Raw genomic sequence first — 252,462 nt, 5'->3', positions numbered from 1 at the left:
TTTTAAAGTCTGCTACTGGAGAGATGAGAAGAAAGTCATGGGGTGACGCCGTCACTCTACAAATGGATTCACACTTATGCAATCACACTGTTAGGGATCCATGAGTAAACTGTTTGTATTCAAAGGCAGACATTCCAGAAGAAGGAGGGGAACTTCAGCCAGCATATGTGCTCTGCTCTGGATGGTCTACCTGACATCCTGAAGATAGAATAAAATGCTAGAATGGATTATTCAAGGCGAAAGTGGGCAAGGACCAAAGAATAGTAAAACAAGGAGCATCCCAGGGGGTCTCCGAGTCCTTCAGATGAACTGGGACAAATTCCGAATCTAGCCCCAAATTTCTGAATCGTGACTGTAAGCCTGATATGAAGATGGAAGCTTCTAACTTAGCCAAAGTAATTGAGTGCGAGAAGAACAAAGTTGAATCACTTCAGCTGTGTCCTTTTCAGAGAATCCGTTGATTGGAGAGGAGTGGGGAGTGTACGGCTGCCATGTTAAGGGGGGCAGGGACTAACGTTACAAAGGCTGTGGAAGCCAACTTCCAAGATGGACCCCAATCTTCCCACCTCCTGGTATTTGCACACTTGTGTCGTCTCCTCCCACGCTGTATTAGAGTTGATCTGTGTGACCAATAGAATATGGTAGAATTGATGGTATGTGACTTCTGAGCCTCGATCATAAAAGACATTGTGGCTTCCGCCTTGCTCTCTCCCTCTTAGATCACTCACTGTGGGGGCAGCAGCCCCGTGGAGAGGTCTGTGGTAGGAACCAAGGCCTCCTGCCAACAGCCTTGTGAGGGAGTCATCTTGGAAGCAGGCCCTCTAGCCCCCGTGAGACCTTCAGATAATTATAGCCCTAAATAACCTCCTGAGAGACATGAATGTGAACCACTCAGCTAAGTTGCTCCCTGACCCACAGAAGCTATGAGACGATAAATTTTTATTGTTTTCAGCTGCTTAGGCCTGGGGTCATTTGTTAACGCAGCAATAGATAACTATTAAATCCCTTACTGTCATGTCAGTGTGTGTCAGCAGCTGTTAATCCTCATGACAATCCTGTGAAGCAGAAATGATTTTCTCCATCCGAGAGGCGTGAAAATAGGTTCAGAGAGGTTAAGTAATTTCCCAGGGCCACACAACTGCCTCCAAAGCCCACCACACCACACTGCCCCGCTCAGTCCTTCCTCCCTGAGACCTTCTTCCTCCTCCTCCCACTGAGCCGCAGAGATGAGCCAGGCTGTCCTGCCGACAGTTGGTCTCAGGCTTAAAGGTGAGATCACACGATCAAGGGAGGGGAGTGGATGAGGGTTTGAAAACTACCCTGCCTACAAAAATTTTACTCTTACACACCATGTGAAGAAGTTTCAAGAAGTTGGTGGAGACAAGGTGAAGCAAATGGCATTCTAAAGCAATGGCAAATAAATGAAAGAACTAAAATATATGGATAATGTTTACTAATTAGAATCAGAGAGCTGATGACAAATAACAAGACCTCCACTGGGACAAAGGATTGTTGATGTCATTTGTGGGTCTATGCCATAAACACACCATGGGGAAACAGCTGAGGTCCTGCAAGCTTGGATACCTCTGGCTGGAGGATTTTCTTTCTTTTTTAGTGAGGAAGAGTGGCCCCTGAGCAAACAACTGTTGCCAATCTTCCTCTTTTTTGCTTGAGGAAGATCATCGCTGAGCTAACATCTGTGCCAATCTTCCTCTGTTTTGTATTTGGGATGCTGCCACAGCATGGCTTGATGAGCGGTGTGTATATCTGCCCCCGGGATCAGAACTGGTGAACCCCAGGCTGCCAAAGCGGAGTGCATGAACTTAACCACTACGCCGCCAGGCCAGCCCCAGAAGGATTTTCTTTATCAATCAGCTTAGGAGCCCAGGAGTAGTCATCACCTAACCGAGGTCCTCTGCCCTGTCCGCTGTCTGACTCAGGAGGAGGAAAGCAGCCTGGAGCAATTCTTCTGCCTGTGCTGGAATGGACTCAATCCAGGTTCTATTGGACATCATCAGCAATATAACTTTTCTTCCCCAGTTACAGTGGGAAGTAAAAGGGCACAGTTTCCTCTGAGGTCATATTTTGGGCCAATAAATCAGATTGATTCTGAGCTTTTTGATGGAGTTTTGACATCTGCCTATTAAGGACCTAATGCTAATGACAGAAGTCCAAGTGAACTAACGAGTTTGAATATCTAAGCCCCAAACCAGTGCTTCTCAAACTTTAATGCAAAGTACAGATTCCGACTCAGCAGGTCTGGGGTGGGGCCTGAGACCCTGCATTTCTAACCAGCTCCCAGGTGAGGCTGAGGTTCCTGGGACCTGGTCGGCACTTTAGGGGGAAGGGCAGAGAGCACTGGTTCTTGAACTTGGCTGCATCTGAGAATCACCTGGGGAGTTCAGAAAAATACTGACACCAGGGGGCCACGCCCAGAAATTCTGATTTAATTGGTCTAGGGTGAACCCTAGGCAGCAGGATTCCAGTGGGTAGCAGAGTTTGAAGACTACTGGTCTAACGAGCCTGTTCCTAGTTGCTCACTGGTTCTCTGCTGATCTCTTTCCTGGGAAAAGCAGCTGGAGTGCAGGGTAACTGTGAATTTGAGGACAGGCGCCTGGACCAGTCTTGCTGCTCTCCCTGTGGTTTGCCTTCCCATCTGGGCACAGGGGCAATGACTCTGCCTGCCTTAGAGGGTTGTTATGAGGATGCAGCAAGTTCACATATATGTAGAAAACTAAGAATAGTGCCTGGCACTATGCACTATTACTTCCTTATTATTCTCAACTGCTAAAGAATTCAGAGAGGTTAAGCTTTAACGGATGGTTATCCATTGTGGAGTCCAGGAGCAGGGGAATGCCTTTGTTTGGTGAGAACTTGGAAGGAAGAGATGTAAGCCTGAGGGGGTGCAATTCAAGACCACTCCCCCAAACTGGGTCACTTTGCAGTAGAATTTTCAGCAGAATTAGGACACTGAAGATGAACTTCTACTTCCACAAAGTCATTCATGCAACATTTATGGGGTGCCCGCTGTATACCAGGCACCGTGCTACGCCTTGGGGAGAACTGCCTAAAACTAGAAAGCAAGGATGTTTAGCTTTCAAGAGCTTCTGATCCAATGCAGAAGATAAGCTATGCATGTGGTCAAGTAGCTTCCTTATTGCCTACAGGACCCATTCATTTGCTCAACCAATATCTGAAAGAGCTTCCTGTGAGCTAGCCGCAAGAAGACGTAGTTCCTTCCCCCGGCAAGATGCTTATAGTCTAGGGGAGGAGACAGAAAACCAAATAGAAAACCATAGAGCTTCCAAGGTGCTTTGGGACACCCAGAAGAGGAGGCCTCTCCACCACCAGACCAGGCTGGAGGAGAACGTCTGGGACAGTTCCTGGAGGAGATGACACGGGCCGATCTGCTCTAGGCCACATAGCCTTGCATTCGAAGTGCTTCGGGATCTTTGCCTCACGGCCTCTCTCAGCCTTATCTCCTGACAAGTCAAACCCGTTTCCTGTACCCACCCATGTTCTCCTGTCTGATTTTGTCAAGATTGCAAGGTACACGGGAGCAAGGAAAGCGTCTGTCTTCTTCACCACAGAGAACTAGAGGAGAGCGAGACATTTAGCTGCGCTCAACGCTTAAATGAATAAATGTGCTTTTTGCAGTCTCGAAGCCTGTGCAGCTTTGAAGACCCAAGTCAGGTCTCGCCTTTGTCCAGCCATCTCAAGAGCAGATGGTGACTGCCACCCACAGGACGGTTGTGCATCCTTCCTGCGCTCTACTAGACAGAAGCTTGGTCCGCAGTCCCAGTCAACTGGCCATGTGGTCTGGAACTGTTGGTGCTGCCTGCCTCCGACATGACATACCTGCTTCTGCCTGTTTCCCTTTGTGACTAGACCCCTTCTCTGAACACCAGCCTAGTAGTCTGAGACTTTCAACCAGCTCTTCCCAAGCCCTTCCCTTTGGGGGCCAGATCGTGTTTCATCTATCCTCAGCTGTGATTCTTGTCCTCTTGTGAATGGGCTGATGGCACAGAACCATGGAACTGAGTCAGGCCTGACTTTGTCATCAGTGCCTTAAACCCCAGTGACCTTCTCCCGCAACACCTGCTGCCACCAACGCCCATTTAGCTGGACCCTTTTAGATACTGTGCATTGGTCTGTTCAGCCTGTGCCACTTTCCTGGCCTGTCCCATCTTCTTCCTCACATCCGCCCCCCCCCCCGCCCCCCCGCCCCCATCTGTTTGCTAGCTGCTGCCCAGCATTCACATTTAAATTGGCCCTAGGTTAGATAGCCCTTTCCAAATGCAGCCTTCCTCCCCGATTCCCCCTCTCAGGACTCTGCCCTCTCAGGACGAATCTCTCTCCCCTGCAGTCCCATACCACCGCACCTACCTCACTTGGAGGCCTCTTTATCTTGCATCACACTTGTGTACCTGTCATCATTTCTACTAGGCTGTGAGCCAGGCACATGTCTTCTTTCCTTGTATGTTAACTAGACCCTCAATCACTGCTTGCGGAAGAGACAAAGAAGTCGTAGGAAAATACTAAGTACAAATTAAATGGGATGTAACAGTCTCCCTGACCCTCGGCCCCATTCCACTCAGCCTGCACACCACCCCTAAATGAATCGCTCTAAAGCACAGCCATCCTCTCGCCAAAAGAAACTAGTCTCCGCCCATTGCGCATGGCACTAAATCCACATTTCTCCTCCTGAATCAAGCCCGCCCCCACCCCTTTTGCCACATCAGGCCTCAATCCTACCTGCCCAACCTTATCTCCTGACGGTTCGACCCCTCATCCCCAGCTCTGCTTCCATAAGGACGCACTCATTCCTCTCTTCTACCTTCATGTCTAAATTTCTTCATCCTGGAAAGCCTTGTTTTCCTTCCCTCTTCCCATCTCGCTATTTAGTGTAGTTTGCTTATTGGTCCGGCTGAAACTGAATGCTTTTTCAGGATGAAAAAGGCCATCATTTCAATACCGAGAGTAGCTTTTGACTGGCAGAGATGAGTCTTCATAAATCCTTTAGGGGTGGGCCGCACCCTTGTTTTGGGAAACCATGCGATTGGACAAATGAAAACAAGAATCCGTCCAAGGTTCTTGGGGAAAGGACTGTGAGGAAACCATGACGCTGAAGGTAGATGTTTTCGGTATGAAAAGCTGAATGTTCTGTTTGGGAACAGGCGTGATGTCCCCAGCTGAGCAGGAGTAGGGTAGGGAGGTGGAGGATGTTTCTTTGCTTGCAACAAATTTAGCTGATGCCTATCTGAACTTTGGCTAGTTCTTGCAGGATGTGGGATTTCTCTATTGAGAGTTGCTTACTCATGATAACAGCAAACAGTTGTTACACACTTACCACGGGCTAGGACTGAGAAAAACCCTTGCAAGCATTAACTCCTGTAATTCTCAGAACAACTTCAGGATTTTTCAGATGAGCAAAGAAGGCTCTGAGAAGTTAGGGATCATGTCTTGCAACTAAGAGGCGGAGCTAAGACACAAACAACAGGAGTCTGACTCTACAGCCTGCGCCTCTAACCTCTGCTACCGGAGACTTGACTTTTACAAAATCGCATCCCTTTAAAATTTCTTTTTGGGGATGTTTTACAGTTATATAGTAGTGCATGCTTATTTGGGAGTGCAAACTCAAAAACATTTTACTGGTATGGGTGCCCAATCACATTTTGACACTTTTTCATATGCTATCTTGCATTATTTGCTCATTGCTTCATATTTGTGGTTCGCATTTCTCCCAAGGAATTTGAAGTCTCCTTGAATTGTGTCTTAAAGTTCCACTCTATCTCCCACAGTTGGCTCAGCTGTGTCCTCCCTACTTACTCATTGAATTGAATTAAACTGGTACTCTTAACGACCTTCTCCCTCTGGAGCAAAGTGAAGCTAGTGAAAATATATAACAATATAGTAGATCTCTACAGCTTCTGGCAAAGGCTGAAGCACCTTCCAAGCACTGCAAATAGAACAACATAGTGACTTAAAAATAATTCTGCTGTACAAACATGAAAAGTGTTATTGCCTACTCCCAGAGGTGCATAATGGACTTGAACTTTAAAACACCAAAATGAAATAGCGTTTAATTTAGGGTTTTGCTGTCCAGGCAACTCAAATTGCAGCTGGGGGTGGAGATCAGCCTGCTGGCAGGTGGTTATAGTCCGTGCTTTGGCTCCCTCTGTCGGCAGGAGAGAACAGGTAATTTTTTTACTTGCAGGAATTCTTTCAGGTTGTGTAATGGCTGCTGTTTACTGTGTGTTCTGCCTGAGAAAACTCAGCTCTTGAGGAAAGGGGAAGACAAAGCCAACTGGATCTTTCTCCTCAGGTGGTAACTAAACACACATTTTCGTTCCTTTTACTTGCTAACATTGCTGCTTTTGCAGCCAGACTCACTATAAACTGCTTATTAATTGTCAGAGAACACACACAGTGCCTGTTCTGTTGTGGCTTTCCCAGTCTTCTAATCTTGGGGAGTAGAAAGCATGACCCTGATTGCTCACAGAGTTTGTCACACAAGCCTGATTTTCCCACAATGTCTGGTAATCCTGTATTTTGGTAATGTTTTCCATGACACAAACAAGGGGTTTGGGTCTCAACTAGTGAATCAAATATCTAGAATTCTTTGTTTTATTCATTAAGTGGAATTAAAGACATACACATCTTTCCTTGGCTCGTGGTTTCTTTCCCAATTCCCCCGTCCCAGAATTTTTACATAGATGTCTGATTTGTTACTTAATCATGTCAATGATTCGTCCTTTGAGAGTTGGCTTCAGGGTCCCAGGCAGAATTCCTCTGCGTGGTATTGCCAACCGGGCATTGAGCATTTCTCTTCCTCTGTTATGCCATGTGCCACTCCAAGGACCAGTGAAGACTCTGAGATGCCACCAGTTCCTGGCACATTGCAGAGTTCAATAAAGATTTGTTTAAATAAATACCATTTAAAGTCATATTCTATTTTAAGGGCTAATTTTGTACATGTGAGAATTCCTCCATGCATATGAAGATATGCGTTTTATTTCATTAATCTTAAAGGGGGCATAACAATGCTTGTTGTCAAGTAACTTTATATTATGGTGGAATGAAACAGACAGACCTGGCAGCAATCAAGGCTCTGTCACTGATTGGAGAGGCGATCCACCCTGGGTCCTTAGCATCCTTGCATGTTCTTCTGGGCATGCTAAGAATGCAGGACCCTGCTCGTTTAGGCCATTTCTCAGGGTTGTGTTTGCGGGGAGCACCCTTGAAGGATGAGGGACCATCTCTCTATGGGACAAAGAGCAGGTTTGCTTGCTTCTTGCTATAAAATGGTGGGTTCCCCAAGCTTAGCATTCCTCTCCTGTAATGGAACCCATTTTGAGTGCAAGCATCCATCTGGATCCATCAACTTCAGTCCTGTGAGAATTGGGGTTCAGGGAACCAACAAAAACATGTTGACACTCTGGCTACTGCATTTGCTGTAAGAGTCTTTCATCTCTGATCTAGTAGTCTTGTGTGTTCTGTGAGCATCCATGAAATTGTGACAAGCTATGTTAGCCTGCAAATAGGGTAAAATCTCAGATTCTTCACAGTTCTTTACTCTTATTAACTGGGTGTCCCTACACAATTTATTTAACCTCTTTTAGCAGCAGTTTTCTTTCTTTATAAAGGGGACAATAGTACCTGCCTCATAGCATTGTTGTGGAATTAAATAAGAATGTAAAGATCCCTACTGCACTAGAACCTTCCTGGGAGCTTCCTTTTCCTCTTCAGAGCACCGACGGAGGCTGCTTTGCTTTGACGTCTGACGATGCTAGGCAGGGAGGAACGGAGTGGACCACAGGCCGGGCTGTGGCTGACCCTGGCCTGGTGCAGAAGGCCGCTGTGCACCAGCTTGAAAAGTGTGCCCCGCGGTGGCTCCGCAATTTCTACGTAGGCGGGGCTCGGAAAGTGCCAAGTTGATTGGAACGGGAGGCCAGAGGTTTTGTCTTGCAGCGGTGGTTGCATGGCAACCACGCGGGTTTTATTCCGATTGTCTATTTCAAGTGGCTTGGGGTCGCGATGATGGGGATTACCGGGGCACTGAAGACCCCCGCCCCCAAACCACTCCTCGGACTCCTGGCGACCGCGCCAGTCTGAGCAGCTTCTGGCTGGGCATCCTCCGCCCGCCGCCGGGAACCCCTGCGGCCGCTCGGGCGCGCGGCCCCGCCGTCCGCGCCCGCGGCCGCTCACGCACGCTCCCGGCGCCCACACGCGCGCGGTGCCCCCGCCGGCGGCCGCCACGCAGCCGCGTGCTCCGGGAGCGCGGGCTCGGGCCGCTGCGCGGCGCCCACGGACGAGCTCTTGGCGGCGAGCCGAGCTCTCGGAGGATGCTGCAGCCGGGGCGCGTCGCCCCCCGCAGTCCACCAGAGCCCGGATACCTCCGAAATTCGGCTCTGGGTCTGTGGGGAGCGAAATGCAACCCAAACCCCGTTTTACCCAAGCCCGCGCAAATAAACACGCACAAGCACGCACACAGACGTCGCCCGGCCCGCGCTCGCGGCGCCGGGGCCTGTCTGCGGGCGGCCAGGGAAGAGCCCGGGGCCCGGGAGGGGCCGCCGCTCGGGATCGGCCGCCAAAAGGTGCGACGTAAGTGCCCGGCGTTCCCGGCCCGGCCTAACGGCGCAACGGCCGGCCTGGGGCCTGCGTCGCCGGGGCGGGGGCCGGGGGCCGGGCCGCCGGAGAGACCCGGGAGGCGGGGGCGCTCGGGGCAGCAGGGGCGCCGGGGAGGAAGCGTGCGGGCGTGATTTGTCCTGCGCGGCCCGGTACGGCGGCCTGGGTGGGCCGGAGACCACCGGCCGGCGCGGACCCGGCAGACTCGCAGGCGCCCTTCGCTCGCAGGGCTCGCCGACCTCGTTGGGAGGTGGCCGCCGGGAGAGGACGGGCTCCTGCGGCCCACGTTTCGTGGCGGCTACCCGGGCTGGCGGTGCCCTGGCCTCGGCGGCACAGACGGACGACTCAGGAGGCGGTGGGAAGGGCGCAGGGCTGTTGCCTCTGGCTTAATATGGCAGATGCGCGGAGGCTCCAACAGGTGGCTCCGTGGCGCAATGGATAGCGCATTGGACTTCTAGAGGCTGAAGGCATTCAAAGGTTCCGGGTTCGAGTCCCGGCGGAGTCGCAGTTTTTTCCCCCGTGATTTGCTTTCTATCCTCATCATTTCCCTCCTCCTCTTTTTCCTAAACGGTGTAATTCGCTCCTGGTTCCCTGCCCCCTTCTCTCCACTACGTTCGGCTCCTGCGGCCCTTTCCCCTCCAGCTGATCGCGCCGGTGCCGCTCCCCCAGCTGCGGGGCTCCGGGCCTGGGTTGGCGGCCCCGGCCGGCGGGGTGAGGGTAGGAGGGCCTGGGTCTCGGGTGCTCCGGGAGAGCTGTCCAGCTCACGAGGGTGACACCCCCTGGCCCACAGCGCGACCGGGGCTGCGCTGTGCCGGCCGACTGCCCCGCCGGCTCAGAAGGCTTCAAATTTGTCACGTCCCGGAATCCCCAGGGGGATCCCGTCATAAATGCAGATTTCTGGGCGTCGCTCCGGGACTCTTAAGTCCGTCGATCGGGGTGGGGCCCAGGAATCTTTATTTCTGATAAGGACGTCCCCTCCCCTCCCCCATGATGCCAGTGCAAAGAGGTCCGAGGTCCACTCTGTCTGTCAGCTCTTTCGGGCAGGGATTGCTGCTATCTTGTACCTCTTCCCCTGCCAACTCATAACTTTGCACACGATTAGGGTTCCACCTCACTAAATGCGAATATTTCAATGAATGAATGAAAAATTTAAAATTCATTGTAGCAAACAAGCAAACAATTCATGCAAAAAAGACAAAATCCAAAACTGTCAAAAAAAGGTATAGGGAAAAATAAACATCCTTGTTCCTTTATCCCAGCCTTGCCTTGCAGTTCTCTCTATAAGCCATTAGTGAAAATGGTTTCTTGGAAGTATTTTCAGATTTATTTTATGCACATGGCGTTTTTATATCTGTCTCTCTCTGTATATGTTTATTGGTGTTATTGATATACGTGATACACAGTTGGTAGTATGCTGCATGTACTTGCTCTTTCACTTATTCACGCAAGGGGAGCTGCCTTATTCCATTGTATGTATGTATCATAATGATTTAACAGCCCTCACTAGCTGGACATTTAAGTGTTCACTATTTTCCTGTTGGAAACAGTGCTTCAGAGAACGGCCTTGTTCTTACATTATTGTCCACGGGTGTAAGTATATCTGTAGGGTGGAGTGCTAGGAAGTTGAATTTCTGGGTCAGAGGTTTGTGCATTTTTTGATGGATGTTGCCAAATTGTCGTAGAGATTGTACCATTTTCGTCTCACCAGCAATGTGTGAGAATGCCCATTTCCCAACAGCCCACATGTTATCAAACAGGTGAAAAATGGTTTCTAGTTTTAGTTTCAGTTCGTGTCTTTTATTATGAGTGAAGCTGAGCAGCTTTTCATACATAGGATAATTAGTATTTCCTTTTTGTGATTTATCTGTTCTTGAGTTTTGCTCATTTTTCTATTGCATTGTGGGTCGTTTCCTTATTGGTTTGTAGGAGTTCTTTACATATTAAGGAAACCATCCCTTCATTTGTGATATGTGTTATAATTATTCTTTCCCAGTTTATATGTCTTTTGATTTTGTTTATGGTATTTTATTTTATTTTTTTGTGTTACATAAATTCATATATTTGGATTTATCAATCCTTTGTTTTATGGCTTCTAGGTTTGGGGTTATACTGCACTGAGATCATTAAATAATTTCATCATGTTTTATTGTAGTGCTTTTATGATTTTCTTTTTATACTTAAATCTTTACTTCATCTGGAGTGTATTTTTGTATCAGGAATGGAAGGGGAGTCTTGTCCAAGAATCACTGGTAATGAACACCTCTCCTTTTCTACATTAATTTGAAATGCCACCTTTATAATTTTCTAAATTCCTGTCTGCATTTGGGCTTCTGGATCCTCCATTCTCTTCCGCTGATCTGTCTTACTTCTGATTCACCAGAACAGTGCTGTTTTAATATCTAATAGGGCCAGTCCTCCCTGATAACTCTTTTTTTTAAAGATTTTCTTACCACCTATTCTTGAATTATTTTTCCTGCATAACGTTAATAATTTGCACTTATTTTGCATTTGCTATATACCAGGTATTATTCTAAGTGCATTATGCATTTTAATACCTTTGATCTCCATTATTATCCCCTTTCATGGAAGAGGCATCTGAGACACAGAGAGGTTAAGTAACTTATTCAAGAATACACAGCTAGTAATAAGCAGGATGGGAACCCAGGAAATCTGGGTCTGTGGGTAAAACCATAATTCTGTATTGTTTTTTCAATGGGAGCTTTAGTGATAACTAGTCTGGCTCTAATCTTAGGAAGTATTTCTGTTGAAGTCATGTTATTTATAGATTAACACAGGGAGAATTGAACTAAGTATGATGTTGAGTCTTCCTACTTAAGAGTAGCAGGGGAAATTATTTTTTTTAAGAACGCCTATGCCTTTCCATTTGTTCAGTCCTCCTTCTGTGCTCTTCAGGAGGGTATTAAAGTTTTCTTTACATGTATCTTGATTTTTTGTTAACTTTATTCCTTGATAGTTTTTCTTGTTATTGGGATCTTTTCTTCCATTACATTTTCTAATTGGTTCTGGTTTGTGTAAATGAAGGCTTTTGATATTTTAAATAATTTTTATATCCAGCCATCTTATTGGACTATCTTATTATTTAAAATAGTTTTTCAATTCAAGACCACAATGAGATACCACCTCACACCCATTAGGATGGCTATAGTAAAAAAACCCCCACAAAAACCAGACAGTAGCAAGTGTTGGCAAGGACGTGGAGAAATTGGAACCCTCAGATGTTTCCAGTGGGGATGTAAAATGGTACAGTCTCTTGGAAAATAGTTTGGCAATTCCTCAAAAAGTTAAAAATAGAGAGGCCGGCCTGGTGGTGCAGCGGTTAAGTTCGAACATTCCACTTTGGAGGCCTGGGGTTCTCCAGTTCGGATCCTGGATGCGGACATGGCACCACTTGGCAAGCCATACTGTGGTAGGCGTCCCACATATAAAGTAGAAGATGGGCATGGATGTTAGCTCAGGGCCAGTCTTCCTCAGCAAAAAGAGGAGGATTGGCAGCAGATGTTAGCTCAGGGCTAATGTTCCTCAAAAAAATAAAAAATAAATAAAAAATAAAAAACAACAACAAAAAACACACACACACAAAAAGTTAAAAATGGAGTTACCATATGACCCAGCAATTCCACTCCTGGGTATATACCCAAGAGAATTAAAATAATATTTCCAAACAAAAACTTGTACATGATTGTTCGTAGCATTCTTCTTTAATAGGCAACAAGTAGACACAGTGCAAATGTCCATCAGCTGATGAATGGATAAGCACAATGTGGTGTATCCTTATAATGGAATATTATCCTATTATTCAGCAATAAAAAAGAATGAAGTACTGATTCATGTTGCAACATGGATAAACTTTAAAAACATTATGCCAATGTTCTTCTTGTGTAAAAAGCCAGTTGCAAAAGACCAAATATTGTATGACTCCATTTATATTAAATATCCACTATAGGCAAATCCATAGACACAGAAAGTAGATGAGTGGTTGCCAGGTGCTGGGGGTAAGGGAATGAAGTGAGTGCTAATGGAGATGGGGTGTTTCTTGGGGTGATAAAAATGTTCTGGAATTAGTGGTGATAATTGCACAACTCTGAATTTACAAAAACCCGCTGAATTGTACACTTTTTAAAGGGGTGGATGGTAAGATATGTGAATTATATCTCAATTTTAAAAGAGGAAAAATAGTTTTTCAGTTGACTAAGTTGTGCTTTCTGGAAATATATCATCCACAAATAATGATAATTCTACCTTCTCCTTTCTAATTTTTACGCCTCATATTGTTTCTCTTGTAACAGCGTCAGCTATTGTCTCCAGAAAATGTTGAACAATTTTTCATGAAATTGGTGATAGTGAACTGACTCTTCTTCTTCTTGATCATTTGAGGAATGTTTCTCCCCTGAGCCAGCTTCTGGGGTGGGTGCACACACACGTGCACACATTCACACGGTTATCACAGTAAGAAAATGTCTGTCTCTATTTGTCAGGAATCTGTGGATATTTTTCTCTTTGATCTGTTAATATTGTGCAATATATTAACAGATTTTCTAATATTCAACCCTCCTTACATTCCTGAAATGTATCTCACTTGGTTGTGTTGTATATTTATTTTAATATTTTGCCAATTTAGAAAGATTGATATTTATCTGCCGTGAATGCAGCATTGTTTAGAATGGCCCCAAACTGGAAATAACCTAGAAGTCTATATTAATAATGATCTGTTTGAGGAAAGTGTGGTAGAATCATTAATTGAATACAATGCAGACCTTTAAAAATGAGGAAGATCTATATATGTTACTATGGAAAAATGTCCAAGGTTATATGAAAAAAGGTGATGTGCAAATGAGTATGTTTAACATGATTCCATTTGTGTTAAATAATGCTATTAATAATAGTAATAACGTGTGTTACTGTGATTGTGTGTGCGTAGGAAATTTCTGGAAGGATATACAGTTAACAGTGCTGGGGCAGGAGAGGCGGTCGTACGAAGGGAGGGGACTTACCGTTTTACATTCTATCTCGTAATGTTGGCTTTTTTTCCTTATAAGCTTATCTTATCCTTGTAATAAAAAAGTTAATTTTTAAAAAGGTAAAGCAAAACAAAAATTCCTAAAGGTAATGATGAAGGAGAAGAAAGCATTTTGTGCTGGTTCTTAGGCCACTTTTGGATAGGCAGCCCTGATACTGCTAATCCATCAAAGATTTTCCGACCTCCGTCTGACGTTTACTGACCCCCCCCCCACTCCGCCCTCTGCTGGATGTCAGCCAGACGCAGCCCCTTTCGCAGCTCTTTCCACTCGGAGTGGAGAAGCCTGTCCACTGGGTCTCTCTCTGCAGAGCGTTCCAGCGGGGCGTGCCTGAAGATCTTTACTCCACGCGGACTTTACCCAAAAGGCGATGGGAAACCACGGAATAGCTTCTCGGTGGAAGCAGGGTGATTAGATGTGTGTTTCGTGTCACCTCTCTGGCTGCAGTGTGCATCCGGCTGGAGTAGCACAGGACTGGAGGCTGGAAGGCAGTTAGAGTCACCTAGGTAAGAAAACGGTGAGGGCTGGAACCAGGGAGGTGGTTGGGGAGAGGGATCGGTATACCAACTGGAGGGAGAACAAGGGAGGCCAAATTGATGGGACATGACGAATGAAGGGACATACAGAGAGGGAGGGAACAGTCAGAAAAGACTGCCATTTTTTTTCAATTATTTTATTGAGGTCATAATGATTTATAACTGTGTAATTTCAGGTGTACATTATTACGTTTCAGTTTCTGTATAGACTGCATCGTGCTCACCAGCAATAGTCTAATTTTTATCTTTCACTATACATATGTACCCCTTTACCCCTTTCGACCAGCCCCCCCACCTCCTTCCCCTCTGGTAACCACTAATCTGTTCTCTTTATCCATGTGTTTGTTTATCCTCCACATATGAGTGAAATCATACAGTGTTTGTCTTCCTCTGGCTTATTTCACTTAACATCATACCCTCAAGGGCCATCCATGTTGTTGCAAACGGGACAGTTTTGTCTTTTTTATGGCTGAGTAGTATTCCCCTGTATATATATACCACATCATCTTTATCCAGTCATCAGTCGATGGGCACTTGGGTTGTTTCCATGTCTAGGCTATTGTGGATAATGCTGCAATGAACATAGGGGTACATAAGTCTCTTTGAATTGTTGCTTTCAAGTTCTTTGCATAAATACACAGTAGTGGAATAGCTGGGTCATATGGTATTTCTATTTTTAGAATTTTTAAAATTTTTTGAGAAATCTCCATACTGTTTTCCACAGTGGCTGCACCACTTTGCATTCCCACCAGCAGTGTGTGAGGGTTCCCTTTTCTTCACATCCTCTTCAACATTTGTTGTTTTTTGTCTTGGTAATAATAGCCATTCTGACAGGTGTAAGGTGATATCTCGTAGTTTTGATTTGCATTCCCTAATAATTAGTGATGTTTAACATTTTTTCAAGTGTCTGTTGGCCATCTGTATAACTTCTTTATATCCTCTGCCCATTTTTTGATCGGGTTGTTTTTTTGTTGTTGTTATTGACTTGTCTGAGTTCTTTATATATTTTGGAGATTAATCCCTTGTTGGATATATGATTTGCAAATATTTTCTCCCAGTTGGTGGGTTGTCTTTTCGTTTTGTTCATGGTTTCCTTTGCCTTGCAGAAGCTTTTTAAGAATCCTGTTTCTAATTAGGGCAAACGGTGGATGCTGAAGTAGTCACTGGGACAACGAAGGAGAGAGAAGAGGGTTTGGGGAGAAAAATAAGTTCAGATTTGCATATGTTGACTTTGAGGTCTCCGGAACGTCCTGGAGAAGAGGTGCTGTTGGCAGTTGGATGTACAGTGCCAAGGACATAGCAAACTCTCAGTAAATATTTATTGAATGGAAGACCTAAGGAGGGTGGTATGCAGGGCGAGAGGGAAAGGAGAGAAGAGAAGGTCTGGAGCTCGGGAGACCAGTCTAGGTCCGCTGACCAGTCCAGGCTTGACATTTTAAATTCATTGACTTACAGATGGCACGTAAAGCTCTGGGTCGATGAGACTGTGCAGGAGAGTGTAGAGCAGGAGGAGATGAGGGCTGAGGACAAAATCCAGAGGACAGACATTTGAAGGACAGGCAAAGAAAGAGTTCTTCAGAGACCAAGAAAGGGTAGCCAGAGAGGTAGGAAGAAAACCAGGAGAAAGTGTTATCTCCAAGAACTGATGGAGCCGTTTCTCCTAGAGGAGAAGGGAGGCAGGAGGAAAAAGGAAGCATCTCACGTTTTTCTAAACACCTGCTTTATGCCAGCCACTTTATTTAACCCTTGCCATTTAATTGTCCCCCAAATCCTGAGAAGTATGAGTTATCCCCATTTTACAGATGAGAAAATTAAGGTGCAAAGATGTTCTGGGAGCAAGGTGAAAGGATTAGCGTAGAAATGATGGGAAAGTGCCTGCTCTTCTGAGGCAGGTAGGAAGAGGGCAGAGGTAAAAGCATGAAGGTGGAGAAGGGCGAATTGAAGGTGCTCCTGTTTGAGGAGCTGTTTCCTCTGTGCTCTTTTACAGCTCTACCTCACACACCCAGGGTTCCAGGAAGGTGTTGACAAAGTGGGAGCTACCCCGAAGGGTGGAGACACTCCCATCTTATTACCACTTATGCCCAATACAGACCCTGAAGACCAGGAGTGGTTTCATTCCAGCTTTCTCCTAATCTAGGGCTTTCTACATTTATCAGCATTTAAAAAATATTTTATAACTTCATTCACCTTCAATTTGAGGTATATATATTTTTTTCTTTTTTTGTGTTTGAGGAAGATTGGCCCTGAGCTAACATCTGTTGCCAATCTTCCTTGTTTTGCTTGAGGAAGATTGGCCCTGAGCTAACATCTGTGCCTGTCCTCTATTTCTTTTTTTTTATGTGGGATGCTGCCACAGCATTGCTTGACAAGTGGTGCTAGGTCCATACCCGGGATCTGAACCTGCAAACCCTGGGCTGCCAAAGTGGAGCCCACGAACTTAACCACTACACAACCAGGCCGGCCCCCTCAATTTGTTATATATTTTTTGAGTTCTGGCTTTGTGCAGGGAACCATGTTGGAGGGGAATACAAGGATGAGTGGGAATAGAGTGCATTTTCTTGAAGAGTGCAGCCTAGTGAGGGACAGGGAGCTGTGAATTGGCGATTCCATTAAATAGGATTGGTTTGGGCTATGAGTGACAGGAAACTCAAACTGACTGACTTTGGCAAGAGAGAAGTGTGTTTCTCTCTCATGTGACAGTCCACGGAGTGGCAGCTACTTGATCATGAGAGACCTAGGCTCCTTCTTATTCTTCCATCCTCCAAATGCAGCTTCCACCTCATGTTCCAAGATGATTGCTCTTGCCCCTGCCATCAGGTCAACACAGTTAGTTATTGGGGAGAAGAGAAAGGGACAGAGCCCCGCTCCAAGCTCACCCCTCTTTGAAGGATACTGCCCAGAAGTTGCACAGACCACTTTCACTCCCTTCCTGTGGAAATGGGGGAATCAGAGCTTTTTTCTTTTTTAGGTGGCCACTTTCCCAGTTAAAAATCATGTGTTCTATGACTGTAAAAGAAAGAGGGAAAGTCCAGCAGTTTCTGGACTAAATTGTTATATATGTATGTGATACATTTCTTATGTACATAATACATAATGTTTGCATAAACTAAGTTGTATTTGTAAGTCCTTAGAACAGTGCCCGGCACTTAGTAAGTGCTGTGTAGGCATTTGTTAAATACAAATAAAGTAAAAAGCACAGTCAAATGAGAATTTCAAGCGTGTACATATAAGTGGAGAAAATTTGAAACAAAATTTTATGATGAAATGTAGACCATGAGCTCTGTGTTGCCTGGGATGACCTCATTCCTCCCCTGGGCACCCCCAGCACCTAGCACAGTGCCTTGCACAGGTAGATACTGAAAATACTGGTTTCTGAATAGGCTTGAAAGGTCAGTGGTGTTTTCTTACATGGGATGGAGGCAAGGAAAATATTTTAGGTGGAGTTAACCATATGAACAAAGACATAAAAAGTGAAACGCGCTGTATCTGGCACAGTAGCTGGTGTGCGTAGAACTCCGTGTTATGTGGACTAACACTCAGCGTCAACTAGTTTGGCTGAAATGTATCAGTCGGGTTCAGGCAGAAAAACACATCACTAGAGAATTATGTAGGGAATTGTGACCCAGGTGATGGGAATGCTGAGAGTGCAGGTAACCCAGAGATTGCAACAGTAGGAAACCTGTTCCACCTTTAGTGCCAGAGGGACCATGGGAGTCGATGGTGTTACCAGAACTCAGAGCCTGGGCCATCCAGTGACCGGGCGCTGCTGCTGGAGCTGGGACATGGCAGAGCCGCAACCCAACCCAAGGCGGAGAGGGAGAGAAATACTCTGACTTCTCCCCTTCTCCTGCCCTCCAGTCTTAGGTCACGTCTCACCAGGAAGTCAGTTGGCGAGAATCTGGGAAATGGAGTTTCCTGCAATCCAGAGTGGAAAGAAACAGGCAAATGACGGCACAAGTGAAGTTTGGGGCATGAGCCGGGGAGCAGTGAATATCAACCGGTGGTGGTGGTGTTTTATAGAGGGTCGTGAATGTAGGGGTTTCCGTGTATTGTGTTAGGCAGCAGTGGGCCATAGAAGCTAAAAAGCAGAAAGGCATCATTAAAAGTATTTTAGGAGGACTTCCCCGATGGGGAGGATGGAGAACAGGGAAACAGTAGCTTCCCTTTGAGTGCCTGTTACGTGCTAAGCACTTATTTAATCCTGTCACCAAGATGATGTGTCTGGTTCTGGACATGTGGAGTTTCGAGAGGACCTCATGACACTTGGATGGGAGCATTGCACAGTTAATTGCAAGTGTGCAGCTGGAGCAGGAGTGTGGAGATGGAAGAAGGCAGACGTTGGAGGCTTCTGCAGAGAGGTGCGAGCAGAAGCTAGAGAGGGAGGACAAGATATGCAAGTCAGACAGCAGAAGATGCGAGAGCAGGCAAGGGTAAGGTGGAAGAAAAACACATCAAAGGAGATGAAGGAGGGGGCAGGGAAGTAGCATATGGGAAACAAACACGTGGTGGGCAGAGTAGGAGCTTCAGCAAGGGAAAAGAGAAGAGAAACAGGAGAAGCAGAAAAGTTTATCTTCCTGCAGAAGCCAGGAGAACCTGGAGCTTCAAGAAGGAAAGGTCAGTAGTGTCAAATAACATTTCCTGGTCAGAAGATGAAGATTGAGAAAAAAAGCCCCCATTGAATATAGCAGTTGGGGTGCATGTGGGAGTAGTTTCTCTAAACAGGTGAGGTCACGAGGAATTAAGGCAGCCTTCAGTGGCCGTGGCGGGTGGAGTGAAGTAGCAGAGGAAGTAATCTCCTGAGATAGGAGTGGGAGGTGGGGGCCTCTGGGAGATGGAAGTATGCTGTTTGAGCTCCCTGGGTATGGGGGCTATGTCTTTTTCACTGGTGTACCCTGGTGCTTAAATAATACATAGGACTCAATTTTGTGGTGACTGGTTGCCTTGCAGAATGAATGAATGAATGAATTTGGTGGGAAGTAATCAGAATTGAATGAAAGAATTGTGGAGCAGCAGTGAAAGCTCCCCTGAGAGTCAACAGTTTCATGGTACTGCCCCAAATCCCAGTAATCTGGACAGATAAGAATAGTGGGTGCTTCCCTGGCTGAGATTGGCAGGTGACAGTAACAGAAAAAAAAGATAGAGAATAAGGAGACTACTGGGATATACAAAGGATTTTTGGGATGTCTGACCTGTTGGGGCCAGATTGATTTGGGAGGAAAATGTATCCTGATGGGGGTGGAGGATTGGGAGAATAAGCGTGGCTGAAATGCTTGGGATCATGAGTTCACTGTTTCTGGGGGTGAGGCCCAGGCATCAGTATTTTTGAAGTCACCTCTGGTTGTTCCAAAGTGCAGCCAAGGTTGGGTTAGCGGGAACTGGAGGGAAGGCTAACAGGATGACAGACTGGGTTAGTCTGAGTTCAGAATCTTGAGTCTGAGGCTGTGATGGTGCTTTGCTAAGGGGGAGTGGAAATGAGGGTAACTGGAATTGATAAGATTGAGCTTGAGGAACTGTAGGTCATCTTGATTCAGATGCCTTTGGCTAAATCAGGATAATGATTTCACCAAAGGAACAACCAAGAGGCAACCCTAAAGGACTGCTGTCAGGTGAAATATGTAAAAAGGGCTGAAGTTGTGATCATCCCAGGCATGGGCAAAGGCCCTGGGCCAGGTCTTTAATAGCCTTTCATCTCACTCTGACACCCGCTTCCCTCCAGATCAAGGCTGCTGAAGTAACCTTCTGTCAACAGTTGAAAATTGGAGTCTACGGCCATACCACCTTGAACGTGCCTGATCTCGTCTGAAAATTGGGAGAAGTGGCAGATTTGGCTGGAAAGGCAGATGTTACAGATAAACTAGCCAAGGTTTTGATGAGCTTTACATTCCAGAATTAAGCTATGATTTTTTTCTTCTTCTAACTGTCTTATAGTTTGCCATTTTGGAGTGTGTGTGTAGATATATAAAAGTGTGTACACATACATACATTTAAGGAAAAAAGCCTTACTGGTAATACTCTAACCTTAAGATACAGGAAAATTCTAGTTGATTACAGTATGTATGTAGTTTTCGTCCTCTTCTTTTAGTATGTTACTCCTCTGAATTTCCCTGAGTTGTAGGGGGTGAGGGAGTAGATGTAGGAGGGAGATTGAACAAAACTTCACAGACATAAATTTCTTTTCATATAGATGACGACATGCACAGTTTCTTTTCTACCATTTAAAAAGGTCAGGGAACACCTTTCAAAGTCATTTATAGTGTTCTTCACTGCATGATAGATAAAATTCATATGGTAATTGGAAGTAAGTCTAACCATAGTTTTCATATCCATATTTCATCTTTTCTTCCTTTAGTGAGCAAGACCTCAGAATTTCAATACAATGCATGGGGTTTGGGGTCAGGATTTTAGTGCCTGAAGCCTACCAGTCCCTGCTTTGCAGTCCTGCCCAGGAGGTGGTAACCATAAGAACAGCCAGTGGGAAGGAAAGTACCACTTAGAACAGCTAGAAGAGCGCCGACTGCAGGACTCCCAGCTACGCTGCGATGGAACAGCCTCTGTTCCCTTATTCGCATCCATCATCCCCTGCCTCTAATAGAGAAAGCCTGGCTCAGGAAATCCCCAAGTCCAATTTCCCATCTTGTTTGGAAGAAGGGATGACAGGCCTGCCCCTAATAGGGCAGGAGAGCCTGCATATGGTTAATACAGCAGCCCTGTTCATTTGTAAACATAAACCCAGTGAATATCTTGGGCTCACTTCAATCTGGTTAACAATTCCTCTTCCCTTAGGAGGGCTGACTAGGAAGGAGGCAGGTAAGGAGTAGAACTTCCTAAATACTATTGATTGAGCCCACGTAACCATTCTAGAGCCTTCAGTGCCACAGTGTGTGGGTCATGTTTTAGTCTTCAATCAATTTCCATACTATACTGTTAAACTGAAGAAAAATTTCAGTCGTCACCAAACTTTTAAAACATTACAGGGTGCGCAGGCATGTTAGGGAAGTGTCTCGGACCTTCCAGATCTGCTCAGCTGCCAGCTGAATACCACTGAGTGACTTTGTTGGAGACCATGTACCGCACAAGAATCACCCAGCCGAGCCCTGGCCCACCAAATCACAAGATGTAACAAAATGGTGCTTGTTGAGTCACTGAGTTTTTGGGTAACCTTAGGTAGTGATAACCAGAACAAACGTGTACTGTCCACCATCCATCACCTAAACCAAAGATCGTTTTGCCTTTCTCACAGTTGGTGTTCAGTATTTATTGATAACCCTTTCCATTTCAGAACCTCCACCACTGTATCTTATTTCATCGTTTGTTTGTGAGATTTTCTTTTTTGCTAAAACACTGATCTGCTTATGACATTTGATTACAGGTCATGCTATTGGCCCTGCTTCTTGGAAGCTATTAGTAATTAAAAGCATTCCTTCTTCACTTTTAAAAACTGGAAACATTTCTTCTTCACTTTTAAATTGCATAACAACGAGAAGACCTGAGTTTTTAATTGGATGCTTGGGGAACTGGTTAACTAGAAAGCATTTATTTTTTGTTTCAACCCTACTGAACACTTTCAATGACATGTTGTAGGTAGTTATCCTGTACAATCGTCATTGCTTCAGAGATTGAACTGAACGAGTACCCGCACATATCCCAGAAATGGAATTAAACATTTCTTTTCAGTGTTTTCTTGTAACTTGCTGTTTCTGAGAGTGAGATCCCATGAATTTATCCCAGGTAGTCAAGGTTATATTAACTTTTCCATACAGCCCTTCCCTCTTTTTCTTTAAAACCCTGCCACCTATCCTCTGGACAGCCAAATATGGCCTCTTGTCTGACATCCTTGATATTGGGATCCATGAGACATTTTCTCAGGTCTTTGTAATAGGAATAATGGTGTTTCTCTAAAGCAGAACACTGAACACAGAACTGACATTTTGTTAGATTTTAGGAAGCTCAGAGCCTGCCTCTATCAGCTGCTACAGTTAGTTTCACAGAATCATTTATTACCTTCACCGTGGCTTCATCTGATTTCTTCCGTCCTCATTTTCCTTTACCTAATTTCCTCACTTAAAAAACTAGCTGTGTTGTAGGTTGTCTTAAAAGCATTGTGGAACAAGACAGGATACTTTAGTGATCTTTAAAGATCTTCTTAAGGTACTTTGAAGGCCCTTCTTTCATCAGCACATTGTATGCTTTATAATCTTTTCAGTTGAGTCAAGGAACTTTCTGGTAGTCATTAAGCCTTAAGATAGTTTCAGTAAGTGGACTGTCTTTAGTGACACAAGCCAAAGTCACTAAAACCTGTTTCTCAACACAACGCTTTGCTCAAAAAACAAAAGACAAATAGGTCCATCTTTCAAATATCCAGATATTTGCAGGCTAGGAGCACAAAGACTTTTTTTCTGACCTTTACCTCTACTTTGATCCTCTTCTTAATTGTGAAAATTTAAAATAAATTTGTGAAGATTGAGATAAAGAAGCTGTATATATTACCAGTTTTAATTCCTTACAATATAATAGAGGTGACTTTAAATGATTTAGTGGAGTAATTTCAGTTTATTTCACTGACTGAGGTATTTTAACATTTGTTAAAAACTCTCTGCTTTGTTCCAAGTGAAGTGGCTTACAAAAACACATATAATAAAATAAAATTAAAAATGAGTCAGTGGAGACAAAACAGAAAAGAGCCTGGATGTTAAAATGTAACTAAATGTCAGTACTCAAAATACATACTGTGAGGAACTCCACGGTGAGTTAGCCGCACGGCTGGACTTGGCACTTAGGTTCAGTGCTGCCCCATCACTGCCTCCCAGTCTGGAAAGCTCGAATGCTGTCTTGTGTGGGAAAGATTAGAGGTCACCAGTCTTGTTTTTCCTGTAAAATGACTATCATATCACAAATATTTGTCATAACTGCAGTACTGAAGTAATTCAGCCTATTCCAGCATTCACGAGTCAGAAACCAACATGGAAATCATGTTACATAAGAAGTGGACCCACAACTTGAGCCTCAGGAAAACTGGGTAAGTCCTCAACTGTCTGTGCAGAGAAACATCATACTGATTGACAACTTTCAGTATCCTTACACTGTAAGTGGAAGAAGTATTCTGCTAACAGCAGCTCCTGCTGGAACGTGTAAAGAGTAAGTTAACTGTTATTTCTTGTTCTTGTTTTGATACTTCTTTCAGAGCAGCTCCTTATTTTACCCAGTAGAAGGCAAAACTTAATATTCTTGGAATAAAAGATTTTCTATAAAAGAGAACATATGCAGATGCTTCCCAACTCCACCTACAAATGTCACTGTCAGTTCTATTATGAGGGTGCTTATGATCCCAAGCAGTAAATACAAAATGTGAGATTTCACATTTACTGAAATTCTAAGGAAGCAGCAGTATGCTGGGAAAACAGAGGTCTTGTAAATAACGACATAAGGCAAGCAACACTCCACTGAGGAGCATGGACAGAAACGACCAACAGTCCCTGGGTGCCATAAGTAGCTTAGCCAGGATGCATACTTCTGCCACTGGAGACAAGAGAAGCCACTTTACCTCCTGACTAACTTAAATTATATTGATTTAATCCTATTTCACTTGGAACACAGCACTGAATCTGGGTAAAATTCAACCTTTCCTCCTGTTTCAGGTGCTAAGGAGGAGCGTGCTCCTTCTGCTGCTACCTTTAACCCAGACTTTCTAGGTGGTCTTCACTATCTTTTAAGTCCCTTTATAGCTTCATTTAGTTCTTTGGTCATATGCTAATGCACATTTTCTCCAAGAACACTTTTTTATCATTCCTTTGGTTTCAACTGTGACTTTGATACTGGCAACAAACAGATCTCTGTATCCCAATTTGCAGCTGACCAAAGAGCCTCCCTGTCTACCTCCCCGCTAAACACCCCCCTACATAGTAATTGCAATATTGTTTATATATCTTTGATAATATTATTTTGAAGTTTTTTGAATGTTAGCAAACTTTATACTTTGTAAATGTCTTTTAATCAATTTTCTTTAAATAACCAAGCACTGAAAACTTTACAAAGACGTTATCTTAAAGGGTTGAGGTTCTTTTCCTTTTTTTCCCTCAAGAGGTCTAAGCATGGGTGGGTCTTTTGTAGACACACCTATTTTTATTCCAAGGGACACGTGATTGAGTCTCTCTCAAATCAACTTTTTCCAAACAGAAATCCCTGTATATAAATAGGGCCAGTCTATATTAATTTATGTGATGTTTGTTGTTAGTTTTCAAAACATCTTTAGTAGATAAATAAAAGGGAGATGTAAAATATTGTGGTTTGCTTGGTGAATCTTAATTGCGAAATTTCTTCTTCTTTCGAAACTTCTTTCCTGCTGCATTTGCTGCCTTTTCAGCCATGATCTCTGAGTACTTCCTTCGGTTATATCTAAAAAGAAAAACCAAACCTTTAAGTTCTAAAGTATGACACATCAGACATTAGAAGTTAATGTAACCTGTGGGTGGGTGCGGGGGAGCTTCTAACTCTCAAGTTGTTTTTCGCATTTTCCCTATCCATCACCTGTATACTAAGTTCCACCATGTGTAAGGAGCCACACTAGGAGCTGGGGACCCAGCAGTGAACCAGACAGCCACGTCTCTGCCCTCACAGAGCCTGCAGTCTAGTGAGAGAAAACTGGCAACTGGAGAGGGAGGGAGGGCTTTTGAAAACTTTCAGCCACTGGAGACCCATGTATTTCATCCAGACGCTTGAAACATTTTTATGGGATAAAAATGTAAAAATAAGGACTAAGCAAAACAAAAAGGTTACATTTATCTAAAAACACACAATCTATTTCTTAGAACCTTAAGAAATGTATCACAGACAGGTGGTTTTCAAAGTGTGGTCCAGGAATGAGCCCTTTCAAGGGGTCATTAGGTAAAAACTATTTTCACAAGAATACTAAGGCTTTAGTGGCCTTTTTCTCTCTCATCCTCTCATGAGTGTACAGTGGAGTTTTCCAGAGGCTACACCATGTGCTATCAAGGCAGAGAGTGATGCAAAAGCAGGTATGAGGCTCCAGCTGTCTTTAAGCCAGACATTAAAGAGATGTGCACTAAATTATTTTTGTTTTTTCATGAAAATATTTATATAGTATGTATTGGATTTCTTATTTTAAAATGAATTATTTTTAAGGTTTCTTAACTTTAATTTCCATTGTAGTAAATACTGATAAAGGTAACCCATAAAACAAAAGTTATTTGAGTCTTCAATAATTTTTTTTAGGAAGATCAGCCCTGCCTGAGCTAACATCTGCTGCCAATCCTCCTCTTTTTGCTGAGGAAGACTGGCCCTGAGCTAACATCCATGCCCACCTTCCTCCACTTTATATGTGGGATGCCTACCACAGCATGGCTTGCCAAGCGGTGCCACGTCCGTACCCGGGATCTGAACCGTGAACCCCGGGCCGCCGAAGCATAACGTGCGAACTTAACCACTGCACCACTGGGCCAGCCCTAGAGTCTTCAATAGTTTTTAAAGAGTTTAAAGGCATCCTCAGATCAGAGAATTGCTGCTATAGACTAGATTTCCCTATTGGGCTTTGGAAACACAGAAGCACAATTTATTGCAGAAAAATAATGATGTAGTAGCTAGAAGTTTCACCAAAAGAAGGGCTATCAGTGCACAGTTAATTAGGAAAAGTTAAAAATTCTCTAAACATAAAATTCCTTTGTTCTAAAGCATTTTCACTGTTACATAAATCTGTTATCACATTACTAAAGCTGAAGATTAGCTAATCTCTTTAAAACAGAAGCTATTTAAGACTTTTACAACTTTACAGCTCACCCAATCCCACAAGTCAGCAGCACAATTTACCCACATTCTAACAAACCTAAGTTTAGGGTAAAAATGAAACAAACCAAAAACCAATACAACACAGAAAAGCACATTTCCTCTCGTACGTCACACTTATTTCTCTTGTCCCAGGACATGCCTACTAATGAACATACACTGCGTTAAATATGTTCAGTGAAGCTCCCTATCCCAGAGTGTTCAGAGGCCAGAAAACCTCTTGAGAATGTTGTAGAGGGGATGAAAACACTCTGGAGAGATGGGCTAGTCATGTGTTTCACATAGTGTGGTATGTAAATTTAGGTGATACAAAGTCAATATTCATTTTAAGTAATGTATCTTTGTATTAGAAAAAATATAAGTCAACAAGTCCATTTACAGTAGCAACATAAAGTTTCCTTTTAAAATAAAGTAGGCAGTATACAGATAACACAAACATTGTGAAAATGGGATTCCAGGACTGAAGAAGTATGGGAAACAATGAACTGGTAAGATGACCTCTAATCTGCAAATTATGACTTTCATTCTACTAAATTTCTAGTTTACTGCCCTAACTTCCTTATCCTAAGATTATTTTTTAGTGAAAGCACTATCAACATTGCTGTGATTTCTAAGATTGCCATCATCAAGATTATAAAACGTCAGGTCAATTTTTATCCCAACATATAGATAAACACTTAGGTAAGCAAAGATTCAGTCAGCTTGCACCACATCTCTGTGGGGATGGAGAGAAAGAGACAGGCTTTAGAGATAGGAAAACAGGAGGAACTCTGAGTCTGAATATGGGATTGAAAGGAGAAGGTAGTGTCAAGGACCTGCCCTAAGGGATGGATGGCGATGCCAGTCAGTCCTGAGGTACAGAGCACTGGGAGACGATTAGATTGTACAAGGGGAGAGGGGTCAGGAGAGACCAGAAGTTAGCTCTTAGAGGTGCTTGTGAAATACCCATTGGACGTGCCTGAGGCAGCAGTTGGAAATGTGAGTCTGGACTCAGAAGCGATCTAGACTAGACACAGACAGTTGGAAGTCAGCAGTATATAGATTATAATTAAAGCTCTGTGGGGAGGAGACTTCCAAGGAGGGTAATTAAGTGAGAAAAGAGCATTGCTCGTTAAATTATCCCAACCCAATAAATAGCTCACATAACACTTATTTTCCATGCCTATAATCTACATTATTTTTAGAACTCTTGCTATGCCTACAGTCTACATTATTTTTAAAACTCTTGATAAATATTTTCACTTTTGCTATTAAATAAATCTGGAAGTTCAGCAGAGGTTTCTATATGAGGTATGCTTTTAAATCTCCTATAATATATACACAGCTGCTTCGAGGACATTTAAACATACATTGTTCCCATCTTAAAATAAACCTCTAACACCATATCCACTAGCCTCCCCCCCGCTTCCTCTGCACAGCCAAGGTTCTTTAAAGATTGTCTCTTTCTTCATTTTCAGCTCACTTCCTGTCCTCTCCATCTGGTGTCCTCCCTATCACTCCCCTAAAACTCCTTCTGCCAAGGTTACTGTGACCTCCATGTAATTAAATCCAAAGGAAGCTTTTAGTTCTTACCTCATTTGATCTCTTGGCAGCATTTATTCCTGTTAACCATTCCCTCCAGCTTATACCTGCTCATAACATTCTCTCTCTTTGACTTCTATGACCCTGTGCACTCGTGGTTTTCTTAATGCCCCCTTGGCTATTCTTTCCCAGTCTCCTTTGCAGGCTCATCCTCCTCTAGCCAGTCAAATACTTTCAAGCTTCCCTTGGAAGCAGTGATTGTAAACTGGGAATGCTTATGCCTGCAGGGGACATTTGGAAATGTCTGGAGACATTTTTGAATGTCATGAATGGTGGAGGTGGGGGGGCGTTGCTACTGGCATGTAGTGGAGGCCAGGGATGCTGTTAAACATCCTACAATGCATAAGATAGTGCTCCCAATAAAGAATTATCCCATCCAAAAATAAACAGTGCTGCGGTTGAGAAACTCTGTGCTAAAGCCTTTGAAAATCTGAAATTTTAGAAGCTGACACACATTCTAAAGGAAAGCGTGCGTGTCATAAAGTGAGACACAAATCCCTTTACCTTCTGAACTCGGAATCAGCCAGCAGCTCTTCCACAATAGTTCTCTTCCTTTGCTTCCTGGGAATTCGCGAATGGTAGAAGTCAGCTGGATTGTCAACGATGGTTCCAATCTGTGAACAAGTGATTGAAATAAGTCATGCAATACCTGAATGCCGAGTTGCTTTCCTATTTCAGGACAGCTCTAACAAAGCATATGTACAGAAAGGAATGGAACCCACAAGCTTACGGTATACCAATATTAAAGTTAGTTTTGCCATCTTTTAAAGCAAAAATATATCACCCATTCAATCTGCATTGGGTCCTTCTAATGACATTTCTTCATTAGAGTTTATAGTAAATCCAAAATTCTTTTTATATAATTTAGTGCTAGACAGTAAATTCTTGATAAATAGTGTAAGTAGAAGAGAAAAATGGAACAGATAATAAAACACTTGTTCTAGTTTTCCAAATTAATGAAACTGACATAAATTCTACTACCTACATATGTGATCTCCCAGGTTAGGTTATCATAAATGCTGCCAGCTTAGAACCTACATAGTGATCACTCTGCATTTGTTCATACATTCCACCGAGTAAAATTTACAGTGTCCACTACGTGCCAGGCACTGTGCCAGGTATTAGGGAAACAAAGACAAAGAACCCATAGTCATAAAGAAGACCACAGATAGAGAACTAAAAAACTAAAGCATAACATGATATTATGCTGAACAAAACACTACAGCTGTTCTGAAAACTAAGTGACCAATTCTACCTAAGGGAGGTAAAGATTTCACAAATCATGACATTTTAGCTTGGAATGGGATAGGTAAAATTTCACCAAGCAAACATGACAGAGGCAAGCACATGCAAAGTCAGAGTGCCAAGACCAGTCTCTGCATATTCTGAGAACAGCTAAATGTGTAAGCTGAAGAGGGCTATGTGACAAGAGAAGGGTTAGTGAACTGGTTCGGGTGCAGATTGTGAAGGGCCACATTAAGGGATACAGATTCTATCCTACAGATCATAAAGAATCGCTGAAGGTACCATGGAACGATATCTGTGATATCATTGAGCAGTGGTATATCACGAGGAGATGGTTTTTTTCAAGAAGAGATAACTGGCTACAACATGGAGGATGGACTAGAAGGGAGAGTAGACCTGAAGGCAAAGGACTATTATGCTAATCTCCATAGTGACGAAAAAGGTATTAAAGAAACAAAATGAACTTGAGAGCGCCCAGAGGATGAATCAACGGGACATTCATCTGAAAACACTTTGAAAACCAACTTTTAACTTATTTTCAGAATTTGCCTGGGGATGTCCCTCTACCTGGAAAAGAAGAGTTTGGTGTAAATGATTCCCTTTCCTCCTCCATCCTGCAAGGATTCTTGCTCTTAGGATAGTACTATTCATATATGGTACTACTCATAGGTTTCATAACTTTCAGAGTTGACCTGGAAACCCAGTCACCATTTGCAACCCCGACTCTACATGGAAAGCCATTACAGTTACACGTCCCTTAACAACAGGGATACATTCTGAGGAATGCATCATTAGGTGATTTTGTCGCTGTACAAACATCATAGAGTATATAGCCACACAAACCCAGAGGGTGTAGCCTACTACACACCTAGGCTATATGGTTCCAATTTTATGGGACCACCGTTGTATATTCGGTCCGTCATTGACCAAAATGTCGTTTATGCGGCACGTGACTGTACAAGCTGGTGGCTGTCTGAATGGGGTTCTGGCCATTATTATACGGCCTAAGAAGATGTATATTGTAAATATTTATCTATTTTAAGAGTAAACAAATCAGCATAGGGCTTTCCAAACTAAAATCCATCAATAGCACCACCATTGTTCTGTTTGCTTCATACCTGAAAGTACTTGGGGAAGCCATCCCTATCATTTTTCTTGTAAAACCTTTTTGGGTCCATGCTAGCTCTCATCTTCAGTACTTTGAGATCATTTTTCAGTTCATCTGTCAATTCTGGAGCTTTCATACCAAACCAGCCATCACCTGCTGTTTTTTGTCGCTCTTTCTGAAATTCAGATTTCAAAGACAAAGAGAAAATTCTAATTTTAACAAGCAGAGTATAAATTATACCTCATTTCCCCCAAAATTACACATACAGAAAATTTCATTAATTAAAAACAAAGTTACTCTCCAGATTCATCTTTCATAAAAGGAATTCAATCACAAAAGTGATTTCTCTGGTAAATTAGGCAGAGCATTATCAGTTTCATAAATAAGGGCTCCTTAAAATTTATTTTGTATCTTAGTGAGAATTGCTGACTTGCTGGGTGAATAACCCACAGCTTCAGTTTTGATTGTCTAAAATAGCCTACACAAGAGACAATGTATAAAAACATTTTCACTTCTGGAGCTTTTATGAAAACATAAACACTTTATTCAGTCACTCAGGTGTCTCAGAAAGTCACTCACTCCAACAGTCTAGAAATTTGTATTATTTCTAAAATCAAACAAAAATTTCTATTCTTTTGAAAACTCCTAGCAAGTTATTTGCATAATTTTATTTTTTGTTTCATTCATACAACAAATATCATGGAGTGCCTACCATGTGCCAGGGTGCTCCATATTAGTGACATTACTGCAGTACCATCCTCAAATTTCCTCCAAGCTCTCTTGATAACTTTTTTTTTTTCGGTGAAGAAGTATTGGCCCTGAGCTAACATCTGTGCCAATCTTCCCCTACTTTTGCGTGTGGGATGCTGCCACAGCATAGCTTGATGAGCAGTGTGTAGGTCTGCACCTGGGATCTGAACCCACGAACCACAGTCCGTCGAAGCGGAGTGCGCAAACTTAACCACTATGCTACTAGGCTGGCATCCTCTTGATAACTTTTTTATGCTTATTAGTTGAAATGGCAGATGGAAGCAATCCTCTATATTCTACTAAAGAAAACAGTTTCTATCCGCTCGTTTGGCAGACTGAATAAACCAGCGTTTTTAGCTGGCTACATCAAGTTCTCTACAACAGCCTGCAACAGAGCTCCTGGCCTTTAGTGAATAGTACCTATAAGCCAAAAGATATGGACAGTGACCTTATATGCTGGCTGTCGCTATTTTTAAGAAAGGGGAAAAAAACAGCTGTATCTATGTGCACTACGTGGTGCAGTTCCACTTTGTGGAAATCCATATAACACGTTTATGGAACCATATTTTATGGGTCGTGAGATACCTGTGATAATTTACTTTGGAAATATATATATTTTAATTGTACAACCATGTTGTATAAGCTGAACATATAGAGTCTAAAACATCTAAACATTCTAAATAATAAGAGTCACTGTACTTACTCGGCGTTTTTTCTGAAGTTGATACTTTGACTCTCTATATGGTGGGACACAGTAGTTTTTTTCAAAGTCAGGTGTAACGATGGCTTTTTGCAGAAGCTATAAAAATATTAAAATGGTTTTAAAATAATGTCAGAATGTCATAGAACTTTTTTCAACATTTTTGCTTTATATGGGAAACATCTCCCACACTGAGGACTACTCTAAATACAGTAACCTTCTTTATACACAGACACACTACTGCAAAGTTGTTCCTGTTCTTAAATTTGTACACTATATGACAATAAAAATGTTTTAGGAGCAAACTAAAGGATTATTTTAGGAAATCTATAAAATGGATATTCAGCTCAAATTTGCCCCATCAGATTTAATGTGTCCACTTGTATTTGTTGGTTTGCACCCAGTCACTGCACCAAACCAGTGGAAAATAAAGACATTAGGAACAATGCCACAATGGCTCTTGAAATCCCTGAGAAAAACTTGTCTTCAATAAGTCTTAATAAGTCTTTAATAAGTTCTTTTCATGTTAGTAAAACAGCTTCCTGTGATCTGAGGAGACAGCTAGACTATTAATAGAATACGAACAGCAATACAGATTTTGATTAAACAACATATACTTGTGTTATACCAATGAGATCATTCTATCTAGACAAATCTTTTTACAACTCAACAATACATCTTACTCTTTCAATGTCAATTCATACATAGATTAACTTCATTCTTTTTAATAGCTGTTACGCACCACAATTTTTCTTCAGACATTTAGTTTAAGTCTCCATTAAACTTTTTCCATTAAACATCGTAAACATCATCTCTGTACACTTGTGATTATTTCTATAAAACAGATTCCAAAATGTGTCATTTAAATTTTGATAGGTATTGCTCAATTGCTTTGCATTTTAGTATAAACTCCTACCAACAGTTAATCGTGCCCTTTTTTTTTTTACAGTGCCACCAACACTGGGTAGTTTTTTTTTTTTTGAGGAAGATCAGCCCTGAGGTAACATCCGTGCCCATCTTCCTCTGCTTTATATGTGAGATGCCTACCACAGCATGGCTTGATGAGTGGTGCCATGTCCACACCTGGGATCAGAACCAGTGAACCCCAGGCCAGCAAGGTGGAATGTGTGAACTTAACTGCTGCGCCACCGGGCCAGCCCCTGGGGAGTATCTTTTGTATGTTGTCACTGGTGCCTCCTGGCTGTTTTCATTTGTTGTTGATCATCTTTTTTATATTTATTAGCTATGTCCTCTTCTGGGGAATGCCTGTACGTTTTGGGGTTCTTTTTCATTTTTATATAGGGCTGTGTTTTTATTAATTTGTAGAAGTGTATTTTGTTATTTTAGTGGTATTAATCTATGGTCTTTTACTTGTCTTTCCTAAGGTGTTTTTAATTGCATAAGTTTTAAAGTTTTGTGTAGTCAAATCTGTTAATCTCTTCCTAAACAACTTCTGCATTTTTTGTGACTTGCCTAGGATGATTAAATATTGTCATAATATTGTTTATGTACCTAAAAGGAGCCTCAGGGTAATTCATCATCTCTCCCAGTGCAAGAACTAAAGAAGACTGCTCCCTCAAAATAGTTCATAGGAATACAGCAAATATTAATTTGGTCAATAACATTTGAAATTATCATTTCAGAAATAAACTATTAATTCAGAAATCCCCAATTCAGGTTCAGGCCCAGAAGTTTCTGGGTAGTGCGGTAGCAGTCTAGACTTTCCTACTGCTCAGAAGAGAGAGCATGGCATTTATTTAACAGATTATTAAGAGCTTGCTATGTGTCAAGTACTATACTAAGATCTAGGACAGTGGTTCTCAACTGGGAGCAGTTGGCAACGTCTGAAGACATTTTTGGTGTGTGCACGGAGGGGAGGGCGAATGCTACTGGCATCTAGTGGGTAGAGGCCAGGGATGCTGCTAAACATCCTACAATGCACAGAATATATCCCCACAAGAAAGAATTATCAAGCACAAAACATCACTATGGCTAAAGCTGAGAAATCCTGTTTTAGGAATACAAAGATTAAAGCCAGTAAATTAACAATTACACTACATGATCAATAATGAATCAGATCTATTCTGGGTGTTGCAGGAGCACAGAGGTGGGGGGAAGGATTCGGGTCCAAGACTGTTTCCCAAAGGCAGTGATCTATGATCTGCAATGGCCTGGGAGAGAACAGGTATGTTGAGGGAACTACAGAAGTCTTCAATGGCAAGAACACAGCAGGTGGACAATCAAAGCAGGAGGTACAGAGGCCCCCTGAAGGCTCTGAGGAACCACTGAAGGCCTTCAACAGGAGAATATCATGGTCAGACTTGTGTTTTTAGAAAGAGACATCTAGCAAAAGCATGGAGGATGGCTTGAAGGACAAAGAGTAAGGAGGCCGTACTGCAGCAGTCCAGATGAAAACCAAAGGCTGGCACTAGCCAATGACAATGGGGCAAAAATGAGGGAAGAGAATAGAAAGTATGTAAGAAGGACTGTTTTCTAGGCTTAGTGATTAGTCAATCACTAAGGAGAAATCACAAAAGGGAAAGAGATTTTGGCATCATTAACCAGGATTGAGAATACAAAAGGAGAAGCTGGTTCAGGCAAGGAAGAGAAGGAGGGCAATAAGCAAGTTCAAGTACCTGAGGACATCTGAATGAACACACAACAAGCACCTGGATTTAAAGACCTGAAGAGGCTGCAAGGCTAGAAAATACAGATTTAGGAGGAAGCCAGGCAAGGTGGTGGCTGAAGCTGAGGGTTTGGATGAGGTTACGCACTCTGTGAATTCCTTCTGAAATTAAATGTACAATTTTATGTCTATATGCACATATGGGAGGGGGAGGCAGGCACTCACAGCTTTCAGATTTTCAACAGAGTTCAGACCAATTAAGAACTACAAGAATAGCAAGAAAAAGAGAAGAAAACACAACCCCTGGGATCATAACTGGTGGGTGCAAGAAGAGGAACACTGATCCTGCATTACTTTATTTTTCAAGTGTCATCTTTTATAGCTAGGACTTTATAAAAAAGAAATGACCATTCTAGAAAGAGGGAAAAAAGGAGCACAGTTGGCTAATGCGGTTTCATTGTAGGAAAATTAGTCTCTTACCAAGAACTAATCATTTCTAGAAGTGATTGGTTAGTTCTATGAAAACCAACAGGACACTTTGTGTAACTTACCTCATTTTTCTTTTTCTCCTTGATCTGTGTTAGAGTTCTCTTATTCGACTGTAGTTTGTCTGCATTGAAATTAATATACAAACCACCCAATTGCTTGATACTCAAACCAGGGTCTATGCTGCTGCTTGTCAACTTCAGACTGAAAGAGAAATAATCACTTAAAAGATCAAGTAATTAAATCAAAATGGAAACAACTGAAGACTCTATTTTTAAAATCACTTTTTTTCTTTTCTTCCCTTTTACTGTCAATGACCAAAAAAAGTCATTTTTACAATAGAGTTTCTGAAAAACTGTGAACAAATATATATTTTAAATCTAGTCAAGTCATTTAGAACAAAATTCTGGGATGAATAATGAATTAAACAAAAAAGCTTTTGGGGAGCACATCCACATTTATTCCCTAGATTTTCTTAAAATGGATTAAGGCCATACAACAGGCCAAGAGATTTCACAGAGGCATTTTATAAAAAGAAAAGAGGAGAGGAGATACATCTGGCAATGTATCAACTTGATATACAAGTCATGAGTTAATACATGTACATATCGCCATCTCTAAAACCAGGAACATAGATTCTTCTCCTTTGAACTTCCACGTTATCCATTAGATGTTTTTCTGCTAAATCAGTGAGTTTTAAACAGTGATGAGCACCCAGATTTCCCACTGGAGCTTTTTAAAAATATAAATGTCATACCCCAGACATACCAAATCAGAATCTCATGGTTCCTGCTATATTTATTTAATGAGCATTTCTACTTTATATTATCGAAGGGTCCTTTTTATAAGCAAGTACACTTTCTTCCCTGATTATTCATATAAACTGGGCAGTTGAAATCAACTGACAATCAACCTCTATTGGAAAGTGAAATTATTTTACTGCAGTGCCTTGGCGTGAATTCTCAACCCTGAACGTACATTAGAATTATCCTGGGGAGCAGTGTGACTTTTAAAAAATAAGTATGCATGTGCCTAGCCTCAGAGACTGATTTCATTGGTTTAGAGTGAAAACTGGGATCTGTGAATATACAGTTCCTTACAAGGATGCCAGTGTTTCCGGTGGACACATTGCTACTAGGGGCCTGTCCCTAGGGAAAACAAATTTAAAACAGCAAAAAAGAAACAGCCCCAAACATTAGCACTTTTCAATGGGTGATAGCTGGGATTGTAGGTGATTATTTTTCTCAGGCTCTTCTAAATTTTTCAATTTCTCTACAATCAAGATACAGAAAAAAACAAGTTACTTTCCTTCCCTTTTATGTTGCTGTTAACAATCATGCAGAAAAATCTGAACAGATGATTTCCAATATATCACCAAAAGGAGCCCTGTTAGCTATAATTGGTGGAAAAAATATGACCAACAAAGGCACCTACAGGGACGAGGAAAATGCTGGATAAATGAGCTTTTCCATTAAGAACTCGAGGCAGTAATTTTCTCAATTCCCATGTTTTCTAATATTTTATATTTTTATGGTAAATTAGCCACTTGAGATATATATCAAAAACTTACTTTTAAAAGTAAAGGTAAAACTTACAGTTTAGACTTTGTGCCATTTAGTAAATCATCTTCATCACTAAACTCACTATCCTTATTTTCATCACTGTCTGATGGTTCTTCTTCACTTTTTTCATCCTCTTCTTTTTCTTCCTCAGTGGCAACCTCGCTTGCCTTGTCTTCCTCATCCAAGTAAAAATTTTTATCAGCACTCACTCCAGGAGTTGTGTCAATTACAAACAATGCATTGTCACATGACATATTTTCTGAGTCTTCATTTAATGACTCTTTTTGACCACTGTTTTCAACAAAACACACAGTGTCCTCTTCATTCTCACTGTTTTTGGACTGCTGGCTTTCATCACTGCTGAGAACTAATAAAACAGAATCACCTTTATCCTGAGATGTGTTGAACTCAGACTTGTACAGTTTGGTATCACCCTCGAAATCTGTATCCCTTTCTTCATTCATGTCTTCACACTCAAAATCTGTATCCCTTTCTCTGTTCACATCTTCACACTCAAAATCTATATCCCCTTCGTTCATATGTTCACTGACACCTGTAACTGTGCACTGTTCTTCATCACTATGACCACCATCATCAAATTCTGCCAAGTCACTTGTTTTTATGGTGCTCTTTCTTTTTGCATCCCATCTGTCCACTTCCACAACCGCAAATGTTTGAGCTAATGATTTCATTATAGCCTCACAGTTCAGATTTGAGGGCTCTGAGGCAGTTTTCTTACTTTGAGGGGTTGAATGCCTTTGAGAAATTAACTGCTGAATGCTAGCGTCCTTAAGTTCAGAAAGACTCTTCAACTGAGAATTTTTCTCATTAATTTCTTTTCCCTGATCTGTCATTCCTTTGGCTTCTTCATCTAAACTCTTAGAATTCTTCTTTGTTATTTCTTTGAGAGGTGCAACACTGGCCTGTTTTTCCTCTCTTACATCATCTTTCTCCCCAGTTTGTGCCTGTATTTTCCTCTGCATACTCCTGGTTGTTCTCCTAGTTGAAATTCCAGAAAAGGAAGACATGTCTGAGCATGATGACTCAGCATCAGAAACAGCTTCCCCATGTGATTCTTGGCTTGGGTCTGTTAGGGATTTAGCCTGACTTCTGGTTCTTGCAGTCATTATTGTGGGAAGCACAATTCTAGAAATACCTGAAACATGCGATTCTGCTTCAGAGACTTCTTCAGTATGAGATTCATTTATTGGAGTTATTTTCAGCCTTTTCCTAGCACTAGACACTGGAGTGCAGGCAATTAAGATCTGCCGCCTTCTAGTTATTCTTAAAATGGGACCCTGGAGTTCAGACACAGAAGAACAATCTGACTCTGCTTCAGAGGTCTCTCCATCAGTAGGTGGTCTGTCCATTTGCTCATGTAATGAGCTTGTAGGTCTGCTCTTCCTCCTTCTGGTTTTAGGAGTTCTAGAGACTGGACTTTGTTTTCTCGTGCTCTGTGATTCAGCAGAACTTTGGTCATCAGATGGAGAGTCCTTCCTGCCTTTTGAGTGTGCTTGAATTCTTTCAGCAGCAGAAATCTGTAAGCCAGAGAAAACACACTGTAATTGAGGTAGGGCTGGGACATGGGCAAAGTGAGTGAGGCAGTCCCCTCAGGAGCAAATTTTAACAGAACAATAAAGAACTCGGTAAACAAAATGAATTAAAAAAAAATCACCACCACCCATGATTAAAAAAAAAGAATCAAAAACTTAAGTACTGGATCTGACCGTGCATTTGCAGGGCCCTGCTAACTCACCTCACCCAAGTACTGGATCTGACTTTAGGGAGCAAGACAAATAACTCAAGAGAGTGTTCTCACTCAAAGTCAAATCTGTATTTAGGAACACATACAGCCATGGAATCGGTCGCTGCCCTTACCTTTACATGAGTGAATTAACGCTCCGCTTCGTCCCGTCCCCTTCATCGCATAATCAGCAGAGGCAGCGGACAACTAGCGCCACTGAGAGCCACCAGGCGGCGTCACCGCAGCCCACGGCCCCTCTGGCCCCCACCACGCCCACAGGAGGTGCTGTAGGGCCACGGCCAGCCTCCACACGTGAAGACGGCGCCCTTTTCTCCAACCCCGCTAAATTGGCTCACACTTCGTGGGCGAAGTTATTCCTCCTTACTACGGTGTTAGAAGGCCTGAGCCGTGCATCTGCATTACGGAGGTGAACTACCCAAAGCAAGTTTGCTAACCTCTGTTCCATGTTAAGGACTGCCCTAAAAGACTTCCACTGAAGAGGAAGCTAAACGCTTCGCGCGGTGCCTGGAGCACAGAAGGGCGCGGCAGGCTCGGGCCCTTTCCGCCGCTCCTCCCCACGCCGCGCAGGGCCCTCGCACCGCCTCTCCTCTCTGAGCACCGCCCTGCGAAGCAGCGAGCAGAAATGAGGGAACCTTGCGATCTCCTACCTTCTCCCGGGAGCTTTCAGCTGATGCGGCTTGGACCCCGGCCTGAGGCCGCGCGGACCTGGTGACCACCATCTTCCCGGCTTCCGGCTCCCCGGCGGTCACCGCGGCCCGCCTCTGTTCCGGCGCGCCGGAAGTGCGTCAGAGAAGTGCCTCGGTGGTTTTTTTCCGCGGGGACCCTGGAACTCGCTAGAGTCTCGTACCTGCCTCTGCCCCCCGACTGGGGCGGGGGCCATCAAACTTGGGGGTGTTAGAGGGCCCGGTTTTAGCGTTCACTCCAGTGCGTAGAAGACAGACCAGGATTTTGCAGGGAGAGACCTTCGTGGGGCCTGCGAAACCCGAAGTGAAAGAGGGCCCTGGACTCCGTTTTACACGAACGAATTGGGAAAGTCTCATCTTCTGCCCTACTCCATCCATCCTCTCATTTGTTCAGCAATTCTAACGGTCTTAATGTACCCAGGGGTGTGGCTGAAGAAGATGTTTGCTTTATTTATAATATATATGTATATTTACAATCATGTATTCTTGTATTATTTGTGAAGTTGAATATAAATAACATAAAATTTAAAGACTTGGTTGGGGTAAAGATGTATATGTTAAGTGCCCCAGGAGCTCGGAGACTAATTACGAACTATATAAAGGTGAGATGGTGGGTAGGGATTGGAAATAAGCAAAAAAGAAGAACTTAAAGAAATTGTAAAGAAGAGCGATAAAAATTTTTTTTGCAGTGAAAGGAAGGGAATGACCAGAATTAAGAGAAGCTTTTTGATTTTCTTTTAGGATGAAGAGTGGAGAGCTAGAACATGTTTGAGGGGAACGGAAGAGGATTGAAGAAGGAAGTAAACAGATATTGTTGGAGATGAGAAAGGATGAGTGCCTCGCCAAATCTTTCTCCCTTACTTCTTTATAACAGAATACCATTTTTTTTTCTTGAGGTAACAAAGCATAGATTTTTTTTGGTGGGCACACTGCCACCCAGTTAAATAGCCCCTTTCACAGTTTCCCTTGGAGCCAGATTTGACTAAGTTTTGGCCCATTACATATCAATTAAGTGTCGTGTACTTGTTTAGGGACATCTTAAAAGAGAGGAGGTCCTCCCTGCCTTCTTTAGCTTCACTTTGCTCCCTGGAAGTTGTGTTTCCTGGTTTTCAAGCAGCAATTTTGTGCCGTGAGGATGAGGGCCACGCTTTAGGGACGGCAGAGCAGTGAAAAAGAAAAAAACATGGGTCCCTGACAACTGGTGGAGCTGCCATCTCAGTCCTAAACAGCCTGCTTTTAGATCTGTGTCACCTGAGAGAAGCACCTGTCTTTTTTCAAGCCACTGTCATTTGAGGATTTTCTGTTATTTGCAGCCTAGCCTAATCCCAACTGAAGAATAGAATGAAAAATAGAGATGGAGGGGTTAGCCACAGAAGAATGTGCCTTCTTTTGAGACAGAGGAAAAGGGTTGATGAACCAGAGAGAATGTGAATGCAGGGAAACTACAGTGAAGAGAAGAAAAGAGGACATTTTGGATAGATAGCTTCAATCTTCTCCGTAAGCAGCTGATTCATCTGCTTAGAGAATGAAAAAAAAAATGTAATTGACCCTGTGAGGAATGTGGTAAGGAGCAAAAGGAAGGAGTTTTAGTAGAGCCAAGTTGCAGTGAGACTATGTAAGATGAGGAACAGAAAAGAAAACAGGCTGGATTTGAAGAGGAGGCAGAATGGTGTAGAGGAAGGAAAGTGAACCAATTGGAGGAGGGTAGTAGAGATCAGAACAGCAGAGGACAACAGCATCAATCTTAATAATAGTATTGAGCACTTACTGTCTGTGGGGTACTAAGTGCTTTACATGTATGAACTCATTTAATCTCTACAACAACTTTAACATGAGCAAATGCATGAAAATAGAAATTACGATCACAGGAGTGGGTATAGAAAATTGGCAGAGTATTAGAAAATCAGTGTGTAATATTCACTTGCAAGCATGGCCCCTTTAAAGTAAAACAAACAAAAACTCCCTAACATTTACAATCTAAAAAGGTCGAGAAACAAACCTAAAGTAATAAAATTAAAATGTCAGTACATATTCATAATATGAGAAGACTGAGCTGGTCTGCAACCAACGGGGCTGCTGATTATAGGCAAAACTGCAAAGTGTTCTGTTTTATATGGGCTTACCAGTTCTGCCCTGTTTCTCTTTCTTTACCTTCCCTCTTCTTTACCCAACGTGGATTCTGGGCAAATACAGTATACCCAATTTTAGGTACACACAGTATAAAAATACAGTAATTATTACTCAGGCCCAAAAGGAAACTCTCCCTTCATAGTCTATATTTTACTAATGAAACCCTTCAACTGAAGGATTGAATCTCTCTCTCTGGAATTTTAGGCATTAACCAAAAGATGAGAATTTTAGTGCATGAGCCTTCTAAAAATACATACCACTCATGGTCATTCTGCATTATTACATATAAAAATTACTTTTAAATTAAGTCTGATCTGTAAAATGGTCCCCAAGGATCCCATCTCCTAGTCTTCAAACCCTTGAATGTGGGCTGGACTTAGTGACTTACTTATAATGAAAAGAATATCACAAAAGTGATAGATGCTACTTTCAAGACTAGGTTACAAAAAAGTCTTGCTTCTATCTTGTGTTCTCTCACTAGTTCGTTCTGTGGAAGCTGGCTAGCTGCATGTTGTGAGCTGCCCTATGGAGAGGGCCATGTGACAAGGAAGTGTGGGAGGCCTCTGGCCCATAGCCAGCGAGGAACAGAGTCCAGCCAACAACCACCTGAGCAGTTTGGAAGCCGACCAACCTCAGTCAAGCCCATAGGTGAGACTGTCATCCCAGCTGACACTTTGATTGCAACATTTTGAGAGACCGTTGAGGTACCCAGATGCGGCAATAGATAATACATTCACTATTGGCTAATTTTGTTTGTTCTAAAACTTCATGTAAAAAAAAATGTAGTATGTACTATTTCATGTCTAGCTTCTTTCTCTCAGCATAATGTTTCTGAGATTCATCCGTGTTACTTTGTATACCAGTAGTTCATTCTTTTTTATTGCTGAGTAGTATTCCATTGTATGATTATACTACAATTCACCTATCCATTCAACTCTTGATAGACATTTGGGTCATTTCCAGTTTTCAGCTATTATGAGCAAAGTGCTATAAACATTTGTGTATGTCATTTTTGGACATTTTTATTTTTCTTGAGTAAATACCTAGGAGTGGAATTGCTGGGCCATATGGTAAGTGTACATTTGATTTTGTAAGAAATGCCAACTTATTTTCCATAGTGGTCATACCATTTTACATTCCCACCAGCATTATATGAGAACTGCTTCTCCCTCATCCTCACCAATACTTGGTATTGTCAGTCTTTTAAAATTTTAGCTATTTTAGTGATATTTCATTGTGGTTTTAATTTGCATTTCCCTGATGACTAATGATGTTGAACATCTTTTAGTGTTCTTATTGGCTATTCATGTCTTCTTTGGAGAAAAGTCTATTCAATCTTTTGCATATTTTTTATTGGGTTGTCTTATTAAGTTATGAGTTCTTTACATATTCTGGATACAAGACCCTTATCAGATATGATTTGCAAATATTTTCTCACATTCTATAGGTTCTCTTTTTACATTCTCGATGATGTCTTTCGAAGTGCAATTTAAAAAATTTGATCATGTACAATTTATTTTTCATCAGAAATATGTACTGCAAATATTGCCCCCCGTCTGTGGCTTACATTTTCATATTCTTAATACTGTCTCTTGAAGAACAGAAGATTTTAAATGATTAAATTATTACCAATGTTTTATGATTAAATTTTTTATCAGAAACTTTTGCAGCCAGTTTTAATTTTTTTCCTTTGTTCTAATTCCACACACATCAAAATGAATAGAAAATTTCAACTGAAAATTAAAAAGTGACCAGAGGGAAAGGCAGACTATTTCTAGGGAAGAAAATCCAGATTTTCATCAGCAAGAGTATTTATGCTGGAAGTCAATGTAATATTATCTTCAAGATGCTGAGAGAAAGTATTTGGAAACAGTATTCTATAACGTGAAATGATCATTTAAGATTGATGACAAAATAAAGTCATCTCAGACAAACTTGACCTAGAAAGATTATGCCCAAAGACCTTCAGTGAAAGAATTACTAAGGACATACTTAAGCAAGAAAAAGGTGAACTTAAATGGAGTAGGAAGCAGGAATCAACAGTGAGCAAAGAAACAGGGAAAACAGAGCTGTGTCAAAATAAGTAATGCTTACTATAAAACATGAACCTTCTTAAAATGATGCACCAACAGACACTAAAACCTTGTATTACATTTTATACATTTATTCATCTCTGAGGGATACATACTACAGTTTTGTTTGACTTCTCTGGTAGTGAAACTACATACAGCCATATCCTGATATATTTAGGGGATTTGGGCAAGTTTTAGTCTCTTTCATAAAACGTTGACTTTTCCAGCCTTACCTACTCCTGTCTCAACAGAAGCCATTCAATATACGAACAAGCTCTTGAAGAAATTTTCACTGAATTTCTAAAGTCTACATATAGGGGGCTGGCCCAGTGGCCTAGAGGCTGTTTGCGTGCTCTGCTTTGGCAGCCCAGGGTTTGTGGGTTTGGATCCCAGGTGTGGACCCACACACTGCTCATCAAACCATGCTATGATGGCATCCCACATACAAAAAATAGAGGAAGATTGGGACAGATGTTAGCTCAGGGACAATCTTCCTCACCAAAAACAGTAAAAACATTAAAAAAAATAAAGTTTACATATAAACTGATCATCATTCAACAAAAGCATATTTACAAACAAGTCGAACAAGGGCCTCTGCCCAGAATGCCCACCCACACCTCGTCCTCTGATCTGACTCCAAGGCTTTCTTCTGGGGACCCTTTCTTGTCCTTACCCTGCTCCCCAGCCCCACTTCTTTCCACGTGTCCCTAATTGCTTTTCACCACTTCTGTCATGAAGAGATGCAGCCTTTCGTTGCTCTTGTCCACGTGCAGATCTCTCTCCCCACAATATACTATGTGCTCCTTGAAGATACGGTGGTTTTTCATCTGTGTCTATCTGCCAACACCTTGCCAGTGCCTGGCACATAATAGGCATCCAATAAATCTTTGTTAAATGAATGCATGAATAGCTTTATGGCTTGGATATTTAAAAATTATTCACAATTTATTTTCAAATCCTATTCAGTTTGAGTTCAAATAGTTCAAAATCAATATAATGTTCCAGGATGCTTGCAACTATTGAAACAACTCAATGAAGAAATATACAACTCACACTTTATTTTAATTAAATTCATAATAGAGATAAAATTAAAAAACTATTATAAATATTTAATGTTTTATATTTTGCCTTTATTTTATACTATACTACTACATACACATAAAAGTAGAGTTATCTAATTAAAACATTTCCCCTTCTAAGTGTATTTCTAATTCTGAAAACCATAAAAAATATTAATGCAAGTTATGTTACATATTTTTCAAAAATAAAACTGACATCTATCACCAACTTTATGGGAAAATGACATGTACAAGTTCTGGTACATTAGGAACTCTAAAAAAAATAGACTTAGAATCATATGTTGGTATATTTGAGCATGAAAACACAAATGGTTTAAATTCTCATTAAAAGAACTTCAAATTTCTCTAAATATACATTTGGCAGAAAGATGAACTGTTGGCCAATATACAATAAATATATCAATTGCTTACATTCCCAAATATTAAAAATGCTAGGTGGAAAATTAGAAAGAAAATCTGTTGTACAAAAGAGACATAATTGAGCCTTAAACCTTTTGTCACTGAAAATCAAGATCCTATTTCAGTTACTACTTGGCTCTGGTAGGGAAAAGTCTAAACCATTCATTCAAAACAGAATAACTTTATTTCCCATTTCACACACAGCCGTCTAAATAGTCTTTTTTGAGAAAAGAAAAAGAAAAATTCTTAGCTATTATTTGTGATCCGAGTTCTAGCGCCGGCCATCTTGGCACGGGTACTCGATTAGTACACCGGCACAATGTGGTCTTTGGAATTTACACCACATGAACATATTTTATAAGACACCTTGGTTCTTCTGGTGACTACAGTTTCCTGGATGGGAATTCCAAGTTACAGTACGTTGTGTTAAAGTAAGGCTCCAGTGTATTTTGGAAATGTAATAACAAGTTGCAGCTTCTTTTCATGTTTACTGGAAAAAAACAATTATATAAATTCTTTCTACCTTGGGTCACTGGATACACATCTGCTTAGAAAACATATGTTATATACACTATTGATAACTAAGCTTTCAACTTTAAGCAATTCTTTAAGCAATTATTTGGTAGTATTACCGCTCTTTATTTTATGGCTTTTTAAACATTAAGTCCTTCAATATCTGAAAAGTATTCACTATATTCTGATAGGTCATGGAAAAAAAAGATGTGAACATCAGCTTGGAAAATTACAGTCTTAGAAAAAAATCAATTTTTCAAAAAAGGTTATTCAGTAACAGAAATTAAAGGTACAGAAGTGAAAAAAACAAAACACTCATCTAAAAATTCCATACATGATCCCCTTCACAAAACAAATCTATAATCTGGCGTCTTTGTCAAGAGCGGGGGAAAAAGCACACAGTAAAGCTCTTGCTGAAGTTTGGATACATTAGCAACATAAGCTTTTTTTCCATTTTCAAAATAAACCTTCAATCTATTTTTCTAAGTCTAGTGTTTTAAAAAACAATAAATGTGATATTAAAGTTTCCTCTTAAAATATCTTGACTAATTCCTGTAGAGGCTTAAATTAAAATGAGCATTTGTTTAAAGACTTATGTTATATGAAAAATGTTGTACATTTCCAAATAAAAAAGTTAACTATATACATTTAATAACATTACATACAATTAATATAAAGGCTCTATCAGGCTTTAGGAAGCTCAAAGTCTAAACAAGTTTTAACAGGCAAATCAGCTGATTTCAAATTATAATTCTAATGATCAAATTATGCAAGCAGTAAATCACAAAACCTTACTTAGGATAGGAAAAGAGCCTAGTGTATTTATTTTGGATATGGAACCACAGTTCTTTTCCCTAAGTTGAAAAAAATCGAGCAAACTTAGTTTTATATATTAATTTATGTATATAAAATTAGTTTAGTTTTATAAACCATGTATTAAGATACATGATTTCAAAGTATTGATTGAGATGCAAGTGATTTTTTAAAGAATTTTTCAAACTATTTGGGTTACAGATACAAATTTATAGAATTAAGGAGACCTATAGTATATATTAAAGGTCACAGCTTATTTATTTGCTATTTTCTGGTTCTTAAACTAAAGAGGAATTATACTAAATGATCTATAGTCACTTCTAGCTCTAAAGTTTAGATTATACTGTTTTGCTTTTAAATAGTTAAGACTGTATCTCAAATGAAATTACCTAAACAGACAACAATGGCCCTGAATTAAAGATTTTTTTCACCCCTTTTCTGGCTTTTAGACCCTCATAGTCAGTTATTAGTGGGGAACAAATACCCCATGTTTTACTCAACTGATTTTTAATCCCTGTGCCCTGTCCTCTCTCCAGAGCCCACAGTGCGCAGCACATAGTAAGTGCTCAATACTTATTGAATATTCTTCAATGAATAGCAAAATATTAAGGATGGATGAAGAATTAAAAAGCATCTGGAGGTGGTAAAAGTTACTTTTATAAAAACCCCCAAACAATAATTTCAAAGCTTCTAGTCTCCTTTTCAGATTTACTTTGGTTTGTCTTTATAAATAACAGCAAGAGAAAATATGGCACAAGAATACCAGGTTCAATCATTACAGGTAAACTACAAGCAAGGACACGTAAAAAAATTTAAGTTTCCATTCATGTATTGAAGAAATGAATTTTATTAACACTATTAGTAGATCCCAGCTACTCCAGTTACTCCGAGATATAGTCATCTTATCAATGACAGGAAAAATACCTTGCAGTATTTCAGTTTGAACAATTCTAACTAAGTTGCTTTATTATACTATAGAATCAGAAGCAATTAATGAATTTTTTTGGAAATCAAAAATATGTATATATATATTACCCTGATGCCTAGGCCAAAATATATTTAACAACAAATTTTCTTGATTTCTATTATTCATAAAAATAAAGGAAAAATATATTGCAAGTATTTTCTTTATAGACAATTTCAATTAGAAAACAATAGTTTAATGAAAACAATACAGTGGTTCATGTAAGTGAACTGACATGGAGGCAAGAGAAGTATTAAAACTTGACAGACAACATATTGTCAAATGTAATTAAAGACGACCTGCCCCAGTGACACCCCTTCAGGCAGTAATTAAACTTTTACACATCTCAATTTTATCTGATATTAAAGGAAAATACAAGTCAGTAGGTTATGATCCTAAGTCGTAGCTACGAGCCCCTTCTTTTAGCTTGTAAGATGTAGCCTTTTGATTTGATGATTCCTCTGCTTTTCACGATGACCGAGTACCGCAGCAGCCATAGGGGCACCCACTCGTGTGCCTGAATGCCAGGGATGCTTTCCTGCAGAGCTTCTTGGAAACTCGCTTCAGAAAGCAGTTCTTAAAAATGACAACAACAATAACAAATAAAAACCCAACGTGTTAAATTAGAAAATAAAAGCACTTTACTATGTGGGTAAGCATTTCTATACAACAAAAGAAATACCTCAGAACTGAATATAAAATATGCTTATCCTTAATCTGTGCTAAGAATCTGAACCAGAATATTAGAAAGACCCAGGCAGTTCTTTTCAAAGTATCTATTCCTGTCCCCCCACCCATTTAATTCATAACTTCTGGTGAGTGGAGCCTGGAGATCTGCATTTTTTAAAAGATCTCCAGGTAATTCTAATGTAAAGCCACGGAAAATATAGGAAAGTACAAAGAAGGAAAAAAAAAGTCCACCCATAATCCTATCAATTGGAGACAGACCCTTTCCATTGCCATGTATTTCAACATTTTTTCTCTATCTTCTCTCTCTCCATATCTTACAAAACTAGAAATCACACTGTAGCTACAGACTAATTTACTTATTTTTTCCACATATATTATGAATATTCTTCCATGTAATTAAATATTCTGTGAAAGTGTCATTTTTAATAATTCTCCCAATACTACATTATACAGACATTGTAATTTATACATTTAATGTTGGCCAAAAATGTAGGTTTTTCCTAATACTTTGCTGATAAACATAATGCTATGCTGAACATTCTTAAAATGCACGTTGGCTATGGAATGACAGGGTCAAAGCACAAATACTACATTTTTAAGGCTTGATACATAGTATATTGCCAACTACTTTCCAGAAAGGCTGTACTTCACACTTCCACCAGCAGATGATAATGTTAGAGTGCTAATCTTGCCACATCCTCACCAGCCATCAGTTAAAAAATCTTTGCCAATGGTTATCTTTTGATGTGCATTTCTCTGATGAAATCATTATTTTCTAATTTCACGTTTATGTCCAAGCCCTCTACTACTGCTCTGATGTCCCACTCCCTTCCTCACTTCCTCTTCTCCAGCCACACTGGTCTCCTAGTTGTATCCTGAAATCCACAAGCACTTTCACACCTCGGGGCCTCTGAATCAGCTGCTCGCTCTTTCCTGAACACTCTTCCAGATACTCACACAGCTGTCTCGCTTCTTGCTTTTCTGATTAATGATTAATGTCTCTGATTTATGTCAACTTAGCGGAGAGGCCTCCCTGACTACCCTGTATAAAATAACAACCCCTAACCTGGGCACTCTTCTTCCTCAGCCAACTTTTCTCCATAGCATATACCACCACTTATCACATTTAACGTGTGTCTTATTGTCCATCTCCTCCATTAGAATATATATTCCATGAGACCTGGGATTTGTCTGACTTAGTCCTTTATCTCCAGTACTTAGAACAATGCCTGTCACATAGTAGGTACTCAAATGTCTGTTGAATCAATCAATATGGAAAGATTCCACTGGGGTCCGAACCAACCATACAGATAGGGATTAAATATCTATACGGTGTGATTTGGGAGCACTAAAGGACCTGTCTGCTCCAAATGAACTGCTGTGCTATTTGCACAGCATCAACAGTAAACTCTTAGCAAACGTTAGCTATTATCATGTGCTAGGCACTTTTCTGAGTACTTTACTTGTATTAACTCACTTAATCCACCAGTTAACCCTATGAGATAGATATTATTTTCCCCCTTTACACGCGGAAATTGAGGCAGAGAGGTGAGAACACTTGCCCAGGGTCAAACAGCTAGTAAATGGTAGTTTTCATAAACAGAACACAAATGCCTCTTTGGAAACGCAACGTTAATACAGATTTGTTTATCAGATTGTCTAACAGAGAAGAGGACCCTAAGGAACAGAGGCATAATACAGATTAGATTTAATGGGAGTAGGGGGGAGGGGTAAAGTAAATAAAAAGGGGAAAGTTCTAAAGTCAGGATCACTTACTTCACAATTTTACCCTGACTGTCGTTAAACTGTTACCACAACTTCTAGGACAAAGAGTAATGGAAAATAAACCCTTTCTGACGAATAAGGGTAATTTTAAAACAGAAGAAGGCCTTTAGGGGACGTATAAACAAAATTCTATTTTAGATAACAAGCAGAGTTAAATGTTTTACAACTTGATTGCTTAAAAAATAAAAAATATGACACATCAAAGAACTCTGCTACTCATTAGCTTAACTACATACTTTTAATTCAACTACATTAACTCTTTAGAATCCGTAAACTCGACACGTCTTTTAAGAGAATTTCTTCATTATGGATCAAAGTGTCTGAAGATTCATTAATGGTGTATGTAGGATCAGCCTATAAATTCTAATCAAAGGATTTAGAATTAAAATTGAAAGACAACCAAGTGTCAAATTATATCAGTAATACAAAAACATAAAAAAAGGATTAAATCTCTTATCTTATAAAAATATACAGTATATTTTGTCATAACAATCACATATTAGCACATGAACCACATGCCAACATTTAGATAACATGGTAATAAAATACTAGACATCTTAGTCTTTTCCTATTTCCTTTCCTACTGGAAAAAGGATAGAGTCTTTTTCAAGTGGAGTGAGAACTGGGTACAGGCTCATCCATCAGCTGTTGGTAACAAACGCTGTTGGAAGAGCCCCTGCAAAGTAAACAGATAAATGATACATCTGCCAACACATGGAAAATTAAAATTTAAATAGTTTATATTTCAGAATAAATCAGCATAGCATTTCTTTATTAGATTTTCACTAAAATGACTTTTTTTAAATGAATCTAATTACTTACTTGTGAAAGCTCTACTGAAGGAGGAGGCAAAAGTCATTGTCTCCTGTTCTGGTATCATTTAAATGGAAACTGATAAGAAAGTATGGTTTTCAGGCTGAAATACTCTAACACATTTTCAATCAGAGAGATAGTACAGTAGAGTGAGAAAAGGTTCCAAGTTTAGCAGGACCTAGGTCCAAGTTCAAACTTTGCCCCATGCCAGGTGAGTGAGCTTGGCTAGTTTGCTAAACTCTGAGGCTCTACTTCCTCAGCAATATAACGCCTGGTTTCAGCCGTTGGAGGATTACAGATAATCTGAGGCATCTAGCATGATGCCTGGCATTGAGGAACAATAATTATTAAAACTCCTCCTCCTCTTCCTACAAAACAGTGAGAAAATGAGAATGAGGCAGATTGCTAATAAACAGTCTAAAGACTTAGGAGGTTATCCATTAAGCATCCTAAAAATAAACAAGGTGAATCAAACCACCAATATCATGCCATCTTTTCAGACATGGAAGTAAAAGCTAAATGCTTTTCCTTCAGGAATCACCTATAAAATATAATTTCCTCCAATAGTTATTAAACTAGAATCTCTATAAAATGTAATGGAGATTTAAAACTTTCACAGGACATTTCTCACTTATGACTATACCAAAAATACTGTTTCAGAGAGCCTATACATTTAGTAAGTAAAATTCCTCCTCTGCTCCCTTTGCAACACTGAAAAAATGGGAATGGAGCAGACAGCTAATAAACAGTATAAAGTGCTAAACATTCTCTTCCTAGCTTTCCTAGCTATCTTGTAAAATGTTGATAAAAAATTATTCTATAGAAGGACAGGCCATTCTCATTAATCAAATTTTTCTGATTAATGCCAAACATATATATCTTGATAGTAATAATTAATAAAATCTTAATCAATTACTTATCCTAAGATGCTTTTAAGTTTTAAATTAAATTTGTGTGTGTGTGAGGAAGTTTGGTCCTGAGCTAAAATCTGTTGCAAATCTTCCTCTTTTTGCTTGAGGAAGATTGTTGCTGAGCTAACATCTATGCCAACCTTCCTCTATTTTATAAGTGGGACACTGCCACAGCACGGCTTGGTGAGTTGTGTGTAGGTCCACACCTGGGATCTGAACCTGTGAACCCCAGGCCACCGAAGCAGAGTGTGCAAACTTAACAACTACACCACTGGGTCAGGCCCTCATATTAAATTTTATCTGCCTCTTTTTTCCAAATATTTACCCTCTTTAATTAAGTGGCTCTTTGGTGCAATCTTTGCTGTACTAGCCAAGATTATATGAAATCCTATTTAGAGTATCTTAAAAGATCTTTTCTGTATAGCTTAACATTTATAAACCTCAACAGACTGGATATTCAGGAAATGACTCTTCACCTTTTTTCCCATTGGCAAGAAGGCAAAACTAAAGCTCCCGGAAATTAAACTAAAGGCATATATGTTTTGAACTAACCATTAAGAATAGTTCTAGGTAATAGCATTGTACATTTATTACTGTACACAATTAAAAACTACATTTTAACAGGTAGCTTCTTGTAAGATAAAAGCTCATGCTCAATCTCTGTAAGTGAAAACATCAGTCTTACCTTTTGGATCATTATGAGTCAACAGCTGTATGTCAAATTGTTTAGCAAATGCAGTCAAATCAGGTGGCATCACACAGCAGGAGGCAAGATTAACCTGGTTACTATTTGGTTTTACCTAGAAATGAAAATAAAATCATGGCATCTCCACTAAATTAAGTAATACAAAAAGTAGAAAGCAATAAAAGGACTCAATTTTAGAACATGGGAAATATCATTCTACAGTGCTTAAAGTTTATAAAATAGTTTTATATGAATATATTTATTAATGTATGCTTTTCTAACATGTTAGTGGTAACAAGGAAAGGAAAACTGCTGTAGGAGGGGGGAAAGCCAATCTAGTACTGCACTACTGAAAAGTCTCCTGCTGGAACCTGCAATCTAACACATCTGCCTCGGAAACAAACATGATTCTAAGCGTGATGGTTCTAGCCACGGATGGAATGTGTCTTAAAGGTAGAGAAGCAAATAGAAATGATAAGTATATTTAATGTTAAAGTATAAAATATGGCTGTTAATCAGAGACATTTTGAAAAAGAATTAGTAATTTCTAATAGCTGCCCTGGTTAATTCATAAGTACATTCCAGACCACCCAAGTCTTTCCAGCAGGATCTTAGCCACATTCTGGCTATCACCAAGTCAAAGGGAGAAGGGACTTGTCTAGGGTCTTCCTGTCCATTAAAAACTGAAAGCTCTGGGGGCTGGCCCTGTGGCCGAGTGGTTAAGTTTGCGAGCTCTGCTGCAGGCGGCCCAGTGTTTCGTTGGTTCGAATCCTGGGCGCGGACATGGCACTGATCATCAAACCATGCTGAGGCAGCATCCCACATGCCACAACTAGAAGGACCCACAACGAAGAATATACAACTATGTACCTGGGGGCTTTGGGGAGAAAAAGGAAAAAAAAACAAAAAAACCCCTGAAAGCTCTGAAAAGGAGAAGGCTGAGGATGAAGTACAAGGAATAAAGAAAAATACTGAGAGTAAAGGTAAAATACTAGTAAGCAACTTCTCTAATAATTTTGTAGGTTATTAGGCCAGAGAGTGGAGGGTGACTCATTTATGACACCTATTCCACATTTAGTTGTGTGAACTGTCTTATAGATCTTTAAATAACTTTCATCAAAATATTTGTTATATATGATATTCCTTTACTTAGGAAATTAGAACCATGGCCTAATAATACCTAAAGAAAAATTAATGTTTTTATCACATAAGTAAAACTGAAGGAAACAGCCTTAATTCATTTGGCTATGAATGCTTCAATACACATTTTCTAGTGTTTTTACCACTCATTTTAAATGAGATTAAGTTCAATTAGACATGTATTTGAGGGGGGAAAAATCGAATGCTTTAGATAAAGCCTGCCTCAAAACTCCCACATTTGGAACAGTGACCCACAGTGAGTGTCCACTGTGTGCATGATGCTCAATGGTATGCAGCAAGGACTAAGAGACAACTTCCTCCCAGAGGCATCGTGATCTAGCCATCCTTTACCTGTGCCCACTGATACAGCTGTTCCAACTGTGTTTTGTCTAGATCAGAGGTACCTATGGCAACAATCTTTTTGCTCTGAACTAAGTTTTCTAATTCTTCCCAGTAAGGCTGCAAATGCTCCAAAGAAAGATTAACTCCGTCTTCAATAGGAGGTGAAGCAATGATCACAGAATCCAGCTGCGCAACTCCAAGGACTGAACAGGCTGATGTGCAGGAAAACACAAAGAGGATAAACGTTTGTTACATATAAAAGCAAGTATTTCTAATGTCCTTCAAGCCTCCCATTGAATTCTGTCCATACCCTTCACAAGTTTTCTGTATAACAGATTTCCTTCAGTTTCATAATTTACCTGTCATTTAGAACATTTCCATCTTTTAAAAAAATCTAAGTACCCATTCATGTACTTGCTGTGTGGCAGACAAATGGGTTTCTTTGACCTGCCTCCTTCCTGGGGACTCACAGCTACTACATGCTCTTCCTTTTGGGGAACAGGCCTCCTCCTTGTTTCCTAAGCCCCAGGATTTTTTGTAGCTTCCTTATCTGCATAAAACTTTCTTCTTCAGTTCTGCTAGTATCACATATGGATGATCACAAGAATTCTGACTTAATACTCTGTAATTGGTAGTCACAGCACTGAATAAAGCTTGAGACTCTGAAAAACTGAATTTATGGTCTTAATCGGTATTTATAGAGGTAGATAATTTCTTAATTTCCATAAAAATAATTTAAGAGTTTATTTTTAATGATTATTGTTCACTCTACAGTCATATTAAGGAGCTAATTATTTAAGTGTTCAACATATATAAATACCGGAAGAATATTTTAAAAGAAAAAATACTGAATAACTGTAATATCACAATAACCTAACCAAGTGCTGAAACAGATAAACATGCTGGTTTTTTGTTGTTGTTTTCGTACTTCATCTATAGTACTACAAGGGTTAAGGATATGATTAAGAAGAATTTCTATCTCCAAACATATAGTTAACATTTGATTATGTTACATCTTTTGCACTCCTCTTATATATCAAAATATGACCCCATGTAAGTCAGTATGCTTCTGTGGAAGTCTTAAGAAATTAGGCTAGAACTTTAAAAGGTAAAATTGGAATGAGCTTATTTTCTTTTCTACCTGGACCTGAACACAAGATATAACTAATATACCCACACTAAGTTAAAGTCCACTATGAAGATAAAAGTTACAGTTTTGCTTACCCATGTCAACTGCATTTCTAGTTGATGATGAAGAGTTGGATCCTACAATGAACAGTTTTGCTGAGTAACAAAGAAAACAAAAGTGATTACCACATTTGGGTAACACTCTACTACATAGTATTAACACTGCTAACAATACTAAGATGACAGATAATCCTGAATGAGTTATTTTTCTTTCCTAGTAACATTATTTTATAGTTTTCATTTTAAGACATTAAAGTATATTCCCATTGTAATTTTTTTTTTTTGAGGAAGATTAGTCTTGAGCCAACATCCACTTCCAATCCTCCTCTTTTTTGCTAAGGAAGACTGGCCCTGACCTAACATCTGTGCCCATCTTCCTCTACTTTATACATGGGACGCCTACCACAGCATGGCTTGACAAGCAGTGCTAGGTCTGCACCTGGGACCCGAACCGGCAAACCCCAGGGTGCCAAAGCAAAGTGTGTGAACTGAACCACTGCACCACCAGGCCAGCCCCTGTAATTTTTAAATTATATGCTAGTTGCCAACAAATATCTGTTTGTCAACACAAAAAAGCAAATATTAATTTCCCATTTATTAGAAGGTAGATCAGATAAAATATAGAAACAATTACTCAATACATATATTTTTATGAGTTAAACATTAATGGAGCACATTGTATACTTTCTCCAATAAACTAAAATCTATATAAACACTAAATTAAAATTACTTGTAATGAGGAGAAAATTGGAAAAAACCCCAACAATCCCACCTTCCTAATATAATCATTTCATTTTTAGACATTACCTTCTAGTTCTTGATCATATGAAGGAGGGTATAACATTTTTTCACTTCTATTTGGTTTACCTTTAAGTAATAAATATATATTTTTTACACCTCTATGCAGTATTTAGTTATCTTAAAAACCTTTTTATCATAATAGTAATGTACTCACTCTAGAAATGAGGAAAACCTTTAAGCGTAGAAAGACCAAAAAACTTGCCAATAGACATTACTGAAAGCAATTACTGTTTAGATTTTTTATACTCTGTATTTTTTTTAATTTTTATTTTTTTGAGGAAGATCAGTCCTGAGGTAACATCTGCCACCAATCCTCCTCTTTTTGCTGAGGAAGACTGGCCCTGAGCTACATCCGTGCCCATCTGCCTCTGCTTTATATGTGGGACACCTACAACAACAGCATGGCTTGATAAGCCATGTGTAGGTCTCAGCCTGGGATCCAAACTGGTGAACCACGGGCTGCCTAAGCAGAGTGCACTAACTTAACCACTATGCCACTGGGCTGGCCCCTATACTCTGTATTTTTAATGAATAATTTTATGTACTCATTTTTAACAGTTGAACACTGTTCTGTAATTTTTTCTTTTTTGAGGAAGATTAGCCCTGAGCTAACATCTGCCACCAATCCTCCTCTTTTTTGCTGAGAAGACTGGCTCTGACCTAACATCTGCACCCATCTTCCTCTACTTTATATGTGGGACGCCTGCCACAGCATGGCTTGATAAGCAGTGTGTAGGTCCGCACCTGGGATCCCAACCGGCGAACCCCAGGCCACTGGAGCAGAACGTGTAGACTTAACCACTGCACCACTGGGCTGGCCCCTGTTTTGCCATTTTAATAGGGTATAATTTATTAAATGAGTTCCTGCTTTTTGAACATTTAGGTTAGTTCCAGTTTTTTGTTATCACATATAATGCTGAGATAAACATCTTGGTAACTTTTGTTCAACTTTATGCTGAAGCATTTCCCAAGGACAAATTGTCAGAAATGTGAGTATGAGTCAAAGGACATATCTTTTTTTGTGAGACTTGTTCTATTTTATTTACCTCTGACTTTATAAAAGATTTGTACCAGTTCACCAGAACACTAAAAGTTAGGAGTTGCTCTCCTAACAATATAGGATGCTATTAAAAAAAATATATATATATTTTTGTTGATTTAGTAGGTACAATATATACCTGCCCAGGACCACGTTGATTGGCATTTCTTTGATTACCAGGAAAGCTGAGTAGTTTTCTATATTTATGAAATTGAGGCTTTGGCTTGATTTCAACTCAACTTTATACATACATATTTACTTTATGTAAACTCATTACTCAAAAATCTAAATTTACTCAATAGACAAATAGGTGAAGTAGTAGGAGAGCGAGAAGAGAGAAAATCAGAAAGGGGAATGGAGAGAAACAGGGCTAATGAAATACCCGTATATAAAGTGCCTGGTGTTCAACATATACAATTTTTCCTCATACAACCTTTCTTACATGTGTCCTTTCCTTTCTACTGCTAGGTAATCTTCCTAAAACACTGCTTTCCTCATGTTACATCTCTAAAAGCCATCACAGCTCCGCTAGTGGGTGAGAGCCAATCTTCCCCACGCAGTCCAACCTCAGCTCCCAGAATTGTACTCCATGAAAACTCTCCCCACCACTCTCCCTCTGGCCAGAATTCACGCCATGTGAAATGCTCTCCTCTCTGAAAGATGAGGCATTTTTCGGTAAGTCGAGAGAGGAAAGCTCTTCATATGGGGAGAATTTTGATGCTTATCAAAATCTCTAGCCCTCCAGGAACTGAGGACAACTTGTAAGAGCTCCAATATGGATCTACATCATGAGGAACTAAAATCAACCACTGAGGAAGTGTTGCTGTTACTTCCTTTCCAACACAAATAGCACGAGAAATTAACAGAAAGAAATGGGTTTTGGAGTCAGGTACACCTGGATGGATTCCTGCTTCAACCACTCACTGGCTGTATGACAACGTTCAAGTTATTTAATGTTACTTGTGCAGTGGGAATAAGAAACCTTGCAGAACTGTTTTGAGAATTACATGAAGAAATATAACCAAAAAGTACCAAGTACACTGTCCAGACAAAGCAAGACTCAACAAATGGTAGTTATTATTATTAGAGTCAAAAGATAGTGCCCTATCTCATGTTATATGTCCACCCCAATAGTAATAAAATAACAACCACAACACAACCACAGATGGTAATAAATAGCTACCTAGCACGCACTTTGTGCCAAGCAATGTGCTAAATGCTTCTTTTATTTCATCTAACTTACAAAAGAAGCCTGTGAAACAGATGCACCCCATTTTATAGATGAGGAAACCAAGGCTCAGAGCAGTTAAATAGTGTGTTAGCCCAAGATTATACCAGTCAGTAATCTGCACACCTGGGAATTTCAATCTAGTTAACCTCAAGCTTTTGATGGCTATGCTGTGCTGACTATCAGATGAGGGCAACAGTGCACTTTTTCATTCCTTAAGCTTTGCAGAGTCTCTGGAAAGTAGTAGCCACTCAATACATTTGTTGAATGGGTATAACATGTATTTTATTTCTGTTCATAAATCTTGTTGCCCAGACTTCTTTCTACACTCCCAGGTGACCTTAGCCATTGCTTAGCACTGTCACACCAGGAAGGGAGGGGTATGCTTGCTTTGGGCAGACACTGCTCTTAAGCCTTTTATTTCTTCCATTTCCTTCACCTTGATCTTTACTGCTCTGAAGTCCAAGACATAAATCAACGAGAACATCACGAAGAACAGCAGGGCAAAGTTCTATTCTGACTCCACTGAAGTAGCCAACACTGACCTCCTATAACTCCCTCTTAGAGCTGATATTAAAATTATGTTAAAAAAAAGAATCTTTATATTTCCCATACTTAACGACTGAGTCGCTCAGACCAGAAGCAAAGAAAGGCTTATTCCCATGCCTGACAAGACCTCACTATCACTTGCTCTGTATAACAAAATAAAGTGTAAAGGCTGGACTTTACCAGAAACTTTCATTTCTTCTCTTTCATCAGGATTTATCTTTTCTACTGCGTGAGACACAGTACATTCCAAGACGTCTGGAAATTCCTATAATAAACAAATGATATTTACAATAAATAAATATAAAATTAATGTTTCTGATTAGCTATATATTTTCTCTTGTCCATAATGCCCTGTATAAGTAGAGAACCCATAAGACAACAGTGTTTTTAACCTGAGGCCTGGATGGGCTTCATAAGGTTTGAAAAGTCCTGAAATAAAGGGAAAATGCTGTGTGTGTGTGCACATTTTCAGAAAAAGTGTCTCGTTTTGATCAGATACTCACAGAAATGCATGATCAAAAACAAACAAATGGGGGGAGGGTATGTGAAGAGTTAGAACCACTGGCGCAGTAAATAATTTTACTTAGAAAAGAAACCAATGAAAAACAAGAAATATTATCCATCCTGGATAATGACGTGTTAAAAACTCTCCACATCAATCACAAACATTTTTTTTCTGAGTACAATAGAAAAGCTAAAGGCCGTTCCAATTCATTATAATGAAAAATTTATGAATAAAATGTTAGGACACATAAATCAGAAACATATTAACTCACATTTATAAGATTAAAACAAAGTAAACAGTGAGGGCTTTCCCCTGATTCTTGAGCACATTAAAATGCCCGGCACATATCAGGGCTCAGTAAGTGTTTACAAGTCATGCATAGAGTGAACGGTCATTTCAGAGAGACAGACTGATCAAAGATATTAATCAATGCCTGCCTAGCAGCTATAGTTATAAACTTGCAGTATGCTCAGGGAAACAAGTATTTCTAGCACACGTCCTCTGCTATACTTTCAAAGTATGTGTAATTTGTCATGAGCCTTTGGCTGAGTTGGATTCCAAAGAGTGGTTTACAGACAGGTGTTTTGTATATTAACATTTATGATAATAGCCATATACTGACTGACATTTAATGAAACACAGTTCCTTACTGTTTCATCAGAAACTGATAAAGAATTATTTCTAGTGATGGTATTATTGGAGTGATAGTCTACCAAAGCAATCTACCAACCAAAGCTGTTTGACAGTCATTCCTCTACTAGGCCAAATATAAACTGCAACAGAACACACGGTGAGGAAACTATCGTAGGAACTGAGCACAGGGAATTCAAACATCTCGTCTAGTAGAAGGGTTGGCCACAGAGTGAGATTTTCTGTTTTTTGCTTAAGCCTCCTGAGTCAGACTGCCATCTCAGCAGATCAGCCCCAGGGAGTCGTGACCTGCCTCTCTGACTTCCCTATCAGAACTGAGGACATTTATTTCCTGCTTACTTCACTTCCCTTTTGAACTACATGATTTCTTCATTCACATTTCACTCACCCTGACCAAATCCGGGCTGATCTGGGAACTCCACTCATTCAAGGTCTTTTGGATACAATCTCGAAGCTGCAAAAGGAAGGCATTTTGAAGCTGTTAATCAAATTCTATACACTCTTCTGTAGTACTTCTACAACAAGAATGTGTTAGTTTGATAAGTAGGAAAAAGAAGATATCAATAGGAAATAATGCCATACAAACCAAAATTTTAATTCTACAAGGCTTTTGTCTCCTTCAACAAAGATAAATTTAGACCTGTTTTTATCCTCTTAATTCTCACGTGTTCTTGACAGCAATATCTAATTATTTTAAGTGTTTTTGTACCAATGAAACTTTAAGTAAACTTTTGAGACATAAAAGCATTCATAAAGAAACAAAAAAGAATCTCAAGATTCATATCCGTGGCCGAGTGGTTAAGTTCGCGCGCTCCGCTGTGGCGGCCCAGGGTTCGGATCCTGGGCGCGGACATGGCGCCGCTCGTCAGGCCACGTTGAGGCGGCGTCCCACATCCCACAACTAGAAGGACCTGCAACTAAGATATACAACTGTGTACGGGGTGGGGGTGGGGGGTGTTTGGGGAGATAAAGCAGGAAAAAAAAATAAGATTCATAAACTTGGATCCAAGCCCAGCCAGCCAGGCTAGAATTAACACTAACCATTATGCTATATCTCTCAAAGACAAACAGATGATTGTCTATGTGTGGCCAGAGCACCTCCTACATCAGATTCACCTGTGGTGTTTATTAAAAATTCAAATTCCTGAGCCTCATCCTAGACCTGCTGAATCACTCTCTAAGGGCAGCAGAACTTGCATTTTAACAAGCATGCCAAGTAATCGATATATACTCTAAAGTCTAAGAACCACCTCAGTCATATCTTGCAGAAGTCAACTTGCATGACGTCAGTCCCTAAGTCATTTCCTAACACTCGGGTCCACTTCCAACCTGTCTTTAATGTTTTCTTACATAAACAAACAAAAAAATGTTTTACACTGACATTATAGTATGTTGCAAATTCATTAAAGTGTTTACTCATATTTTATCTCTTATATCAGTGTCTTTCAAACTTATTTGATAAGGGTCCAAAGTAAGACATACATAGTGAGTGAGGACCTCCATACATAGAACAAAAATCGACAATTCACTATATGCCAGGCACTCTGATGGCTTCTATTCTGTTAAGCAGAAAAAAATAAGCTGCTCCATGACTTACTAAACTGATTTATGACCACTAATGGGCCAACACTAGCAGTCTGAAATCAATGCCTTATAAATATCCAAGGGTACAGTGCTTTGCATTGTGGGCAATCAAAGAAAAAATAAATGTGTAACTAGAAGCAAGTCCCTGAATTGCAAAAGCACTTTCCTAATAGCAACAACAGAGACTACACTTCTGAACTATCTGATCTATGACTGCTTACGACAAAAACTGATAAAAGCACTTTACTGCTTCTATCTTACTACAGATAATTACAAGGGACAACTGGTTTATCAATTCAAGAGCTCAGAGTCACCTATGTTAAGATTTACAATCCACAACGATTTATGTGCTATCCACAATAACCCAAATGAATTCAATTTACAAAGTCTAAGTCTTTATGGAAGGTATATTTATAATCAAATTTAAGTCAGTAGATAAAAATTAGTTGATAATCATTCCAGACAGAATTACAAGGCAATATTCTTTTTTTTTGGTGAGGCAGATTGTCCCTGAGTTAACATCCCTTGCCAATCTTCCTCTTTTTGCTGAGGAAGATTAGCCCTGAGCCAACATTGGTGCCCATCTTCCATTTTGTACATGGGATGCTGCCACAACATGGCTTGATGAGTGGTGCTAGGTCCACACCCGGGATCTGAACCTGCAAATCCCGGGCCACCAAAGCTGAGCGCATGAACTTAACTGCTGTGCACCAGTCTGGCTCCTACAAAATTCTTTTAAAAATTAGTAAAAGTTGAGGCAGCAGGACCAACTAGAAGTTAACAATTCCATCAGGAGTGCTTTGGCTCAAATCATGGGAGAATTTTTAGAAAATTTCCTCTGGAAGGATGGCTCATTTGCATACTTAAGGCTTTCCTGATGAATTCCTTAATTCAGGAAGTATGTCTTCAGAGTATTCACCCCCTTCTTGAGAAACCATTTCTCTAATTAACCTTGGATGCTGCAAAATGTCAGGACAAATCAGAACAGTCCAATGCCACAATAATATGAGAAATTCATTGACTATATCACAAGCCTAGTGATTTTTAATCTTTTATATGTTACCTATACTGACTGAACATTAACCTTGTACTTTTTTGTTCTCTGTTCTCATCAATCTTATCACATATACACTTTATCACCCAAGGTAAGTATCATTATCATTTAGTATATCATTAGATCTGCAGTTGTATAAGAGTTTTAAAAATACCACATGATTCAATTGGTCAAATATCCATAGAACAAAGAATTGGGCAAAGCAGTCCTACAATGGCCCATTTAAAAAACAAGATTTGGGGGCCAGCCCCGCGGCGGACTGGTTAAGTTCGCACGTTCCGCTTCCGTGGCCCAGGGTGTCGCCAGTTCGGATCCTGGGTGCAGACATGGCACCGCTCATCAGGCCATGCTGATGCAGCGTCCCACAGAGCACAACTAGAAGGACCCACAACTGAAAATACACAACTATGTACCAGGGGACTGGGGAGGAAAAAGGAAAAATTAAATCTTTAAAAAACAAGATTTCATAAAATTCTAGTGAAACAAAAAATCTGGGCAGAGATCACTGAGTTAGGGAAAAAGAAACACTACACCTACAAGAGGTCTTTTAGGAAATTTAGTTGAACTCTACTCAATGTGTAAATTTTCTCAAAAATGAGTAATTTATTCAGTTTCTTTATTCAATGAGGTTAAACTGTTTCAAGTAACATATTCTAATTTGGAGCTCTGGTTGTTACAAAGTCCTTCTTTACAAAGAAACAAAACACTCATCGCCCATTCTACCTAAGTTGTCACATTTACTCTACAATATGCTGCCATACCTTCAAGTTCTCCTGAAATGTTTTCTAGTTTTTTTAGTTTTGTCTCTTGTATGCAGCACCCAAAATAAAACATACAAACTAGAATTAATCCTTTGAATAATGTTTTTCAAATTGTGGGGTGTGACTCACTGCATTAGGAAATCAAATTTTTAATAATTAGAATAGAAAAAAAACCAGAATACGCAGTAAAGGTTAATATCTTTTCATGGGACCTGTGTGTGTGGGTGTGTGTATAAACTATGAACTTTGGATTGCAAGGACTGCAAGGTAAAATGCATTTCTTACTGGGTGTGCTGTCAAAAAACTTTGAAAACCACTACTTTAGACTGTGTTGTAGTGAGATGAGAGACAAAATTTCACCCCATATCATCAATATACATGCAAACTGCTCTGTTGAACCATCAGCCCTGGAGGAAAGTAAAGGTCTAGGACTAAACACAGAAATACTTATCTTTGGGAGAAACAATTCAAGTGGGGGTGGTTTAAACAGGACAAGACACACAAACCGGTTGGAACCTGGACACAGAATACGGTACGAATTCTGATTCCATTAAAGTTACACCCAAGAGTCCTCATCTCCTGATGGGTGCTCTCTCCCAACCCCAGGCCAGGGTACAGGTCGAGTGCACACGCAGAGGGATGCCAGGTGCTGCTACACAGCACTTTACCAACGCCTTACAGAAAAGGGCAGAAGCTGCGCAGGAATATAGAGCTGAGAACATCATAATGTGACAGAGTTTAGGAAGTTTTTTCCTTTTAATCCACATTTGTTTTATCTTTCCGACTGAATGACATGATAAAGGAGAAAACTCCTCTATGGTGTTTTCATATATGTGAGGCTTTTAATCCTCACAACGACCTGATGCAGACATTATCATCTAACTTCAAATTTATGTGAATAGACTTCCCAAAGTAACTTTCCCAAAGTCACGGAGCTCCTAGATTAAAGGTTTATTTATTATTTCTTAACACTAAAATCGTCCCATACAACCAAGATGCCTCAGCAATTAATAGTGCAGTCAATGATTGACTCTCCGCTCAGGAATGACCAGCCATGTAACAAATATGTAACAAGTGTATAATTCGAGATTGATCTCTGCCGCTTCAAACTAGTGAGTAGTCTTTAGGCCAATAAACTGAGGCAGATTTAATTTTCGGCAAGAAAAATATATACCTTATTGCAAAGCTGAATTTGAGCTTTCAGTCATTTGCCTCACGGCAACAGAGACACTATGGTCAACATCCTAAAAGCTAAGTGGATTATTATTACTACTTCATTTCAACCCTCGAAAAGATCATCTCTAAACTACTTCTGTCCCTGGACCCCGTGGGGGGAAGGGAGCGAGGTGGGGAGAGGGGCCGGGCGGGGAGCTGGCCTTCTCCGACCCCCGGCCCGGGAGAGGCATCTAACAGGTCTGAGAGCGGCTGTCGGCCCCGAGCACTGATGGAGGCGGCCCTCGGGGTCAGCTGCACCTGCCAAGCTTTCCAAGACGCCTGGCGCCGAGCAGCAGGTGTGGCTGCGAGGTCGCGCCGACCGCGGCCGCAGCCTCCTCCCGCCGCCCGAGCCTCTCCCCGCGCCCGCCCGGTCCGCCCGGGAGCCCGAGTCGCCGCGGGCCGCACTCGACCGCCTCACCTCCTCGCTGTGCGTGGACGGGCACTTCTTCCGCAGGCGGCCCCAGTTCAGCAGGTTCCCGGTCTGCAGGTGCAGGGTGCGGGCCCGCGCCAGGAGCGCCCCGGCCGCGCGGCTGTCGGTGCCCATGGCAGCGGCCGACGGAGCGGGCCCGGCGGGGAAGGAGGCCGCCCGGCAGGACGCGGGGCCCGAGGCCGGAAAGCCGAGCGCGAGGCTGCCCGCCCCGCGCGGCGGGAGCTCGGCCTGCGCTCGGGCCCGAGGGAGGCCGGGGGCGGCGCGGCGGCGGCCCGGGAAGGACGCGCTGGTGGCTGCGGCTCCCGAGACTGCTGCCGCCGCGGGAGGGCTGACTTCCAACTGATGGAGCTGTTTCCTGGAAGACAATGACTAAGCAGAAATCGCGGCGGAGAAAGTGCTTCGTAACCGTTACCCGTCCCGCGGCGGGGCGGGGTGGGGCGGGACGGCGAGCTGGCTGCCGGAGGCCGGGCGCGGGGGACTGGCCCTCGGCCTGCGGCGGGCGTGGCGCCGGGCGGCGGGAGGGCTCGGGGCGCGCGGGGCGGGGCAGCGCGGGGCCCGGCCCTCTGCAGGGCGCCCCCTGCCGGCCAGAGGGCGGCTCGCCGGCCCGCGCCCCCTCCACCTAGTGCGGCCCGCGGCGTTCGCGGCATCGCCTCCTGGCCAATGGGCGGTCACGCTGGTGATTTCCTTACACACCTCTTTAAAAAGACAGCCGAGATATCTACCCAGGCTTTGAAGTACTCGTTGGCTTTAGTTCTGAGGAGCAGGTGTTAATGCACAAGTGCCCCTTCTTCTCCTTTGCTTTGCTACTCTCTTAGTTCATTTCCTTTCTCAAGGACTTTCCCCGGAGCTGTTCATTTTTGTACATGTCCATTGATTAAGGTCTATTGCTTTACGCTATTTGTGCGGCAGTGTGTGAAGTCAAAGAATAAGGCTTAATCTTTGCCCTTGAGAAACTTAAACTCTACTTCCAGAGACAAAGTCTAAGCATATGAAACAGTAAGTGATAACATGAGACCTTCATAGAGCAGTTTCCAGATGAGTTCAGATGAAAGGACCCCTTAAACCCGGGAGATCAGGAAAGACTTATCACCCATTCCCATAGAGGTGTTGTGATTCTTTACTCCTAAGAAATTGCATATATGGCAGACTTGATATCAACCTCAAGTTGGATATTTATTGAGCCTTCCTCAAGAAACCTTTACTTTCGTTGAAAGTAATCAGATATATTAAAAGGCAAAATGCTACTGAAAAAAGAGATGAATTCTAGTTGGTAAGAGTTAGAGGAGGGATGGAAAAGAAGCTCCTTCTAGCAGGAAGTTAGAAATTGAGCCTGATCTTGAGTAAATATTTATTGGCTAAATGAAGGTGAGGAACAATTCATTGAAGGGCTATTTTAATTGATGTAAACATTTGATTCTTATGCTGAATTTCCCGTGGCATCATTTCTTGGCTTCTTGTATATTCTCGAATGCCATGCATATAATACTTGATTAAAGCTTAGAGGTTACATCTCCTAAACTATTAGACCTACTGGTCACTGACATAAACCTACATGGCTTGTAAACCTGACCTTACCAGGTACTGGCTTTTCAAACTTAGGTCACTTAGTCTCTCTGTGTTTCACTTTCTCCAATCTGGGCAGATGATGGTGTAAACCATATGAAATTGCTGATAATTGACCATTTTTGATCTACAGAAATGGCTTGTTCCCATGGTTCCACCTAATACAGTATGTACTACATTGGGTAGGTGTGAGGAATTAATGAGAGAAGAAAAGCCCTTAGTACAGTATTTGGTTCATAGCAAATGCTCAGTGAGAGCTGCTGTTACCAAAGCCTCTGCTCTTTCCCCTGAACCTAGTTCTCACAACGTTGGCAAAGTCCTGACATGAATTCACAGGAGCATCATATTATGTTTTTAAAATTTACATATGTAAAGTCATTTACTCTTCACAGCAACTCAGATAAGCAACTTGTTGAAAATCTCACTATTAATAAGTGTTGAAGCCCCAATCAAAACCTAGACCTTTCATCTTCAAACTCCTTACTCTTCCATACTATGATTTACTTTATGACACAAAAAGTGTATTTATTGAGGTGCTCTTAATTCTTGAATGTGTGTGGGTGTAATTTATATGCTTTTTTGCTCGTACAGCTTTATTTTACTATATATTATACTTGATGATACCCTTGCCATGACACCACAGTTTTGGGAGAGGGAAACTTAATCTTCTAAATTTATTTGGTGAAAAAAGAAAAAGAATGCACAGTCAGAAGAACTTTATTATACGCTATTATTTTGAGTGAGTCTTTTTTTTCCTGTCTATGGAAGAGGAGTAATAGCGCTAACATTTCCATCTTTGGGAATAGTATAAATTTTGGTTTTAGATGTTTTAAAATTCTTCTGAAAATGTTTGTAAATACAAGGAGTCACTAACATCAACTGCTCTTTTTTTAATTCTCCTTGACCTTTCCCGGATCTGATACTACTGTTGTCTGTGCTCTCCTTTAAAAACCACTGTCCTCACTTGACTGATAATTGTGGGGACCTGGAAATGGCCACCCCAAGATATGTCTCTTTGGCATGAGGATTATTTGAGGCTGGTTTCTTTGCAGACAGGAAAGCAACTGAAAAGTAGAATTTACTTACCCTTTTGTAAGAGACATTTACATTGTAAAGGAACTCTCCATCTGTAAAGATAGCTCTAGAAACTCTTAATCAATGGGGAAGGCAAGGACTTAAATCTGCATTTGTTTATTGTGCTTGTCTGGTAACCTCCTGTAACTGACTTCCCTCCCCCTCCCAACGTTGGCATTTCTTTAAGGATTAAGCATCTTTCCTTAGGCTAGGAATTGATTGCTACGCTCACCTGTGACCACCCAGCTCGAGACAATAGACTTGCCTCCTGCTACGCCCTCCGAGATAGCAGACCACTACCTGCTGTGTCCATCAAGTGCTGTGTGGACAGGGCAATCTTGTGACTATTGTGGGAGGAACATTTCAATCATATGTGAAACACCCTGTTTGGGGGTATATAACCACTCTGTGCACCCCACTTCTTCGTGGCCTTTCTTCCTTCTGGAAGAGAGGCCCCGGACCATGGTTCCTCATAAAGCTTTGTTTAATTTTCTCTTCCTATTCTGTCTCATGTGAATTTAATTCATACTCTGGCCAGACGAACCCACTTTGGATAGAGGAAATGTCTTCCTCTCCTACATAATATACTACACCAGAGGTTCCTCAATATATTTGATCACAGAACGCTTAAAAAAATTATAATCTACTGTTGGCAGCCCAGTAGGAGCTCATGAGCTGTAGGTTTTTAGATTAAAGCAGACAGTAATAATGGTCTCATGGATGAATTGTTTTAGGAAGTCATCACATTTTCATTCATAATCTACTTTACTTTATATAAGAGCAAATAAAATTTGAGAATTAAAATTCATTTTACCTTATTGGGGACTACCTGGCACATTTTATTCTTAATAAGGTAAAATGGATTTAAATTCTCAAATTTGGGGTTAATTCCTGAAATTAGTGTAATTGCTGTGTTTGTGTTAACCATATTCAGGAGCCACTCATTGGGTCATGGCTACTCTAGAAGTGAGGGTTTTTAAAAGAAGTTCTCTAGGATTTTTCTAAAACCCAAATTCTTTGGAAATAATACAGTTGTCACTGTATTTGGCATACAATTTGGAGGAACAGACCTGTGGTTTAAAATAGAGCATGAGCAAGTGCAGAGGAATGGAAACACCCACAGCATTTTCTGAAGACAGGAAAGGGAGAGGCCTCCCTTGGGCACGAGTACCCCTTGAAGGTGAAGGGAATGGAGGAGTCATTAATGGAGGACACTTCTCATCAGGTTGAGCCTTTTGGGTTTGATTTAAGAAGCCTCTTGACTTTGAGTAAAGCAGAGTCTTGACTCCAACAATAAGTAAGAAAAAAATGTATCCTGAAAATAATATTCATTTATTCAATAGATATTTCTCAAGTGTCTAATACTTGTCAAGAGCTAGACTAGGCATCACAGATTCACAGTGAGCAATTTATGGTCCAGTGGAGGAGGCCGATTTTAATCATATAATACAATAAATGTAAAATTCTAGTGTGGTTGTAGGAGGGGTACAAATATAAGTCTAAAAGTGGTATGTAAAATTGTAGTGGGAGGTCACTCAATGCCGGGAGACCAGCGAGAAGACTCTGGTAGTCACCTAGGCATGGGTTAGTGAGAACCTGGCCATGGTCAATGAAGGCTGCGAAGATGCGTGGAACAGAATATGTGTGCTTTCATTTTGCCCTAGTTAGTAGAAAAGAGAGAAGTCAGATTATCACGGTGGGGTTAGAAAAACTGATGAGATTTACTTAGAGCAAGCAAAATAGAAAATAGGGAACAGAGAAAAGTCAAGGAGCCAAAACGTAGCAATTAGCCTTTTCATATTATTTTTCCATATTGATAAGAGCAGAGCAAAACTGATGAAATCCTAGCACCGTCTGCCCCTCATTTATTATATCCAGTTTTTAGGTAAGCGCAGTGAGCTGAAGTCACTTTATGGTAATTATCTTATACTCAGCGTATTGAGGATTACAGTGGTCCCACCTTATGCAGGGGGATACTTTCCAAGACCCCAATGGATGCCTCAAACTGCACATAGTACCCAACTCTATGTATACCATGTTTTTTCCTATACATACATACCTGTGATAATGTTTAATTTATAAATTAGGCATAGTCAGAGATGAACAACAACAACACTTAATAAGAAAATAGGACAATTATAATTGTAATATAATACTGTAACATAATATAAATACTGTAATAAAAGTTACCATAGATCTTAGCAACCTCAGCATATGATTTTTCTTTCCTTATTAAGTTGAGAATTTTCACCTTTTCACTTAAAGGAAGCACTTTATGGCTTCTCTTTGCAAACATCACTGCTCTTGCGCTTTGGGGCCATTATTAAGTAAAATAAGTGTTACTTGAACACAAGCACTGTGATACCAAGACAGTCGATCTGATAACCCAGAGGGCTGCTACGTAATGGGCAGGTAGCATATACGGTGTGGTGGATACACTGGACAAAGGGACAGGGCAGGAGGGTGGAAGATTTCATCATGCCACTCAGAACGGCAGCCCAATTTAAAACTTCTGAATTGTTTATTTCTGGAATTTTCCATTTGATAGTTTTGGACCACGGTTGACCTCGGGTGACTGAAACCTTGGAAAGTGAAACTGAGGATAAGGAGGAACTACTGTATAGGATGTAGCCAAAGGAATGACCTATTTGTTCATATAGACAGTGTGCCTGCTAGGACAAATCAAGTGCCTGGCGCATCGTAGACTCTCAATAAATATTTGTTGAATGAATGAATGAATGAATGAGTGCTATTTTGGATGGTTTGTTTCAGAGCTGGGATGAGTGTCCACATGTTGGTTATTCTCTGAGGTCACAATCATCCAGATTACTCATCCTCACTTAGCTGCTGTTGAACTGTCGCAGCAGCAGCTGGAGCCTCGTGGGAGAAAAGGACCCCAAGCAATCCTCTCTTCCACATCCTCCAACCCTGGCCTCACCTCCCCCTGCCCCATTTACCCTACTGAGGAGTCTAGTCAAAGGGGAAAGCAGTCCTCTCTAAAAAGCAGGCAGGATGGGCAATCCCATGTAGGTTGTGCCTGCTGGAAAAAGGGAAGTGGAATCAGTCATTCACAGGCCTTGTCATACACAGGATCCCAATAATGGCATGAATAGCATTTATTCAACCAGTCAGGAAGTCTTGTTGAATAGCTAATGTATCATCTAAGGACTATTCTAAGGGATTTGGACTGGCTCTTCAAGACAGAGATGTTTCTTACTTTTAGTACAGAAGACATATAATAAATAAAACTTTAAAATGATTTCAATGAATATTTAAGGCTATGAAGAAAATAAAAGGATATTGTGATTTATGGGACATTGGCAATCTTGATAACAATACCTATAATCTGTTGCTATGCCCAGGCCATGTGTACTTGAGTTGTACCATTAACAGTTTCAACTGCTATGTTTTTCCATTATTGGGAAGAGAAGATCTAGAGTTGAGTTACTTCTACCAAGGAGAGTGAGCAGATTTTTAATGAGGCCATGTAGAGAAGCAGCCCTTTCCTGAGCGTCCCTCTGGCTTTGGGGTAGGCCTGGCTCAACTTCACAAAGCAGGTCTGATCCATTCTCATGATATCAGACAGCTTGACAAGAATTCTGGGCAGCAGTCTCCTGAAATTCCAATATTTCACCCTGAATAGGGCATAGTACCCACAGACCCCCTGGGTAAAATGGCCAACCATCTTCTGGAAAATCCAACCATGATGATATCTGAAAATGAAGATTAAATGAAATTCTGGGCTTTGGACTCATTCAGAACTAGGTTTGATTTCCAATCCTCTCTCTTCCCTCAAAGGTTGGACTCTGCAGCCAGACTGCCTGGATTTGAATCTGAGTTCTACCACTTAGTGGCCTTTTGACCTTGACCAAGTTACTTAACATTCTGTAACTCGGTTTCTTCATCTGTAAAATGGGTCTAATTATGGTATGTTGTTCATGGTGGTGTTGTGAGAATTAAATGAGTTAAAACCCAGAATGATCTTAGAACAGTGCTTGGAACACATCCAACAAATGTTAGTTATGTATATGTTTGTGTGTGTTTGACATAAACATGAATATACTATTATTTTAGGGAATTTCTTTTAAATTTAATAATATATTACTATATAGTATATATATATATGTTTGCCTCATCCATATTAAAAACAACCTATTATTCTATTACATGAATGTACTATAATTTATTTATTCTCAGTATTGGTTAATGACCAGGTAGCTTGTTTTCAAGTTTTTGCTAGAAGAAACAATGTGGTCAACAAGAATGTACTAAAAATATTCTTAGTACTTGCTTCTTGTACTTGGGGGAACACTTTTCTCAGATAGATAACTAAATGTAGTATTCCTGTCCTGAAGGGTGTGCATATTTTCTACTTTAATAGCTACCACTGAACCAGTTTACACCCAAATCTAAATTACATAAGACTATCCATTTCCTCCCACAGTTCCCAACACTGGATTTTATCAGTTTTTTAATTTTTGCCAACTGTTGGGTGATAAGTGGTATCTCATTATTCCTTGATCACTAGTAAGATTTTTGTGGTTTTATAACATGTTGTGATCACACTCTACATAGTTTTGCATCCTCTTAAAGTTGATATTGTATCATAAGTATTTTTCCCATGTTATTACATTGAGTTATTTTCTAGTCTGTGTTAGTACACGGACAAGAACATTTCTAATTCTTGTTATATTTTTCTGGCCTTAAAAGATGTTTAATCAAGGCAGCCATCACACATCTGTTGATAATATGTAACTTCTTGAGAAAAACAAGCTTTTATCAAGAGGTGATTTAGACAGTTAAAAAAATCTGCAAGCCAAGTTTGTTCTCTCCAGCTTCCTGTTTCTGTAGCAATTCCGGTGGAGCATGTTGGACAACATTGCATACCTCTTCATAAGGCACCGGAGGCTGCCATCCAATTACTGAATTGGTGGTTTGCCAGTGGGACACAGACCACAGTGCCTCAAAGCTATAGGAATTCAATGCTACATTATTTGATAATGTGCTCTGAGGTGGAAATCTTCAATTGCCCTCAATCCCAAATTTCTTCTAGGATGTCTTCCGGTACGACAAAGCCTGCAAGCTAAACAAGGTAATTAATTCTCAGAATCCCTTGAAGTTCTTGTTCTAGGTACGAATTAGATTATATCAATTCCAAGTACTAGTCTTAGATTTCAAAAGTAAAAGTGCAATGGAGGGCATCTTCCTGCATCTTCAGCTATTGAGTTTTGCTGCAGCCATGGTCTGATGTCCTGTTCCCCAGCTTTGCAGGTGTCAGGGGAGAGTTACGGCCACTTTCTGACCCCTCGATTCTAGTGATGGCCATAGGCTCTCAAACTCGGCAGAGTCAGTGGCAACCTCCTGATTGCTCACCCTTCTTATTGTGGCACAGGAGGAGCTCCCCTGGAAGGACAGTTGAGCGTGTCATTGTGACAGTCATTCCCGGGGGCCCAGTCCAGAGCTTATTTGTCCAACCTTCAATTTTGTAAGCACCTAACTCCCTCTGTTAAATATTTTCTGCTTAAATAGAGTGTTTTCTGTTTACTGAAACTGATCCCTGACTGATACCATTTCTGTTCTTATAACCACATTTGAAGTGTACTGCTACATTGAAAATGTAATATAAATTTTTGTATTTTTGTTTCTCATCTCTGACAAACAAAGGTCACTCTATAATTTTTAGGTATACATTGATACAAGTGTTACTACATCTGGGCAAAGTGCTAACTTTAGTTTGCAATTATATACACAAAATAGCACCCATAGGTATAATACACATATTTTAAATTTATTTTTATTTGAAGATATAATAACAAACTTCTAGGAAGATTAAAAATAGGGAAAACCCTATAATTCTAATATGAGTTTTTGAGGATTATGTTCATAGAAAGCCGAGGAATGATAGGTGATAGCTAGCCAGAGAAGCCTCTAGTAGAATTGTTAGGAGAGAAAGAACATTGACTCACACAACCTTAGTTCAAACTTTAGCTCCAAAGCTTCCCAGCAGTGTGTGTTTGGGTAAGATTTTATTCTCTCTAAGCCTCAGTTTTCTCATCTATAAAATGGGGGTAATGCTAGCCCGCAACTCATGTATTTGTTATGTAAATGAGACAATATATGTAAGATTGGCACCTGAGCTAACAACTGTTGCCAATCTTCTTTTTTTTTTTTCTGCTTTATCTCCTCAAACCCCCCATACGTAGTTGTATATCTTAGTTGCAGGTTCTTCTAGTTGTGGGATGTGGGACGCTGCCTCAGCGTGGCCTGATGAACGGTGCCATGTCCGCGCCCAGGATCCGAACCCTGGGCTGCTGCAGCGGAGCGTGCAACTTAACCACTCGGCCACGGAGCCGGCCCCTTAAAATTCTCTTAATGTGTGGCATGCATAGCTCAATAAATGTTAGCTGTCCTAGGAACAGATAAATTACCTTTTTTTGCATGATTTACTCAGGAAACACAAGACTATTAGGACAAGGATTCTAAAACTTTCTGGCAAGGCAACTATACTTATTGGTTTCTACTTCTAGTTATTTCTATATATTATTTCATAAACTCTATGGTATGTTGGCTGACTTCCTCAAAGATTCATCCAAATCCCTGAGGAAATACTAGATGATGAAAGAAATTACCTTCAAATGTATTCAAAACTTGCTAATACTTGCTAATTCTGTACACGTTGTATTTAAAATCTGACTAGTGTTGAGCCAACTTTATTTTAGGCTTTCATTAAATTGTGGGATGGGGGTTTGGGGACCGGTGGACCTTAGAACCAAGTCTAAGCTGTAAGTGACAGTGGAATGTGCTAACCTAGATTCTGTCTTTATTGCTCCTGATGACCCCAACATGAACATGGACTAAAGTCAGAATAATATGTTTGCCATTCAATGACGAATTACCGTTGAAACACTGAGAAGGTTGGAGAAAGCCCCCAGGACTGCTGAGGAGGAGTCCAGAGCCCGGGGAGCAGGGACAGGGGCTTGGGCTCAGGCAGTAAGCAGCAGCGGGACCTCAGGCAAGTGACAATCTTTCTCTGGTGTCAGAACCTTGTTTTTGAAGTGAAGGAACTGACTTGAACGACACTGTTTCCCAATAGCTGGCCCATTGGCCGAAAAAAGGACTTTTCTGAATATCTGGTAACTGGGAAAAGAAAGTTTTAAAGGTTTGTTATCATAAGAGTCGAAATTTAGAGATAAAATAAGGAACAGTGTTATACTGCTTAGAGAAATAATGAGAAATTTGTCAATATTAGAAGATGCTGAATTGAGATAGTCACATTCTTATTACGCTATTTTGAATTGTGAAATACAGTTGTATAATAGGAATCAAAGACTGGCAGCTGTGCACAGCCAGGTGGATTATCTTGGTTTGGGGGATGGGGACTGGAAATCTACCTTTTACGCGAGTCTTCCAGATGTCTCCAGAGTCACTACTATTTGAGAACCATTGGTCTCGTATATGTATTTTCTTTGACACCCAACTACAGAGACAATTCAATTATTTTGTCCAGTATTTCTCTTTAAAAATATTTTTCAATTATAAAAAGAATGTAATTTCATTGTAGAACATTTGGAATATGTAGACAAGTAGAAAGAAGAAAAATCATTTATACTATTCAAAGGTATCTACTTTGTTTTTTAAGATACATATTTTTTACATGACTATTATTCATACTGTCTCAACAAGTGTGTATCTTCCTTTTTTAAACTTAACATCATAGCAAACATTCCCTCAAGTTATTAAAACTATTTTTAAGCATCGCTAATATTTTTAAACATGCATTTTTCTTATGACAAAATTAATGCCTGTTAATTAGAGAAAAATTAAAATATACAAATAAAAAGGAGAATAAAATCCATAATCCTGCCATCCAGAAGTCACCATTGTACTATGATGGATCTCTGTCTAGACATTTTTGCACATATAATATGTATATTTATCTTTAAAACAAAACTTGATCATACTGTTTGAATTGTTTTGTACTCTATTTTTACTGTGTTGTGAATATTTTTGTGTTAATAAATATTCATCTATATATTTTTAGCAACTAAATAGTATACTGTTCCATTGTATGGAGATGGCATAATTGATTTAAACAATCTCATATTGTTAGACATTTTTTTGTGATTATATTGATAATTATCTTTGTAGCCAAACCTTTGCACACTTAACTCTATGTTCTTTTTTTTTGTGGTAAAATATACATTACATAGAATTTACCACTCTATATTCTTTTTTTTCTTTTTAAAGATTTTATTTTTTCCTTTTTCTCCCCAAAGCCCCCCAGTACATAGTTTTATATTCTTCGTTGTGGGTCCTTCTAGTTGTGGCATGTGGGACGCTGCCTCAGCGTGGTTTGATGAGCAGTGCCATGTCCGTGCCCAGGATTCGAACCAACGAAACACTGGGCCGCCTGTAGCGGAGCGCACAGACTTAACCACTCGGCCACGGGGCCAGCCCCACCACTCTATATTCTTGACAACACTTGTTAATATAATTTCTTTTATCATCTCCATTTGAAAATGGTCTGTTAATTCTTGCTTTTGTCACATCATTCTATATCCTATTAATGTCCCTTATTGTTGGGTTTAGGGCTGTTTCTAGTTTTTTGTTGTTACAAACTACGTTGAATATTCTTGTGACACATTGTTAGGCAGTCGCACTAGTAAGTCTGTAGCATAGTTTTCTAGAAGAAAGATTGCAGATCACAGGAATGCACATTTTCAATGTTGTCGAATCGCCCTCTAAAAGATGACACCACTTTGCAGTCTTGACATCAGAGTGTTGAGAGGCCTGTTTCTGAATGTCATCACCAACACCAGGTGTTGTCAATGTGTAATCACCAGTCTGATAGGCCAAAAATGATATTTTACTTTTGTTTTAATTTGCATTTTTCCATATTAATAATGCTGTGCTTTTTTTCACTTGCTAATTGGTCATTTGTCCGTGTTTGGTGAGTGGCCTGTCGAGACCCGCTGTCTTAGACCATTTGGGCTGCTATAACAAATTACCAAAGACCAGATGGCTTAGAAACAACAGAAATTTGTTCCTGACAGTTCTGGAGGCTGGGAAGTCCAAGATCAAGGCACTGGCAGATTCAGTGGCTGGTGAAGACCTGCTTCTAGTTCGTAGATGCCGTCTTCTCCCTGTGTTCTTCTCACATGGCAGAAGGGGCAAGGGAGCTCTCTGGAGTCTCTTTTATAAGGGCAGAACCCTCACGACATAATCACTTCCCAAAGGCCCCACCTTCTAATACCATCATATCAAGGATTAGATTTCATCATATGAATTTTGAGGGTATGGCACCTGCCAACATCAGATATTGGTTACCCTCCCTCCCATTAGCAGTGGAGTCTATTTACACACCACACAAAGGTTAGGCTTTGCCACGTGACTTGCTAATAAAATGTTAGCAGAAGATAGGAGAGTAAAGGTCTAAAATGTGCTTGGGTGGTAGGGAGTGCTCTGCTCGTCTTCCGCCATCACTGTGGGAAGAACTTGCCCTGGCCAGCCTGCTGGCCAAAAGGATGAGAAACACATGGAACAGAACTGGAACCAACCTGCAGCTTGTGACAAGCCCAGCTGAGCCCAATGACCAAATGACCTTAGTTGACCTGCATGTCATGAGTGAGAATAAGTGTTATTTTATGCTATTGAATTCTGGGCCTGTTTATTATTATTCATTTTTGTGGCAATAACAAACCGATACAATGCCTTAGTCACTCTTCTGCTGCAGTGTTTTATTTTCTTACTGATTTGTGAAAACTAAGGACATAATTGCATTGTTAGTCTTATGTCACATACAGTTTTCCCTTCTTGACATTTTCTTTTTAGTTTTGGTTACTGTGTTTATTGATTTACAGAAGCTTTTTATTTCTTTGTAGACAAATCTAACATTCTTTTCCTTTTTGGCTTCAGCTTTTGGTGTTATGCTTAGAATGACCTTTCCACCTCAAGATAACATAAATATCTCTGTCTATTTTCTTCTAGTACTTTTATTGCTCCAGTTTTTACGCTAAATCTTTACACTTTTTGGAACTTATTTTGATAAAGAATATGAAATAGATATCATGTAATTCATATTCACACTTGGGTCTGTATTTTTTAATTGAGATGTAATTGACATCTAACATTATATTAGCTTCAGGTGTACAACATAATGATTTGATATTTGTATATATTGTGAAATGATCACCACAATAAGTCTAGTTAACATCCATCACCATACATAGTTACAATTTTTTTTTTCTTGTGATGAGGACTTTTAAGATCTACTCTCTCAGCAACTTTCGAATATGCAATACAGTATTATGAACTATAGTCACCTACATCCCCATGACTTAGTTACTTTATAACTGGAAGTTTGTATCTTTTAACTCCCTTCACCCATTTTGCCCACCTCTCACCCCTCACTTCTGGCAACCACCAATCTTTTCTCTGTATCTATGAGCTTGGAATTTCTTTTTTTGATTTCACATGTAAGGGAGATCATATAGTATTTGTCTTTCTCTGTCTGCCTTATTTCACTTAGCATGATATCCTCAAGGTCCAACCATGTTGTCTCAAATGGCAAGATTTCATTCTTTTTATGGCTGAATAATATTCCATTGTATATATACCACACTTTCTTTAACGCTTCATCCATTGGTGGATACTTAGGTTGTTTCCATATCTTGCTTATTATAAATAAAGCTGCAGTGAACATGGAGGTACATATATCTTTTCGAGTTAGTGTTTTCATTTTCTTCAGATAAACACCAAAAAGTGGAATTACTGGATCATATGGTAGTTCTACTTTTAATATTTTGAGGAACTTCTATACTGTTTTCCATAGTGGCTGCACCAACTTGCATTCCCACCAGCAGTGCACAAGGGTTCCCTTTTCTCCACATCCTTGCCAACACTTATTTCTTGTCTTTTTTTATAATAGTCATTCTAACAGGTGTGAGGTGATATCTCACTGTGGTTTTGCTTTGCATTTCCCTGATGATTAGTGATGCTGAACATCTTTTCAGGTACCTGTTGGCCATCTATGTGTCTTCTCTGGAAAAATGTCTATTCAGATCTTCTGCCCATTTTTTAGCTGGATTCTTTATTTTTTGCTATGGAGTTGTATGATTTCTTTATAATTTTGAATATTAACCCCTTATCAGTATATGATTTGCAAATATCTTCTCCCAATTATTAGGTTGTCTTTTCACTTTTTTTGGTGGTTTCTTTTGCTGTTCAGAAGCTTTTTAGTTTGGTATAGTCTCACTTGTTTATTTTTGCTTTTGTTGCCTTTGCTTTTGAAGTCGGATCCAAAAACTCATCACCAAGACTGATGTCTAGGAGCTTACAGCCTGTGTTTTCTTTTAGGAGTTTTATGGTTTTAGATCTTATATTCAAGTCTTTAACCCATTTTAAGTTAATTTTATTTATGGCATAAGACATAAACAAACATTCTTTTACATGTGTCTATCCAGTTTCCCCAACAACGTTTATTGAAGAGACTGGCTTTTCCCCATTATATTCTTAGCTCCTTTGTTGTAAAGTAATTAATCATATAGGCATGAGTTTATTTCTGGACTCTCTATTCTGTTCCCTTGATCTTTGTGTCTATTTTTATGTCGATACCGTACTGTTTTAATTACTATAGCTTGGATCTGTTTTTTTTTTTTTTTTGTCTTTCAATTCTCTTCCATTGATCTGTCTTCTATCCAGTGGCACATAATCCTATTATTTTATTTCATTTATTTTAATCTCACAGTGTGATTTAACTTATGTTGATAAAACTAATACCATTTGAGGATGCATACACAGGTGTTAAAAGTAGAAAGTAAAGGAAGGAAATGGTAGTGACAAAACTTAGGAGGCTGGTCGCTTCTGAGAGTGAGGGTGGCATTGTGAATTGGGAAGTGCATACAGCTGGCTTCTGGGGTGCTGCCAACATTTTATTTCCTGACCTGGGGGAGGTTACACAGGGGTTCACCTTATAATAATTCTTTAAGCTGCATCAACATGTTTTACGTACTTTTTATGTAAAGATGATATGTCTCACAATTTAAGAATGTTTTCGGAAGTTTTTACTGTATTCAGAGTACCCTTCAAGCATGTGTGTAGAGACGATTTTAAAAATATCCAGAGCGGTGGATCCTTATATTTGGAAAGTTTGGGTATCATCGATATAAACATTATTCTGGAATGGTTCACAGAAGCAGAAGCTCCATGAGGATGTTCGTTCAAAACGTCCAAACCTCCTCTCCCATAACACAATCGGACTTTCAGGTCAGGCCCCCGAATGTCCTCCATGTCTCTCCCTCCCGCTCTTCCCAGCGCCCACATTCCGATTTAGGTAGGCACTGCCTTGTGCCTGGCTCCTCCACCCCTTCTGCCTGGCCTCAGTAGCTTTCTCTGATCTGTCCTGACCATCCTTACTACCCAAGTGAAATGCTGTGAGTATGGCCAACTGTTAAGCAGTGGAGCTCTCGTTACCGAGCGTTCTTCGCACGCAGCTTCTGATCCAGTGACTCCCCTTATCAACCACTTCCAAGGAGTCTCACTGCCTGTTGGGTAAAGTCCAAATTCCCTATCGCCGGCACTCCTGGCTCCAGCCTGCCTTCTGTCTCATGCCTTTGACTTCCTACCCACGCCCTACATTTAAGGCAGCTGGACTTGGTGCTTTTCTACCTCTGTGCCATGTTTTCCAGCCTCCGTGACTTTGCTCTCCCACTCGACATCACAAACAGCCCGATCTTCAGGGCCTGCCTCACACACTCTTCTTCACAAAGCCGCCCTTGCCTCTGCTCTGCTCTGCTCCTCTGGTCCCCTGTTCTCCTCTCCCCTGGGGTGTGATTGGGAGCAGACTATTCGCGTATTCGCCCACACCCACCTCTCTGATGCTCAGTGTCCTTTTCTGCTCAGAGTCTATCCGAGATTGCCCATGACCTCTATGATACAGTCCAACAGGGATTAAGGCCCGCAGATCCCCTCCAGTCCTGTCTCAGGTCCTTCCGACTTGGGAACCCTCTGCTCCAACCAGAATCTCCTCTACTCTGTGTCTTGAAGTACTTGGTGGTACCCATGCCACGCCTTCACTTCATTCTCTCCCTCCATCCTAGCTGCCCTCTCCATTTACTTGTCGAAAGGCAGCTTGTCATCTTTACACTAAGTTTATTTAGATGGCACCTCTTCTCCGAGAAATGTTTCCTTGTATCTCTGGTTGAACTTTCTATTTCCTACCTCTGAACTTTTGTTTTAACATTTAATTTCTATTGACATTTATCACATATGTTTTTAAATGCTCATTTTTGTACTTGCTTATCTAGCCAATTAATTATCAGCTCCTGGAGCTGTTGTGCTATTTCTTAGACTTCTTCTATTTTTAGTATTTCCCATGGTTTAGAGTGATCTCAGTGCCGTAGGTTATTTGAAGACATTGATTGAGTGCTAATCATGTGTCCAATTCAATTCTGAGTAATTGCAAGATTCCCTGGCCTGGGCAACTGTATATTCACCGTCTTCATATCTTACTTTTCTTGCTTGCAAAATGGTGATAATTTATTCCATAAAAGAATGGATGGGACAAAACTAAAGTGGACATATGCTCTATACTTTTCAATGTCGTGTATCTTTTTTATTACTTAATATAAATTTGCTGCCTAATTCAGATGTAACAGAGGAAGTCAGTTTCTCTGGGGCGTGGTTGCATTCCCCAGCTAACTTGTGGTAAAGGCTGATAGGGTTTGGATTCCACCAGACAGCTTAGGGAAAAAGGAAACAACACACAATTTCAGTAAATTCTAGTTCTTAAAGCCCTCAGAGCAGAGGGCTAAAGTAAGCCCTGTACACACAGGGGGAACAAGAGGTGCTTTAGAAGTGAAAGCCGAGGCACAAACCCACCCTGTGCTGTGGGCACCATGAGACCCCTCCACCCATCTCCCTGCTGGACATCTCCATTGGAGGGCCTGCCAGCACCTCGAACTCCTGACAGCTAAAGCTGGCTCCTTATTTCCCAGCCTAAACTGTTCTTTATCTCACTTGGGCGCCACCTTCCAGCAGTTCCCCAGGAACCATGAGAGCAGGAGAGCCCTCCTGTCCCCTTTATTGCTCCCACCCTCCGTGCTGATTTTCCTTCTGAAAACCATGATTGCTTTCCATCTCCCCTCTTCATCCCCTCCATTCCACCGTTGCAGAAGCCTCCTCATGCTGTGGATTTCCACGGTGCCACTTCGGTGATCTTTCCAAATTGCAAATGAGCGTCTCTCGCCTCTGTTTAAAAGCTGTTTCTGTTCTCTCTGAACGAGATGCCCCTCCTCTCCTGTCTACCTCGTGACAAACTCACCCATGGAAACCCTGCATGGGTGTCTTCTTCCAGGTCATTGTTGATTCTCCCAGTGAATCAATCTGTCCCCTTCCTTCTATTTGTGTAGCTACCCTGCAGGTCCACAACTGCTGTCTCACACTTGCTCTAGTTAGGGGTTCCAGTTGGTTTTCTGTACTAGACCGTGAATGCCAGGATGGTGGGTGACTTATTTGTTTTTGTATTGCTGTACCCAGTGTGCTGCCCAGTACATAATAACAGATGCTCAGTTAACGTCTGTTGACTTGACGTGCAAATAAATCATTGCATGCTGATGATTTGGCAGAAAGATGGAACATATTGTCTTCTCATTTAAGTAGGTATCTTGGAGTCCCCAGTAGCTAGGAGCCACTGCATGACTTTGCCCTGCCCTGTCTCTCCGTGCATTTGACTGGGCAACGTTCCTCCTCTCATGGTTCATCTACTTCCCATCAGCCACCCACCACATCAGTAGGGGTATTTTCCCCATCATCTGCATGGCGTAGTGGAAGGCTCATTGGATTTGGAATAAGTAGACCTAGAAACTCATTCTGGCTCTTTGAGCAACTGGCTGTGTGACCCTGGACAAGGCAAGTATTTTTTCTCAGCCTCAAGTTTTCCTTCTGTACGATGGCAGGGCCAGTGGGTTAGACTATAATTAGTGGTTTTAGAAGCGGTAGTGGGGCAACAGCTGGAATTGGGGCCTGAACCCTGCCTTCAACCAGAGCAGCTCTGTCTTGGTGTGTTCCATTTGTTTACACATCTTGGTAATATTTAGTCTGAACAAGACTTGCTCAGTCAAAACCTGTTTGAAAATCCCTGACTTAGATGAATTTTAGCATTTCTTTCCTCTTTTTATTTTCTAAGGAACCACAGTTCCTCAGTTGTTAATAAGCAAAAGGCTTTGCTGGTCTTCTGGAAAGGATTATTACCTGCTGGGAAGATTTCTCCCCCCTTTAGTTTTCTTAAAATTGAAATCTCATCATAAGTCCAACTGGTTCTCCTCACTGACTTGACTTGCATAGTCCTGGCTTGTTTGTATTTTTATTGTCTTTTCAGCCTTTGCTCTCAGTTCGCGCTGAGGTTTGCCGGCTGATTATAAAACACAGCTCTGCAGTGAGGTCATCTTGGAGATTAACTCGCTGCTCTAAGAGATCAGAGGCAGGCTCAGACTTGTTTTCTGTGGGTTGACTGAGAAGAGAACCACTGGGCATTGGCAGGATTCATTTTTTTTTTTTTTTTTGAAGATTGGCACCTGAACTAACATCTGTTGCCAATCTTTTTCTTCTTTTTTTTCTCTTCTTTTTCTCCCCAAATCCCCCCAGTACAAGTTGTATATTCTAGTTGTAAGTGGCAGGATTAATTTTAACACTTGCCATTTAAAAAGCATTTGTTAAATAAAACAAAAAACAGTGCATTTGAGTATAAAAGAAATAAAAGCCTTTGTTGGGTACCTACCATGTGGAGAGTGCCGTGCTGGGGGCGGTGGGTGTAGTAAAAACCAAAGACTACGCTCTGTCTTCTCCTAGGGAGTCTACAGATCAGAAATCTTCCAAGAAATGTTTCAATTAACCTAAAACTTTGAGGTTCATAAATGTTTGTTTCCTACTGAAAATAAAAAGTTGTGAGCCATTTTGACCTTGTTGGTATAACCTTCAAAGATGAATTTAGTTCAGACTTACTGTTTAGGATCTGAACCTGAATTCTTTGCAGTTTGTACATTAACGGTTCACTGGAGAGAAGGCACATTTCAAATTCTGTAGTAGCTGTGACTTAGTGACCGACTTACTGCTTGTTTTATTTTTTAATGAAGCAAGCTCACCAAAGAAAGCATGGACTTTTGCCTCCACGCCTTTCCATGTGCTGTCCTTCAACCTGGAACATTCTTCTCCCTGTCTTCACATCCCCTTACTACGATTAACTGATTCTTTAAGCCTCTGTTTAGAGTGTGACATCCTTTGGGAAGTCCTTCTAAGTCTGGGTTGTGCAACCCTCCTACGTCCTCCTAAAACATCTTGTACTTACACTTGTTATAAAGAGCACTTATATTTTATTGTGTCAGTCTGTTTCATTCTCACCACAGTTCGTAATACTGACCTATACACAGGACTTACTGGGTGCTAAACATAAACATATTTAGCATACGTGAATTCACGTGATCCCCTCATTGCTATGAGGTAGGTATTGTTATCATCACCATTGTATACATGGGGAAACTAAGATACACGGGGTTAAGTGACTTGCCCAGGGTCACAATGCTAGCACGTGGAAGAGCTGGATTCTAATCGAGGCAGTCTAGCTCTAGAGTCTATACCCTGAGATATGACACCTTTCCAAAACCAGGACAGTCCTGCTCACAGGTGCACCCTAGTGCCCAGCAATTAGAAGACATTAAGGCATACTTGTCGTAAGAGTGCACACACAAACAAAACTAAGTTTAAACCAGCCAAATCTGCCCACAACCCCGCTTCTGACCCTATACCTTATAGGTACATGTTTGATGAATAGACACATATTTGTTATGTATATTATAATTTACATAAAGTTGCACAACCTCCTTTTTCACTCGTGTTACTTCACGAACATCTTTCCATGTAAATTGTATGCATCATCGTCATCTACACTATTGCCTTCAATGATTATAGAGTTGCATTGTATGAGTGTACTATAATCTATTTAATTATTTCCCTACTCTGGGAAAGCTGTGTTGTGGCTAAATGACCTTGTAATGAAGACCATTGAAAATTTATGTGTGTTCACTTATTTGACGTTTTCTTAGGATGAATTCACAGAAGAGGATTTTTTGGGTCAAAGGGTAAAAAATTTTAAAGACTTTAGATACAAATCACTATATTATCTTCCAGAAATGCTGTTTGCTATGCTGTTATTCAGCTCAGGGATATCAAAGGATTTTTGTATGTCTAACTGCCCATTTTGTTTTACCGACTTCTGTGACAAAATATTTTATGCTCTAGATTTCTCATTGTGTTTCTTTGGTGGTGACTTCCAAACTCTGATGTCTAAGGGCTGTCATTATTATTTGCGTTATTATTTGGAAACAAATACTCATTTATACAAAGGAAAGGAAATCTGCACTAAATCCTTTGTTAAAGCAACTAAACATGTTTTTTGTAATGAAAACAATCCACCTTGATTCGATCTGTAAATGCCAATATTAACATTAAAGATGTCTTTGTAGGAAAAAAAAAGTAGATTTGGCATGACCTTCACCTCCAGGAACTTCCTGCACGGTAGCCTGGTTGTGGAGAGCTGTAATATGAGGTCCAAGGCAGAGGTTTCAGGAGAGGCACAGACCCAGGGCCGAGAGTCTGAGGAGCAGGGAGAGACTCATGCACCCCAGGAGCTGGGGGCTGCCTGTGTGGGCTCAACATTCTCCCACAGGGAGCTGGGGGCTCAGCCAGACAGTGACTCCCTCTCTGGTTGTGTCAGGACAACCTGGAATGTGTCTCGTTCTGCATCTTGAATTAGTCACTCAGATGACCTTGATTTTAAGAGAAATATTGTGCATTTGATTTGTAGAAGTCTAACAGAAACAAAACCAAAAATTTTCTCTCAATGCCAGAGAGTGGAGAAATTAAACTTGTAGAACTGTCTGCACAGTGGAATTTCCAAAGCACAAAGAGCCACTTTCTTTTTTTTCCTTTTTTCTTTTTTTTTTTTAGGAAGATTAGCCCTGAGCCAACATCTGCTGCCAATCCTCCTCTTTTTGCTGAGGAAGACTGGCCCTGAGCTAACATCCGTGCCCATCTTCCTCTACTTTATATGTGGGACGCCTACCACAGCATGGCTTGCCAAGTGATGCCGTGTCCGCACCTGGGATCTGAACGGGCAAACCCTGGGCCGCTGAAGCAGAATGTGCAAACTTAATCACTGCATCACCAGGCCGGCGCCAAGAGCCACTTTCTTTTTAAAAGGATTTTGAGTCTAAAGAGCTTATGTGGAGGAAGCTATCATGAGTCACCGCAGTTTGCAATGCCCCAGTGAGGGAAGAGAATGTCACTGGAGGGTAGCTGAGGAGAAAGACCACGTGGGAGAGCACATCCCTGGTGCCCCCGAGGCTCGTTCATCCTGAAGGCTAGGGGACCAGGCCTTCATGACAGCTGCTCAGATTAACAGGTGTTTCAACAGCACTCATTCATATGTGTTCAGGTAGGCATTAATTTACAGATTAGATACATTACAACAGGGATGTGAGAAAATTTTGCTCTAACAAAGTCTGTGCTTGGCCTTGCCCCTGCTTCCTGAACATGCCAACTCCTTCCTGGCCGTGGGTTCCTTGCCTCTCCTTCCCTGGGGCCCTTCCAAATCGTTCTGCTTTTCTGTGGCGCCTTCCCAAGTAACTCCACTGCCCACTAATCTCCCAATTTTTGGAAATAGTATGACGTTTGTAATTTGTAGTAAAATGGGAAAAGCAGTACTTTATGGGACCCTCCCGCATCAGGTAGTGGAGTTTAACACATGCTTCTGCCAGTTTCTTGAGCCTGCCACTTAACCTCTCTGAGCCTTCACACTAGCAACAGTTCCTGAGTATGGGGTTATCGTGAGGATGAACTGAGGAGATATATGTAAAATGGTTGGTGCAGTGCCAAGCACACACACATACTCCTGGGCCAATCCCTTTCAACAGGGCACCAGAAACCTCCCTTTGTCTGTAGGTCCTTTCTTGGTCCTGGTGGTGTCCCAGAAGCGACTTTGGGGTTGGAGGTGGTCTTGTCACCCACTACATACAGCAGACACAGACACAGGGAAATTAGACTGAAGCTACTAATCTAGTGTCTGTCTCTCCCGTAACGGGGAGGCTCCCTTCTGGGCTACAGAATAGAATGTGCTGGAGCAGCTTAATCACTGGCTTATTTGTTAACAAGTCAGGGAGAGTTTGGCTGAGGACCCTAACCTACATTTGGGGCACTAGTCTTCATTCGGCCTGTTGCCTGCCTCATCTTGATCCTTTGGGTTTTTTTTTTTAAATACAAGAAACTGAAGCCAGGCCAGACAGAACAAAGGGGTTTATTGGCCCAGAGCTGGCGGAAGCCCCTGGGGCCCGCTTCTCCATTCCAGGTGCCATCCATTGTCACACATCCCGAAGGTGCTCCCAACTTCCCGGTGCTCACTGCCCCACAAAGCGGGTTGCAGGATTTTTCATGAGATTAAAAAGTAACCCTTCTCCAGGTCCACTCTGAGTAAGCGAAAGCTCACTGGGGCAGAGGCACCACAGGCTCAAAGTCAGTAACGAATTTGGCAGGTTGACCTCGGCTCTGTGCTGCCAGGGAGGAAAGAAGCAGCAGATCTGGGCCATGGGGATGCCTGGGCTTTCGGGCTGCCACTGTGGGCAGGAACAGGCTAGTCTTTGCGTGGGGATTTTCATTTTCACAATTCTGAGTTCTCAGTTGTTTAATCAAAGGTGGCTGGAACTACAGGGTGGTGAGTGGGTTGGCATGAAAAGACCTGAATTCTGGGCTGTGGGATCAGGATTTTGTCCTAACCATGATTCATGGAGAATTTCTTTTAAAAACATAGGCCCCATGGCTCCGTGCCAGACATTTCCAGGCTGTTCATAGTTGCTAACATTGCTAAGCACTCATTCTGCACTAGGCAGGCTCTGTGCTGTGGATCTGACAGGTGTCGTTTCATTTAGTCCTTGCAACAACTCTGCAAGGTAGGCCTTTGAGGTACACATTACAGCCCCACTCTGCAGATTCAAAACAGAGATGCAGAGAGGTTGGTAAGTGGCCAAAGTCACATAACTAGAAAGTGGCAGAATTGAGACTTGAGCCCAGGTCTGACTGATGCCCAAGCCTATGCATTTCACAGAATAGAGGAAAAATATCAACAAACTCTTTCCTTTGTCCCCAGTTCAGCGAAATCTGGGGCAAGAGATGTGATTCCCTCTTCCTTGTAACATAGTCGGCAGCCTCCCAACTCCAGCACCTTGGAAAGGGGGCATGAATTTGCCTCCAGCGTTGCTTCAGAGAGGGAGGCTCAGGTTGGTGACAGAGCCCAGCAGTGTGGGGCCGGCTATTGCCTGGTCTTGGTAGAAATGAGGTCCCAGTAAAACTCGCACTGTGGGAAATGGGGTGGAGGGGTCATGCGTCTTTCCTCTCAAGGGAAAGGTACCAATCCCGTCTAGATTTGCTTGCTTGCAAAAAGCACCAAATACAAGGGCCTTGGTGACATTTTTGCCTTGTGACCCAGACTGAGAATGTCTGCTGCAAGGAGAGTTGTTTTAGGCGGGAGGATTTGGATTGGGCTGTATCCTGGGCTGAGGTCAAGGTTGGGTGGAGACCAACTGATGTGCTTTTCAGATGGGTCAGCTTCTCTCCTGCCTCCCTCCCGGGATCTTAGCCATCACCCGATGCAGCCTTTACTTCACAGGCCCCAGGACAGACTGGGCTGAGAGGTGAAGAGATTTGCCCCAAGTTTCAGTGGTTTGGGGTGGAATCAGAACGAGATCTCCAGTCCCCTGTGCTCTTTCCTCTTTCCTGCCAGGCCTTGTAACTCCTATCTGTGCCTGATAAATCAGCACATTGAGAGCTTTGTATGGGAGGTCTGCAGGCCCACTTACCTCTGTTGGCGTTTAACTCTCTTTGTGTTGATGTTTCGCTTCCAGGAAGAGACATTTTCATAAGCACAGCTGTTTGTTGGAGTTTTGCCACCACCTTTCCCTCAGGAACTGTAAAGAGCTTGTAGTGATCCAGGAGAGCACAGCCAGCCTGACTTGAGGAGGCCTGAAGGGTTAGGCCGGGCCAGCAGGTTGCTCATTCAGCAAATATTTGTGGAGACTTATGCCCATAACTGGAGGCTACTGTGGTAATACTATCACCCTTGCCAGTAAAAGAGGTGCCAGTCTAGTGGGGGCCATGTAATCAGGCAACCACTCTGCAGAGTGGTAATAGTTCAGAGGATGACCCAGGGTGTTCTGGGAGCAGAGCTGTTGGTGATGGTGTCTCACCCCGTGGGGGGTTTAGGGGGGACTCTCTGCAAGGGGTAACAAGGTAGCTGGGAACAGAAGAATGAGAAAAGGGGCAGGTGAGGGTTCCAGGTTAAAGAGAGGTGACACCTTGGGGACCACACCTAGTTTAGTGACTGAAGAAAGAGCTGGAAGAGGGGGGAGATGAAGCTGGGGAGGAAGGCAGGGGCCAGGCCTTGTGAATCTTGATGAAGACACTGGATGTTTTCATGGGAGCAGTGGGTGTGAGACCTTGGTTCCATCTCTTGCCTGCAACCTAAGCGTGTGTAAGAAAGAAATCGTTTGAACTCTGTGGTGACTGACCACAAAAGAAGGTATTTTTCTAAGAGCTCTGGAGACAAAACAAGTCAGGGCCTCTATGCCAGGGATAATAACTAATCCTGGCCTTCCATGCTGGCCACCAAAACAGCTTTTGCCCTTGGACATGGATCAGCTCCAGACACTGGGGCCAGGGAAGCTCCTGTGCATCCTACTGCTCTGTGCTTTATTCCCTGCCACAGATCACACCAGAGAAGGTTATTGTGGGCTTGTGCTGTCACCAGCCATGCTGCAGAGGAGGGCTCAATCCTTGAAAGCCAAATGCCATATCCTTTGTACTTTTTTTGGCTTGTTTTTGTTTTTCCTAATGGGACTATCTTCTTGTATGTTACTATTATGAAAGTAATATGTGTCCCTCATTAAAAAAAATCAAACATCTCAGAAGTGTATACAATAGAAGTGGAATTTCCCGCCTCCTCTCATAGTCCCATTTCCCCAAGAAAACATTTATCCCTCCAGACTTTAAAAGAAATGATATATGTGTATGCCTAGACATTTTCTGTTGCAGTATCACAAGTAACAAAGGCTCTCAGGCCCCTCTATGTGTCCTCCAGTTCTTTCTGGAAGTCCCCGGAAGGGTGCCTCCCATATGTCCATAAACCTGTCTGTCGGTTGTGGCTCCATATGGCAACATCTCTCTTCCCCTCTCCTATGCTTCCTGTGTATCTGCCACTCACAGAAGCTTGGAGAAGTTCACAGAAACCAAAGTCCACGCCATGGGTGTTGCTCCAAAGTTTCTAATCCTTGAATGGCAGAGTTGGGGTGTTGAGTTTCAGGCAGAGGTGGGGAAAGGGCCATTTGCTCATCGTGTGCCAACCACTCTTTGTCATCATGGGCCCAAGGCTGCTCTGCTTAGATCCTGAGTCTCAAGATGCCTCTACTGAATGGTCCCGTCAGTTGCTGCTGCTGAAGCCTCTTCTAGGGCCCTCAAATTCAGTCTGTGTGTCAAGTGGAAGGGGAGATGCTCTTCTTTTTTTTATTTTTGGAGGAAGATTAGCCCTGAGCTAACATCTGCTGCCAATCCTCCTCTTTTTGCTGAGGAAGACTGGCCCTGAGCTAACATCCATGCCCATCTTCCTGTACTTTATATGTGGGACGCCTACTGCAGCATGGCTTGCCAAGCAGTGCCATGTCTGTACCTGGGATCCCAAGCAGTGAACCCTGGGCCGCTGAAGCGGAACTTGCGAACTTAACCACTGCGCCACCGGGCTGGCCCCAGAGATGCTTTTCTTACTTATTATTTTTTTCCTTTTTTTCATTTTTTTCCCTCTGCTCATGCTCGCAAATAAAAGTATCTTCTTTCCTTTGTCTTCAAAGAGTTTACGTTAATTTGTAGAAGCTCTTTATATATCATCACTATTAATCTTTTTATTTATCTATACTGAAATATTTGTATCAGTTTATCTTTAACTTTGTTAGTCTTATACTTTGTTCTTAAGAAGTTTCAAAATTTATTTAGCCAAATCTGCCTAATTTTTTCCTTACTATCTGCATTTTCCATTCTGTTTATAAAGGACTCTTCCGCCCCAAGATTACAATAATAGTTTTTTTCTAGTAATGTAGGAATTGTATATTTAAGTTAAACACTTCCATCTATCTGGAATTTGTTCTTGCGAATGTCACGTGGTACGTGGAATTTCTTTAAAATTCCCCATAGAGTTAGATGTAGAAGTTAAAAGCTAAGAGAAGAGATGGAGGGAGTGACTCAGCTGGCTCTTGGATGCCCCAAGAGGGGCAAGCTTGTTTGGTGAAAACAGAGGACCATGCTCTTTGCCAGCTTGGAGTTCCCTCTGCTTCCTGCTGAGAACAACTCTCAAACCTTGTGTCTTTAGAGCCAGGCTTTCCCATGTCATTTTAGTTCAGGCTTCAGAGGTTCCAATGGATGTGTTCAAGGCTGCATTTTTTTGCATCTGGGGGCAAGCTGAAGAATTACTGTGGACCATGAGGACTGAGTTTCAGAGAGGGCCAGGACTTTCCTGTCCACAAGGCCCAGCCCCACCCTGGTGGGGTGGCCAAGGAACGATGAGTTCTGGGCTGCTCTAAGACCCATGGTATCGAGTGGCATCCTTGATGACTCCTGGATAACTGCATCAATGATGGTGCCTCAGTGCCTGGCATGTGTTAGGGCCTCAAAAACATTTATTTGTTGCATTGTTAGAAAGCCGTTAAGAGGGAAGTGGGGATGCCCAAGAAGTTGACGGTGAAAACAGGAGAACTTTCATGACAGTTCTGTGTAGGGGAGATGACATCCATCCATTCATTCATCCAGCAAATATTCATTGAGTGCCTGCTATGAGACAGGCACTTTTCTAGGAGCGCAGAAGTCCCCTTTGGAATGGGATCCGTGATGCCAGCACTGAAGGCCTAAAATCACATTTATCTTTCCTTCTCTCTTTCACAGAGCTGGATGTTGACATTCTTGAGATGTCGTACTTACTTTGTTTCTGTAGAAAGAAACTTCAAACAAACCTGGGGTTCATCAAAACATGCACATTCCTCAAATAGCTATGTTAAAGTCTTCTGGAAGCGACTGTTACACCAATCCCACAGAGAAACTTAGAACTGAAGGTGGCTTTAGATGGTATTTGGTCATCTACTTCAACTCCTCATCTTATAGATGCAGGAATTGCCCAAAGCCATTGCAGAGAATTCGTGGGAATCAGTCTCCTGACTTCTTATATGGTGTTTCCTCTACCACATTGTGCTATCCATATTATAATCTTGTGCTTAGAATTTGGAGTTACCATATTTTTTTTGTGAATGAATATTAGGGGTGACTACTTTCTCTTTGCTAAGAACTCTGCCCCTCATAGGGGTGGGTCCTGGTAGCCATGTTTCCACCAGGTACCCCTGCTCCATAACTGACTGAATTAATTGGACCCACTTGATTCTCATTCTGAGATTTTGGACTGAGTCCTGGAGTTGAGAATTGATTCCTATATGCTGCCTCAGCTGTAGAAAGAAGGTCTTTAAATTCCCTTACTGAGGTCCTACAAGCTGTCTTATCCTAATTCTTGGATTTCATCCTTCCAATAAAACCCTTGTTTTATTGATGCTAATTCAGATCGGTTTCTGTTATTTGCAACCAAAGAAGTATTAACCAAAAATCTTAGAAGCTGAGGACAAAGCACATCAGTTGCTTTCAGATCTGATCTGCGTTTTATTTCAGACCTGGGTTTAAAAGTCATGGTTCTTTTGATGTAGATTATTACATCATTACCATGGTTATGCCATTAAAACGTGAGGGCTCTATGAAGACTTAGTCTGCCTGGAACTATGAAGAGATTGAGCAATCACTGTGGGGGTCTTGTCCTCCAGGAACTTATGTTAAGAGTCTTGACCTGTGTATTGATAGTGACTATAGAAGACAGTGTGAAAAATGTTTGAGCTGAGTGTTCCAGAGGGCACACTCCTTTCAGAAGCAACCTCAGTTTCTTCACCTGTAAAGTAGGGATAATAATACCTTCATTATAATGTGAAGCAGAGAACATTATATTAAATAAAATAAAATGAGATAACATGGGGTGTTAAGAGAGACAGACCTAGGTTCAAATCCTACTCTGCCTCTCATTAGCTGTATGAACTTGGCAGATCACTCAATTTCCCAGAGCGTGGGTGGCCTCATCTAAAAAGCGGGGGTATGAGTAGCTACCTCACAGAATTATTTAAAAAGCTTCTGGCTCGTAGTAGGAACTTGACAAATGTTAGTTCCTCTCTTACCTTTGTGTCTTTTCAGCCTTCTCTGTTTGCCGTGGGTGGGTTCCAGAGTCACAGCCTTTGCCACATGATTATTACAGTTTGGACAGTTGGAGTTTATAAACTGAGGCAACAATTCGAGAATGGGAAGGACTCAGCCCAATCCAGCTGAAATACAATCTCTGAGAGGAACCAGGCAGGTGCACACAAAGCCTTTTGTATGGCTGTTGAGACGAAGAGTAGCTCAGCTGTGTGTGTATGTGTATGTGTAAATATTGATCTCCTGAAACTCCCTTTTGTTATTTGGTGTCAGGAAACTTGTTGTGTGTTTCTGAGTAGAGTCTCCAAGCTGAGGGTACTTGAGAAGGGTATAAGCATGGCAGTGGGGCCCCCGATCTTTGGTTCTGGCTTTAATGGCATTGGGATAAATATGCTAGGGGACATCCTAAGCCAGTAGGCACACATGACCAGTAGATAGAATTTTTGTTGTAATTTTTGTTTACACCAGGTGGAAATTCTTGACTAAGACTGAGAAACAGCTGTGCCTTCTGGACAAGGCAGCAAACCCAGTTGTTATAGGTATGGTGTGTTGGAAAGAAAGTGTGGTAGAAAGAACATGGGGATTGGGCAGACAGAACTGGGTGAATCTCAACTCTGCTACTTACCAGTTATATGATCTTGAATTTCTCTGAGCCCTAGGTTAATCATCTTAATTAAATTAAGATTGGGATAATAATCAATTAAAGTTGGAAAAATAACATCTAGAATTAAATGACGTGAAATTAATTTCATGTATGTGAAAGTGCCTTATGTGTAGGTCTTTACTTTTGACTAAAATAGTTATAAAATGACACAAACATCATTTTGAAGACTATTTAAAGGTCTATCTTAATTAAAATAAACAAATTCCTAGGTCTTAAAGTCCTCTTGAGATTTCAAGTATCTTTATCTCAGATCAGAATGGATGGTAGCAATGCCCACCAGCTGGGCCAGTTCCAAACTCCTGTCCCCAGGCATCACAGGCAGCAGAAAGGCAATCATCATTGAGTTATCCTGACCTCTTAGCCTCAGCACCCAGACATATGGGTACTTGACTGGGTTTCACTAAAGCCAACCACTCAGCTCCTCATGTTAATGAATTGTCATGACTTTTTAGTTCTTTAGATCAGAATAGTATCCTTGATGGCCATCTCTTTAAGCTTTAATCATGGTATGGAAAGTTGATTACAAATGATCAACTTTCTAGAAACTTGTTAATTATAAATATTTTTGATACCTGTGTTGAAACTTACCCTTCAATTAATGATATTAGATTGATGTTTCTTAGATTTTTTACATATTGACTACGTACTCACAAATGTCATTAGACCACACACACACACACACACACACACACGCAAATGACGTTTAAATGTTTATGGCCTAGAAACTGATAGACAAGTTGACATGGAAAATATAGCTGCTTTAAATGGAATCATCTTCTAATGGTTGTTGGCAGCATCTGAACGTGATTATTTTTCCATTTTCTTTTCTGGTCCTCATTGGTGTCCTGTCACATGGTCTATAGTTAATGAGGCTTAGTCTCAGCAAATACCAGTCAGGAATCAGTTGGCAAAGGGGCAATCTGCTAAGCATAAGCCAAAAAAATTACTTGAGGAGTGTTCAGGAAACAAATGTCCCAGCTTAGAGTCTAGTGGCTGGGTGGCTAGAGCTGAGCTGTTAGCACTCTGGCCAGGGGGCTGAAAGTAGGCCCAGCCCACCCATACAGAGGCCTCCTATTCATTTCGGATCTGCTTATCTGAGTAGCTGCTTGGTGCAGGGCACCAGAAAAAACAAGCCCAAGACATGGTTCTTGCTTTCTGAGATGGTAGAGTATGAAACAAAACAGTACTTTCTGCAGTGTTGTGCAAATTTGGGAGAGAGAAAACTGTTGCTGTGGAAGAGGCATGAGAAGACAGGAGAGATGCTGGGCTCTGAAGGCTTGTGGGGTCTGGCTCCTGAGGGGGCATTGGTGGTGAGCACTGAGGTAGGGTGAACATCACCTAGCCTTCTGTGCTGTTAGCCAGTGTCGGTTGGCCTGAGTTTCTTTCCATGCTCAGAATCACCGGGTTACAAGAAGGCAGTTTCTGCAGAAATCCAGCTCAATCGATTAGGCAGTTCCAAGAAATGAGTGGGCAGCCTTGGTTGGAATGTCACTGTTGTAGCCACCACAAAATATTTATCAATGTATCCATCCCCACTGACTGCAGGAAACTAGACTACATTAATCAGGGTAGATTCCATTCTCTGAGATGATATAATTGGCATTTTAGGCCAATTATAGAGCTGGCATTTTAGGCCAATGAGAGCTGACATGGCCTGTACCCAAATTCCTCCTGGGCCTTTGTTAACCAAATGAGCACAGGCTCTGTCTTGTCAGGAGCTGCTGTAGCCCCAACTAGAATAGACATGGATCTGCTCCAGGCTCTAGCCCCCAGCAGAGCCTGTGTCCTCCAGAATCCAGAAGTCCATCAGTGGACCTGGAGCCCCAAGGCTTTCATGCTTACACAACCAGCACCCTCGTTGCCCTGAGTTTTGGGCTACAAAACGTCCAAAGGAGAAGAGTCCAGGAGCACTCAGTCTTGACCTTCCCAGCAGTCTCTCTTCTTAGGAGACTGGCTCTGTCAGAACCAACTCTGAGCTTTGCGGCCCCTGGCAACAGAAGGCTACTGGGGGATTATCCAAGGATTAGGAGGCTTTGCTGAGCAAGCATGTATGGGGACTTTCTGCCAGAGTGATTTTTCTGAAACAGGTCTGATCACGCCACCCCTCTATGGCTCCACATCTCCTGCAGCTGTATTTGGAAAAGTGTCGCCCAACCATCCTCTGCATCAAACTCACCCAGTGAAGGGAGTGGTTGTGAAAATACAGATTCCTGGCTCCACTCCCTGACCTGTTGAATCTGAATTCCTGCGTGTGGGGTTCAGGAACCTACCATTAGAACAAGCTCCTCCACTGATTCTTGTGTTCACTAAAGTCTGAGAACCAAAGTACATTATAGGATGAAGTCCAAACTGCTTAGCCTGGCGTACGAGACCCGCCAGGATGCGGCTCTGCCTGTCTCTATTTTCTCATCTGCCCTGGAAGCATCTGCCCACCCCACAGCTCCCACTTATACCCACACTGATGTCCCTCACAGGGGTCTTATCCCCCAGGGTCACTTACCAGGGTCTCTCTCACCCCCATACTGCTTCCACTGCTTCAAGCACCCTCCCCTTTCCCCTCACTTCCTTCCCCTTGTTAGTCTTTACTCTTTTTAACAGTTAGCTCAGTCACCTCTCCTTTGGATTAGGGATGCCTCCTCTCCTTGCCTCTTAGGGGTGCTCACACTGAATCCTAACCATTTGGGTACTTGTCTCTCTCCTTGGACTATGAGCTCCATGAGAATGGGGAATGTGTCTTGTCTTTGGTTTCCCAGTGCGTACTGTGCTTCCTGGCCCTTAGTGGAGGCTTAGAGGTAGTAGGGAATGAATCAATTTCTCAAGTTAGAGGCTCCAGAGCCTTGGGCCTACTTAGGTTGAGTACATCTTGTTAATAAAATCAAATAGTGGCAGTGGTAGTTGTTTTTAAGTTGGTTTTTCAGGGACAACAAAGGGATTAATAAAGAAGAAATAAACCCAGGCTATAAGATTAACCGTGTATTAGAGGTTGTTAGGCATTATACATGCAAAAATTACAAGTGGAGGTACAAGCACAGTGTGGCCCTGTCCTAATTGTGTAAAACCATGCTCACAGGGCTGGAAGTTAGATGGAAGGGGTATTGGATGGGTGGGCCACAGCTGGGAGCCAGGGAACCTGGGGTCTGAAACTAAGAAAGAGGGCCAGGACCTCCAAGAAGAAAGGAGTCAGAGGTCTGGGTTAGCGTTGGCAGGTGTACCAAGGGTCAGGACTCTGAAGATCAAGTAACCTCACCAGATCCTGAATGCAGCAATTGGGGTAGGGCCACGAACACCATCTTCATCAAGAGTCAGGAGCTGGATGAAAACTAGGCCAAGAACGATGAAGAGTTTGGAAAAGCCAGGGCTGGCTCTGCTCGCCAGGAGCTCTTGGAACAGCATGGAAGGCCTCTGTGATGAAGTTTCATAATGAAGACCTTGTTTTGGGCAGTCACCTGAAGGGTAGCTGTGGGCCCTGGTTGTGGTTCACGAGAAGATGACACCTAGGGGAGGATGGGCATCTGGGCACGGTGGTCAGGAATCCCTTGATAAAATTCTTAATACTCTCTCCTCTCTCTCTCTCCTTTTTAAAATAAACAACAGAAATTTATTTTTCATGGTTTTGGAGGCTGGAAATCCGAGATCAGAGTGTCAGCATGGTTGAGTTCTGGTGAAACTCTCTTTTGAGTTGCAGACTGCTGACTTCTCGTTGCATCCTCACGTGGCTGAGAGCGGAGAGAGGAAGCAACTTCTCTTGTTCTAGCCTCCTCTCTCTGACTCTGCTACTGACCACAGCTTTTGTGGTTTTAAAAAAGGCCCCCATACCTTTTCTTGCTCCAGCCAACTGTAAATGGCCCTTTCTTCATCTCTCACCCCCAAAAGGGAGTCAGTTCACGAAATCTTGGGCCTGTGAGTTTGCGTGTTTGAAACTTTCTTAACACTCCTAAAGGCTGTGGGTCTTTTTCCTTTGCAAGTGTCTCTGGTATGAGATGTAGGTTCCTAAACACCCACGGCCTGCTCTACCTCTGCATACCTTTTTCAACCTTGGCCTCACAGGAAGCTCATTAACCGAGTCTGTCCCCAGAACCCCAGGGAGTGTCAGCACCAGAGTGTTTATTCCAAATGTCTACCACTCATGCTTCTTTAGCTTTCTTAAATCTTTTTGTGTTTTTACTTCCAGTTTGGCCAGTATCTGCCATTTTTTTCACATCATCGAAAGGTTGAATGAAATAATATTTGTTCATTGGATTTCCCATGGAACCATGCTGTTGGGGGAGTATCATGAAGGCAAATTGTCCCTGTGTCCCCCAGCCTCTTTCCTGGGCCCTGGTGCCCCCTGCTTGGCTATGTGGCTGACCTCAGGCATGTGCCCATCTCCGGGTGATGTGCAGACCATCTCTGGTCTCTGTGTGCAGAGTTTCAGCACCTTTTCAAACCCCTTCTCCATCCTATCCTGCTGTTCCAGTCCCAAGTTTGGTTTCTCATTAGTGTTTTAAGCCCTGCCACGTATTCCATTCCTTCCAGCTCTTTGGTGGTAATTGTAGAAATACTGTGCTTTTGAGAAGAGGGTCTGACAAGTATATACATGTGGTTTTGGCCTTTGCTTGATACCAGTCTGTTTCTCTGCTGTTCTTTTTAATTAAAAGGGAGGAAGGTGTGAGTGTGCGCTCAAGACAGGACTGGGGCCGTCAAGACTTGAGCCTGATCCTGGCTCTGACGTTGAGGCTCCCTCTGGCCTTGGGCAAGTTTCTTAAATCTTCCCTTTTTTACTGGCTCTAATGAAGCATCTAGCTTGTTTCTTGGGGACAGGGTAAATACTATTTAAAAGGCTAATTATTGAAAAATGTCTTCTCAGATATTTTCTCATCTGCACGGCTGCATCCTTTGGCAGATTCCGAGCGACTTCCTACAAGGTCCAGGGTCAGATACCCTAGTTTCTCTGCCTGAGCACTCTCAGTTAGCTGGCGCATTATTTTCATGGAAATAGGAATATCAGTCATGGATATTCATTAATTGTAGCTATTTAAAAAATAACCCAAACTCCCATGCAAATTCAAGTAGAACGTGGTTATGAAAGTCAAGGCTTATTGTCAAAGAAAGATATGTGCATGTGTGTGTGTTCCTGCTGCAGGCTGTGTGCTGTGTTACATAACATCGGATCCTTGATCCCTGGATGTTATCTGAGGAGTAGCTGGTTGGATTTGGGGCTAACATGCCTTGGGAGCTCTTTGTAGCCTTGCTGGGAACTGGATGACTCTGTGGAGTTTCAATCCTGCTTGATAAATAATCTCTTTCTCTGGTCCATTTGCCGCAGCCCAGCTGGTTTTCAAGCAATCTTGCTTACTGTGTCTCCTAGAGAAAAAAGTCTGAATGGTTAGTGAGGAGCCACTGCTGAGCTTGTGGCAGCCCATCCCAGGATTGCAGAAAAGGTTCCTGGTGCTTTGAAGGACATCCGCTCTTCTATGCAGGGGTTTCCAGGCTTGCTCTGGTGAGGAACTTTAACATCTTAAGCAGTTAGTTGAGCTTTTTTGGAAGGAGCATGTGTATTACTTCCCCTTTGAGCCAGGCTCCTTCTTTGGGGCTGGCCCAGGGCCTGTTGCTGCCAGTGCACAGGGCCTAGGGGACTATTACCACATTCGATTAGTTTAGAAGGGCTTATTTTTAGCTGTTGGGTGAATCAAAAATGGTATTTCTGTAGAAATATACAACCAAGCTAGGCTGCTGTAACCAACATTCACACTAATTTGGGTCACCTAATGGTCTGGGAGGACCATGCTGCATTGCTGAGCAGCTCTGCTCCACATATACTGTCAGGGACCCAGAATCCTTCCATCTTGTGGCTCTGCCCTCCTGAGTCCTTGAGGTTGTTTCCATGGTTGAAGCTGGGTTACCACAAAACCAAGTTCCAGTGAGCAGAGTAGGGGAAGAGAGTATGGAGGGGTGGTCCTGCTCCAGTTACACATATCACTTCTGCTCCATTCTGCCAGACAGAACTTAGTGACAAGGCCACACATTACTACAAGGCTTGAGGAATACAGTCTCTCCCTGGGCAACTATGCATTACTCTGTTATTGTGGAAGAAGAGAATGGATGTAGTGCATAACCAGCAGCCTCTCTTATCCTACTCTTTTAAATCATTCAGATACTAGATGAGTTCTGCATTTAAAGCCTGCCCTCAGGGTCAGCTGCATGGGTGTGAGACCTGTGAAGTTGCACAGATTCTACATTCAGAAGGGCCCTGTGCTTGATTTAGTGTTCTGCTCTTGCCATCTTGAAATTCTAAGTAACTGATTAACAAGGCACTCATGTTGTGCTTGTTTCATTTTGCGCTTGGCCCCCAAAATTGTGTAGCCAGTTCTGCCTGCCATTTCCCAAATTAGCATTTTCATTCCAACCAGTGTAATATTTATTGAAAATCCATTTTAAAGTAAGGCACCACGAAAGATCACATGAGGGATGCAAAGGTAAGTAAGATTCAATATCAGGGATCTTCCAATCCAGTAGGGTGATGAGAGAAGTGGAGTAAGTTATTGTTCAAAAGAGTTGCCCCCACACACTGCTGTGAATATTCATGGGAATGAAAGGCGACCTCTGATGGGTTGTGGTGTTGGCAGGGGGTGGCTGTGGTGGTGTCAGATATTAGCTCTGGATAGGATATTTTTTAATGAACTATTTCAAGCCAGCAGAAAGTACAGAGAGTAATCTTATAAATACCTACGCACCTACCATCTAGTGTTGTCAGTTCTGAGCAGTTGCCGTGCTTGCTTCAGACAGTTTTACGAAATTTAAATATTACACATACACTTGAGGCTCCTTCCTGTTTCTCCCTGATCTCAGTCCTCGTCTCCACCTAGAAACAATCACTTCCTGAATTCAGTGTTTATAATCCCTATGCATGTCATAGTATTTTTTACTGCATATACAGGTATCTATAAATAATCTTTAGTACTTTTACATGCTTTAAATTTTATAAAAATGGCATCATACTTTATTCATTCATTAAGTCAACAAATGCTTGTTGAGTAGCTACAATGGCAGGGCATGGTTTTAGGCACTGGGGGAGGGGGCTAAGGTGCTCAACTCCACTGAGTGGGTCATCCCCACTGTTTGTGTGTTGCAGTCTGTCATCAAGTGTGTCAAATAGATGTACCTGGTCATGTTGGAGATGCTCTTTCCGTCTCCGCAAGGGAGAGTCACACCATTCCATAGTAGCCCATGCCAGCCAGCTCTCCAGTCCTCTGTGTGGGCTGCTGAGATAGGTGCAGCAATGTTGCAGGCTACCCCCATGCCACCCATGACCCAGAGGGACCACTTCTAGATGCCTACTCAGTTCAAGGACGGCACACCATTTCTCTGCTCAATCAGGCCGAGCTGAACCAGGTGGCAAGACAACAGTCCCACTTTGCCATGATGCACAGCAGGACCAGATTTGCTGGAATTGACTCCAGCTCTCCACAGGTGAAAGGTGGTTGGGTGAGTTTGGATGTATGTAGTCAAACCACACATGAGCTCAGCATTCCAGATAACTTAATTGGCTGCATAACTGGGCACCAAGGCACCAACGTAAATGAGATCTGCCAGATGTCTGGGGCTGAGATCAAAATTGCCAATCTGGTGAAGACTCTTCTGGTAGGTGGGCTGCTATCATGGGTTCTGCTGCTAGTGTTAGTCTGGCTCAGGATCCATGCCAGTCTTTCCTCTGAGAAGGGCATGGGGCACAGCTAGACAGGGTAGGTTTACTCATAATCACTTTCTGCTGTTTTTCCGTAATCTGTGTAATTTCTGGTCAGTCATTCCAGGTTTTAAATAATTTGTACGTGTTCAGTTTCTAGACGACTTTATCATCTGCTAAGAATTAAAAAATCTCTGTTCAGCTGTTAAAGCTGGGATCCACATTTAGTTTTATAAGCTTTTCCCTGTTTTTAATTTTGTTTTGGGTTTTTTGGCTCATGAATTTTTATTTGTTTGTCAATAAGAAATGTAAGAGTGAAATGTTAATAAATTTCAGTTTAGTTCTGGAATGTCAAGAATTTAAAAATTAAAAGATGGATTGCTTAACAACAACAAACAAAAAGTAAAGAAATTAAACAAAAATTCCTGCCCCCGTGGAGCTTGTATTCTAGAAGGGCAGTGAGACAATAAGCAAGAAGAGTAAGTAAAAACATATAGTATGTCAGATAATGGTAACTGCTACCATTAATAATGGTAATGGTTACTGCTAAGGATGTAAGAAAAAGCAGAGAAGGGTGTATGATGCTAGGATGGGTTTAGGGACAGTCGAAATTTAGATCAAGTGGCTGGGGAAGGCCCTGCTGTCTCTATTCTTCTGCCATTAAATATTGTTTTTAACCATTATGTTTTGAGATTTATCTGTTTTGAAACACATATTTCTAATTCATTCATTTCCACTGCTATATAACATCCATTGCATGAACAGGCCACAATTCATTTTTTCATTCTGTTGCTCAATATTCAGATTGTTTTTTGATATTTTGCTATTAGAAACAAGGCTACAAGGAGCTCACTTGAACACATCTCCATGTGCATATGTGCAAAGTTTCTCTAAGACAGACTTGATCCAGGAGGAGACTCGTTGGGCCGGTGGACTTGCATATCTTAAACTTCATTAAATACTGTCAAATTGCTATCCAGACTGGTCGTATCCATGTACACTGTCTCCAGAAAAGGGTTAACATAGCAGGGGGGAGCTGCTGTCTTTAGAAGGAACTGCTTCCAAGATTGGCTCTTGGCTGGCATCTGGGAACTTGGATTTCTGGAGTGTTCACATTGTTCTTTAACTGATAAGTGTGGCTTCCTGCGCCTAGACTGCAAACACTGTGGTTTATGCTGAACACCTGATTTCTTTCTGAGAGTCTGGAATTTTGGACCATGCTAATTAGAGTGTGCTTATGTGACACAATAAAAACCATTGATGCTGAGTCTCCAATGGACTTCCCAGGCCAGAAACATCACATATATGTTGTTGTGTTTTGCTTCTAGGGAATGGATGGACTCTGTGTGATCCCTCATGAGAGGGAGAAAGCCTAGAGGAGGCTGTGCATAGAGCCTCTCAGACTCTGCCCATGTCTTTTTCCCTTATGATCTATCCGTGCATTCCTCCTACATTGCTGTAATAAATCTTAGCCATGAGTACCACTATATCCTGAACTCTGTAAGTCCTCTTAGCCAGTCTCTGAACACAGGGATGGTTTGGGGACCACCATCACACACTCCCATCAGTGGGGAAGAGTTCTCATTGTCTCATGACCTTGCCAGATGTGGTAACTGTTATGGACTGGTTGTGACCCCTAAAATTCATATGTTGAAATCTAATCCCCCATGTGATAGTATCAGAAGGTGGGGTCTTTAGGAGATGATTAGGTCATGAGAGTGGAGCCCTCATGAATGGGGTGAGTTCCCTTTAAGGAAGAAGCCAGAGAGCTAGATGGCTGTCTTTCCACTATGTGAGGATATAACAAAAAGTCAGCAATCTGCAACCCGGAAGAGTGCTCTCACCGGAACCTGACCATGTTGGCACCCTGACTTCCAGCCTCCAGAACTGTGAGAAATCAATTTCTGTTGTTGGTAAGCCACCCAGTCTATGGCACTTTGTTAGAGCAGCCCAGACTGACTAAGACAGTATTGTTCAACTTTCTAGTTTTTGCCAACCTGACAGGTGTGAAATGCTATCCTGTTGTTTGGATTTTTATTTCCCTGATTACTAGTGAGGTTGAGCATCTTTTCATACATTTAGTGACCATTTGAATTTCCTCTTCTGTGAAGTGCCTGTTCATATTCTTTGCTCATTTTTCTTTTGGGTTGTTTGTCTTATCTTACTGAATCACAGGAGTTCTTTATATCTGGATGCTAATTCTTTGTTCATTATGTGCATTGAAAATAACTTCTCCTTGTCTGTGGTGTGTCTTTATTTTTTTATTTCTATTTTTTTGCTGAGAAAGATTCACTCTGAGCTAACATCCGTTTCCAAATTTCCTCTTTCTTTGCTTGAGGAAGATTATCCCTGAGCTAACATCTGTGCCAGTCCTTCTCCACTCCACATGTGGGTCACCACCACAGCATGGCTGACCAGTGGTATAGGTCTGCACCTGGGATCCAAACCTGCGAACCTGGGTCACTGAAGTGGAGTGTGTTGAACTCAACCAGTATGCCACGGGGCCACCCTGGTCTGTCTTTATGTTTTAGAGTGTGTTTTGTTTTATGGAAGTTTTTCATTTTAACGTATTCAAATTAATGAGTCTTTTCCCCTATGGTGTCTGGATGTGTGTTTGTCATGTTGTGTGTCTTTTGAGAGGTTGTACTGAGTAGTGATTAAGACTAGGGCTCTGAACCAGACTATGTGGTTCAATCCCAGGCCTGCCACTTAACTGTTCAGTTTAGGTTAAGTTCTGCTCTGTGGTCCAACATTCACTCATCTGTAAAATGGAGATAATCACAGTTCTTGCTTATTAGGTAGTTGTAAGGATTATTGATTAAACATGTAAACTGCTTAAAACAGCACCTGGTGCGTAGTTGGTGTTCAGTAAGTGTTAGGAACCAACATTATTGTTTAAGAAAACTTTTCTTTTTTCTTTTTTTTAAAGATTTTATTATTTCCTTTTTCTCCCCAAAGCCCCCCGCTACATAGTTGTATATTCTTCGTTGTGGGTTCTTCTAGTTGTGGCATGTGGGACGCTGCCTCAGCGTGGTCTGATGAGCAGTGCCATGTCTGCACCCAGGATTCGAACCAACGAAACACTGGGCTGCCTGCAGCGGAGCGCGTGAACTTAACCACTCGGCCACAGGGCCAGCCCCAAGAAAACTTTTCTTATCCCAACATGATAAAGACAGTAACATGTTTTCTCCCTAAATTTCTCAAGTTTCGCTTTTCAAAAGTGGTCTTTAGTTACTCTTCTTTTGCCTTTTCTGTTCCCCTGCTTTCCTGAACAAATTATTCTTAAAGCCATTAAGTGGCTGGAACAGGGTAGATGTCCATGTGGGGCCGAGTGGGGAGCCTCGGTGGCCCTGAGTAGGGTGTAAGAGCCTAAGGGAGGGGAGGAGGGCGTGCATGTAGGAAGGTGGGCTGGTGTGGAGAGTCAGATCCCAGCCCAGGTGAGAAGAGTATCCATGTGGTGGGGGTGGCCCAGTGTGGGGAGTCAGAGGCTGAGCAGAGAGAGAAAAGTGTGGACATCAGAGCCCTGGTGGTGTGAGGTGGGAGCCATGTGGGAGGCAGAAGAGTGGCAGAGATGGGAGATGAGTTACAGCTAGGGAAATTGATCAAATATGTAAATATGTATATAAATCTTTAGAGAGAGTGGCAGCCGGACTGTCAGAGAAGGGAGTTAAAATATGTTCAGAGAGAAAACTAAAGTGAATCCTGTGTTGTTGGATTGGAATTGGAGGTATCAGTGTGAACTCAGGATTGTCAATATATACGATTTACATAAATATATATGTCATATAGGAATAAATGTAGATGTAAATGGATACCTATTTATCTATCTACACCCACACACATATACATTCTTTAACTATCCACTGAGAGAGTCTAGGTGTTGGCTTCTAAATAGTAGATTCCCTAAAAGGAACCAGGGCTCCCTGGGAAATGATTCATTCCAGGTGGGGAAATGGCAAGATGAACTTGGAACGTCTTGTTGTGCCAGAAAGCAAGGAAGTGCTCAAAGAATGATGTGGAATGTGTCAAAAGGACACAGAAGCCAGCTTGATGGATTTCCACTAACTACATCAGGGACAAATCAAGCATTTAAAAAAATAATATAGTAAAGAATTAAATCCGTTGAATAAAATAGGAAACCATGAATCCATGCAGATGTAAATAAGTAAGGAATTATATTAAGCAGTTGATGAGGAAAGGGATAATTTACGTAGTTTCAAAAATATATCTCCACAAAATACTTATAAATTACAAAGGGAAAAAGAGTAATTTCACTGTGGAGAAGTCTGACAGATGCCCCTATAATCAAGTGATCAAAGTTAATATCATCAGTAACGGGTCAAATCAAATTCCGTGCCATGTAATAGGAAGCAATGGAAAGGACAGCATCATGTGTAAGATATTCCCGCCAAAGGTGCATAACCTGAACCTTGTTCCAGGGAAATAGCAGACAAGCCCACATTAGGGAACACTGCAAAACTACTGGATTATGATCTTCCAAAGACTGAGAGCTGTTCCAAACTGAAGGAGACCAAAAAGACAGGCCAACTAAATCTAACGTGGTTCTGAATTGGATCCTTTGGTATAAAGCACATTATTGGGATAGTGGTTGAATGGGGTCTGAGGATTGGACGGTAGTATCCATGTTAATTTACTGATGTTAATGGTTTATTGTGAACATGTAAGAGAATATATTTGTTTTAAAGAAATATACAAACTGTTCAGGGGTAACGAGGCACCAAACTAGCAGCTTTCTTTCAAAAGGTTCAAGAAAAAATTCTTTCTACTGCACTTGTAACTTTTGTAGATTTGTGATTATTTCATAATTTAAAAATTATTAAATAAAAATGACTTTTTTACTTTTTAAAGAGAGTAGTTTGATGCATTTGGAATTTTCGTGTGTGGTATGAGACAGAGAGAACAATATTTTTTTGTGTTTTCATGTGACTAATCTGTTGTTAATGCTGAATATAAATTTTAATCATGAAAAACTAATCAGTTTGAATCTCAGAGAGTGACGACAATTAAAATAACAAACACATGTAAACTTACCTTATAATTGCTTAGCATTCTGTAGTTCTCAAAGCTCATGTCCTTGCAGTGGGAGATACCGCTGGGTACTCCAAAAAGGGGAACCCCTCTCCAAAGGGGGGGACTAAAAATAAGTGGGGACTTCCAGGTTCTTCCCTGACATTTTTGCCCAAGAGCCCCAATTTAAAAATTAATCTACCTACTGACCATGCTATTTTGTTTCTATAGAGCTCCTTAGCCAGTCAGCTGAGGGGATGAACACGGAAGGTTGGGCCCAGGGCCCTCAGAGACCTGCTGGTTGGGTCAGAACTGATGCTGTGCCTAGGAGGTGTCTTGTTGCCTGAGGCGAGGTGTGTGTGAGGAAGGTGAAAACCCAGGCTCGGCTACACCTTCCTGTAGTCTGGCTGCTAAGGATCATCTTGTATGTGGAGGCATCAGCCAAGATTGCAGATCTGAAACCGTAAGCTCCTGAGCTTGAAAATCATCCCCATTCTCCGTCCTTAGGCTTATCTTTGAACATCTACTGTCCTGGCTAAACTGGAGTTACTTGAAGTCCCTTCAAAAAAACAGAGGAAAGGAAACAAGTGATTTGGGGGCCCTATAAGGCACCCAGAGCTGCTTTTGCTGTCCCTCTAACACTAATGTCTGCTTACTCACTGAAACAGGGGTGGGCGCAGCACGGCCTGTGGGCCAAGTCCATTCTCACTCATTTCGTTAGGTTCTGTCCACACCTGCTTCCGTGCTACAATAGCTGAATTGAGTGTTGCAACAAGAGACTGTATGACTTGCAAAGTTGAAAATGTTTACTCTCCAGCCCTTTACAGAAAGTTGGTCAAACCCCGTGTGAGAACATTAACACCACGAAGACACAGGCTGTATCTTGCTCGCTGCTTTATTCCCAGAACATGAAGCATTGAATGTTCTTCTCTCTCTTCTCTCTTACCCCTTTGCTTCTCCGGTAGCCCTAAGCAGAATGCCTTGGCAGTCAGTATCATTGAAGACCAAAGAGATTGCCGAGCTCTGGTGGAAGGCAAGAATAGCACCAGCCCTAAGCTGCGTGCCTGGAATGCTGTCTGACCAGGTGCTGTCTGTGCAGAGCTTTGCAGATGAAATGTGCCCTCTGAAACTCACCACGACCCAAGACTATGGGATTTGGCTACAATAAGCTGTGATCCCTTATGAAAGGATCCCTTTCATATGGTTTATATGGCTCATTTGGCTTATTTGGCTACAATAAGCTATGATCCCTTATGAAAGCTTTACGTACAAAACCAAGAGGATGACTAGTTTGGGCAAAGCTTGATTCACTAGGCATATACCTCTGAGCCTTGATATTAGTCACCTACTCAGAAAGCTGAGTGTGTGTCGTGCTGAGCTTTGGGAAAGGCTCTGAGGAGAATACCTTTTGGAGGTCCTTTACCATATATGTCTCAATACTTAAAGTTATAAATCAAGCTAAACTGCTAAATAATGACCTTAGTAAACCTTCATAATGACCTAGGATCAAATTTCGACCTCTTGGTTTCCTTGGAGTTCCACACTGGACTATAGTGGTACAGAGCCAGCTGCCCCATGGCCCACCCACCCTTTCATCTCGCTCCTGGTTTTCCAAGGGGCCTCCTGTGCCATGTGTAGACATGAGCCTGCATGATCAAAGACTACCTTTGACCCAAGAAAGAGGCCCATACAGGCCCTACAAGCAGACTTTACACCATTTGGGGAGGGAATTCCAGAGTTCCGGGTCTGGCGGGCATGTCTTCTTGGACATGAGAGCGAAGTAATTAGAGGACCAGAGTGGGGCCTGCAGGGAAGTTTGGAGGGTCAGCCAAGTAATTTAATCTTTCTGGGACTTGGTTTCCTTTTCCATTAAAACAATGCAAAACAAAACAATTATATAAGGGCTTAGTTTTTGAACATTGAGATATTTTCTAGGTCTACAGCCTGTGGTTCTGTGAATCTGAAACTTCTAGTACCTACGCTTTCCCCAACTTGACAGCCACTTTGCACAAAATGTGGTAGCAATTCTGCTGTGAACACCAGGAGTCCCAAATGGCTCATCTCGGGATCTGCTGAAGCACTGAATGACCACACTGAGGAAACCAAGCCCCAAATATCCTGGGCCCCCTGGACTGAGTCTGATGCCTGAAACAGCAACCCCACAAGGGTGATGCTGCCATAAATCTAGGGCAAAACCTTCTTTCTTCCTCCAGAAGCCCCGCAGTCCTGCTGGTGCAGAACTTCCTCCTCACTGGCCCCCGTGCCAGTGTCCAGGCTGTCACAGAGACCCTTTCTTCCAAGCCCAGAGCTTGCTAACCTGTTTTCTGCCCCACTTTCCCCTACCAGCCTGTTCAGGAGCCCTACAGCAGCAGGGACAAATGAAGCTCTTCATGAGCTTCTTACTCATAATAAGAGAGATTCTCTTTTGATCCCAGCTATTTTAAAATCTTGAGCTCCCCAAAGAAGCCCTGAGAGCTTAGAAAATCTGGCAGCAAGTGATATTTCTGGAACATCTCCTGCGTGGTCTTGGGACTGAAATGACTCTCTGAAATGACTCTCTCCATTTTCTCCTTGTCTTCTTTGTAAATCTCCCTTATTAAACCAGATTGGGAGATCTTTCAATAAAGGAACACGTTCTCAGGAGATCTTGGCCAAGCTCTCACATGGAATAGTCAAACCCAAGCAAATTGTGCATGTCCCCTCCTCCTTGACTTTGTCCTGCTTACATTTTGTGACCAGTATCTCTTAAAGCATAGCATCCCTGTTGCTTCACCTGCTCTTTGCTGCTGTCTTTAGCTTTTTGAGGCATCATTTTCTGAGAACTACTTCTTTTCTGTGTATTTTTTGGCTGGGTTTTTATAGCGTTCACTTCTGCAAGCATTTGTTGACTGTTCTGTGTGTTTCAGGAGCTGGGGAAATGATGAAGACGACACAGGCCTCGCACTGGAGAGCTCAGGTGTAGTGGACACAGACAGAGAAACTAAGCCTTCCTCCCCACGGCAGGAGGAGATTTGACCCACACCTGCCCCTTCCAGTCCATGATGCCTTTCTAAAACCCTCACAACCCACCCTGAATGACTGCTTGTCTCCCTCCCTGCTTAGTCTTCTTTCTTGTGGTATTGTAGTTGTTAATTTAAGTGACAAAACCAGCTAGGATACAACAGCATGATATCAGTATCAATAACACACTCCTGGACTTTCCCAAACTCAATTCTAACTCTCACTAAAATGGTTTTGTGGTTTTGGTTATAGGTAGATTTTAAAAAAAAGTCAAAATCAGATTAAGCTCTGAGGCTACCAAAGCAGTTTTGTAGTCCCTATAGGCAGTTATTTTCCAAGCATCCATTATGTGCAAAGTGGTGAGCCAGTAGCTGCGCGGGATTCAAAGATGTGTAGCGCCCTGCCCTCTGTCTGCCTCTAAGAAGCACTGGACTCTCCTTGTTGAGGGAAAAATGTCACCACCTTCTGTTCACTTTCTTCTATGGCCCCTTCTCAGCAACAGCTATTGGCCTCAGATTCTTTCTCCCCCGATCCTTCCTCCCTCCTGGACCCTGGAGTATACCTATGGTATCCTGTGCCTCGAGCAGCACTGTTCTAGAAAGGGTTTGAACTAGGAGGCTCATCTGTTGGTCGTGGAGAGGAGACTGCCTTGTCAAGGAAGTCTGTTTGCTCTCCTCATTCATGTCTTTTGAAATGGTTTGGCTTAAAACTATTATTTTCTGATTCTTGGTGAGCTTTAATGTGAACAACTAGATGTCCTGGGAACACTGCCTCCTAACGTCACTGCACAAGATGCACACGTCAGCACTGTGGAAATGGCACGGCACCATGTGAATGAGGCCTGGACTTCTTGAAAAAGTTACAAGCATGTTGGATCTCATACTCAACCAAGGATCCACTCTCACCTGTCCTTGCCTCTTTGTTTCTTGTCCCAATTATACTTATGAGGTAGGCACTCAAATAAGCTGGGCAGACAGACGTGAAACTTAGATTCAGATAATACCCAGCTGGTAATAGATAATGTGTATATGCATTGCCAGTTGGGCGTTTTCTTCAAACCCTATAAAGCGGACTTGGCGTGGAGCATGAAGTCTAGTCCATTCCTTCCACTCTGTGTTGCAGAATCTTGCTGGGACCAGCACTCCTGTGGCAATAACTCTCATGGAAGCTCACAGCAATGACAGGAAGCCACACACACAAAGAACGTCTAATACTGTACCAGATGGTGCACACCAGGGAGCTCAGCGAATTCGGAGAGTTTGTGATGAGCACATTTGCATTTTATTTTCTCCTTAAAAATAAAACACACACACACACACACGCACACAGAAAAGCAGACCCACTTGAAATGAGAGCAATACTGAGGCCAAATCTACTAGCAGGATGGAGCGGGCTTCTACTTCTGTGGTCATGATGAAAAGCGGTTTGCATTTGTTTGGCCGGATCAGTTTCATCACCAGGTGTTCCAGGTGAGCAAGTCAGTTCTGGTTTTCTTCAGAAAGAGCCCCCTTCTAAGTTTGCTGTATGCCCCATATGTGTTTTTTTCTGCTGCCAAGGGATTACTTTTGCTAGCAGGTCTGGACAGATGACCACATGGCAAAAGTCATCCAGCAGCCCAGAGTTCCTTTCCGGCTGTAGCGAGTGAGCAGTGTGGAGGATCAGATCTGTGGAAGGAGATCAGATGGACTCTCATCAGCTCGGTTTTCTAAATAGATAGGGCAAAGGCTTCCAGATTTTAGAAGTTAAACAGCTGTCAACCAGTCTCTGAAGGAAGCTCAGCCCAGGGCACTGTGATTCTGTCACGTCATCAAGGTTAAGGGTTATCTTTGTTTCCTTGTCTGTGAAAAGGTCAGACCAGATGATCCTGCAGGTCCCTCTGGCTCTACACTCTAGAGGTTATAATGATTCACACTCTTGTGTGTGCACACGCTGACATCTGAGAGGGAAGTTACACTCTCTGTGCCACTTCCAAAGGCTGTTATGGTATCATTTACCTTCTTTTTTAGCCCCCAAAAGTTACCATACTCTTACTGTCTTAAAAGCCAAGAAGTCATAATTTAGGTCATCCCTGAGGTGCAGAATTCCCTTTGTCCACTTCCTACAGAGGTGGCTCCTGGGAAGCAGGAAAATTTGACTGGGGGATGGGAGGGTGGGGAGATACTGGAGCTGGGGTTCTGAAGAGCAGACTCCAGATCAAAGCTCGGGCACTAAGTACAGCTCCTGGAGAAGTGGACACCAAGGTGACCTTTTTAACCGGAGAGACATGGTCGCCATTTAGAAAGAGCAGGTTGAATTCCTGAACCAATACCCAGCTGGGTGGTAGGGAAAGGAGGGCGTCAGAGGTAGGCCCAACCAGTCGAGACAAAATGTGGTTTATCAATTATCTGGTTTAAAGTCACACATCCTGTTAAGAAGATGACTAATCTAGCATTTAGGGCTAAGAACATGATTTGAGGTGGGGCAAGGATCCCACTCAAGGCTGCAGGTACTTCAGACACTAATTGATAAGGACCTAAGTTATATGTGGAAACTCCGTAACAATGTGTAAGAATAAGGATCAGAAATTGATCTGAGTTGTTTCCAATTTTGGAAAACACATGATGGTCACTCAATTATTAACCCATTTAGGATGTTTCTAAGTTGACTGATCACCTATCACCACCTAGTCATCTAGCAAAACCTTGACCTTCACCTGTTTTCATAAAACAGATTGTGAGATTCTACAAAGCCTCATCCCAAAAGATATTTTCCAGGACTGAGGCCATTAAGAGTTTAAAACATTCTTGACAAGCAGACACACTGATCTCTAGATAAGGAAACGTCGCTGTGGTTGTGGTTGTCGCTCACAAACTGGGGCTGTGAAGCCACCAACCTACTGAATTTCCTGAAGCTGCGCTCTCAGTCTCGTTCAGAGGCAAGTTGTGAATGTTTTCTAGAACTCGTTGAGAGAAACGATCTTTTTCTTGTTTGTAGGATACTTTAAGGAAAATTATTTTAAAGTGGTGTAATGTAAACAAGAACGTAATTACTATTTGTTTCATGACATTTATTTATATACAAGGCTATACGGAAGGATTTTTGCAAACCTTTGTAAAGGTACTATGTCATAAAGTCAGAGTTAGGTTTTGAATCACAAATTTATTATAAAATATACCAATCTAATAAATGTGTTGTAGTTGGTTTTCTAATATTTGTATGCTAAAATGTGACAAGCAAAATAGAAAAATAGTCACATCCAGTAAGGGAGAAAAGTTTGGAATTAACTGCTGCAGATCTTAGACCATCGGCGCCCCTCGCCTGGCCCAGAGGTGACTTGGTGTTAGCCCTTAAGAGGGAATATGCCAGGTGGTGGTGGGGAGACCATTGCTAGTTCTAGGAAACACTTTTGTTAACCAACTATGTATTCTGAATTATAAAAGAAATTCATAACTCTAAGTTGTTTTCAAAGAATAAGTTTCTATAGGTGTAAACAGCAAGTACAAGATCTATAAATGAAAAAGAGTGGCTGGAAAATCTTAGCAAAACTAATTCTCCCTGGACAGGTGCCTTTACTTGGGCATTTCTGAGCCCTCTGGGGAGATGAGGGGCAAAGTCAACCTTGCCAAGTAACCATTAGGTCTCTACTGGTCAAGAGGAAGGGGAAAAATTCATCACAAGGATGGCCTTGGAAAGGAATGTTTCAATCATTAGTGGTATTTGGTTTTTCTTGCAATTAAGAAACTGGTGGGAGGAATGAGAATTTTAAGGGAAAGGTTTTGCACATCTTTGCTTATTGGAAAAATGCTTTAATTTTATTTGATTTACTCTCCAGCTGAGTCTGGCGAGAATAGCTGAGTTAATTCATCCCTTTAAAATCCTAGGCTTAAGCCAAGGGGTTCTGGATCCTGGAGCTTCCTCCAGTACTTTCTCTCTTTCTCTCCCTCTTTCTGGGGAACTCGGAAGGGGTGGGCGTGCTTCTTATGGGGGGAACCATGCCAGTGCAGGAACCTGGAAGCACCAAAGTGTTGTCACAGTTATCTATTGCTTCCTCCTCCATCATCTTGATATTTTTATAAAGAACAAAGAGCCCTCTTCCTAAAATAGGTGATAATTCTTGCTCTAATCAAATGTGCCCACCACTGAAAAGGAGTGCCAGTTAATCACCTTCCTTTGAAACTCAATCATATGACCAGACATAGATGTCAAGTATCCCAACAACCAAACGTTTTAATATTCTCTCCTATCTTCCCTGCTTATTTACAAAATCCAAGCTTTTCTCTGTAAGCAAAAACATGTGAGAAAGTTCAAAATGCTCTCTCATACCATCCCAGTGGCTTCCTGATTATAAAAGGAACTCACACAATTACTGATTGAAAAGTCCTTCAGGACAGAACTTGTGGGGAGTGGCAGGGACGTGGTTGGTATATGGTGGGGACATTGTGGGGATGTGGTAGGGTGGGGCTCCCTGCAGGAGGCATATCTGGGCCTTGGGGCCCCTGAGGCCCAGTGGACTGTCCTTGAGCTGAGGATCCACCTCAAGCAGTCAACTGTGAAAAAGTGGCAGGGGTACCTTGGCTTGTTGGCTGGCTCCAGCAGCTCGAGGGTGCAAAGGGACATCGTGAGTTTCAGTCTGCTGTTTAGCAAAGTTCACAAATACCTGGAGGGAAGAGAAGAGCAAGTAGGTAGATGTTTCCAGAAAAATGGTACCCTGCACCCACCTACCCACTCCGCTTTCTCTTTTCCACAGCCCTGCTGGAGCAGCTTATGTTCTATAGGAGGGGAGGCTGGCCCACCTGAGGAAGCCCGGCCACCAGGTCCCTGAATAGGGCTTGTTTCTTAGAATTCTGAGCTAAGCCAAAGGAGTTCTTGTGGGAGGATTCAAGGGACTTGGGGCACCAGGGTTTGGGGTTAACAAAGCAAGGCAGATTCTCAGCTAGCAGTGTCCTCCTAAACCTCCTCAGAAGAAACTAGAAACAAAGCAAAACAAGAATCTGATCTCTTCTCTTTTCTGTTCCTTATTCAGGTGCAGTGTGACCGTGCCTCCCGCTCCTGACTTCATCTGCTATGGCTGACAAGAAGGTGCTGGTGAGCCAGCTCCTCCAAGGGGACATGGAGACTTGCCTATTTCCCTGCTTTACTGAACGTTCTTTAAGGATGTTTATTTACAACAAACAAACAAACAGCAACAACAAATAACCCCCGGAAAAACTAAATGTCTAAATGGATGAATGGATAAGCAAAAGGGGGCATACACACACAATGGAGTATTACTCAGCATTTAAAAGAAGGCTATTCCAACACATGCCACAAGGCGGATGAACCTTGAGGACATTACATTCGAGAGATGAATAATTTCTGGAGATAGATAGTGGTGATGGTTGCACAACAGTATGAATGTACTTAATGCCACTAAATTGTACACTTAAAAATGATTAATTCTGTTATATATATTTTACTACAATAAAAAAAGTTATCACACTAAAAAACCTGACAGGGGCCGGCCATCTGGCCGAGTGGTTAAGTTCGTTCATTCCACTTCGGTGGCCCAGGGTTTTGCCGGTTTGGATCCTGGGTGTGGACATGGCACCACTCATCAGGCCATGCTGAGGCAGCGTCCCACATAGCACAACCAGAGGCACTGACAACTAGAATGTACAACTATGTACTGGGGGCTTTGGGGAGAAGAAGAAGAAGAAAAAAAAAAAGATTGGCAACAGATAGCACAGGTGCCAATCTTAAAAAAATAAATAAAAATAAAAAACCTGACAAATGGCACACACATTTTCCAAACCTCACCAAATTGTACACTTTATTATTTTAATGTATTTATTTTAATGCTCTTTATTTTTTATTTTATTTTATTTTTTGAGGAAGATCAGCCATGAGCTAACATCTGCTGCCAATCCTCCTCTTTTTGCTGAGGAAGATAGGCCCTGAGATAACATCTATGCCCATCTTCCTCTACTTTATACGTGTGACACCTGCCACAGCATGGTTTGACAAGCAGTGGATAGGTCCGTGCCTGGGATTCGAATCGGCAACCCCAGGCCACTGAAGTGGAGCATGTGAACTTAACCACTGTGCCACTGGGCTGGCCCTGAATTGTACACTTTAAATGGCTGCATTTTATTGTATGTAAATTAAGCATCAGTAAAGTTGATTTGAAAAGAGTAAAAAGGCACCACCTCAAACCAGGAAGGATGAAATGAAATCATAGTGTAGTGGGGAAGGATGATGTAAAGTCAATGAGGTTTGCCAATGACTAAAATACTGTTAAAAAACAATTTCTGATACACCAAGTTTTACCCTAACGGACAGAGGGACAACAGGGTTAAAAATCAGGCATGTCATGTGGATTCCAGCTCAGGCTGGGCGTTCAGCCCAGTCTGCACAGCTCCGCCTCTGCACGTGGTGCCCCTCAGATGACTCGCCTGGTCCAGCGTGGTCTGCGTGACCGAGTACTCCTCGATGAGCAGGCTCTCCTTGTGGGAGAGGAGCAGCCGGAAGATCCTGGCCAGGGAGGAGGAGGAGACCTGGAACTGGAGCATGTTGTAGTGCCTCTCCCTCTGCACGCTGCCCGGGAAGTTCCCCTGGAAGAACTGTTCGACGGGATTCAGGTCGGGAAGCAAGTCGTCCTTAGGGGATTTGATTTTCATGGTGACAATGTAGCCATCTCCAAACCTAGGGGATGCAAACGGCAGTGCGGGGTATAGGCCTGTTAGTAGTTGGGTCTAAGGCAATCCAGAAATAAGGAATAGACTCATCAAAATATTGGGGATTAAAGGCCCATACTATAGACCTCATGTGCATGTTTAAAACTAGGAGAAAGGGGGCCGGCCCCACGGCCGAGTGGTTAAGTTTGTGCTCTGTTTTGCTGGCCCAGGGTACACCAGTTCAGATCCTGGGTGCAGACCACACATGGCTCTTCAAGACATGCTGTGGCAGCATCCCACATAGAAGAACTAGAATGACTTACAACTAGGATACACAACTATGTACTAGGGCTGTGGGGAGAACAAAAGAGGAAGATCGGCAACAGATGTTAGCTCAGGGCCAATCTTCCTCACTAAAAAGCATACCTTTAAAAAGGAAAAAGACTAGGAGAAAGAAACCCACAATAGTTCCTGAAGAAATAGTTTGATACTAGTTTTTGGCAGTCTAAATGCCTGGGGAGCCAGTGCTGATGGTCTGGCAGTTAAGATTCAGCACTCTCACCACTGCGGCCCAGGTTCATTTCCAATCAGGGAACACCACCACCCATCTGTCAGTTATTATACCATCTGTTGTTTGTCCTACTGTGGTGGCTGAGTGCTGCCGTGATGCTGAAAGTTATGCCACTGGGATTTCAACGTCCACCCATGGTAGATAGGTTTCAGCAGAGCTTCCAGACTAAGACAGACTAGGAAGAAGGAACTGGCCACCCACTTCTAGAAAAATTGGCCATGAAAACCCTATGAATAGCAGTGGAGCATTGGCTGGTATAGCACCGGAAGGTGAGAGGATGGCGCAAAAAGACTGGCAGGGTTCCGCCCTGCTGTACACAGGGTTGCTAGGAGTCAGAATAAACTCGACGGCACTAACAACAACAAATGTCTGTGTGGTGAAGTGGGTCACCAGACCTGTGTCATAGCTTCCTGTGTCCAACATGGATGTTCCCTGCTCCTTTCCCTTTAAATATTTGCTGAAGTCAAAGGCGGTTTTAGCCTAGGGAGAAGGTGTCCTGATGGTGTGTTGGGCCAGTGCTTACTCAGTCATAGAAAGAGACCTTAAGAGACTGGCCAGTTGGTAGTAAAGCTTGGGAAGGCAGCACTTCCCTGTGGAAGCTTCCAGAACAAATGGAGCTGTCAGGGCCAGGGTCATCAGTGCTTCTCTCCCCTTCTCACCAGGTGAGCTGGTCACCTGCAGGTGGATGAAGAATGGTCCTCCAGAGAGTGTGTGCACGGCCTGCTGGCGTCCCTATACACTTATGTCAGGGTATACTGTGTCAGTTGCAATTTCTTTCGATGCTTCCTCCTTGATCAAGGGATGTTCCCCCTACGATAAAATTCCTTTACCTTTCAGCTCTGGAATATTGACTGTCCCTGCATGTGGGGAGTTCTCCCCTCTCCCCTGCTCTACCATTGGGATATTGAGAAAAGAGAGGGAAGGGAGTAGGGAACATCCACGTCTCCAGCAGTTGGACACAAGGAGTTGCTGACACAGGTCTGGTGACCTCACATGCTAAAGTCCCCCTAGATATCTGTGCAGTGTCCGAGCTGTAGTTGCTAAAGAAATCAGGGGTCAGGGGCTGGCCCCGTGGCCGAGTGGTTAAGTTCGCGCCCTCCGCTGCAGGTGGCCCAGTGTTTCGTCAGTTCGAATCCTGGGTGCGGACATGGCACTGCTCATCAAACCACACTGAGGCGGCGTCCCACATGCCACAGCTAAAAGGACCCACAACTAAGAATATACAACTATGTACCGGGGGGCTTTGGGGAGAAAAAGGAAAGAATAAAATCTTTAAAAAAAAAAAACTGTAATTAAAAAAAAAAAACCAGGGGTCAAATACCCAAACACAGCTAATCTGCTGGACCTTTCTCTCCATCATTTATCTGCTCTGATGCATATGAAGGATGCTGTGTACTATGCACCACCCTCCCATGGGCCCCTCAAGATTAAGCATCTTGATATAGACAAGGTGGGTTATGTGCTGTTCCTTTTGCCAACTAGCATGGTGACTTCTACATTCTGGACTCTCAAAAAGTGTTTGTTAAATAAATGAGTGATAACCATAAAACATTTCCTAATTTATAAAGCATATCAGATTGCAAGGGAGGGTGGCATTATTATCATAATCTTGTTTTAACTGATAGCTTTGACACACAAACTATTATTAATAATGCATTGTTTACAACTTAGGGGGACAGGATAATCTTACTGAAGACTACTGGAATTGCTGGTTTGTTGTATAATACTGGTCATTTCTCAAACTCAAAAGCATACAGCATGCCAGAAAGGAAAACTGACTCTCAGGCTGTTTGGACCCCTTATCATTCCTATGTTGGTTGTGGACTCTAATCAAATAGGTCATTGGTCCTGGATCCGTTGGGATAAGTGGTGGGATAATGAGGCAATGGTGGTGACCCTTCCTTATCCCAGCCAGGCTCTGCATACATCCCAATAAGAAACCCCCATCTGGAGACTTGGAGAGCCTTCAACCACAATTGGGCAATTAGCCCAATATAAAGGAGTTTCTTTCAGCACAACAGAGTTTTCCATCTGCTGCTGCAGAATGAGGCCCGGCTACCATCTGCTTCTGCTCGTGGGAGGGCAGCAGGACACTCCCAAGTGTCAGCAGAGAGCACAGGGCCTGGTTGACCCCTCTCCCAGGAAGGTAATAAAGGGCCCCCCCAACCCCCCACATCTCCTTACTTGTACTTGAGGTGCTGAATAGTGCCCAGACACTGAAAGGAGCCCTTCACCATGATGGCCAGCCGGGTACACAGGGCCTCACATTCTTCCATGCTGTGGGCAGGACAGAGAGTGAGGGCTGTGGAGGACTCCTGCCTGCCACCGGCTCCACCCCAGTCCCTGGGAATCTCTTGCCTGTGGGATGTGAGGACCACAGCCCTCCCTTCTCGGATGATGCTCACGATGGTGTTCCACAGCATGCGGCGTGCCTGGGGGTCCATGCCTGTGGTGGGCTCATCCTGTGGGGAGGCAGAGGGGGCAGGGGCAGGGCTTGGAGCCGGCCTCTCCTGGCTACTGCACCCTCCTTGGCTGACTCCCTCCAAGCAGCTCTGCTTTATGGCAGATGCTGCTCAAAGTCACTCCCAGTGGGGTGAGACCCAGGGTACCCAGTACAGGGTACAGAAGGCAGGAGGTGGACCAGGAGAGTAAAGACACAACATGCACATCTCTAGACTCATTTCAGCCCATAAATGGATTAAGGTTAATGAAGACAATGGTAGAATTACCTTAAAAAAGAAAAAAAAAAAAACTCCTACACCTATGTTTGCAAGGAGGCCAGGAGATAGCTCAGATGACTTTTCTGGTTCCCTCCAAGTCCTGCAACCCATGCCTTCATAAACCCAGGGCACCTGGGGCCTCCAGCCTGGCCTGGCTCCTGTGAGAGTCACATGAGCCTTTGATCCAGGCCAACGTTCCTGTCCTCTTCAGATCCTGAACAGACCTCCTCGGGCAGTAGTAATTTCTGACCCAACACTGACATTTCCGTAGAGGGGTTGAACATTCTGCTGTGGGCCTGTGGCCCCACAAGAGACTTCCCAGGAACTCAGAGTGAGCATGTGCTATGACTCCAGTTTCCCCCAAGAGCTGTGAAGAACAATGGGCTGAATCACTCAAAACGAGCAGTATAGGGGGCAGCCCAGACAACAACAGTTGGCTGCATTTTCCAAATCTGCCAACCCAGCCACAGAGATGCAGCTCCCCGTTCAAGCCCTTGGGCCCGCCTGTCCCCACAGGTCGCAGTGCCCCTCACCAGCAGCACCAGCGGTGGGCAGCCTATCAGGGCAATGGCTGTGGAGAGTTTGCGCTTATTGCCCCCACTGTAGGTGCCGACCAGGCGGTCTGCGTAGAGAGACAGGCCCAGGCTCTGAATACACCACTTTGCAACCTAGGGGAGAGAAAGGAATCCCATTTGAGAAAGACAAACAAGCAAACACCCCAAACCTCCACCGATTCAAAGTCTTGGGTTCCCAGATTTCCCACATCCAGGATGACAGACCCAGCTAGGCTGCAGCAGGGCCACCTGCTGGCTCATGTTCTCTGGAACATGCTTCAGGGACCAGGTATCTCCTGTCCACTGTGTGCCTTAGATCTCGGTGTGCCTTGGTCAGCTCAGCACCCGGTGGGTGCAGCCCCCTGAGAACTGGCCTTCAGCTTTACAAAGAGCAAGGCAGTGCTTCTAGCCCAGTGTCCAGGACTATGCTGGGAGGGGAAGAGGAAGAGTTCTAGGGTCTATTTGAAAAGATCGTGGGTCCCCTTGATTTCATCCCTGAACAGGGTCACATTTGAGGTCTTGTACATCACATGCATACTTATTGAGCACCCACTATGAGCCAGGCGCTGTACTAGGCACTGGAGAATAATGATGCACATAACCAGTGACCTTGTACTCACAGACGGTGGGGGCAGTGACAGACAACCAAAATAAACAGAATAATCACAGATTATAACAGTGCTTTGAGGGGACTCAACAGGGAACCATAGGTGTGAGCGTGTGTGTGTGTGTGCATGTGCACACGCGTGCACAGGAGCAAAACTAGGGAAGTCATTGGAGACAAGCCTACAATGCTGCTGACTTCTGCACTTGTACCTCTGCCTGGAATGTTCTTTCCCTAGACATCCACACTGCTGGCTCCCTCTTTCAGCTCCTTTTGTCTTCACTCAGGAGTCACCTCCTCTGTGAGGTCTGCCCTGGACCACCCTACCTACACATGCAAACCCCACCCCAACAATTCTTCTCTGCTCTTTTTCTCCCTCAAGGACTTTTCACTCTCAATTGTACTGTGTGTTTTTTACTTCGTTATCTAATTATCGTCTATTCCTCCCACTATAATGTAAGCTCCATTTTTAACTTTTTCTTTGGAGATAGTTTCAAACTTACAGAAACACGTAAGAAATAGAGTAGTACAAAGAACACTCACAAACTTCTTTCTCTCTCCCTCTCTTATACACATACACATTTTTTCAGATCCATTTGAGAGTAAGTTCTACATCATGGTCTTTCTCTCCTAAATACTTCAGTGTATATTTCCTAAGAATAGGGATATTCTCTTACATAACCACAGTACAGGTATCAGTGTCAAGAAATTTAACATTGTTATAATATTTTAATCTAATCTACTCTTCACAGTTCAGTTTTGTCAACTGGTCCAATAACGTTCTTCATCCCATTATTTCTCTCCAGTCCCAGATGCGGTCTAGTGTCCCTTATTCAGTCACTGTGTCTACTTGGCCTCTTGTGACCAGGAACATTTCCACAGCCTTTCTTTGTCATTTATGACTTTGATACTCTTGAAGAATACAGTTCCTGAATTTTTTTTTAATCGAATGTTCTTCCTTTGGAGTCTGTCTGATGTTTCCCCCTAAGATTCAAGTTATACATTCCCAATCAGAATATTCCATAGGTAAAGCTGTGTCCTTCTTAGGGTGTCACATCTAGGGGCATGAGATGGCCATCTGCCCCTAGTGGGTCAGTTAATTTTGATCATCCAGTTAAGTTTTTGTCTAATTTCTCCATTATAAAATTATTATTATGCTTCTCCATTGAAACCAATAAGCAATTTGTAGAAGATAATTTTAAACCATACAAATATCTTGCTTCTTATAAAAAGTTTCCCCTAGATTTAGCAACCATTGATGATTCTTATGCAATCCAATCTTTACTATGGTCATTGCAAAATGATTTTCCAATTCTAGAACGTCCTCCATACTAAACAGTTGGGTCTCAGCATTTGACTGTAAGCAAGAACACTCCCTTCTCTCCTGATTATCTATTTAACAGAATGGACTTGTGAATTCCTACTTTTCTCCCAATGTTTTATAATTTATCATGGTATTTAATTATTTTGATGCTCAAATTGTCCCATATTTGGTCACTGGGAGCCCCTTCAAGATGGCTCCTGTGTTCTTGTGATATGCTCCCACCATTTTTTTAAAAGCACTTTTTAACTTTCTGGCATAATAAGATGTTCCAGGCTCATTTTATGCCTATGATGATCCAGCCCTGAAATCTGTCATTTATCTGAGGAGTCACGGTTCCTTTGGGTGGGGAATAATATTAGAGAACAAAATCTGGGCACTAAGTGTGCTCATTGCCACTAGGATATTTTTGCTTCTTGGCCCTTTCAGAGGACACTTATATGCATACACAAACATACACACGTACATATCCATGCCTATGTGCAATATCCATGAACACATATACACGCATGTACAAACACATGCATACAAATGTTTCATGAGTTCACAGTGAGATCTCCAATTCCAATCCATCCCACAGGGTTCTTTTCAGCTTTATTGCTTTCCATATTTGCATGTCCCTTCATCCACAGTGAGGACTCTGGTTCCCAACCTCATTAACACATTTATTCATTTACTTAGTCCTATAACACACCTAAAATTATTTCAGAATTGCTTTGCCCATGCCACTATAAAAAATATTGGCCAACAAGAGCTCAGAATTTGTTTGTAGATCTTTGCCTCTGTTCTACCTGCCCAAGACTGAGGATATATAGTCAAATACTGTGTCATTAGTTATTTTTATTAGTTCTTTTCTTCCCCTTCTGTGTAATATTTATTTGAATAAAATTGGATTAATTTGTTTCAGTTTTCTTTCAGTGGTTAGGATTTTCTTTTTGTTTTCATTTTTACCCCCTTCCTATTCTTATTGATTTACTTTTATTTTTTGAATATGTAGAACATTAATATGCTTCCAAAAGTCAAAACTATATGAAGTGATATCCTGAGAGAAGTGTTATTCCTTCCCATTTCCCTCTTGTTGATCACCAAATTCATTGTTTCCAGGTTTATCCTTCCAACTTTCTATATGTAAAGGTAAGCAGACATATGGATGCTTTCTTATTTTTCCCACTTTCTTACATTAAAAAGCAGCATTCTACATGTGCTCTTTTGCACTTTGTTTTTTTCACTTAACAATATCTCTTGGAAAATAATTCCATATCAGTTCCCAGAGATTTTCCTTGTTCTTTTTTTTGTTTGTTTTACAGTTGCATAAGACTTTATCGTGTATATGTTCCATAAATTATTCAATCAATCTCCTATGCCTGAACATTTAGGTAATTTCCAATATTTTGTGACTACAAATACAATGAATAACGTTGTGCATGTGCATTTTGTTCTGTGGGAGGTTTATCTTCAAGGTAAATTCCCAGAAGTGGGATTGCTGGATCGAAGGGTAAATGTATATATCATTTGGTTATATACTAGGGCAGGGATTTCTTGTTTTGTTCTTTGCTATACCCCATCTTCTAGAACAGTACCTGAAACATAGTAGACCCTCAGTAAGCATTTGTTGAAAGAACGAATGGATAGCATGTTCCAGCTTTCCCAAATCTAAATAAATGCACTCTCATGAAACAGGCTTATGGTTTACCAAACTCCTGAGTGGCCATTACAAACCATTTTTTACCTTCTCGATTTTCTCTGCTGGTACACCTCGAAGCCGGGCATAAAGATACAGATGTTCTCGCCCTGTGAGCAGGTCATCAATTGCATCAAACTGAGGACAGTAGCCCATACTTTGATGCACGTCAGAAATATTGGTCAAAATACTGCAAAAAGAAAAAGCAATTAGTAAGTTTCCTTCATAGGTGGAGGTGCCTGAGAGCTGGGCCTGGAGAAGCTTCTGCCAATGGGATAAGAGAGCTGCCTCTTCTCTTTTCCCACTTTGTTTCAGAAATGTGTACAACATTTAGGAATGAAAGCAGGGGCCTTTGGTTAGAAACCGATGAACTTCAGGAGTTCTGAGCTTTGAATCCAGTCAGATCCTCCTCAGTTTCCCTGTCTAGGATAAATTGAACACCTGTTATCCAAAGTCAGCTTTGGTTTTGATTGGATCACCTCATATGTGAGTTTAAAAACCAAGGGAAGATCAGGTTTAAGAACATGATCAGTGGTTTTTGATCTCTTTCAGACATTTGGGAAGTAGCCAGAGAAGATGCATCCTTCCCAATGGAAGTAAACTTCTCCGTCTGTATTTACTGGCAGAGATACGGTCAATGAAAGAGGAACCAATCAGATCAACACCCAGAGCAAGAGGCTCCCAGAGAGAAGAGATGAAGTGAATTAAGTTCTATCAACTCCCTTTGACTAACATATTCTCCCTCACTAGAAAATATATTGCCTTGATGAAAAAATAAACTGTCCATAGGCTGGTCTAATCTCTTCCCCCTCCCCTTATACCCTAGGATCTATGAATAAAGGATGGATGTAATAGGAGGGGACAGAGAGAGGTCAAGCAGTCCCTCACTATGACAAAAATGACTTCAGCTATGGCTGGACCAATTAACACCACCCAGGGAAGCAAGGAGGGTACTTTGCCAAATTCACAGGAGCTGCCCCACCAGAGAACCCCAATCCTGTGTCTTGAACCTATAGTTTCTTTTTAGTTTCCATCTTAGTTTTACCTTCTGGGCATCAGACTTGATGTCTCATGGCAAATCCTATTACATCCCCCTGCCCTCCACCCTCTGATCTCCCAAGACTCCTTTTGTTACCATCATGAAGTCATTTGCTTGGTTGTAGGCTAAGCGGTGACCTTGCTGCACCCCTGCTAGTCCCAATGCTCTAGACCAAACAGGGATGGTTGGGGAAGGCCAGAGAATCAAATTCATTCTGTCCAAGCCTGTGAAGTAGGCTCAAGACTCCCCCTGCCTCATGGGTATTGGGCCTTGTTGAGGATGGCTCTCAGGTGAGGGAAGGAGGCCCCAGTCAGGCAGATGCTGGGCAGACGTCAGCAGTGCCTAACTCCACTTATAAACCAGGGCAGAGGGTTTCTCTGGGCACATCTAATGTGTGAGCTTTGGTGTTAAAGGAGCATCCTGGAAAGAGGTGTGAGCTCATGTTCTCCATCCTGTCCCATAGAGGAGCAGTCTATTTATTCACACGTTATTACAGAGAGCAGTAGGCCCACTCCAGAATCCAAGGGCATATGCCAGTTTTCCTTTTATAAAGGTTCCTTGGCCTAGCAAAGCCAAGCATCAGCACAGAGATAGTCAATGCAGATTAAGGTCCTCAAGGGCCCTTGAAGCAACCCCTATCTAGAAACTTGACCCAGAGAAATGATGCTTCAACACACGGGTTCTTAACCCGGGACCCAGGGGTCCTTCCATAAACCATAAATGTGTTTCAGGGCTCAGTAAATGGCCTGAAACTCTTTGCCAAAATGTGTGGAGTGGGGTAATAGTGGGCAATGGTGTATTTTTATAGGAAGAAGTTCAAGTGTTCATCAGATACTCAAAGGAGTCCATGAACCCCCAAAAAGTAAGAACCACTGTCTTAGTGCTTCCCAGAACTTTCCAAGAATCCACGTTAACAGAGGAATCTCTTAACAATCACAGTTCAATTCAATTTTCCAGAGGGTCTCTGTCTTGGACTTTTTGGACCATGCTTGCTGGGAGGTCTACTCTTCAGCACAGATCTTTCACGCTCTCAGAGTCACCCTCAGACACAGGGTCTGATGCTCATTCTCCCTATGCTGGGATGGGACATGGCCCAAAACTTTCAGAGATATCCTGAGACAGGATGAGCAAGACACTCACCTCTTGCCTGCTACAGTGGCATCGCCTGAGGTCACTGTAGTGTCCCCAGTGAGCATCTTGAATGTGGTTGTTTTCCCAGCTCCATTCACTCCCAGGAGGCCAAAGCACTGTGGGAGAACACACAGAATTGGCCTCACCCTAGAGCCCAAGAAGGTCCGGAGTGTCAGGCCCAGGGCAAATGTGTGGGTTGGGGGTAGGCATTTTAGACCTGTGCTGCCATTACAGAGGCCACTAGATAGCCACATGTGGTGTACAGTAGCAGAATATGCCACCCTAAAATATGCCACTTTGCCATAAGGATGATTTTGAGGTGAAGGCAATTGAGAAGAAGCAGGTACAAAAAGTTCTCTACCGCCTCCCCCAATTCGCCTCAAAGCAGGACATAAACTTACAAGGTGTTCCCTTCCCCTCTATACAAGGAAGGACAGGAGCAAATCAGTGGAGACAACTCTAGACCCTTATCAGCCTGGAGGCGGCACCAGAGGAATCTACATAACAAACTTTAACAACTAGCCTTTATTCACATTAGTTCCCCAGATATTTGCCTTCCCACAATTTCCGACCCTAGAAACTCAAAGTCCCTTTCCTTTGTCTTGTCACTTCTCTAAAAATGCATTGTCCCTTTGCTAGGATGCTATCTAAGCCCAAGTTCTAACCACCCCTTTGAGTCATTCCTCTCCCCTGTGTACGTGTGATGTGCATGCTAACACACTTCTCTTTGTTTTTCTCTTCTTAATCTGTTTTTGTCAGTCTGATTTACAGAGCCCCAGCCAGAGAACCTAGGAGGGGAGTAGGAAAGAGAATTTTTCCTCCACTACAGTGGCTGCTGAGCACTTGAAACACGTCAAGTCTGAATTGACATGTGCTGTAAGTGTAAAGCACACCCTGGATTTTGAAGAACAACAACAAAAAAAGGGATGTAAAATATCTCATTAATAATGTTTTATATGAATTACGTGTCGAAGTGATAATATTTCAGATATATTGGATAAAATAAATGATTAAGATTAATTTCACCTGGTTTTGCTTTCTTCCTGGGGCTACTGAAATATTTAAAATGACTATAGTGGCTTGTGTTTTACTTCTATTGGGTAGCTCTGCTTCTGAGGGGAGAAGAGACGTGCACAGGAGCTGATTTTCTGAAGCCCTTTTGTGTGGGGTCTGCAGAGTACCCACCTCTCCAGGGCGGACTCCCACACACAGTCTGTCCACTGCTGGGCTGGAGGTGCCTGAGTAAATCTGCAAGACCCAGAGAAACTGGACTGAGGACTGAGAGAGGGCTAGAGCAGGGAGGGCAAGAGAGCAAAGGACGGTTTAGGTGAAAACTGCCAACATGAGGAGGTTACATATGGACACGGGTGTTCAGAAGGGTGCTATGAGCACTGAGAAATCTCAGAGCTGACCCGCTGTGCAGAAAAGGAATGGAGAAAGGCTATTGGTGCTCAGTTGGAGTGGCTCTTGCTGAGCCCGTCAGTACCCAAGATGAATGCTGGGGAAAATGCATAGGAATTAGATGTTCTTGGAAGACAAGTGACAAGACAGAGATGACAACTCCACATAAAATTAGAAAAATGAGTTGCTTGCATAGGCATATCGCTTATTCTACAGAAGGCAAATTACAACGTCATGCCATCTCTGGGTCCAACTGGCACCTCCAAAGGAACACACCTATTCCCTTACCTTGGTTAGTTCATTTAGCCGTAAGATATCAGTTTTATTTCCTCCACTAATAATTCTTTGTCTCTCTTCAGCTACATCATCATCTTCATCTACAATGGGCTCCTTAGAGGGTTCGCCAATCCTAGAGGAAGTAAAGCGGACAGGATTGGGCTGGTGTACAGCGTCCTTGACACTGTCCTTTTCATCTTACTTTCTTCCCATTTCCTCACCTTTCCCTCAGTCTGGCCTTCCACCCCCTATGGCTTGAATTCTCCAAAGGACTCCCACCAGGAGAAGCAACAGGCATTAGGCAGAGAGGGCAAGTGCTCACATCCAGAGTCAGCCCTGGGTTCTGTCCTGGCCTCCTCATATGTGGCCTTGGGTGCGTCACTGAACCTCTCTAAACCTCACCTCCTTCCACCATAAGATAGTGAGGAGATGATAGTGTCTACCCATAGGATTATGGTGAAGATGAGCTTGGCATGGTGTCTGCACAGCATCAAGACTGAAAACCTGGTAGCTGTAATCATTACTAAAACACTTCATCCGCAGTAAGCACTCAGTAAACGACAGTTACTAGCAACCAAGCTTCCTACTTCCTCCAGCCCATCAGGTCACCCCATCCCCCCAATCCTTTCATGGTTCTCCATCAGCTGTAGCTTAAAGCCCCAACCTCTCAGCTGGAATCCCAGAGCTGTGCAAAGGCCCCACCTCCCCTTTCCACCTGCTCTCTCACTTAGTTCTTGAACTAACTCCTCCACCAACCATTTGATCTACCCCTGGTCCCCAGCCCATGCTGGCCTTTCCCAACTCCCAGCCTCTGCAGGGATTTCCAGGCCCTCAATGTTCTCTTCTTCCTGCCTGCCAAAGGGAACCCTCCCCATCCTTAAAGACACAGCCTCTAAAACCTTCCCTGACCACCTTGGGCTACTGTCTTTCCTTCCTCCCTCACTGGTCACATCCAGTTCATCACCAAGTCTTGTCTAACAAACTTCTTACTATTTATCCAATCAACTTATTTTTCTCCATTTTCCAATGGCCCCACTCCTCTCCAGGTCACCATTGTCTCTTGCCTGGGGGCCAAAATGGGCTCTCATCTAGTCTCTCTGCTTCTAGCCCTGGCAGATCATGTCATTCCCCTGATTACAACACCTCAACATGGGGCCAGCCCTGTGGCCAAGTGGTTAAGTTCACCACCCCAGGGTTCACTGGTTCGGATCCTGGGGACAGACCTACACACTGCTCATCCAGCCATGCTGTGGCGGTGTCCCACATAGAGGAGCTAAAATGACCTACAACTAGGATATACGACTATGTACTGGGGCCTTGGGGAGAAAAAAAAAAGGGAGATTGGCAACAGATGTTAGCTCAGGGCCAATCTTCCTCACCAAAAAGCATACTTTAAAACAAAAAAACAAACAAACAAGAACACCCCAACATGGATGGACCCTGAGGGTATTATGCTAAGTGAAATAAGTCAGACAGAGAAAGACAAATACCGTATGATTTCACTCATATGTGGAAGATAAACAAACAAGGAGAAGAGATTACTGGTTACCAGAGGAGAAGGGGTGAAGGGAGGGTGAAAGGGGTAAAGGAGCACATATGCATGGTAATGGATAAAAACTATTGGTGGTGAACACGATTCAGCCTATACAGAAACTGACATATAATAATGTACACCTGAAATTTACACAACTTTATAAGCCAATATGACCTCAATAAAACAAACAAAAATACAAAACAAAAAACACCCAATAGCTCCCTGCGGCCCTCACACTAAGTCCCAAGTCCTTGTCAAGGTGAGGAGGCATTTCATGACCTGGCTCTACCCACCTCTCTAGGCTCATCTCTAGTCCCCGTTCACCCTCATTTTTCACAGCCATCCTGAACTCCCTCCACGCAGGCCGTGTCCTCTACCAAGGGCATCCTTTCTCCCTCCCTTCCACTCTCTTTGCCTGGTTGCCTCTCAGTATGGGCATGGCTGCAAGCCTCTTGAAGCCAGAGATTGTGACATGCTTCTCTGGTCCTATTTTGGGCCTAATGCAGGTAGGACTCACTCGGTCGTGTTGACATCCGAGTTTGAAGCTAATAAGTCTCTTTTGGTAAAAAACTTTCTCCCCTCCCCGCCCCCAAAGCTGCAGAGGGGGACCTTCAAGGAAAGAGGGTCCCAAGGACCACAGTTCCTCACACCGTCTCCCATAACTAGAACTCCCTGGTCATGTGTTTTCTTCAAAGAGTGTTGACACCATCATCTCCTTCAATCCTCACAAGCCTGTGGGTAAGGAGGTGGATTTGCTTCCCATAACTCAATTCCCTGTGGATCAAAACCTAGAAACAAGCCCTTTGAATCTTTATTTACATGTGACCAGACTCAGCCTGAGAAGGTGAAAAGAGAAGAAACAAACCACTGTCCAAGAAAGCTTGTTATGAGTGCCCAGCGATTGGCAATTCAGTCCCCTGGGCTGAGCTCGGAAAAGGTCAACCTAGATTGCAGAGGGTCTGCCTTGTAGAAACCCCAGCGCCCACCTCAGAATGAGGCAGGGCAAGAGCCTGGGGAAGAATGGCCCTGCGGCTGGGGCCATGGACACTGACCCGGCAGTAGAGGATACCTGGTCAAGAGTTAGGGTTGGTGGCTGGCTACTACCTCCTCCATCTCTGTGATCATTGCCCTTCCCCCTCCACAGTGCCCCTGGCTGCACTCACCTTGAACATCACCCCCATTTTACTCCCTTCCTTCTTGCCCTGCCCCTACTTTGAAATCTCTCATTAGCAAAGGGGCCTATTTATGAACGCATAAATCCATTTCCTAGAACTGAGGATACCCCTTCCCCATTGTCTTTTGTGATGCTCTCACCCAATTTAAAATGAGCATCTGTTAATTAAATGAGAGGGATGGAGTATTAGTGATTGAAATTAATAACATTGTATTTTAAATATTTTAGAGTTCAGATTCTTCACAAATTCTAACTTGCCTATTTTAATGTGCCTCTCCTTCTTGCATCATGCAGAGCAAGCCAGTCTTTGGGAACATAAAAACAATCATGGATGGGGCTCATGAGAAAAGAGGCGACCGCATGGATGTGAAGTCAAGTGCCTGGAGGGACACAGGAGCTGCCCTCGGCGCCCTCAGGGCAGCGGCACGAACATACCATTGTGTGAGGAAGAAATGGTACTGGATGAGGAGGGTCAGGAGGAAGTACACCACCCCTTCTGCTGCCATGGCAACCAGGTTCTTCCCAATCAGGTCCCACTGGAATGGATTTGAAGAGTGCTGCTCACCTGGGGATGGAAGTCACCGGAAAAACGACAGGAATTAAGCCCACCTCAGCTGCCCGTGAAGACCTGGTTACTACACTAGGTCCAGCAAGGGTTTAAGTGAGCGCTAAACCGGAGTCTCATGTTAGCTCCTCAAATCAGAATAACGAAGAGTCGAAGACCACCCTCCACCCCTCCTGTGGCTCCTTAGCCACGGAAACAGAGGCATCCTGATCCCTTCTCAGGGGCAGGACCATCCCAGACCAACCAGGTGCCCCCAGCCCCAGCCTTGGCTGCAGGTCTGATGTAGCCACTCCCGCTGCAGCCCTCCCAGCCTCAGAGGATCCAGGGTCACACTCCACAGCCTCGGCTGCCACGCACCAAATCGGGCATAGACGTCCGTCACGGCCTGGCTCAGTGCCAGGTCAATGAGGCCCCGACCCAGGCAGAAGTGGGGGAAGATAATGAGCAGCTTCCTCAGCACAGCATTGAAACTGAGCAGCGTCTGAAACACAGAAAAGCAGAATAGTCAGGAGGCCAACTCTGCCTGTCCCCTCCTGAGCAGGGTGGGGCCTGGATGCCCTGCCAGGGCAGGACCAGGGGGCCGGGGAAGGCCTGCAGACAAAGGGGGCTAGCAGCCAGACTGGCCACAGGAAGGATTTGTCAAGCAGATACGGAAGTCTTGGAATACTCATAGGAGGTACCTCAAACTAGGTGGTATTTTCTAAACATTCACTATGCTCAGCACTGTAGACAACTGTGAGGAACTTCCAGGTTACTTTTCTTAAGAGCCTGGGTGACTTTGTGGGCAACAGCAGGAGTCTGGACAAGAGCAGCCCTCCTGCTGTCCGCTTGGGGGCTCTCACTGCAGACTCACTTGAAATCACACAGCAGCCCTCCAGGGCGTTGGATGCCAGGAGATCAGCAGCTGCTGGGAGTGTGGCCTGGGCTCTCTTTCCTGGGGTGCAGCTGTGAGCTGTCACCGGGGACTGAGGCTCTTTCACTGGTTCTGTCTTAGCCCAGCTTGTACCAAAGGGGAGAGGGGCCCTGAGCATCTCCGAGCTCTGCTTCTCAGCTCCTCCCAGGCAGCTATGTCTGTCTGCAGCTGTCGCCAGCAGAAAAGAGGGCTGGAGACTGTCTCTGGGGTCTGTGTTAAGTTGGGGGACTTATTTTCAGGCGGTCAGACTGTGCTTGCTGCCTTAGCCTTGGAGTGTTGGGCAGAGGCTCCCCCGAGAAGGCAGAGGGACGCCAAGGGGTAAGGCTGCCCAGGCTCCAGGCTGGGCCATGGCTGCCTACTTATCTGGTCCATCCCTGCCTCACACCCTCCTCCTCTGCAGCCTCCACACCTTTGCTCACATGACCCCAGCTCTCTCTATCTACCCCTCCCCACATTTCCCCCCACTCTTCCCGGAAGGCACTGTGCTCATTTGCCCCTGGGCCTCTGCGCCTGCAGCTTCTATTAACCATTGCTATTAGCAAGAAAGACTTCTCTTTCCCCTCTGCTCACCGGCAGCTTCTCGCCCTTCTTTAGAAAGCTGGCTCCAATACCTGCTTCTCTCATAAGCCTTTCCAGAGACCCACAGCAAAATATCCTCTCCTCTCTCATAGTACTTACCACATTGCCATGGTTAATTGTTTTTACCTGCCTACTTTCTCCACTAGTCACTGGTCCTCAGAGTACCAGTACAGTGTAAACCAGCACTGTGGTTTACGTCAGTTCCTAACTTGGTGTGCAGGTCATTTCTTGACTGGAACGGGAGTTCCTGGAGGGCAGGATGAGTGGGTCACTCTTGTTTATATCAATACACCCATCACTTGGTGCTCACCTAGTTGATCCCTCTTGACTGAGTAGGGACAGCAGCTACTGGGACCTGGAGAGCACCCCATGGGATACTGGGAATTTCTGCAGCATCTGTCTATCTAATAAGTTAGGTGAAAGCAGTCAGTTTTTTGTAGGGAGGGAGGTGTACTCAGTAAATGTTGGCTAAATGAGTGCAGCCCACAGGAGGAAGGATGCTTTGAGTTGTTTAAAACTTACCATATAGTTATTCTGAAGTAACATACTCTCTTAAAACTTAGTGGGCTGTGAACCTGTAACAAAAACAACTCTGAAGAGCAGCAAAAATGCTCTGGCCATTGGAGGGTCTGTGTTCTCATCCATCTCTCTTCTGGGGTCTGACGTGACATGGCACATTGTTATCAGTCATGGGACAGATGGGGTTTTGTTTCTTGCTTAGAGGCCACAGAAAGCCTGAGAAGATCTTGGAAAGAGTCACTCTCAGAAGGCCATGGGACTGGGGGTTAGTGTAGATTTGCCTTGAGTCTTCCCAGAGAGGCAGGGGTGGGGACAGGGGTCACAGGACAGCAGTGCAGAGGCGCAGGCTGGTGCCCATGCTCTGAACCGCGAAGACATAATGAGGGAAGGAAAGGCTAGAGAGACCACTGAGGACACCTGGGTAAGCCCGCCAGTCCTTGGGAATGTTCCCAGGACAGCCGTGACCAGGGCTCAGACTAGCGGGCTGGGGGTGGGAGTGTGGAGCAAAGACAGCCCTGTAGCCATGGGATTGTTTCCAGGATTCAGCGTGGCCAGTTCTTCCTAGGTGAGAAGTCTAGGGGTTGTCAATGGGACAACTGGACTTTAGAGCTCATAAAGATGAGTCATTCAACACCATAAATTCTAATCCTGTCTTCAGGATTAATTTCGATGTAGAATAGTATACGTCAGTATGTTATAATTTGCTTAAGAAAGGATGTTAGTACGTCTTTGTTTATATGTCTTCAGAACACATGAGAAACTCAAAGGAGACATTACCTCTGGAGAAGGCAACCAGGTGATTGGGAAATAGGAGTAGGAAGGAGACTTTTCATTGTATGCCTTTCTATTCCTTTTAAATTTTGAAATCACATGACTGCATTACCTACGTGTGTGTGTGTGTGTGTAGAAAACCTAACACCCAAAGTCCCCAAAGGAAAACTTCCTGAAGGAGCAATCAAATCTAAAAGCTTAGGATGATCAAAGGTCATTTACAGCTTGCAGAATGAGCTCAGAAAACCATGACACTCAGAGCACACAAACGAACAAGGAGAAGGAAGGAAAGAAGGAAGGAAGGAAGAAAGGAGGCAGGGAGTCAGGGAGAAAGGATGAAGGAGAGAAAGAAAGAGGGAAAAGAGAGAGGAAGAAAAGAAGAGAGAGAGGGAGGAAGCAACATTTGTCTATGCACAAAGCTTGCCTGTGGCTCTGCCTGACCATCTCATGCGCTCTAGCATCCTAGTAAACAAGGAAGCCAATAAAGTCATCTCACCCGGTTATTCTCAAATAATTCCAGGATGAAGGTGATGGCACTGCTGTTGATGCCGATGAACAGATTAGCACAAGACAAGGCCACGTAGGCTGTGCTGGGGACATCAAACAGGAAGGATGCTGGATACATCATGGGAGTGACCGCCCATCTGTGTGAAATGATACAACTCACTGGGATGGAGTTCCAATTTCCATTCCATTTGCTGTACCCCTAGATATAATGCATTCCCCTCACATGTGAGGTGACATGTTTGAATGGGTGAGAGTCCAGAGGGACAAAAGAGATACTCCATCCCTTGGTCTTTGTTCCTCATCTTTTTATTATTTTTTTAAACTTCTTCTTTTGTGGGGGGGTGGGAGGGGGGAAGGCGTGGTGAAGAAGATTGGCCCTGAGCCAACATCTGTTGCCAATCTTCCTCTTTCTGCTTGAGGAAGATGGTCCCTGAGCTAACATCCATGCCAGTCTTCCTCTACTTTATACATGGGATGCCGCCACAGCATGGCTTGATGAGCCGTGTGTAGGTCTGTTCCTAGGATCTGAACCTGTGAACCCTGGGCTGCTGAAGTGGAGCACACAAACTTTACCACTTCGCCACTGGGCTGGCCCCTGTTCCTCATCTTTGAATAGAGATAACAATGCCTGCCCTGACCACTTCATGGAGTTTTGTGACGAATAAATGAGATGGTAGCTGTGAAAATACTTTGAAAATTATAAAGCCTTACACAAGGCATAGGAGCATTTTGTACCCTGCAATGCTTCCCACTCCAGTCTAGAGGAGCAAAGCTGAGCTGAGATCCCAACAAACTCATCTTTGCAGTTCACTGGAGCTGACATGTCACGGTCATGCTGATACCTGAACTCCCTATTTCCAAGAGAGATGAATGGAGATCATTGCTCTGGCAAGACTCTACTGGCCCACGTAGGAAAGCCAGGGATTATTGACCGCATTTTACAGATGAGGAAACTGAGGCCCAGATGGGTGAATTTCTTGTCCACAGTTACATATATAGTAAGTGGTAGGCCTGGATAGAAAGTTGCATGCTTTGCTCTGTAATTCTACTGGATTTAATCCCTGTGTCATCCTCTGGCCCTGACTCAGGAGCAGCTTTTCAGCTGTAGTCTTCTACTATGTGCAAATAACTCTTGGCCAGTCCCGATGGAGACCCTGAGATGGGCAGATTGGCCACGGATGAATTGGAATCAGAGCTCGGTGAGGAAGTGGGGAGTGACGGATTCACTGACTTCAGTCAGGCCACAGTTTGAGTAGAAGAAGATTCAGGCCATGTGGCTGTCTCCACTGTCCCTCAGTGGACCAGGTCTCAGGAATACCTTCATGCGTGGAGTCAGAAAGAGAAGCCAGACAGATTCCTGTCCAGCAGCAGCAGACCCGCCGGGGGCTGGAGGCTAACTTGCCACCAGAACCCCATTTTTCTGTCAGAAGAGCTTGCTCCTCCCCAGGCTTCCCTTCTGGCAGCATCAGCTAATGGCCTAAACAACTCACCCGTACAGCATGAGCAGTGCAACAAGGGCAGGAAGATTGTTTGGAGATGTGTAGGCTTTCTTCTGAAACCCGATGAAGATACCCACCACCAGTGCAGCACTCACGGTGTAATTCATCTAGAAGAGAGGAGAGGAGGGCAAGGCACATAACCTCTCTGGGCCTATTTCATAATCTGTAAAACGAGGGCTGGACCAGCACTCATGGTCTGGGATTCTGATCCTATTTGTCCAAATGGTTTGCGGTTAGCAAACATGTGTTAAGCTGTTCCCAGACCTCCTACCCCTCCCACCCCCACCTCCCTGTGTAGGAAATCTTCATCCCCTATCTTCTGAAAGAAAGAATTATAAAATTCCACTGATCTCTCATTCTTTTTTTCTAATTGGTCACAAAGTCTTGTTGATTCTACTTTGTAAGCATGTCTCCAAAATTCAGAAAATCTTAAAAGAAGAGTCCTTGGCCTCACAAAGCTTGAATAGATCATACTCTTTCATTGCTTTCTCGCCTCTCTTCCCTTCCTACATGGTTCAGTCCTAAAGCCATTAGGTCGGACAGGGACAGGTGGGCAGCCACGGTGGAGTTAGGGGAGGAGTCACAGTGGTTCTGAGCAGGATGAGAGCCCAAGAAGGGTGAGGAGGGTGTCCGCAGAGGACAGGCTTGTGTGGTGTGTTGGAGTCCCAGGGGGCTGAGGATGGTGTCCCTACAGGGGACTGATTTGGTGAGGGGTATCAGAGCCAGAGCAGAATGAGGAGGACCTCCAGGTGGGGGACAGCTAGAGCAGGGAGAGGAGGGTGTCCACACAGGGGAGGGGATGGTGGCAGAGATGGGGGACTTATGACATATAGGTGTATTACTTAGGTAGACAAGTGAGTTGGGGGTATTAGAAGTCAGTATCTCATTCTCGGAGAAGGGAGTTACATATATGGAAAGACAGAAAAACAGGATGAGCCTGTGGTGTTGGATTGAAACTAAAGGTTTTAGTGAGCTCATAGTGTTCAGTACATAGATAGATAGATATTGATGTAAATGTGTGCATATCTATGCCCATGTGTGTAGATATACAAAGAATCCTCTAGTTCTCTCCATTGAGTAGGCCTGGGACCATTGAGACCCCAGTGGCAGTGAATATAGCTAGCATCCAGATCTTGGTTTCTGAGCGTCATTTCCACTGAAAGGAACCAGGGCTTCTTGGGGAGATGGTTGATTCCAGGGTAGGGCTGGGAGGAGGAGCACGATGAGCCGGAACATCTTTCTGTGCCAGAGAGTATGGAGGTGCTCAAGGAGGATGGTGCTCAAGTCAACAGAAGACAAAAGCCAGCTTGAAGGAGCTCCCACTGGTGAAACTGGGGATAATTTGAGCATCAAAGTAAATAAGGATAGTATCAGATTATAATCCACTGATTAACACAGGAACCATGACTCCATACAGGCATAAATGGAAAGTTCGATAACAAACAGGATATTTACATAGCTTCAAAGTACCTCTCTCCCAAATTTTTATTGGTTATAAAGAGGAAAAGAGGAACTCTACAGTGGAGAAGCTCGGCAGGCACCATCTTAATCAAGTGACCAAAGTGACCATCATCAGTGACAGGACAAATTGAGATCAGAAGCTACCTGATAGGATGCAGGGAGAAGAACAGACCATCCCTTGTGCTACTGCTGCCATAACCTGAGCTCATCATGAGAGGAATACAAACTGAAGGACCTTCTGTAAAATAACTGGCCTGTGATCTCCAAGAGGGTCAAGGTCAGGAGTGTCAAGGAAAGACTGGGGACCATCCCAGGCTGAAGGAGACTGGAGAGACATGACAACTAAATGCAATGTGTGATTCTGAGCTGATCCTTTTCTATAACTTGGTGAAACCTGAGCGAATTCTGAGGATGAGACAGAGGTGATGCATCGTGCTGGTTCCCTGCTGTTGACTGTTTTGCCAAGGTTGTATGCGGCGTGTCCTCGTTTGTAGGACGGAAGGGCATCTTGTTGAGAAGTTACCTTCAAATGGCTTGGGAAAAAAAGCTTTGAACTATACTTGCAATGTTTCTCTAGGTTTATGATTGTTTCAAAATTTAAAAGAAAAGAAAAACAGATAATATATATAAAAAGGTAAGAATTTAAGACATCAGATATGTGCCAAGTGAAAGATACAGTGTTTGCTCATCCCTTCAACAATGACCCCTTAGCATGTGTTGTCTTTTTGCTACTGGCTAATGAGGGTGCTAAGCTCCATCCAACACCACAGATCATAGATCTGGGATTCCAGGCCAGCTTTAAAATTCTAGAGCATCGGGAAGCCTGCCAGCATCATATTCACCATCTCCTAACTCTTCATTGGATCGCCAAGTGTCTACTTTGCTAGTATCACCTCCTACCCCAGACTCCCACTCTGTCCTTCTAGCCACATATGTCTCCTTAAGCTTAGAGATCTCTCTGTGTAGCTAGACACATGCATGGGTCAGCCTGAAGCGTAAATTCTATTCTTCATGTTTTAAAAAAAGGAGAATGAAAAAACCAGCACTTTAGCAGCTTTGCAGTACAGATGAGCCTAGCTCCTTTCATGTTAAAAGCACAGGCCAATGTGAGCATCCACAAGTGATGTTCTTATCCAAAGTGAGGCTTGTATGCTCTGACCTCCTCCCCATGTGTTTAGGAGTGTTTTTGTGTGTAGCTAGAAGAGAGAGGAAAGAATTTAGTTGCCACTGGTAATTTCTGGTTTTGTATTGTTAAGTGATAGCTGCTTAATAAGTTGAGTAAATAAAAGAAACCAGGGCCTCAGGAGCCCTAACATTGACCATTATTATTAAAAGCCGTAGTAGAGAAGGTTGTCTGTGTTGATCTCCATCGTGACATATCCGATCATCACATGAGGTGTTAGTCTTCGAATGTTGAGATAAAACAAAAGATTTCATTACTCAAGATGCCAGAATGACCAGAGTTGGTGTGCTAATGATCCTGCTGCATTACAACGAGGCCTTTGCTGCCAATTCATTTTGACCCCGTGGCCTGTCAATAAAATAGCTTGTCTTGACTCTTCCCCACCCCCACCAATCCTGCTGTTGATGTGATAATTTTTTCTTCATTTTCCCTAATTTGATATAGTGAAGGTCTGATAACTTTGGGGAAGCAAAATGAGGCCACTGGGTAGGGTTGCCAGACCTAGCAAATAAAAACATAGGGTGCCCAGTTAAATTTGCATTTCAGACAAGCCGCCGATAAAGTTTTTAGTAGAAGTGTGTCCCATGCAATATTCAGGGATAGACATATTTATACCAAAAATTATTCATTGTTTATCTGAAATTCAAATTTAACTGGGTGTTCTATATTTATCTGGTGACTCTACTACAGGGGAAGTTCCATCCTTACCCCTTTGTGGGGCAGGATTTAAAAAGAGGATGTGGGGTGAAGGAGCTCTTAATATGACCTCTTCAACTCCAGATTACTCTCAGGAAGCCCAGCCTCGTGCCTGCAGTGCAGTGATTATTCGGTGGGTCAGAAGGCCCCTTGAGGCGGGGCACGCAGACCACCCTCTCAGTGTTGTTAAGCTGAACCCCCATCCTTCCCCAGCTTGGGGCTCCTAGTTCTGTGCCTTTCTAAGAAGATGTCAAGAGACAGGAGACACACAAGGCCCTCGGCAAGCCTCTTCCAGCAGCCCCGGCAATGTGAGAGCCCCCCATGATGTGTCCCTTCGGTCAGAGCAGACACAAGCACCCACCCACCTTGGGCCCACGGGGGTAAGGGAGGGTCATGACCTGACACTTACAATGTCCCAGAGGAAGTTGGTCAGCCAGTAGGTGATGGGGCTCACTCCACTGATAAACTGGAGGTGCTTGGCTTTGCTCACTCTCTCCTGGATCAAATAAAGGACAAAGCTGGCTGGGACAAAGGACATGGCGAAAATCACGCAGATGGCAACCATAGCATCCACCGATGTGGTCAGTCTGCAGCAGGACGGGGACACAGGGAGAGAGGGGTGAAGAAAGAGAAGCAGAAGCAGAGGAAGAACAAAGTCAGGCTCTGGGAAGGCCTCACTCAACCCAGGTGACAATTCCAGAGTCCCCTTCCCACCCCTGAAGCATGACGTTCTACTCAACTGTCTAAAACAGACTGGGTCAAGGTTAAGGGGATATTTGTGGGTTTCCTGTTCCATGTTAATATTAATGTGAATTCATTAACATTAATGTCAATAGTGACTATTATTCCATCTTAATATAAAAGTCTAGATAAATTTTCTCCTTATTACATTTTCTAATGACTTGATGTTCTATAGAAATGGATTTTTACATTAATCTCATACACTGCAATGCTCTTAGCAGTTCTAATAATTTGTGTGCAGATTATCTTGAATTTTCTATGTAGACAGCTGTATGGTCTGTGAATTTATCTTGTTAAATCATGTTTTCAAGAAACACATAACATGGGGAAATATTCACAACATAAGTTTAAGTGAAAAGAGAACTGTCCCGTTTTACAGGAGCTTGGCTCTCTTCACCCTTTCCTGGATCAAATGGAAAGCATCTGGCCAAGGGGCAAGTGTGGGCTGAAATCCAACCTGAACTTGACATACAGGCCACAACCCCTGGCCTAGAGAAAGGAGCACCTTTAACTAATTCCCACAAAGGCACCACCGTGCTAGTCTCCGCCCTGGTAAAACAGCAAACGGCGTGACCCCCACGCAGTAAGGACAGAACAAATGACTGAAAGGAGACACGTAAAAATGTTGAGGGGAAATGCCCCAAACTATAGCGTTATAGATAATAAGTTCTTAAAATTCCTTTCTATAAACTTTACTTAATGAACATATACTATTTTATGATCACCAAAGACTCCTGTTTCAGATCTGACATTCAAAAGTCTTGGCAGGAGGTATGGCAACTTGGGCTGAGTGAGAATTAACATAGGACGGACTATTCTTCCTCAGTCTAGGGTCCCAGAGGGTGCCCAGAGGAAAGCCCCAAGGGGCCAGGCCCAAGTTTTAGCCGATGACACTGGTTGTTCAGGATCACTCAGGATACGCTGGAAATGAGGCCCTTCACAGCCTTCCAGACGAAGTTTGCGAAAACAAAGGCATTCCCACCAGGTATAGGCCTCGAGGAGAGCACACATTCTACAAACTGCGCAAGAGTGAGGTTTTTGCTGCCTGAAGCTGTGTAGCTAGAGCCTAAGCTTGAGGAAGGCAAGGATCTGTCAACCTCTCCAAAACCCGACCACCGTAGAGAAATTACCAGAACCCAAGATCATCACTACTTGGTGAGTTGAAAGATTTGCTGAATTTTCCCAGTTCCCGGCAGTCCTTTTGCATACTGGAAAGGAGAATGTTTGCGTAAGCTCCAGGAGGAACTTGCTGTCAAGAGCCAACAGGGAACAGAACCAAATATATGCTTACTTTCCAAATAAACAGTATGAGGAAAGAGAATGGCCAAGCTGTCTGGTATAGGAAGCATTTGAAAGTCACGTTCATGTGTGCCTGCTTGGACAAACTTGCCATCCTGCCCAGCAGCTCAGGTTAGTGAAAATCCTCTCGGGGTATCCAGAGAGTGGAGGCGGGCCAGATAGCCGTGAGGCTGGGGGCCATTTTGGCTTACACTGTGATCTCCGAGAGCTGCTCCTTGGTCAGGTTCAGGGGCTGGCTCATGACGGTGATGCCGTACTCTTCGGGGTTCCTGTCTTTGTGCAGGCTGGCCCGTAAGATGGCGTTGTGCCCCACGTTGAGAAAGCTGACCAGGGCATGCCACCCTTTGTTGTTAAACCACACCTATAGGGTGAAGATGGGCTTTGTCAGGCTGTGCTTCCACCACACCAGAGACGCTGAGCTGCAACAGCTGTTAGAGAAAATGAGCCACAGGAGACAGAACGAGAGAAGGAGGAAGGGTTTGGCAGCTGGAAGATATTTCATGCTACAGTTCAGCAGGCAGAGGGTGGGAATTTAATTAAGCCAAGAAAATAAAAATAAAATAACCAGAACACATGAATTTTTGGCTCTTGGGCAGGTTATACAGGGCCAATACCTTAATGTTGTCTTCAGTTTCTAGGTGTTTAAGGAAAGCAGACATTTCTTTAGAGGCCTCTCTGGTGACAGGGCCCTAGAAAACCATAATAAACAAACAAGACGGGTTTTTTCCCCCTTAATACTCATGATAATTTCTGTTTCATGATAAACCGGAGGGTTGAAAGTCCTACCCAGACCTGCAGTCTGCTTACATACCCCGCTCACGTTCATCATCTGGCCGAGGTCGCTTAAGAATCCAACAAGCGCTTCCCCAGTGATGGGGAGGACCGGCAGCTTTCCTCCGATGGAGATTCCTCCGTACCTGACAAGGGAAGAGGAAGCCCTCAGCTCAGCGCCATGGACCATGTGCATGCTTCACGCTTGCCGTAGATCTCTCAGTTTTGTAAGAAAATGTGTACTTTTAGGGGAATTGTCTGGACTAGTGAGCGACATGGCTCCACTTTACAAACCAACTTTCCAAGCTTCCTCATTGCCTCCAGGATGAAGTTCTGTTTCCTTCTGAGCTTAGTCTCTGCCCACCTCTCCAACCTCACCCCTCCTCATGCCTTCCCTTGCCTGGCATATTCTGGCCGTGTGAAATCACTTTCAGACCCCCCCCTGCTCCGGGTTGCCTCCGTGCCGCTCTGCCTTTGTGGGGCTGCTCACTTCCTGGGGTGCCTTTCCCTTTTTGAGAGTCTGGCCAACTCCTGCTTATCTGTCCCATGTCATTTTCTACTTGAAGTCTTCCCTAACTCTCCCTCGACCCCAACCAACGATCCCCATTCTGTGCCACTTCTGTCCTTTGCAGGTACTCCTGACAGCACTGGACTCCCCTTTATCTAATCAGCACCAGTCCTGCCTTCCTCTCTCGGAGCCTCTCAAACCCACCCCTGCCTTAGGCAGCCCCTCCCTTCTCCTGCCTCCACCCTTGCTCTGGCTCCTGAAGTGGGATCCTAGCCTTGGGTCTCCCACTCTGAGCCATCTTCCACACTTCCCTGGAAGTCTTAAGAGATCCGGCTCAAATACCGATCTGAGTGTGTCACTCACTGGCTTAAAACCCTTCAGTGGAGGATAAAATGCCAAACTCCTTGACAAAATAAAATTAATTTGCCAGTTGGGAAGGCAGGGGAGGAAAACTGTATTCCTCAGGGAATTTAATTGTCTCTCCCACCCCCCCCCCCCAACTTGCACACCTTGCTGAGGCCCTGCACTTCCCTCTAGGGAGCAATTCTAAAAGCTGGATTTCATTTTTATGGGCTAGAATCCCCCAGGAAATCAAGTCAACATCAGCTCCACATTCACTCTAGAGGCCCTGTTCCTGAGGGAGCTGGGAGGCCAGCTCACTCCCAGAATATTCTGGAGGATTCTCCAAACCTCTAGAACCACTTGGGTGTCCAGGATACCTCGGGAACAGGGTGAGGGGGCAGTCTGGGCCAGACCCCCTGAGGCTTAAACGGAATGGGCCAAGGGGTGCCAGGGCTCAGTTTATGAGCGTCCTCATGGCAGCATTCTAACTGTCATGCACTCGGAGGCATTAGAGCCTCCGTTGAGTGAGAATGCTCTGGAACGCCTCTTCAGGGAATACCACTGCCCACTTCTGTCTCCCAAGGAGATCTACTACTGAGCACCTTCTGGGTCCAGGTGCCCCTAGCCACCTGCCCTTCAGGACACGTCTCGTGAATTCCGGAGCATGGACAGAACAGCCCATCCACGTGGCTGAGGTGTGGCTTTTTTATGTGCCATTATTTTAAATGAATCAATCTGAGATTTTAATTTCTTACAAAAATAGTTTCTTACCTCTGTTCATTGACCCAGAATTTGCTCTTTAAGCTGAAAGCCAAAAGAAATCAAACAGTGAATACCACAAGTATGGCAGTAGTGTTAACCTCCCTTCCCAAACACTCATTGGGATGTCTTAGTCTTCAGGGGCATTTTTAAATTTCCTGACATCCAAGCAGTGCGGAAGCCCCCCAGCCCAGAGGCCGGGCCTGAATACACAGGTGGAGAAAGGATGGATGTTTTCCACCACTGGTTCTCCAAGTCACATCCCACATGTGGGACTTTCTGAGTGGCCCTGTTGTAAAACCAGTGTGCCTCATCTGGACCCAGAAAATATGGCAATAACCACGCCAGTGCGGAGTGAGGCTGCAGCCCTCCCCTCTTTCACCCTGCACAAATGAGACTCTAGGAATCACCTGTACACCTGGGGGAAGCTCTAACTTACTCCAAGCCCAAAGTTAAGAGACTGACTTCCAGCCAGTCAGTCTAAATTACAAGATAGGAAACAGGCAGACGCCAACTCTAAACCTCATGGTGCAGACCCATGAACTGTTGTTGTCGTTAAGCACAAAATCCAAAATTCCATTTTGCAAATTTGCTGCTGAGAACAAAGTTTGGGATGGTTGTCGTTTATTGCAGTATTGAATAAATTCTCCACACCCTGCTTTCATTTTTGTGCTTGGGTGGCGTTCTTCATTTTGCTGACTGCTGGCACAGCATTGCCTTCCCAGCCACTGCTTCACCATCTGCAGTGGGTTCTGGTTAACCAACTCCATTTATCCCTTGCTCAGGGCTCTGCTAGGGGAAGCAATGGAAAGCACTACTAAAATTAGACAGCGTGTTTTATTGGAAAGCCCCAGAGCATGTGGGGCCTGAATCAGGGTCCCCTGCGATCCTCTCTCTGTAGCATGCTCTCGTCAAGCTGCTTGCTCTCATAAGCTGTGCTGAAGCAGGGCCATCTTGGGGTGGGGCTTGATAAGAACAGCTGCAGAGCTGAGAGTAAGAGACACTTATGGAAGAGTTTGTTAGCAATTTAAAGGGCAGTGACATGTGATAATTTTCAGTTGGAGTGTGACAGGTGCAGTTAACCTGGCCAAGCTGTGGGCTCACTCAGACACTCTCCCACTGCCTCTTTCCTATCTTTGTCTAATTTTTTCCTTTCTCCTTTTTGCTTCTTACTTTTCCTTCTTGCATCTCCTTTTTCCCTCTGCCTTTTCCCATTTACTCTCTCTCCTCCCTCCAAACTTTGTCTCTCTTTCTTAACTAGTTAAAATATGAGGCTGCATTATTGGACAAATTCTATGCTATCTTATTTTAGTTTTAATAGTGCATGGGTTAAACTTTAAGACTGCTTGGCCTAAACAAAACAAAACCAAAACCAAAATTCATCTAAAGTTGCGCTTCCCTTGTGTATGCCTCAGTTACTTTTTCTGTTAGATAAGGCTCTCAACTTAGGGAAAAAAAATTCCACTGCCCTGATTGTTGGTAAATCATGAGAGTAAGTTATCTTCTGTCCCCAGTTAATGTTTTCTACAGGGAGCCAGGAGGAAAAGTAAAAAACGGCCTCTCCTTACCCGCTTTGTATAAGAGCAGGATACGTTTTCACCAGGAAGTCAGAGATGTTCCTGTTAGTAAGGTCTTGTAGAATTTCCGTGCTGCGCTGGATTCTCTGAGGCAATGAGACAGTTGCATTAATTACTTAGAATTTGAGGCCTTATAGTTGGTGAAACTATTCATTCTTCTCCAGAAATTATTTCTGGACTCAGCTACTGGGAAAATACTAAATAAAGCACTGGCATCTCCCCAGTGCCCACATCAACGACATGCAAGTCATCTTTGACCCCTTTCTTTTCTCCAGCGCATTGACAAGACAGGAAAGCGGCAACTCCAGAGCAGACCTCCAATCCATCGCATCTCTCCAGGTCCACACTACCAGAGCCCCCACCTAGACCTCACCCGGACCTCTACAAAAACTTCCAAACTGGTCCCCCTGCTTCCACCCTGGCCCTCCACAACCCATTCTCCACCCAGCAGCCAGACCGAGCTTTAAAAATGTAAATCCACCCCAGTCACCTTGCTTATCACACTCCAATAAGCCCTGGGATCTGACCCAAATTCATCACCAAGGCTGATGTGGAGGTGATTTGGACCTGCCCGCCCTCTGAGCTCACCTGCTGCTGCTGCTCCCCCCTCCCCCATCCCCCTCGATTCTCCCTGTCTCTCAGATAGGCACCTCTGATGCCTGAAGTAGCTTTGCACCTGGTGGTTCCCTCTGCCTGGACTGCTCTACCTGGACAATCTCACATGGCTAGCTCTTCATCAAGGTCTGAGCCCAGATTCTATTCCTCAGAGAAGTAGTCAGTCACCCTATCGTAACATACTGTTTATCATCTTCGCGTCTTCATCAGTCAGAAATTTGCTTTCCAATTGATCTGTTTAGTTGTTTTTGCCTGTTACCCCCTTGTAGGATATAACTTCTGTGAAAGCTGAGACTTTCTCGGACTGGCTAGCTGCTGTGTCCCCAGCACCCAGAACAGTATCCGGCCTACAGTTGAAACAATAAATTTGTGACATGAATGAAAGAATCGAAACTGTGCCTTACAATTTACAAATCTCTTTTAAAATACGTCTAGGACTGGAAGCTAGTTAATCAAGACTTCAGAGAAGCCCAAAGTGCATGAGTTTGGCCACCAGGTGGCAATATTACTTTAAATTTGGGAATACATAGTTTTCAGTTCCGGTCAGTCAGGAACCTTGGGTGTCAAGGGTGCCACCCAGAGGTAGCTGAGGGGATTTTCTGTGGCATTAAAACCACCATCATGACACATTCATTTTTATACACCTTCTGTCTCCCTCTCCCCTTTCCCATTTTATTTCCTTCTTCAATTCACTTTCTTTAGCTTGTTCCTCTCTCTCATACTAGGGGAAGAGCTAGCATCTACTGAATCCTTACTGTGTGCCGGGCACTGTGTTAAATGCTTTACATCCATCGTAATATATCCCACAATCCTCATACCTTTGTGAAAGAGGAATTATTACTGTAACCCACAGACAGAGAAACTGAGGTTCAGGAAGGTTAGCTAACTTGCACCAGGTTACACACCTTGCAGGTGGTTGACTTAAGATTTGAACCTACGTCTGTCTCCTCCACAGCCCTTGCCCTTTTCACACCATCACCCACTTCTCAAGCTGAAAATGGCACCAGGGGAGCTGCCAAGCTCTCCTGGTGGAATCTAGGCTGAAACAATTGCTGGTTCCTGAGAAGTTTATGATAAATTGTTTTCTAAAAATTCTGTCAAGTAAAATACTCCTATGACTATCTCTACGTATTCTAGAAGTCAGGGATGGAGCATTTCCACCTCAGGACCCACCACCACTCAAAGAATGTCAGAACAGGACAGAGCCCTAGAGAAGACCACATCCACCAGTCCTCTTGTCCAGATGAGGACAATTTACTGCCTCTGAACTAAGTCTGTACCCTCTGGCCCTATTGCAGGCGGAATGGGAGAGTGTGTGTGAGGGGGAGGGGTGAGTGGGTGTGAAAGAGAGAGACTGAGAGAGAGGAAGCAGCTGCTGTGCAGATGCATGACATTCAATTTTGCTCCCGAGAGGCATGAATGATAACGAGGAAGTGCAGGAGTGAGAGAAAAATCACAGAAATGGGTATGCCTTTGTCCAGGACTTTGGCTGGAGTGAACTGTTGAATTTTTTCCCCCAGGAACCAAAGACTAACTACTGAAAATAACTTTCTAAGCCAGACAGGAAGCCTTGAAGTTAGAACTCACTGAGGAAATGAATCCCATGCAGCCTCGCTTGGCCTTCCCTCCCCTACCCTCCCAGCCAGTCCCTCAGTGTCACTGCCTGCTTGTCCTGATGCTGGATGTGTTTGAGTAGAAGCAGCCACAGGGGTCCTCAGCAAACCCAACTCAGCAAGGCTTTCCCTTGGGGTACAAAGGATTGGGACGAGCTCCTTGAGTCCCTCTTTTGAAATTTCTATGATGCTGCGGTGCCTGAGTTGGGATTCCAAGGGAAAATACACTGCTTGAGAAATATAAAGGTATATGCTTTTAGCATATAAAAAAGAGAAAGGTAGGATGCTCATAAACATAGAATCATTTACAAGCCAGAAACTGTGACGGATTCAATGGAAAACTGGGTTGTCCCCCATTATCTGCTCTGCCCTTCTGCCATATGCCGTAGCAATAGACTTTTTGGTTGGGTACAAGGCCACCCAGAACAAAGACTGTAGTTCTCAGTCTTCCTCGATGTTAGGTTCTGGCCAATGATACATATGTGACAGTGCTGTGTGGTAGCTCCTGAAAATCTTCCTTAAAAGAGAGCACATCTGGGGCTGGCCCCGTGGCTGAGTGGTTAAGTTCACGCGCTCTGCTGCAGGCAGCCCAGTGTTTCGTTGGTTCGAGTCCTGGGCGCGGACATGGCACTGCTGATCAAGGCCATGCTGAGGCAGCGTCCCACATGCTACAACTAGAAGGACCCACAACGAAGAATATACAACTATATACCCGGGGGCTTTGGGGAGAAAAAGGAAAAAAATAAAATCTTTAAAAAAAAAAAAAGAGAGAGCACATCTGCACACTCTGCCCTCTCTTTTTCTTCTTCCCTTCGTCCATCCTGCTCCTGGAAAGCCAATTCTGCCATCTTGGCCGGTGAGGCTGAGGCCTGTTTACCACGGAGGAGCAGCAAGATAGAACATCATGGGCCACCCGTGTTAACTCTGACACGAGAGAGAGACAAATTGTGTCTTATTTTATCCACTGTTCATGTAGGGTTGTCATCAGTCGAGTTGAATCTAATTCTAAATAATACAGTTTATTTGCCCATGTTATTCCATTGAATTCTCATAATAATGCTATGAGATAATTTGCAGTTATCCCCAATTTATAAGTGAGGACGTTAAGGCTCAGAGAGGCCAAGTAACCAACCCATGGCTCTCTGACACTCGCACCCTGCCACACGGCATCTCAGGGAAACAAGCATTCCCTGGCAAATCACTAGAGAGGGCCACGTGAGGCCCAGCTCTGTGCAAGTCTGCCGGGAAGCCTGTTACCAACTCCAGACAAAGCGACTTCTCTGGGCCCTTTCGCTGTCTCTGGAAGTCCCGGGAGAGGCTCACTGTGACACACTCTGGAATTCAGAACTCTCAGGAGAGGGTGCTCCTCAGAACCAAAACTGTGGTGTTCTTGCAAAAGATAGGTTGCTGGCTGTGCATGTGTGTGTGCGTGCACAGGTATGCATGTTAGTTACACAGCACATGGTGAGCTTCTCAATTAAGATTGTTAATGTGTGCAAAGACATATGCATTTGAATGGACACTATAACATTGTTTACAAAGGAGAAAAATTGAAAAACCACATGTCCAAAAATGAGAGATTAGTTAAATAAATTAAAGTAAATCCAAGCAGTGGGATAGTATGCAGGCATTAAAAATGATGATGTAGATATATATTTACTGACATGGACATGTGTTCGTGATATGTTGCTAAGTGAAAATAGCAGATTTCAAGGCAGCATTTTGATGTAATCCTGCTTAGATGGATAAAAATCAAATGTTATTGGTGGTTACCTCCTAGCAATAGGATGATTCTTTTCTTCTGACATATCTGTATTTTCTAACTTCTAAGCATGCATGAATAATTTTTTCAGCGTTTAAAGATATTTTGCACTAGACCGAATAGGGAGTGTTTGATGGAAAATGAAATAATTGGTCAGTGACTTCCTCCACGTGGCTGTGACAGGGCCCTCTGGGACACCCCTCTGAGGGGATCCAGGGAGCCTCGCTGAGTCCCTCACTCAACTGTCACTCTGAAGCATTAGGCACGTAGGGGCTCAGGAGGCACATGAGTTCTCCCCCATCCCTGCTGTCGGGAGCAGATTCAGGGCCCGCGGTTCCCCAGGGAGGGTTGAGGTACCTGAGGGGGTGGGAGCCCCCCTGCACCCTCAGGGCACTCGGGGAGCATGGTGAGCTTCTCTCTGGTGCTGCACCTGCAGGACGGCGAGGGGTTGTCTGCTGTCCATTTCTGCTCCTGGAGCAGGTGGGTGACGTTCGGAGACACAGAGGGTGTCTTCCAGGGTGTTGAATTGCCACAGGGGTACTCCCTCATGGAAGATAGGAGAATATTTCACAATCAGCTCCCAGGTTGATGAAAATCCCCCAGAATGAGAAATAATGCCCAACCCTCTCCACAGCCTTTCCTCTCTCTCCTCAGACCCACAACGTTTCTTCTTACACTATGGGGGTTAGTTTCTGCTCAAGAAAAATCAAGACTAGGATTTCTTTGACTAGGTGTGGGGCTGGGGAATAATTATCTAATTTGTGGATGACTTTATCGTCTTTTTTTTCCTTCTGGTGGCTCTAGCAGTTGAAAGACAACAGATAAAAGAGGATTTGAAATTAGTCTATTTTGGTCCTTATCAGTAGCTCTGAAAAAGACTGAATGAGAGAAGCAGTTAAAATTATACTGAACTTTGAGGATTCTCCGTGGATTTCAACTGCCCTCTATAATTCCCTTCTCAATACTAATAACAACAATTGAGAGTTGGCCATGTATGTAATTAATGTCATTCTAGGTCCAATCGCACAATAGCACCCCCCCCCCCATCTCCCTCCTTCCCTGTTCAGACTACTTTCAGCTGGGGGCCTTAGGGCAGGGTGCGCAGGGACTTACGGAAGCCACTCTTCCTTCAGGCAGCGGTTGCCAAAGCCTGGCTTGTTCAGGAGGACGTCTGCAAGCGCAGCTAGCTGCTCACTGCCCGGCTGGTCCATGCTGGACAGAGTGACAGGGGGCTTACTCACTGGACACATGATGGGGACAGAGGGCAAAGCAACCAACATGCAATGCAACAAGCATTTGTTGAATGGCTGCTACGTGCCAAGCATGTACACAGAGCACAGAACGCTGCCTCGGGGTAGTTATGGGCCTCCTTGGAAGCAGGTAGGCTATCTGAACACACCCAGTGATCTGATGGCATGTCACGTCTGCATCTCAAAAAGATGGAGCTTCAACTCATTCACCCACGCTTTACTTTCTCTTCCCTTATTCCTGGCATCTAGATTGTCCACTTGGCATCACCTTTCAGACAGACGCAGGTACATTACCTTCCTTTCTGAGGGCAGCCCGAAGACCCCTACCATGTTGGTGACTGGCCCAGGGAAGTGGGAAGGTCAGGGCCCCACCAAGCAGCATGTGACCCCAGAGCCCCACAACCCATGAAGGTGAATGATAACCTCTGGGGACAAGTTTACGCACCTGAAGAAAGTATACTGCTGCCCATACATCCAGGGGTGAAGGGTCAAAGTGGGATATTCACCAAAGGGAGGGATGATGATGGAAAGCATCAGTGCCAAAAACACAAAAGTGGCCGGGAGCACAATCTGTGGGAAAATAAACATGGCAACGTGGGCTGTGGTATGAGCTATGTTAAAGACACACACACACACACACACACACTCACTCTTTTCAACATTTATCCTGCAGCCTCATAACCAGGACCTGGTGGAGAAGAGCACCCTTCTGGGGAACATGACAGGGAGGATGCACAAAGGCAAGATGAGGAGGAGAAAACAGAATATTCTGGTAACCACTGAAGAATGGTTGAAGTTGGTTGAAGTGGGCCAACATTAGAACACTGAAGTAGCCCAATGTTCAGCCAGAGCTGAACCAGGTTTTCTTTTCCTGAATAAAAACCATAAAAAGCAAAAAGAGGATGATGACCTTACTCTGTAGGGTCATTGCAAAAAATGAATGAAAACATGACTACCCTTCACTGTAAAAATAAAAACAACATTAACATATTCACTATTATTCTATTTTCTCTGCTAAATGAGGTTGAATACTTACAAAGAAGGTTTATGTTACCAGCAATCAAAACAAGGTTGGCAAGAAGGGGAGGAAGCCTCCAGAACATAAAGAGGGTGCTCGCGCTGTGTTTGAACCCACGCACATGAGAAAGCCTAGGAGAGGATGGAGAGGCAGGGGAGGACAGGCCCTGGCGAGGAGCAGTCAAGAAGAGTCAGAGACCCACAGAATACCTGGGCCAGGAAGTCTTTGTGGCTGCGGACGGCGTGGTGGAATCGCTTGACCAGCAGTGCCTGCACGTGCTGGAGCCGGAGCCGCGCGCCTGAGTTGAGCCGGCCGCCAGGCTGTGGGGAAGGCCAGCCCGCAGCGCCAGGAGCTGGCTCTGCAGAGCAGCCATTGGAGCCCTGGGGAGTCTGTCTGACCTTCTCGCTGGGACCCAAACAGGGGTGTCGGAGGCTGACATTTTCTCTTTGCTGAGCGCCGCCTGTTTGGGAGATCGAATTAATAATTTAGAAAAACATCCACAAGATCCAGATCTCATGGGCCATTTTTTTCTTACAGCATTGGTTTTCCCTTCATTTAAATCAGCAACAAAATATCAGGCCAGGGAAGTTAATAAACTTTTAAAAATTCTGTTTTCCAGAGTAAATCATCTATAGACAGAATCACCTGAAATAGCTTAAAAATTCTCTATAGGAGTTTAACAGAACAGGATAGGACAGAGCAGATAAAATATATAACTATCTAAAAACAGTAAAGTTGCAGAATGACGTGTAATAAGATCATACTTATGCTAGAGAGTGCATGTATCATACACAAAGGAATATGACATTTTATATATGCACACACCCACATTTGTAACTGCAAATTGCTGAAAGAAGGCTCACCAATTGTTACTAAGATTACCAATGCGGGCGCAGAGCTGGATAAGAGGCAAGGATGAAGAGGGGATGGTGGTTTTAACCTTTTTTGTATTATTTGAAATTTTTAACCAAAAAAAAATTCATGTATAACCTGTGTACTTAAAAACAGTACAAGTCAGAGTCAACTTGGTACTTTCCAAATTCTTAGAGGCAGCTGAGAAGCGGTGGAATCACTTATGAACTAGGAGTTAGGAGACCTGGGTTTGAATCCTGACTCTTCCAGATGCATAAATTTGGCTAACTGACTCATCCTGCCTGAATCTGAGTTTTCCCATCCGTAAAATGAAAATGAGACCATTTTACAGGGTTCTAATGAAGATTAAATGAGCTAACACGTGTGACTGTGCTTCATAAACCATCTCAAGTCATCGGTTATGTTGAAGCTGTTGCTTACCATCACTAATTAATGCCAATTTGCAGAACATCTGTTGTTGGACATAAAGGGAGCGCCTAGAGGACATCTGGTTGGTTCCCAGATGCTTTCTTAACCCTACCTGGACACGGGCAGCTGCAAAGGGAGTTGGGTCAGCTCAGTCATCCTTTCAGCTAGCATCCATAGACACTTGCAATGACAGGATACTCAGAGGGGGAAGAATTTCTGTAGGCTCACTGACAACCAGGCGCTGGAGTCCCAGTTCTCCAGCCTTCTTCCTCCTGATCTGGGCTCAGATTTGATGTTGCTGTGGCTGGTCCTCCCTCTGGTAGGATCCCTGCTGCCTCTCCTAATGTCTATCCTGTGAGCTTTGCTCTCCCTCATGCCCCATTGGGACTGGAGCCCACTGTCCTGGCCAGAGCTTAAGGCTCGGAGCCTGTTCGGAATCTCCAGTTTGTCCTGGCTTTCTGCTGCCCTCTAGTGGTCAATGGCTGTGAGCCACCCCTTAGAAGTGGTATTGACCCTCTTGCTAGCATGCAACGTGTGACCCCAGCGGACATCTGCAAGTTCCTTCAGACCTTGGAGACAAGATCAGAAAATATCATCCTCTAAAACTGAGCCAATTCAATAGAAATGCATTTAGCCACCTGAAAAATGAGAGGCAGTGAGAATGTGGCATTGAGGATCCTAGATTTGAGAGCTAAGATCAGGAAATAAGACTCAGACGCCTGTGTGACTTTAGGCAAGTCATCCTACCTGTGTGAGCTCAGTTTCCCCCAGATGGGGCCAATTCCTGCCCTACTCGCCCCATAAGATTCTAGTGACAATCAAATAAAACAATGGATGTTGGGGCCGGCCCGGTGGCACAGTGGTTAAGTGTGCATGTTCTGCTTCTCGGCTGCCCGTGGTTTGCTGGTTTGGATCCCAGGTGCGGACATTGCAGTGCTTGGCAAAAGCCGTGCTGTGGTAGGCGTCCCACGTATAAAGTAGAGTAAGATGGGCATGGACATTAGGTCAGGGCCAATCTTCCTCAGCAAAAAGAGGAGGATTGGCAGGAGTTAGCTCAGGGCTAATCTTTCTCAAAAAAAAAAAAAAAAATGTATGTTAAGTGTTTTGTGAAGTATAAAGGGCTACACCAGTTTGAAGAAAGAGATGCTTTTTAAATGTTGAGACTAGTGTATTGCTAAGTCTTAGTCAGAAATTGCACGCAGTAAGATTTGAGATGTAGTAACTCATTTAATTCTCTCAACAACCCTAAAAGGTGGATAATATCATCCTCATCTTGCAGATGAGGAAACTGAGGTACAAAGAGGCTAAGTATTTACCCAAAGCCACTCAGTTAGAAAATCATAGAGCTTAGGTTTGATGTGGGTCAGCCTCATTCCAGAGGCTACACACTTAACCTCTACCCTTGACTGTCTCTTTGGAGCATCCTATTCTACGCCCAGGATAGCCAGTTTTCTGATGTGTAATTTATTCTGAGAAGACCTAGTTATTAAGAAGGAGTATTCTGTGTAGATAAAAGCCCCCAACACTTACATCCATTGTAGCTTCTGACATAAATGAGCATATTTTCATTCTGATCTTGTTTAATTTAAGTCTCTGCCTTTGGGTGAGCTGAGAGAATTCAATTTCGGTGTCTGCAAAGCTGGAAAGAAAAGCTGGGCCCTGCAGTGAGCTGCCCCACCCCCTCCTTCACTCCCCACTCTGCCAGGATGGCCACAGCTTCTGGCCACCACAAACCTACCCGGGTCATGGAGCATGTTTGGGCTGGTGTATTTGATGATTGGTAGTTCTAGGCATAGCTGGTAAATAAACTTCTGGGATCACTTACAAAGCAAAACTATCCTTCAGATATGATGGAGAAATAAAATCTTTCCCAGGTTTAACAGAAGCTGAAGGAGTTCATTACCACTAGACCTCCCCTACAAGAAATGATTAAAGATGCCCTCATACCAGAAACAAAAAGGTAAACCATCCACAAAACTTTGAGCAAGGAGATAAATAGACAGACAAAACCAGAAAACTGCAGCTATCAGAACAGGGAAGCAAATACTGAATTATAACTTAAAAGATAAAGGGAAGGAAAACATCAAAAGTGACTATAAACAATTCAACTTAGTCACAAACACAACACAAAACAGAAAAATTTGTAACAACAATAACTCAGAAGAGGAAGAGGAAAAGGATGGAATCTGCTTAGGCTAATGGAGATAAGAGGCTATGAGAAAATGGACTATTTCATTTACGAGATCTTTTATACAAACCTCACAGTAACCACTAAACAAAAAATGAGAGCAGAGCCAGAATTCTGAGAAACTGGGAAAACTCCACAGAAAATCACCAAAATGAAATGGCAGTCAGAAATACAAAGGAAGAGAAACAATGGAAACATAGGACAATGGAAAACAAGAGATAAAATGGCAGTATTAGGCCCTCATATATCAATAATCACTCTAAATGTAAATGGATTGAATTCTCCAATCAAAAGACACAGAGTAGCTGCATGGATTAAAAACCAAGACCCAACAGTATGCTGCCTCCAGGAAAGACATCTCAGCTCTAAAGACAAACATAGGCTCAGAGTGAAGGGATGGAAGACGATACTCCAAGCAAATGGCAAACAAAAGAAAGCAGGTGTTGCCAAGTTATATCAGACAAAGCAAACTTCAAGATAAAAAAGACAATAAGCAACAAAGAAGCACAGTATATAATGATAAAAGAGACATTCCACCAAGAGGACATAACACTTATGAATATATATGCACCTAACACAGGGGCACCAAATACATAGAGAAACTATTAACAGACCTAAAGGGAGAAATTACAGCAACATAATAATAGTAGGGAACCTCAACATCCTACTTACATCAATGGACAGATCATCCAGACAGAAAGTCAACAAGGAAATAGTGGATTTAAATGAAACACTTGATCAGAAGGACTTAACACATATATAGAGAGCATTCCATCCAAAACCAGCAGAATACACATTCTTCTCAAGTGTGCATAGATCATTCTCAAAGACAGACTGTATGTTGGGAAATAAGGCAAGAATCAACAAATTTAGGAAGATTGAAATCATCTCAAGAATCTTTTCTGACCACAATGCTATGAAACTAGAAATCAGCTACAAGAAAAAAACTAGAAAAGTCACCAATACGTGGAGACTAAACAACATGCTACTGAATAACAATTGGATCAATGAATAAATCAAAGGAGAAATTAAAAAATACCTGGAGACAAATGAAAATAAAATGACAACATATGAACTCTCACGGGATGCAGCAAAAGTGGTTATAAGAGGGAAATTCATAGCAATACAGGCCCACCTCAACAAAATTCTCACATAAGTAATCTTAAACTGCACCTAAAAGACCTGAAAAAGAAGAACAAACAAAGCCCAAAGTCAGCAGAAGGAGGGAAATAATAAAAATTAGAGCAGAAATAAATGAAATAGAGACTAAAAAAACAGTAGAAATGATTAATGCAACTAAGAGCTGGTTCTTTGAGAAGATAAACAAAATTGACAAACCCTTAGCCAGACTCACCAAGAAAAAAGGGAAGAAGCCTCAAATAAGTAAAATTAGAAATGAAAGAGAAGAAATTACAATGGATAGTACAGAAATACAAGGGATTATTAAGAGAACACCATGAAAAACTATATACCCACAAATTAGATCACCTAGAAGAAATGGATAAATTCTTAGAGTCATACAACCTCCCAAAATGGAATCATGAAGAAATAGAGAATCTGAATAGACAAGTCACACGTAAAGAGATTGAAATAGTAATCAAAAACCTTCCCAAAAGCAAAAGTCCAGGACCAGATGGCTTCTCTGGAGAATTCTACCAAACATTCAAAGAAGACTTAATATCTATCCTCCTCAAACTATTCCAAAAAATTGAAGAAGATGGAATGCTTCCTAACTCATTCTATGAGGTCCAAATTACTCTGATACCAAAACCAGGCAAGGACAACATAAAGAAGGAAAATTACATTCCAATATTGCTGATGAACATTGATGCAAAAATCCTCAACAAAATATTGGCAAACTGAATACAGCAATACATCAAAAGGATCATACACCATGATCAAGTGGGATTTATTCCAGGGATGCAGGGATGGTTCAATATCTGCAAATCAATCAATGTGAAACGCCACATTAACAAAATGAAGAGTAAAAATCACATGATCATCTCAACAGACACAGAGAAAGCATCTGACAAGATCCAACAGCCATTTATGAAAAAAACTCTCAATAAAATGGGTATAGAAGGGAAGTACCTCAACATAATAAAGGCCACATGACAAACCTACAGCCAACATCATACTTAATGGTGAAAAACTGAAAGCCATCCCTCTGAGAACAGGAACAAGACAAGGGAGCCCACTCTTGCCACTCCTATTCAACATAGTACTGGAGGTATTAGCCAGAGCAATTAGTCAAGTAAAGAAATAAAAGGAATCCAAACAGGAAAGGAAGAAGTGAAACTCTCACTGTTTGCAGATGACGTGATTCTTTATACAGAAAATCCCAAAGAATCCATCAGAAAACTATTAGAAATAACCAACAACTACAGAAAAGTTTCAGGGTACAAAATCCACTTATAAAAATCAGTGGCATTTCTATACATTAACAATGTATTAGCAGAAAGAGAAGTCAAGCATATAATCCTATTTACAATCACAATGAAAAGAATAAAATATCTAGAAATAATCAAAGAAGTGAAAGACCTATACACTGAAAACTATAAGACATTATTGAAAGAAGTTGAAGAAGACAAAGAAATGGAAAGATATTCCATGCTCATGGGTTGGAAGCAGAAACATAGTTAAAATGTCCGTACTACCTAAAGCAATCTACAAATTCAATGCAATCACAATCAGAATCCCAATGACATTCTTCAAGGAAATAAAACAAAGAATCCTAAAATTTATATGGAACAAAAAAAGATCTCAAATGGCCAAAGCAATCCTGAGAAAAAAGAACAAAGCTGGAGGCATCACAATTCCTGACTTCAAAATATACTACAAAGCTATAGTAATAAAAACAGCAAGGTACTGGCACAAAAACAGACAACCAGATCAACGGTTCAGAATTGAAAGCCCAGAAACAAAATCACAAATTTATGGTAACAATTAATCTTTGACAAGGGAGCCAAGAATACAAGGGAGAAAGGAAATTCTCTTCAATAAGTGGTGCTGGGAAAACTGGACAACCTCATGTAAAAGAATGAAAGTAGACCATTATCTTTCACCATACACAAAAATTAACTAAAAATGGATTAAAGATTTGGCTGTAAGATCCAAAACCATAAAACTCTTAGAAGAAAATATAAGCAGTACACTATTTGACATCAGTCTTAGCAGCATCTTTTCAAATACCATGTCTACTCAGGCAAGGGAAACTAAGGAAAAAATTAACAAATGGGACTATATCAGGCTAAAAATCTTCAGCAAGGCAAGGGAAATCATGGACAAAGTGAAAAGACAACCTACCAACTGGGAGAAAATATTTGCAAATCATATATCTGACAAGGGGTTAATTTCCAAAATACATAGAGAACTCACACAACTCAACAACAAAAACAACCAACCACCCCCATCAAAGAATGAGTAGAGGATGTGAACAGACATTTTTCCAAAGAAGATATACAGATGGCCAACAGACACATGAAAAGATGTTCAACGTCACTAATACTTAGGGAAATGCAAATCAAAACTACAATGACGTATCAACTTATACCTGTCAGAAATGCTGTTAGTTGTTTTTTTAAAGATTGGCACCTGAGCTAACAACTGTTGCCAATCTTCTTCTTCTTTTTTTCTCTTCTCCCCAAAGACCCTCAGTACATAGTTGTACACTCTAGTTGTGAGTGCCTCTGGTTGTACTATGTGGGACACCGCCTCAGCATGGCCTGATGAGTGGTGCCATGTCTGTGCCCAGGATCCAAACCAGCAAAACCCCGGGCTGCCAAAGCAGAGTGTGTGAACTTAACCACTTGGCCACAGGGCTGGCCCCCAGAATTGCTATTATTACCAAGACAAAAAATAACAACTGTTGGAGAGGATGTGGAGAAAAGGGAACCCTCATATACTGCTGGTGGGATTGCAAACTGGTGTAGCCACTGTGGAAAACAGTATGGAGACTTCTCAAATTATTAAAAATAGAAATACCATACAATCCAGCTGTCCCACTACTGGGTATTTATCCAAAGAACTTGAAATCAACATTTTAAAGAGATTTATGCCCCCCTCTGCTCATTGCAGCCTTACTCAAAATAGCCAAGATGTGGAAGCAACCCAAGCGCCCTTCTGCACATGAATGGTTAAAGAAATGTGGTGTATATATATATATACAACAGAATGCTACTCAGCCATAAAAAAAGACAAAATCGTCCCATTTGCAACAACATGGATGGTCCTTGAGGGTATGATGTTAAGCGAAATAAACCAGAGAGAGAAAGACAAATCCTGCATGATTTCACTTGTATGTGGAAGATAAACAAATACGTGGATAAAGAGAACACGTTAGTGGTTACCAGAAGGGAAGCGGACCAGGGGTAGGCGAAAGGGGTAAAAGAGCACATATGTATGGTGATGGACAAAAACTAGACCACTGGTGGTGAGCACGATGAAGTCTATACAGAGACTGATCAACAGCAATGTACACCCGAAATTACACAGTTATAAACCATTATGATCTCAATAAAAACCAAGAATCTTGATTGATCTAGAGTCTTCCCACCCAGACCTAATTCCATTTGTCATTCCTTTGTGGTTCAAAGGAAACAAGAATGTGAAATGCCTGTTATTTTGGGGTCAGATAAATACTGTGGAGAGGTATTTGCCTGCTTTGTTGTTTCATGAGGTTTTCCTTAGACTTTTAAGGTAGAGCTTGGGGGGTTAGTGAGGGAACAAGCTACACACTCTGGCGCCATACCAGCAAATAGGTGTCCTGAGTCAGAATCCTCCGTCACCTTCAGAAAAATCTGTCAAGAAGGAAAAAAGAGAGAGTTTGGTTTAGGTATTCCTACTCTCAGAAAAATCTAAGCCAAGCTCAATTTTGTTGGGTATTGCGTCACAATAGGAAGAAAATACACTATGACTCTTTATCTAAGAACATAGTCTTCTACTTATTAATACGAAAGTGTATGCACTCAGTGACCACAACTATGTAAAATATGTGTGTGTATGGACAAAGGCAGAGGAAGTAAGCCAAAAATGAAGATAGTTGCTATGCTTGGGTGGGGAATTATGGCTCTTTGCCTTTACGAAACATCCCTCTAGTGTTAGACTTTTGCAAAGAACCATCTCTCCTGGTACCTGACAGAAACGAGCTGGACTCTCTGCCTTACCTCTTCCAGGGGAGTGTCAGAAATTCCAAAACTGCTGAGCCCCAGGTCAGCCAGCGTCTCCTCCAGTTCTCTGAAAAGGCTGGCATATGCTCTCTGCTTGAAATTCTTATTTGGAAGGAGGAAGATAAGTTCTTGACCAATGCATTCTACCAGCTTTGCCTCTGGAACATGGTGGCGAACCATATCCATCAGCTCATTCACGTCCCCTAGGACAAGAGAAAAGACTGACATCCAGAACCTGGAAGACTGGGAGCTCGCCCAGGTCTCCTACTTCCTTCCTCCTCCCATTTGAGGAAGGGGCATTTCCTTCCTGAGTAGTGTCTCTTTCGGAAGACTGATGCTCCCTTGGGTCTGTTTTCAGTTGAGTTGGCCCTCTGGCGGGCACTGAGAAGGGGAGGGAGATGGAACAAAAGCACCCCCCACTAACCAGCTGTGCAATCTTGGGACATCACGTCACGTCCCCATGCCAGCTCTCTCTTTTGTTCAAACAAATGTTCTGTTCCTTACAAGTTACGGAACATCGGGCAGGTCAGACCCTAGTTTCTTCATCTGTGAAAAGGGAGAAAGAATGGCACCCACTTTATTGTTATTTGTGAGGATTGGATGAGTTAATGTACATAAAACACTTAGAATGACGTGCCTGGCGCATAGATGCATGTTACCTGCTCCTGTTATCCTGAACATCATCTCAAGAAAGAAAGCTCTTGTCATCATTGTTGCTCATTCTTATTCACCACAAGCCTGAGGGTTATAGTCAAAGTGGCTTTCATTTTCTTGGTTTGGCCCAGTCTTTGGAGGACTTGCCTAAGATGCATACCTGGAGCTGGTGACCAAGCTGGGTGACAGCTCCGCTTCTTAAACAACACACACCCTTGCCTGTTCTAAGTTTTTGGAGGACTGTGTCATTTCCCTAGGGATTGCAGCTGCCTCCTCAAACAAAACAAAACTTAATACCCAGCTCGTAGGAAAGAAGGGGTGGAGAAGCTGTGGAATTGGACCAGGAGGATGGGGCGTGGAGCACACAGCACGGGGCGTGGGGAAGCGTCCAGTATCAAGTATTTACCAGATACCCTCATATAGTTGGAACTGAATTTTATTCACAAGCATGTGTTACTTTAAAATTAAAAATCAAATTTAAAAAAGTTTAAAGCATGCATTTGAAGAGACAGTTCTGGAGAATGTTACCTAGAGAGGCAGGTCAGAGGGAAAGGGATTCTGGGGATTCAGAACCAGCTCTCGTGTGCATTTCTGCAAACAGAAGTCTCAGAGTCAGGACCACCCAGTGGGTCCTCTTGTTTCTTTGTTTTAGAAATGACCCACGTGGAGGGATTTCATGGCCTTCAACCCAAAACCTTCTGCCTAGCTGGACTGGAAGGCTTGTTTTATGTCAAACCTGCAGATTGGACTCAATTGTCTTTAGCTCTGGGATGACTTCATCCAGAGGCTGGGGGCTCCCTGCGTGAGGAAGCAGCTCTGCCCTGACAGCTCTCGAGGGGTCACGTTCATTGTTCTCTTAGGAAGGAAACTGAACCTGAAGTTGCTGGATTCCCAGGAATTGTGTCTTAGATGTGTCAGCCTTTCCAGAAGTAGTCCTTTAGGGTGGCCGGCCTTTCAGCGTCTGGCAGGGAGGTCTATGAGCGTGTGTGTGCGTGTGTGTATGTGTGTGTGTGAGGGAAAAGCCTTCCAACCAAGCTAATTTGGGATTAGAATGATCTTCCTTCTCTTATTTGGGCCATAACTACTTACGGCGCTTCCTACCATTCACAGCATCTCTCTTCCATTCAAAGAAAATAGATGTTTATTTAGAAATAAAGTAATGCTAAAAAAAAAAAATCACTCCAGCCAGCAGGCCCTGTTTCCGACTTGATTTTGGTGTACCACAGTAGTTAAACTTGTTAGTACTCATTTTTAAAAATTATCAATTTCTTGACCAAGATTTCTCCTGGGAGGAAACTTCAGAAAGCAGAGAGGGACCCCCAGCAGGGCAGGCTAGCAAAAAGACACAGAATGTCATCCTAAAAGGATGTGTTCATGTTCACCACAGGTTCTGTCAGTGCAAAGACAGGGTGAGAGAGTAAATACAATGCGACTCTGGGCAATTTTTTCTCAAATTTCAAGCATAGTATGTACATATTGTTTAGTTTTCTTGATTCACCAGATTTTACTCAGTAAATTCTTCATATTTAGAAAACATATTGTGCCAAATAGGAAACTTTGTTTTTTCTTTGTTAAGCAGATGCTTTCCCCGGTTCATTAACCGGGGTCAGTATCAGCTTTAGTTTTGCTGCTATTTAGGGAGATGGGGTGTGTGGTATTCCACTTGCAAGGTCCTTCCAGAGGAGGGATGGGCTGTATGGGCCTTGACGGAGAATGGAGAGAACTGGCAAGTGCTCTGGGTCCTGCGGTCAGCTGCTGCGGGTGAGTGCTTACAGTGAGAGCCTCTCTTCTGCTTCTCCCTGGATGTGGGAGTGCCCTCTACGACCTTTAATGCACCCTAAAAGAAGGGAGAATTGCTGGAAAATTGGGACGCTCAGGGGAAAGTTGGGAGTGTAACAGGGATGTGCGGTATTCCACAGACTTGGCATCCACACAGCGTCATCTGACTGTCTGAAGTTTCCTAGGAGAGCTGTGTTGCACCGCGGCTCCACCAGAGGGCTCCACCTGTCACCTTTAGAAGCCATTCTCTCCAGACATGAAGGAGTGCCGCCTGGAGCCAGGGCAGGAGGACCCCAGGAACGGAGGCTTAATATGGGCAAGGGCAAGGAGTGAACAAAGACTGGGATCCTCACTAAGGGAGAAGGCCCTTAGGCCCATGACTTTTAAAATTCCTTTGGGAATGGAGGATGAGACAGAAGCCCAAAGAAAAAGATTTCTTGACCGTGGGTTTGAGAAGTACATAGAATGTTCTCTTTGCTTCCACTAAAATGCATGACAACAGGACACACCCAACAATGCTGAGAGATGATTGCCAGACCAGAACCAAGACATGGCCTGCCCTAGTCCTTACCATCCAAGACTTGTTCTGGAGTTATCTCATCTTCGTGGGCTGGACACCTGATGGAGAAACCTTTAGACTCACAGCTGCAGGTACCCTACAACAGATCGACATCAGTCACTTCAGTGATAGCATCTCCCTGATGCTGACTGCTGTCACCACCACGCCTTGTTTGTTTCTCATCGCCAAGCGTGGTCAACACATTTTTTCTCCACCATTTTAATCTCTTACAGTCACGCATCACTTAGTGATAGGGATACATTCTGAGAAGTACATTGCTAGGTGATTTTGTCATTGTGTAAACATCACAGAGTGTACTTACACAAACCTAGAGGTATAGTCTACTACACACCTAGGCTCGATGGTACTAATCTCAGGGGACCGCTGTTGTAGATGCAGGCTGTCGTTGAGGGAAACGTCATTATGCAGTGCATGACTTTACTTCATCTGAGCATTTTGAGGGTGTGGCTATTTGATTTCATCCTGGAGAGTGTGTGAGTCAGGCCCAGAGAGTAGCAGAACCTCAAAGGATCCCTTTGGCTTGTCATTACTTATGTGACTGCTGTAGGTCTGCCTATGCAAGACGTTCTGCTTCTCCCTCCCCACGGAGGCACGCTGGGCCGTGGAAATCTACCCAGGACAGGAGAACCCAGAAGCAGCCAGACACTTAAACCACAGGGGCCGGAGGCGTAAATAACGCTACAATATAATAAGCATGACAACTTGCATGTGAGCAGCGCCTGTTCTCAAGGAGCCCAGAGCACAGTCATAACACTTCATCTCATTTATCTTCACACATCCCTAAGAAGCAGAAGCAGAGACGATCAGCTGCATTTTTCGTGTGCAAAAAGAACCCCAAAACGATGAGGAATTAAGTAATTTGTGTAGGAGGACACAGTTTGTCCACCTTGCAGCCCAGACCTGAACTTGGGTCTCCCAACATGCTGAGGGGGTCTCTGCTGGTTGGTACTTTTTGGCTTCATCATTTTTAGGGTATAGTTCCCAGGGAAGCCTTTTCTCAGCTTTCATTTACCAATGGAATTCAGGTTTAATTAGAGAACATAAATGTTGGAATGTGAAAAAGGAAGCTTAAACAACAACTCTCCTTAAACCCCCATAACATGGCGGAATAAGGCACCCCTTCTATGCCACACTGCACTGTGTGTGGGGTTAGGATTCTGCAGTATAATCATCTCGGGTCATTTAAAATGAGTTGTTTCATTTGGGATAAATCATCTCTGTAGGAGTGTTCTGAGTGTCAGTTTATTAAAATCTGCAGATGGTCCCAGAAACAGAGGTCAATTCTGACAGCTAGAGCCTGATTGGGGTAGAAACGTCCAGAACGGCAGCACCACTCTCCGTACTCCTGCTCACCCAGGATGGGCTCTTTCCCTGGACACACATACCTCACAGACCCTTCCTTGGCTCTGGATGTGTTTCATCCTGCGCACCAAGGTTAAGTAGAAGCCGGTGCCAAAGCACTTCTTCAGGAAGAGCGGGGTGCCGGAGCAGTACAGCTTTCCCTGGGAAATGATGGCGATGCGGTCGCCGAGGAGGTCGGCCTCGTCCATGTGGTGAGTGGACATGATGATCGTTCTGCCTGCAAGGGCAGAGGTCCGGGGAATCACCAGGCAGGCCTGGGACAGGATGTACAGCAATCTCCCCATTACGTGGGCACAAAAACTGGAAGTTAATAAATAAAAACAAGTATTCTGCAGCAAAGTCTAGAATATTAGAATAATAATGACAATAGCTAATGTTCTATAGCACTCTGCACGTTGTAAAGCACTGTCACATACTCTCTTCATCAGGCATTGGACCCGATTCAAATAAATCACCATAATAGGACATATTTATTATTGTCAGTCAGCATCTATTGAGTTCTGTATGCATATTCTCTGCATCATTAAGCACTGCATTTATAATTTTGCAAAGAACACACACACACTTTTAAACTAACTGAAGTGTCATTAAAAGAAAACAGTAATGAGGATTCCGGGATGGCAAATGGACCGTAAGATTGAACCATGCTGTCGCTTCTATGGGCACTCTGAGCTCTGCTTGCTGTCTCTTCTGCATCTGCGCTCTCTGGTTGCAAGGTGCTGTGATCGAGGAGGGAATGTCCCATGCTGAGACATTTCCATCTGCAGCCGTCCTCTGGAGCACTGACCACCTGCACGTCGCCCTGACACCTGGGCCTGAGTGCTCGTCTAACAGCTATGGAACTTCTTGGGATGTGTGCAGGCAATTCAGGTGCCCTTAGTGAAAGGGAATTTCACCTAGAGCTACACCCCTTGTTCTAGACAGAAGGGCTGCAGATTGAGAGAACTTTCTAGAATATTTTGGGAAGTAGGCTGTTCTGTCAGTGACTCCCTGCTTTTTTTGTGTAAAAATCTCAGGAGGCTTCTGTTGGAACTTAGATTCACCCAAGTCGCTGATAAAGCCCCATCTGAGTGTAGTGTATTCATTTGCAAAACACCAGGAGTGAGAGAGTGAGGACCACAGATAAAGCCTCAATGAGAACACAGGGCACTGAGCAGAGGCCATTACCTGAGCGATACTTCAGGAGCAGGTCCCAGATTGAGCGCCTTGAGTAGGGGTCCACCCCAGAGGTGGGCTCATCCAGAACAACCACCTTGGCATCTCCCACAAAGGCAATGGCAACGGAGAGCTTCCTCTGCATGCCACCTAGAGGTACAAGGTGGGGAGGGGGGGTGGTCACAGGTGCTATGGAGCGTGGAAAGAGAAAGGCCCTGGGCTGGTGGTAAAGTGGGTACCTTAAGTTTGGCAGCGGTCTGATGCAGCCTCCTTAGATGTTTAAGGTATGCACTTTTTTTTGGTGAGGAAGATAGACCCTGAGCTAACATCTGTTGCCAATCTTCCTCCTTTTCTTTCCTTTTCTCCCCAAAACCCCAGTACATAGTTGTATATACTAGTTGTAAGTCATTCTAGTTCTTCTCTGTGGGACACTGCCACAGCATGGCTTGATGAGTGGTGTGTAGGTCCGCGCCCAGGATCCAAACTGGCCAACCCAGGCTGCGGAAGTAGAGCACACAAACTTAACCACTCAGCCACCAGGCCAGACCCTCCTTAGAAGTTTATACAGTGTTCAAACCCTAGTGGTGAGTAGGCCTCTTTAGATGCAGAAAAGGCAACCCCTGCCTCCTAGGATCAGACTGTTTGAAAACTGTTCTCACATTTTAGTTCAAACACATAAACATCAGAACATATACAGCCCAGGCTGCTGCAAGATAGGGTTCCATGTGGGACATGATCCAGAGGTGGGCCGCTCGTAGGTGCTCAGAATAACTTTACAGAAGTGTTCCAACTCTGAGGAGGTCTGTCATAAGCCTCCCCCTCCGCCACTGCCCCGTGCACTGGGAAACAAGAGATTTGCCATCTGTAGCTCTGTCTTTTTCCATGTCACGCACCTGACAGGTCCTGAGCTTCTTCGTTCCTCTTGTGGTGGAGGCCTGTGTCTTCCAACATGGCTTCCATCTCCAGCTGGGCCTCCGCCCAGGACCTCCCTTTCAGCTGGGCGTAGAACAGGACGTGTTCAGCCACTGTGAGGCTGTGGGGATGGGGCAACGAGAAGGGCAGTGGGCTCAGCAACTCCACTTCTAGCAACTTACCTTACAGAGATATTGAGGGCGGCGCAAAGACTTAGCAAGCAACATGTTCACCATGGTGCTGTTTTTAATGCAAGAACAGAACCAAAAACAGACCCTGATAAAATATCTAATGAGAGGGGACGGCTTAAACAGTACATTTACACAATGGCATAGTATGTAAACATTAATAATTATCTCATGGAAGAATATGTAATGACATGACAAGATGTTGATGATATCTTAGGTTAAAAAAAAGCAATTACATTAAAAAAATGGTAGGTTACAAAATTGTATGCAGAATTTTACTCTCCTTTATAATTTTAAAGTATATGTGTATATCTATACATGCATGGAGAACGTTCTGAAAAATTATATACCAGGATGTTTATAGTAGTTTTCTCTGGGTGGTGAAATTACACATAACTTTTATTTTCTTCCCTAATCTATGTTTCCTTCCTTTCTTTCTTCAATGACTATATAAAACTTTTTAGACAAGAAATAAAAGTTTGGGGAAAAAGCAACTGAAAAACCTCCTGAAAAGTCAGTTTTTGGTGCCTGGCTTAAGAGGTAGAAAGAAACAATGCTCTCCTCTCTTTGTCCCTGAGGTGAGTACTTCAGGGTGAGCAAGGGGTCCCGGAATCAGCCACCCTGTCAGAGAGAAGGGGCATCACTCTTCTGAGGGGGAGGCCTCAGTTCTGAATGCCAGAGGCACAGGCCTGTGTGAGGGACACTTCTCATTGCAAGCGGGACAAAGGACCTTGAACACAGGGGAAACCGAAAAGAATACTGCCTCCTGCCCCCAGAGCTGGCATCCCTGAGCTGGGCTCTAGAGAACATGTGTGTTGGGGGCAGGGTGAGGACAGTGCATGGGGAGGGTCTCAATTCCTGTTCTACTTACTGGTGGAACAGGATGTTGTGCTGTGGACACATGCCAAGGCTCTGCCGGACTGCATCCAGGCTGGTTTCAATGTCCTTTCCCCCAATGAGCACGGTGCCTGATGTCGGTGGCAACAGACCCGTCAGGATGGACCTGCCAAACACAGGAGTCAGTGGCAGAAAAGATGGCCTTTAGGAGCACCTTGGGAAGGGAGCCCCCATCCTAGGGTCAGCGAGGACTCTCACAGTGATTCCTGTCCTTGGCTCTTAATTGAACCCAAACCATTATTAGCTGTGAGGACCAACAGTTTCCCATAGAGGACTTAGCACCAGTGTGTACGTCTGGGCCCTAACGTGGATGACCACATCTGCCTTCCTTCTCTGCTTCTGCTTATTTCCCGTGTTCCCGGGCAGGTACTGATCGGCCTCCAGGATTCCCAGCTGCAGAACATTCACTTACAGTCAAGGGGCCCTCCGCAGTTCAGCAATCACAGCTCCCGGCCCTGTGGGGGCTCAATAGAAGGTTTTCAGTGCGTGGGTCAATGGTTTGCCTGATGTCATCATTACAAAGCATGGGGGAAGGGTCTTAATGAGAAGCCCAGGCATTCAACGCGTATTTATGGATTAATTGATTGAAGCCAGGCTTGGGGATTACCAGCGACAACATCATCTTTGGATCCAAAACATAAAGATCCCAACAGCAATGCTGGACGTTTTTTTGTAAAATGGGAAATAATGACTCCCACCTGACGAAGTTGTTGTGAGGATTAAATGAGTTAATACCTGTAAAGCGCTCAGAACAGTGCCAGCATAGAAGACAACTCAAAAATATTATTACTATTTTTATGAAACATTGTGTTTCAACCCCCAGGGGAAGCTGCAATCGATGAAGTAATGTGTTTGCCTTTGAGAAGCCCAGGGTCCCACGGACCTCCGGGCTCTCTGAGCGTATCAGTTAACAAGGAGAGAAATCAGAGGGGTGTAGAGCGGCCCCACCCAACTGTCCCTGATACAATCTCAGGCTATCTGAAGTTGAACTGAGAAGCTGAAATCTCTGTTGATCAACCACTAGAGGGAAACAGAACCAAATAATAATGGCACCAGCCCCACATTCCATTCACACTGAACCGCCCTCAGACAACATTCCAGCGCAGGGCGTACACTGCTTTGGCTTCCGGGGGCTCTGTCAGAGGCCAAAGGACTTGAAGACTGTTCACATGGGTTCCCTGCCCCTGGAGAGGGCCACCTCTGCTGCTCCTTGGGAAACCTTTGCTGACCGTGTCCTCCTTCTCAGCAGATGGCGCTCAGGGCCCTTAGAGAAGTGTGGGGAGCCTCCTGAGCTGAGACCTCCATGCAGAGCCTTCATTTTCCTTGAACTTGGCCTTCAGTTGCCAGGCAGTTAACCCACGAGCCCCTCTAGAGACTGCATCCTTTTTACTTCAAAACTACCACCAACCCTCATCGGGGGCACCATTCTGAGGGTGAAGCCTGCCTAATAACAGGCAGGAAGAGGAACACTCCTAGAAAATAAGTAGTACTCTGCAGACCGAGGGCATGTGATGGTGATGGCCGTGACGTTATCACCACTGCGATGATAGTAAGGCTGGAGAGGTTTGGGATGGGGGGACCGGCTCACAGTGTTAAGACAAGAAACAACTGTGGGAAAACCTGGCTCTTGTCCCCACTGAATCACTACCACTTGGTGACCTTAGGAAAGTCACTTCGACTCTCTGGATGTCCACTTCCCTGCCACACAAAGTGGGTAATAAACTTATTCCACCTCCCCCTCCAACTTCTTCTGAGGCTCAAATAAAACAGCATATGTAAGGGAGTTTTGAATGCTGCAGTGTGTTTACACATTCTTGGGACACAAATATAGAGTACATTTTTGTCACTAAAATTCAGTGGGAAAGAGTAGACTGCAGCTAACAGAGAAAGAAAAGAGCCAGAAAACGACAGGACAAAAGGGCAATCTAGCCTCTTTGCCTGAAGACTCACAAGGTGGTGGTTTTCCCTGCTCCATTGTGACCGAGGAAGGCGGTGATCTGGTTCTCGTAGAAGGTGATATTAAGACGGTCCACGGCTGGCCTGCCGTGGGGCTCAAAAATCTTTACCAGATTCTTCACACACACCCCTGGAACCAAGCCTGGAAGCTCACGTTCAAAGAAAGAGTCTTGGAGGAAAAAAATGAACACGAGGTAAATACGATGCCTTAATGTACACGTTCCTCAGGTTCTTTCTTCTGCCCCACAGCTTTAGCTATGACCTTTGTAAGGAAGACCACAGGATAATAACGGTACATAGTATCAAACATTTATGGAGGAGTTACTATGTGCCAGGCACTGTTGCAAGTGCTTAAATGGATTACCTCATTTCATCCTTATAACAGCCCTAGGAGGGTAGATATTTTTATGCCCATTTCTATAGATGAGGAAACCTAAGACACAGAGACATCAAATGTCCCATCAAGGTCACATGGCTCATAAGTAGCAGAGCTGGGATTCGAACTCAGGTGCACACTATATGGAGAGTCAGCCCTAAACTCAGTCTTCAGCCCCAGGCTCTCATTTCCAACAGTCTGTGGGCCATTCTGCAAGGATTTCTGGTAGCAGCTCAGGCTCCTCATCTTCTCCCCAAAACAACATTTTCCTTCCGACTCTCCCATGTCCATTCCTGGAGCCGCCATTCTCCTAGTCACCTTGGCCCAAATCTCTGAGTCAGCTTTGACTCAAGCTGAGTTCCTGCTGCTCAGATCTCCAGTTTCTCAATTAACTGGGTAGGACAGTCCACCCTGCCTCATCCCTGTCCGTCAAACCCCACCCCTCCACTTTTCTACTCCCACACCCCTCTCCAGGGCAGACTGTCATTAGCGGGGGGGTGGGGGAGGGGGTGGGGGTGGGGGGGTTCCACTTCCTCCTGGCCTGCAGTCTCTCCCTGCTTTAGTTCACCCTATACAGCACCACTCAGTTTGTCATCTTAATATTGTAGGTCTGAGCATTTACTTCCCTGCACAAAACATCCCAATGCTTTTCTCTCTGTTCCTCCTGGCCTCCTGGTCTATAACGGAGACGGGACCAGTCCCCCACCCCCTGATTTCGACCTTGGAATTCCGCTCTGGGAGGAGAGGCTCCTCAGAGGACTGTTGACTGCAAACCAGCTCTCTGAGGAGCTGCGGGCACTGACCTCAGCTTTGTGAAATGGCAGCTGGGGTGGGCTGGAGGCATGGAGGCCAGACCCTCTCATGCAATGTCAGGCAAAGTCCAGAGGCCATGCTGCCTCTCTGAACCCAAGGTGAGGATGACAAGAGCATTTTAGCATCCACAGAGAAATGCCTATGCTTAGGGAATGGAGAACATTGGGAGAAGTACAGAAATGGGTCAGAAGGGAAGGTAAGTGAGGCAAAGGCCAGGGTAACACTTGCGAACCTAGTCTATAAGGTCAAGAATTATTAGGTAACTTCCATGGTCAGGAAAGGCTTTTGATGGCTTGAATGAATGGGCTTCTAGATTTGTAAACCACGATTGAAGTGCAGGCAGCTCCACTAGGCTCTCTTTCCCTCTATGCACAGAAGCATTTATTTTCGTCTTTCCTTGTAGCTCATATCCGCTTTAAGTCCTAGTGACCCAAGTTATTGTTCTTGCTAAATCCTCGGAAGTCAGCACATTTGTGCAACTCGCTTGGGATTTGCCTAACAAGGGCACAAACACATCACATACTTGGGATTTGCTTTCTCCAGGAAATATGCGTTAATGTCTGGCTGGACCATTCATTCCGCACACGTGCAGCTGGACCCTTGAGAAGTTATCAGGGTTAACCCTTGTCAACAGAAAGAGTCAATTTCCCGGGTTCCATTCCACCCCAGTCACGAGGTGCTTCTCTCTGTCCCTTTGCAGTGTTCCAAGCCTTTTCCTTGCCTCTGCTCTGTGTTCTCTATTGAGGTTTTTACCATTTATTCCTTCTGGGTGTTCCGGGTCCTCCATTTCCTCTGTTATGGGTTCGGTCTTTTCCAGGGCCCTTTCTTCTCTGGTTGAACACCCTGCACCAACCAGAAGCCACTGTTACTCTCTTGGTGAGAGCTGAGAATCAGTAGAGGCAGGAAAGGAGGAGAGAGGGCAGGGGAGCAGAGTTTCCTACCATAACTGGAAAATACAGTGCCCTCAGAAGGCCAAGTCAGCATTCCCGGGGACCAGCCCCAAGCATGGTCCCCATCCTATGACCTGCGGGTCTGTGAAGTTCTCAAAGTGGCTGGCAGGGCCTCCCAGCTGGCTGGATTGGGCAACCTTAGCCCAGCACAGAGGGAGTTTGATAACAGGAGTTTCACCTTATCCTCCTAACATGCTGGGAGGGACCCACGTATCAAAAATTGTGGTTAAAAAAATTTTACAAAATCAGGATTGAATTCAAAATGGGATAATTTTCTGTAGCTCACCAACAGCACTTCTCACTCCAATCCAAAACACGTCAAGGTCATGGTGAACCTTGAGTAAAAGTCCATCCAAGGTGATATGATGGGCAGCCAGCTTAAATTACAGATTAAGAAACAGCTTATCTGAGAAATCCACTTTTATGGGCATTCAAGTATTTGGGGATTAACACCAGAGTTGAGCCTGGTGGAGGTACAGCCTGGCACAAATTGTGAAGTGTGGTGTAAACATACACACAACACATTCTCACACTCATGCATACTCTCACATACACCACACACACATTTTCACCCTCACACACCCTCACACATACTGTCTCACACACCATACCCACAACCCCTCCCCACCGCACACACAGAGGCATTTTTTTTTATAAACTTGGCATTTGGTTTAAAAGGACATCAGGACATCCTGGAAGGGGAAGAGGACCAGAAGAGTGAGCCAGCCAGAGAGGAAAGCAGGAGCAGGAGGAAACCGCTGTCGCCAAGCATCTAAAGGCTCTGGCCTCAAGTGCATATATGTGAGCAGGGGAACATTTCATGCAGCAGCCAACCAGGGCCTCTCTGTGTCCATGCCGCCCTCTGTAGATTTGCAGGATGTGTGGTGGAGCAAGCGGCAAGTAACGGGCCTGGTGGTCAGGCACGAGCCACCTCCAGCACTTCTATTTCTGGGTCCCGAAGGATTTTTAAATCTATTGCCCACAATTCCTTTAATCACTCTACTAGCTACCGTACTGCACTAATGCCTAATAAAATAGAAGGGGGAGATATTCTTCTAAACAGTTTAATCATTGGAGTGAGTTCCTTGCCAGGAAATGTGTGTCCCAGTTCCAGATTTTGCCCCAAGTGACCACCTGGGACTTGAGCAAGCCACCTGGATGTCTCTTGGGCACCATTTCTTCATCTGTGAAAGGAGGGGGTTAGGTGGAGAAACACAGCTCTTTTCTGATTTTAGAGAGATTTAGGAATCTGTTTTGGTCTAGCCTGTGAGAAAGGTGAAAAATATTTGGCTTGTCAGCAAAAATATACATGATTCATTTTTGAAGGAGCACATTTATCTTAAGACTTTTTTTTTTGAGAGGCAGAATATCTGCTGAGATTGTAGGAAAAAAAAATGCCCACAGGTCCTGATATTCATTGAAATTAGAAACATTCTAGGAACACACTCCTGTGTTGAAAATACCCATTTATCATGGACTATAACTTTATTATAGGAGAAATGTAAAAGTTTATCGATAAACAAGACAGACAAACCTACAAAATGGAAAAATACTGAGTGGTTAAAGTGCTGTTTGTTTGAACCATAAAAAAGAAAACAAAAACTAACCCATCCAAGCCTTTCAAAGAGCCTCAGTTAATCCCCTAGAGAAAACAAACATCTCTGTTAGTGCTTAAAGGATAAGTCCTGGCCCAGGCCCAATAATACAAAGTAAAGAGCAGGTAGGTGAAGAACAGATTGGAAAGCATTTCCTTTGCTTCCAGAACCCCTCAGCTCCAGGGGACTCTCCAGCTCTCAGGTCAGGAATTTCTCTGCCTTCTCATACCTCACAAAACAGTCTGTGGTTTTTCCCCACTTCTAGAACTTTCCCTTGGCCCCCTCTCCCATTCAGTAGGGAAGGTAAATTTTATCTAAGATGCATTCTGGGCAAATGCCCTTTCAGTCCTCTTCCTCGCTCACAAGAGAGATCAATTCCAGGAGAGGCTGGGAGTGTTTGCCTTGAGGATCACAGCTCCGCCCCAGCCTCTGGAGGGGCCCTTACTTTGGGAGAATGAATGAATTTATATCTTGAAAAGGTGGAGAGGAATACAAACGCAGGTGGGGAGCCAGCAGAAGGGGAATGCCAAGGTTCCCTCACGATTCTCTATCTGTTTGCTTTAAACTGAGAAGTTACAAAAGTCATTTGCACCCTGACGTGTTTTGGGCTTCTTTTAATAGGGCAATTTAATCCACTGGGCACAAGCTGTACAGGACACAAGGGTCCATCAACGCTCAGCCACTCACCCCGGCACAGAGACTCACAGAAGGTGGGCTCCCGCAGGCTGAGATGCTGCAGCGCAGAGCAGAGCCCCCGGGAGACCGCTGACTAATCAGGAAACACACACTTCACCAAAGAGCCACCTCTAGAACCCATACACACCCAGCGCACAGCCAAAGGAACTATTTCAGACATTAAGGGCTTTTTTTTTTAATTTTTAAATTTTAAAAAACTCACCTTCACCCCCAAGCCAATAGGACTCTTGCAGAAGGAAGTACCAAGGAAGTGGGGTTCCATAGTCCCCTAAAAATAGACAAATAAAAGTAGCCCCACTTTACCACAGTTCTATAAGATCTGGAATTTACCTATCTGAACCTCAAATTGAAACTATAGATATTTATGGTTATTACACAGCTCTCCACGGGCTACCACAAAGACTGCTCCTTCCAACATGTTTCAACTTAAAAGGTCTATGTTTTTTGAGTGGAACCAGCAACACTAAGACTGATGATCTTGGTTGACATTAGCTTTCCAAGGAGACATTTCACTAAAGAATTAAGTCATGCGCCTCTTCAACAGTTACCAGATAGAAATAATGACAAGGATCGCCAACACTTGTTGGATGCTCTTGCTGTGTCAGGCATTACTGTAAGCGCTTTCCATGTGTTAAATAATTTAACCCTCAAAACAACCCGAGGAGATCGGTAGTGTTATTATTCTTGTGGATAAGGAAGCTGAGGTACACTGACTTTGAATCCTCTGCCCAAGGCCACAGCTAATCAAACAGAGGCGCAGGGATGCCAACATGGTGACCTAGTTCTGACACCACTCATCCTAACCACCCCACCTCCTGGATCTATCTGGGTTTCAAGGAAAAGACTCTCAAATTTCCAGTCCAGTTCTCTTAGCAAGCTTTGTTCCCTATAAAATATTGATCTTGAGAGAACATTGTCTTTGATTATTTAATAGTCATCCTGTGTTTCACGGCCACCACTAGGCCCTAAGCTCCTCAAGGGCAGGCCCGGTCTGTCTTTTCAGACCCTCTTTTCCTAGAACCGGCTGTTGCTCAGTAAATTGCTGTTGATCAAGTTAAAACTCTGGCTTGGCTAAAATAAAGCTCTTGAATTATGCACAAATTTCATTTTCAATCCAATCAATTTTCACTTATTATAGCTCCTCATGGCCCAGTGAGATGGAAAAAAGGGAGGCTGACCAAGGTCAAGCGTATCGCTCAAAGTCACCATTATGGGTTGAATTGTGGCCCCCTCCCACCCTCCAGAAAAGACACACGTTGAGGTCTGTGGTAAAATACAAAATAATTCTTGGCCTTTTTCCCCTGGTTCCTGGCATAGAGCTCCTAAAACCCTTGGAATTTCCTGAGTGATGGGACTACCTTTTATTATTCATAATGAGCCCCTCTCTCAACCTCACCTCAGTTTATGCTAATGAGGTGACCCAGGTGGGGGCCCGAGATAGCTTCAGGATAGGGGCTGGTCACCAGAAACAAACATATGAAGAGAGGATGAGAACTTTCAGCTACAGCACCCCACCTCCAGGGAGGGGAGGGCCTGGAGATTGGGTTAGAAAACTCTTGAACAACAAGGTTCAGGGAGCTTCCAGGTGGGTGAGCACATCAAGGTGCCGGGAGGGTGATGCCCTGGAGAGGGTTGGGAAGCTCCATGCTTCACCCTTGTGTACCTCCCTCTGTGCATCTCTTCTGTTTGGCTGTTCTGAGCTGTATTCTTCACTCCAAAGCTGTAATTGTAAGTAGACCACTTTCCTGAGTTCTATGAGTTGTTCTGGTGAATCGCTGAACCTGAGAGGGGGTTGTGAGAACCCGTGAATTTGTCGTCAGCTGAACAAAAGCGTGGGTAGCCTGGGTCCCGCATTTGTGGCTGGCATCTTAAGTGGGACCAAGACTGTGGGGTCTGTGCTAATTCCGGGTAATTACTGTCAGAATTTAACTGAACTGCTGGACACCCAGTTGGTGTTAGAGAATTGGTTGAAGACGGAAAAAATGACACATTTGGTATCAGAGTAATATCAAAAAAATAGATACCAGAGTCCTAACTCCGGGTACCTTAGAATGTGGCCTTGTTTGGAAATAGAGTCATTGCTGATGTGATTAGTTAGGTCGAGATTAAGTCACACTGGAGAGGGTAGGCCCCTAATCCAATACGGCCGGTGTCCCTATAAGAAGACGGCCATGTGAAGACAGACACACTGATGGAGAACGCCACGTGAAGGTGACGGGTTAGAGGGATGCATCTACTATCCAAGGAATGCCAAACATTGCTGAAAAACCCCAGAAGCTAGGAAGAGGCAAGAAAGGATCCTCCCCTACAGGTTTCAGAAGGAGCGTGGACCTCCAGCACCTTAATTTTGGACTTCTAGCCTCTAGAACTGTGACACAATAAATTTCTGTTGTTTTAAGCTATCTGTTGTTGGTGGTACTTTGTTACGGCAGCCCGAAGAAACAAATATAGTCACACCGCTAGGATCCAAACCCAGGCCTCCTGACTCAGCCCGGTGATCTTTCTCGTACGCCAGGGCTGTGACGTATTTCTGGCTGCCCTGAGATGACTTGAGAGCTGTGAGACCCGGCCCAGTCTCACTCTCCCCAGCCTGCTTCTGGCCATAGCATGGAGAGCCGGGCCACAGTTGCCACAGAGCAAGGTGGCTGTTGGTTGACTAGGAGACCAGCCAAATGGAGGTGACACTTCTCTACTAGCTACCAGGAAATACTAATTTGAAGGAAAATCTGATTTCTGCAAAGCAAATACAAAACCGTGCAAACAGCAAATTTTGATTCAGGAGCTGGTTTTCCATGCTGCAGACTGATCAGATATTGATTTAGTGTCCACCAAAAGTCAGGCGTGATTCTGGGCACTGAGGCTATCACAGCGAACAAAACAGAACCTGGATCTGCCCTCATGGGCCCATATTCTACTAAGAGGAGAGAGTCAACAAATAAACACATAAAGATACATCATGTCAGATGGCGATTTTTCGAAAATAAAGCACAATAAGGGGACAGGAGCAATGTTTCTTTTATAGGGATAGATCTCTAGATATTTTCAGTCTGGAAAGATCCCAGTGGTAAGGTGATGTTTGAACAGAGACCTGAACAAAGTGAGGAAGCAAGACTGCAGATATGGGAGCGTGGCTATCGGGGTGTGTGTGTGTGTGTGTAAAAGCATGCTCCAGGCAGTTGGAACAGCAGGAGCAAAGATCCTGAGGAGGAAATGTGCTTGCTGTGTTGAAGAACTGTCAGTAAGGAGACTGGTGCGGCTGGAGCAGAGAAACATGGAGAAGAAGGAAAAGACACGAGATGAGGAAGATAGCTGGAGGCCTTAATGAAGCATCTTGTAGGCCAGGTTGGTAGACTGGATTTTACTCTGAACAAGAGGCAAAGCCACTGGAGGGTTTTGAACAGAAGGTTGTCACCATCTGACCTAGATTCTGAAAGGATCTCTCTGAATACAGTGTAGAGAACAGACTGGTAGGAGATGATGACGGGAGGAGGCTTGCACAGGGAAGGTTGTGCAGAAGGTTGTGTAACAAGGGATCAGATTCTGGCTCTGTTTCTAAAGCAGAGTTAACAGCATTCACTAATGGATTTTTGACTCCTGAATTGAAGCCTCAAGTGCTGGTTCTGAGAGCCCAAATTGAAAGAGCTTAGAAAGATTTACACTAGATGAAAGGGGGAGGGCTGGGGATCTGAAGAACCTAATTACCTTTACCCTATGGAGGGGGCCACTTACCTGGAAACACCTGGTCAAGGTACCAGGCCAGCAAGCCATACAGAGCGGCATCGAGGAGCATCATCTTCATGGACATCAGGAAACTGAATTCATCCCCTTCCATGGGACTGTTCCCGATATTGTTCCACTGCAGCCCCAGGCCCTGCTCCTCAAAGCGAGCCAGGTACTCAGTGCCAAACCCAAATGCCACAGGAGACAGCAGACTCTGTAGTGGGGCAAAGAAGACACTCAAGATGAATAGGAGGTCTTTTACCCAACCCAACACACCCAGATGCCCATAAGGTAGGGAGGGGGCCAAAAGAGGGTCTACACCATGTCCCCACATAAGGCTATCCCAGGGAGGGGTTAAGGTAGTCTTCCCACAGGAAGAGAGAATTCTGGGAATCCCTGCTCAGTACCCACCAGGCCACCTCTCACCTGTTCCATGGAATACGTTGTGTAACAGGGAAGACTTATACCACACAGATACTACACCAAGCACCAAAAGTCTTCATGTTCACCTTGTTACCTTTCCCCCTTCTTCCTACCTCTTTCTTAACATCATACAGTTCTTGGTAGAACAAAGAAGCTAACTCGAGCTGCTTTGTGAGAATCCCATTAGAAGAGTCCTTAAATTCTTTTGTGTCCTGGGGCAGGCTAGGGGGCCAGGCAGAGAGGCCAGAAAAGCCTCATATTACATTGAGTATCACCTTTTTCCATCTCTAGACTGAGGACAATCATTTTCTTTGGTTCGCTGTGGAGAGAACAAGTCAACTGACTAGGCGGCATGCAGAAGGGAGTCTAAGGAGGAATTTCCCCAGCCAAGTCCCCATGAGTGGTCCCTGGCATGGCAGAAAGCACCCAAGGACAAGAAGAGGGATGGGCTAATCCCTCTGCCCATGCCTTGTAGTTCGCAGGACCCAGGGTGGGGTTCAGAGTGTCTTTCTGCAAAAGGAAGGGATTCTCTACCCGTATATTCACAAAAACCGTGTAAAAAATCTCAGCCCAGCCCTGGTCCACACCACCGCCAGAACTACAGCTTCCTAGCAGATCCACACGCCCAAGAGGCTAGCTGTGGCCTCAAAGTACCAACTGTTTACCCATTATACCAACACAGCCCAACTCTGCCCACAGGCTGAGTCATAAGAACTTCTTACCAGCCCATTGTGATTATGTTGGAAAATTGGATGCCCTAAATGGCAGCAATTAATTTCTTATTTAACATGAGAAATAAAAGGCAGACGCCCTGGCAGCTCTGCAACCAAATAAGTTTGAGTTGTGAGAACAAGTTAGACCTTAGATCTTCCCCAGTAAGAGGCAGGTGGTAATCATTTCTCAACTCCATCGTACAAAGAACTGTGGAGAGGGAGATTCTGGAGGACGAGGAAAACCACGCCCTACAGGGCCCTGAAGCTGGTTAACGAGAGGGTGGAAATGGCTCATTTGAAATCAATTAGAGAAAAAGACAGTGTTGTTTGGGAATCGTGAATGAAAAGCTCTCTCAGGCAATCCAAAGTCAATTTCTGGAGACCTCTCTTGGCAAGAGATCCTGAGTCTGGACTGGCTCATTTCTGCACCCCTTTCTGCATGCATGGTAGAGCACACGAAGACACTTTATCTTTGTAGGGCTGCCCCAATTCAAGTTCTTCTGGAGAGGAACAAAACTTTTAATTCATGGAAACATCTTCTGGACAGAACAGTTAGGAGGCAAGTTCCCTCCCTTCTGAATCTTCTCAAACACTAGGAAAAGAAAGCCAAATGAAATGGGCCCAGCTGTCTTCCTCTTGTGGACACACAAAGGGACCCTGTGCTGAACTGGTTTTCAGGTGCTTCCCAGGGCAGACTAATAAAGCAGGGTTGGTGAGGAGGAACTCTTAGGTTGCTCAGGGTGAAGACAGCTCCCACTTTTGCTCCTGTGCCTTTAAACTCTAGGTCCCTTTGAGCCAAAAGGCAAAGTAGATCCCCTCAAGGGCTGGGCCAGTCCTCTTGGACTGCTACAGACCCCTCAGAGGAAGCACGTCATATGCTAGGGTGAGCCCAAGGTTCCTCACCACAGCCATCTTCAGGTCGGCCGTCATGCGGTCCTGCCAGGCGAAGCAGAGAATGTGCGGCAGGTAGAGAGTGAAGTAGATGACGCCACTACAGGCTGCCGCCAGGCTGGCCCTGGAGAAGAAGGTGCTGAGCAGGAAGCACTGCATGATGGTTGCCGTGGAGAAAGCCAACAGGAACAGGAAGAGGATGAATGGATTGCTGTAATGTAGGATTCTTCCATGCTGAAACCAAAGAGGCCACTTGAGTCAGTAATTTCCACTCACATCCAGGGGCAGCATCCCTCTCAGGGGGTGACCCCTGTGCCGTGATTTCACAGCCTTCAGAAGCCCTCTGCCCCGGAGAGATCTCCCCCACTAGCCTGTTGTTGGTGTCTAAATTTCCACATTTAGAGACAGTGTGTTACATTCTTTTAATTCTTTGGGTGTCATTTTCCCTAGGAGGGTAACACATTAGCCTGCCTATTAGTACTGACTAATTATTATGTGTTAAGTAAACAAATCCTTAACATGTGGGATTAGGGGATTAGTGGGAAGGGGATAGTGTGGAGAAATAAGCCTAGAGCGGGGGAGGAAGATCTGTGGAGGGGGTCTTGAAGCATCAACAGCTCCTGGGATCTACTGAGTGGATAAGGAACAAAAGAGGGAGGTGAGAGACCACCAGAGAAGCTTTAATATTTTCCAGGAGGCCTGACCTGCTGACTCAATCATTTGAACTTGTAATCTAAGATTTGCTGCTCTCATAGGTGAAGCTATCAGTAATTAATCCGCATCATTTAAAATGGATTAGTCCTCCCCATCCATAACATACAAATAAATTTCACAGAACCTGTGGGCAATACTCAGTACCTTTCATATTTAGCAAAGGAGTCATTCACCTTGGCTTTGTAGAAAATAGGACCAAACTTGCTATTGTTAATAAGCGAGCTGCTGCCCAATTACATTACAGGATAAATTGAGATGCTCCAATTGATTAGGCCCTCTTGGTTCTCCTTTGCTATAGGCATCCTATGAGGATTTTCACCCTTTGCGCATAACTCCGAATACATACAGATCATCCTGTTCTTTTCTCAGGAACCCGGGGGTACCACCAGGTTCATCTCTTGAATTGGTTCTGATTAATTGGTAGTGGTGCTGGGGAGCTCGGGTTCCTCTCAGTAGAAAAGAGAGGCCAATTAGCAATATCTGTCATGGGCGTGTGAGGATTGAGTGAACAAATGTGTCACTTCTCTGCTATTGCTGCCATTTCTCCTGCATTCATCTTCTCTTGCCTGTGGGTCACTGACAGAAAAGATTGAAAAATAAAATAGAACAAATGGCAAAGGGAGGTGGAAGAAAGCCAAGCTTAACTGGAACCAAACTTGGAGGAAATCTAAATAAAAGTCCAGATTAGGACTCAAAGCTCCTGACTTTGTGTCAAAGAGCTCTCCACAGCATCCTGGAAAGCTCACTCCTTTTCCTTAATCACACAAAACTCCCTAAAAGTGGCTGAACATGTGGCTTTTGGCTGGAAGAACTTGAAGACGGTTGTTGCTACTCTGAGAAGAATGAAATCAATTTCTTATCCAGCTCAAAGCAAAGTCCCACAAACTTCTAGGGCTATATAATTTCTTATTGACTTAAGGTGGAGATGAAAGTCACTGGGCTCACCCAACAATTTTCTTGGCCTTGTTTTCCTCTAATGACCACTTTTCTTTTTTGTTCTTAATAGCCTGAATAACAATGGAACCTTCCCATTGTCCTAGCTTCCAGCTACTTTCCTGCATAGTTGAGGTGGGAAGGAAGGACGAGGGAAAGATGGGAGTGTCATTCAAAGGAAAATCCTATTTTGGTGTGCAAAGCTCTGTTTCCGTCATTACTGGAACAATGTTCTGGTTCCCACAAGGAGAAACCCCTTTGTGCAAGAAACTTGGTGAACATTCTTTACCTCACGTCCTAAGAGCTTTGAAGTCCTAATGCCCATTCTTAGGAAGGCAAATCTCAATGTCACTTATCTGCAGCAAGTCTCATGTCCACTGCAAGACGTTGTGCATGTTTATGCATTTTGCATAAGTCAGATGCTCATGCTTTGACTCCTTTAATTCTGAGGACACAAAATGCCTTGGTAGTGGGGAAAGGGGCAGACTGAAGCATGGAAAGGGACCCCCTAAAGGAAAAAAAGTTATTCAACTTCTCCGCTCATCTCTGTGGAGCTCTGGGACCCTCGGCATAATTAAATCCGCATCTGGGTTGGGTGAGGTTGAGCAGAATGACCTCTACCTCAGCATTGGTTTTGATAGAGCTTCAGCACAGGGTTTGCCTAAGGCCACAGCTCACTGGATCTCAGTGCAACACTAAAACCAAAACCCTTCAGAGTTAGTACGTTTTATGGCAAAGAGAAGGGGCAGGCGTTGGTTTAACTGGACTCATATTGGTTGGACAGGATATGTGATGGAACATTCTTGGGCCAGGTAGGCAGCAGGTATGGTCGAGCATGGGATGGTACACACTTAGCCAGAGTCTGTGAGTCAGCACAGTATTGTCTAGTGTAAAAGGGCACTTAATACAATGATGGTAAGAGGCAGAACAAGCTTGGTGGCACTATATCAGGAGCTTGCAAAGCCTGAAGTCTAAAGCTTATACAAAATTCCATCAAATAAATATCAAAAACTACCTAAATGTATGTCCCTATCATTCAACAAGTACAAAAGATCATCTACTGTGGAAGAACTAAAAATGAAGGATGGCTGTGTATTACGAAATAATGTTTATTTCCAAGTCTACCTTGCAAGGGAGCTGCGAGTTTGCAGGGGACGGACTTATGCATGCTGTGGCTATAAAAACTCCTATCACTGAGAAAGGATGGACTCCAAATTCCATCCTTTAAAACAGAGAGGTCTTGGAGGTTTTGCAAGTGACAGAATGCTCTTTGTCAAGCCATGAATGGTGTGACCATGAAGGTAATTAATAAATAGTCCAGATCTCCTCTCCTAATACACCGAAGAGGCTCTCTACATTCCTACCCCAGCTGGTGGTTGGGACAACAATCCTAGGAAAACACCCTTTGTACTCATTTCTTCTGTGTTTGGAAAGAGATAACCCTTTGCACATACAATCACCCTGTGCTGGGCTCTGCTAACAGCAGCTTCTCCAGATAGTCCACGGAATGGGGCTGGATGATCTATGCAGACCATGGCTCCCTGGGCAGGAAGTGGGAGCAGGGAAGATGCTATGATTCAGTGGCTCCTGGGGGAAATTTGTCTCTCTGAGTGTTTTCCACCTTGGCTCAAGTGGCCAGGCAGCTACATGTAGCCACCTTGGCTGAAATGGCCAAGCAGCTACATGTCATGTTATCCTTGATGGCTAGATGACTAATTTAGGCATGAGTTCATTAACAGGAGAAAAAGTGGGAGGAACAAAACTATTCAAAATTTTCTGGACCTCCTCCATCTGGCTTACCATGATGAATATGGTCAGGAGGAAGATGCTCATTGACATGATAGAGAAGCTGTCCAGGAACCAGGTACACCAGATCACTGCATTGGAGACACCCTGATTTTTCAAGGTCTCCTTCAGTCTTAACTCCTTCTCTAAGACGATGCTCTTTACAGTCATGGAGACAGAGTAGATCCAGGCCAGCACCATGAAGATAGGGAAACAGCGGTTCAGGATGATCATAAAACTGAAGCAAGAGGAGAGAAGCAGAATGGCAGAATGCCCTGTACCTGGTAGAGGTGGAGTAAATGTTTGTTGAATAAATGCATTAAGAACAAAGTCCAGGTGGAGGGAAAGGCAGAAAAATCTTCCCTGAGCATTCAATGGGCTTGAATCTTTTAATACATTGCATGTTTGCCCTGAAGGATTACTTTATCTTTAGAGCAAGATGGTAGCTTTTTGGTTAGCCCAGATGAATGCTCTATGAATAACATGTGTAAATAAAATCATACCAGGTATGTTATACAGTATAGACCTTCCTTGTAAGATCTTGCAGGGAAGGACTCAGACTTGATGATGTGGGACGTGAATGGAATAGGCAGGTGCGTGCTAACTGATACTGAAGCCCAAGAGAGTGGACAACAAGAGGAACTGGTGGTGGTTAGATCAATAATTGGGATCCCCGAGAGGGTCAGCCAGTGCAGCACTGTCTGCCCTGGAGGATCAAACTCCAGTTATGCAAGAAGAGTCACAAAATAACTAATCAGTGTGGCACTTTCAGAAGGCAAGTGATCCATCAATAAATCAGTCAGTGATCCAATAGGCATGGACTCCACCAGCCATTTACTGGTGGAGTAGATTCATGGACGTCCAGTCCAGGATGCAGGGTAGATTTGATCCTCTAGAATTACTTTATTGTGAACTTCACACGTGTTTTCCCTGTGCTCGATATACTGGTAAAGCCCTTTGGATTACTATCTATTGAAAACTACTGAGTGTCATAGGAAGGGCCTGCTTCCAGCCTGGGAGAGTTTTCCTCAAGATGGCCCTAGGGAAAGAACTACAAATTCATAAACCCTGCACTTCTGGGACTGGCCACCAGAGGACTCTCCCACATTGAATGGGCAGAATCCCTACTGCCTCCTCAGTCAACCCCAAGTCCCTGACAGTCACTCCGATTCTGATCCTAAAAGTGGAGCTGGGCTTTTGCCCTTGGCTCTACTTCTCATCTCTGCCTACTGTCTAAACCCAAACCGAACACAGAAGGGCCACTGTTATCTCTTTAGTCTTCCATAGTGCTGAGAAAGGAGAACCAATTGGACTAGGTGTTGAGAGTGGGTTTCCTGTGCCCACACTGGCCTTTATTTTACCATCTTGCCAGCTGGCAGTTTGACTCTTCCTTTCTTCAGGCTGTGTTTCTCTCCTCTTTGAACCCTGCACACACACACACACTATGAAGAACTTCAGTTTTTTTTCTAGGAGTTGAATCCATAAATTGTGAGTCTCTGCCACTGTGCTTGGAGCATTTCTGCTCCAACCACCATGTTCAAGGAGCCCTCTCAGCCCTCTCTTCCTCTGTCCCTCTCTCTACCACTCCCCAAATGCCCATTCAGAAAACAGAAGGCTACTTGCTTAGCTTGCTACTGGCCAAAAAATACACAGGCCTGGGGATGGAGGTGGGCAGGGAGGGAGGGCCTCAGCTCATCCAACACATTCCTCTACCTTTTCACTAAGCATACATCATGGGAATGTTAATTGGGGAAGGAGCTGCATTATTCCAAGGCTCCTAGGAACCGGACCTACTTGCGATGCAGAGTCCTAATTTGCTGATTTGGCAATCATTGGGTAAACAGTCTGACCAGAACCCTTCCACATACCAAACATACTACGTAGTGGAAATGTAAAAAGCCCTTGTCCCCTCCCCCAACCTCACTTCTCTTGCTTTCACCCTTTCCACCCACAACACCAACTGCTTTCTCCCTGCCGCTTCACTTGCCCATCTGGCCCTGCCTGGAGCCTGGGAGAAGCAGGCTCCTCAGTCAGAGCTCCCTTCTCCCCGCTCTGGCCCCAGTTGCTGGGTTTCTGTCCAAAGACATTGAAGCCTGGGGACACCCCCCCCCGCCCCCCCCAACCTGATTAACTTGTCTGGGAGGGGGATTGGGAGCCTCTGACTCACGAGTCGTCCACGAAGCAGGGGTAAGGCATCTGCTGGAGGTAGATTCCCACCGGAACCTGTGCCTGGGCCTGGCTCCTCGTGATGCCCTGTTCCACCATATCCTGTAGATAAGCAAACCCTCCCCAGATGTATCGGAAATCTTCCACGGGATCAGCTCGGGGACCAGAATCCCAGTACCTAAGAAGAAGCCAGAGGGAGGGACAAAGGATGCCAATGGGAACAGACAGCTCACTCACACTTCAAAAGCATGGGGTGACTCAGGACTCGCTCTCTTAAAACCTTTCCCCTGATCTTTTCCAAGCTATCTGGTTCTATTTTCTCGTTCACAGTTCTCAATTATGAATGCCAGCCACAACGTGACTTGTAATTGCTTTCATTTAAGGCCTCTACTTTGAGCTTTACAAAACTTCTTATTTCCTCTTATTTAACTTAATTTTATTGATTTATAGGCTGAGTCCAGTCTCAATCCCTTAATCTGTACCAAATGTAATTTCCCAGTGACTTTGGAGAAACCCCATTTGCAGAATCTCTATGTGAAGATAATTCAATACGTGGAGGTTTCTATCTCCAAGGTGCACAAAGGCCAGCCAAGGATAAGGGATGAGTTAAGGGTACGAAGACAGGGTCGCTGAGTTCTCCTGGTCCCACCAAGTGGTGAGTTTGGTTCTTTGATACCAAAGTGTTTCTATGTCTTTCTGAGTGACCCTCTTGTCCTTAGGAGGAGATGGGTGACCTGAGCCCAGAGGAGCCGCCCTCTCCTTGCACATACATTCCTGGGGATGCCCAGGGCCTTCTGAGATTGTCTGAAGCATCACCTGTCTTTGATCTTATTGGTTTTCTCCACCACGTCTATGTCCATCCGGATCTTGTATTTCACGTGGGGTGGTAGGGAGCTGGTCCAGGGATACATGTCAGGGAATACCACGCCAGCCCAGAACCTGTTTTCCTCCAGCAAGGAGAGGGCTCGTTGGGTGAGCTGAATTTCATCATCGTAGCTTTCAAACTTATCCAGGATCAAGCACTGCAGATAATCACAAAGATTGAGAGAGCTTAAGGAACACCAACCTCTAAGACTCAACTGCGAAAAAAGGTAGAGGATACAGGCTCCTGCCCCAGGGGATGGGTCAAATGCAAAGAGTCCTGTAAACTTACTGTCTGCTTAATGCCGGGGTCTGCTGTCAATTTTTCAGTGTGTCTAGATTTGGGGGTGATAGGGGCTTAGAAACTCTGACTTGCTCTCATCCCTGCAGATTTAGTGAGGACCACGCCATCCGGCTGTCCAAACATGCAAGTCGTCAACATGACAAAAATACTCACAGCTCTCCCTCCCCAACATGGGGAGTCAGGGAGTGGGGTCACATCGGATACAGGCTGCTTTGAAGATCAGAAAGCCTGCCGATGAAAGAGTTTCCAAGAGAGAGAAACAGTCCTAGAGTTGAACCTTCCTGCCTCCCTGCAAACACACAGGGATGGCCAGCTGGTGGGCGGAGAATAGGAGGAAGAAAGAAAATAACAGAGCCAAAATGATTCAGTGAGAGAAATTATTTCCAGCTACATTTTTATGATTGATAGGTAATGTGGGTGGAGGAGGAATTTCTTAAGTGTTTTTTCTGCCCCTGGAAGAGAAAAAAATTATCACCCACAAAAGAGCAAGACTAAGAATTCCTTTTAATTTGAATCTCACGGGTTGTCCACTTTTATAGACCTGTTAAAGCATTATATTGTACTCGGATCTGTTTTTTCCTTAATCTCTTGTTCCTATAATACACCAGGGTTACTGTGTTGATGTTTCTTTCTCAGAATGTAACTCACGAGAGGTCAGATGGCCTTGTCGTGATTAATTTGTTCACCGAGTACTTACTGAGAGCCTGCAATGTGCCAAAGCCTGCCTGGCTCCAGGGATACAAGGAGGAAAGATAAAATCTCTTCCTGAAAGAAACTCAGGACCTCATGAGGGAGAGGGTTGGAGTAAACCAACAATCACAATGCAGAATGATGGTCTTCTGATGAAAGCAAGCCCAGGGTAGTCTGAGAGCCCAGGGAGGGACGTAGCTAAGTCTACCTAGAGGATTCTGGGAGGGCTGCCTGGAGGAATAAACTCTCGAGTAGAACGAGGAATTAGCCTATGGGAGGAAAGCAGGAGAAAGGTCAGTTTAGCACAGGGAACAGCACATGTGGTGTCTGGAGACATGCAAGAACAGAGCAGTGGTTCCCATCCTTGGCTGTGCTTTAGAACCACTGGGAGCTTTAAAAAATCAACTACATTCAGGCCCAGCTCCAAATGATGAAATCAGATTCTCAACAGGCAGGGCCAGGGCATCAGCATTTTCTCCAGTGTTCCCCAGCTTGTTCCAATGCACAGAGAAGTGCATAGGTGAACAGAGGTGGGTAGTGAGAGATGAGCCCTAGGAAGATGGGCGGGGACCAGGTCAGCTGCCCTGCTAGACCAATCAATGGGCGGATTCCTGGGACAGGGTGCTTTCTGTGCTAAAACTAGGAGTGTTCTGGGCAAACCCTAAAAAGTCATAAGGAACCATTGCAGAATTTTAAGCAAGGATATGTTGTAGGGGATCAGATCGTGTTTCTGAAAGATCACTGGTGGGGAAAATGGGGAAGCAGGACAAGTGTCAATGCAACATAGGCTTCAAGGAACAGAGTCACTCTCACACACAGCTTGTGAGTTGCCGGGATTCCTCCTTTTACCGAAGAGGAAACTGAACGGGAAGACACCTGCCAGAAGTCACGCAGCTAGAAAGTGGCAGACCCTGGATTCCTGCCTCACTTCCCAACTCCAGGCCCAGACTTCTTCCCCCACCTCAGGAGCCACAGGAACAGCGTCATCCACAGGCCTTACGGCTGCTCACAACGGTCTTCTAAAGCAGGAGAGCACAGTTATTATTGATCATCACTTTGCAGTCCAGGAAATTCAGACTCACAGGAGCTGAGAAACTTCCCTCAGTGGCAGAGTGGGTGCCACGCTCCAGTTCATTGGATCCCACAACGATTACCAGGAGAAATAAAGAAGCGAAAAAGGTGGACAGATCGTAAGGGCCGACCAGAGCCCCAAGCTCCCTCCACACTAGTAAGAGGCAGGCAAACCCAACTCATTCACGGAAAACCCCTCCCTGCTGAATCTCACCCGGGGCGTCAGAGGGCGAAGCAGAAGCCTCTTTTTACGTAGGAGCTGAATTTGAACAACAAAGTGCAGCAAACCCAGCCTCCCCTGGGCCTTCTGATCTCAACTGTCCCCCCTCAGGCTCCACGTCCAGGAGCAGGCCCCATGGAACGTTCTCAGTCTTTTAGATAAAAAGAAAGAAAACAGGAAGCTGTTAGCTTTCCAGCTGATATGGGAAAGAAGTACACAGGTAATGAGAAAATCTGGAGCGTCAAGGCTTGAGCAACGCCATACTAAGAAGACAGTGATTTTTAAAGGCAATGGAAATGATATTTCTTTAAGAAATACCAGTAAGTATAGTCACACATCTAGAGTTAAGGGAAATGGAAAATTCTCTTCAGTCAGCTATCCTTTTGCAACACGGATTGTCTGGCCTAACTCTGGCCGATCCTTAAAAGAGATGAAGGACTTAAGTACCTCATGACACCAAAAGTCTTCAATAAATGTTCATTTTTTTCTGGACGGAAATAATGTAGGGTTTGCTATTTTAAGATTTTTTTTTTTTGTAGGTAATCTAATATATAGACTTTCACGATAGTCCAAGACCAAGGGCCTGGCTTCCAGTGTTTGTCAGTACTTAACAACACTGCTATGGGGACAGAGAATTGGCAGCCTGCTGCTTGGACAAGGAGGCATCAGAACTGAACAGCTAGAGTACAGAAAAAAAAGAAAGCCAGCACATTTAAGTTTCCTTTAGGAAATTCAACATTCTACCAAGATGAGTAATAAAATAATTTCACTTTTTAAAATCAGTTTGGCAAGTTTAGGACTGTATATATATAATTTTAGTATTGGTAATTAAAGTGAATTTGAAATTAAATTTCTAAAATGAAAAGCAAAAGTATTTTGAGAGATGGAAATTCTCCTTTCTAGTTTCTTTTAGCTGTGGTACATTGTGACACACACAGAATTCTACCAACTCACTCACGGCATCACAGAGCATTTGGAAAGAAGGAGTCATAGAAGTCATGTGGTCTGAGGTCCTTGCTTTACTGGTGAGGAGACTGGCATCGAGGGGCAAAGAGCCTTGCCCAAGGTCAATACAGATCAGAAGCAGAACCCAAATCCATGTCTTCAAGTGTCAAGCCTGAAGGGTGGTGCTATTCCCACATATTGCTCTAAGAGTAAGCCACACTCCAGCCACAAAGTCAGGGCAACAGAATTCTTGAACAAGTTCTCTTGCCTCTGTCCAGTAGAGCAGCACTGTCCAACAGAACTTTCTGCGGTGATGGAAACGTTCTACATCTGCCCTATCCGATATGGTAGCCAGTAACCACATATGGCTATTCACCACTTGAAATGTGGCCAGTGCATCTGAGGCACTCAAGTTTTCACTCTAATTTATTTCAATTTACATAGCCACCTGTGGCCGCTGGTTACTGCATTGGTCAGCACAGCTCTAGAGACAGTAAATTCCTCAAGGCCGGGGGCCATGTCTTGTTCATTGCGGTCTCTGGAAGAGTATTTTCTCTTGAAAGGGACTCAGTAAGTATTTACTGAATTGAAGTGATTTAAATTTAGAAATCTCAAATGCTGCAAGAAATATAGCTTTACTACTCTGTGTGTTTTGAACATAATCTGGTACATTCCGGATTCAGATGATAAACCAGGAGAAATTAGTTAAAAGTGAATTTTTGGTATAATGCTAATGAGAGTATAACTCTCATTGAAGCAAAAAAGCTAATAAAAACAAATACATTTTAATAATGTGACTTTCGGAGCTATCTAACCCATTCTCCTTGAACTCTCCTTTCATTTCTTAAAGGGAAATCTACACTGGAATAAGCAGCTCATGTTTTCAGTGACATTGTTGGGTCCTGCAATGACATGGGCTCCATCCTGGCTGTTCCATCAGGCAGCTGAATCACAGTCATGTTTCCTGCGTCCCCCTAGTTTGGTACCTGATACTTCCTGGAAAAACAAAACTTGCAAGGTTCTTAAACACTCATTTCTACCCTGAAACATCAGACCCATTTTCAAGGTTGGGCTATTGCCCCATCTTGGATAATGATATAGGGTAATGTTTAAGAGACAAAGGGCCCTGAATGCCATCCCCACTCTGCTGTTTCCTAACTGTGCGGCCTCTGTTTCCCTATCTGCAAAACTGATAGGTGCCCTGCCTCATCGGTGTGTTCTAAGGATCACACAGCAGTGTTTGGGAATGGCCAGCCATTGCCTCCTGATATGAATACAAGCTGATGCTTATGGAAGGCTTACTGTGTGCCCAAAACTGGTCCAAAGGTTTTGCTCGTATTAACCCTTTGAATGCTCACAATCGCCTTATGAAGTCAGTTACGATTATTCTTCCGAGCTCACTTACAAAGCAGAATGAGGCAAATTTCCTCTGCAGAGTACCTGTTTGAACCACGTAGGTCTCACAAATAAGGAGGACTCAGTAAATACCATTCTTATTACTGTTTTTGCTAAATATCTTGAAAGTCAACAGAAGCTAGTGGCTTTTAATCCCCTGCCAGGTTACTATTCATGACAGCTAGTTATCCAGGGAGGTAGGCAGTTATTTTCTTTGAATCATATAGCTGGGAACACAACCCATCCTGAGCTGATCCACAGCACCTCATCTGGTTAGGACAATGCTTTGCACAGAAGCCAAAGCCCTGTGTCCCACCTGGACAATGGGGATGGGGGCGGGTGGATCCCAACCCACTGGTGTTCGACAGTTGCTCATTGGCTATTAGGTGAAAGTCAGACAACTCTACCCAGAAGAAGCTCTGATGAAGCTAATCCAGAATGTCATCCTTACCAAATGTACCTGAGGTCAAGACAGAGCAATTGTGGAAGCTGCTTTGAACGTGAGCCGAAGTCCCTGGGTCATCCTCTGAGGTATGACCACGATGTACCCTTGCATTCTCTTGCAGAGGCCACCTGCCTCACAGCAAGTGGCCTCATTCCCTGCTGGTACTTGCTCTGATCCCTGAAGTTAAAATCTTGGCTAATGGCCATGTATATTCATGCGAGTGTGTGCATGAGTGTGTTGGGAGAAAAAGATGAATGACTAAACCCTTAGCCAAGGTCATTGATTTTGACATATTCGGTCTGGTCTGATTAGTTTGCAAGTTAAAACATAGTAGGTTCTAACGAGGCTGAGGCCATGGAGTCTACCTATAAAAGCTATTTGTTTCCGCACAGAGAGAAACTGTGTGGTGATGGATATTAGGGAAGAATGGAAGTAGATAAGAACTGACCAGTGTAGGGAGCTCTACATAAAGATAGCACCACTGCTGGGAAAAGAATTCAAAGGGCATCTTCAGCGAATAAAAAGACAGTGTCTTATGGCCTCAGAGGCAGATTCTGGGCAAATGTTGCAGCCAGAGTCCAGAATCTCAATGAGAACCATTATAAATGCCCTATGATGGCCAAGGGCGGTAAAGCAAGCAAAGGGGTTTCCTTGTCACTTTCAGCTCCCAACTGCTATAGCGAAACCCAGCGGTAGGGCCACCACCATTTGAAGTCCGCACAAGTCCTAAGACTCCTTGTCTGTTGTTTGCAGAGAGTCACCAGGAAGCAGAGTTCGCCCTGGCGGAAGAGGTTCGCGCCCTGTCCAGGGCAGGCAGCTGGGTTCAGGACCTCTCGAGAATGTGGGCATTTGTTTACACAGCTAAATCAAACACCACCTTGGAGGAGAAGCCGCAGTAGCAGCTGGCTTCCTCCTCCAACTGAGACCTCTCCAGCTCTGATTCAAACACTTTAAGCAATAGATAAATTAAATTATCTATTAAGTGGGAAATGTTTTCCAGTCAAGGCAAAGAAAGGAAGAAAATCTCTCTTTGCGTTTGATCCTGATAATCAAAGGGGACCAGCACCCAGTGCTGACATTTTTGACTAATACGCTCAGGACGTGTCTGCGGTGAGTCTCCAGGGAGAGGGGGCGCTGCGCCCCTAGAAAAGTTGGCTCTATAATCCGGCCTCATATCTTTAGCTTCCAAACTCAGCCTGAGAACAAAGCAGCTGATGAATGCCAATGGAGGCCTGAAGTGGTCCTGCTGGTGTTAATGTGGACACCTGGGGTTCCTTTTGAAAAACGCCAATGGCTGTGGGCAAACATCCCAGAACGAATTTCCTGGCAGATCTAGACTGTAACACTCAAGATTCATTTCACACCACATGGAAAAAGCCACTGGATAAAACAGTTTGGGGCTGTTTGAGTTGGTTGGGATGGTGGGGTCGAGGCCCGAGGTGCTGTAATAAATTTTAGCTAACACATTGGGCACTGTGAACAGACATCTGAATCGTTCACCCACAGAGTGAGGAAATGTGCCACGACCGGAAAACAAAGGGACAGGAAACGCACAGCTGTTAAAAAATGTCCACTTCTGAAATAAATAAACACAATAATGAAACAAATAAAAAGGTCAAGTTGGAACACAAAGCCTCACACAGGGACAAAGCTACCAGGTAATGCTTCCCATTTGGTCGGGTCCAAGGGGAGACAGAAGAGCCTGGCTGACGACTTCAGGGTATGTTTGCTCTCAAAGATTTCTCGTTTAATCATTCCAACAACTTTGGGAGGTGGATGTCACTATATTCAAAATTTTTAATAATCAACAGAACCGGGCACGGACCCATCAGAGCATACTTGGTCACAAACACCCAGTTCAGCCATACCAGTGAACATGGCCCAAACTGTAGCTCAGTTTATCAGCCTTATTTTTCATGCAATGGAACAGCAATGTTGCCCCAAATCACAGAGCCCATAAAAAAGTGTAGAGATGGTGTCCCATTGCCTACAGGATGAAGCTGCTATAAGCCAGGCCAGCTGAGCTTTCTAGTCTCATCTCTGGACACGACTGCCCCTCCCCATGCCCACTCACTCTCTGATGCTACAGCCCCACCCCTCCCCAGATGACCTGCCTCTCTGAGATTGGCTTCCAGGTTTCCACCTCTGCACTTTGTGCTCTTCCTTCTGCCTGAAACTGTCCTTCTGCCTTGCTTAGGTGGCAAATTCGATCTTTAAGGCCCAGTATAAATGTATTTTCAGTTCTAATTTGACATGTGTGGGTGTCTACTTTATGCCACTGCAGCTCCACCAAAGTGAATTGGGAAAACAAAAGATGAATAAGGCAGAGTTCTGGCCCTTAGGGGATTCAGGTCTATGGGGGTGGTGAGGTATATGAACAAAGAATTATCAAGGGCTACGATGGAGGGCATAGAGTGCGTAGAATAAGGCCTAAAACACGAGAGAGCTGAGTCCTGAAGCTGGGGGAGGGGTCTCAGGAGGAGGGGAGGGGTCAGCCTGTAGAAGTTGGGAGGCCTGGGAAAGCATGCCGTCCCATATCATGTGGAAGAATCGTGAAGGGGCTAGACTGGGATGGACTTCACCGTTACAGCAATGAGGGGTCACTGCTTTAGGCGGGTATGTCATGGTGGGATTGGAGTTTTAGAAAGAACTTGCTGGAGGCAATGTGGGAGCTGAACAGAAGCAGCGAGACTGGAGGCCCAGAAACCAGCTCAGAGAGATGATACAGGCCTCTGTAAACAGAGGAGAGAGGAAGAAGGAGGGATTTTGGAGATAATTTGGAGGAAGAATTGGCAATCCTTGGAGGATCTGTGACATTTTGAGTTTCGATTGGTGCAACTTGTTACCACTCCATCAGACTGAATGGACAACAGTCCTAGCAGTCTTGGAGATACCACTGCTTTGGCGTGATTTAATGACATGCTTATCTCTTCCAATCGAATGTGAGCTTCTAGGGGTTGGGGATTAACTGTATTTATTCAGATGTAGATAGTTCAATACATGCAAATATGTGAATGACAATGAGCTCAAATCTTTTTAGTTTCCCACTCTAAGTCTAATTATTTTCAAGCAGAAAAGACCCAATCAGAACAATGTCTGTTATCCTTAATATTACAAAACAATTGCTGCCTTCATCCAACTTATCATGTAATTTATCCAAACAATACTTACCGAGCCCCTGCTAAAGTGCCCCTCATATTATAGGAGAAAGAACTCCCTCATCAGAGCCAACAGGTCTGGATTAGAATTCTGGATCCCCTGCTTGTGTGCTGTGGGATGTTAGGCAAGTGAGTTTTTAATTCTATAAAAGGATAACAATTACGCCTCCTGGGCAAATAGTCAGGAGCGTTGCCTGAGACGACGCGTAAGTGTCCGGCACAGGGGCTGGCTCATAGCAGGCTCAAGTACAAGTCCCTTCCCTCCACGCATGACCCCCGCTCACCTCCACCTGCGATCTCCTTCCTCAGCCCTTTTCTATGTTTCTGAGAGACTGATGAGGCATAAAACAAGGTCATTGCCCATGAGTTGCTTGTGATCCAGTTCATGGTTCTTGACATAATATTGCTCTCATGGTATAGACTTCTGTGCTTGGGGAAGAGTTCACCCTAGCCTCCCAGTGCGCTTCTGGAGTCAATGAATCAACAGCAGAAAGCAACAGGACAGATATTCCGCAAATATCTATACATCTGATTCTAAAGACATTACATGATCAGTCACTTTATCTTCCCAATCCTATTTTTTTTCAGGCCACCATGAAAAATATGCTCCCTGAGCACATTCTGATTGGGTGGTAGTGACATGTGGCCAGGAGCATGCAAGGTACAGAGGAAAAGTAGTCCCCAAAATCCCACTACTGATAATTCATCAACAAGATAATCACCATGTAGATAGCAAAGAGTTATGCACATATATTGACTGTGGTGACAGCAGAGCAAAGAGGAGTTAATGAATACATGTTTTTTCAAGACTTAGGGAAGGGCAGCTATGACTGGTTAGAGGACAATTTTATGCCTTGATTGGAGGCATTTTCACATTAAATTTTGGCTGAATTCAGCTTCCTCATGTGAAATTCAAGACCTGAAATTCAAATATACTATGACATTAAAATACAGCGTGAACTCTAGATAGTATTCTGTCTGTACCAGGGCTAAGCTTTCACTAAACAAAGAAATCAAAGGGGAGGAGCATGTATTTTTTTTAACCGAAGCATAATCAGAGGAATAATTTATTAACTTTTCTAATTGCGGTTTTCTCCAGAAGAAAAATATATGTGAATAAGACATATAAATTCTGACTATGAAAGTGCACATGTACCAGCTTCAGATATTTACCTACATGAAGGCTCATTTGCCCTCAGTCTCTTTAGATTTGGAGAAGAGGCTGATGAGAAGGCCTGCAGACATGAATCTCCACACGTTAGAGACATGAGGCTCCTGAAATGTCACTGTCACCCATCTCCCTAGTCCACTGCCCACCTTCTGACCAGGGGGTCTGCCTTCCTTTCTTTTTTTTTTTGAGGAAGATTAGCTTTGAGCTAACGTCCACCACCAACCCTTCTCTTTTTTTGCTGAGGAAGACTGGCCCTGAGCTCACATCCGTGCCCATCTTCCTCTACTTTATATGTGGGACACCTACCACAGCATGGCTTGACAAGCGGTGTATAGGTCTGCACCTAGGATCTGAACCGGTGAACCCCGGGCTGCTGAAGTGGAACGTGTGAACTTAACCATTGCACTGCCGGGCCTGCCCTGGGGTCTGCCTTTCATTCATTTCTTTACTTTTCCCTGCTAAGGGCAGGGGATCAGGGGAACGACAGAATGTGACTATGGGATGAATGAGATTGTAGAAGATCCTTTTTTTTTTTAGGAGGTACTCTAAGGACAAGAGAATTTCCAGAGCCACTGGACCATCGTCCACAGAAGTATCAGAATGGCACCCAGAACCATCCTCCCGAACCTTCAGGAATGGTCTGACATTTCTGATTCTAAGCCAATTCACTAAGGTTAATATGAAGAGTAGCTTCATAGTCCCTGGTTAATGTTTACACAAAGTTTTTGAGTCTGAGAAAATGGTACATTCCTTACTTGGTCTGTGGTTCAGGGGTAGACATCCAGGTGGTTTATAGTTAGAGCTGCCATGCATCAAACGTCTCTACTCTGCACTCAGCCCTCTCCCATTTCATCCTCACACCCACCTGGAAAGGAGAGCACCCCCAACAGATGAGGAACCCAAAGCTGAGCATTTACACACACCCCTAACTCATCAATGGCATGAACACGCTGACTGCTCTGCACACTTCTCTCATATGTCCTCAACAACAACTCTATGTGGTCTGCCGTGTTATTATCTGGATTTTAAAGATAAGAAAATGGAGCCTTAGCAGGTAAAGTGAACTTCTCAGAGTGACACAGCTCATAACCAGCAGAGATCTAGGCTCATTTGTCCTCACGGGATGGGTGTGAAGGTTCCACAAGCAGTAGCCTAACACGGCATCCAAGTGACCTGGCGAGGCAGCTCCAGGCAGTGGGACACTCTCCAGGCTACTCAGTGGAATGTCCAGTGACTAAGGCCTCACCCCAAGCAGAGGAGAAGGGGATTTAGCCCTTTTATTAGTTGAAGAAAAAACTTATTGTATTACTCTCTGTTCCTATAAAGACAAAAGGCTTAAAGGTCTTTGCTCTTAGTTCTCGGAGCTTCTGTTATTGTTCAATGTCACATTTGGGTGCCACATTGACCTAGATTGGCATGCTTTTCATTTTAAAGAGTGTTTTTGCTTAATTTTCCTGAAGTGATTCCCCCCCACTGTTTTGGAATAGTCAGGGAAGTAGGCATAGAGGCTGGCCCAGGAGGAAGTTCTCAGATCTCTCTGATATCGTCGTGCTGCTGAAAAGGAGAGCTCCAGTTAAGGCTTAAACAGCCCGTGAAGGAACCTCCTTGCTGCTCTGTCCTGGGGAGACCCTTAGAGCCATTGGGGAGGGGTTTTCACACCCTATCTGCTACTGAGTTGTCCTAAGGATGGGAGCTGCGGGGTCTCCAAGATTCCTCCAGACTTTCCAAAACACAGGAACAAAAGAAGAAAATTCCAGGACCAATTGCAATGATTGGTTTCTTCCTCACTGCCCATTTCCCCTCCCACCTTCTGCCTTCAGGTCATCACCCTCTTGCTTTCCATCCTCCTCCCCTCCAAGGGCAGGAAGATCAGAAACCTCATCATAATCACCTGCTGGGCCCCTGCCACCATCAAAACCCCTCTTAGGAATGCCTGGGGGAGGCCACTGACCTGTGGCCACCGTGGCCTTTGCTTAGAAGCATCTGGCTGGGCTAACAGGATTGTGAGGTCCTCAGGAAGTCGTGGTGGCTGAGGCAGGAGGTAATTAGCTGCTTCATAACCCCTAGAGGAGTGTCAGGAGCAGCTCAAGGGCCTGATTTCGCTAGCGCCACTCTCTTCCTCCTAAACAATAGTTTTTGTTTGTTTGTATTTTGTTAAAAAGTTAATATTTAAGTGCTTACTATATGCCAGGCACTATTCCAAGTGCTCTGCATGAATCACTCAGTTCATTTTCATAACAAGCTTATTAGGTAAGTACGATTAATATTTCCATTTTACAGATGCAGAAACTGGGGCCTACCTAGCAGGGATTTGAACCCAGGCAGACTGGCTCCAGAGACTGGATTCTTAACCATTTAAGCAGTGAAAATATACTAAGTATTTGTGGCATGCCTGGTGCAACAGTAAGCACAATCTATATGGAAAAAATAATCCTTCAAGAAAATAAGATCTTTATGTCACCATGCAAATGTCAAGTCAGACAAAAGACAAGAAATATTCGTTATTACTGATAGTGCCTTGCAAAAACACTGTGAGAACTGCTGAACTCCACTCTGCCAGAATAAAGGAATAGAGCCCCTCTCCATCCCTCCGAGAGTCCTGCCTGTAATTGTAACCACAGTGGTGGATGGTGGTGGGCATGGCCAGGGATGGGGACTTAGGTGGTAGAGGCACTGTGAGAGGAAGGCCATGTCAACTGAGTAACTGTACAAGGGGACTCCAAGGCCCCACCAATCCAATAGGTCTGTAAATATACAGATTACCGGACCTCTTCCCTGGGAATTCTCAGTCTGTCAGTCTGGACTGGTGTCCAGGAATCTGTTTTGTAAAAAGCACCCAAGGTCATTCTTGCCTTCAGACAAGTTGGGAATCGCTTTGCAAAGACCTGAACTTTGGTGGTGCTGCTGCCACACCTGGCCCCTTCTGAAGCCACCTAGGGAGTCTGTGCGGCCACTGCCATGGCTCTGGAGAGGGAGCGTCACACAGTCTGGGGAAATTCTGGTGGCACCAAGGGCAGCTGTTAGGTGTCACAGACAGGATGCAGATCTTGAGTGCCTGTATTCAGAGCCTGCCCTTCTGACTCCTCTACTGCCTCTGTCTGTGTGACGGGATCTTATTCAACCTCTTTAAGCCTCAGCGTCTGTATCTGTAAAATGGGAACGGTAACAGTGCACACCTCATGGAGCTATGGTGAGGATTAAATGAGCTACGATATGTAAAGGCACTTAGCACAGTGCTTGGCACAAAGTAACACTCAATAAATGATGGCTGTTGTATGGAAGGTGAAGAAGCAGGGTAATTAAGGGTGACCCTAAAATCTCTAGCTTAAGAATTTGAAAAATGCTGAGGACAGTGAGCAGGATAGGAAGTGTTGGAGGAGGGTGAGTTTTACGGGGAGGGAGAACACGAATTTGTTTTTGGACATGTTGAGTCTGATATGTCTATACAACCTGGGGGTGGGAGTGTCCAGCAAGAGCGGGACCTCAGAACTCGAGGTTCGGTGGACACTGGACAGCCACTGAAGCAATGGCAGACAGGAGAGAGTTGAGGATGGACACGGACACTTTATGGGCGACAAGGGAGGAGGAGCAGCCAAGGAGGAGTCAGGGAGCTGTTCCAGGCAGAAGATCTGGAGAGGGAACTGTTTTAAGGGTGGATAAGCTGTTAGAGAAAGGGGTTCATCTCGTTTGGGAGCTGTGGGAATTCTTGTTTCTTCAGTAGGGAAAACGAGAGCTGAAACCCAAGACCACTTGACTTGTTGAAGGATCTCTGGCTCCACCCATAGGGCTGTCTTTAAGGGGCCCAGTGTGGCCCTCAGGTGACTTGCTGCCCCTTACCTCCAGGTATTGATTAGCCAGGCGTAGGGTGCGATCAGCGATGTCAAATACATCCCTCCAGTCGATGTCGGCCATGTTGTCAGCCCGGCTCTCTCGAGGACCGTTGTAGAGGAAGTGGAGCACAGCTTCAGCAGCAATACCTTCCTCTGCAAGCTGCTTATTCAAAAAGTCTCTTACTGTCGGGTTCCCCAGGGTGTCCTTAGCAAGAAGCAATACAGTTACAGCTTTAGAAATTCCACAGGATCTTTGGTCTGGTTTTTATGGCATTTCCAATTTTTAATGAATAGGGATAAACTCTAAGCCTCCCGAAAAAGCTAGTGGGTTTTCTTCCATCATAAGGTGTATCTATCCATATCCCATTTTCCCCGAATACATGAGTCTCTATAAGAGAGGGAAGGTATGTATATGGGGTGGGGGAAGCAGGACAGGCAAAATGGTATTCAGGGAGCTTTCTTTTTCTTAAGGAGTTTCGTTCTCTTTTAATTATCCCTGCTATATAGGACTCTTTTCTCCTGGTTTTGCGAAGTTTAAAATGATGCCACACAGATACACACAATCATCTTTGCAGTTATGGAGCTGGATCCTGGCGGAGAAGGCCCTGTGGATCTGAGTTCCTCAAGTGAATTTGGAAAAGCAAGAAACCTCAGGGAGCCAATGGTCTTGTGGCAGTTTTTACATTTCCCCTAGAATTCAAGAAACAGATTTCCCACCCAAAGTCAATGACTCCACTTGGCGACAGCTTCTAGAACTGGTGCTTGTTATATTTTGATCTTACTACAGTAGTGATTAACCCTTTACTGGGAAAAGGAAACAAATGGAACTTTCTTGGCCCTTCTCCCCCACTCCCCCTCCCAACCTCTAATGCCATCCGTACTCTGATCATGGTCATCTGTGTGCTCTTGTCAAAGAAGTACCAGATCTGGGGCCCGACTTCTTCCCAGGCTTTGACCAACTTCCTAAGGCGCTCCAGCTCTTCAAAAGTCGAGTTGGCCTAAAACCAGACAGAGATAGAGACAGAGAAAAGAATGGAGAGAAAAAAAGTGAGAGAGAACATTTGGTGTATCTTTCCTGCCCCATCACAAACCCTCAAGCTTTAGGAAAGGCTTTTCAGGGAAGCGTCTTTATTGTTTTGCTCTATTGATATTTCCCAGAACGATCTGCTATTTTCCAGCCTCCCAGACTGACAGAATCTAATTTCTTAGTATCTCAGAAGTACATGTAATATTGGTGATGTTATTGTCTCAGAACCTCATTAAAGCTAGATCTAGACTTCCTGTGAGCAAATGCTCTTCCTCCCTTCCTCTCTCTCTTTGTCTGTTCCAGGTAGCCAGGATTCAGAGAACTGTGAGCCCTTCCATTAGGGATATAACTCAGGTGCTGGGAAGGAAAACCTCATCGTAGGATGCTGGGCAGAGAGGGGAGGGCCCAGGCAGGGGTGCATTCCAATGATGGCTGTGGATGGGGAAGGAACCCAAGAGTCTACTTAGCAAAAAACAAACATGAGGCTTACTACTGGGAGGGCACAGTAAAATACACACACACACACTCTTCTGGGCAGTCCAAGGTAGAAGGGACAAGACAGCTGGGATCTTACATTCTTCAGTACCCTGCGTGCTGCAGGGGAATCCGGGGTAAAGAGGATTTTTCCCATCAGCAAAGGCTTTGCCGCCCTCCACACTATTTTGGTTAGAGGGTTTGACTCCAGGCTCTGGATCAATGCGTTACAAAAGGTCGCTGCCGGAGAGAAGGACAGATTTCATAGAAACTCCCGGTTGCTCAGAGCTAAACATAGTCATTAACGTGTTCACATCACATGTGTCATTTAACTCCATGCTGGAGGATTTGACAAATAACCTAAATTAATACGCTGTACCACACCAATAATGAGCTCATCATTAGTAAGTAACAAAACGCCACAGTGCATCTCAATAGGGGCCTCATCAGAGAAACAAAGGATGGGGCTTGCCCTGTGGTTTATTCTGCTTGAGAAGAAGGAGGCTGAGAAGCCTGCTTGCGATTATTCCAAGAAGCAGAGGCCACTCACAGATGAAAGAGACCGAGAGGCCTCCCCTTGGAATCTCAGCTTTAGTCTCAATACTTTCCCTTCAATTAGCTGCTTAACTTCTTTGTTGTGTGTGGCTATCTCAGTGCCCAGATGCTTTTGGTGTGTGCCTTGCTGCCTCTTTTCAGTTTTAAACTAGAGGGTCACCCAGTTGCATTTCTTCCCCACCCCACTCTTCTTTACCGCACAGGAGCCAAAAAAAAACAGCAGTGAAAGGTGGGAAAGATGACTTGCCAGGGACTTGCCGTTTGGAACCTAACTTGGTACTATACACACAGACTCTCAGAGCATTGTGTTTGTAGAAACATCCCACAGCCATGTTTACTTGCCAGGGCCCTTCTGACCTGAGCTTTGCTTGCAACTCTGGGTTGCCTCCTCATTTATCTTTCTTCTCTTCCTCCATAACTTAACCCCAGGTCAATCAGATCAGTGGGAAATGTCCCCTCTGTTCCCTTTCCAAGTGGGTCTCAGTTCTTTCCATGGCTTACATCCAGAATTCTTTATGAGCACCGGCCCGTTCCTACTGCGGGAAATGGGCTTTCTGGGAGGGGAAGTCTCTTTGCCGAGGGACCCTCAATAAGACGGAGGGAGAGTCAACCCCAGGACTGATTTCCCAGGGACGTGTCAAACCGTCAGCTTAACCAACATTGGAAGCCGATTTGTATGCACAACTCAGAAAACTTACTTGTTCTTTTGTCATAAGAATAGATAGGATCTTTCCTTGTAGAGTCAATCCCCAGGAAGGCCTTATAGTTATTGTCTTCATACCAGTTGAAGGAGAACACCCGAGAGCCTCCTCCCTCCGGGTAGCCACAAAAGAGGTCAGACAGGATGCCCGTCAGCTGTGTGAAAGTCTCTGGGCCGTCTGTCTGCAGAAGGGGCCTGGTCACCCACAGCAGGTCTTGAACACTTGGCCGATGGATGAACTAGGGCAAGGCAAAGGCTTCGGGTTATTTTAAGGCAGTCAGAATCATAGTCTACCATGAGGCCAAAGCTTCAAAGTTTGGGGAGACCTCCACATATGTGTTTGACTTCCCCATTTGAAAGAAAACATTCCTATTGTCAGCAATGCTTATTTCAGCCATGAAATAAAAACCTACTGCCATGTACTCAGGGCCAAGGAGGAAACTAGGATGAGCCTTAAAGGACATCACAAGTGAATCCCAAAGCATTTTAATATCGCTTCTCTTTCTAGTACCCTTTATTTGAATTCCTTGGGAATGTGTCCTTGAGGGAATGTAGAGCTATTTCACTGCAGCCAGTTCTTGGGTTCTGTGATCCCACCAAGATGGGGATACTGGAAAAGACCGGGAAACAAAATGATGCAGGAATGGATCTGTCCTAGAAAGGCAAGGTCAGATAAATTTCTTTAGTCAAATAGTGTAGAATTTAGTTTCTTATATTTGGAAAATTATCTTCTTCTTAGCTTAATTTTACCAAATGTGAACTCTTCATTTCTCTGAAATGTGTGGTTTGTGGTTTCTTTTAGTGTGTGTGTGTGTGTTTATTTGTGTGTATGTGTTTTAAGATTCAAGCACATATAGAACAGATGAAGTCTCCATTCTTGGAAAAACGCTTTTTAAATTCTGTGCTAAACTGAGAAGAGGCTGGTGGTCTTCTCCTCTCCAAATGGGTACCCATGGCACTCTCTGGCCTCACCCTTTGAAGGTAGATCTGTAATGCTGGCAACTAAGTTGAGGGCTACCAGAGTTGCCAGGGTCTTGGCTCCCATAATGCCATCTGGCTTTGCTTTAGGGGAAAATAGGAAATAAAAACAATACTGTTTTTATTCCCAGAACACACTTTATTACTCATTTTTAAAGGCATTTGGGAATTTGCAAAACGATTAAGATTCAATCAGGTGAGACTGAAAACAGCTCCCCTGCTGCAATAAGTGATGTTTACCTGTCATCCCTTCTCTGTCCGCAGGCCAACACTTGCCCTCTGAACCTGTTGAGTGCCCTGTAGAATCCACACAGTGAGTCATGCCTATAACCACAGTCTAGGCTTCAATAATAAAGCTGGAATCTCAAATTGCTTCAACAACAGTAAGTCTTGTGATGGTAATCTAAGGGGTTATTACTATTATTATGTTGCTCATTTAATCAAAGCACTCGGAGATGAAGGATCTGTTTCAGGGTCGAATGGTCTAGTATCTGTTAATATAAACTGGGCCATCTGCTTCAGCTTACATCACAAATGCTTAGACTTGCTATCTAGACAGGCAAGAAACTTCTGGAACTCCTACACAGAATGAAGAGTGTTGAGATGCTTTGGGGATTTTTTTTTACATTCTCTATCAACTTCAACCCTATTATACTGATATGAATTTTTTAAATGCTTATGAAGGAAAGAATGTTAAACAGAGACTCCCACTGCAGCAAGTGGCAATCAGGACAATGGGCCCTTCTCTGACTTCCCTGCTCACACTCTGCTGAGGCTGAGCTCAGTTTTCTGAAGACAGATTCCAACCATGCAATGTTCTAGGCTGGCAAAGCCCAAGTCAGCTGAGAATACTGGAGGGGGAAAAAGTTTGGAGAAAATTATATTTCACCTTTTGCCTCCCTTTCATAATGCTCATCACACTTGAAGGTAATTGCTTATTTCACATCTCTCTTCCCCATTAGACTGTATGTTTCACAAGGGCAGTGACCACATCTGTGTCTTCGTCATTATTCTCCCAGCACCTCTCATCTACTGAGTAGAGAATCAGTTTCTATACAGCCAAAGGCTTGTGCAATCAGATGTTAATTAAAACGTGTGCATCTTTTACAAAACAACACGAAAAAGTCAATTACTTTCTTTGTGATGAAATGAGTTGATATATGTAAGACTCAGCACCTGTAAGCACTGTGTAAGTATATACTATTACTATTAGCGGTATAGGTGTGTGTGGATTTTTAAGAGCATAATATTGGACCACATCAGTACTGAAAAGACTCAGATTTGATTGTCAGTCTGTTGATAATTTGCCACACCAGACAGGGTGGTATTTCTTTCGAGGCGTGAAATCAGAAGGATGGTTCCTTTCTGTCTGCCTCTGACCCAGGAGCACAGATAATTTAGAATATAAACAGGTGCTTTGAAATTGCTAGATGGAAAGATCAAATATATTTCTCCTTGAACAGGTTTGAGGCAAAATTAAATTATTAAAATGGTGGAAAGATATAACAAAATTATAATTACTATCATCGGGCCACTTACTTCTTGAATTCTTGGTGACACATCAGATAATATTTTTCCCCAGGATCTCAGATTGATACCTTGAGAACTGCTCTCTAGGAGTGTGGGAAGCTGTAATTGATAGAAAACAAATTAAAATAGATATATATGTATATATATAGTTCCCCACACACACATAGGCGCTATCTGATCCCCTCTATGCTTGAAAACCATTTCCTCCCTTCCTTCTGATCACAGGGCCTCTTCTGCAAGATTGCTTTCAGAAACAAACTCCTTTTATCCAGTTGAGACCATCAAAGGCTCTTATTCCAAGTCACCCTGCTGAGCTAGTCAATCACAAAGAGTTTCATGGTGACATTAAATACACCAAAGTGACTCTGGCTGCTGGTTTAGTGACGCCAAACAAGGCTCCTGCAAGAAGGCGAACAGCGCAGCTGCTGGGGTGGAAAGGAAGGCTGTGTGCGGAGCTGACGTCTGTTCACCTTGGGCTTTGTAGATACTCTTGGGCTTTCTCGTCGTTGTTCACGTCTTCGCTCCCTTTGTGTCCTTTTCAGGCAGGTTGCATCTCTCCCTCTGTTCAACACTACTTTCCTATATGGAAGATGTGGCCAGTTACATCACCTTTCTTTTAAAGCTGCTGCTGGCAGCTTTAAAGAGAGAAGTTCCCTTGCAGATTCTCCAGGGGATAGCAGTGTTCAGGTGACCCCAGGCCCCTGGGACCACAGAGAACTGTTCGTGCCTTTTCCACCTCGGTGGGGAATGTGGAAGCCCACTTGGTGGCTCCAAGTCCCAGAGCCTGACGGGAACACCTTGTTTTCCAGAAACCAGGTTCAAGTCCTGAATGAATGACTGCATTCTCACTCATCCTGTGTCTTTTAGGACTGAGTGCTAAGTTTTAAGAGGGTAGTTTTCAAACACAAGTGTGCATCTCGAGTAGTCCTGGAGGCGATCGGCCTTTCAACAAGCTTGACATGTAATTCTGATTCAAGCATCTGTGGAGCACAGGCCACAAGCCTTGCTTTTTATTTTCCAGTGGGCTTCTCCTAAATGACGAACACCCTGAGCCAGCTGTGGGAAAGCAGAGATGCAGACGGAGTCAGGCTTTGACCAGCCCAGCCTCCCCTCTTTCCGCACTGTGCGTGCAGGGGCCTTTGTGTCCTCTCTGACCTTGAAGCCAAAGAACAAATGTAGGTACCCTCATGGTGCATTAGCTTTTCAGGCTTGTTTTCCAACTGTAAAATGAAAGGCTTGGCTATGCATGAGAGCTACAAAGTAGGTAGCAGCATTTTCCAGAGGAAGGTGCAGCAAAGCCACCATAGAAACTATACCCCTGAGAAGTGTCTTCTGTCCTCAACGCTAACACTGGGCCTAGGCATTGGTCTTGCCATGACTTCTTTTCAAACTCCTTGAAAATGGCTTCATTGTCTGCTGGGCAAGGCACTTTAATTCCTGTTTCCCCACAGGAGAGTGGGCTGAGGAGAGTACGTAGGAAGAGAGGAAGCAGGTAAAGACGTGTGTCAATGGCAAGTCATCACCCGTCCTGTCCCTTCTCCCTCCTAACTATCTCCAACAAGATCTGTCAGAAATGGAAGGGGATCCAAGAGGTACATCAAAAAATGCCATGTGTGGACCTTATTTTGATTTTGATCTGAAGAAACCAGTTGTAACAATCAGAGGGAAAGTGAACATGACTGGGTCTGAGATAAGATTAAGGAATGATAGTTAATTTTGTTGGGTGTGATCATAGCATTGTGGTTTTGTTAAAACAGAGTTTTCATCTGTTAGAGATACATAGGGAAGTATGGAAGGGTGAAATGACATGTTGTCTGTGATTTGCTTTAAAAGACATTGGGGGAAAATATTGGGGAACAGATAAAATAAGAATGGCCAAATGTTGAAAACAGTTGAAGCTGGGTGATGGATACCTAGTTGGGTGAAGCTGGGTACATGGGGGTTCAGTAAACTATTCTCTCTACTTTTATACTTAGGTTTATAATAAAAATTAAAAAGAGGGTTTTTTTGTCTGCATGCAAAAATAAATACATTGCTGAATGAGTGAATACTAAGTACAGATTCTCTCCTCTCTGTTTTTTCTTCCTCACTAGGACTGCCTTTGCTCAGGCTCGTCTTGCCTCCCTCCCAGAGTATTTTATCAGAATAGCCTTCTGCTGGCCCCTTGCCTCTAGTCTCCACCCTTCCAGTGCACCCTCCACACTGTAGCCTAAGTTACCTAACAGGCCGACATAATCACGTCACTTCTCCTGCTCAAGGATCCTCCTTGGCTCCATACTGTCTCCAGGAGAGAAAGTCAATACCAGTGTTGGACACACAGGGCCTCCATGAGCTGGTGGGTGGCTCCTTCTCTAGCCTTCTCTCTTGCTTTTCCTCCATCAGGCTGGACTTCTTTCTACATTCCCTATGAGGTCAGTCTCCTTCTCATGCCTCCTAGCTCTGCACACTGTTCCCCCTGCCCTTCTCTGTCTGGCTTGCTTTTCCTCATCCTTCGAGCCTCATTCCTAACACCACTTATCTATGTGAAAGGCAGTGTCCCTGTGATCTAGACAAGACTCCTCTTTCTCTGCCGCTTTGCTCACCCTCGCCCTGCTATGTTCTATTAAGGCGCCTCGTTTATTTCCTTCCTTACACTCTTCACCATTGCTAATTCTTCTGTTCTTTACTTGTCCTCTGTCTCTCTTATTAGACTCTAAGCTCCATGTAGACAGGAACCGTGTCTGTGTGCTGGGCACATAATAGACACTCAGGTATATATCAGACACAATGAATGAATGAATGCTCATATTATAGCAACAAGCAGATGGACTCTGATTGTTTATATACCTGACACTCCATGACATGGTATGCGCATTAAAGGCAGGGTATTAGTTGGGGTTCTCCAGAGAAAACAGATCCAAGAGGATGTGTGTGTGTATATATATACACACAGACAGGAAGTATATATATATATATATATATATATATATATATAGCGTGTGTGTATGCACATGTGTGTATATATATGCGTGTGTGTGTATATATATGTGTGTGTATGTATATATATGTGTGTGTGTATATATGTGTGTGTGTGTGTATGTATATATATATACCTGTAAATATATATATATATACATAGGAAGAGATTTGTTATAGGGAATTGGCTCATACAGTTATGGAGGCTGGCAAATCTTAAGATCTGCAAGGTGAGTCAGCAGGCTGGACACCCTGGAGAGGTGATGGTGTAGTTCCAGTCCAAAGGCTGAAGGGCTTGAGATCCAGGAAGAGTCAATGTTTCAGTTCCAAAGGCAGAAAAAAAGCCAAAGTTCCAGTTCAAAGGCAGTCAGGCAGGAAGATTCTCCCTTACTTGGCGGAGGGTCAGCCCTTTTGTTCTATTCAGGCCTTCAACTGATTGGTTAGGCCCACCCACATTAGAGAGGGTAATCTGCTTTACTTAATCTATGGATTTAAATGTCAATGTCATCCAAAACACGCAGGATAATGTCTGACCAAATATCTGGGCACCCCTTGACCCAGTCAAGTTGACACATAAAATTAACCAATACTAGAAGGGACTCTATCTTTTTATCTTTGTATCACTCAAACTTCTTATCTATTGTATTCTCTATAGACACTCAGGAAACATCTGTGAATCATAACACTGGGCACTGGAGCAAAGGTTACCCTAGAGGCTATGACACATCAATGTCCAATTAGAGAAGGCTCCGCAAGACAAGTCTACTCTGAAGTTGCCTTGTTAAAAAAGAGTAAATGAATTTCAGTCTTTTCATCTTGAAGTCAGATTCCCTTATATTGAGGTCGTGTTAGAAGAGGATGTAATGAATAAGTGGTAAATTAATAACTTCCTGAAAATTCACCATTATTCAGTTTTACTAATTCAATCAATTTCATTACTCAGGTAATTCTGAATCAGAAATACAACACAGATTTTTTGAAGATAACTAACAAGACTAATAACTGCTTACTTACATGAAGCATGGGGTAAGGCTCTCCCTCAGTCTGTGCCTCTCCACCATCAAGGGTATTAATAATTTGGTATGTATCTTTCCAGAAACACCAAACTTTTAACTTTATTTTTACATATTTCCCCTGGTTGACAATTCCACAGACCTCTGCTTTTTGACCAGTTTGTAGTTCAATCACATTAGCTTACAGGCCAGGGCTGGGAGAACACCCTGTCCCAAATGGTGTTTTTGCTTTCCCTAAATACTAAAGGTTCACTTCAAGAGCACGAGATAAGCGTCCCCCCCAATCCCCACATTTTCATCACCCTGCTGTCTAAGAGAGGTTTAATAAATCAATAACAGGCAGCATAAGAAAGATTACAAGAAAAAAACACTCATTTATCCGCTCCATAAACATTGAGTAGCAATGAATTTATGTGCAGGACAGAAGAGATACAAAAATGAGCAGATCTCTGTTCTTACTGCAAAAATTGACATCAATGTTCATGCTCATCCTCGTAGTCCCAACCCTTTGCTCAAAGACTGAGCTACATCACTACCCGCCCTCAGAAGCTACAGTATCCTTTCTGTTTGAGGACATTCTCTGCACAAACTCTTGACCTTTTTCCTCTTGCTTCTGCTGTGACTCAACTCCCACTGTGGCAGAGATCTCTGTCTACCCAACTTTGCTAAAGGTGATAATGCCTGGCTAAAAAACTACATTTCCCATGTATATGGGGTGGTCATATGACACAATTCAGACCAATGATATCAGGATAAGTGGGTGGGGCTTCTGGGAAAGGTCTTATAAAGGAGTGCACTCAGCCCTCCACCTTCCCCTTGCCTGGAACATCGATGAGCTGGAGGGGTAGGGCAAACATCTCAAGATAACCAGATGACAAGCAAATGCCACGGATGAGTGAGGGAAAAGAAGAGGAGTCTGCGTTCTTGAGAAAATTTGTGGAGCCTCCATAGCACTCCTGAATGACCCACCACAGGACTCTCCTTTAGGAGGAAAATGAAACCCGCTGCCTTTCAGCATCCTGCTCCTCACAGCCAACTACTGTTTCTAAAAGATGTAATCACACATTTGACAAATATGTATTGAGTGTCTGCTGTGTGTCAGGTGCTGGGGGTACAGCAATGAGCAAAGCAAAGTCCTCCCTTTATGACGTCTGTTGTTGTTGTTATGGCCATCAAGTCAGCTCCTGGTGACCTTATGAATGAGTGATGTCCACGATGTCCTTTCCTCAACAGCCCTACTCAGCATCTGTAGACTCATGGAGTCTACCTTAACAGAGTTTACCTTCAAGAATCTCACTGATGTATCTTCAGCCTTCCCACTGCTGTTATCGTGTATAAATGCTCAAAATTCTCACACATGAAAGAAAGAAATTCTTCTGATCCTTTATCGCCTGGTAGCTACAGTCTTCCCTCCGCCACCCTTAACTTCCACACTTCTTGGAAGAGTAGTTCACATCCAGTGATTCACTGCCTCCCCAACACCTCCTCATCTTCCACTCTCATCATCCTACTAGGATGCTATAACTAGAACTCCAGGGTTCCTCCCAGTTTCTAAGTCTCATAGATACTTTTAGTTTTTGTCTTTTCAGACATGTCTGCTTTTCTCGACACTTTTAATCATGTCGTTTTCCTCCCTTGGCATCTGTGACACTGCTCTTGCCGGTTTGTTGTGTTTCTTCTCTGCCTTTCCCACGAGCTCCTCTGCCTCTCCCTTCCCCTTCAGTGCTGAGGTTCCTGAGGGCCTGCAGACCTGCGCTCCTCTCACTCTGCACACCTTCCCTGGGTGGCTTCATTCCCTTTACCATTTAATCTGCCACCTGTTTGCTGAGGACTTCTCAATCTGCACCTCCAACGTCCACCTGGCTGCTGGACATTTGCTTGGATCCAACTTGTCCTAAACTGATCACATGATCTTTCCTCAAACCAGCTTCTGTTCCTTTGCGCCCTTCTTCAGCAGGTGACACCACCTTCTGCCCAGTCACCTGGGCTAGAAGCCTGGGAGTTGTCCCTGATTCTTCCCCATTCCCATCCCATTGTCAAAATCCCCAGTCTGCAGATCTAGGAACTGGCGCTGGCTCTGAGCGTGCGGCAGGATGAGCCCTCAGATGGCAGAGAGGGTGGTCAAGGGACACCTGAAAGACTGACTTAGGAAAAAGCTGGAATCAAGGATAGAAGTCCAAGAAGGTATGCAGAGAAAAAACAACCAGATCCTAGATGATGAGAAGGTACTTAAGAGGGACTAGGAACCCAGGCACAGAAAATAAGGGATTGTCACCACTCGTGTGTCCAAAAAGATTGGACATTGATCAATCAGTCACCAGCTCCTATAGCTTTTAATTACTTCCTCTTCTTTCTGAGTCTGCTGTCTCTTTTCCTCACTTGACTGTGGGCTGGAGATTATCTGTGGCTGTATTTTACCTAAGTGGACATCTTCTCTCCATCCCCTCTCCTTTATCTCCATAGGCTCTAGGCACGTTCTGATCTTAAAACTCCATCCCGTATCACATTCAACACATTGAAAATCACTCATATCTTTATCTATCCGTATCTATATGTATTTTTATCGATACATAGAGTTCTATATATCAATATAGATATAGATAGATATGTATACAGACTTCGTTTTTGAGGAAGATTAGCCCTGAGCTAACATCTGCCGCCAATCCTCATCTTTTTGCTGAGGAAGACTGGCCCTGGGCTAACACCTGTGCCCATCTTCCTCTACTTTATATGTGGGATGCCTGCCACAGCATGGCTTGAGAAGTGGTGCTAGGTCTGCACCCGGGATCCAAACCAGTGAACCCTGGACTGCCAAAGCAGAGCATGCAAACTTAACTGCCACGCCACCAGGCCGGCCCCCTGTATATAAACTTTTTAAGGCTCTTCATTTTGCTTTTGAAGTTATTTGGCCTTGAATAACTCACTTAATGAATGATCTGGTATGATTTCTCAGCAATCATTGCAAATACTTAGGAATGTTTGTAAAGTGGGAAAACCTGAGCTATAAACTAGTTTTTAATTTCAAATTGTATGAACACTAAATTTAACAATTAAGTTGGATAATATTACCCTCCTTAAACATTCAATTTAATGTTTATTCATTTTAATTCTAAAGCTTTTTTTTTTTGTATTTAAGAGGCACAATTTTTTATTTTCAACTCTCAAACATGTTTGCAGGCCTCTGCAAAGCTTGTGGTCCTTGGATACTGCACCTATTACTTTAGTTCCTAATAGACAAAATGGCCCACCCACCCCCTTCCACTCCATCCTCCCTCCACCCCTACTGGGCAAAGTCAAGGTGTCTGAAACCACCTCATTTTCTCCAGAAAGCCTCTTTCCTTCACCGTCATGCTCTTCCTGTCCTCTTTCCCCACCGGTTGGGTGCCCCTCCTAGCTGCTCCTAGAATTGTCAGTGCATTTATTTACCACTTTTATATTAGTTTGCTATTGTTTATTAATGTATGCGTCTCTCCACTACCCTTTAAACTCATTAGCATAGGGATCAATTTATTTTGTTTTATATCTTCAGGACGTGGTACACAGTAGGTGCTCGATAAATGTGTGTTGCATTAATTAAAGAGTAAATGGACTATAATCTAGTGGAAAAGAGACAGTGTCTATTGAGGTTCCATGAGAGATGTCTATACAGGTATGATGGAGACTTACAGGCATGGAGTGGTTCGTCCTACCTGGGGACAGTGAAGGTGACATTTGAGCTGATGTTTGAAGGAAGACAAGTTGATGAGCACTGAGGGTGAGGGCAGTGTCTGTGGACAGAAGGAGAGGGCCAGGAATTCCAGGTGGAGGGAGGAACGTGAGGAGAGTCAGCAGGAGAGAGTGACTAGAGAGACAGCCAGATAAGAACAAGACCAGGAATTTAGGGGAGAGGGAACAGGAGGAACCACAGCTTGAGATGCATTTTTGTGTCTGGTTAACACTTTTTCTTTTCTTAATAATATTCATTATTCACACATTTACTGAGCTCCAGCTGTGTGCCTGGTATCATAGCTGCAATTCCTTTCCTAGCGCTTTTCAGTGGAGATGGCAGATAATGAGGGTTTTGTACTCACACATTCATTTTAGAGACCACCTACAACTCAGAACAGTGCCTGCCCCCCCAGGGAGCCCTCCGTATGTATCTGGCCACCAGTTGTCTGACTGATGTTGCCATAAATTATAGAATAACTTTCCCAGGGCCCTCCTCTTCCTTTGGTTCCCTCCCCCATTATCTATTCAGACGCATGTGGATTGTTGCTGCTAAAAGAACCGGAAGAGACTAAGTTTATTTGAATGGAGATGGGAAAACATTTCTGGAAAAAAGGTCATAGACCAAAATGGCAAGGATCATCTCACACACGGAGACACACAGACACACACACATACCACCATTTCCTATGCCAAACAAGTTCTTTTAATTTCCCAAACAACGAGTAACCCTCCATGTCACCACTGGGCTCAGTCCTGCCAACTCAAGTTCAAGGTCTGACTTGACTTCTTCAGGAAGACTGGATATACACATGGGCCATGGAAAGGGTATGTCTCTATCGTCTCTCAGCTGTGGCTGGTCTGAGGGGTCCCTGGGCTTTGGTCCTGTACTTACAAAATGGATACAAGGCCCTAGTCAGCAGCCAAGAAGATTCTGGCTATGTGAAATCTCTGTTTGGGTTCTCAAGGGGCAAGAAACTTGTCTCTCCTTTGGGATGGTGTAATATTTTATTCTTAAGGCAGAATAAAGCATGTTAGCTACTAAAAAAAATCTTGTTTGCTCATGTTTTGGCTCCAATGGGTAAATCAAACAGATGCCACTCTGCCAGCTGAATTTTTGTTTGTTTTACTTTCTCTGATTCAAAGAAGACTATCTGGAAAACAGTACTGATTTCTAAGTTGAGAATGTACCTAACGCCAGGTAAATAGGTAGCCTTAGGTTGAAAGTATCTTTACAGGGATGACATGGCCTCTGGGAGCTGGGGGAAGGCTCTGGAGTGAGGGATGAGTTGCTGTCTTGAAAGACCCAGACAGAGGTGAAAAGCAGATGAAGTGGTGGACAGACAGTATGGGCCTGCTGTGTATAATCACGGGCTAGTGCTACAGGAAATCCAGATTTATCCGGGAGGGAAGTTGTTGCTAGGCAACTGGGAGAATGTAGATTTGAAGCATGTTTGTTGCAACCTGACAGTTGTTAAGCATCAGATGAAAAGAGAGGAAGCTGGCTTCAGTGGTGAGGGGGCAACCAGGAGGGGACACCATGAGCACCAGGAAATGCGTCATGAGAGGAGAATTCAGACTAAATCACTCGGGGTGGGGGGATGGGGGGTGGTGTGGAATGCCAAACTGTGTCCACAGGGAGGGGTCACAGAGACATGCTGTCTCCCAGGACTGGAGGGGACAGAGCATCTGAACAAGAGGGTGGGCTCTGGGGTATGTGAACAGGCAAGTTATGGGACTCTCTTTCTCTCAATAGAAACTAGGCCTTTTTTTCTCCGTGTGACTTCAGTCCCGGTATTTGTGGTTGCTGAAAGCAAAACTGAGTTTGGAATCTAGGGGCAGTCAAAAGGTCACTCCGTGAGACAGACCTCCTCCTAGTCTGAGGGGTCTGAGGAGAGAATGTCCCATGTAAGTGTTTGAGGAGGACGTTTCTGGGAGTGGAGCAATGACAGAGGAACAGTGGGGCCCTCCACAAAGCGGCTGTTCAAATTCTTGCTTTGGTAAGAGCAAAACTGCATTTTGTTTCAAACTGCTTTTCCGTCTCATCTCTAAGGTGAATTTCACTACCATCCCCTGAGATATGTAGCGTAAGTCTTGTTATCTCGATTTTACAGATGCGGAAGCTGAGATTCTTTTAAATAACTGCAAGTTAGGAGCCAATCCAGAACGTGGACCCAGTCTCCTGATCACCGGGAGGTCTTTGCATGCTCCAGCAGGATGCCCACCCTCTGGTCCTTTCACCATGGGGTCCCACACTCAGGGGAGAAGCTGATTACTTCCAAAGGAGAGTTAAGAAAGAATCTGTGTCTATATTGAGACCTTTTAGGAAAGAACATATATTAATGGTAGGTAGGAAAGGAATTTTAATGCAAAAGCTCCTAACCTGGCGTTTGGCTTCAGGGGCTCCAGGAGCTCCCACCCGCCGTGTGTCTGTGTGAACTTATATTTCTCTAAGGAAAAAGTTACAGCTATTATCAGATTCTCAAAGGTAGTCCTAATCCATAAAAAGGTTAAGAACTGCTGTTCTGTAGAGAGAAGAAATATCAGAGGCCAAAATCCTTCTTAAAACCAGTTTCCCCTGGAGACAGTCTGATGCCTCACGCTTTGGTGCTTGATATATAGCTACTGAATAAAGGCCAGGACCCCAGGACCCGTTACGGGCAGTCTTCCAGGGGCCTGCTCTTGTCCTAAGTGACTCTAGTTTTGACCTCTCAGGATATTCTTCTTTTTAAATTCATAAAAACAACATCTGATATGTCATGAAAATAAGCTCTGGCCCACTGCATGCTTGGAGCCTAAAAGAATCCAAGGCAGGCCGATATCAATGACATCCGTAGGCCTAATGTACATTTAATGGACACCAATGTTCTTCTTCTCTGTTTCTTTTTATTTCTTTTTTATTGAAATCCGTTCACCCAGAGGAAATTTTGATTTTAATAGACACACAGTTTTGTAGATGTAGACAGAACAAATGCTAATGCTGTAAATTGGATATACTTGCTGTGGCTTAACAATGTTCAAAAAAAATCCGTTTTCTGACTTGATTTTGTTTTCAACAGCCCTTCTGACCCTGCTCTATGCTGCTGGCGTTGGCACCACTCTTATCTCTTATTTCCTCCCCAAAACCCTCACACAGAAGTGGGAGAAAGTTGATAGTCCAAAGATTCAGAAATTGGGAGGGAAGGAAATTATGAAGTTAAGAGATTAATGGGACCTCATTGTAAAATCCTGGAGATGTGGGGCTTTTCCAGAGAATTTTAACAGAGCAATATAATCCAAAAATTGAAACACATAGTTGAAATTTGACAAACAGCAACGAATGATCCCAGAGAGCCGAAACTGGGGCCAGCTCGCTCTGGGCAGAGGGTAGTCCACCCACATTTATTCTCAATGATTCAGGAATTTAGGGAGCAGAGCCAAGAACAAAGCAGGACATTGAAAGGAGCGTGTAGTCAGGACCCCCAAGACTGGGTCCTTTCTTCCCCCGTACTCAATGTTCGGCCACCCCGTAGTCAAAGAAACACGGGTAAAATGAAGTCAGAAAAGTAAAAAGCCGCAACAGAGTAGCATTTCAGGGGGAGGAAAGAAAGCTGAATCACGCCACACTGGAAGCGACTGCAGAGGGGAAAACCATGGGCCAAAATGCCGGGGAGGCCAAATTTCCTCTATCAACATCCATTGAAAGGGGGAAGGGAGGGAAACTCAGATTTCCCAGCAGTGTGGCAGGTCTTGGCACCGCCTCAGTTCCCCTGCCGAACTTCCACAAATAAACATTCAGAGCAGAAGGACAGATTCGCTTCTCAGCAAGATTTCAAAGCTGTACACCAGAGTCAGAGAGAAAACAGGAAGGATCCTAGAGGGAGGAGGGGGAGGGGGAGGGGCATGCATGCCTTAGGCCAAATCAGATGGGAAACGTCCCAACCCCTCACCCGAAACTGACGCACCATTATTTATAAGATGTGAAACATTTAGTGTTGGCAGTCATGCTACCGTGGGCCCAGGTCTGAGCTGCTGGGTTTCAAGCTGGGGGCGTTAAGCCTGAAAAGAACACAGGTGAAGACAAACCCTTTGAAGCTATCTCAACCAAGGTGAAACCAAGAGGAGCTAAATCTCCTTGGAGAAAATCCAGCCACCTGGCTGCTTGTTTCTTTCCCAGCAAACCTAGGTCACTGGGCATCCAATGTATGTGTGTAAGCGCGTGCTTGCATGTGCATGAGTGTACGTATGGGGATGGGTGGGGTGCAGTAAGGCCTGCATCTGGATGATTTGAGGATGACAACACTCACCCTGATCATCAAGGGGCCGAGGAAAAACACAGCTGGCCCCAGTTGGCACTGACCCCCAAACTCCCCTCTCCAATTCTCTGAGCTCTCCAGGTTCCTGGGTCTGGAGGTTGCACCCCACCTACACTCCCAGCACCTTACACAACAAGCAGGTGTCGTCACAGTGGTTTACTGAGATCGCCCTTTTTCTTTGTTAATGAGCACTGACTTGGCATTTAATAAAACCTTATTTACACGCTGGCGTACGTGCGTGTGAGAAAGAGCCAGGAGAACAGAAGGCGCGGCATTCCCTGTGCGGGGCTGAACGTGGCCTCTTGCCAACCAGCTGCAAAAACAGCCTTGTCCTGAGAGGCTCCGCCCTGCCTCGGAGCAGCCCCTGCCTCGGGGAGGGTCATGTTCTGTCCTGAGCCCTCTGTGATGCCTTAGCGGGGGTTTTTCTAAAAACCCTGATAGGATGGGTATAGGAGCAATAAAAGCAAAAATCTCATCTTAATGCCTGCAATTTCTTTCATTTCCCTATTAGCAATTTTTTTTAATGTTTAGCTGCTCTGTCCATTGGTCAAATGGAAAAGCACATGTCAAGGGCACCAGACACGGTGTTTGTCCTCTTTGCTTGGGGCTCATATGTCCTGTCTTGGTCTGGTCTTTCCCCACAGAGATGAGCAAGAGCAAGACGGTGGTGGGTGATCCTCAAGGTCCGTCCCCGTCTCCCGCAGGGCTTTCTCCTTCAGGCAGGCTCCGGGGCCACGCACCACCGGCTTTGCTAAGAGCACAGCAGGGAGGATATGACTCAACACCACCTTGATCTTCTGGGTGATCAAATCAAAGTGCTTCAAAGCCTTAGCAGTATTAGGGTACTATTATTATTATGCTTGGTCTGTAGAATTGAGACTGTAAATCAAACTCCTATTTGAGGTCGGTGATTCTCAACCGTGTGGCTGGACATTGAAACGATCTGGGAAGCTTTTAAAAACACTAAAGGCCAGCTGAATCAGAACCTCTGGGGTTGGGGGCTGGGAATTTGTAGTTTTTAAAAGCTCCCCAGGTGATTCAATGTGCAACCAAGGCTGGAAGCCAGTGCTCCAGTGGCCACATGTTGTCAGCATTGCTGTCTCTAAGCCACGGTGCTGTGACACGGCCTATTTGCTCATCTGTTCAGTGAGGGCAGAGGCTCACGGTTAGAGCCCTGGCCTCAGCACGGGGCCTGGCTCCTCACAGGTGCCCCGTTCAGGTTTGAGTGCACGGACACATGTCCAGAGGAGGTGAGCGAGCACGCAAGACTTGCCCCAGGTCAGTGAGGGCGACCGGCCAAAGTTCTCCTCTGGGTTCTGACCTCTAGCACCTGCCAGAGCAGCATGGAAGGGCAGCGTTTCTGGTCTTTCTTGTCTGACAAATAAACATTTGGAAGCCAGTGACCTGAGTTTGGGCCCAGTCCCTAATGAAGGGTTTGCCCCAGGACCCCCTTTATCCTGCTACATCCAGAACTGTCCTCCCAGAATGGCTGGTCATGCCCCGGAGGTCAATTGACCGATCCCAGCAGCCCAGGTGCATCAGACAGAGATGCCTGACCCTGCTCCTTTTCTAGTGACCAGAGGATTGCACCATCCTGGGCACCAGGGATCCTCTACCAGCTCTGCAAATACAGGCGCTGGTTCCTGGCCAGGCTGGTGTTCAGCTGCCCAGCATACAGGATCTTTATCACCCGACTCACTCTTCTGACTGATTCTGAAAACAAACCAAGGAGTGACTCTAAAATCAGGTTCCTTTTGGAACTTTAGACACAGAAGTTTGGACCACATGGCTTTTTATTCTCCCTGCAGCGTGGGGAGCCGAGAGACCTTTTCTGGGGTCCTGGGCTCTCAGTGGTGGCAGCATCCATAGGTCCTGACCCCTCTTAGCACCCTGGAGGCCCACCCTGATGAGCCGGGAACTCTGTTGAGTAAATGTTTTGAGGGAAAGTCACACTTTGAAAGGGACGAAGTGTGAACTCTGCCAGAAATGGTGGGGTCTTGTTTTATTTTGTTTTGTTTCTAAAGGCCTTCGGCTTGATTTTTTTGTTTGTTTTGCTGAGGAATACTGTCCCTGAGCTGACATCTGTGCCAATCTTCTTCTGTTTTATCTGTGGGTTGCCGCCACAGTGTGGCTAATAAGTGGTGTAGGTCCGCACTCAGGATGTGAACCCACGAACCTGGGCTGCCAAAGTGGAGCGCGCCAAACTTTAACCACTAGGCCATGGGGCCAACCCCCACAGCTTGCTTTTTAAGACAAACTGAGAGTGGGTTTTCTGGGACCTGAGACAGCAGCCATGGAAAAGCAAAACACAAATTCCTCAACCGACTTCTCAGTGACCGGCACCCCCCACAACACAGCTCTGAAAGTTAAAATGTAGGCACAAGAGAAAATACAATTCAATGCTAGACGTGTTACATACGTCACTTCTGAAGGATTCTAATTTTGAGTGTTTCTTAAAGTGTGGCCTCCAATGACCTCCATTGGAATCGCCTGAGGAAACAGGGGAGCTTCCGGGCCCAGCCCAGATCTCCTGAATCAGTCCCTGGGCGTGGGTGCTGGGACCTTGCATCTTTTACCAGCTTCCCTGATGGTTTTCATTCACCCTGAAGTGTAACAACCACTGCTCTACACCTCCTTTATGTAATTCCCTCTTATCTTGTCCTAGCAAAGGAAGAGATATTATCAGGTCTCAAGAAGTGTGTCTGGGATGCAGTTCTGGAACACAGGGTTGAGCTGGGTCAGGGCTTTCCAAGTTTTTGAGATTATGAAATTTTCTCTATTATTTTCTACCCAGAAACAGCAACCTTTGGGGTCCAGAGCAGACCCCGAAGAGGGAGTGTGAAGCTCTCATTTATTGAAATTTACTAAATGAATATATTTTTTCATGTATCTTTTCGTACAACACTACCAATATTATATTTGTTTGTTGATGAGTGATGGGGTCAGGGAAGGCCAACTCTCTTGCCCATGATTGCCTAGCTAGGGAATGGTAGGGCAGGAAGTTAAACCAGACCTCCTTCTCTTTTCCACACTGCTAGAGGTGGCGGAAAGGATTCATCCCACATTTTGAGTGGACTCAGACCTGCCACAACCACAGACCTAATGATGAACCTAATAGCGACTCCCGGGTGCCTGGGTGACTGCTCTAGAAATGCCATCAGTCAAGATTCCTTGGGGCTTCAGAGCCTGGAGCTTCCTCAAGGATTGTCTTGAACACCAGGCTCACGCCCTCCCCGACTGTCAATTCATGAGTCTCATGGCCTGCCACCACGCCCTGCTGTCCTCAGGAATTACCTTCCAAGGGGCGAGAAGCTAAATATCTCCCTTACCACACGAAAGAGCTTGAAGAAGTCCACGTTGGCATACAGACTGTCTTCCATCCACTGTAGGGTGCCTTGGGAGAGGGAGCATATGGCGTCACGCACTGTCTGCGCCCCACGGCGCTGGCTGAAGATTAGGAAGCGCTCCAGGAGGACCTCGCTGCAGGCAATGTCCTTCAGCACCAGGTCTGGGACTCCGTGAGCAAACTGCAGGGAGGAGAAGCAACATGGCAAATCCCTCTGTGGTAGGAGAATACCGCCTCCCAACGATGTCCATGTCCTAACCCACAGACCTGTGAATACATTACGTTTCATGGTAAGGGGAATTAAGACTGCAGACGAAATTAAGGTTGCTAGTCAGCTGACTTGAAGATAAGGAGATTATTTTGGATTATAAGAGTGGGCCCAATGTAATCACAAGGGTCCTTTAAATGTGGAGGAGGGAGGCAGAAGAAACAATGTCAGAGTAACGCAATGTGAGAAAGACTTGGTTGGCCACTGCTGGCCTTGAAGGTGAAAGGAGGCTACTAGCCAAGGAATGTGACAGTCTCTGGAAACTGGAAAATGGACTTCTGTCTGGGGCCCCCAGTAAGTAACACAGCTCTGCCAACACCTTGACTTTCAGACTTCTGACCTCTGATAAGCAATGAACAATTTTTAGTACCAGTATGTCCCAAATAGAGTCCAAATGGGGCATACTTATGCTAAAACATTATTTGTTATTTATCTGAAATTCAAATCAAGCTGGGCACCCAGTGTTTTATCTGCTGACCCTGACCCCTGGAGAGCCCACATCATCCTGTGGCGCTCATGGACAGTGACTCTTGAAGCACAATCCTCATGATGGCCTCCAGAGGCTAAGGAGGTCTCAACTCTGGCCAGGGACCCTTGACCACCCAGCACAGTAACTGGACTCCCAGCAGTGGACGAGGCCCTGAGTAGTGTGCACAGGTTCATGAGCTTCCCCGGCCTCCACAATCTCCCCATGGCTTCTAATTACACAGTCCTCTGGGCTGCAGAGCAGGCCCAGGCTCGGCTACCCCCCTGCACAGAATCCGTCCAGACCACACATGAAAGCCTGGTTCCTAAATGAAGCACAGGTCATGGCTGACGCTGGGTTGGTGTGGACTCTGTCGGTCTCAGGGGACCATAACTGGGTGTGTGTTCCAACAGGGCTTTCCTGTTTTGCCCACACTTTACTTCTTGTCCCCAGTCAGAATCCCACCCTAAACCCTAATCCCAGAGTCTAAAACATTTTGAGGTGGGGGAAATCAATGAACTCACTGTCTAAACTTCTAACATTCCAGGGGAGAAAAGTGAGGAAGGAGGGGTTAGGTGACTCGAGAAGGTTACAACAGACTGGTGGGAAAGCGGGGACACCACGAAGGTCCCTGACTCATTCTTTCGCTCAGTCACTCATTCATTCAGTGCTCAGGCACTGAGTCCCATTCTACAGGACTAGGATAATTACTGGGGATACAGAGAGAAGAGGGTGAGTTTTCTGCTCTCCAGGGAGCTCGCGGGCTAGCTGGAAATGCAGGCGTTTAAGTAACAGTAAGTGCTCGATTGATCTAGTATAACCAGAGCACAGAAGAGGGAGCGTTACGAATAGCTAGCAAAGATAGCTCGCATTTACTGTTTACTGTTCTAAGTGCTTTCTTAGCACTTATTTATTCATTCTTTATTTATTTATTAGTTCTTTGAAACCCTGTAACAACCATATATGCAACACCCATATGGTCTATTTTAGAAATGAGGAAATATAGAGGCACAGACTGGTGAACTAGCCTGCATGAGGTCACACAGTTAACTGTGTGGCTTTGCTGAGATTTGAACCCAGAGCTTGTGCTTAACCATTACGTGTTAGCTCTTCGTCGAGCAGGGAAGAGGGAGGGGGCAGGATCAAGAAAGGAGGGTTTGTGAATGATTTCACTGAGAAGGCAACATTTAAGCTGGACCTTGAAGCAAGTCCAGGATGTACAGGGCTGGGGATAAGGCATGGGATGAGGGACAGGCCAGAGAACTGTGCCCACTCTCGTTATCTAACAATTCCCTAGATGGAGAGAGGGGGGTGATGCGGTTCCCTTCGGAGCTGTGCTCAGACACCAGGCAGAAAGGACCAGGAGGGGTGTCCAGGCCTGATGGTAAAAAACAAAATTCCATGTTTGGTGAGGATGATCAGTTGGAGAGTGGTAAGCCACATGTGCCTATTTAAATGTAAAGTAATTAAAATTAAATAACATTTAAAATTCAGTTCCTCAGGGGCACTAGCCCCATGCCAAGTGCCCGCCAGCCATATGCGGCTAGCGGCTACCATATTGGACAGCACAGAGAATGAACGCTGCCGCCATGGAGGAGAGGTCTAGTGGACAGCGCTGGTAAGGGGCCACAGAGCTGGATGGAGACAGAGATGGAGGTAACCAGGCTGAGGAGCAGGGTGGGCATGAAGCGCCGAGGGAGCTGGTCACCATGAACGGCCTCTGCCAGCACAGAGCTCTGGGTTCCCTCTCAAGCTCTGGGCTTTGCTGCTCAGGGAAGCAGCAGCAGATCAGAGCCTGTGACACGAAACAAAGGCACAACCTGGGGACCCCTGCCCCTTCTACTCCCCGCACAAAGGCCTCCACCCCGAGGCCGGCAGCTCAGCGACTAGAGAACCAAATGTCATGTCAGGAGGAACTGGAGAGAAATTTCCCCTGAATTCCTGCCCTTATCTCCATCTCCCTTTTATTATCAACTGGAAGTCATCACAGGCATTTCCAGGACTTGAGTTTTACGAGCTGAAGAGAAAGCAAAGGGGAAAATGAGCAATCGATGCTGCGGCCACCACTGCCCTCGGGGGCGGGTGGGAGGGGAAGCGGGCAGGGCGCCCAGGACTGCCTCCAAGGGCCTCGCCAGGAGCCCACTGAGGCCAAGGCCTGGGCACTGCAGACGCCACGCTCCAAGGGCCCTGACATGTCGCCTCAGGGCTGACTCTTACTTCTCTTTGTCTAGTGTGGGTGAAAACCTCAGGATCTAAGAAGCCGGAAAAGTAGGTATGCGCTTCCTCACTAATGTGCAGGGAACCAGTCTGAAAACCCCCTTCAACGGAGCCAGCCAGGACCAGATGGGTGGGGTCCCCTCCCTCCCCTGGGCTCAGTCTTTATTTCAGGACTGACACAGGCCCTGACAATCTCTGTTTATGTCTTGGTCTCCCCTGGAGTCTGGAGGAGGTGCGGACTGTCAGCCGCAGCTTGTCTTGCGTTTTCACTGTGTTCATCACACTAAACCCACACACCTGGGGGCCGGGCTAGGAGCCGGTGAGGCCCGGAACCGGAGCACCCCTAAGCCGTCAGAATCAGCGCGGGGGCTTTTGAAAACACACATGGCTGGTGGTCGGGGCAGGGCCTGAGAATTTACATTGCTAACAATCTCCCAGTCCTTGCTGATGCTACCGCTCTCAGACTCTGAGAACCACTGAAGTGGAGTAAGGAACACCAGATTAGGAAGGAGAGGACCTGGATTCCGCGCTGGCTCTGACAATTTCTAGCTGTATGGCCGTATGCAAATCACTCGATTGCCAGACACCTCAGTTTCCCCATCTTTTTGACCCATCTCAGACTAATGTGAGGAACACAGGAGCCAACAGATGTGAAAGTCAAGTGTTAGTGGTAAAAACACTGTGTAAATATAGGAAATGATGAAAACAGACGAAATAGATTTTGGGGGAGATGGTTCAGAATGTGCAAAGGGGGCAGAAGAAGGAGTTGGCTGGCATGGAGAAGAAAGGGTGCTGGGAATCAGAAGGCCATTCTGCATGCTGCCCTCATCATGTTCTGTGACCGGGGGTGTTACCTCCGCCCTCTGACCTTTACCCTGCCAGTTTCTCGGCCCAGATCTCTCCTCTCAGTGGTATTTCCATGGCTGCCTTCTCTTCAGTCAGGTCTGCTCGAGTACCACCTCCTCAGCAAGGCCTTCCCTGACCACCTCATTTAAAAGTGCCCGCTCCCCACGCCTCCCCAGGCCCTCTCTAACTCCTGACTTGCTGGATTTTCCTCACACCACCTTTCTCAACCTGGACACGCACGGAATCCTTTGCTTCCCCGACGATCACCTGTTGCCCCCCCTGGAATGTAAGCTCCCAGAGTCAGGGGCTGGCCCGTATTGTTCACACTGTATTCTAGTACCTAAAATATCCGTAAGTATTTGACGAACGCTTGCAGAAACCTTGGTTTCCTCAGCTATAAGAGGAATTCGAGCCACATGATCTCTAAGTTTCCTTCCAGTTATAAAAATCTGAGATGTTTGAAGTGGTGCCAGGATTTGGGCCACTTCAGAATCCTATGATGGGAATGCTCTTTGTCTCAAGTGACGGCCAGGTATTTTTCTGAATATGTGACATGAATCGTGGATTCTGAATGTGAAAACAAGGAGGAAAAAACATGCAGGATCTCCCTTGCCTTTCTGAGGCTCAGTGCCCTCCCTCCCCTCCAGGGACCACTGGCCAAGGACATCCACCTACCTGCTCGGGACGGACTTGGGAGTTGACCAGAAGGTGGACAACCGAGTCAGACAGGCCAATATTTTTTATGAGAAATAGTGTCAGTGTTTCTTCATCTTTTAGGACATCCCGAATTCGTATTCCTCTTCCTGTACATGAATGAGAGAAAAAACAAAAAAGGAAAGGTCAACAAAGGTCAACAAGAGGAAAACAGGTAGAGATGATTGGAAACATTTCCCACTTGACTCTCAGAACAAGGCTCTGTTCTTGGGTTCCCTGGGAGCACCTGGAGACCAGGGCTCCCGCCAGTAGGCTGTCACCAACACAGTCACAACATTTACTGCTGAAGCAGCTGAGCAAAATTTAGTGAGAAGGCACAAAATGTGGAAAAAGTTGCCTAAGGGCAGGGCAGGGGTGGTTGTTAGACACTTCGTGGGGTTGGTCTAGGACAGTGGCTCTCAACAGGCTGGGGTTGAAGAGTCGGAGGAGGGCAATTCTGTCCCCCTGGGAATATTTGGCAATGTCTGGACATATTTTTGGTTATAACAATGGGGGAGGTGCTACTGGGTGGAGGCAGAGGACGCTGTGGAACATCCCATAATGCATAGGACAACCTCCCTGCCCACTCCAAAACAAAGAGCTATCTGGTGCAAAATGTCCATAGTGCTTAGGTTGAGAAACCCCAGTACAGGATTGGAGGAGATACATGCTATGTCCACACTGCAGTTGTCACGGGGTAGAGGACCCTTCCTGGTGTTTCTGTCATCTCAGCTAAGGCTCTAAGCTAGGGATATTGACATGGAATTGGGACTGTTTTGGGCAAGAAAAGCTGCAAGTAGGAAAGAGGGATGGCCTATTGCCTGGGCTTACAATTTCATGTCCTGATCAGCCCCAATCACACTCTCTGTAGCTCCACTCAAAACCTGCTAGAAGCCAACATTTCTTTATAAGGACGCATAGGGGACTCCGAACAGCTAAGGTGACCTTGGGACAAGCGGCTGAACCTCTCTGTGTCTGCACTTACCACATCTACCTCTCACTGTTGTTTTGGGGGTGACTCAGGATAAGGAACACAAAGCACTTAGCTCCCAGGCACGAAAATAGTGAGCGCTCAATGAATGCTTGTTCTGATTGCATTAATGTTATTCTTACCCCTCCCAAGGGAATCACACCCCTCCTCCTCTGCCTGCTTGTAGGACCAAGACTCAGCCTCAGGCATGCCACTGCTACAGTTCACGTATGCTGGCCAGAGAGGAGGTTTATGGACCCACATCTTTATGAAATTGTTTCAACATCAAGGGAAAGCATTTGGGTTGCATGAAAATGCCTGTCACCACATCCCAACTTCTCCAGGAGCCTGGCTGACTGCTTATCTCTTAGTTCTTTAACTTTAATCATCAAAAGCCCTTGCCTCTTCCAGGTCCTAACATCACATTGCCCATCCTCTCCCCCCCAAACCCTCCCCTCACCAGGGAGCCACGAGGCGACTCCCCTGAGTACTTAACAGCCATCCCTTCCATTTTCAGGCTGTGACTTTCTCTGTACAAGGCCTTGTCCAGACTGATGTTGCCAATAATTTCCTCTTGAGAAGGATGGGCCCACCCCACAGGCCTGCCAGTGCAGCCAGGGTCGGGGCAACTGGCCCTGAGGTTCCTCTCCCTGGCCTCTCTCACCACAATGGGGGCCCCTTAGAGTCATGCCCTGGGGAGCCCAGGATCACTACTTTTTGCACAGGAAAAGCCCAAAGGCTTTAGGGTAACCTGAATGCAAGAGGGAGCCCAAGGGAGGAGGACGGTTCTGAGAGGGGCTCTCTATCTTATTCGTGCCTTCCCTCCTTTTCGATAACCTGAGCCCTGTCATCTTCCAAACCCAGCTTCCTTCTGCCTTCCCCTGGGGCACCAGCTCGATTGATCTTCTCCCAAGCACTTCTTTCTATACAACATTCTGTGGTATAACCAGGCCTCCAGCAACATCATTCCCAACACACACTCACACACACACTCACACACACTCACACACGGTCTCTTGAGAGTAGGGGACTATGGATCCTGCTTTTATTCTACTCCTCATCATACCTAGCAATCCTGGACACACAGAGATAAGCCCTTGAAGTCACCTCTCTCTGACACCCCACATTAGCACCTGACATGGAATCAGCCTCCATAAATGTCTGTGGAATGACAGAAGGCGCCCAACAAATACCTGTTGTCTTGACCTGAGAGTCAGGACCCCATTCGACTGTTTATCTCTTCGTTATTCTTTAACTCACTCACCTGACCTTACATACAAATATCTTGCTGGGGAGAAGGGACAAAATACAGGGGACCGAGAGCAACATTGCCGGCGATGCCCAGCATCCCACCCAGCTGACTGGGCGGCCATGGCCCCAGGGAGAAGGGGCAGGAGTGTGCTGGTTCCACACACCTGAGGAGGGGTGGGGGCCACCCTGTAGGGAGGGCGTGGGGCCCAAAATTTAAGAGGTGGCCGATACCAGACAGAAGCTCCCCGAGACTCTCCAGGGAGAAATGTGAACTGGGGGCCTGAGGGAAGAAAAATGAATTTAGTTTAAAATGTGGTTCTTCTTGTTCTCTTCCCTGGGAAGATTAGAGGCTGGGGGAGGGGGCTGCTGAGGCCCACAGAGCTGAGGGGAGGTGAGGCTTGGGAGGGGGGAGAAGCCAGGAGAATGCTGCAGGCTCCCGGGAAGAAGTTTAGAGATGATTGAGAGATGGCAGAGCTTGCTTGGGGATGAGAGAGGAGGGGGCTTCATGTCTGGTCTTTTACCATTAATCCTCCCCTGCTGAGAATGCAGTACTACAGGTTTGCTAGGAAAGGAAAATGCCACCTGGGTCAACCATCGGCATACTTTCCCAGGTGACTGGGAATTGACAGGCAAAAGCACACTCCAGCGACAGCCGCCCACCTCGCTTTCAAAGGCTTAACCCTCCACTGTGGCTTTGGGCTGCGGATCCAGGATTCACAGAGAGCGATGTCCCCAGGTGACCCTGGGACAGGCTCTGAAATAGTCTGCAGTGCTGACAGTGGAGTTCAGTCGCCAGCCTGGAATTCCTTCAGAGACTGCTTCCCTTTCTTGGGGATGTCTCCTATCCCCTCTCATGGCCACCAAGGTCAGGGGTTCTGCAGAGTCTCTGTTTCAAGCTCCAAAATTCCCTTGGGGGGCCTTGGCCAGCCTCCCCTGATCCTGTCTCCCCAGACCTCTGAAGCTGCTTTGGTGTTAGGAAGTAGTGATTTTGATTCTCATATACACACTGTAAAGAGTACAGAGACACTGGTTTGAAATGGCTTCCTTTATACTTCCTCCCAGCCAGACTCAACCTGATGATCCAATACCAAAATGAAATGCCTGCTGGACGAATGGGGTAGAAGGCACTCCAGGGGTGGGACAGCCCACGTTCTCATCTGCTTATTTAACTTTAAAAGAAAATGCTTTCTGACTTGTGCCTCCCTCCTTTGTGCTCATATCTTGTAAGGTCCTTCAAGTTTGAGCTAAGAAAATTCTTCGATCCAGAGCAGCAAAGAGTGTAGTGTTTGTAATCTGATTTTACTACACAAATGATACGCATTACTATTTTTGAAAGAATTAAATGTAATCTTAACACTCTTAATGTACACGCTGAACATACTCTTGTCCTTTATTGCTTCAATGGGGAGAGAAGAGGGAAGGGGGCCAGACGGGAGGAAGATCAGATTCTCCCTGGAGAACTTCCCCTCACCAACTGCCCTGAGCTCTGGAAGCTCCATCAGCCCCCACACTGTGTGGTCACTGTTCACTCAGTCCATCTACTTCTTCCTTGAGACCCCGCAGCAGGTGGGCACATGATCTGACCCACCTCTCTGTCCCCAGGAACTGGCCCAGTGGCTCAGAGACACTCCCTAAAAGTCTGCTGACTGTTGACTGAGCCACAGGGGTGAGGAGCTCTGGGGCTAATGTGTATACCGTTCTTCCCAACTTGCTCGTTTGGAACCCTGTTCAGGGGCTGTTCTATCCAGCCCCTCCTGTTGCCTTGGTAGATCCCTTCCTCATCCCTGTCATCCTCTAAGGTCATCCAGAGAGTCACATCGCCCATCCCCTTCCTAGGAGCAGACATCTCACAGCTCCAAACTGCTTCCTTCACAGACTGAGCCACGCCCTCTGAACAATCTTCCCGGCCCTGGCTGCCTTTTCTCCACCCCCGGGACTGCAGTGACCCCTGGGTTCCTGGCAAGCCCTGCTCCCTCCCAGACTCCGATTTGCCCCTCCAAGGGGATGGATTCCAGCTGGTGCCCAGGCCGCTGCCAAGTCCTGTCCCTGCAGCCCTCTGCAGAGGACCCTACTGTGGAGGCAACGACCACACCACATCCACATGTGCTTTAAAACGAGATGTCAGACTGGGCACTGGGGCTGGGTTCTGTTTGTTTCTTGTTTTTCCCCTGGAGGGAGGAGAGACACAAGAGAGGGAGCTCCTCCACCCTTCCTCCTCACTGCTCCTGAGTCCAAGTGGCTCTCCTACCAGTACAACCTCAGTGTCAATGTAACCCATTCAACCTGTCTTCTCATTTCCTTCGCCTCCCCGCCAACTAAACCTCACCTCTGCTCTATTTCAAAGACCACGGCCACACCTGGGGGCTTGTTCTCACCCCTCACGCCTGCCTTTGAAATCCTGTATCCACATATTTCACTTTCTGACCACAGCCGTGGATCCTTCCATCCTGCTCATTTTCTCATCCTTAACCAGGGTCATGGAACCTTCTGAGGCCTCTATTGCCCTGTCCCTCCATTTTCCCCTTGCCCATTTCAGTACTTCTAGCTTCTCGTCCATCCTTATGCAGCCTGGACCTGATGCCTATAGTCCTATCACTGCCCTCAACTCCCTTGCCTCCTGTACCTTTAGCACCTCCCTACAAGCCACCAGGCCTGCACCTGCTCTGCTTCAAGGCCGAGGATGCTGAATATTACTGGAAGAAATCGAACGATTGCACATGTTTATGTTAAGAAAAACATATGCTCTCTGACCTCCCTGGCCCTTTACTGCTACTTGGCTTCCATACGTTCCTGCTTAGCTCGCTCTCAAGGACCCTATGGAGCTGTTTCACGCCTTTACCTTACTCCACAAACCTGTCTCCTCCTGCTTCCAGCACGTGAGTAACCTAGCCTCATACCTCCCAGAGCCCGATCTCTCTCGGTAATCTCCTTTCTGTCTCTGGACTTATCTGGGGTGAGAACTTTCCTGCCCTCTTTCCCAACTGCCTACCTTCAAGGCTGGCGGGAAGGGGAGTCCTCACCAAGGTGACCCTCATGCCATCTCTAGATCCCTTCCCTTCCAGGTATCTTTTCCCACAAAATCTCCCCCCATCTTTCCTGTATCTTTAGTCTCTCTGATGGATGAGGCAAGAGATGGTTGAGAACACCGAAGTCCACCTTACCTGCAACTCTCTCGGGGTGAGTCCGGAGGGTGTCCATGAGATGGGACAAAGTGCGGAGTTCTGTCCAAATATGGCCAAGGTGTTGGCTCTCTGGTGCATCCACAAGGAGTTCCTGAAAATCTCGATACACCCTTGCCAAGCTGTAAGAAAGACAAAGGCTCATCAATAAAGACATAGCTGTAATTTTCATAATAATAATAATACCACCTTGTGCAGTTTTTTAAGATATCACCAGGTTGACCTAGCTATTACATTATGTATCCTTACAATACCACCAAGGCAAAAGAAGAAAGATTTTTACTTTCTTGTACGTATAAGATAACAGACAGGGGTGATGAGCAATTTGTTCAGTCTTCTGATTTTGGCAGGACCAGGTCACCTCTCAACCCCATTCTCCATGTTTCTCCTGTCCAAAGAAGCCTTTAATGGGATGCTATTAGTAGATATTACTGGAGGTCCTTCCAAACCATGGCCCACTTCTCTGAGACCTGTCCTTCCAGCCATTCAGAGGGGTAGGTTCTGATAGCCATACTTAATCCACTAAGTTCTTCCCTGCACACGTGCACACCTATACCTCTGACAAGGTTGATTGGACAATGAGAATGATGCCGAGCCAACCAGATTTGTTCCCTTGAACTTGGTATTCAAGGATGCTCTTCCGATTGCCCAAGCAAAGGTGCTGAGAACGGGGCAACTAGCACCAGCCTGGGCATTGAGAGGCAGGGGATATTGGTCCACGGAGATAGGCAAAAGGAGTGGATGCCCAGAGAGAGACAGAGAGACTGGACCTTGTAGGTCCAGACAGGAAAGAACAGCTGCTGACGGCTCTCCAGTTCCTGTCCTGCCCCTCCTGAGACCTGCCTTGTTGTCCTTGGCTTTGCAAGAAGGTCTAACATACAAATAGTATATTTCCCTCTGGGTCTTAGGGTTGTTTAAATGGGCTTCTGTGCCTTGCACGCCAAAAAGAACCTCGAATAAGCCAATATTTCACCCATAATGTGTGTGTGAAACATGAAACCCAGATTTCCTGGTTCAAATGCCAAGTACAGCTGTAGTCTGAAGCCCCCTTCCCCAACTCCCACACTTCAACCTGTAGACCCTGCCAGTGCCAGTCCCACCAAAGCTCCTCTAGCCTCTACTGAGATATCTGCATGGCTCCCCGATCCCACCGTGGCACCCCATGGGATCTCTCTGGATGGGCAACTCAAGACTCAAGAGACTCAAGCTGAAGGTATAGATTGTTAATTGAAGCTTCCAGGCAGTGTTTGCAGCCATGTGAACCCTGCTAAAATGTCACGTCCCTGACGTTCCTAGGGAGACAGTTGTTCCTTCTTCTATCTTCCTGTAATCTAGGAGTCAGCAAGCAGTTACACATTATAGGATTGGGGCCAGACAGTCTCTGTCAAAACTACTCAACTCTGCCATTGTGAGGCAAAAGCAGCCACAGGGGGGAAGGCAACCTTTGAGCATTAGGCTGACTTACCAAATGTTCTTTTTTTTTCATTCGAAATGCAGTTTTGTCCTAGAGGAATTATATCCAGAGATCTTCTAGGGAAAAAACTGGAATAACCAAATATCTCAGTTTCCGTCTGACTTGGTGTTTATACAAGTAGAGTGAAGCTGCTCCCCAGCAGGCCCTTGTTGGTGACCCTCTGGTGTAAGCTTCACAAGCTGCAGCTCAAGGTCAGCCCAGTGGGTGAATGACGACCCTGCTCATCCCTGAGCCTCTGTCTACAGGACATGCTTACAACATGTCCTCCCACCTCCTGCTGTGAAATGGAATTCCAAGGGTAGACTCTCTTCCTACGGGATTTGACTTAAAATTCAACCCCAGACCAGCGGTCATTTACCTGGAGTCCACAAGTCCCCTGAAATCATATAGACAATGTAAAGTTGTGTGTATGTGTCCATTTTTCTTGGGAGAGAGGCCATCAGTTTTCATCAGCTTCTTGGAATGGTCTTGAGCTCCAAAGGTTAAGAACCATTGCTCTCAAATAATTTAACAACAACAACAAAAGAACCACTGCTCTTGAGCCATATCCTGAGATTTTGCCACCCCAGGGAACTGAAGGCATTTACAGTAGAGGCTTTGGAATTTGTCTTTTTCTTCCAAAAGCAAACTTCCCCTTGTAAACCTGATTTCATTCACCCTCGAAATGTTCTCTGACATTTTTCTTAGACTTTAGACGTCCAAGAAGGCTTTTAAAGAAACAGAGATCTGTCAGGCCTGACCTGGGTGGAGAGTGATATAAAAGAAGAGAAGTCAAACTGAGTTTTCTCATGCAGTGACTCCACCCAGGCAGATGGATGACCTGGAGGCAGCGGACACATCTCAGCAGGGTGCTGCCATCGGACTCCAGGTCACATCTTGGTGCTATAAGGACCAAGAAATCATGTCATGTGGCCTTAGTTTGAAGCTTTCTCCCCAACTGCCCTGACAGCGAATAGAATGCTCCAGAGAGGAAACATGCCCTGCTTAAGGGTCGAACTTAAGGGTTTAGCATCCACAAAAACATTCACGCTGTGTTATACGCTCCGTGTATGCGCACACATGCGCTCCAACATATGACGAGAATAAGGAGATATACAACTTCTTTCCCCGTATGGTGGGAATCTCAACACTTACATGGAGTTGTTGTAGTTTGACACAATTCCAGGAGATTCTCCCGGGGTGGGACTTTGAAAACAAGGATTGTTCACGTTGCAGAAAATTCCTTGGAGCCACGGCAACATTCCTGCTGAGGGCATCGCCTTGTTGGGAAAATGGCCTTTAAGAACGGAAATGAAGACAAGGGGTTAGTTATCAAGACCAAGTGGGATGCAGGCTCTGGTTGCTGGGGCCTCTGCAAGAAGGAGCCCAGCCCCTCTGGTGCTTTCCTTCATCATCAACACTTAAGAAGCAGGAGCACTTCACATATGCCAGGCCCTGTGCTGGGTGCCAGAGACAAGGTCTCTTCTCTCAAGGTCCCAGTGTAGTGAGGAGACAGACAAATGTTCTAACAGAGGCAGAGATGGAAGTGTGGAGGGGGAACAGAGAAGGGGCACATCATTTTGTGGTGGGAGGGGTGGAAGGATATTAGCTCAAGAAGCCCCATGAATTGCTGATGCTTGAGGAGAAGACCTTTCATCTCCTCCTTCAACACCTGTGTACTGAGTGCCTCCCCCCAGCATGCAAGAGGGTTGCAGTTTATGGGCTCCCGGTGGTGAGGGGGCAGGTAAAGAAGCAAGAGTTTGCTGGACAGGAGGCTGATTCAGAACTTGGAGCTTGAAATTCATGACCAAGAGGGTGAGGAGCAAGAATAGGGGACTGAGCCGCTTTGCATAACTCCTGCGGTCTCCACATTAGCTGCCTAGAGGCAGAAGATGTCATCCTGGCCAGAAACCAGATGAAGGCTTTCCCAGAGAGGCAGAGTATAAAAGAGGCAGTCACAGTCTCATCCTAGGTCCTAGAACACCACCGGGGTCGAAGAAATAATATTTTATTAAGAATGAATGAAGAGCACTTCCTCTTCTTTTTCTCTAGCACCATGTGTAACATATCCCTAAATTGGTCTCCAAAATATTTTAGGGAACTCATCTATAATCTGCTCCCTTTAAAACTAGTCAGAGTTTAGGTATAGAAAAAAAGAGCCAACAAAAACAGAAACAACAAATAATTATACAATTATTCTGTAACCATATACAAGTACTTGCATAGAATGTATAGGATTCAAAAATTAGTTCGTGTAATGCTGATGAATCTCTGTTTTGCCCATTGTAGGCATGAAATGATGATAAGCAGATCTGATCCTAGCTCCCCAGCCCCTAAGACCTTTCTAAACAAAAGGATTGGCCCTCCAGGCTTGCCAAGGTGCCCCCGTTATGCTTACACTCGTGTTGGCTGTAGAGCGGGTTGACATTCCTTAACCAGATCAAGACCAGAAATAAAGATAAAGGCCATACGAGTTCCACCACAAAGCGAATCTGGAAAAGCAAAACAAAAGAGAGAAAGGCCAGTGATGCTAAGAAATTGCAAGAAACACACCGGGAGCAGACACTCCATCTCAGCACCTGTCTATGCACTAGACTTCGGTTGCGGTAGATTTACTTTCCTTCTTCTATCTCCTCTCTCACACCACCTCTACCCTGACATAGACTAACAAGACTTGTGTCCGCGTGGGTTCTACTCGGCCTCTATCTTAGGAAACTGCATTAGCACAGGACTTTCATCAAGAATCATCAAGACATGCCTCAGTGCTTTTCGGATGTCGCTGTGCACGTGAATGCAGGTTCTGACTGTGTAGGGCCCACCAGATCTCACGTGTCTAACAAGCACCCCAAGAATGCTGATGCCACAGGTAGGAAAGATCTCCCTGCAACCTCTCATTCTGTGGATGAGGAAACAGAGGCCCAGGGAGGGCAGGTGACCTGTGCCATGTCACACTGGCAGTGACAGTATTGGAACCAAAATCCAGCCCCTGTTTCTAAGCTCAGTGCTCTTTCTGTCCCTCTCCATTGCCCTGCCTTCTTCTAATGCATACTAGACTTTGCATGTGTGATCACTGACTGAATGAATGAGCAAATGACTGAAATACTGTGATCCTCAAAGTCGACGGAAATCTGGGTTTACCAACGTCTTTGCTTCAACAATTTCTTGTTGCTTAAAGAAACAAAGCAGGGCATACTGCTGTGGGGTTTTACAGTACTAGAAGAGGTTGCTGATACTAACATATGGTTGAAAGTTGATATTTAAATTTAGGTTCAATTTAGAGCTTAAGGACCCTTGACTCCAAAAGAAGAAGAGCCAGTTGGTTGTTGCAGCCACACTCTGTGGCATTGCACATGATGGTGGGGGTGGAGGTGTGGGCTCATGGTGGGGAGGAGAAGGAGAGAGGGGGTGGTGAATTGAGGAATGCAACAGTTCTTCTACCCAACTCCTACTCCAGAGACCTTAGGAAGGAAACCCGTAAGACCTAGGGGAGAACTTAAGCAGATGGCTAAGAATAGAGACTTCAGTACATATAGATCAGCCACAGCCCATCTGCATGGTCTTTAACTTAACCCTTTGTTGTTCCTTCCGAAGAAATGTACATAAGCTCTCAGCAAAGTGGTGGACACCAGAGCAGTTGCTCCATACCTGTTTGTTCCTTTCCTGCCAGTCAGGTCTGCTGGCAACTGAATTATTTCAAATCATAACATAAATCGGTGGGAAAAAAAGGATAATGCATTGAAGAAAAAGCAAAAAATGTTTAGGCAGGTGGTAATTATGCAATTGTCACTTTTTAGAAAATGTTTTACTCAAAATATGTCTAGGGAGGATGTGTTAGAGGAAGCACACACACAAATATTCTGGGAAGAAGAAAGAATAGTAGATTTTCCATAAAGCACTCGCTTTTCAGGGCTCCCCCTACACATTCTCCCACAAGATGGCAAAGCAAGTATCGGACAATTAGTATCGGACAATCCCATCCAGCATTAAAGGGACTGACCCCAAGCACCCTTGAACGCCTTTGGAATGTTGACAGCTCCCCCAGGGCATGCAGATCAAGGGAGGAGGGCTGAGCCTCCGCCCAGGACCCTATCTCACTGTTAACACCCTTGTCCTCACTGGACCAGCACGGCTGTTCCCACAGCAGCCTGTCTCCCTCTGTTTTATCACTCATTATATGTCAGGGTCACTACTTCTTCATCTAAGTGGACCCCTCACTGGCTGTAAGCTTCCTGAGGGCAGGGTCCATGTCTAGCCTCAAAACTACTGTGATTCTAGCCCTCAACACAGGGCTGGGCTCATAATAGGTGCCCAATAAACGTAGAATGAGTGAGCCTTTGTTCAGACTGGTCTAGGAGGATCCTCACGGAAAGCTGGAGATGACACAGAGTTTCAGGTCACCCAGAGTCCGCAGTTTAGTAAACTGCACACCCAGGAATGCACACTGGCTTCACACCTTTTGTTCCAGGTCCTCTTGTCACTGAGTAAGGTCACGGAGCAAGTCCAGCAAGATAACGATGTGAGTGATAGGTGCAAGCGATGGAACCGGAAGTTGTTCTCAGTGTCTTCACCAAGGACATGAGATAAGCTGTCCAGACTTTACAAATTTGTCTCTTCCTTAAGAAAACTGCTTGCAATACTGGCTTTCTAACAAGTTAAGTCATCCTCCTTCCATGTAGCCATGTCTATCTGGGAGTAGTTGGTATGTTTGAGAGTGATGCTCATTTGAGAATGGGAAGATCTGGATTAAGAACCACTTTGGGGCCTGCTTAGTCTCCAAGTCTCAGTTTTCTCACCTGTGAAATGGGACTATTTTGTCCTACAGTGTGTACTGAGGGTTAAGAGTCCTACAGTGTCAGTACTGAGGTTCTTAGCCAGTTCCACTCCCAATTTGCTATAGGACCTTGGGTAACCTGTTGAACCTCTCCGTGGCTCAGGGTCCCATCTGGAAAACGGGGGTGATATCAGGACCCGCCTCCCAGAGCAGTTGTGAGGATGAAACGAGTTCACTGTGTAAGCCACCTAAAGCAGAACCTGGCACACGGAAACACTCAACAGACACCGGCTGTTTATTACTGATCCTCACTTCTCACAAAGGTCACAAGGACACTGTAAATAGAGGCTGAAGAGCAAGGAGATATAATTAAAATTATCTACAAGCTTCTAGGTCTGCTTCCACTCACATTCATGTTTCCACCCTTTCTCCCTTTCAAAACTGCTCAGGGGCCAGTTTGGAAACATGGGGCTTCCTGAAAAGCTCAGCACACCCTGTGTCCGCCCCTCCTCCCGCTCCTAACCCTACAAGGGCATGGACACAGGGGAGGGATCAGCCAGCCTGGCCTACCTCTCCCATGGCTAAAACCCCCAAACCCAAGCCAGTGCCTCTCACCCCTCTTTCGATGTTAGTCACACCCTCTTTCACTACTGACTCTCTCATTCATTCTTGCATTTTTGAAGTACCTGGTCTTTGCAAGTCCAGGCATCAGTGGGAGCCAGCTCAGCATTGTCGTTTCCTCCTTCACTCTGTGCCTAGCTCCAGGACTGGCAAGGCTCTGCGGGTGTTCCTCTTCCCCAGACCTCTGAGTTAGGGCTGCTGTTTTCTACCCATAGTCCCTGCCCCCTAAATGATCATCTTCGCTGACCTATGTCTGCAGTTCTCAGGTAGCTGCCCACCAGAATGGTGTGGGGAGCTCAAGCAGTGCGTGCCCCAGATCAATAACACCAGCCTCTCTGGGCCTGCGACATCAGTTTTTTGTTGTTGTTTTTTTTAAACACTTCTCAGGTATTCCTATCTGCAGCTGGGGCTGAGAACCATTGGTGGAGGGAGTGGTGGGTAATCTTTGAAAAACATTTGTTGAGAGGTCAGTGTTATTGTTCTAACTTCGTGAGCGTTTGTTTTGGAGGGGCTGCATTTCAAACACCCACTCCCTGCTCAAAGACCACCGGCAATTCTTTTCTAGCCTGGCAGGTCCTCGCAACAACCTCTTCTCCCTCCCCCAGAATGGAGCTCAGAGCTCAGCGGCATCCTTGTCCTTGATGCTCAACTGTGCACAGGCATACCCTAGGGAGAAATTCCACAGTGTAATTAAAAACATGTTTTCAGAGCCGCTCTGACTCCCCCTACGCCTTCCCTTTAAACATGTCTGTAACTTTAATTAAGCCCAGCCGAGGCTCAGAAGGGGCCGGTGGAAATTTTTTTTTCCAAACTGGTATTTCCTTGTTCTCTTTTTTTGCTTCCCCTCCCCCCCCCCCAACCCGGCTTTACCACTCAATCTACTGGGGGAGGAGGGGGTCACAGGGAAGGGCAGAGTTGTGCTTGTTGTTCTAAACCTTGGCCACTTAGATTTTCTTCTCTCCTATTCTGTTTTCAATTTAAAACCCGGTGGCCAAGGTTTGAAATGGGTAAGTGATTCTCCCTCCTGCACCCAGAGCCCAGGCAGGACTCTTAGCCTGGACAAACGTGACCCAGGACCTGGGTACTCTTGGAGCTGGCTGCCCAGCCTCCCTACACCTGCCAGGTTCTCCTCCTAATGCTGGGCCCCAGGCCAAAGGCTGCAGCTGTACCAGATGGCCAGGTCTGGGGTCCAGGAAATGATAAGCCCTCTGCTCTCATGAGTCCTCAGGCCTCTCCACATATCCTGCCCTGACATGGAAGCTGGGACGAAGGGATGACACCAAGGGGCCCTAGATGGTGACCTCTCAGGGGCAAGAGACCCCAAATGATCTTTATCAACCCTCCCTGACACAGAGCCTGGCCCATCACCAACACGGGCACATGTGTCTGTCCAGGGCGGTGGGAGAGCTCTTGCGATTGGAAATGCACGTTCTAGGGATGAGCTCCTTGGGAAGTCATCTCTCACCCTGTCCAATCCCAGTTTCTATTCTGAGCTCCCAGAGCTCACCCTCGCTCGCCCTGCACCCCATGCGTCTTTCTACTCCACTGTGGCACACGTTCTTCTGCTCACTAATAATGTGCAGACACCTGCTCCCGCCTGGCTCCAAATTCCATGAGGGCAGGGGCTGTGTCCACCTCACGTGGCTGTGTAGGGTGTACAGGGGGACCACACGGCCCGGTTTGCTGAGTCCAGTGTTAGTTTGCATTTATTGTCCTGGTGCAGTTGTTAACAGTGCCCCCTCACACTTTCAAAACTGCCCTGGTTTGGATGACAAATTATATGGCCACCCTGTCTTGGTGGTCTCCATGACCAGCTTATTAGAGAGGACTTGATGCATGGGGGCAGCGTGGGGTAACGGCCATGTCAGCCTGTCCTGGACTCCCTGGTCCAGCCCCACCAGTCACCAACCTTCTCTAAAGCCTCAAAGACCTCATCAGCGCCCATGGGGTGCTCCTCTCATGGAATTGAGGTGGTGGTTAAATGAGGTGACAGTGCAGTTCCAGACACTTAGTAATACTTGATAAATGTTAACAGAGGAAGAAAAACAGGGAGGGAAGAAAGCAGAGATCTGCAGATATTCACCCAAGCCCTTAGGGATTGGGAGAGGAGGACTGGGGAAATTTGGGATCTGTTTTTGCTCTTGCTCTGCTCACAATAGTAAACACCCCAAACCATAGACATTTGAGGAATTAAAGGCCTGGGTGTTGAGTTATGGGCTAGGTGTGTTGTACTTTTCTTTCTTAGAGTCACCATTTTGTGGAGGCAGAAGCTTCCAGAAGAATCACAAGCTTACAGAAGGAGCCACAGATCCCTCTCAGAGGTACTGGGTGCTGCGAGGATGCCTCCATCTTACCTAGACATCCTGGAAATTCCCCGAATTTAGTAGCAGTGGGGAAGGCAGCTGGACACACACCAGACAGCAATCTCAATTTCCAGGCCATCAGGATGGCATCAAACACATGTCAGCCCAGACCAGGTGCATCCTGGGAGATTCCCCCAGCCAAGGTTCTCAGCCTGAATGGCCCCATCTCACCACAGAGGGGCGGGCAACGTGTCTCCTGGGGACCACGTTGTGGAGAAGACAGAATCCCTGAACAGGGGACACTCACCAATGCCAGGGAAAGAGAGCAGAGACTGTGAGGGCCTCTGAGCCAAATCCTGTCTTTGAAAATAGGGTTATTCTCTGTAACAGCAGCATGCTTGCCACAGGAATGGATCTTTGAGGCCAGCAGCTACAGTCCTAGGGTATATTTTTTAAAGGCCAGGAAGAGCACACTGAGAGTAAAATTAAGTGAGAGTCTTAATTTCTTATGGGAAAGAGAGAAAGATGGAAAACAGTCGCATATTGGGTTTCCTCTGCATTCCGTAGACTATGAACATCACGTGGGCAGGGACCGTGATTGTCCTGTTTACCACCTGGCACAATGCCTGGTGATTATTAAGTATTTGTTAATTGAGGGAACAAATGAATAAATGAATGAATTTAATAATGAGTACTGTTTAAGTTTTGTCATTTTCATTGTAGAAGGGAAGCTCCTGGAAGTAAGAGATTGAGTCTCTGATTACTGTTAGCACTTGGATCCTAGGAGCAACAAATAGCTTCAACACTAATTTGAAAATCACACCAGCTGTGACAAGGGAAAGCAGCCTGAGGACAGTGGTGTTTCCCAGTCTGAGAGGGTCCCAACTTGGCTTCCCCCTCCAGCCTCCCTAAGTCCTGTCCCAGCCACACACAAAGGAAAGAACCATCTGTGCACTTGGTTGGATTGTGCCCCTTGCTGCTCCCTTTTGTGCTAGTTATTAAGCTATTGTCCGTCAGCTCCAAACCCACCAGCCCGCCAGGGCTCCCTTCTCATGGGTTTGAGTTTCACGGTCTGAGACCAGGCTCAGAGACCCCAGCAACAGCTCCGTTGTGACCTTCCCCATTGGTCTGAGTTTCAGCTCTACCAACATCTCCTCTGTGTTTCCAAGTCTGAATAATTCCCTTCTATTCTTGGTTCCTTCAGCTCCAGGATTGGGAACTGTGTCCTGCAATTGCTGCCTCCATGGCACCCAGGAGTTCTCTTTTCCCCTCTCAGTTACCAGCTTTGTACTTAGCTAAACTGTCTTATATTAGGTTCTCCCTGACTGAGACACGCAATCGTAGGTCTTCAGATGTTCCACCAATTGGCCCCCTTTCTCCTCTAATCTTCTCTCCCATGCCGTGAAAAACCCTGTCCCACCTGCATAAACCCACCTGGAATTGAGAATTGGAAAGAACCCATTCTCTTCTTCCCACAGCCGCTCTTCCTCCTTGTCCTCCTTTCAAGCTCCCTCTGCCTCGCGTGGCTCCTGTCTTTCTCATCTCAGCCCTGCTCACCCCTCACCCCCACGCTGCTTCCTCTTTCAGCTCCCTCAGTCATTTGGCATTTGCGTGACTCTGCATGGCTGTAGCAAAGTGCATATTTCCTTATAGTTATGAATTCACTCTTTACCCCTTTCCAGAAAAAACGTAGAGGTCAGTTGGCATTTACATGCACACCCTTGGGGTCCTCTGATCTCCTGTGGCTCTCACCCCTACTTCTCAAGGGATATTTGTTCTATGCTACTTTTTGTTGCTCTTGGTCTCAAAACGTACTTCGTTTTTCCCAGCCAGCGAAGAAGTCTGTCCAGGGAAGAATCTGTGTCTCTCACTTCAGGTCCCTGACCTGGCTCCCTGTCTGCTCCCTGAAAGTGTTCAGTAAACGTCTGTGATGGTTGATAAGGCATTGTGTTTCATGGAATCTGGGGCACCATCAATTGTGAGATGCACTGTTATTTTTTGCACACTAAGGAAGAAACAAATGTGTCTGGTTAAGCTGTCACTTGATTGTGAGCTGCATTCCAATTTGAGAAATGTGAAAACCAGTACGCCTTGTCAAATCAATGAAATACAGCGTCTCCGAGCTGGAAGCTCTGGGAGAGCACTGCTTTCCTCTGAGCTGGTTCTTCAGGGCTTAGGTTCTTCCCACTGCACAGCATGGATGCTCAAGGGCTTGTGGGTCGCACTGGCAGTTTTAAAAACCAGGGGGCAAGGGGAAGGGTTAGGCAGGTGATGGGTTCATATGCAGGGTGGGCAAAAGAAGACTTTAACGTGGCTGCGCTGGGCTTTGGGTGGAAAGCGTCCATCTCAGGACAGAAAAGCCTGTCTTCCTGTGAAGGACACTTGTCCAAGAGGCTCACAGAGCAGCCAGATGGTTAACTGCTACTTCAGTGCTAAATGGCAGCCAGCCCACCAACTGCTTGCTCTCCCCACCCCCACCCTGCCCTACTCTCCTCCTGTTATTTCCTCCACGCCTCGCTTCGAGACCACAGACTGCACCTGTTACCTTTTGCCTTTTCCGCAGGGTCCAGTTCTTCCAGAGCAAAAGCTGAATTTGTCTTGCGAAGCGCATGCTGATGACCCAACGGCCAGGAGATCCCTTGGAGTTCTGGGCCTAGGGCCGGGGCTCACGGGCAGCAATGGACATAAATGCCGCTCAGAGCACCTCCGGCTCAGGCCGCTGTGTCCTTCTCCGGGTGATTAAAGGCTAGTTTCCCCCTTCAAAGCATAATCTCTTTTAATTACACGTAAGCCCTTTGTCGAGGAAAGCAGGCCGGCGTTCTGTTGGCTCCTTTTTAGGAAGAGAAAGAGAAACCTACAGACACAAGTGGCTGGACGCTAAGCGAATTGAGGTGGGGGCATTTCATGGGAAACTAAGACCCTCAAGTTTACTCCTCCACCAGTGGGGTTCCTGAAGGGGATTACTTTGGGGATCTCAGACCCTTCAGTTTGGAACAAAATCTCTTTGCATGAATATAGGCTGAGCTTTGTCCTCCGCAATAACCTGCCCTGAGCCGGCATCCAGGGTTTGATGGCCCCTTTAAGCCCAATCAACCCACCTGCCAGATCTGAAGTCTTCTTTCCCTCTTTCAGCCTTTTATCTTGCTCACTCAGTAGTGACTTTAGGCCAGCTATTTGGGGGCATCTCTGAGCCTAGCGGATGGTAAAAGATTTTTCTCTCTTGTGCTAAAATTGATTGACCAGTCGTGGCTATCTGGAACTGTGCTGAAAAAGTCACTGGAACACTCAGGCTTAGCAGAACAGATCCCATGACTGACCAGCCGTCAGACCCAGGATAGGCTTGAGGAGAGGCAGCGGGCAGGCCAGCTACTGTCATTTCAGCTCGCAGTGGGCTGTTGCTGGATGGACTCGTCATCTGGAAGTGGACCTTTGATCCCGAGGGGCACGCCAAACAGAAGACTCCCCGCTGCTTCACCACTGGGAACTTTCTGTCTCTACCTCCTCAAACCTCAGAACCTGCTTCTCTTTAAAAGATTCTAGACCCTCGAGACCTAGATAGGGTGGAGGGAGAGACATAGAGTAGGAATTGACGCTGACTTCATGGAGCTCATGATCTGGTTGCAGACATGAAGTATGACCTTGGATAATGAAGGAGGATGTGATGGATGCCATGAGTGTACTCCAGCTGCGTCTAGTGGAGCTTCCAAGATGGGGAGGATGGTTTCTGCTTAGGATATCAAAAAGGCTTCTTGGAGGTGGTGGCATTAAAGATAGACTTTGATGAATTACAAAATAACATTTTATGGTACTTGCATGGTTTACAAACTGCTTTTGCATATATTATCTCATTTTATTCTCACTACAATTTTGTGAGGTAGACAGCTGCTCTGTTTTACAGATAAGGAAACTAAAGCCTCGTGTGTTAAATACTTTGCTCAGGGTCACTCATGACAATGCTGGGTTCCTGAACAAGTCATCTAAACCCTACGCAAAGACAGGGAGGCAGCAACAGCTTATCCTGCCCGAGGAAACCACGTGGAGTGAAGCAGGGCCGGAGTGCAGGGTGTGGATGGAGGAGTGCTGAAAGAGCAGGCTAGGAAGGGAAACAGGGACTGGACTAAAGAATGATGATCACTATTGGCTTAACTGAGATTCCCTGAACACCTACAAAGTGATCTCTGAGTATGCCACAGGTGCAGGGCACCCCCAAACAGAAGCGAGCTCTGTGCAGAATCATTAAGACCTTGTAGCATGCTAAAAAGTATGGGTTTTATCAAGCAGGAGGCCGTGGCAGATTTTAATCCAAAGGCTGCCAGGAGTAGTGAATTCAATCTGGCAGCTGTGTTGGGGTGGATGGGGGAAGCAGAGGGCCTGAGTGAAGATGGTAATGGGGGAGGGATTGGAGCAGTCGAAGGGAGGAGACACAAGTGGGGTTGGGCAGCTTATTGGAAGTGGGTGGTAAAGAAGAGGGAGAAGTCAGCTGGAATGATTGAGTTGGGGCTTGGCTGGCCGGATGGTGAGATGGTGCTCATAACTGAGAGGGAAATGCCAGGGGAGGGCTCCGGGAGTGGGAAGAAGTGAGGGAGAAGAGGGGCTCGAGCTTGGCATGTTCACTTTGAGGTCCCTGCGATGACATCTCAGTGGAGATATTCAGCAGGCAGTTCTGGGATGGAGATCTAGATTTGGGAGTCGTTAGCATGTGGGCGAAAGATTAGCCCTGGGGGTGATTTAGTAGATTTCCCGGGAGCATAAACTTGGAGAGTGTCGGGCGTTGTTGTGGGGGAGCTCCAGCCAGTGAAGAAATACGCCTGGTGCCAAATTCCCAAAAGGAAGAAAAACAGTTGTAGTCATCAGATATCAGCTATGTAAATTGTGTTCTGTCATAGTTTTAAAATAATCTGCTTTCCATTGACTTACAGAAGAGAAAGTTAAACTGTGAACACTTTTACAATTCCGTTGAAGATACTCCAATATCATTATTCCCATCTAACAGAATTTCTTGCCTGAACAAATCTGTGTGTTGATATTGACACTTATTCATTTTTTTTATTGTGGCAAAATATATACAGCATAAAATTTACCATTTTAGCCATTTTTAATTGTACAGTTCAGTAGTGTTAATTACATTTACATTATTGTCCAACCAACATCACTATTCATCTCCAGAACATTTTTGGTCTTGCCAAACTGAAACTCTGTACACAACCAACAATAATTCCTCATTCCCTCCGCCCCTGACCTTGACAACCACTATTCTGCTTCCTGTCTTTGTCAATTTGACTTCTCCAGGTACCCATATAAATAGAATCATACAATATTTGTCCTTTTATGTCTGGCTTATTTCATTTAGCATAATCTTCAAGCTCATCTATGTTGTAGCATGTGGCAAGATTTCTTTCCTTTTCAAAGCCAAATAATATTTCATTGTATGTATACACAACATTTTGTTTATCAATTCATCCATCCATAGTCATTTGGATTATCTCCACTTTTTGGCTATTGTGAATAATGCTGCTAAGAACATGGATGTACAAATATCTGTTCAAGTGTCGGCTTTCAATTTTTGGAGTATATGCCCAGAAGTGGGATTTCTGGATCAAATGGCAATTTTATATTTAACTTTTAAGGAACCACCACACTGCTATCCATAACAGATGCACCATTTTGCATTCCCATCTGTAGTGTATAAGGGTTCCAATTTCTCCACATCCTCACCAACATTTGTTGTTTTGTTTTGTTTTATAATAACCATCTTCAGGGGTGTGAAATGGTATCTCACTGTGGTTTTGATTTGCATTTCCCTAGTGATTAGTGATGTTAAGGACACATATTCTTTAAATATTATAGCACTGTTTAGGTGTGATGTTTTCCCTGTAGATAACTACAGTTGTTTAAAAAATATGTCAAAATAAGAGCCTGTGCTCTCAGTTTTCTCAAATATTTCTGAGAGTATGCCTAGTTAGTCAAGAATGGTCCTGATAACTGCATATTTCATTCTCATAATTATTCCCATTGACAGTAAGTGATTGGAGTAAATCTGGAATTCATGTAAATGTGGAGAGCGCAGTGACTTCAGGCTGGGACCCTACACAGGGACTGAGAGTTGTGAAGTGAAGTTATGGACTATATCAACCCATATTTATCTTCAGAAGTACGAAGAAGTCAAGACAAATGGTGAAGTTTTCAAGATTTTGTCATTCCTGTTTCTGAGGGTTGAAATGCAGTGTTACCAGAGAAGAGGCTTCTGTTCCTTATACCAGTTATTCTGCCAACAAAAATTCAGTAGTGCAGAGAAATAATTTATAACAAAAAGTTTCTATTTGGAAAAAAGCTCTGGAAAAGGTATGAGTTAAATGAGTTAGAATCACTGGAATATTAGAGTGGAGATAAATTTGATAATGAAACTAATACCAGTTGATAGCCACCAGTTCACCTGAAGCAAGCTGAGGAAAATCGGACATCCCCAAACATATCAGTGAATACATTATATTTCTTTGCAAATAGTGATTATAGCAGAGGTGGGAAGCATTATGAATCTAAGTCATAAGCATAAAGGCGGTTCTGAGACATCAGAATGTAAAATAAAGGAAAAATATCTTGATCTCTAAACTTGAATTTATTCCCACCTAATTCAAAACTAAGTCTTTGGTCAATTAAGACCTGAAACTCCTTCAAATCATCATGAATAACATAAATATTTCCTCAGCGTATTCAATAATATTTGATAAGATAATAGTGCCATAAAGGAGTAAGTCTCAGTTTACGAAAGTTACTCATAGAAATAAAATCCAGCAGATCCACTGCCTGGCTCACAGAGATCCGTTCTTTCCAGGAAATGGTCTATGGTCCACCTGTAAATGCTGTAGGGCCCCTGGCCAAAGCTGACTGGTCATATGTGGTTACATGAGCTTAGCAGGGCCAATCAGAGCCTAATCACAGAACTGTTGACCATGGACCCGAGAGAAGCATGAGTTCATCGTTACAGAAGCACAGAGGCTATGAGAAACAAGAGGCTATGCTGAGTCACTAGGTTCAGCTGTTCTCGAGAAAAAGGGCCCAGGTGAAAAGCAGGGCGGAGGCTCAGATCTCACTTGCTGTTGCTGACCAAACTTTGCGCCCTGGTATAGGGCTGCACCCAAGACAAAGGACTGCCTTCTGCTTTTTCACAAAGATGCGTTCTGCTCACCAAACTATGCAACAGTGAGGCTGCCTCCACCCAGAGGAGCGCCCTTTCTAATTCACAGAAGGGCCATGCCAGCTAGCAGGGCCCCGAGGCTGCGTACCCCACAGCGGGAGGAATCTGATCCGAAGTAAAAGGGAATGAGGGGAATGCACAGGGAGAGGCCAATGCAGGAAGCACGAGTCCCAGTGGCAGCTGTGTCCCTGTTTCCAGCTGTCCTTGGGACACAGCTGCTCCTCTGCTTTTCTTTCAGACAATTTAGCTGTAAGACGCCCCAATCCTTCCAATAAAATCCCTTTTTACCCAAATTATCTCAAGTTTGGCTTCTACCAATTGCAACCAAAAGACTCCTGACTAATGTGAGTTATTTTAATCAAGGAGGGAATATGACCTGGACCAACTGACATAGGGCAAAAAACATTATTTGCAACCTATTGGAATGTATCTGAATAAAATCCTGAGTAGGTACATGACTACAATATGAATATAAGCAGAAAACTCAATAGTGTTGCAGCAAAATTTGAAGAAGGAGAACTACACTGTTGTATCTTTTTTTTTTTTTTTTTTTTTTTGGTGAGGAAGATTGGCCCTGAGCTAAAATCTGTTGCCAATCTCCCTCTTTTTGTTTGAGGAAGAGTCACCCTGAGCTAACAGCTGTGCCAATCTTCCTCTATTTTTTATATGTGGGATGCCACCACAGCATGGCTTGATGAGGGGTATGCATGTCCCCACCTGGGATCTGAACCCACGAACATGGGACTGTCAAAGCAGAGAGCTCAAGCTTAACCACTATACCACCTGGACGGCCCAATGTCACAAGCATCTTTTAAGAGAGTAAAAGATGCCACAACTAGAAGGACCCACAACTAAAATATACAACTACGTACTGGGGGGATTTGGGGAGAAAAAGCAAAAAAAAAAAAAAAAAGAAAGAAAGAAAGTAAAAGAACTTCAAAATATTCAATATTCTCAATTCCTGTATCTATTAGGAAAAGGTTGACAATTTTTTAAAACATGCTAAGCAGTGTGAGGGCATTACAAGTTGGAAGATGTGTGGCAAATTTAAAACACACCAGTCGTTGTACATTATCAGCTGGGACTGAAGCACTTTTGTAGTTTATCAAGACGTTGAAAATTATATCAACTGATTCTTCAAATACTTTAGTGGCTGATGAATCAAGTGGGATATTGATATTTGTTTCCAGTTATGAACCAACTTTTTGTTTAAAATTTATTTATCATGCACTGTTACAAGAATTCTTTCTAAAGAGTCTCAAAGTGAAACTGTAAACACATTTTTCTTTGTTTTTAAAAGTAGAAGCAATACCACATAGTTTATCATCAGAGAGAAATGATGACTATTTCAAAACTGCTCGGCACAGAGTAGAGGAATTTCTCCAGAAAATAATCTCTGAAAGTCCCATATTTAAAAATATCTTTGGAGGAGAAAAAATTAGAAATCATGAGAATTTCGGCAGTGCATTTTTTCGTACCTCCTCAGGATAGTATAAAATTAATATCTACTACTCTGGATTACTAACTACATTACTAGATTTAAATTTATGGTTTTTTCTGAGAATGATTATAGCAAAATAAAAATAATTTCTGAATTATTATCACAAAATACAGAGAAAATTTCTTTACAGATTTGATGAGAGTGTAATCCCAGAACTTTGTTTTTATCGAAAGTATCTCCAGCTCGATTTCATCTATCAAATCAATCTTGACTCTTGCTTGACATGGTCTCATTAGTCAGTCTTGTGGCTTGGAGCTATTGCATGTTGCTTTGACTTGGCGGGTCACTGCAGAGAGAATGGCATGCCCATTTTCTACTTTGCCTTGCTAGAACATTTACACAGTGTCATGAAAGAGATCCAGGCCCCATCACAAATTTTGTGGAGTAAAAGTTAATGACCAGACTACTAGAACTTAAACATTCAGCAGGATTATGGAGTCATTGGCCCCATACGCTGAGAAATAAATTATATTTTACAATTTAATCTTTCCTATGAGAATCTTGCCCTTCAGCGGGCACTAATTTCATCTTGCCTGTAAGAATTTTGGACTTCAAGTTGCTGTTATTGTTGGGCTAACTTGCAGATATTGAATTTTAGCTTATGAAAACAGTACTATTTGAAAAAATATCCACCTGAAACATTTCCACAAGCTTCTTTCTTGCTTAGTGAAAGGAGACACTGCTTTCACGTCTGAGCAGTCTTTGCCCATCTACTCCCCAAATATTCCGGAGCTGCTCTCAGGGACTATGTTGAGGGCGAGGTCTGGGATCGAAATCTAGGCAATTCACCATTTAAAAAGCAGACACACGAGTGTTTTATCACACCACACCTTCTAACAGCAAAACCTGGAAACTCCCCAAACACCCATCACAGAAGAATGAGTAGATGAATTGCGGTGTATTCTCTCAGTCAGAGCTCATACTGCAATGAGCATGAACAAAGCACACCCACAAAAATATGGATACTTCTCTCATCCACGTGCTGAGCAAAAGAAGCCCAGAGAAAAGCATTTGCAGTCCCCATTTACAGAAAGTTCAAGCACACGCAAAACTCATCTCTGATGTCTGAAGTCAGGATGGTGGTTACTCTTGTGGGAGCGTGGCGGCTGGAAGAGGGTACAAGGCACATTTCCAGGGGTGCTGGAAAAAGTCTTTCTTTTGATCTGGTTGCTAGTTACTTGGGTGTGTTCAGTTTGTGAAAATCATCAGCCTGTGAACTTAGGATTTATACACTTCTTTGTATGTATGTTATACTTCAATAATGATAGTTTTTTAAAAGGCAGGCGAAGAAAGAGAACCCAGTGAAGGAGACTGAGCTAGAGATGATGGGGAAAGTCATGGAAAGGGGGTGTTTCAAGAAGGAGCGATTGGTCCGCAGTACCAAATGGCTCAAGACAGGCGAGCAGGACAAAGCTGTCCATTGGATTTGATGACTGACCTCTGAGAGAGGTTTTAATGGGAGCCAGAAACGGGACAGCAGAGGGTTGAAGAGTGAGACGTGGAGAGCGCAGCTGCTCTTTCAAGTTGCTTGACCGTGCAGGGAAAGAGAGCGAGGGAGACAGTAGCTCGAGGGAACGGCGGGTCAAGCGGGTCTTCCTTTCCCCCAAGACAGGAGAGATTTGACCCTGTTAATATGTGGGAAAGAGCCAGTTCAAAGAAAGATCCTAAGTTAGTGGGGATGATTGATGGGGTCCCAAGGAAGGGTAGGAGTGGAATTAGCCTTGGGCAGGGGAAGGGACACCTTGCATTCCAGGGACACTGCGGGTGAAGGAGGCCAGGAAGGGGCAGGTGCAGAGCCACTCAGGAAGCTGAGGCTGGGGTTGAGGGAGCTCGGCCCAGCGCTTCTATCTGAAATGTGGCATGGGAAAAACAAGGATACTCAGCGAGACCCTGAGGGACCGTGATTTATATACAGTGTATAGAGATCTTAGGGGCCGAATTATTCATAGACAATCCTCCTCCCACCACACCAGACACACACCCCCACAGAGGCTACTATATTCAGCTAATTTTTGGCCAATTATGAGTAGTCTTGTTATTCGCTTCAGCTTGACAGTTTAACCCAAAAATCAGTACCAAAAAAAAATGTTTTCTGCAGATTCTTTTCCCTCTTAGAGTATTTCTGCTCCAGGAGAACCAGACCCTCTTAAAGCTCTGCTGTTCCTGCGCAAACAGGGTCCTGGTTTCTGGGTCTTATCTGCCGCCTCCAGCTATGCTGCACCCCGCCAGGCCCCCTGCTAGCTCCCCTGTGGCCTTCCCTTTCCTGGACACCCTGCCCCCATCATATCTCAGGAGTTGGTCGGACTTTTTTCTCATTCTTCAGACTGCGTGGAGCATCTACTGGCATCCCCATCTCCATCAAAGGCAGATCAGTTTGGGGAAATTATTCATACGGAAATTAAAGATTTGGGAATGTATTCACATAAACTCTCTTGGCCTGGCACCTTTGGAAGGTCTTCACCGACTTGGGAGGCAGGGGAATGGGGTAGTCAGTCCTCATATGCCCGTACCAAGAACTCTGCTCTAGCAGAATGCAACCACGTCAGGCTTTATCAAAAGGGAGGAGGCAGGCTCCTATTCCAGCACATCTTACACACTCACTTCAAAACATGTTTAGACTTCTGCTGATTGGACATTCAGAAAGCTCACCAGAGCCCCATGATTTTACATTTTCTGGGTTTTAACTGCAAAATACTTGCCAGATTAACAGAGTCGTAGGGGCGGCTGAGGAGTGTGTCCTAGCAGACTGTTCGTCGGGACTGTTACCACCTGAGCTGCAGTGGGGTTCGAGCTGCTGGCTGTGCACAGGGTCTGATACCACCTGAGCAGCCTCCCTCGCTGGCCAGCCCGCCACTCCACCATCTCAGGGCTCATTGTGAGCTCGGCTTCGAGAGTTGGACATTGCAAAGGGCTCCGGCCAGAGTCAAGCAACACAACTGAGTGACAAACCTCAAGAACAGAGGGAAAGACATTCTGGGGCCAAAAATAATTTTTGAGAATCAGGGACTTGGTGTAATTCAGAACGAGTTCTTTGTGGTGATCCTTTTATTAAGATGAGTCATAGCGAGTGCCTCCTTCCAGTGCTCAGGAAGACTGGGCACCCACCCTCCAGAATGTGCAGTCAGGAGGCTGGCAGCGGAGGCTCCACAGCCCAGGCCCTGTGTGTCTGCATCACTTTCACAAACAGGTGCAGAGCCTGCCTGCTGGGGCAACCTCGCAACAAGCGAACGGTGAGGAGGAGCTCTCTTCTGACTTCCCTGCCAACGAGCAGAACCACACAGTGACCAACAGTGATGTCAACTTTTCGATTACTGTTTGACCTCCAGCATGGGGAAAATAGGCGGAAAATGGAAACTACTTAGGCAGCAGCCTGTGAGGGGTAGAAGCGGCGTGGGAAAATATTTCACATGGTTCTTGTCCGCTCACCCTGACAAAGAAAGCTTGTGGTTTGTTGTCAGATTCCTTCAGCTAAATTTGTCAAAGGGAGAAAAAACCTCTCTTGAGTGAGAGAAATCTCTTTCTCCAAATAGCTCCGTATCACCCCTCCACCCTCCTTAATGACTCATGGCATCCCCAGCCCTCTGTCTCCTCCTCTCTCTACACCCTTTGGGGCAGAGGAAGGGGAACGGGGAAGAGGTAATGTCAGCCTTTGTCCTGGCCCTGGACTCACCTCTGGCTTACCCCCAATGGGACTGTTGCTCAGTCATTTTAGCAAACACACACAGAGCCGTGGCCTCACCAGGGTCTAAGTATCCGCATTAGCAGTCATTCCAGGAGCCCCCATGAATGGTGGGCAAGCAGTCCCTATGCAGATAGCTTAATCAAATTCTGAATCTCTTTACTTCTCAATGAAATCAAATTATTTAAAAAGTACTATTCCTCGATATCAATTCACAAAGACCTGAGTATGAGTACTGTGGTACTGGAGAAAGTCACAGTCTTCAGAATCAGACAGAACTGGGTTCAGACCTCAGATCTGCCCCTTAGCTGTGTGACCGCTGGCGAATCTGTAAACCTCTCCACGTTGTAAAAACCAGGATGTTGCTATTAAAATGATGAGAGAAAACGTCTGCATTTAACCAGGAACTCCTCAAGAAAATACATGAAGGTTTTTGTTTTCTTCATAATTGATGCTTCTTTATTTTTCTCTCAACAGCCATTGAAGTTGCTAGATTATATTTGGAGAAAGATTGGACATGGTCCATCGAAGGCCCTTCATAGAGAAGACTGTTGCTTTTTTAAGAGGTTACATCAGGTCAATATTGGTTTCTCAATGATGCCTGGAGAAGCCATCTTGTGTGCAAGCCCTGTCATCAAAGACAAAACAAACTTTGCAGTAGAACAGCTATCATTGGTTTTCAACCTTTAGCAGCTAAAGGCAGCTAGAGAATGGCAAGCACTCAGGGCCCAACCTGAAGAATTAATCCTGGCAGGGCTGGTGTAGACCTTTTCCAGAGCACTCAGGCTTTCCTTCTGAAAGATGCTGGACCAGCCAGGACTTTTAAGATGACAAAAGTAAATTCTCACTTTTCAAACTAGAGACTCACGCCCTGTGCGGAAGATGCACTCATGGCTGAATCCTTTGTGTAATGCAGAGTTCAAAAAGCATATTTCTTAGAGGAGGAATAAAACAACCTTTCGGCTCAAATTGCCTTCCTTATGGGGTGAGTGCATTCAACCAGAGTAGGGGAGGTGGGGATGCAGGGTGAGCTTTGGGGAGAATGTCAACAGACCTCTTTATGGTTATCATTACTGTTGAAGACACGAAGAGGTCAATAGAGATAAATCAGAGATAGTCCTGACAAATGCCCCTGAGATAAGTCTGTTTTCAAACCGAGCAAGTTTTTGCCAGTGCTTCCTAAAATCGCGGCCTTCTACTTTTACCACGTTTGCCAGATCTGGGTAACATCTATCCTTTACTATAATTGATTTCAAATTGACTCACTTTTTATGCTTAGCTGAATCCTCAACAATAATCAGGGAAATCACAGAGATTTATATTTTTCTAGAGTACTTTAGAGCACAGAACTATTAAAATACACTTTTCATGTACCTCTTAAAAAAATCTTGTGTCCTACCAGTAGGCACACCATACTTTGAAAGACACTTTAGATGATCAAATACGTCATGAAAGGAGAGACTGTTACCAGTAGGGGATTAATGGTTCTTTTTCTTTTTCTATACTACTTACCAAAACTTCTCCCAACCTCTTTCTGGTTGAAGGAACTCTTAATAAAGCCCTCTCTTTCTTTAGAATCTAAAAATCCTTTCATGTGCACCATCTCGCTTGATCCTCATAACTCCCTGAGAGTTGGGCCGGGTAAACATAATGACCACCGCTCATACAGGAAGGCTCAGAGTTTCAATTACTTTCTCAAAGACACATAGTCGGTAATAAGGCAGGAATAAGAAACTGGGCTTTCTGACTCTTCATCAGTTAGTTGCATAACACTTGTCCTTCTTAGCAAACTCATGGTTGACAGGGGCCAGGTGTGAGGGAGGGATATGTGTGTTTGTGTATGTGTGTGTTTTTGTGTATGTGTGTGTTTAAGCTACTCTCATCATCATGTACCAATTTCAAAGACAGGAACTTAAGTCAAGGTCAACTTGACTTCTGTTGAAGTCAAGACAGAAGACTTGAGACAAGCCAGAGACAAGACTTCTGTTCCAATTCAATGGAAAATAGTGCAGCTTCCGTTCTCTTCAAGATTTTGGTGCTTAAGGACACTTACTATTGATTCAGACACACTTGGGTTTGAAACTCTGTTCCACTGCTTATTAGGTATATGACCCTGGGAAAGTTTTTATAAATTTAATTTTGATCAGTTTAATCATCTGTAAAGTGGAAATAGCAATACCTGTTGCATAGGGTTATTGTCGATAGCAGCTGTTGAGAACTCCTTCATCATGAGATTAAATGAGATGATGTGAAAAGAAGAGCTTATCACTGTGCTCAGTCTAAAGGGAGCATTAAATGATGGCTATTATTACTTTGATAAGACATGTCTGCTGTCGATGCATTTGCTCCCTAATATTTTGCAACTAACGATGACATGACTGAGCTTTTAAAATGGAGGTCTATCTTCATTTGTATATATAAATATACCTGTGAGAATATCTATGTCCATTCAAACATCTACCATTTCCCCTCTAAATGCAGTAATAGTACACTCTCCTCTCTCTTGCCTCACTTCTGTGACCCAGTGACCATTGCCACCCCTCCAAATACCTTCACAGCAACAACGACACATTTTTATAGGGCTTAAAGAGTGCATTAACTCAGGTATCCTAACTCACCTGTCCTTCACAACAGCCCCTTAATACAAATATTATTGTCACTTCACAGACGAGGAAACACCCTCAAAAAGATTGATGACCTGCCAAG

General features: G+C 44.2%; 3 protein-coding genes, 4 long non-coding RNA genes, 1 other non-coding gene and 1 pseudogene across 9 annotated transcripts; 6 read left to right on the top strand and 3 right to left on the bottom strand.

Annotated features, from left to right (window-relative positions):
- Nucleotides 1-8,460: 8,460 nt before the first annotated feature.
- LOC139079165 (uncharacterized) lies at nt 8,461-20,181 on the top strand. The gene is made up of 3 exons (XR_011532517.1): nt 8,461-8,597; nt 13,975-14,170; nt 19,917-20,181. It is a non-coding gene; the product is annotated as an uncharacterized lncRNA (long non-coding RNA).
- Nucleotides 9,049-9,133, top strand: TRNAR-UCU (transfer RNA arginine (anticodon UCU)). The gene is given in 2 exon segments: nt 9,049-9,085; nt 9,098-9,133. It is a non-coding gene; the product is annotated as a tRNA-Arg (tRNA).
- A 2,549-nt stretch (nt 20,182-22,730) lies between the features above and the next one.
- DNTTIP2 (deoxynucleotidyltransferase terminal interacting protein 2) lies at nt 22,731-38,619 on the bottom strand. The gene is made up of 7 exons (XM_008541795.2): nt 38,467-38,619; nt 36,088-37,592; nt 34,558-34,696; nt 31,384-31,479; nt 29,941-30,105; nt 28,082-28,191; nt 22,731-24,592 (listed from the first exon to the last, which is right to left on the bottom strand). Exons 1-7 carry the CDS (start codon nt 38,536-38,538, stop codon nt 24,499-24,501), a joined length of 2,181 nt encoding a protein of 726 aa, XP_008540017.1. The 5' UTR covers nt 38,539-38,619; the 3' UTR covers nt 22,731-24,498.
- LOC139079164 (uncharacterized) lies at nt 38,593-42,293 on the top strand. Its single transcript, XR_011532516.1, has 3 exons — nt 38,593-39,104; nt 39,244-39,398; nt 41,114-42,293. It is a non-coding gene; the product is annotated as an uncharacterized lncRNA (long non-coding RNA).
- A 482-nt stretch (nt 42,294-42,775) lies between these two features.
- GCLM (glutamate-cysteine ligase modifier subunit) lies at nt 42,776-64,383 on the bottom strand. 2 transcript variants are annotated; one of them, XM_070592473.1, is made up of 7 exons: nt 63,832-64,383; nt 59,188-59,253; nt 57,824-57,908; nt 54,063-54,122; nt 52,848-53,050; nt 51,357-51,471; nt 42,776-47,048 (listed from the first exon to the last, which is right to left on the bottom strand). In XM_070592473.1, the coding sequence occupies exons 1-7, from the start codon at nt 63,955-63,957 to the stop codon at nt 46,879-46,881; spliced, it is 825 nt and encodes a 274-aa protein (XP_070448574.1). In that variant the 5' UTR covers nt 63,958-64,383; the 3' UTR covers nt 42,776-46,878. The 2 variants fall into 2 exon arrangements, with proteins under 2 accessions (XP_070448574.1, XP_070448575.1); XM_070592474.1 differs by having other exon boundaries at nt 43,738-49,623; nt 63,832-64,335.
- A 20,452-nt stretch (nt 64,384-84,835) lies between these two features.
- LOC139079176 (uncharacterized) lies at nt 84,836-113,329 on the top strand. The gene is made up of 3 exons (XR_011532545.1): nt 84,836-84,967; nt 108,101-108,150; nt 113,197-113,329. It is a non-coding gene; the product is annotated as an uncharacterized lncRNA (long non-coding RNA).
- LOC103565674 (poly(rC)-binding protein 1-like) lies at nt 98,944-100,357 on the top strand (annotated as a pseudogene).
- Nucleotides 109,453-240,077, bottom strand: ABCA4 (ATP binding cassette subfamily A member 4). The gene is made up of 50 exons (XM_070592606.1): nt 239,927-240,077; nt 232,085-232,178; nt 230,842-230,983; nt 228,216-228,355; nt 222,816-222,943; nt 218,327-218,524; nt 203,039-203,128; nt 200,520-200,760; nt 199,367-199,506; nt 198,647-198,763; nt 197,773-197,970; nt 184,492-184,697; nt 183,677-183,853; nt 181,525-181,747; nt 178,090-178,311; nt 176,060-176,264; nt 172,533-172,598; nt 169,843-169,932; nt 167,895-168,069; nt 165,919-166,050; nt 164,841-164,980; nt 163,960-164,097; nt 162,816-163,009; nt 161,422-161,506; nt 158,415-158,620; nt 158,000-158,048; nt 149,990-150,240; nt 149,208-149,332; nt 148,626-148,724; nt 147,870-148,056; nt 143,514-143,608; nt 141,958-141,990; nt 140,377-140,482; nt 140,180-140,254; nt 139,757-139,926; nt 137,935-138,112; nt 134,177-134,292; nt 132,676-132,823; nt 129,755-129,878; nt 129,268-129,397; nt 126,137-126,257; nt 125,633-125,695; nt 124,457-124,563; nt 122,326-122,467; nt 118,651-118,785; nt 117,756-117,859; nt 117,582-117,674; nt 114,605-114,854; nt 112,744-112,830; nt 109,453-109,858 (listed from the first exon to the last, which is right to left on the bottom strand). Exons 1-50 carry the CDS (start codon nt 239,990-239,992, stop codon nt 109,853-109,855), a joined length of 6,807 nt encoding a protein of 2,268 aa, XP_070448707.1. The 5' UTR covers nt 239,993-240,077; the 3' UTR covers nt 109,453-109,852.
- On the top strand, nt 114,651-125,467 carry LOC139079175 (uncharacterized). Its single transcript, XR_011532544.1, has 3 exons — nt 114,651-114,790; nt 122,830-122,976; nt 125,207-125,467. It is a non-coding gene; the product is annotated as an uncharacterized lncRNA (long non-coding RNA).
- Nucleotides 240,078-252,462: the final 12,385 nt, after the last annotated feature.

The sequence above is a fragment of the Equus przewalskii genome, chromosome 24 (genome assembly GCF_037783145.1).
Source record: "Equus przewalskii isolate Varuska chromosome 24, EquPr2, whole genome shotgun sequence".
In the NCBI taxonomy this organism is placed as follows: Eukaryota; Metazoa; Chordata; class Mammalia; order Perissodactyla; family Equidae; genus Equus; species Equus przewalskii.
This window is presented reverse-complemented; position numbering and strand designations above follow the sequence as displayed.

Bases quoted from the DNA above. Each gene is read 5' to 3' on its own strand.
- DNTTIP2 (XM_008541795.2), bottom strand. From the start codon at position 38,538: ATGGTGGTCACCAGGTCCGCGCGGCCTCAGGCCGGGGTCCAAGCCGCA. The intron at 34,697-36,087 runs GTAAGTTTTACC...TTTCTCTTTCAG, and splicing joins AATGGCACAAAGTCTAAACT to TCTGAAGTTGACAAGCAGCA. The intron at 28,192-29,940 runs GTATGAAGCAAA...ACTTGTTCACAG, and splicing joins GCTTCCCCAAGTACTTTCAG to ATTGGAACCATCGTTGACAA.
- ABCA4 (XM_070592606.1), bottom strand. From the start codon at position 239,992: ATGCGCTTCGCAAGACAAATTCAGCTTTTGCTCTGGAAGAACTGGACC. The intron at 183,854-184,491 runs GTGATGCTTCAG...GCTTCTTCTTAG, and splicing joins ACCAATAAGATCAAAGACAG to GTACTGGGATTCTGGTCCCC. The intron at 132,824-134,176 runs GTGAGTTGTTTA...CATTTCACACAG, and splicing joins GCACTGCTCATGCTGTACGG to ATGGGCGGTCACTCCCATGA.
- GCLM (XM_070592473.1), bottom strand. From the start codon at position 63,957: ATGGGCACCGACAGCCGCGCGGCCGGGGCGCTCCTGGCGCGGGCCCGC. The intron at 53,051-54,062 runs GTAAGCAAAACT...CCTGCACATCAG, and splicing joins TAGAAATGCAGTTGACATGG to CCTGTTCAGTCCTTGGAGTT. The intron at 51,472-52,847 runs GTAAAGGATGGC...TTTCATTTCTAG, and splicing joins AGCTGTATCAGTGGGCACAG to GTAAAACCAAATAGTAACCA.